This window comes from Wyeomyia smithii, chromosome 3, assembly GCF_029784165.1.
Source record: "Wyeomyia smithii strain HCP4-BCI-WySm-NY-G18 chromosome 3, ASM2978416v1, whole genome shotgun sequence".
In the NCBI taxonomy this organism is placed as follows: domain Eukaryota; kingdom Metazoa; phylum Arthropoda; class Insecta; order Diptera; family Culicidae; genus Wyeomyia; species Wyeomyia smithii.
The window spans coordinates 203,183,399-203,446,154 of NC_073696.1; the positions used below are offsets into that span (position 1 = coordinate 203,183,399).

Below are 262,756 nucleotides of genomic sequence, written 5' to 3' on the forward strand. Positions count from 1 at the left end.
CATTGCACTTTGAAAAGAGATCTGGCACCTCTCATATATGATACCACGCTGCCAAACTCACGGTATATTTTCATCGGCCATCCCTCTCTCTCAGAGTTTTTCGAATTGGGTTGTTTAGCTACTCATGGATTTCTGATTTTTATATATCAAATAAAAGAGTGTATTTTTTGAGCAGAACGTGATTTTATAGAAATTTTATATCATTTTCCTTCGATTATTAAATGAAAGATAAAAATCGCTGCAAATCGCTACAATTACAGTTGGTATATTTGCGAACTGTCATTGTAGCGATTTTATTTCGTGATTAAATTTCGTGATTTAATAAAAATTGAAGGATAACGATAGAATTTTTTTGAAAGTCACGTTTTGCTTAGGAAATGAAGCTCATTCAGATGACACAAAAACTGATATAGCTAAACAACCCAATTGTTATGTAATACAGTAGCATTCCGCTATATTCGATTCTGATTTCGAATTTCTGTTTATTCAGCACAGCACAGACCACGAAGCGAACTCTTAGCATAGGACAATCGCAAGGTCGCGTAATTTTTTTTTTTTCAAACATTATTATACATCTCACGCATGCAATATTTTCTTGTTACCTTAGCTGGTTTCGGCTACTCAGAATGTGAGTAATTCTTTTCTGAGCGTGTTTAGTGACAAGCAGTCATATGTTTTTGATGCCTGTTTATTTGACTTGAGTTTGAAATAAACTTATACAGCAGTTGTTTCCAAACGATTTTAGCTAAATGGGCGTAATTATAAAAATTCACATGCAATGAACGATCCCAATAAAAAAATAGATATAGACAAATCGTCGGTAAGTATAGCTCTCTGCGATTATTTTTTCTAACAATCTGATTTGCTAATCGAAACTATTGTATCTTCAACAGCTGCTAAGTTTAAAAGCGGAATTGCTCCGCAAGCAGGAGGAAGTTAGCCGTGCTAAAGCGTTCAACTCAATTGATGATTTCGTTCCAAAGAGAGTCCCCAAAGTTGAAAACCCTGACAATGGGCCCAGAAAAAGCCAAGACGTACAATCGTCATCTAAAACCGAAAAATTAGCAATCGAGCTAGAAGACTCAGCTACACTAGAGCGTTCGAAAAAGGCTCTCGTAGCCAAGGCTCGATACTATGATAAGATGGTAGCATCTGGTGGTTCCTTGAACAGCGACGAAAACTGTCTGGTAATGTTTAACCGGAAGAAACAAACAGGGAAGCCATCCACTGAACAGAAATATATGAGCAGCAGTTCAGATGATGATTCGGAATTGAACAATTCATTTGAAAAGCAAGACAAACACAAAAGAGATTCTGAAAATGATTGGTATATATATTGATTAAACTTTTTAACACAATTGATTTCACCAGTTTATATTTTGACAGGGTTGAGTTTGTCGATTTCTTGGGTCGAAGCCGTCGTTGCCGGAAAGAAGAGTTGGAAGACTGCCTGAACAAAGATAGGGAATTGGCTCGAGCGACAAGCCCGCGAGAAGGACAACGAGCACGAATTGAAGAAGCGCACTTTAGTGGTGACGATAATGAAACGATAGGGCCTGTTCCCTCTATGGCAATTACAGAGGATACTATAGGAGAACGGTTTCGGGCAATGAGGGACCAATGGGCCAAACAAGATGAAGAAAATCTTGAAAAGGATGCAGTAACCTACCAAGACGTGTTGTACGATGGTGAGTTTTTAACTTTATTTCTTCTGTTAGTCATAAGTACCGTGACTGCGGGTAATTCCGCGCAGCACATTTTTTGCGAACTCATTTTAAAAAACTGTTTTTCAACAGTAAATTTCACTAAAACACAATTAATTTGTGTACTTTACCGGCTTTACCTTGTGCATAGCATAGCCTGCTATAATAGTACAGAAATTAGGTATGTTTAAGCAAAATTTACTGTTACCATGATAAACAATGGATGTTCTTGGTAGGTATTTAATTTCATCGTAAGAACATGTAGATTAAAGCAAAGCTTTTACTGTCTATTAGAGTTTCTATATTGCGTTTTGGTGTTATGATTTTGTGTTTAAATCGCATATCGAGATGTCTAATTTGGATGCTGGTTCGTGGTAGAAAATGTTCACATTAGACAACTGCTAGCCAAACCATCACCCTTGTATCAACATTTTCAGTACAAATGTATGCGTCTGTCATTCACGAGTAATATAACTAAGGTTCTGATAAGGTTTTCTTATTAAGTTCCACGTATGTCTCGTCGTTGCTACTGCTCGCTATACGTCTAAGTTCGGCCTTTTAGCCACATCGCATCGATTTTTGCTTCGTAAAAGTGTTCTGGATTTTAGCGTACGATTTCAAGTTTACCGGTATCTATAGTGCATTATTTGTGCATAATGGCATTACGTTTTCTATTGGAAAACATTCCCGACTACGGACATTTTTACAATTACAGATATGTACGCAAAGAGAAAGGCAATAAATACGGCAACTCTTTAACTAACAGTTCACTATAGATAATTAATACTGGCAACTAGAGACACAATACAATAAAACTTCAAAATTTGTAGAAATTTTTCTTTTCGGGTTTCACGTGTTTTGCTGTTTTTTTTTTTTTAATAAAATGCATCCCTTCTGACCCTCCCAGCTGGTCTCGAGGTACGATGCTGGCCTAACAAGCCAGTCGTCGTTGGTTCAAGTCTCGGCTCGGGAGAGACTGTTAGTGTCAGTAGGATCGTAGCACTAGCCACGAATTGTCCTGTACAGTACACTTAACAGTTGCCTGCGAAGTCTGTGTATAATAAACAGAAGGTCGAGTTCCGATTCGGAATGTAGCAGCACAGCACCAAGGCGGCATCCATAAATTACGTAACGCTCTTGGGGGGGGGAGTATGCTTGGGCGTTACGATTTGTTACACAGGGGAGGGGGGAGGTGAGTTCAGCGTTACGTAACGAAAAATCTCTGGAGAGACTCTCAAAAACGAGCATTTTTATCAAGGAAATCCTTCTGCAGCGTTACGTAATTTTTATGGGGGGGAAGGTGTTGGCGTTACGTTTCGTTACATATGGGGGGTGGGGGTCCAAAAATTGGGTTTTTTTGCGTTACGTAATTTATGGATGTCGCCCAAGGCTTTGTTTTACTTTTGCATCACTTTTGCCCTGTTATTTATTTTTATCACACACTACACATTATTGGCAATATCACTTTAATCTCATATAAAAATATCCATAACGCAGTTCATATTATCGATGATGCTCTTCTCGTTTCTGAGCTGTAGAATATCCGAATGTTATTCAATGTGGGTGTTATCAGAATGAGGATGATGCCTAATAAAAATTGCGGACCGGCTACTTCCGATTTCTCCAATACAGCCTAAAGGGTCAAATACCATTCAATTCAGGTATCTTCGGATGCTCAGAGGCCGGCATCAACTGTAGATGTCATTTTGAGTTTCAAGATGGTGGCTTCCGGTAAAATAGCCTAAAATAGTCACATTCCATCCAATATAAGTATTTCCGGAATCCGGATGATGCTTAGAAGCCAGAAGTCGACTCCAGATTTCAGCCGTTTTAAATTCTAAGATGGCCGAAAGGTCAACATCAGACACCAGATGCCTTTGTAAAATCCACGATGGCGACATTCAGTTGCTGAAAATAATCAAATTTAGAGTACGAAACAATCACATATACATATTTCTGAAGCCGAGATGATACTCAGAGGGAAAATTCAGTGCGAATGCTGGAAAATAGAACACATGCTAGAAATTTAGAAATGGTTTGGTTTTTACTACGCTTCGAACCCATGACCACTAGGGTGGGACAAAAAATAAATTCTAGCTCCCATGCACTTTTCGTGTTCCTTATGGGTCTTACAACAATCGTGTAACTTTTCAGAGCAATCGTTGGAACTATAGTTTTGCGCCCGATTTTTTAAGTTTTCATACGATTTTATATGGGAAAATCCATTTTTTCAAAATTTATTTTCTAGAGCTGTCTAGTAGGCTCCTGAAAATATATCGATACATGATATTTGTATGAAATCTTCCTGGGATAAACTCTTCTGAAGACCGTAAGGTGCTAAGATGCTTGTAGAAAAAGTTATTAGTAAATCAATAGAATGAAAACTCAAATCAAATCCGGATTTGGCAGAAAATCTTATATTCATAGGAACAAATTTTATGCCAATGAGAGTAGATTTCAAGAGTGTTTTTTTTATTTGATAGTAGTACATTCACACGGCTCGAAGTTTTGAGTGTGTTTTGAAATAGAATACTTCTCTCAGGAAGTTCGGCTACATAGGGATGAGAAATGAAAATCTAAAACCAAAAAAAGTGGAAAATATGTCCAATTTCAAATGCTAATAAATCGGTTAGTATTCGATGGATTTCCTTCGTTCTTGTAGCAATAGATTGGAAAATCTAAGATTCTTCCCAAATGAAGATAATTGTAATTTTATTATTCAAACTATTGTACTATTGAAAATATTCAAGCCTTGTCAAAACGAAAAATTCGACCTCTAATTGGTCGTTATATGATTGCTTCCCAAGCACGGTCGACAGAATCATGTACCTTGCAATTCAAAATATGCTACTTGGTCTACATAAGAGCCTGTTTCAGCCGAAGCCGCTCATAATAGTTCTAGACAGCGACAACAGCAGTCATCCCTAGTAACAGCAGTAGCAATGCAATGGATACCAGCGATAGCGGATATCGGCCACAGCTGTGGCATAGGTGGCAATGGTAGCGTATAGAGGCCACAACTGTGGCATGACTACGGATAGCGTAGCAGTTGCAGCGGGTATATCTGATCATGAAGCATTTATGCAATAATTGAATGAAAATTGCAATTACAGCGATCGGCCTTTTTCAAGGCTACAAAATGTTTTCGGAAGAGCATAATGATTGGTTATTAATAAACTGCAACTTAGGTTTGATGCTGCGGCAAATGCATAGCAATGTGATGTTTATTACGATTTGTTGATTCTGTGCTTAACAAGCGGTATACACGAAACAAATCCGATTTCAAACAGAAAAGTTCGGCACGTTCTGCTCACGATGCTGAGTCTGTTTTAGAAAATTCACAATACCTTATTAACAAGGATGTAACGTCTTGAAGAAGACGGTTATAGTTTGACATCAGAGCAGAATTTCGCCTCTCATACTCATGTCTTCCATCGGCAATATCAAACACGCAACAATCTGCTTCCATGCGACTCGGGGACGGGAACATTTTTTTCTTCCAAGCCAAGTCTTGATGAGGGCTCAATCCGTCCGGCGCGACAGAATGTCCACAAGCAATCATTTTTGTACATCCGTGTTACGAAACTGAGAAAATCTGTAGGAACTGAAAATGAAGACGGGGCCAGACTGAATGAGATGTATTTTTCGTACATTAGTATTACGACACACGAAATAAAATTTTACGAACGTTGTAGAATGGTATAACTGGAAATAATTAAGTCACACCCAGGGCCGGATTCAGACGCTCTGGAGCCCGGGGCAAATTAATTTGTTCGTGAGGCCCTCTTTTTTAAGAGATTTCGAGGTATCGTTCTGGAAGGTGACGAGCAAAAAAAAAAGGTCGCCCTAGGACTAGGGGGGGCCCTTCAATCGGGAGGCCCGGGGCATTTGCCCCCCTCAAATCCGGGCCTGGTCACACCTATTTTTCCAGTTATACCATTCCGCAACGTTTGAAAAATTTATTATGTCAAAATTTCTTATGTGAAGCATTTATGCAATAATTGAAAGAAAATTTGCAATTGCAGCAATCGGCTTTTTTCAAAGCTACTAAATGTATTTGGAAAAGCATAATGAATGGTAATTTATAAACTGCAACTGAGGTTTGATGCTGCTGCAAATGCACAGTAGTGTGATGTTTATTACGATTTGTTGATACTGTGCTTAACAAGCGGTATATACACTCAAATTATTTTTCACTTCAATGTTACGTGAAAAAGTATGTGGATATTTTCCACTTTTATTTTTAGTTGATGCTACGTGATTGTCTTTTAAGTTCATCATGAACTAGTGAAATGAATTATCTTATGACGCTTACTAATTTGACATATGCATTCCAAGTGAGTTTCACGTAAGATTCATCTACAAATAAAATGAAAAGTACTTGATTATCGGATAGATACTGCGTTCTACTCAACGTAGTTTTCAAATGGAGTTTCTGTAACACATAAGTGATAAGGAAAGGTTTTTAAAAGCGATATGAATATTTTACATGGTTAATCGGATGAAGTATAGAACCTTTATACATTTTTGTTTTTATTAATTGGAAAAGTACGAATGAAGTGGCGGAAGACTTTTCGTGTTATCTAACTCACCACGTAACGTTAATCTATACATACCTACATCCTAAGTCTATAGTGGCACAGAATAATAAATCTTTTACTTTTAAACCTTCTAATTTTTTTCTGATATTTTAACAACATGTCTATTTACTTAACTATATATCACTGAATGCGTTTTTTGCACGGAAAAACATTTTTTTCCAGAAAGCTCATCTTTAATTACTCTATCAATAATGACAATGGAAAATGGGGGCCTGGTGAAAAAATCTGCCTGAATAATTTCGACTATTTCTGTACTGCCGGTACACTCGTTTGCTTGATAGTGCTTTTGATAACTACCCGTATTCCAAACTTGCAAAATGAAATGATATTTTTCTTCCAACAAACGTACTTCCATAATTTCATATAACATAACAGTTTCCAAAGAAAAATCTGCAATAAATTGACCAGCCTTATAGTCAACGTTTTTGTACACAACAGAACTGGATAGTTGTACTTGAAAACTAGAGGCAATATTCAAAGGTTGAACTAACTTAAAGAAATAGTTTTTTAATCTGAGGTCTGCTAAACGGAAGTGACTAGGTTCAGCAGATCTAAAAAATGTTTTATTGAAAAAGTCGTTAGTGAACTGTAGATACGATATAACACATAAAGTGTAACATATATTTTTCCTACAACTCATCACATGTGCGTACTGCTTAAAACCTTTGTGTTTGGCCTCATTTCGGAAGCACATCATATCGTAAACGGGTCCTGAAGATAAAATTGTGCTTGGGTAGTGTATTAAGAAATGATGTTTTGGAGTAAGATTTTTTTTGAAATTATTCTTGTACATGGTGTGATGGATGCTAATTAACTGTCTTAATTCATCGATATTCTGTTCCGTAAAGGATCGGCTTAAACATAGATCAACTAGTTTTATCAGTTCGATAGCATAATTCCATACTTCGTCATTAAGTGGAATATACTGACCAATCAAAAAGGTAAAGTTTTGACAAAAAACTCGCATCTCGCTTGAAGTCATTCTCAACGTAACAGTTTTCCGTCTTTCTTTGCTAATAAAAGATTCCGAAATTTCAGGCATTCGGGACAGCTCATTATCTAATAATATGTTTCCAACTTCTTTCCGGCGAGAATTTAAATCTTTTAGGGTAAACAATTTTTTAGTATAAATGAAGTAGTTTAAAATTTCTAAAAATCCGTATTTGCACACTCCAGTGCTGAATAAGTCGTGCATTGCATCGACGCTTCTATTTTCCGTTACATGAAAAGATGGCAAATCATTAAATATTGAATATCCTGTGATCCCAGTTTCGCTTAGTGAATTAGTTTCTAAGTCCTCTCTGTAATCTAATTTTCTACGAATACAGTCTGCATGTTCGCTAACATTTGTTTGGAGAAGTTGTCTGGGTCTTCTACAAAAACGACAGTAGAATGCAGCATTGAATCCAGTTGAAAACGAAAACATTGAGTGAATCCCTAGATTATCTCCTTGTAATAAACATAACACAAATTTGACTATTACGCTTTTTCCATTAATCACAAGTTCTATGCCTTTAAGTTCAATATCTGTAAATGCTTTTAGAATGGATGCTACAAGGTTATTGATTCCAACATCCTTTATGTCCACTTTTTTAAGCATTCCTGCGACGAATATATTTTTTAATTTAGAAGCATACTCAGTTGGAATCGTCGGAAAATTATAGTAAACTGCACATACCGAATGACGATTGCTATGTGAGCTTTGAGAATCGTTGACCTCGAATTCGTCTGTATAAAGCCACAATGGGATAACAATATCAGTGGGATATTTTTCTTTTATGCGACGCCAGGTAGACCCGTTAACAAAATTAGTGATTAACGATGAAGCTTCTAACTTAGCTTGATTTGCTATGGTTTGTTCAAAAATATTATCGCATTCAAAAAAAGCTTTAATCTGATTTGAGATTGGCATAAGAACTAGACAGTTTTTGGAAATTTCATCAATTTCTATTTCTTGGAACTCAGAAATTGTTTTCTTAGATTTTTCAATTGTTATAACTGATGGTGATGGTAAACCTGTAGTTAATCTAATATATTTGAACAACTTATAGTCTGAATTTATGGCTTTGAATGGTTCTTTAATTGTTTGCAATGTGTTTTTGAACAAAAAATTGTTTTCTGCGTCTGGTGGAGCTACACCTAAGGTTTCAATGTAAGTCGATACGCTCCCTAACATCTTAGTTACTTCATTCTGAATAGTATATACATCTCTTCTATTAAAATTACTTCTAGCGTGAAGCCATAACGTCAAACTAAGTGCTGACTTATTAATATTATTCCTATCATTTGGCTCAGACCTATCGACCAATAAAGCTAAGTTATTGACATTGTTATAGCAGTCTAGTGAACTACTTGATTTGTCTAAGTTTGTATCAAGTTTCGTTTTTTTACATAGGTATGATATCCTCTGCAGTGTTATTTGAAAGTAAATTGGAGTTTGTGATATTGAAAATAGCCGGAATTATTTTTTGATGAGTGAGTATATGCTTCTTGAATGGGAAAAAATTTGAAAATATTTGACCACATTTTGGCACAGTACATATATAGTTGAAAGCAGTAGGCACCAAATGATGATTTTTTAGATGATCAAGATATTCGAGAGCGGCACAGAATGATCTGCTACAATCCTTCAACATGCAGCCAAACATGTTATGTGTCTTTTTGGTTCACGGCCGAATTCAAAAAACTTCTTATCTTATTTATGCTCGCGTAAGACTCGCGCTGAGGAATATCGTAGACGACACCGCTCAAAAAATGCCACACAAGCTTCGATACCTTTGAAAATGGTAGATTGAATGCAGCTGTTAACTTTATTAGTACATCCGTTGCTCTTACTGCTGAAGGAAGTTTGTATCGTAGAACGTCAAAGACAACAAAATATTTCCCGCCGAGGTTGTTCACTCCAGTTCGCAAAAATACTAGCTTGGGGACTAACGGCAAGTTGCGTTCCTTGTATCCTGAATTCACACTCTCGATTTTCTCGTTAATTTCTTCATCCTGAGCAAATATTATTGTATCGTTTTGTGCCACAGTTATTGTAGGTTTATACCTTGCTCCAGCCGAGATAGGTTGTAATACGGTGTTTAACAAAAGCAATAAAGTAGTAATCCTGGTATCTGAAAACATACAAATTAAAAATCAGAAATAATAGAATTTACATACTATAATACAATCTGTACTGAATCGGTTTCCGAGTAAAATACAACTAACTTTGTTAGATTATACCATTTTTGCATAATTCAACTAATCAAATGCTGGTTGATTTTTTTTCGCTTACAAATCTTCTCCAGCTTTGTGAAGTAGAACTTAAACTTCAACTTCATTTAGTCTTTAATAAAACAAACTCAGGTAAATTAAAAGCTCAATTTTCATCTAACAAAAAAGCAGCAGAACAATAGTTTTTTTTTTTTCAAGACTTTAGTTTCCCAGTTGAAAATGCCTTTCTACGCATGCAAACACCACATTATTTACTTGTGTTTAAAGATCTACCCGCCGACTCAAAATTACAGTTTATCTACTCATTTTTCTAATATACCTATATATTGTCTACTTCTGCCGCACCTGCTTATATATAAAAAATATATATACCACTGCTTCTGCCGCACCTGATTAAACTTGTGTATCACGGCCTCTGAAACAGTAAATAAACAAGTTGTGTGGTGAGACTGCAAATTTACGTTACAACTGAAAACTGATAAGCTTTTTATCAGCGTTTTGGTGATTTTATCATTCAACAAGGATCCTGGTTGTATTGATACCTTCGGAGTGAATCACACTAAATGCTGACAGAATCCGACACTCGAAAAGTGGATTTTTTGCTGAAACTATTCGCCGATGAGCAAACCATACGCCGAAGTTCACTACTCAATAGTATACAGTATAATAATATCATGTATAAACCGGGTCGGATGCTATCCGGTGGGCATCAGAGTGAGCTGCTTCTTCCAGACGTAACTACATACATCGAGGAAGTTTTAGTTCTGGCCGGCTAAAATAGCTGTGCGATTTTACCGATTCGTGTTTTGGCGGAGCCATGGGTTTTGAGATGTTTTGCTTCCTTAATCTAATACAAGAGGCTCATAGTGTTTGTCGTTTTTTATCTGTGTCATATTTTGCAGTGACAAAAACATATTCGAACGGAAACAGCAACTTCTACGGAACGTTAGAGTCTATTATGAAAAACTCTAGTTAAAGCATATCACGCAAGCTGACTGGATCACATGTGGCATAGAAACCGATGAGGAGTTTAAATATTTTAAAAATCAACCTAAATCCCTCTCAGAAAACGTATACCTTCGTAATACTAGTTTACGCATACTACTAAATCATTGGACAAAAGCTTATCCAATACTAAAAGAAATAATTTGCATTTCATACAATTCTATATCGAGGCAAAGCATTTTTATTTTATTTGAGCTACAGATCGATTACGATTCCATACGGTATTCATTAATGACTAGCTGTCGTCTCAATATCTGAAAACTCAGAGTTTATTTCATGCAGGGGTACTGGCAATATCTCCAAAACCAGCTAACCGACAACAACCAAATGCGACAGTAATGTATAGGAATCTAATATCTTACATTTCGCGTTTTTCGACCTCAAATTGGTTCAGTTAACTCGAGTTAATTTATGCACAAACTTGGGGTGCTGGTGTTACTCCCAAGGGGTGCCGGTTTCACCCACACTGGTTGCTCATTGTCGTTTTTATGTTAGTTCACAAACTTCACAATTTCTTGTGAAATAGCAGTATCAACGTACTGACAGCCTTCATATTTTGTTGATTGAAAGCAATCTGGGCAATGATTTTGGAAAGAAAAGTTCTACTAAAGAATCATTTTCCTTAGGAGGCTGGGCTTACCCCCGGTACCACGGATAATATTTTTTCAGTGGAAAGCTAGGCAAAATCTCAATTATAATCCAACCATATTATACACATCCAATTGTAGCCGAAAAAAAAACTACATAAAACCGTTGGGATCATGCGAGTTGCGAATTTCGGCAATTATTCATCTCTGGTTGATCGCGATACTTTTAATTATTAAAACATACCTTCACTGGAACTGTTGAGTTGTTTCATCAACTCCGGTGCTGATGCGTCTGCAGATTTAGAATTAAAATAGGGTAATAATTTCTGGTTAATCGTCTTCAGCTTGTCCAATCCGTTAGAAGTACTGCTGTAGTGATTCTCAAAATCTAGATCAATCTAAAAATATTTCTGGTATATTTCTCCTAATACAATGATATTTAACAGGTTCTACTTACTAATTGATATCCAAAGTTATTTTTATAATGCGGAAAATCCGCAAGCAATTTGAACCACGCTTTGCAATTTCCTAGAAATTTTTGACGGTAGGTAAAGCTTGCAGCCCATCTATCCAATACAGAAGTCCAAGGTGCGTCTTTTAACATGAGCCATTCTGTTGCCTCATTTATAACTGGCTCAATAATTGAATCGGAATTTGATTTTAATTTTTTGGCATGTTGATCTTCTTTCAAACTTCGCCGCTTCTCGCTCTGGCGTAAGTTGCCTATTTTATTGGCGATTTTGCCAGCATGGTTTTTTCGATCTCCTCCACGCGGAATGTAGTAGTTTTCCTAAACACATTTCTTTTTTTAAGTACATCCATTATATTTTTTAGATTTATACTTACTTGTTTTTCGCAGGGAAATAATGCAACTACAGATAGGCTGTAGTTTTGTAAATCATCGGTGGTTAATTTTTTATTTAATCCGAGATGGTATTTCGCGATTATTCCTGCTAATTCTAATTGCTTAGTATCGGAGAGTTCACCAGCTTCTGCGCGAACCACAATTTCCTTCCCGGTTTCAGTTGTTTTAAGTAACTTCAAAAGGAACTGCGGGCTGAATGCAGGTTTGTATTTTGCGTTTTCGATATCAGGTACCTGTTTTTTTGGATCTAGGGTACAAGAAATTATAGGTTGCGCTTCGTACGCAAATCTTTCGTCTTTTTTGATGCCCAATTCCTCTAATTCTACTGATGCATTTCCTCCGGCTACCGTGTTTGATGTTCCAGGTTCACCACTGTTTATGAGCTGCAGTATGTTGAATTTCTGTGATCAGAAAGTTAGTTTAAGCTAATTGACCTTCTCCGTTGATAATTTAAAAATAAAAACTTACATTTTGCTTTCTCCAAGTGTTTATGATGTCGAAAATATTTTCGTAACACCAGTCTACTCCTGACGGCTCTAGAAACTTTTTAAATTCTTCCAAATCTAACGTTAGCAATTCGAATTACCCGAGCCCGCAATCTGTAGGGAAAAATAATAAATTGAATAAATTGAAAATGCTTTCAATTTTGAATGAAAATTACCATTGATTAAAATGTTAGTCAAATCCTCTGGGAGCGGCAAATTAGATAACAACTTTTCCGCCATTTTGATTGATTGATTTTCGCATAGGAAAATCACGTAGTTTTTTTAAGTTCATTCGATTGACAAGTTCACGAAGGTACACTCTGAAAATATAAAATCCATGGGACTCACACGTAGATTTCATTAATATCACATAGATCCTGAAAAATGACAGAAAATGTCAAAGTACAGGAATTTTCACGTAACTATGATATGAAAACTATTTTGAGTGTACGACACAAATCCGATTTCAAAATGACTGACACGCAAGCAGCCGGGTTATCTTTCTTGTAAAAGTATTCTACTTCAACCTTGCGGTCGTGGCTTTGCACACAACCCTCCTGTGATTTTTACGGTGCATTAGAAAGAAAAACAACATGGAACACGATTTGAAAAATAGTTTTTATTTTTAACCTTCTTCATCTCCGAGCTGGTCTCGAGGTACGATGCTGGCCTAACAAGCCAGTCGTCGTATGTTCGAGTCCCGGTTCGGGAGAGACTGTTAGTGTCAGTAGGATCGTAGCGCTAGCCCCGCAATTGTCCTGTACATTTAACAGTCGGCTGCGAAGTCTGTGTATAGTAAAACAAAAGGTCGAATTCCGATACGGAATGTATCACCAAGGCTTTGCTTTTTTTAATATAAGAACAATGCAAAACAAGTTTTGCTGCAAATTTGACCAGTTTTTCCAGAAGTTTTAATTTCTCACTTTTTGATTTCTTGGATTGAACAAATCGTTGTTCTTATATTATCAAACATATAAAACTGTGATTGGTTCTTTCATTAAAATGACACAATTTAAAAAAAACTGACATTTTTACTCCCAGACGCTGGACCGGACATCCGAAACGGAAGTATGCGGATCGTCAGTTTCAACTTTGCCGCGAATCTGGCGGGCTCATCAAAAGATTGAGTAATTCAACTTTTTTGAGCTCGATCGTTTTAATTGTTCGAACTTGAACACGATTCTTTTGAGATTTAATGAACTACCTCAATGCAAGGTGCAATTGTTTTTAACAAACAAAAATTGACTGATATCGGTAAAATAAAAAAAAACTGGAGACTATTCAATAATGCTTATTTCTTATATTTCGAATTTTTCTTTTGCTTTTTTTGTACCTAGTAACATTAAATATATGAGAAAATTGCGTGGTGGGGCAATGCAAACGCGTGGGGGGGGGGCTAAGCCCCCCCTAGCCCCCCGATAGATACGGGCCTGGTTCCAATATCAAATACTACAAGAAGCGTTCGAATTTAGTCGCCGAGAGAAGCGAGTGAATTGATATTGCATACATAATACGTGTTTCTATGAATAACTATTGAATTATTGACAAAAAAATTGGAATTAACCAGACTGTGTTTCATTGTAATGCATCTAAGAATGCTCAAATTGGTTTAGCTGTTGTTGAGTAAATTTGCCTAGTTTATTAAGTACAAATATGCACACACGTACGCGAATCTACACAAATGCATTTACTTTTATTTCTCGACTGGTGTGTGTACTTAACGAGCTTACAATAATAAAGTTACGTTTGAAGGTAAGACAAAACAATTTCTATCTAACACATTACGCATAAACACAATCAGAAATATATATACCTACGATGGTACCACAACAAATCACCATAAAACAGCATTGTCACAAACAGCATCATTCTCATTACAATTGGCAGGCTTTCCTCTTGGGATTATCCGAATCGCAGCACAATTCTCAAACCAGTTGCTGTGATAGTTGGATTGCATGGTCTGGTTAATTTCCGTTCCACACATGTCAACTGGGGCACGCTAAGAACTATGATGCTTCAGCCAGTAAATCGGGGTACGTGAAGTCTGCAGTTACAAATTACCCTAAAACAATTATAGAGCGGCCAAACTCGACGATTGCACCAAGTCCAATTGCACGGTTTCCATTCTACCCTGTTGAATAATACATTTGTTTGCCGTCTGTCCGATTACGCTGTAGCTTATGGTCCGGGAATAATTATTCATAAACATGGAATCATAACCGACTGCGATGAGCTTATCGAATTCATCGTTCTGAGAGCAAGGCATGTCACAGGTATGGGAATTATTTCGGTCCAGGACGTGCTTCATGTCGGACGTGGCCTATGAATGGGTCATCTCCTTTGGGCTCACGAAAATCGGTATAGCCTATACAGCTAGCTAGTGTGCAAAAAAACAACAGTAGTATAGGGAAGGTTTCAATGAAATCTGAAGATCTAAGATCATTTTTTAAGAATCTAACTTATACTGTAAACTAGTATTATAATATTAAATAATAGAACGACTTTAAAGCTATCTCGAAATAAAAAATTTAAACCTGTTCACGCAACTGAACTTGCTAACATTGCGTGAAATTCCCATATGTTGCACTCTTCACAGAGCTCACGCTACACGATTAATCGCAAATATGCAAAAATTGGCTCAAAGGTATCGAAAATATGGGAATACTTATTTTTATACTAGTGCAAACAGCTTATAACCCTTCGAAGCGTATATAAACTACTTTAAATTTGAGTTTGTGCACTTTGAGAAAATTTTGTGAAGTTGCAGTCGTGTAGTTTGTTCACCGTGTAAATACGAGGGATGTGATGATCGCTGACAGCGCTGTCTTGATTTGGATAGGATGCGTGTGAATATACGTGTGAATGGATGAGTGGAGTTGGAGAATGATGCGATTTACTGTGTACATACACACTGTTCGGCCGATCATCAAATCAATTCGCTGTGTCACACGCGGGGAAAGTAATTCTCAGGAGATATTAAACTAATAACAGCAGAGTTAGAAAAAAATGAAAAATATTGTATCTACATGGTTCGTTTTAACCAAAATTTTTAAGGCAATTGATGAAATCTAATACTAAGAACTCCTTTTAGTAACATTTGAAGACTGTAGAATTGGTTACACAATAAGTAAGATTATTTTGTTGGATAAAATCCGCATTTTATTTAAGGTACAGTAAGAAGATTCAGATAACGCAAATAACGAATAATTCAAATTCACGATTTTACGTCCTAGCGTAAAAGAGTTACAGTAAGTAACAGTAACGGTAACAGACTGTAGTAGGGTGTTTTTTAAACAGTTACATTTTTACTCGATTTTTTTACGACGTTTTTTTTAATAACGCGATTTTTTTACCTGCTGTTATGTCGTAGGTGAATTGCATGATTTTAGGCCAGAGCTGCTTAATGTCGCATTGTAATGGTCAAAACAATTCAAAATGTTCTAAGATTTTATTCATTCAACTAAGCTTCCCTCAAAACTTTGTTAAATTTATTGTTTTGACAATCACAGAAAAAGGTATAGACAAAAAAATGATTTTAAGGAGGGGTGTTCAACAAAAAACTCTATTTTGCCGTGTCCAACGTACAGATAGGACATCAGCAATTGTTTTTGTTTCAAATTTTTCCACAACTTTGCTGGAGGAAGCAATCTGGTATGCAGAAAATCAGAAAAAATATTAATTTTACCTGTTAGGTGGATTGATCGAAAAACCGAAAACGCCAAAAGTAAGGCCTTGTCCTACGAAACAATTTTGCTGAAGATATTGAGTACATAAAATCAACTTTTCACAGTCAAATCCAAAACGATCACGATTTTTCGAGTTCAGCAGACCACTGCACTGTGGGATTTTCAAATAATTATATCCACCAATTATAAATGTCTTGAAATATAACCCTTGGAATTTGTAAAAACTATTTTGGAAGTTATTTCATTAAAAGGCGGTTGAAAAACGTGCTTTACAATAAGTATTTCGTCGTTTCTATATCACTTTTTGTACTTTACGACCTTCAAAAGGGCATTACTCAAAAATGTACCGTACGATGATTTTGAAATTTTGACCAGAGATTCTGGACGTCATAACGAAACGAATGGTGTACTCAGATTCTTTGGAGCTTTTTTTTATAATAACGGTCTGTGGGAGCACCGTGGAGGGATTCGACGGTACTAGGCTAATAATAGAAATAAGTACCTGAAAAATGGAACACGGGGACGTTTTTTGGCCAAAGTCGATTTTATTTTTCAACATACTCTCCTTTTAGGTCGATACAGCGAGTCCATCGATTTTCTAACTTTTTGATACCGTCCGCAAAATACTTGATCGAAAGGTCTCCAAACTATACCTCAGTTTCAGCTATGAGATCCTCATTTGAACAAAAACGCTTACCGGTGAGCCAGGTTAGGGAACATACGGTGGCTGAGGACCCGATTGCGAGACATCGGAACATCTGCTGTGCAGTTGTGGTACATTATTTAAACGCAGATCAAGGTTTCCTGGCAGTGGCCAACGAGATTTGGTCTTTGAATCCGGGGAAGGTGATTGGCTTCATAAATCATATTTTACCTGACTGGGAGCGTGTCGGTGCATGTACTCGATCACTCAACAATAGTGGTCATTGTGTTTTGCAAGGGGACACGTATAGCAATAGGTAGGATATATTACAAAAGTTCACATCAATGGACAACGTAATTCTAACTCATGAACGAACAGACGCATTGTCGTGAGAGCAAGATCGCGCGAAATGACCTATGGTCGAATATCGACCATTTTTGATTTGAATGAAACTTTGCACACGTATTTGGCTTAGAAAACTGAGCATTTTTCATAGGTGAAGAGATTTTTTACACCCATGAGTTACATTTTAAAAGGGCGTATGCCTTTTGGCATAGGTTATATTCGAAGCATTGTAGCCCAGAAACCGTTGGTTGTATAGAAAAACTGTCCGAGAATGAGTTGTAGGGAATTAAAAATGCACCATAAAAAAATATACACTGTACAAAAAAAATTTTTTTGACCAAAAAAAATTAAAAATAAACATTAAATTTCAATTTAAAAAAAAAGTTGATTTTTTTTAATTTTTTTTTAAGAAACTTGACGTTAATACGCAACTTTTAAAAAAATGTCTAGGATGGAGAAATGAAAAATAATTTTTTTATGGTAGATTAATTTTTTTATAAAAATTCTAATTTAAACATTTTTCAAAATATTTGTATTCTGATGATTTTAAAAGACGCAGAGAGTCATTTTGAATCAAAAAGCTCTCGGTAGTAAACATTCTAAAGGCATCGGTTTTCGAGTTATTTTAAATTTAAGCTCAATAAAATATTAATATTTCGGAAAATACACGTTTTTTTTAATTTGTCCATGGTTCTCCAGCAAAAACCATACGTTCATTGGAATGCTTGATCAAAAATATACAATTCGTTCTTTGACAACAAAACGATTGGATAAATAACTCAAGCGCTAAACCTTAGCCTGAATAAAGTGAAAATGGAATACACCAAGCCCAAATGCTGTAAACCCTTACCTGATCATCGGTGCTCATCAAGCTTACGCAAATTAAACGAAAACGTTATTGCAAAATTAAAAATATTGAACAGTCAAGCTCATTTTAATACGTCTTTATCAATTTGTGATTCGTGTAGTTATTGGAATGATAGTCAAGTCACCATTCATCCCTTCGTTGTTTACTATTCAGAATCTGGAACACTTAAGAATATCAGCTTCATCATAATATCGGAAGTACTCTATCATGATACTGTTGCGGTTCAGGTGTTCATTGCCAAATTAATGAGTTTTTTGAAAACAACAATAGAGTTGAAAAAAGCGATATTAATGTCTGATGGAGCTGCCTCACAATATAAAAATAGAAAAAACTTTGCAAGTCTTTGCAAGTTCGAAACAAAATATAACGTCGATGCAGAGTGGCATTTTTTTGCGACTTCTCATGGTAAAGGCCCATGCGATGCAATTGGTGGCATATTAAAACGAATGGCAGGAAATGCAAGTTTAGCTAAAGAACATGAACATCCCATTACAAGCGCAGTAGAATTGTATCATTGTAATGAAAATTCATCAAAAATGTCATTTAGTTGGGTATCATATGAAGAATATGAACAAGGAGTAACAGAATGGAGCAACATTTTCAAAAAATCTATAATAATAGCTGCCACACAAAAGTATTACTCTTTTGTTCCGATTTCAGAAAATAAGATCCAAACGAAGCTGTTTTCAAAAAAAGACGACTCATTTACTTATGATGTATATAAAATAAAAGGTGAAACTAGTTCTGTAAAGTATCTATGTCATAAAAAAATATATGTTCCTAAAATAATAAAACTCGAAAATAAATATTTGATTCTTATATATATTTATATCACTTAGAACATTTAACTCTTTTCTTGAGAACCGTTCGCCCAATCGTTTTGTTGTCAAAGAATGAATTGTATATTTTTGATCAAGCATTCCAATGAACGTATGGTTTTTGCTGGAGAACCATGGACAAATTAAGAAAAACGTGTATTTTTCTAAATAATTATAATTTTTCGAGCTTAAATTTGAAATAACTCGAAAACCAATGCCTTTAGAATGTTTACTACCAAGAGCTTTTTGATTCAAAATGACTCTCTGAACCGTTCGCCCAATCGTTTTGTTGTCAAAGAATGAATTGTATATTTTTGATCAAGCATTCCAATGAACGTATGGTTTTTGCTGGAGAACCATGAACAAATTAAAAAAAGTGTATTTTTCTAAATAATTATAATTTTTCGAGCTTAAAATAGAAATAACTCGAAAACCAATGCCTTTAGAATGTTTACTATCAAGAGCTTTTTGATTCAAAATGATTCTCTGCATCTTTTAAAATCATCAGAATACAAATATTTTGAAATATGTTTGAATTAGAATTTTCATAAAAAAAATTAATCTACCATAAAAACATTATTTTCCATTTCTCCATCCTAGACTTTTTTTTAAAAGTTGCGAATCAACGTCAACTTTCTTTAAAAAAAAAAATAAAAAAAAAATCAAATTTTTTTTTTAATTGAAATTTAATGTTTATTTTTAATTTTTTTTTTGGTCAAAAAAATTTTTTTTGTACAGTGTATATTTTTTTATGATGCATTTTTAATTCCCTGCAACTCATTCTCAGACAGTTTTTCTATACAACCAACGGTTTCTGGGCTACAATGCTTCGAATAAAACCTATGCCAAAAGGCATACGCCCTTTTAGAATGTGGGTGTAAAAAATCTCTCCACCTGTGAAAAATGCTCAGTTTGCTAATCCAAATACGTGTGCAAAGTTTCATTCAAATCAAAAATGGTCGATTAAATTTTCGCGTATTTCCAGGCGATTTGAAATGAATTTGCTCGTGATGATAAAGCGTTTTTTTTTTCTTCAAATGCGGTCGTTTTTCGTCGATTTTGATTTTCAATCGATTTAATAATGATGAATAGTATACTCCGATTATGGTTTTACCTTCTTCAAGAAAGTCCACGAATGCCATGTGTATCCCAAAGTACGGAGGGCATAACTTTTCGGTCCATTGTTGCGTTTTTGGACGCTTCGGGGTACTATGTCCTGGTGAAACCCACTGTTTTGCCTGTTGCGTTGACTAAGCAGTGTAGTAATGGATCCAGCTTTTATCCATGGTTATGAATCGGCGCAAAAAAACGAAAATAATGCCGAATTCTGCTAGAAAGACGTTACACGAATTTGTTTTTGGTCCATTGTGAGCAAACGCGATCAACCGCCTGTGCAAAGTACGGGTAATACTCATCCAGCTTGACCTTGGTCTCGGATATCGTTTTCTTGCGTAGATAGTAGTGTTTGATCGTCACAAAATATCAAAAAATTGGTCGCAGTGACGAAAATACCCAACACGGAAAAAAAAAAGTGTTTGATCAAAACTCGAAACTCAGATTTTTCCATATTAAAAAAAACTCGGAGGTTAGTCGCTTCTCAATACTGTAACTTGTAAATGCGTAAACATAAATGGCTGAAGTTTTGACAGGCGTCATTTTAAGGATCAAGCTCGACAAAAATGATTCATATTAGTGAATACTTATGCCGTCTCTTAGAAAGTACTTGTCAGACTGCCTAGTACTCCAGGACCCGACATCCCCTCCATAATTATTAGTCAATATGCCAATGTGTTAGTAAATCCACTTCGCTGTATCTTCAACAAATCGTTTGAGCAACGGAAATTTCTCGAGGTATGGAAATATACATATGTTTCCAGTGCTACACAGGTTTGTACAAACCTACTAGAGTTCACATCAATGTGTATCACACAAATGGAACAAAAAACGCAAATAGATGTCATCTACACCGATCTGAAGGCAACTTTCAATCGTATTGACCATTGCATATTATTGTGTGAACTTTCCCGACTTGGAGCATCCCTTTCGTTCGTCGAAAGGCTGAGTTTGTACTTATGTGGTCGTCGCATCTCTCTAATAAATCGGGAATACCCGATACGCGGATGACTTAAAGTTGTACTTAGCAGTCCGTACAATTGACGATTGTCGCCGTCTGCAAGCTCTACTAAATGTTTTGGTTGATTGGTGTTACAGGAACTGGCTAGTGATTAGCATAGGATAATGCGAGGTTATGACATTTCACTGTATTTTGAACTAATTATGTTCAAATATGTTCAAACATGAATGGACTTGAGTTAAGAATAATTGACCGCGTTTGCGACCTTGGCATTTTACTCGACGCTGAGCTCACTTTTAATTTGTACCATGCCAGCTAAATATCGAAAGCAAATCGACAACTGGGATTTATTACAAAAATTGGCCGAAACTTCCTAGAAGCGCTGTACTGTTCACTGGCACGACCACTATTTGAAAACTGCAAAAATTGCATATTAAGCCTTTGGTTGCTTCTAAAAAAATTCATATTAAGCCTTCGGTTGCCCAGAAAATTTTTCTTCGAGGTAACAGTAGATCTCGACTTTTTATGTTTATTTTCAAAATTCGATTTTCCAAATTTCATGTGCCTATTCCCTTCTTGGTAGATTTTCGAGGGTCGAAAAATCACAACATTGAGCGCTTTGAGGCACCCCTTGGAATCATGTCCAAATGAGTTGAAATTTTCCACAGATCATTTTTTGGGGCCAATGAACAAAATGTACATGGTCGGTTTTTAAAATTCGATGATGAAATTTTCTCATACAGTCATTGCCACCCTACAATCCCCGTTATTTGACATAATTGTGACAAGTTTCTCTCAGTAGGTCTCGACGTACGACGCTGGTCTCAACAAGCCTGTTGTCGTATGTTCGAATCCCGGTTCGGAAAAAAATATTCCCTCTTTTGTCCTTAAGCCACAAAATTGTTGTGAGTATACTATAAAAACAAAATTTTATTCAGCGTGGGGATCCGTATTACTTTCACGTAGAATTTTCGGTCGATGGGAGTGCAAGATTTCAAATATTCGTTCGTTACTTTGAAAGTGGGCCGAATAGGTGTAACTTGCTGCTCCAGTTTCCCGCTACCGGCAGCTGTAAAACTTACGTCAGTTAGCGGCATTGCATGGAATAGTCATAGTTTAATTAAAAGTCGAATGAAAATCTGCTTCACTGCTCTGCCATTGTTGAATGTAGTAGTAGTAGTAGAAATACACAGCACATGTATTTAGTTACATAAAATCATTGCTCTCCGGATTTGGCTTTGGTTGTGCTTTTTTGCCGGTTTGAATGGAAGCCCGAGTTAAGATGTGTGTCAACAGTAGACGGTAGCAAATTTGTACATGCAATTTCTTATTACGCGGGGTCGCACATAGGAGTAAATAATGTAAAAACCTGATCAAAAGTCAAAAAAGCAAAAGTTTATTAACCATGTTCTGCATAATCTCATTTTGAAGTGTGATACTTACTGAATTTTTTGACAGCCTATGAGCATCCAGAAGTATTGTTTACCTTTGTTACAGCTGGTTGAAATCGATTAAATTTTGGCTTTCTGTTGTTGCATTCGATGCTCCCGTATCGTTCACTGTTTTTTAAAACAATCAAGTGCAACGTAGTTATTTATAATCAAACCAACTATGGAAATTGTCAAAGAAAATTAGTTTAACCAATCTGTAACCTTTAAGGGGTTATAAGTAGTCGTATAAGTAGTAGTATAAGTAGTAAGTATTTTTTGTATGTCGTATTATATGAGGTAAGTTAAGTATCAATGAGTTTCAACGTAAACAGTCAATTGCAAATGAAAGCCTGTATGTTTTTGGTCAAACTGGTGGTATAAGATTATCCGAACCAATCCGAACTCATGTTTTAAATCATTGTGAAAATCATCGAAAAATTTCAACTTTTCATCTTCCGGCAGTGATTTTGACTTAGTTCCAAGAACATACCTCTGTCATGTAATGTATGAGTGATCTGAGACATTCTAAACAAGTTGCTATTGAATTCGGATCCTTTGATCACGAGCTCTAGGCCAAAATCCAAAAAAACGGTAAAACTTTTTCGTCCGAAGCAATGCAAATGTTGCGAGTAAAATGTTCGTACACGGACAATGATGATAATACTAGTGATTCTTCAGATTCTTCTGAGTGCTCAGATTGATTAATAATCAAAACAGTGTTAACCCCGAACCTCATTGATCTGAAAAAATAGTTCTGTTTCATTCATAAAGGCTCAGCCATTTATTGTAGAAATGAAACTACTATTGAATCCGAACTACATCATCAGAAAAGTAACAAATCACTCAAAGGTAGGTTATTCCATGAAATTTTTAGCCACAACAATTTGTTATACTATATTTTTGATCCACGATACGTTTCCAGTCCAAAAATACTTCAAAATAATTTTGATCAGGTTTGAAGTTCTAAGTGCTCCACTGTGGGTCGTATCTTGCACGAAAAAATAAGCAAAAAATATTGTGAGCTTTGAATTTAATTACTTTATTCTTAGCACAAATATTCATTTTCCTGTTTATAAAATAGTTTCACAAGTCTATTTGTCCTTCTTTTGTCATCAAACATTTGTCGGATAATTGGGTGTGCATTGCAGAGGAAGTAAAGGATGGCAAACATTTTGCCAGTCAGTAGGATGAGAATGCAGAACGACCAGCTGGTAGAAGTAATAATAGTAGGTACTGGAGGTCGCTTTGTCGGAGTGGCGAAGATGAGTGTACTTCGTTTTGAGCAGGAGTAGAATCGTTTGAGAAAAGCGACCATCTGTCGATTATGCGACTGCAGCGCAAAACGGCGAAGTGCAAGTTGGTGAAAGCACCGGGGAGGGAAAATGTAATAACAACCGGGAAAATCTGCTGTTTTCGTGCTAACGGGAGCATCGAGATAAGTGGAAAAATATAATTGCACGAATTATCAAAATGAAATAATTAGAACAATGTATACTTCTGCAGTTTGCGGTGAGGGTTGAAAAGTTTTGCTCTGAGCTTTTCCGCATACTCCGGGTCGAATAGAATTTTATTTGTACGAGACACTGAACTCGACCTTCAACTATGGAGTTCACATTATGTTACATTGAAGCTAAAAACTGTCAAGTTATATAAAAACTTATTATTTCGACATGAGTGTTAGAATTATAGAAATGTCAATAATTTTTGTATAATCCATTCTCTCCGTTTTCCACAGAGGCCCGTCAACATGGCGTCGGTTACTATGGCTTTTCAACCGATCGGGAGGAACGTATTCGACAGCAGCATGAGCTGGATTCCATAAGAGAAGCAACGATGGAAGCGCAAAAGGAAAAGGAAAATTTGCGCAACGTTCGCGACAAAATAATTGCCGAAAGAGTGAAAGCGGCCAAGGCAAGGCAGCGAGCTCGCCTCGGATTACCCCCAGAGGACGAAGAAGAATCAACTAATGATAAAGCTAAAGATGAAGAACTCTATGATACGGCGGCTGAGAAAAAGAGATTGAAGGCAGAAGCCAAAGCACAGAAGAAAAAGGAAAAAGAAGAAAGAAAACGGGAGCGAGAACGACAGAAGCATGTGCGGCCTTGGGATCAAGGAAAAGAACGAGATGACGAGTTGGAGTGGAAGCCGGCTCGGGAATGGCATGTAATGTCCCAGGAAGAGTGGAACGAGATGAAGCGAAAAGAAAGAATACCCGAATTTGCTCCCCCTGTGGAAAAATCTGCAACTTTAATGGAAAGTAAAAATTCTCAACCTGTAGAAAATTCCTCAACATTGCATGAAACGTTTAGAAATAATCCGTTATTGAAATCATACTGTGGTGATAATAATTCTAGACTAAAAGCAGGTGGATATCAGCAAGAAAATGAAGAAGATGATGAGGATGAAATTATTGGTCCTCTTCCTACTAAATTAGCACCGAGCGGTAACAATGAGGAGGAAGTTGACTTACCCATAATTCCGGGTATGGAAAACAATATATTTCCCGAAGAATCAAATCGAGTATTGTTTTTCACAAGTAAGAAAAACGTTTCTAAACGAAAGTTTGATTTTATCGATAAGACTACCGCTGACAAACTGCAATCAACTTTATCTTCGGTCATTAATAACAACGCCAGATTACCTCATAACACAAAATTAGGTAACTTAACTTCCTTAGAAGACTCTTATCAAACGAAGTTTTCTACTGCGAAGCGGAAGGAGTTCAAACGAAAAAATTATGATCTCTTCGCCGAGACCGATGAAGTTCCGAGTCAAACTAATAAGCCGATTCCGATACGGAATGAACTGAGTGATGATGATGAACTGGAAGATCAGCTCGAGCGTAAACAAATCGATGCTGATGGGGGTGTGCAAATTGCACCGCCACCCACTTACGAATATTACGGACCATCGTCTAGTAAAAGAAAGCCAACAACACGTCAACCGCCGATCTCGAAAACAGCCCTAGAGGCATCCATTGAAGCTGGGTTGAAATTCTTGCGGAATCAATCAGACAAAGCTGGAGGTCCCAGTGTACCGACAAAAAACAAATGGACTACTAATGCGGACTATTAAGCGGTGAGTTTTGTTGGAAAAAATTTGCAATAAATCGTTGTGCTGGTTTTATTTTTATTTGTTAATGAGCCAACAATTATTTAATGGAATTCAAAAGAAAAGCGAAATAGGCATGAATAGCATTTGTGGAGGAGAATGCAGTGAACTGGTTTAAGAAGAGACTTTTCACTGTACATGTCATTGTTATATTGCGCTGTACATGTACATATAGTGTCTGGTGTGACCTGATTCACAGAAATTAATTTATTCGGAAGTCCCTGCCAACATATGCGTCAGTTGTCTCACTGGGAACTGTTTAGTTGAATCGTATTAATTACAGCCTTTTATGGATATTTTTTTCAATTGCTTTCGATGTTCGAAGGCAATTTGATTTTCTTACCTATTTAGTAACAACGGCAACTCCTTCAATGAAAATGACAGCCAATCATGTTGAATAGCTGTGTTAACGGTATAATATCAAACATTCATGTACGTCCACAAGACTGTAACGATAAAAACGAAAGTGTTCTCCCACATATTGGCGAACAGTTTTATGGTTATTGTTTGTGTGTTATATACACAGCAATTTTCGCAGAATGGCTGCAAAGATTGCACCGCAATGCCAATAGACATGGATCGATTATTATTTAGTTGAATTAGGGTAAGGAACCAATTTTAAGCAGTTTGTTTCGGGGACTGAAGTCTGAAGTTTAAAAAAATCGTTTCAAACACAAAAAGTGATTTATGTTTTTGAAAAATCGTTAGTTTTTTAAAATTGTTTTAAACACAAAAAGTAAGTTATGTGCTCGACGGGGTACCCGGGTACCTTCTTAGGTTTTAAAAGACAAAATTTCATATCCACTTGTGATTGTAAGTGATAAGACTCTGTGACATCTCAAAGCTCATTAAAAGGCAACTTTTGATAATATTTATTTTTTTGATAATAACAAGAGGGAGTCGATGGGGGCTGGGTACCCGGGTACCCGCAAATTGAAATTCTTGCAAATTTGACAATTTTCATCCGATTTCGATGATTTTAGCACCAAAAGATTCAGTAGCTTCTCAACTTTGAAACCTGTGTCAGCGGTGCCTCGAAAGTATTTTCTCATTGCCGGAAATCCATTTTTTTGGGAATATGTTCCGAAACTGAGGAATTTTATGAATATTTGAACAAAATCTTACAATTATTGGTTCAAAGTTCATAAAATTACTTTCACAGGCCATTTTATGGTTTTGGGTGTTTTGGTGATAAGCCCTCAATCAAAATGGTCCTCCCAGAGCAAATTCCACCGGGGCTCTAGTGGCCATGGAAACAATTGAATAATACAACGTCGCATGCCATCGAATATGAGAATCAAAATTGGCCGAATACCATCGAATATGGGTATTTTTTTTTTCTGTGTGAACTCTACACTGCGACCAGAGATAAGATCTATTGTGATATTGCCCAGGTGTTTTCTGTACTCCGCACTTCATATCATGGGCGTAGCCAGAATTTCAAATAGGGGTGGGGGAGTTCTTCAAAATTTTAGAAGTAAAAAAATGGTATTTTGAAAAATAAAAATAAATACTAGTGTTTAGTGATTGTTACATCAAGGCAACCAGTGAAAAGTTGTCCTTGACATCAGAGTGGAAAATTTGATTATGCTTTGTCCAACCTCGAATATCAATAGATGTTCTTTAGTAAAAACTCTTAAGTTCATTCAAACCTTTGGACATATCATTTGAGCGACGAGGATTTCAAGAATCCACGAACATGGCAGAAGATAGAGTTGATCAGCAGCCGCAACTGGGAATTCAAGATGGCCTTACTTTTACAGCAGATGGCGGCCCAGCAGCAGCAGCCTCAGTATCAAACCCCGGAGCAGATTTGGGAGTCCCTCTCGAACATCACCGAGTTTGTCTTCGACGAAGAAAACGGAGGTACGTTCGGACGCTGGTTTAACCGCTACCAGGACCTCTTCGAGAACGATGCAGGCCAGCTGAATGATGCGGCGAAGATACGTCTACTTCTCCGGAAGCTGGACACCCATTCGACCCATTCGCACAGCCGCTATCTCAACTACATCCTGCCAAAGCTTCCCAAGGACGTGAAGTTCGAAGACACAGTCAAGATTCTCAATAAAATCTTCGGGCATCAAACGTCAACGTTCCGGAAACGGTTCATGTGTCTGCAGTTGGTGAAATGTGAATCTGAAGATATTATCAGTTACGGCGACAACGTCAATCGAGCCTGTGAAGATTTTCAGTTCCAGAATCTAACACCGGACCATTTAAAGTGCTTCATTTCACACTCACTCTCAGCAAGCAGAGAGTACTCAACTGCTGTTCAACCATTGTTGACTCAGCCAGGTTTTCACCCGACGTAATGTGCTGAGCGAGCGTTCGATCGTGCATGTTTCACATGGTAGAGCAAGTGCAATTTTAATTGCTTTCTCAGTCGCAGGGAAGAAAGAACGGGCTTCAGCTAGCAGATCCAGCTCTTCCAAGTTCTTACGGTCTGCTCTCATGCTGCTGCAATGTTGATACCAAACTTCCACCTCTGCAAAAAAATTGTCAACTTCGTTAAAAAATTACGAAAGCTTAGGTTTTGCGCTCGAACACATTTTTAAATCGAGAGTGGTTACTTCCGGTTTCTGGATGAGAACCAAAACTTGACGAATATCATTGAATATGAGTATTTCCGGAATCTGGATGACGCTCAGAGACCGGAAATCAACTCCAGACGCCATTTTGAAATTCGAGATGGTGACTTCCGGTTTCCGGAAAACAGCCAAAATTATCCAAATGTAACCAAATATACTTTCGGAATCGGGATGCTGCCTAGAAACGAAAAAAGCAGTCCGATACCCTACACGTTCCAGTATGCGATACTTTACAGATTCTTCGCCCACTTTCGGCTGTCGGTGCACGAAGCAAAACCGGGTAAATGAAAAAAGCATTTTCATGTTCGAGTACTTTTTTTCAAGCTCCTAGTCGAGCAATTTTAGTCGAGTATTCCTACTCGCAAGCAGGAACTCTCGTACTCTTTCACTGTCCCTGAGTAGCAAGACCAGAGGGGTTTTGCGTGCCAGTGGTACATGAAGAAGAAAAAGTATCTCGGAAACGTGTGTGCAAAAGACTTGAGAAGCGTAGCCTATGTCTTAAGCAGAAAGGTTTTGCTTCTCGCTCGCTTTACAACGCTGTTAAGGACCCGGTATGTGGTCCCCGTGGTTCTGTGGTTAGCGATGTCGGTCGGCCAGCTCTCGCACACATGGTTAAGTTCGATTCTCGATCAGGTCGAGGATCTTTTCGAGCTGGAAATTTTCTCGACTCAGCACTGGGGCACGGTGTATCGTTGAACTTATCCTACAACATGCAAAATGTGCCAAGAACAATATCGATAACGAATTCTCTCAACTAATCTAGTTGATCAAGACCACTATCGGCCCTACAGGCTAGCGTGCGAGATATTGTTGTTGTGTTGGGTACCCGGGTACCCTCTCGGGCGTGTAAGGGTGTTTTTTGTTAAGAAAAAGAAAAGGTTCATCTCAGATTTTTATTCGAAAAAGTTTCTTAGATAGACAATTTAGTAGCCTGAGACTCTTCTATAAAATTTTTAGGGTACGAAACATTTGAAGTGATTAAGATGATGTAACATTTGAAGAATTAAAATCTGGACCATTTACGAAAAATCTGGATAATAAGGCATTAAATCTGCTTATTTGGATACATTTCCAGATCAATAATATTTTACGTAGTCATACGTCAAAAGTGTAAAATAAGGTATTCATTTACTATGAATCATCTTTTAAATGTTTATGATAACTATTATTGCTGAGAAAATAGAGCGAATTTAGAGTACAATTGATATAGAATAAACTCATTAAAAGGGTTTACCTGTAGTGTTTTCGCATAGCGGATTGAGCTGTTTTCGCATAGCGGATAGTTCTGGCATCACTGCTCATAGCCTTCTGTTGTGGTATTTCAGCTCGCGATATTCGACTTGATTTCCAAGCGAAATAAAGTAGTTGCGTAAACGAGTGTAATTCACAAGTGTATTTAGTGTATCGTTGTGCATAATACAAAGGAAGAAGGTAGAATTTAGTGAATTGTGCCACACAAATTGTGATCGCAAGTTTTGCGTAGTGTAGAGGTAAACCAGTGATCACACAAGCAGGCTGACATTTGTTTAGTAAACAAACGCTTCGAAACGGTTGAAGATCACATGCAAGTTATCTTGTATGTAACTGAATCGCGTACAACATATCTTTCATACGATCTCGCTATTCAAGCAGTGTTGCGATTTTGTTTACTGGATAACCATATTACTTATATTACATATTTAATTAATAAATTTAATTGCATGATGAAAATTAATAAAACGATCTTAACTAATATGGTTAACTGTTGTACAAAAATTTTCTTTGCAAATGTACTAACTTTTCTTTGATGCCAACATTTACTAGATTTGGGCAGATAATGTTCAAAAAATATCATAACCACAGGTAAATCCAGTACTAAAGTCTACAGCGAAAGGTGGAATCGCAACTTTGGACAGTTCGGAAACACCAATTGTACAATCCCAGAGGACAGTACCAAGGGCACTAATGATGCCTATGGTAAACAGAACTCAGGGTCAAACAATATTGGTCCCATTCTGGTCCAAAGAGGCAACTCACGCCCATCGTCAGACTCTGGAAAACCTGCAAACGCTGCTGGTCGATCAAAAAGCCCTGAAGTTCCGGCTGGGGATATGGTTCGAATAAGCACACATACATTTGGAAACCATTCCAATCAGAGGGATAAATTCAAGCCCCTGAAGAATGGAAATCAAAGTAACAATGCTGAATAAAATAAAGTTTATTCAGGTGAACCTTCACCACGCAAAAGGAGCTAGCAGCGTTCTTTGTAGAAGGTTCACCCGTGAAAATCTGGACGTAGCTTTAATTCAAGAGCCTTGGTTCAACAACAATACAGTTAAAGGAATTTCTACACCAAATTGTAAGCTTATTTACGACAGTACACAAACTAGTCCTAGAGCAGCAATTCTAATACGGGAAAATTTAGCTTTTATCCCCGTTACTGAATTCATCAGTAGAGACATCGTGGCAATTCAAATAGAGGTTCCAACGACCCGAGGGATAACGGAGATCATCGTCGCTTCTGCCTATTTCCCAGGAGATAACGTTGAGATTCCTCCTAAAGAAGTTGCCGCGCTTGTTCAACACTGCAAACTGAAAAACAAGCAGCTCATCATAGGATGTGATGCGATTGTCCTCCACACGGTCTGGGGTAGCAGTAACATCAATGTTAGCGGTGATTGTTTACTTCACTACTTGATTTCACATAACATAAACATTTGTAATCAAGGTAATGATCCAATATTTGTTACCAGTATTAGACAAGAAGTTCTTGATCTAACGCTTTGCAGCTCAAAATTATCTGGTATGATTGAGAATTGGTATGTGTCAAAAGAACAATCATTATCGGATCATAAACAAATCTTGTTTAACTACGTTTCAGGGGAACTGGTGACTGAAAGATTCAGGGATCCAAGAAAAACAAATTGGAATAGCTATCATTCCACAGTCTTAAACAAGAATTCTGTTTCAGTGGACGACATCTCTTCCACCGAGCAGCTTGAAACTGTTTCTTCATCTGTTCTAACCAATATAATAGAAGCCTTTAAAGAAAGTTGTCCGTTGAAACAGAAAACTTCTAGTAAAGACGTTTCTTGGTGAAACAATAAACTTGAAAGGCTTAGAAAATCACAGAAGGCTTTTCAACAAGGCCAAAACTACCGGCAATTGGACAGAGTATAAGAGCTGTCTAACAGAATACAATCGAGAGATCTGTAAATCAAAGAGAAGGGATTGGAAGCTTACATGTGAGCAAGTTGAAAACCTGCCTGTTGTAGCTAGACTCCATAAAGCCCTCTCTAAAGATCACACTAACGGACTTGGCCGCTTAAAGAACGAAAACGGTCAGTTCACAACAGATTCTCAGGAAACACTTAGTATAATGATGGATACACACTTCCCAGGCTCGACTCAATTGACTTCTGTAAACGCACAGGACTTCTTTATAGCTCATCCTAGCTCAATTCATGACAAGGTTGAAGCTAAAGAATAAGCCAGTGTAATATTCACGACGTCAAGAGTTGAATGGGCAGTGGATTCCTTAAAGCCCTTTAAATCGCCAGGGCCAGATGGGATTTATCCAGTGCTTTTACAAAAAAGCAAGGATATTTTAGTCCACTCTCTGGTGGAAATGTTCAGGGCTAGCATGGTACTAAGCTTCATTTCTAGTAGATGGCGAGAAGTCCGCGTCATATTTATTCCTAAGGCTGGAAAACGTGACAGGACAAGTCCCAAAGCATACAGACCAATCAGCAAATTCCAGTTTGCCTACCAAGCTGGTAAATCAACTGAAACAGCACTCCACACGTTGGTTTCAAAACTAGAGAAGTCTTCTGATGCTAAAGAAATCTCACTGGCAGCTTTTCTTGGTATTGAGGGAGCATTTGACAACGCTTCCCATGAATCTATAAAGAAAGCTATGTTAAATCGAGGGTTTGACATGTGCATCTCGAACTGGATACTTGCTATGTTAGATAATCAGTTAATCACATCCAATTTAGGAACATCAACTTTATCGACAAAACCAACAAGAGGTTGCCCGCAAGGAGGGGTTTTATCTCTTTTATTGTGGTCTCTTGTAGTCGATGATCTTCTTAACAACTTAACAAACCTAGGATACGAAGTCATCGGGTTCGCTGATGACATTACTATTTTAGTTAGGGGTAAATGCGGGTCTACTATTACTGATAGAATGCAATCCGCCCTAAACTACACACTCAAATGGTGCAAGCTGGAAGGACTAAACGTCAATCCTTCTAAAACAGTCATAATCCCATTTATAAGAAAGAGAAAATATAATATTGCAACTCTTAAGTTGGGAAAAACACAGTTGGTGCTATCCAAGAGCACTAAGTACCTAGGTGTAATGCTCGACCATAAGCTCAACTGGAACGACCATCTAGAGTATGCAACCTCAAAGGCAAACAACGCTCTTTGGGCTTGCAGCAATACATTTGGCAAAAAGTGGGGACTCAAGCCGAGGATGATCCACTGGATATACTCAGCAATAGTGAGACCCAGAGTAACATATGCTTCGCTAGTGTGGTGGCCCAAAACCACACAAATATCAGCTCAGAAGAAGCTAGATAAACTACAACGTCTGGCATGCTTATCAACAACAGGAACAATGGCCAGTGCACCATCCAAAGCTTTAGAAGCTCTTTTATATCTTCTACCCTTGCATCAATATGTACAACTTGAAGCCGAAAAAGGTGCTCTTAGGCTCAAACGTGTTAAATTTTTTCAGGAAGGAGATCTACAGGGACATTTACGAATCCTCAAAAATTTCCAACTGAACACCTTAGTAACCATGAATGAAGATCGGATGGACTTTAGGACTAACTTCAGTTCCTTTCAAAGTGATTGAATCCAATCGCACCGAATGGGAAGAAGGAGATCCTAAAGTTCGTCCAGGATCAGTAATTTTTTATACAGATGGTTCTAAAATGGGCGAGTCTACAGGCGCTGGGGTCACTGGACCAGGAATAAATGTATCAATTCCAATGGGACAGTGGCCCACAGTTTTTCAAGCCGAAATAAATGCTATTTTAACATGCACAAATATTTGCTTAGCCAGGAAATATAAATATGCCAATATCTGTATTTTCTCAGATAGTCAAGCCCTCAATGCATTAAAAGCATATACATGCCAGTCGAAGTTGGTATGGGATTGTATTCAATCCCTACGACAACTAACTGCAACAAACGTTGTTAATCTATACTGGGTGCCTGGTCACTGTGGTATAGAAGGTAATGAAAAAGCCGATCTCTTAGCAAGAATTGGTTCTTCAACTGCATTCATCGGGCCGGAGCCATTCTGTGGGGTATCGCCATCCTGTTTAAAATCTGAGCTCAGAGGCTGGGAATCAATGATGATTGATGCCAACTGGAGGGCTTACTCCAAAGCACGACAATCTAAACTATTCATTACACCATGTAATAGAATCACACGGAACCTACTCAGTATGAATAAAGCTGATCTGAGTACGTTAACTGGCCTACTGACTGGACACTGTCCGAGTAGGTATCACCTTAAAAAAATAGGTAAACTGACAGATGATATATGTCGTTTCTGTAATTCTGAAGTAGAAACCTCGGAACACTTACTATGCCAATGCAGCGCACTGATTCAGCGAAGACTGCGTATTCTTGGGAAAGGTGTCCTTACGCCTAACGAGATATGGTCTGCTGAACTAACGAAGGTAAGGAACTTCATCAAAGAAGCCATACCTTCTTGGGGTGGAATGCAAAGTCTGGGGGCGACTATCACTGATACCCATAGTGATGGAACGATCTGACAGTGCATATGAAGTAACGTGGAGTATACCGCAATATATCTAACTAATGGTAGCAGTGGTCATAGGCTCCTACAAGGAAAAATAGCGGATAGTCAAAATACCCAAATACACTAAAGTCGCTTTTTACGCGGGGGATACGTGCCGCGTGAAAAAAAAAACGCGTAAATTCCGGAATCCGCGTGAAAAAAACCGCGTAAATTCCGGAATCCGCGTAAAAAAGCTGCGTTAAAAAGCGACCTTAATGTACTTCACTTCCGAAAAAAAAAATTACGGAAATTCATTATTTTTCGACCTTCGACTCTCGACAGTCACCACAATTGAAAAATTAAATGAAGTTGAACAATTTTAGTCAGTTATTCGATAATAGATGATGACGATGAATGAAAACATTTTAATTTACCTGAAATTACACCAAGTTATTCCAGAATGTCAAATAGAAGTTAGCTCGGCGGAGCACAGAGTCATGCATAGGCATAAATAAATGCAGAGAGCTCGTTTAACGCATTTTTATTTAGCAACTGAAGGGTTCTGCATTTGTCAGGTTAATTTATTCATTGCATTTGTATTTTTCTCTACTATCGCGTGCTGTGGGGAATGCTTGTCGTTGATTTACCCTTTTACGGCCAGTAGAAAAGAATCAAATGATATAGCTATCGAGGCTTTTGGCACTGTTTTTCGGTTTGGTCGTATCTATGCACAGATTGATTCGCACTTTCGAAAAGTTTGATAAATACTTTAAAACTTTAAGCGATTAATCCGCAAAATGGTTATTTTGCAACCTGTGTAGTACCCTAGACCTCAAATTCTATAAAACTGTGCTAAAAGGATTTTTTTTTGAAAATGTGTAATAATTTTTACAAAACTTCAGTTGTGCTTGGTCATATAATGGACTAAAGACGACAAGCAGGAAGGAGCTTACGAACTGTGACATACTGTCGGCTTAGCAGGAGATTGGATTTTGTGGTATTCATCTTCGTTGACACATTCCTGAAACAGAATCGTTTTGTTTTAGACCGTCTATCTTTGGTGGCAACGAGGACTTTGGATTCTTGAATTCGGATCAAGTATCAAGAATCAAGAATCAGTTCTGATTAAAGCAGCCTTTCATTTTGAATGTTTTTTTTTCTAATATAATACAGTATAGCTTTCAGACTTTCTTTTGATAGTCTCGTTTTCTACGTGTTGTGTCATACCGTATAATCACCGACAAAATTATATGGCTTTGGAATTATCATTGATCAAATTCTAGTGATTGAAGTTTGGGTGTATGAAGGTTGATAAACAATAAAAATTGTTATCGAAAGTAAATTATTTTAGCCTACACAATATGAAGGCAGCTGTAATCAGTAGATTGGGGTTTAGCGATAATCGTAGGCTATAAATGGTGCCGCAATTCACGATTGATATTTTTAATGAAGTTATTTGACTAAATAAGGCCCATTGTACCAAAGGAATTGCAAGGTTTATAGAATGAAATTTTCGTTGGGGTTTCTGCTACTAATCGCTAAAGCTTATGTGAATGCTCAACATAATCCGCACTTTTGGCCCGGTCGCAGTACCATAGTGCACTTGTTCGAATGGAAGTTTTCTGACATTGCGGATGAATGCGAGCGTTTCCTTGCACCGAATGGTTTCGGAGGTATTCAGGTTAGTGATTGAAGACAGTGGAACACAGTTTTCTCTAATAGAAAAAATCTTCACTTGTAGTTGTCACCAGTGAACGAATATGTGATAGTTCAAATCGGAGATAACCGTCCATGGTGGGAACGGTACCAGCCGATGTCCTTCAAAATAATTTCTCGTTCAGGCGACGAGCAGGATTTTCTGGACATGTCACGTCGTTGTAACGCCGTTGGTGTACGGTTATATGTAGATGTAGCCATAAATCATATGGCAGCACACAGTCCAGCCGTTGGTATTGGAGGCTCGACTGCCGTTCCTGGAAATCGTGATTTTCCGGGCGTGCCGTTTACTATCGCTGATTTTAACCCGTCCTGTGCGATCACTGATTGGGGTAACGCGATTCAAGTAAGAAATTGTGAATTACTTGGCTTGCCGGATCTAAACCAGGGTATACAGACTGTTCGTGATAAAATGGTGGAGTTTCTTGATCATCTAGTAGATCTTGGTGTAGCTGGTTTTCGGATCGATGCAGCCAAACATATGTGGCCCGGAGATTTGGAGATTATTTACGGAGCGGTAAAACCGCTAAACACGGACTTTGGATTTGCTTCGGGATCACGGGCCTTTATGATGCAAGAGGTGATCGATCTTGGTCCTCATGAATCTGTCCGTAAGTGGGAATACAACCATCTGGGAACGGTAACAGAGTTTATGTACTCATTCTACGTTGGAAGAGCTTTCCGTGGCAATGATTTACTGCGTTGGTTGTCGGATTTAGGTGAAGACTGGGGACTTCTGCCTACTACCGATTCATTGGTGTTCGTCGATAATCACGATAACCAGCGGGGCCATGGCTCAGGGAGTCAAGGAGGAAATATTCTAACACATGTTGACTTCAGAGCCTATAAAATGGCAACTGCTTTTGCTGCGGCGTACCCATTTGGACAACTTCGAATCATGAGTTCCTTCTTTTTCAGCGACACTGAACAGGGGCCTCCGGCGGATGCTAATTTCAACATAATTTCACCATCGATCAATGCCGATGGAAGTTGTGGAAATGGGTGGGTCTGCGAGCACCGATGGCGTCAGATCACCAACATGATTAACTTCAGAAATGTCTGCTGGGGAACTCCATTCACCAATTGGTGGTCCAACGGAGAGAATAAGATAGCCTTCTCGCGAGGCAACTGCGGCTTTATTGCTTTCAACAATCAGTTCCAGCAGGATATGTTGGAAATTCTGCAAACAAATCTTCCGGCAGGAGTTTACTGTGATGTAATTTCCGGTGACAAGGTTGGAAATGAATGTTCGGGTAAAAGTATCACCGTTCTCACCGATGGCCGAGCGTCCATTAGTATACCAAGGGACGCCTACGATGGAGTAATGGCTATTCACATAGAGTCTCGACTATAATAGCCACAATACAGAGAATTGTGTGTTTTTGAAAAAAAAAAATATTTCTATCACTTGACGGAATCACTACTGCATGATTTGTTGAAATAACTCCAAAAGTCAACAAAAACGGGGAACGCTAGTTGTTGTGTTTAGTCAGTTTCCAATTCGAATTTCAAAATTGCAACTGCCTGATACTCAATTCTCTGGTACTACAAGTTAAAAATGTGGCCTTCACTAATGGAATATATCGAAATCCGAAAAAAAAGAATCTTACAAGTCATAGGCTATGAATAAATTCTAAAAAAAATTTGAAGTTCTTATTTTTAAATTTTATTCGACATGCATTGTGAGTTTATGGTGGTCACAACAGTGCAGCGATGCTTATACTGTTATCTGATTCAAATTTTCACCTGATAAATGTAATAGTGGCGGTTTCATATACCTGCATGAAGTTGCAATCGATTGGTTTTTATATTTATAATAATTTCATTGAATAGATTTTTCCTATAGAAGGTACGACAAATCTGATAATTGCTCCATTCGACTGCATGTAACCATAACAACAATGGTATACATATAGGTGCAGTCACTTATTGCTATTTGGTTCCGCCAGTCTACTTATCTAGAATACAGCGAATAGTGCTGCCGGCACAAACACAGGAAATACCACAAAACCATCGCTGGAACGATAATCTACATATTTGCACACGGAATAGAACACATAAGGTGAAAGGGTGAGGTGAACTGGCGAACGGCGTTAATCGGATTGAGTTTACACCCAGGACTCTTTCGGTCACATGGTTCACATGGCAGATACAGTGAAGAAAAGAATTAAAATAGATTAACATAGTTTTACAATACACTAAGGCTTTTTACGCGGATTCCGGAGTTTACGCTTTTTTACGCGGATTCCGGAATTTACGCGGATTCCGGAATTTACGCGGTTTTTTTACGCGGCACGTATCCCCCGCGTAAAAAGCGACTTTAGTGTATGTGATTCACATCCGGGAAGATGATTGGACTGACTTCTGTTACTATAAATATCGCGAGTTATAAAACAGGAAAGTTCGCAGCACGACGGACAAAAAAAAAATTACAACTGTCGCCTGCGTCTTCAAATCTTTAAAGAACTTTCGATCTAGAAAGCTTTCTCTGAATTATGAGACAGTAGTTTTTTATTGCGTTTCCAAAAGGAAATGTAGTACAAATATTTTATAAACATCAACACATAATTTGCATACTGTGAGCAACTGAGGAGCACCACCATAGATCCCGGGAATTAAATTCTTCTAACGCCATTCAACAAAGTTTATTATTATATTCTGGGTTCCCTTCGCTTTCGACACGGTTGGCTTTCGTTGGATGCATTTTTTCATCCATGAATGGAACAATGAAAAAAGTTTTCAGACTGTACAACCTCTAATTGTTTTAAAATGTATACATATATGCATCCCCACTTGCATGTGGTTTCATACGACAAAACAGGTGAACAGGACTTTGTTTATGTTAACTTTCTGATGGTACCTGCGGTAAAGCTCGTCCAAACAGGATCGGTGAAGAGATTTATTTTGTGTCATTCTATGTTGTGGAGGTTACGATAATAATATTCTCAGCTACCAAAGTCGTGGACTTCTGCTTGGTCTATCACATGTAACTGTGGTATAACTAGCTGTTATTGCATTTTTTCGATAAATTAAATATTCTGATCTAACAATTTTGTTGAAAACTAAACCATACAGCGTTTCAAACGATTTCAATTTGATACTAATTTTAAAACTTCATACATTATTAGAATTATCATGATTTTGTCACGGTGATGAAATTTTTTCAAAAGTAAATTTCCTAATATTCCCTGGAATGTAACACTAATTTCTCTAATATTTTTCACCTTTTAGCACAAAAAAAGTGCAACGATGATGAACGCAACTCTGAAATATCAGTGAAAAAGTATTTCACGTATAAAAGAATTTCAACATGGCATCTGGAATTGTTTTCCGGCTTCTGGGCATTCACCGGTTTCGAAAATACTCATATTCAGCAGCATTTGGCCGTTTTTGGCTATTTTAAAGTAACCACCAGTCAACATCTTGAATTTTCAAATGACCATAAATCGACCTCAGATGTCATTTTGAATCTTTTCAGTGTTACCACAATATTTCTAGAGTTATTTAAATAGTGTTGAATAAAAGTTGTTATTGTTCGTTGTCAAACGCAACAATGCAACTAATGCCACAATGCACAATGTAAAAATTGCCTGACTGGATTTGCTAGCACAACTATCGCTATTGGTACCCGCTTCAGCTACTGTTAGTAAGGGTTGTGTCACATTTCTCCGAAAGTCATTTTCCCGAAACAAAACTTTCCGAATGATATTTTCCCGAATGTTATATCCCCGAATGTACTGTTTCCCCGAATGTACCACTTCCCGAAATTCTTTTCCCGAATTTTGATTCTCCAAACGTACCGTTTTCCCGAATTTCGATTCCCCGAATGTAACGTTTCCCCGAAATTTGATTCTCCGAGTGTGAAATTTTCTCGAAATTTATTCCCGAAAGCGCATTCTAAGCAATACTAGGATTTCCCCCCAAGAAATTCGGTGTATTGTTTCACGATGCAGGTGCGAAATGATGTGTAACTAATTAATCACGCTTTCTTATAGGTCATAAAATTTTCGAATACACTAAGGTCGCTTTTTACGCAGGTTTTTTTTTGCGCGGCTATTTTTACGCGTATTCCGGATTTTACGCGGTTTTTTACGTATTTTTCACGCGGGTTCTTTTGACGCGGCACGTATTCCCCGTGTAAAAAGCTACTTTGGTATATAAGACATTTGCGCGATTACAACAAATGTTAACGAATTAATTCATAACAAACCGCGCAGCGAAGGTCGCGCGTCCCCAGAGTTAATTTATGAGTATGGGAGACATACAAATGTTAATGATGAGTATATGTATCGCGATTTTATCGATGCGAGAGCAACGCGTCCAATCATGAGAAAGCAAATTATTTTGGACCAAGCGAAGTGGTGGGTGGGATGGTGAGGAGCTGAAATATTAGAAAGTCATCTATTTTACAAAATCTCAAGGCAAAAATTCATGTATGTATTTACTTGAAACTTTTTGGCGTTTTGTATGCTCAAACGAATTTGAATTCTTCGACTACAAAAATAACGAAAGTTTAAATCTTGTGTTTTTTTAAGAAAATTATCCAAAGATCAACAAAAAATAAACCAGAGCGAAAATTAGTGTTCCATTTACTTAACCCGTAAAGACCCGGGACGGAACTTGTTTTTTGAAAATGCTCGTTCTCAGCAATGGAACGGCCGATTTGGAAAAACTTGGAATTTCATTCAAGGGGATTAGTTGCTCTAAGTTTTGGTAAAGATGCCCCCCCCCCTTCTGGACTCCTCCCCGTTCTTGTGAGACGCAAATATGTCTGTGTTTTTTCTAATTTTTCAAACAAATTGAGCAAACATTATGAATTTTCATACGTATCAATTGCTCCATGTATCAAATCATGTCAGGTAGATGAAATATGGTATGTAAGAGTGAATTTTGGAGTTTCCAAATTATTCCAGTACAAAATAACAAAACTACGTATTTTCATAAAAAATCAAATAAGAAAAACGCTCTTCAAATTTCAAGCTATACATTTTTGAAGTGAGGTCTCTTGAATCAATACGCGATGAAATATTTATTTTGGCATGCAAATATTTTGAGAAAAACGAGTTTAAATTCACTAAAGTACGTATTTTCATGGAAGCCTGATTTTCTCAGTCTCCCACAGAAGGTTTCAACTTGGCTCTTCAATTTTCAAGTTCTATATTTCTAGAGTAACGTCTTCTGAATCCAAAGATGGTGAAAGATTTATTCTAGCATGCACAGATTTAAAGAAAAACGAGTTTGAATTCACTAAAGTACGAGTTCTTATGAAAACCTGATTTTCTCCAAATCTGTGTATGAGCATGAGCATGAGCATGAGCATGATTGACCGCCCGCGGTTGCTACTCCGTTATTGCCAGATCAGCTGTAATTACACAGAGAACCAATGGGTGATGTTTGGGACTAACATTCATCCTCAATGTGTAAAAACTGGTGATCTTATCTTTATGTTAGGCAATACCAGCGCCGGCCGCATCCGAATGCAGGTCAAAGAAGGAGTGTGTATGGGAATATGTTGACGTGATACTCGCTTTATTGGAAGCCGAGAACACCTCTGCACTTCCACGAGAAATCACTGGGATGTTGGAAAAAAGGGTAGGGTTTGCAGCAGATTTCGTTTTGGTAAACGATGCGCTGAATTCGGGTACCGGGTTCATAGCAAATATCACGCCTACAAGTTCATAATAACCTCCGCGAAAATTATTACGCGATTCGAACTCGTTCTGTTTGATATACCACCGAAAAAAGGGCACGCGAGAATACCGGAACTGCGATTAAATTAATACAGACTAAAATATTCGAACATTCCCTCAACAAATCATCATGCAACTACCGAAGAGAGTCTCCCATTGGTGTATCTCAGCCGACTACACAATGTTACGAGAGCTACGAAAGTTCTATCCACGTTAACGTCTCGACACTTCTATTGTTTCCTCCAAAAGGTTATACCGAAAACTACATCGCGTTGATAATCTATCTGTAGAAAACACGAACTCATGGAAGGTATCGACGTGACATTCGGACATCTGTTTATGAAGTCCTTATACAACTACCGAAACGTATCTCCCATTGATTTATCTCAGCTGACTACACGATTTTACGAAAACTACTGGAGTTGAGTCCACGTTAACGTCTCGCCACTTCTATCGTTTCTTCGTGAAGGACCCTCTTTATACCGAAAATTATAACGATAGATATTCGGTAACCCGGAGATATGGCTTTCTGCTTAACAGGTCGACTAACGACAGAACCGAAGCATCATGCACGACCGCTCTATTCCTTTCTACCGATGTGGACGCGTATGGACGCGGCGTTTCACGTCGATTTTCTTTTGTTTGTCCACGCAAGAGTCGCCTTTCAAATACAAAAATTGGCGAAATTCCATGCATCCAAAGCCCTAATAATTTGAAAAATGCAGGTACACATATTTGCCAAAACGTAGTCTCAAATTTGCGAACAAAACGCCAAACCAGCCATAATTTTAAAATAATATTTAAAATGACTATTCAAAAGCTAGAAAAATCGAAAAATAGTTAGCATCGATTCTGGTTAGTAGCAAGACTTACATTTCAAACTCTCATAATCCATGTGCATGTTTACCAAAACAACTTTAGCTATTTTGTTTAGTCACTGTTAACAAATTATGACTCTACTTCTAACCGTGGTTTAGTTTCGACTCCATGAATTTTATCCCAAAATGGCTACTTCTAAATATTAAATGCACGCGAACACGAATAGACTGCTTGTTCACTATCCCATTGATCGAATCCTCCAGCATTTAAAGAAAAATATAATAAAATATAAAAGGAACGCTCTCACCTATGTCATCCGGATCAGATTGGGAATAAGTTTAGGCTGTTGCCTGTCCTTACTTTTTCTCACACAATATTTAACCGACACTGTGGTTGATTAGGCGGAAGTTTCACAACCGATCTCAACTTCTAACAAACACTTGAATTGAGCTGGCTCCTGGCTGCAGCTGAAATTGAGGCCGCACCAAAAAGCACCCTTGTCCAGCGCACTAAACTCGACACCATTACATAACATACACAATTTTCTTCCTCTTTCCTGGTGCTGATAGACCAGAATTGTCACAGTTAGTTGCTTATTAGTCACTTGAAGTCTGAATTCACAATTTCCGGGCTGATTTTTGCTCGACTAGCAACTTTACCTTTGATTTGATTCAGTTTACGATTACATTTATTAAACACTATCCGAGAACAATAAATTTAAGTATATTCAACGAGCAAATTGTGACACAGCGAAAAATTGCGTCCGTTCGCGTTCGTGGTTTACTTCGATCCTCTCCTGATTTTCTCCAAATCTGTGTATGCTAGAAAAAATCTTTCACCATATTTGGATTCAGAAGACGTTACTCTAAAAATATAGAGCTTGAAAATTGAAGAGCTAAGTTGAAACCTACCGTGGGAGACTGAGAAAATCAAGTTTCCATGTAAATACGTACTTTGGTGAATTTAAACTGGTTTTTTTTTCAAAATGTTTGCATGCTAAAATAAATATTTCATCGCGCATGGATTCAGGGGACCTTACCGCAAAAATGTAGAGCTTAAAATTTGAAGAACGGTTATGTTGTTTGAATTTTTATAAAAATACGTAGTTTTGTGATTTTGTACTTAAATAATTTGGAAACTACAAAATTAACTCTTACATGTCATATTTCATCCACCTGACATGATTTGATACATGGAGCAATTGATACGTATGAAAATTCCCAGTGTTTGCTCAATCTGTTTGAAAAATTTGAAAAAAACACAGACATATTTGCGTCTCACAAAAACGGGGAGGGGTCCAGAGGGGTGGCATCTTTACCAAAACTTAGAGCTACTATTCCCCTTGAATAAAATTCCAAGTTTTCCCAAATCGGCCGTACCAGTGCTGAGAACGAGCATTTTCAAAAAACAAGTTCCGTCCCGGGTCTTTACGGGTTAAGACTCTTCAGCGCTTTGTTTATTTTGTTGACAGTTTGAGATAAATCATCGAACTATTGTCAAGATTCAACTAGGCAATTTACCGCTTCGTATGTCCCTATTCATAGGTATGCTCGTACCCATAGGTGTATATCTGATGCGGCTTTGCCGCATAATCGAGGGCAAGGGACTGTGGCGGCCCCCTAGGCCGGCACTGCTCGCACAGCCCGAGCCGGCCGCCGACTCGCCGTCGGAAGCGGCGGCCACGTGCACTTAAACAACTGATCTGTTGGATTTCCTAGGTCTATTCCAAACATAGGGGTGATCCCCTAGTTTACGTCCGAACGAGCGGTAGCGAGTAAGGACAGCATTCACCCTGGACAATCGAGTTGGCCAAAGGCCAAGAGTGTGTTGCATCATATGTAGTTTTTACTGTAAACTTATTTAAATGCAGAAATTGAGCTATTGAATGTTCTCATAGACCGGAAGATAAAAATAGGGTCAGAATTCGTGGAACGGATCACTAAAGATCGCGATGTCTCATTTTTTTAAATAAATATCAGAAACTTCAAGAGTTTCGCCCGGGAAGTTGAATTTTCAATTTTTACTGAATTTGAGTAAGTTTTAAAGTTGTTATTGTCTTTGAAATTTGGGCCAACATGTTTTTAAATAAACATATCTTTAAGAATATTGCATCGATTTTAATGAAATTTTCACAGCAGATGCATCCTAAGTTGTAGTTTCTAAAAATATTTTTGTTTGGACAAAAAAATATTTTTTTAATAGTAACTATTTGAAACAATATGTTAAAAAACAATGTTCTGGGGCACTGAAAAATCTGAAAAAAATCCCAAATATTTTCGACCAAATTTCAAAACTGTCCTGGAAATTTCGAGTTGGTGATATTTTTTGTTCAAAAGATATGGGGTTTCAAATTGGTGCCGCCACGCATTTCCAAGCGAGAAACGCCCCTAAACCCACCTTTCTTCAGTTTTCGTATCAAAATATGCAGCATATTTACCAAAAGCAATAGTATGGGCGCTCTTAATCTGCTGGTGCGTTTTGTACGGTAGTCCTTTAACTAAATTTTGCATTGTTTTTTAGTAAAGTGTGTAGATAGACTTGCGAGTTGTTTGGGCCATAAAGTTTGTCTTCGTCGTTAAATCGGGTAACAGACTAAGCATATTTTGACCGTTCTGCGGCTTAAAATCATTTCCATCAAACTTAGTTTACAAACCTTGCAGAAGGAAAACATAAATTACAGTAGAACGTTTCTGTTGCGGTTTCCGGAAAAATAGTACATAGGCGTCGTACACAAATTACGTAACGCTAAAAATCTAGATTTCAGACCCCCTTCTCCCCCATGTAACGATAGGTAACGTTCGACATGACTCCCCCCATCTAAAATTACGTAATTACGTAGCGCTGATCAGGCTGCCCTCGCTCTGAATTTTGAATTTCGAGCAAACATCACAATTACGTAACTGTTTTTACTAACCCCCTCCCCCCTACGTAACAATGCGTTACGTAATTTGTGTACGACGTCATACACACTTAGATTTTATTGCCGAGAACTCAACAGCTGATAAACTCAGCGAAATGTTCTACAAGTTCTCGGCAGAATTTTTAAGAGCTTCGGCAAACGAAATGCAATACTTGCTGGTTTACGGTAAATCGATATATTTGCTAAATGTTCTTCGAAATATATTGCTGACATTCGTTAAAAACTTCGCCGAGCTCAATCAGCTGTTGGGAAGTTTGCCGAGATAATCTAAGTGTGTATGAAAAACATCCTCTGGCAAAATAATACATTCGGATAATGATACATTATTTTTCGGGGAAATGTAACATTCGGGGAATCGTTTTTCGGGGAAGTGTTACATTCGGGGAAATATTTTTTGGGGAAGTGTTACATTCAGGAAAAAATTTTTCGGGGGATTGGTACATTCGGTAAAAAATCTTTCGGGGAGATGATCTTCGGGGAATTGGTACTTTCGGGGAAATATCTTTCGGAAAAATGGGTTTCGGGATAATGGTCTTCGGGGAATTGATATACAATCGTTAGTAAGTGTTTAATTTTTCTTCAAAAGGGCAATTTGTTGTTTAATTTAATATCGGATATGAAGCTGATCGCATCTCTGAGCTATCTCCGACAGTGAGAATAAGGCAGCCTTCCGATAACATAGTGAAAAAAATCACAAGAAGGTTGTATGCAAAGCCACGACCGCAAGGTTGAAGTAGAATACTTTTACAAGAAAGATAACCTGGCTGTTTGCGTGTCAGTCATTTTTTCTAGTAAATAAACGTTGACCGTTCATTGGCAGTATTGTAATTTCTTTTTGTCTGATATTTTGAATGAAGTTCATTGGATATTTTTAAATTTTGTGCAAATGAGAAGTTGAAGTGCTGCCGAATTGTAATATGCACATTTAATACGACATCATTAAACGGGAACGGAACAAAGGCTACGGTTATGCAGAACGCGAATGCCGGCGCGATGCGATTCACCTTACCGTGGTGAAATGTACAGCTCTTTTTAAGGCGAAGTAGAGCTATACATTTCAACAGATTTCGTCTTGCCGAATCGCATCGCGCCGTTATTTGCGTTCTGCGTGAACGTAGCCAAAAACTAAGCGACGCAAACACGTAATAATAGTCAGAGTATGCATGTAGATGAAGATAATTAACTTTGGATTATAGCGCAAAACGAGAAAATAATAACTCTTCAAATAATCATTTGTGTTCTTCAAATTTCAGTTGTTCAATTTAATATCCGATGAAATGTTTGTTTATTATCTGATGAAGCTCTTATATAGGCCAAATGATGCATTCCCAATTTACTAGGTCCATAACTCTGCCGATCATGCTTGCGAAGGCGCGGTATAACGACCAATCAGAGGTCGAATTTTGTGTTTTGACAAGGCTTAAGAGTTTTCAATAGTACAATAGTTCGAATGATAAAATTGCAATTTCATGCATTTGGTAGGAATCTTAGAAGATTTTCTAATCGATTGCTGCAAAAACGAAGGAAATCCATCGAAAACTAACCGATTTATTAGCATTTGAAATTTTTCTCACTTTTTTCAGTGTTAGATTTTCATTTTACATCCCTATGTAGCCGAACTTCCTGAGAGAAGTATTCTAATTCAAAATTAAATCTTCATTAATTCATTTGTTGTCCTTATAAGGACAATTGTTCAATTTATCATAGGATGTAGTGTTTATCTTACATCTCTGTGTTACCTTGATAGTGAGGACTAAGGCGCACGGTCAACACAATGAGAAAGGTGTTTTCACATTGAAAACTAGACACGGCTTTACTGGAGGAAGTGTTGGCAAATGCATCTACCGCTAATACCACTGCTATCATACGAAAGCGCGTCGTTTCATGTGGGGAATATCAACAACGAAAAATGACGCGCGTCTGAACATAACCCGAACTGTTTCGCCGTGCTGCTCCCATTTACCTTTACATCGGCCTCAGGGAAGTACCGGCTGCATCTGCATCTACCGCTGAGGCTGTCACCATACTGCTATTGGTACCAAAAGCTATTAACTCTTCAAATAAGTGTGTTATTTGTTCTCAAAAGAACAATTGTTCAATTCAAAATCGGATTTACGCAATCGCATCTCTGTAATATTACCGACAATAATATTCTTCTGAACAAACTGATACAACTTTACCATTAGGCCTCTGCCATAATAGATGCGAAAAGCGACTCGAACCGATTCGCTCAGCTGTAGGTTAATGTACAGCCATCAGTAGAGCTGTACATCAACCTACGGCCGAGCGAATCGGTTCGCGCCGCTTTTCGCGTCTACTATGGTAGAGGCCTTAGAGAAAGTTGCTGGCTGATGTATTCACTTTATGCAAGCCTGCTGCTGATGCTTCCCGCTACCACACTGAAACAGCATTTTAGTGAAGGGAGTGTCGTTGCATCAGCTGACCCTGCTACTATCGATGCTGATATACCCGCTGCAACAGCTACGCTATGCATAGCCATGCCACAGTTGTGGCCGCTATACGCTGGCCCAACTGCTGAGCACCTGCAACGCTATCCGTAGCCATGCCACAGTTGTGGTCGCCATCTGCTGGCCCTGCTGCTATCGATGGTGAGATCCGCTGAAACTGCTACGCTTATTCGCAGCCATGCCACAGTTGTGGCCGCTATCCGCTATCGATGGTACCCACTGCTCGCTCCCGCTGCTGCTAAGGGAGGACTGCTGTCGTCGCTGTTCAGAACTACTATGAGCGGCTTCGACTAAAACAGGCTCTTATATAGGGATGAAAATAGGAATGAATTATTTTACGTACGTGGTGGAATGATATAATTTGAAAAATATGTGTGACTTCATTCTGGTTCAGAGCGATTATTTGTTAAGCTCCACCCCTTTTTTCAGTTTCTAAAGTTTTTCCTCAGTTTCGTAGCACGGATGCATAAAAATGATTTCTTGTGAACATTCTGTCGAGCCGGACCGATAGCACTCTCATTGAAGCAACAAAACAACATGTTTTGTGTCGTGTTGTGCAGCTTGGTTGAAGAAAATGTTCCCGTCCCCATGTCGCATGTAAGCAGATTATTGCGTTCAGTAGACAGTAGATAGTGTATCCAGCGAATAAACACCGATGGTGCTCTCACACACGCAACGGTTTTAACCCGTATCTTATTGCGGTTTGTAACATCAAGCGATTTCGTTTGCTCGCTGTTGCGTGTTGCATCATGTGACAACTTGGCAGCTGGGAGACGACGAAATTCTGTTTACGCTGATTGATTGAATCGTCTTCGGTTATGCTGATCGCAGCCTTTGCGCTTCCCCTACAGTGGGGAGTTTACTAAATAAAGTAAAAATTAGACAACCACAACAGAATTTGATTGCATCCCGCACAGAATGTCTGCTTGTGTTGATGCCAGAAAATTATTAACCTTCAATTATTTTTTTATTTGCCTTGAAAAAAGCATGTTGCGGTTCAAAATCGGTTGCTAATTACAACCTTTGAGCTGCCCTAACATTGGGGGAATTAAGATACACGGACAACATGCACTGTGGAAGCTATTTCACATTCAGTAAATTAGACGGGTGCGACAAATTTAAATTGTTAGGATGCAACACAGAATGCTTGCTTGCGTTGACAAAAATTATTAACTTTCAATGACTTGTTTATTTGCCTTCAAAAGGGCATTTTGATCTCCAAAATTGGATTTGCTGATGGCAATCTTCATGCTGCCCCAACACGGGGGGAATAATGGCTGTCTTGCGACACACGCTGAGAAAAACCGCGCTGCTCCTGAGACGTGGTGACCAACCACAGGGCTAGTGCTGCTGCTAAGGAAGGACGACTTGTCGCTGTCTAGAACTATTATGAGCGGCTCCGGCAGAAACAGGCTCTTATATAGGGATGAAAATAGGAACGAATTATTTTTCGTAGGTGGTAGAATGACATAACTTGAAAAATATGTGTGACTTCATTCCGGCTCAGAGCGATCATTTGATAAGCTCCACCTCTTTTTTCAGTTTCTGAGTTTTTCCTCAGTTCCGTAGCACGGATGCACAAAAATGATTTCTTGTCGAGCCGGACCGATAGCACTCTCATTGAAGCAACAAAATAACATGTTTTGTGTCGTGTTGCGCAGCTTCGTTGAAGAAAATGTTCCTGTCCCCGTGTCGCATGTAAGCAGATTATTGCGTTCAGTAGACAGTAGATAGTGTATCCAGCGAATAAACACCGATGGTGCTCTCACACACGCAACGGTTTTAACCCGTATTTTATTGCGGTTTGTAACATCAAGCGATTTCGTTTGCTCGCTGTTGCGTGTTGCATCATGTGACAACTTGGCAGCTGGGAGACGACGAAATTCTGTTTACGCTGATTGATTGAATTGTCTTCATATAAGCTCTGCATCGAAGTCGAACTAACTGCTTTTGTGAATGCGTTCTAACAGGGCGGTTTATTATTCAATGTCGGTTATGCTGATCGCAGCGTTTGCGCTGCCCCTGCAGTGGGGAGTTTACTAAATAAAGTAAAAATTAGACAACTACAACAGAATTTGATTGCATCCCGCACAGAATGTCTGCTTGTGTTGATGCCAGAAAATTATTAACCTTCAATTATTTTTTTAAAAGCATTTTGCTGTTCAAAATCGGTTGCTAATTACAACCTTTGAGCTGCCCTAACATTGGGGGAATTAAGACACACGGACAACATGCACTGTGAAAGCTATTTCACATTCAGTAAATTAGACGGGTGCGACAAATTTAAATTGCTAGGATGCAACACAGAATACTTGCTTGCGTTGACAAAAATTATTAACTTTCAATGACTTGTTTATTTGCCTTCAAAAGGGCATTTTGATTTCCAAAATTGGATTTCCTGATGGCAATCTTCAGGCTGCCCCAACATGGGGGGAATAATGGCAGTCTGGCGATCCACGCTGAGAAAAACCGCGCTGCTCCTGAGACGTGGTGACCAACCACAGGGCTAGTGCTGCTGCTAAGGAAGGACGACTGCTGTTGTCGCTGTCTGGAACTATTATGAGCGGCTCCGGCTGAAACAGGCTCTTATATAGGCCAAATAGCATGTTTTCAATTGCAAGGTATATGATCCTGTCGACCGTGCTTGGAAAGCAAGCATATAACGACCAATCAGAGGTCGAATTTTTCGTTTTGACAAGGCTTGACTATTTTCAATATTACAATAGTGTGAATAATAAAATTACAATTATCTTATTTTGGGAAGAATCTTAGAAGATTTTCCAATCTATTGCTGCAAGAACGAAGGAAATCCATCGAATACTAACCGATTTATTAGCATTTGAAATTGGACATATTTTTCACTTTTTTCGGTTTCAGATTTTCATTTCACATCCCTATGTAGCCGAACTTCCTGAGAGAAGTATTCTACTTCAAAACTGTTTTCACACTGAAAATTTAACGGCTGATGTACCTACTACTGATGCTACCCGCTACCGCACAAAGACAGCCTCTAGTAAAAGGAAAAGCCGCTGCTACAGCTGGCCCTGTCACTACGGCTGCCGCTGCCTGCACCTACCGCAGCTGGCGTTGCCACTATCGCTGCTGATACCCACTGCAGCCACCACTGTTGATATCCGCTGCCATTGCTGCTGCTGCTAAGTGTGGACAGCCCTAGTTGCTATCCAGTACTAATATGACTGGTGTGGGCACAAGCAGGCTCTTATATAGGCCAATTAGCCCGGTATACTAGATATATAATCCTGTCGACCGTGCTAGAAATAGCAAGCCCTAAGCGATCGAATTCTGTGTTTTAAGGGGTAATATCTTCCAAAAAAATGTATTTTTTTATTGGCCTTAATCATGCTGAAACTATCCAAGAATCAAAATCTACATCGCCCAAGTACAGATCTATACTCAAAGTTCGTTTAAATCAATTTTTACTGAACAACTTTTATGCTCCAAAATAACATTTTTCGTTTATTTTGGCGATGCTCGTTTTTATTTTTAATTTCGAGGCTTTGTAAACGAGTAGAAGTTACCTATGATCGATATCGTCTTTCAAATTTGAAGTAAAGAGGTCGCTGCATCAATTCGACCGTTACAGAGTCTCTACAGCACGTGTTTACTCACAATTTTCATTTGTTTAGTCAATCAGCCGTTCTCGTTGTGTACGTTCTACGTTTGACTTTTTTTATACTTTTTAACAGTGAGTTATACTCAAAAGTACTTAAATATGAGTGACAAGTTTGAATTTTGCGTGGGCTCGAACGCCAACCACGTCAAAGTCACTGAGCATCGCATGTCTGATACCGCGAAAGAGGGTAGGCGCAGCCTTAGATCAGATGAACAGGATAGCACAGGGATAGCTGACTGAAGGTTAAAAAATTATTAAGGGGCTTTATTATTGCGATTCTTAAGATTTATAGCGTTTTGAAACTTTAAACGCGTTTTTCTCAAAACCATGTTTTCAAAATCGGCGAGCAGTAGAACTGAAAAAGTTTACATCCGATTGACTTGAAATTTTCACTGTAGCTTCTTCATTAGATTATCTAGTGAAGTACACATGATTTTAGCGATTGATTAACAACAACTAAAGTTATAAACAATCAAAGTCGATTTTTTTTTGTCGAAACAGAACTTTTTTTTTCAAACCGTTGCCATTTTGCGAAGAAAATTCTAAAAATATAATTATGTGTTCTTCACTAGCGACACTTATGTAGATAAAGGAAATTTTTTTGTTTTGGTTATAGGTGGAGTAGGGCACGACCTCTACTGCTCGCTGCGGAACAACTTTAAAAAAAGCGGTTCACGGGAATTGCTGCACAGTCGCCATTTTGTAACAAAGATAGCAATAAAAATATTTTTTCTATTCTGCAAGAGTTGCTCAATCCACTGCTATATTATTCATATACCTTACATCTCGAATGTCCTGTTTTTTGAGCCTTGTTTTTTCGAGCATTTGGTAGATATAACCCCTTAAGGCGTCGTACTCAAATTACGTAACGCATGAAGGGGGGGGGGAAGGGGGGTTGAGTCTGCGTTACTTATTGTTACATAGGGGGGAGGGGGGGTAGTTGCGACCGTTACGTAACTCTTATGTTTGCTCAAAATTGCACATTTGGAGGGGGTGGGGTAGGTTGTCCAGTGTTACGTAGTTTTAGGGGGGGGGAGTAATTTCGGACGTTACTTATAGTTACATAGGGGGGGGGGGGAAGGGGGTCTAAAATCTAGGATTTTGGCGTTACGTAATTTGTGTACGACGCCTAACAAGGCTTAACAATTTTTAATACACCCAGAGAGAATAACTATTGAGTTCCATAAGAACCTCTTATAATTTAGCGCCACAAGGATCCCTTAACCTGGGGTACGCGTACCCCTGGGGGTACTCGAAAGCCTTCAGGGGGTACGCGAAAGAAAAATCAGTAATGGCGGACAAAGCAATTTTTTTATAATACTTCATTTGTTGGCCAATCTTGCTCTTAAAAACATGATTGTAGCAATCAATCAAACCATAGTTTAATTTGAAACCAGAACTAGACTACCATTAAATGATCTACCACTACTCTCTCCCACTCTGCGATAACATTCCAAGCCAGGGGGTACAACCGATATGAAAAATATCGCCAAGGGGTACGCGGACAAAAAAAGGTTGAGAACCGCTGGCTTATAGAAATCATAAGTTTGGCTTATGAATTGGAGGGGAAATTCTATTCTCGACTACTAACGATTTTCATAAGTCACACTTATAAAATTTAATGGTCGTATGTATGCATGTTATAAGAACAGACATATCAAAATCATAGCTTTTCAATATGAATTTCATGAGGAAATTGCTATGAATATCATCAGTTTAATGTTATAAAGCTCATAATTGCTGCCATGAAACTTTTAATACTAGGGTATGTTAACATGTTTTATAAAAAAAGAAACTTTTTTACACTAGTTCTTACTTATTTTTCTTTTGTTTGTATTTTTGAGGTTTTCAGCCATAAGTGTCTAATGAAATTGAAATTATGCATGATCATAAGATGTAACTTATGAAATTCTTAAGTGTTTTTCTCTCAGTGTAGTATAGCTCGAAAATCAAATTACGATTTTCTGCTTTTGGGTGGTGATTTTCCAATCGATTGCTGTAAGAACGAAGGAAATCAATAAACTTATTAGCATTTGAAATAATATTTTTCACTTTCTCTGTTTTTAGGTTCTCATTTCACATTATGAAGCCGAACTTCCTGAGAGGCGTACTTTTACGTCCGAAAATCCGTTTTAGTGCTAATAAACTGCTGAAAAAAGAACCGCATCTCGCTTAATTCTTTTCCTAATTGTTTTTCTAGTTTTCCCTGATATTCTTTAATTTCTTGAATTTTCAGAAATATGTAGAAACTGAAGTAAAAGACATGAACGCAGGGTGTCGAGAACATGGAAAATCTGGAAAATCAGGGAATGTCATGGAATTCGTTTTTCGCTAAGAGAATTCAGGGAATATCAGGGAAAAATGAAAAAAAAAAACAGGGAAAATTTTTTAACCGATGCAAAATCTAGCACTTCTTTCATTACACTTATCTCCGTATGTCGCCAAACTGAAGTTAGTAGTAGTCTCACATTGGAAAAGTAAAATATATGTAGTTTAAATAGGGCAATACTGGAGATGTTTTTTTTTTCATTTAGTCCAGTACCTATATATTTTGCGTTACCTGTAGGTGATACAGATTGGTTATTCAGACCCTCAGGTAGTTGCTTTCCAACAATTTACTGTCTGTTGCTGGTCGATATTTGCATGCATGCTGACGATCGTTTATGTAAATGACATGTAAAGCAAACTTATAATTAAATCTTTCGGATCCGATTTGTTGTTCCCAGCACAGTCGTATCCAGGCATGAGTTATGATGAGTTTCAAGTCCTGTCATGGTACCACAGCCTAACTTTAGCTGTGGTTTACGCTAGTGATGTAGCTTGTCATGTTATTCATTGAACTGAATAATTGCTGGTTAAGTACATACAAGTTAATAAAGATTATAGATAATTACAAAGGGGGTCACTTCGTGATTGTTTTTCGTTAATGTTACTTCATGCTGAGGACTTTTACTTTGCTTTTGGTAAAGTTGTACTGTCTTCCACTTGACGATAACAAAACCAGTCAGCTTGACGCCAACCTAATCGCAATCATCGATCGCTGATCGATGGTACGAGGGGAAAGAATTTCGGCCATTAATTCACTCGCATATGCCACCATACGGCTTCCTGGGCGTAAAGTTATGTGCATATATCAATTTTCCCGGTTCCCTACATGCAACAGCCAACCGTTTCGGTGGTTGATAATATTATTTGTTAAATTTTCAGCTCGCAATGCTGCCATTAATTAAGTGATATCAGACGAGCCCTTTCGGAAGCCGAAACTCGCTGCGTGATCGCCTCGAAGGGAACCGGACCGAGCAGAGCAGCAACGGGAGGTAGTCTAAACAAACAAATCGGATCATTATAATATCTCATTTAACGGTCAGGAGTGCAGTCGCAATGGGGATTGAGATTTGTTTATGTTTTATGATATTCATATATTTGGACGGCTTTGTTTTCTTTTCCCAGTGCTGTTCCCTGCCGTGTGTAGCGTGAAAGTTTATCGCGCCGCCAGCGCGTGTAAAACGACGAACGGTTATTCGACGACAATGTAAGGCCATATCGGCGCTTCACATCGGAAGCGACTCGTGGTACCTATCGGACAGGAATGACATCTTTGATCTTTTGCCGCTTCATGATGCTGGCTTGTCATGTACTGTTATAAAGGCGGTTACGGGAGCTATATAGAAAAATTATAATGACCTACAAATTATTTCAAACGTAATTCACTACGATTCATTCGATATACTAGTATGTTTGAAGGTTTTTTAATTGCTGGTTTATAAAATAATCCAATCTCTGTTAGGTTCGAGCATACACTGAGAATAAATCCTAATCAGTACATTTATTCCACTAAAAAAAAACAAAAAAACAGAAAACAGTTCAGTCTCAGATGGAATTGCTGGATCTTTCCGCAATATTTTGGCCACTGTCCTTGTATGTGAGGCCTATACAAGAAGTGTAAAGTTTACGGCGTTTTCGACTCATCCCAACTGGTCGTCGTAGGTTCGAGTCTCGGCTTGGGAGAAGAATGTTTAATGTCAGTAGGATCGTAGCGCTAGCCCCGCACTTGTCCTGTACACTTAACAGTTGGCTGCGAAGTCTGTGTACAATAAACAGAAAGTCGAGTTCCGAATCGGAATGTAGCACCAAGGCTTTGATTTGCTTCTAGACCGGACATGATAATTTCACGATATGCTGGACACTAGTTCATTTTTTCTGATGAGAAATTATTTGTCCTGGGACAGCCACACAATGCACAAAATGATCGATTGTGGGTAGTATAAAGAGAGAATATTTCGAAGCTTCAAAGAAGTGTTCCTTGATTCCAGACTGTAGCTTCACTGATGGTTTGATGAACAGTTTGCAAGCGGGGTAAGCTTCCACTGGTTTTTATCGACGAATACGTCAAAGTCAATGTGGTTGATTATAAAACGGAAGTTTTAAAGGAATTTGTTGCCCCAAGTCTTCGAAAACTCTTCGGAGATGAACGCTATGTATTTCAACAAGACAGTCCACCAGTGCATACCACGAACATGGTTCAAGGCTGGTGTAGAGACAATTCGACAAATTTTCTGGATAAAAGTCTCGTCCCAGATCTTGAAAACAAGCTCCATGGGTCCTAGTGCTCACTTTATGTTCGCTTTGTCTGGCCAGCATGTACGACTCTAAAAAAAAAGTCCAAAGAAATAAGCTCTGGGGAGCTGAGAGGCAACAACGTCTTACCGAGAAAATCAGTCAAATTCAATTGGTGGTTGACGCGTTCTATCTTTTCAAAAAGAGGAGATACAAACGACAAAGTTGCTAGCAAATTTTCTGCCACAACTTTGTCGGAGACACTGGCTGTCTATCTCACTGCCCTAAGCAAATAAATTCGTATCATTTCTAGACGAACTAGACACATCGTCCATTAAAAAAAAATTTCGCGTGAACCCAACGGCCTTCCATCTCAAGGAAGCCGTTGGTGCCGCACACTGTTTCCAAAGCTGCAAAAACGTAATCGAAATTATTTTGACCCAATAAATTGATTTTAGAGGCGTAGTGCCTTCATCAAAGTTGATCCATTAATTATTCTCCATTTTAAAGAAGTTGCAAATTTGTGATTATTCGACCTGAAAAAGAGAAACAAATTATACGTTTTAATTTTTGCACATAAAGATTCACTTTGTTCGGCAGAATTGAAGCACATTTTTAAAGTAACAACTTCGTCAAAGACACCATGCTTCTATTCACCTATTCAAATGGACTTTTTTAAAGTTTTCTAAGGGCTGCCACTAAAAATATTTTTCTTCAATATAATATTTGATAGTGATTTTCTACAACTTTTCAATATTCTACAATGTTGTTTGCTATAACGAAACAAGCCATTTCCTTTATTTCTTTGTTTAGTGATGATTTTTATTAAAACAATGCACTAATTTACTAACGGATATCTACAAAATCTGCAAATATCTGCAGACAAAACCATTTCCATATTTAAATATAAGTATAACACCATTCAATCCAGATAAAGGCATATGTTTCTCGCTGTCTCTCTGTGTAAATATCTGTAAGTAAATAAGTGCAGTATTTTAATAAAAATCTTCAACAACTAAATAAATATAAAAGATAAAAATTAGCTTTGGGGCCGTTCAATAATAACGTAAGCATATTTTTCCACTTTTTATAACATCTGTAAACTTGTGTTTTTTAATATATCAAACAACATTGTAGAACATTGAACAATTTGGAAAAATCACCATAAAAAGTTATTTTGGAAAAATGATTTTGGGGGCATTATGGAGAAAACTCCACAAAAGCTCATTTAAATTGGCAGATAGAAGTATGGTGTCTTCAACAAAGTTGTTTCTTATAAAATATGCTACAACCTTACTCAGCAAAGTGTATTTTCATATGTAAAAATGAGAAACAGAAAATTCGTTTCTAAGTTTTAGGTAGAATAATCTAAAAAATTCCGACTAAAATGGAGAATAAATAATAAAGAAACATTGACATTATGGCTCCAAATTCAAGTTTTGCCTTTCTCCTAGAAAGGTATAGCAATCACTTGCAAAACCGAAAGTATAGAAGTGCTCCTAAGCTGAGCATTTTCTGTATGTGTGTGTGTGTGTGTGTGTGTATGTGCAGATTTTTATTCTCACTCAATTTTCTCATAGATAGCTAGACCAATTTTCATGAAATTAATTGCAAATGAAAGGTCTTGTTGTCCCATAAGACCCCATTAAATTTTATTGTGATCGGATTTATAGTTTAGAGGTTATGTATCAAAATGTAAAAATCATGAAACATTATCTCGAAAACTACACAACCGATTTGAACAAAATTAATTTCAAATGAACGGGCTACCTGAAGTCCCATCAACTTTTGAATTTTATGAAGATTGAACTTGTGGTTCAAAAGTTATGAAAAGAAACGTGTTCTGAAGACTGTTTAATCTCACCCATGTTTCTCAAAGATGGCTGGACCGATTTTAATAAAATCAGTGTCATAAGGAAGGTCTAGTTGCCCCAAGGCCCTATTGATTTGTTTTGCAATGAGACTATTACTTTGCCTGTTATGTTTTAAAATGTGAAATCCAGCTATGAAAACGAACATATTCCGTCGACTACTTGGACTCACTCACTTTTCTCAGAGATGGCTGACCTGATTTCAACAAAATTAGTGTCAATTATTAAGTCTAGCTGCCTCATAACACCCAATTGAATTTTACTGTAATCGAACTGTAATTTCGTCTGTATTGTATCGGAATGTGAAAATCACGAAACTTCATTATCTCAGAAACTACACAACCGATTTGATCAATATTATTATCACATGATCGGGCTAGTTAAGGGTTAACTGATGAATTATGATTGAACACGTGGTTTCAAAGTTTGGCTGCCCTATACGTTCCCATTTTATTTCATTATAATCGAACTTAAGCAACCGTTATGTATTAAATTGTTAATAAAACAACGAAAGTCTATTATCTCAAAGATTACATGACTTATTTTAACATAACTAGTGTCATACGAACGAGTCATCTCTCGAACTTACAAATAACAAACTTCATAACAATTTGATATGTGGCTCAAAAGTTATGGAAAGAAAAGAAATTCAAAGACTATTTAAAATTATACCTGCTTAGATCGATATATGTGGTCTCAACATAATTTAAATGTACTACTTGAACGTTCCAAATTCATTGATTCCTTGCGATGTGTTCAAAGTCTGCAAATGCACGACGAATCGGCCATAGGATATGATCAAAGTCAAATAACAAATCGTTTGAAATGATTGATTTCATCGAAATGACAATATCCTCGAGTTTTGCTTCTGTACATCGCTTTAATTCTGAATATATATTTATATTGGGTAGTAACGGTCATTTTCAGCAAACTTTCTGGCATCAATCTGACACCGAAAATACCCATATTGGGAGATATTTAGTTAATTTGGTTGTTTTCCACAAACTAAAAGTGGTCGTCTTTAAATTCAAAATGGAGTCCAGGGTCACTGTTTGGTTTCTATGCATCATATGCATGGTTCGACGCCCCTCCCTCTTCTGGAAGCACATATTCCTGGGAAACAGCCGAAAATGATCGAATAACACCCAATACCGGAAGTCGCCATCTTAGAATTCAAAATGGTATCTGTGGTCGATTTTAGCTCCCGTGTATCATTTTAGATCCGAATATTGTTATATTGGGTGCAAATCGGCCACTGGCTGTTTTCCAGAAACCGGATGTTGCCACCTTACAATCCAAAATGTTGCCTGAGGTCGATTATGGAACATATTTGTTACCTCTAAAAACATTCACCTGCCAAATTTGGTTCCATTTAGTTGGTTAGCTTTCGAGATGTGCAGAAATTTGTGTTTCATTTGTATCGAACCCCTCCCTTTCAGAAAAGGGAGGGGTGTCGAACCATTATGGACATATTCGTTACCCCTAAAAACATTCACATGCTAAATGTGGTTCCATTTACTCGGTTAGTTCTCGAGATGTGCAGAAATTAGTGTTTCGTTTGTATGGCACCCCTCCCTTCCAAAAGAAGGATGGGTGTCAAAACATTATGGACATATTTTTTACCACTAAAAACATTTACCTGCCAAATTTGGTTCATTTGTATCGAACCCCTCCCTTTCAGAAAAAAAGGTTGGTTCAGAAAAAAAATTTGGTTCCATTTAATTGATTAGTTCTCGAGATGTGCAGAAATTTGTGTTTCATTTGTATGGAACCCTTCCTTTTCAGCAAATGGAGGGGCGTTCAACTATTATGGACATGTTTGTTAACTCTTAAAACATCCTCATGCCAAATTCGGTTTCATTTGCATGGTTTGTTCTTGAGTTGTGCTGAAATTTATGTTTCATTTGTATGGGACCCCTCCCTTCCAGAAGACGGAGGGGTCTCAAACTAACATAGGAACCTTTATCGGCACCAACAACCCCTACATACAAATTTTCACGTCGATCGGCTCTGTAGTTTTCGAGTCTATATGGATCAGACAGACAAACAGACAGACCGGACTGCATTTTTATATGTATAGATTACAACATCAATATTTTATCACCTAAAGAGTGAATATACATTTATTGGATTGAAGCGTTCATTTAAATCTATTTTTACAAATAAAAGTTAGGATGAGAAAGGCTGGGTCGGACCGCTAGGTGGATTAATTTAGGTTTTTTGATTAAAAAGTAATTAGTGTAAATCAGTGTATTATTTTATTACCAATCAAAAAAGCAAAGCCTTGGTGCTACATTCCGTATCGGAATTCGACCTTCTGTTTTACTATACACAGACTTCGCAGCCGACTGTTAAGTGTACAGGACAATTGCGGGGCTAGCGCTACGATCCTACTGACACTAACAGTCTCTCCCGACCCGGGACTCGAACATACGACGACTGGCTTGTTAGGCCAGCATCGTACCTCGAAACCAGCTGGGAGATTTATTACAAATCGTCAGTATCAAAAGAAATATGTGAGATAAAAATGAACTTTCTTCGAAGGAATTGTTGGTTTCTTTATAGCAAACATTATTGTAGAACATTGAAAAATTGAAAAAAATCACTATAAATGTTTTTTTTGAAGTAGAATACTTCTCTTAGGAAGTTCGGCTACATAGGGATGTGAAATGAAAATCTAAAACCGAAATAGTGAAAAATATGTCCAATTTCAAATGCTAATAAATCGGTTAGTATTCGATGGATTTCCTTCGTTCTTGCAGCAATAGATTGGAAAATCGTCTAAGATTCTTCCCAAAAGTATATAATTGTAATTTTATTATTCACACTATTGTAATATTGAAAATAGTCAAGCCTTGTCAAAAAGAAAAATTCGACCTCTGATTGGTCGTTATATGATTGTTTCCCAAGCACGGTTGACAGAATCATATACCTTGCAATTAAAAACATGCTATTTGGCCTATATAAGAGCCTGTTTCAGCCGAAGCCGCTCATAATAGTTCTAGACAGCGACAACAGCAGTCGTCCTCCCTTAGCAGCAGCGCTAGCAGTGCAGTGGATACCAGCGATGGCGGAAAGCGGCCACAGCTGTGGCGTAGCAATGAATAGCACACTAGTTGCAACGGATTCCAGCAACGATAACAGCTGGGCCAGCTGATGCAGGGACAGTGGATACCAATGGCAGCGTATAGCGGCCACAACTGTGGCATGGCTATGGATAGCACACTAGTTGCAGCGGATATCAGCATCGATAGCGGCTGATGCAGTTAGGCACTTTAGTGAAATGCAGTCTCTGTGAGATAGTGGGTAATAGTAAATGCATTCAATGAAAAGTTGACTCATTTTGACAACCCGTGAGCCGTCCAGTTTTTTTAACAGTTAGAAATCTTACTTCATCTCCGTGTCTTAAAACGTACTGAATTATCTTTTGCTTCAGTCATGAGCACGACATCCGAAAAAATTTCATCTCAAAATTTAAAAATTGTCAAGCAACAAGCAACTTACTATATTATTGAAAATGGTCAATCCTTGTTGAAGCGAAAAATTCGATTGATCTGATTAGTCAACGTTTATTTACTAGAAAAAATGACTGACACGCAAGCAGCCGGGTTATCTTTCTTGTAAAAGTATTCTACTTCAACCTTGCGGTCGTGGCTTTGCACCCAACCCTCCTGTTTTTTTCTTTTTTTTTTGTGAAAAGTTAAATTGAAAACAATTTTGGACTACTTCGTGACAAGGGCGAATCGTTGCCTTGTTTGCCTATCTAGTTTCGCCCTAATTACGAAGCAGAACACAGAATTTGCAAATTTACAAAGTGGATTTATATTTTGCATAATAAGACAAGTAAAATTCGTTTCTCACTGTTAAGTGGCTTAATCACAAAATTGCAACTTTTTATAACATGGAGAAACTCTTATGAAGACACTGCGGCTATAAAATCATTTTTTTGGGTTCCAATAATTTTGATCACGTTCTTGCAGTTTTGGAAACATTGTGCACCGGTCCGTTAATCAACGGATTGTAGGTTAGGGTCCTGGGTCGAGTAGTCAACTCGAGTGATTGTCACAATAACAGTGGCGGAACTGGACCGACGCAGAAAAAGCGAAAATAAAAAAAAACAACACTGCGAGTTATCGACATTTTAGATGTATGCATCATTTTTAACTTGATTGATATCAATAAATTGGTTCTTGCCTTTTACTTTACTTTAGTTTACGTCATGCAGAAGTTGACAAACAAATCGTCGTAACGAACGCGTCACATTTTTTATTGAGCACGAATTTTGATAAAAAAAATTTCTACCATTTGCAATCGTTGTTCGTTTGTAAGTCTTTTCACGATGAAATGGTATAGTATAGTTTTCATAACTTTATCTATTTTATTGACTTTGACAGCTGACGTTGGGACGCCATCACATACTGGTGCTGCCAACTTGAATAAAGGACGTAAATACTACAAGGTAAACAGCCCTAGGGTTGTATGAAATGGTGACGTGGAACTTAACACTGTAATTAGGGGATTTTTTGTTACAAAATATACAGAGTCTGCAGACAGAATCAAGGTGTTTGCTCAGCGACTGTACGCATTTTTATTTTCAGTTTCCCCTGGAAATCAATTTTTTGAAATATATTCAACAACACTCGAAAGAATAGCGTTTATATTTGGCGATATTATGCCTGTAGTATTTTTTTATGCAAACAACATGTATTTGACAAGGCACAAGCATATCATTCTTGTTGAAGAAGCACCAAGAAATTCTCGTAATGCGTTAAAGTCAGAATTAACTCTATATCGTCAAAAACCAAATCCAATAATACTTACGTTATCATAATGAATGTTTTTGTCTTATTTATAATATAGGTCTTACTTTCAAAATAATAAGGAAGCCTTTACAAAGGTTCATTAATTGGCAAACATAAGAAGATATGTCCAACAAAATTATTAACAAGTTCCAGCAAAAAATCGTAGCAATCAACAATTCCATTTTTGTTTTTTGCTTGACAATTTTTTTCATCTGTCTACAACTGCATTCGCTGTATTGCGAAGACAACTAATATACATACGTTTATTATATGGTAAAGCTTACAATAATTATATATCATCTAACAATTGTGAAATGTAAAAAGAGATTCTGATAAATCTTAGTAAATAAACCAAAAATTCACAAGCATTCGCAGGCTCTTACTCTTAATGTTTATATGTGGAATTTACTCATTCGATACTATTCGGTCACGATCTTTTAGTGAACATCGAAGACAAAGTCAAATAAATATCCGTTGCCTTAATGGTATCTTGCAATAATAGAAAGTTATAGGATATTTTTTTCCGATAACTATAAAAATATGTAAGCTAAAAAGAGGCTTGGCAGCAATACGATTCTTTAAAGTTCATCTAGCATACAACTGAATGTTACAGATTCATAGTTTTTGAAAGATTTTCGTGAATTACTCGTTTTACTTTCGTTTTGATAGCATAAATAAGTCAAGATGCAGGCAAAATACGCTAAGGAATCAAGTTCCACGTTTCGCCCTTTTGGACCACAGTGCAGCGAAACTATTCGACAATGTAAAACTAATTAATCTGCCACAAACAAGCAAATTTCGGTAGCTTTGTTGTTGGAAACTTGTACCTACGTATAACCCACGCTGAAAATTCTCAGCTTTTAATCTATTGGCAATTGTGTTTATTCCCCGTTGCTATGCCAACTAGAAAGCTATGATTTACCCAAATAAATCTGTGGAATCTGTTAGCGTTATTAGGTAGATAGGTATGTCTAGTCGCGCTTTAATCATGTGTAATATATCATAGTGAGACGTGAGTGGCGCACTGCCACCCATATGTCGTCCGAACACAGAACTAACAAGGTAATCTCTCTAACCAGGGCGTGTGCCCTTTTACTAGCTTATATTCGCCAAGCTGATTACTGCAATTGAGACAACAACCAGAACACTATCAAACACCTTACTTATATCGCTGGCGTATCTCGTGGCAGTTTTTTCTCCAAAACAGTTTGCTGTTCAGGAGGCACCTACAAAGTATAATTGTAGTCTGCTTAGTGTCAGTAAGTTGATATTAATCACCTCGAAGGCTAAAGCTGACAAGGGACTGAGCTGAGCTTCTACGGAGGCTTTCTGAGCTGTTTGAACTAGATGTCATTTGACAAATGCATGGGTAACGGAAGGTGTTGAAATGAACTCAGCTATGACATACCTGAGTCATTGCACTTCAAAGGACAGGTTAGACCACGCTTTGAAAGACAGTTATGCCGACAGTGGGTTAATTAGATTGAAATGTTAGAAAATAAGTTATGGTTGACGTTTTACAGCAAAAGTCTTTACACGGTACAGTGGTCTAAACTCGAAAAATCATGATCGTTTTAGATTTGACTGTGAAATATTGATTTTATGTACCCAGTGTCTTCAGCAAGTTTATTTTATGTAACAAGGCCTTTCTTTTGGCGTTTTCGGTTTTTTGATCAATCCCCCTAGTAGTTAGATAAAAAAATTATTTTTTGTAATTTTCAAAATACCCGATTGCTTTCTTCAGCAAAGTTGTAGGAAAATCTATAAGAAAAAGAATTGCTGAACATTGTAATCTTCTATCAGTACGTCTGATATGACGAAATAGAGTATTACGAGAAACAGTCCTCAAAATTAGTGTTTTGTCCATAACTTTTTCTGTAATCGTCGAAACAGTTCAAGATATTCTAAGATTTCGTTCATTCTTTGATATTTTCATTTGTTCTAAAGATATTTCTAGTTTTTTGCTGAAAATAGCCATATTTTGAGTCCATATTTCTCCGAAGGTTGCAGATAGTAGCAAACCAGACTGTATGTATTTGAAAGTCTATCAAAAGAACTGCATTACTTATAAGAGTTCAACTGTTTCCAGTTGTATCCAACCGAGTACTGAATGAAAGGAAAACACCCCTCAAAATGAGTTTTTTGTCCATAACTTTTTCTGTAATCGTCGAAACAATTCAAGATGTTCTAAGATTTTGTTCATTCTGCTAAACCTCGAATTTTTGTAGAATATATTGGTTTGATATTTTCATTTGTTGTAAAGATATTTCTAGTTTTTTGCTGAAAATAGCCATATTTCGAGTCCATATTTCTTCGAAGATTGCAAATTATTTGCTTGCATTTATAATCATGTATTTTTTATACAGGATTTGATATAAATGTACTGAAGCGTTGTGGAGCCATCCTTCAAGTTGTGGCTTCTGGTAGTAAGTTGAACACTGAAAAATTCGATAAATATTGCATCGACATGGCGCGAAAATTAGTGGAGTTACATCCATGGTACTATCTACCTGCGTCAGTACACAAAATACTGATACACGGTGCACAGATTGCTGACCACTTTCTGGTTTCGATAGGACAGCTCTTGGAAGAAGCACAGGAAGCATTGAACAAAGTTACCCGATCAGTCAAAAACATCAGGATTATAACAAATCTTGATATTTTGTTACGAACTTTTTGAATCTACTTGTGTTCTAAACTTGGTCTCGTTAATAATTAAAATATCAAAATTCCTATCAAAATTACTTACTAATTATTACAAATTATAGCAAGTTTTGTAAGGTTTTTAGCAGAAAAAGATCACAATTAGTTAGAAAGTACAATTCTTTTGTTAATTGAATAACAAATTTTGTTATAAATATACCTTAAAAATACACACTTTTGAACATTCAAGTGTATGATAACCGAATTTGATATAATTATTTTTTATTCTGTACTTTTTATCATTCTGGCACATCAAGAATATTACAAGCTTTGTTGTTTCTATCAAATTCAGATATATTTGTGTTACCCGTTTGTTATAATCGTTTGATCGGGTATACGGGAAACACGTAAACATCATTCCCGTAAAATTTCGCAGGTGGCTACAAACACCGATATTCTTCACCGCTTGCTGGAGCTATCGGATCCACTTATTTCTAGCAAACGTAGCATCATTTGTAAAACTGAGCGAAGTTTATCAACTGATGCTTTATATTTGTTAGATTTAACTAAAACAGAAGAAGATTTGGAATCATTGGAAGCATCTGACGTAGAGTAAATCATTAGAAACTGAAAACATAAAGTATAAAATAGTTTTTTTTACTAAATGCTTCAACTTTTTACGTCATAACTGTTGAATCTGACTGTTACGAGGGGTGTTTTCCCTTCATTCTGTACTTGGTTGGATACAACTAGAAACGGTGGAACTCGTTTGAGTAATGCAATTCTTTCGACAAACTTTCAAATGCATCAGACGTACAGATAGAAGATTACAGTGTTCAGCAATTCTTTTTCTTATAGATTTTCCTACAGCTTTGCTGAAGAAAGCAATCGGGTATTTTGAAAATTAGAAAAAATAATTTTTTTTTCTAACTACTAGGGGGATTGATAAAAAAACCGAAAACGCCAAAAGACAGGCCTTATTATATGGAATAAACTTGCTGAAGACACTGGGTACATAAAATCAATATTTCACAGTCAAATCTAAAACGATCACGATTTTTCGAGTTTAGACCACTGTGCACTAGCAATACTCAGAGGGAGAGATATGCGAAGAGAGTGTTGTGAGCCAAACGAACATTTCAAAATTCGAGCCAAACGAACAAGAAAGGTAACACATTGAAAGGTATTGCAATAAGTTTGATAAAGAATTTATTTATTTTTACACGTTTTTCATGTTTTATTGCTAAAACATGAATTGACAATGTTGCAAAGTTGATTCTGTGCCGAACACGCATCCGTATCGGACGTGTTTGGTGATCGCTCCGATAGAATATAAAACAAAAGACGTGTGAACAAGTGTTGGCATTGTCTGCCTGGTCGGGTGAAATAAATCCGGGTTTAAGGTCGCGCCTTTGTGCAACTGTTTCGCATCGTGACTGCCAGCTGGTGCGTAAGCCGATTTGGCTGCTGGCTGAATTGTGCTACAGCAGTGGACGAGACACAAAAGAGGAAAAAGAAGAAGCCATCAGTTGACAGTTGAGTTGTATCGCTGTGTGGAGTGATCTTACACCTGGCTCGCTGCTGGTGGCTGTTTGGTGCTGCTGTATTGGTGCTGCTGGCTGTAGCGGCTGCAACTTCGAACGATCGGACAACCAACCTCACTGGAAGGGAGAAGTAAAAAGGTACGTGTTCTTGTCTGCGCTAGTGCGCTAGACTTAGCGCGATGGATGTAGATCCCTCGCCTCCCGCGCCACCATCCCCGAACCCCTCTGACCCTGACCCTTCTGTTACCCCCTCCCCTGTTCATTCTTCAGTCCCCCTCGCCCCAGGCTTTACCCAGACGGAGCCCAGGGCAGCTATACTGTCTATTTTCGGCCAAAGACGGGACCGAAATCGAAACAGTTGAACCTCTTGCAGATTTCTAAAGACCTGACGAAGGAGTACAAGGGCGTGACCGAAATTTCTAAGGTCCGGCCTAACAAGCTCCGTGTCGCGGTCAGTAACCTGAAAGAGGCCAACGATATAGCTTGCTCTGAGCTCTTCACACGCGAGTATTGCGTTTACATACCCGCACGAGACGTGGAGATCGACGGTGTCATAACCGATTCGAGTCTGTCCGTCGAGTGTATATTGGAAAGTGCCAAAGGGTGCTTTAAGAACAACACATGTCCCGATGTAAAGTTGCTCGACTGCAAGCAACTGCGGTCAGCATAGATCATCGGTGGCAAAACAGTATACACTCCGTCAGACTCGTTTCGAGTTACGTTCGCCGGGTCAGCACTACCAATCCACGTCTCGATCCACCGGGTTCGTCTCCCTGTGAGGCTCTACGTGCCCCGCGTCATGAACTGCCTGAATTGCAAGCAGTTAGGCCATACAGCCGCCTACTGCTGCAATAAGGCACGTTGTGGCAAGTGTGGGGAGAATCATGCGGATGATTCCTGCAGTAAAAATGCTGAAAAATGCATTCACTGTGGGGAGAGTCAGCATGAGCTCTCGACATGTGCGGTGTACATGCAGCGCAGGGATAAAATAAAGAGGTCTCTCAAAGAGCGTTCGAAGCGTTCTTACGCTGAGATGCTGAAGAAGACCGTTACCACTTCTCCCATTACATCAAACCCTTTTGATCTGTTGTCCTCTGATGAAACCGATTCTGACGATTCACCAGCGGGAACATCTTACGCTAATCCTGAGGAGTCTAGAAAGAGGAAAAATATTTCCTCTCCTAAACTTCCCAGAAAAGGTCCTAAGATTTCTCAAAGTGAAATGAAAGTTACAAACAAATCAAACAGTGCTGCGGAAAAACCGAAGCAAACTCCTCCTGGGCTTGCAAATTTAAAGTCCCAGAAGGAGTTCCCAGCACTGCCAGGAACATCTAAAACCCCAGTTGTTCCTTTTGCACTCCCAGTTGATGAAACAAACTCTGGATTAGTGAAATTTTCTGACATTGTGGACTGGATTTTTGAAACTTTCAATGTACCCGATCCAATTAAAATTTTTCTTACAGCATTCCTCCCAACAGTTAGATCATTTTTGAAGCAGTTGACTGCCCAATGGCCCCTCCTTGCAGCGATTGTATCCTTCGATGCCTAATTCAACTGCGTGTATGAAGGATTCTATCTCTGTCTTACAGTGGAATTGTAGAAGTATTTTACCAAAAATTGATTCGTTTAAAGTTTTGATAAATAAAAACAAATGCGATGCATTTTCCCTTTGTGAAACTTGGCTTACTTCAAATATTGATCTCAACTTCCATGATTTTAATATTATTCGCCTTGATCGAGACACCCCATATGGAGGAGTACTTTTAGGGATTAAAAAGTGCTATTCTTTCTACCGTATTAACCTCCCCTCGATTCCAGGCATCGACTTCCTAATTTTAATATTATTCGCCTTGATCGAGACACCCCATATGGAGGAGTACTTTTAGGGATTAAAAAGTGCTATTCTTTCTACCGTATTAACCTCCCCTCGATTCCAGGCATCGAAGTTGTCGCATGTCAAATGACAATACAAGGTAAAGAGCTTTGTATTGCCTCAATATATATTCCTCCCAGAGCACAAGTTGGGCAACGGTTGCTCTTTGATTTAATAGAACTTCTTCCCTCGCCACGTTTGATTTTGGGAGACTTCAACTCTTGGGGTTCCCCCTACAATGATAACCGCTTCTCTTTAATCTATAACCTTTGCGATGACTTCGACATGACTATTTTGAACAACGGTGAAATGACACGTATCCCGAAACCTCCAGCGCGCCCAAGCGCTTTGGATCTATCCTTATGTTCGACGTCGCTACGGTTGGATTGCACATGGATGGTAATCCTCGATCCTCACGGTAGCGACCATTTGCCTATTCTTATTTCAATTACTAACGGGTCAACTCACATGCGACCAATTGACATTCCGTATGACCTCACACGGAATGTCGATTGGAAGTTATACGAGGAAATGATTTCAAAAGCGGTCGAGTCGATTCAACATCATCCACCACTTGAAGAATACAAACTCTTCGCGGGCTTGATTCTCGACGCCGCGTTGCAAGCCCAAACGAATAAATATCCCGGCGTAACGATTAAAGAACGGCCTCCCACTCCGTGGTGGGACCAAGAGTGCTCCGATGTCTACACGCAAAGATCCGACGCGTTTTTGGCCTACCAGAAGGAAGGTATACCTGGCGACTATTTACGGTATTCGGAGCTTGATACCAAGCTTAAAAGCTTGGCTAAAGCAAAGAAACGCGGATATTGGCGTCGGTTCGTGAACGAGACGTCGAGGGAGACATCGATGAGCACTCTTTGGAACACAGCCCGAAGAATGCGAAATCGCGTAACGGTCAACGAAAGCGAGGAGTCTTCAAGTAGGTGGATATTTGATTTTGCCAGGAAAGTATGTCCGGACTCTGTTCCTGAGCAAAATATTGTTCGCGATGCGTCTCCCGGCCACGACGCGATAGAATCACCTTTTACGATGACAGAATTTTCAGTTGCCCTCCTGTCCTGTAACAATAACGCGCCTGGGTTAGATAGAATCAAATTCAACTTGTTGAAGAATCTACCCGGCAATGCCAAGAGGCGCTTGTTGAGCTTGTTCAATAAGTTCCTGGAGCAAAACATTGTACCGCAGGATTGGAGGCAAGTGAAGGTGATCGCCATCCAAAAACCAGGAAAACCAGCTTCTGATCACAACTCTTATAGGCCGATTGTAATGCTATCCTGTATCCGGAAATTGATGGAAAAAATGATACTCCGTCGTTTAGACCACTGGGTCGAATCAAATGGTCTACTATCAGAAACTCAATTTGGCTTCCGCCGTGCCAAAGGGACGAATGATTGTCTTGCGTTGCTTTCAACAGATATTCAGCTGGCGTATGCTCGCAAAGAACAAATGGCGTCTGCATTCTTGGACATTAAGGGGGCTTTTGATTCCGTTTCTATTGACATTCTTTCGGGTAAACTTCACCGACAAGGATTTTCTCCAATTTTAAACAATTTTTTGCACAATTTGTTGTCCGAAAAGCACATGCATTTTACGCACGGCGATTTGGCAACTTTTCGCATTAGCTACATGGGTCTTCCCCAGGGCTCAGCCCCCTTCTTTACAACTTTTATGTAAATGACATCGACGAATGTCTGGCAAATTCATGCACGATAAGACAACTTGCAGACGACAGTGTAATCTCTGTTACAGGAGCCAAAGCTGCCGATTTGCAAGGACCATTGCAAGATACCTTGGACAATTTGTCTGCTTGGGCTCTACAGCTAGGTATCGAATTCTCTCCGGAGAAGACTGAGATAGTAGTTTTTTCTAGGAAGCATGAACCTGCTCAGCTTCAAACACAATCAATGGGTAAAACGATTTCTCAGGTTTTGGTACACAAATATCTTGGTGTCTGGTTCGACTCTAAAGGCACCTGGGGTTGTCACGTGAGGTATCTGATGAAAAAATGTCAACAAAGAGTGAATTTTCTTCGTACAATAACCGGACAATGGTGGGGAGCCCATCCAGGAGACCTTATAAGGCTTTACCAAACAACGATATTGTCTGTTATTGAATACGGGTGTTTCTGCTTCCGCTCCGCAGCAAACACACATTTGATCAAACTGGAGCGAATACAATATCGTTGTTTGCGTATCGCCTTGGGTTGCATGCAATCGACCCATACGATGAGTTAGGAGATCTTAGCTGGAGTACTACCATTGAAAAACCGCTTCTGGAGCCTGTATTCTCGTATTCTAAACAAATGTGAGGTCTTGAACCGTCCCGTGATTGAAAATTTTGAAAGGTTAATCGAACTTTATTCTCAAACCCGTTTTATGACATTGTATTTCAATCACATGTCCCAAAATATTAACCCTTCTTCGAATATTCCGAATCTTGTCGACTTATCAAATACTTCTGATTCTACTGTGTTTTTCGATACATCCATGATAGAAGAAACTCGTGGAATCCCGGATCATTTACGCGTGCAGCAGATCCCCAAAATTTTTTCCAATAAATATCGAAACATCAACTGCGACAATATGTTCTACACTGATGGATCACTTCTCGATAGGTCCACTGGCTTCGGTATCTTCAATAACAATTTAACCGTCTCCCATAAGCTCGATAATCCTGCTTCTGTTTACGTCGCAGAATTAGCTGCATTCAGTACACCCTAGGGATTATCGAAAAAATGCCCATCTGACATCTGAGTGCTTTATCCGAAAAATCGTATCAGATTACCTTAGCGTGGGTCCCTTCTCACTGCTCGATACTGGGTAATGAGAAAGCGAACTCTTTGGCTAAGGTGGGCGCAACAAACGGTGATATTTATGAAAGACCAATTGCCTTTAATGAATTTTTCGCACTTGTACGTCAGGATACGATCATCAGTTGGCAAAATGCTTGGACCAGAGGGGAATTGGGAAGGTGGTTACATTCCATAATCCCCAAAGTATCGACGAACCCGTGGTTCAAGGGGTTGGATGTAGGTCGGGATTTCATTTGCGTGATGTTCCGGCTTATGTCCAATCACTGTAGATTTGACGCGCATCTCCGTCGTGTTGGGCTCGGGGAAAGTGGTATCTGTGCCTGTGGTGAAGGTTATCACGCAATAGAGCATGTGGTTTGGTTATGCCCTGTACACCGTGACGCCAGGTCTAAATTAATAGCTTCCCTGCAGGCCGAAAGTAGGCAGCCGGCTGTTCCTGTTCGTGATGTCTTGGCGAGCCGTGACCTATCCTACATGTCCCTTATATACGATTTCCTGAAATCCATCCACGCCCCAGTTTAATCCTATTCCCTTCCACCTACATCCAACCAAACGACAAGAACACGTTAATACCCCGGATCCGGAAACAGCAACTAGACCCGCACGATACTTTCAGGCCCCGAGGGAGACAACCCAATATGCCAGTCCGTAATATCTTGGCCCAGCAGCGGAACATATTCAATATGCTGCTTACCTATGGCGATGGAAAACCATCAAACAACAAATCAGTGCTTTTAATGCAAAACATTCTAGCTTTAAGTTAGATTTAGTTTCAGCTCGTAGTCGGCAGCGAGGATAAAAAATTTGCTTTTAGTTATTAAGATACTTTAGAAAGTAAGCTACCAGATATAATTGGCGCCGTTAAACATTAAATTGCATTTGTGCCGTGTCAAATAAATTATAGATGAAGAAAAAAAAATTTTGCAAAGTTGCTTCATCGCAGTGATTTTTAACTGGTGGTTCACACACCCTTTGTATAGTCTACAGAATAATGATGAAAGTATATAAAATAAACATAAACATAAAATTTGACACCTTCACGGTTTTTGTAATGCACTTTATTATTCCCCAGGACTTCCAACGTCACCATCTGTTATACGAGCCGAATAAAAAAGTTAGTGAACATTACGCTCTGAGAAGAGATCTGGCACCTCTGATATGTGAAACCTAGTTGCCAAATCAGCGGTTTTTTTCATCGCTTATCGCTTATCGCCCTCTGAGGATCTCCACTGTGCACGGGCGGGCTTGAGAGCTCTAGATGAAAATTGTTTATTCAAAAGGGAGTCACTGCTAAAGTACTAGACGTTAAAGCACAAAAATGAGGAATAGAATGATCCACCATAAGTTTTGTAATCATATCTCTAAAAAGTCGGACGCTATTTCGAAAGTAACCGACAGCGATTCGTCGACAAAACTCAAATTGTATCCAACGTTGTTCGATAAACTGACAGCAACGGCTCAATGCACATCAAACAGAGCTTTAAACACGAGCGGGGGCCTAGTGTGGTTGGTAACGTCTCCGCCAACCACGCTCGACGCCTGGGTTCGAATCCCGCCGCCGACATAGGTGTCGATGGTTGTGAGGTGGCGTGATCCACTCACAACCAACCCAACTGGTCTATATTCAATCCTAGCCGACACCGGGAGATTTTCTGAGGCGAAAAATCTCTGGGATCACGCCTTCCATCGCATGAGGAAGTAAAGCCGTTGGCGCCGGTCCGTTAATAAACGGGTCGTGAGTTAGGGTCCTGGGTGTGGAGTCGTCTCCCTGGGCGTCGGTGATTGGCCACAACAGTGGCGGAACTAGATCGACGGTAAATAAGCGAGAGTAAAAAAAAGAGCTTTAAACACATTTGGATAGGTACATTTTTCTATATATAGGGTAATCGCTCCGTTATTCATCTGAACAGCTAACTGCATTTATATTCATCTTATTTCTCTCATTTGTCCAATTTACCGTCAAATTTCTACAAATTTTTTAACGAAATCTATTTGCTTCTCGATTTTGTCAAGTGGTTGAAAGTTTTACGTTGGAAATATGGTAAAATTTGACGATAAATTGATCAAAAAGGCGTGATGAGATGAATATAGGTACTGAGATGAATATAGTAGCGATTACCGTATTTCATCTCGCATGGGGTCAATCCAGTCCATACCATCTTGGAAACATGTTATATTTCATTCATTAATGCGATTGTCGCGTAGTTTTGATCGGAAAATCAATCGTGATATCAAATCATGAATTGTTATATAGAAAAAATGCAATGAAAGTGTATGACAATAACAAGCAAAAATTAGCAAAATCAGTTAATGAAAGTTTGTCTTATTGTTTGCCTCGAGTAAGTCGTTATCGAGAAGACTTCAATGTTCTCCATAAACGTAACTGCAAACTATGCTCGATTATCCTTGGTGATTGCAAGGTTTCATCATCTTGCCGGACACTATATCGGGCCGAATGATGTTTATGTGCTCGTGTTTGCCAGGAGGAAAATTAAACTCCGGAAATCCCTTTCCGGCTTTTGTACATCGACTCTCTCCGTAACTGAATTGGACTGGACTTATTGCTCTAGCAGAAATAGAAACAATACTCTTGGTTCAGCCGTTGTATGAGGTCTGTGCAGCAGATGGTAAAACAAACGAACGGGGTGAAATGTTCTGGGCAAGGTGCAACTGTGCTGGGTTCTTGTTACGCCTCTTAGTTGCTTTGATGCTATCTGGTGTGTTGGTTTGGTAACTTTGCGACAATATTTGCGCAGACGGTAACGCTGCTTGCAACCAAGGATGACCAAAGGAAGTAGTAGAGACTTCACGACAAAAAATGATATCCATACCGGCCGCTGGACCGAGGGTGGTTTGGGGAGGAAAATTGCGCACATCATGTAATGTACAAAGATTTTTATGCAAACGTCTGCACCTAAACGCTACAATGTCACAAGCTGTCGTTTCTTGTATGGCATTCCTGCGATTAGCCTCTTCGCTACAATTGTATGCGTATGGTACAAAGCTAAGCTGCTGTACAGTATATATCAAAGTTCTTCAACGAATGAAGGGCCTCTTTGAAGAATGTGGCGTGAGTAAGAGTGACTGGAAAATTATTATGCCTTACAAAAAAGTTCATCCCTGAAATCATAACGCTCAATGGTGTTTATCTTGTGTATTTTAAAAACTCCTCAATTCCAGTGTCAGTGAAGATCATTTTTAAATGCACGTTCGTCAAATTTATAAAGTAGAAGTCTAGAAGTCGTTTAACTAACGCTGGTCACCCTATCGTCGCATCTATTCTACTCGGTCCAAGTGGCACTTCCTGTGCGCTAAATTGGAACTTTTCGATTGTGTATGTCTAGTGTGTACAGATGGTGCACAAGTGCGGTTATAAATTTTTGATGACTTCTGGTTCCGGCAGTATGAGCGTTTCGTGTTTAGTTTAGAGCGCGTGTAGAGATGAGGGGATTTGGGAAATCTAAGTGGATGGAAACGATGATTTGAAATAGTTTAGTGATCAGAATTATCGCACTTAAACTAAGTGTAGAATAATCGCTTTATTCGAACGCGCGAAAAGCTTGAAAGATTCGCTCTTCAGGGACACGTTTACATGGGAAAAGTAATAGTGTTCTTTTCTCGCGTCAATGCATTTTTCGTGTTCCCATAGACCCATAGGTCCTATAACTATGTAAACTGTTGAAACGATTGGTAGTTCTCTATTTTTGCGCCATAAAAATAATGATATAAATATAAACGATATTTGCTGGAAATTAACCTGGGAAACTATTTTACGATGCTTGTAGAAAAAGTTATTAATCTGCTAAAGTATCTGTCGAACGGCTCAACATTAAATTATAAAAAATGAGTCCACAAGTGATCCACGCTTAAAGAAACCAACTACCCTAACCCCCTGACGTGGTGTTTCGTGGTCTGTTGTCAAAGTCTCCCTGCTCCGAAATAACCAGCAGGTGGTTTGGAAACATCCCCTTATTTTGCTGTAATGTTTGCAAATAGTTAATTTTCATCACATCAATATGTATGCAATCTCTATATTGAACTAATTCGAAGCCTTTAGTATAATTAGTTAATAACACATATGGTAAACAGTTCTACTAGAAATTTATTATTAATATTGTTGTGTAGGATTCATTAAAATGCTGCATCAAACCGTGTTCAAATCAAGCGGAAAATTCACTGCCTATATTGAATTCTAGATGCACTCAATTACAATCAGCTGGTCATCGGATGTTGATTCAGCAGTCCGGCGACCAGTTGGATCACCTGATAGTTCTAGTGCAATCAATTCATGGTGACATGAATTTTGCGGCGAATTAATTAAGGACCCGCATTCCTTCATCGCTCCTGCTGCCGAAAGGCCTCCATGCGTGTGGGTTTCAATACAGTGCAGACTTGTTTAGTGGCTTTTCCCCTTTGATTGCGTACCGCTTGTCCAATGCAGTGGTAATCATGCATCACTAGGTTTTAAGCTGACCGCATCATTTGCGTCGGCTTATGTTGAAGCGTGATAATGAATTTATTCTGCTCCGGTCTCCACACGCCGGATGTGTTTTGTTTCTCTTAGTAACCCAATTAGCACCTAGCAATTAACCACACACATTGCCGGCTGTGCGAGTTTGTGTTAAACAGGCGGAGAATGGAATTATCATAATTTACATAGTCTTAATGCAGCGGTACAAATTGCTCTGCCGTGTCATTGAACATTATCAAGGTAAACATTCGACATGAAGAAAGGATCTAGAGCAGTGGTTCTAAACCTTTCTGGTTTGCTGAACACAGAGAGGTTCATGGCTACCCCCCCCCCCCTTCCCAACAGAGTTTTACAATACAAGGCTGCGGTTACCGGTCTCATATCGTCTTGCAAGTCTAATTTGTATCACGTCTTGGTCCTGATACGCAAAAGAGTTGAAAATCCGCTTTCACAGAGATGTCCAGAAAGAAATTTTATTTATCTATCAAATTTACCAAGAGCTTGGCGGCCCCCTTTCCGGCCTCGGACTCCCGCTTGTGAACCACTGATCTAGGGGTAAGCGGGGCAAGGCCGCCCCCTTGAGCAATTCTGTTTATAGAAAAAAAAGTTGCGGCTGCAATTTCATTTATTCTTTGCTAAGAGGCTTTTCTATTCAATGCCCACATCTAAAAAATAAGAACTGGAATATTTTTGTTTATTTGTAAGCTTTATTTTCAATTTTTAAAATGCATTGAACATCGGAAAAAAATATTTTTTTCTAAGTTTTAACTCTTTTCACTTTTTAACTATCCAAGTTCAAAACAATGCTTAGGTAACATTTTGTGGTTTTCATAATAAATAGATTTTTCAGAATCGGGGGTTTTCAAGATATTCAATTTATAATATACCTGCCTTTAAGCTAAAAATGAATACTTATTAAACCTGTCTGTAGGATTTTTGCGAATAGTTATTATATATAGAGTAATAATAGTAATTATAAATTTTTTTATTCATATTTGAAAAAAATATTTTTGATGAAAAAAATTACTATTTGAGACTTTACCAACGACGTATCTGTTAGTATAGAACTAATAAAACAAACCAGCCAAAAAAGTTTTTTTTTACAAAATTTAAGCTATTAAAATTTTTATTACTCCATGATCGAACAACCATCAAAGTTTAGCCTAACCTTTTGTAGATTTTGCAGGCAGGGACATCATTCAGGTAAGCGACAGATTCAGGTAAGCGATTAAACGTATATTCATAAACGAAACAATAGATTTTTAGACAGAAAAACCTTAAGTTCCGTTGGCGCAAAACAATAGCGCATTTAGCGGTTAGGGGCCATTCACATACCACGTAGACAGATTTTTAACGATAACACTGTACTACAAATGAAAAAAAAAAAAATGCAAGAACTTCTTAAGTGACCTAGTGTAGGTTGTAGGTCTTGTTGAGTGTAACATTCGCTCATACTAGAAATTTTCCAAACACCTCCAAAATCTGAAGTTATGGTCAAAATACGGTTTTTTGGACCTCAGTACATACATTTTTTTTTTAACTCAGTCATTTCTCAATCGATTTTTAATATTTAAGCAGTTTCGGAAAGAAAATGAGTAGAACTTTCAAAACATTTACTGGTTTGTACTAATATCACTAAAACATGTTGAGTTATTTGAGTTTAAATGTAATTTTTTACATTTTTTCACGCAATTTTTCAATTTAGTGTGAAATATGCCACCTGTTTTTGTGAGAAAAATACTAATAGCATGTAAAAGTCTAAAAAATTATATTTAAACTCAAATAACTCAACATGTTTTAGTAATATTAGTACGAACCTGTAAATGTTTTGAAAGCTCTGTTTATCTACTTTCCAAAACTGCCTAAGTATTGTATATCGGTTGTGAAATGACCGAGTTAAAAAAAATGTATGCCTTGAGGTCCACAAACCGTATTTTGACCATAACTTCAGATTTTGGGGGTGTTTGGAAAATTTCTAGTATGAGCGAATGTTACACTCAACAAGACCTACAACCTACGGTAGGTCACTTCAGAAGTTCTTGTGTTTTTTCACCATTTGTAGCACCGCCAAATAATTGTGGGATAGAAGCCAAAAATTCTGGTTTTCTTAAAAAATATATAACTCAGTCAAATATTCACCGATTTTCACAAAACCACTTTTGTTTGATTCGTCATTGAATATAATTTCAAAAATTCAGTGTATTTGTAGTATCTTTCTCACAAAAACAGGTGGCAAATTTAAAAATAAATTGAAAAATTGAGTGAAAAAAACTAAAAAAATATATTCAATCTCAAATAACTCAACATGTTTTAGTGATATTAGTACAAACCAGTAGATGTTTTGAAAGTTTTGCTTATCTTCTTTTCAAAACTGCCTCAATATTGAAAATCGGTTGAGAAATGACTGAGTTAAAAAAATAGTATGCATTGAGGTCCAAAAAACCGTATTTTGACCATAACTTCAGATTTTGGGGGTGTTTGGAAAATTTTTAGTATGAGCGAATGTAACACTCAACAAGACCTACAACCTACACTAGGTCACTTCAGAAGTTCTAAATCGCTGTAGCACAGTGTTATTAACATTAACATTATCGAAAATAATACAAAAGCTCTTCAATTGAAAGCGACTTTTCCGATTAGACCCGAACCATTCAATAATTTTTTTTTTATATCTGGTAACTCTATATATTTGTTCTGTTTTACATAGGGACATTAATCAAGAGAAAACTAAATTAATCTGAGAGCTTCTACGAAAAGGTGACTAGTTAATGAACGGTATTTTTAAAAGAAATAATGACCTCGATGTTAGTTGTTCTAGTTGTTTTGCTAATTTTCCTCTGGCTCACTTTTAAGGGTAAACTTTTTTTCAGATCAAAATTTGTTCCAAAAGTTTACACGCAACTATACAATAAATTCATTTGATTCAGAAAATTTTGAATTTTTTATGCTGTTATTTGAAAATAGGATCGCAAAATTTCATTCCTGTGTTCCTGTTCAATGAGGAATATTTTAATATCGACACTTCTATTCCCCGGTACCTACACATACACATTAGACACAGCTTAGAAACCTTCGATTTCATAGCAAAACTGTCTAGGAATGAGTTATGGCAAATAAATAATGCTACTCCACGGATGATACATACTTGGGTTATTCATTTATTGTTCTACGATTCTTTTTTTTGCCTAAAATTTGCTGAAGATGAAATACGTTAAAAAGCATAATATTCGTTAGTTCTATTTTGCCGTGCATGTTTGTTTATAAATAACAGCGCAACTTCATACATTTTTAGTCTCTCTCTCAATCCTACAAATATTGTGATATAACATGAATAAGGATGTTTGACTATTGTAACATGAGGAGGAGATTTGGATTGCGAATTGATTGAAGAAGAGGAACTAAATATGCATGGTCTTTCAGAAATCAGCAATGATGATGCAGTTACTGCCTCGGCTTTCTATGTCGTCAATTTGCGACTCCATCAACAAAATCCTTGAACTAAGGATAATTAAACGCTTTTTCTGAAATTTACAGAAATTACACAAATGATTTGAAATAATATTGATATCAGATAAACGGACTAGTTAAGGTTTAGCTGATGAATTATAATGATTGAACACGGTGGCGGTCGAAACCAGATTTGACCTTCTGACATAATGGTCAAATTTATTTGACATTATGGTTGTTGTTTGCCCGTGTTGGCCATTTAAAAATTGGAGTGACAATCAATTATCTTTGACCAAATTTTTATCTGTCAAAAAGTGACAAATATTTGACGCTTGCTCAAAGAGTGTATTAGAGACTTTAGTGTTTGATGAAAGGTTTGGCTGCCCTATACTGCCCTTCCACGCATAGTTGTCCCAGCGTGCATAAGGTTTGTGTAGAACATGGGACTACTATGATTGGAACGGCAGTATAGGTTGCCATTTCATTTGATTATAAACGGACTTTCATTTCAGCCGTTATGTATTAAATTGAAAAAACAACGAAAATCTATTATCTCGAAGATTACACGACTTATTTGAACATAACTAGTGTCATACGAACGGGTTATCTCTCAAACTTACAAGTAACAAACTTCATAACACTTCAAACAAAATTCAAAGGCTATTCAAAACTATACCTGCTTTGATGAAAACATGTGGCCTCAACATAATTTAAATTTGGTATTGTATTATTTGAACGTTTCCGGAATTGCTCATGATTAAAGGGTTCGAAATTAAGAGTCATTTCTTTAATTTCGCTATTTCTGTAGCACTAACATTACGTCAAATTTCACATTTTATACTTCAATTATCAAGCAAATCTATTTAAACAACAAATAAATTCAAATGTGAAAGGCTGGGTCTCATCGCGAGGTGGGTTAATTCGTGTTTTTTATTTAAAATAATTGAGGAAATCATTTATCATCATTGGAGTACAATCATTCTTAAAAATGTTGGTATTGAAAAAAAAAAATGGTTTGAAATTCATCCTTGAATAAAAAATTATTTTCGCATTTCTTCATCCTGGACTTATTACCGAAAGTTTTGTTATAATTTCAATATTCTTTGAATTTATTTCAAATCAACTCTTTTATTAATTTGTATTGTGCCGTGTCAAATAAATGTTGTGTAAAAAAAATCAACTCTTTTTTTGTAAATTAAAACTCAGTGTGAAGTTATAATTAAATTAATTTTGATCAAACAGTTCTATTTTTAACGATGCATGTTTTTTGTAAAGCATCATTGGTCCCCTACAATTTATTCTTAGAAAGGTTTCTGAGCTATAATGCTTTGAATAAAACCTACGTCAAAATACTTACACCCTTTTACGAAATTACTCTCAAAAATGTTTCCACCCGCGGGAATTACTCAGTTTACTGAGTTAGATAGGGTTACGGTGGTATTTTGGCCCACTTACCCGCAAAAATTCTACGCATTTTATCTAACAAATTCAATAAATATTATAAAACACCATGCACCATTAAAGTAACATATAAAGAATCATACTACACTAATGTTTTTAGCAAAATACTGACTCAAGGTAGTATTATTTTAGAATTATTTCGTGCATATTCAAAATCATGGCTGAACCGACAAAAAGTCAAGAGGAAGTGGGAATATTGAAGTCAAACACCGAAATCTACTATAACAAACATGTATCATTTGGAAACAATTTACTATTCTAATAAGATCAATAAAATACCATTAAAACAGTTTTCATACTCTAATAAGTGTGAAAAAACATAAAATAGTAGTTCAAGGCATGGTCAAAGCGAACATATTTTGACAGCTCTTTGTTTACCATTCGGCAGTGTTGCGAAATTTAGGCACAGAAAAATGAAAATGACACAACAGCAGTTTCACTCTCACTCTCTTCAAACTGATATTGAGTGTCACCCGTGTCAATTATCAGTCAATAATCATGTCAGTGATGTAAATGGTATATCTTAATTAATATCGATATTATTTGATCTGAGCCAATCCATTGCTTGAAGTCAATGAAGCAGATAGGCACCTTCATCCTACACCGCATAAACATCGCATCACTTTCAGCTCGTTCGTGTTGATACTGATATTCGTAGCTCTCAGTGTCAACTGTGAATCTATCACTGAAAGTGAAAATTTGCAACCCTGCTATTCGGTTCAGAGAAGCAGCTTGTAGCAATTTACAACTAATTAACTTTTATGAAACTGGCTGCAAACGCCTGCAAAATCGTTATAAGCCCGATCTTTTCATTTTCAGATAGGGTAGGGAACATATTCTAAGCAGCTTTAGGAACCGCCTGAGTATTGAGACGAAATACTCGAAATGTGTTGGGTGAAATTCAAACAGAAGTATATCAATCTGTTCTCTATCTTTTTCTCTGTCAGAACTTGTTTTCAGATTGTAAAACTAAAGCATATAATCTCCATACCAGTATTCTAAACCAATATCTGAACTGTCGTTTTCAAGGCTGTATGGTAATCTAGACAAAATGTTTCAAAATTGAAGGAAAAAATCATAATTTAAAATTTGTTGATTCAAGACTTCCATTTTTTAGTCAAAATCAAGAGGAACAGAGGAAAACCGACTGTACTTCAAAAAGCTATAAATCTGAATAGAACAGAAACACAAAAATTTTTAGTTTACTTACTACTCTTAGAAAATCATTCAAAACTCTTAAATTTGTACTGTCCAAAGTGTATTAAAAAAAAAGAGAAGAAATATATTTTGGACATCATTTTGATCTGTGAAACAAAAAAAAAAGAGTGACAAATTTCACATTGCCAGGCAAGCGCTTTGTTAATTTTGACAGCTCATTGTTTACCGTCTTTATCAGATCGAAGTTACCTTGGTGTTATATAATCTCAAAAAGGATTACGCAAAGAAAAACTACTCAGATTGTGAGGCTCTGTGAGTATTTTGAACCCTGCATGTTTTTTTAAATTGAAAATGAATCGTTAAATAGGTACCACGTAGACAATACATCAACTGGTATGCAGTATACAAAAAAGGCGTTTGGTAAATAAAAATAATCCAAACGACATTTACAGAGTTTATATATATATATATATATATATATATATATATATATATATATATATATATATATATATATATATATATATATATATATATATATATATATATATATATATATATATATATATATATATATATATATATATATATATATATATATATATATATATATATATATATATATATATATATATATATAAGGATGCACTCGTGCGCGGTAGATTACAATTGAAGAGGCGGGTGTGGTTGGTATTGGTCTTGAATGATCCAAATCTTGTCCATGTTGTATATCAATGGTTCCCTACTTTCAAGGGTAAGAAACATTTCATTAAATGCGTTAAAATATAGAAAAAATATCAGATGTCCAAAATATATGCAAGAATATCTCAGGTGTTCAAAATATATTTAGGACAATGTCCACAATATATTTTGCCTGTCCAAAATATATTTAAAATACCTTACGAAAATTATGTTCTATTAGAAACATCTCCTGATAATATTGTGGGGTGTCATGCTCATTTGATTAATGATACTTGTGGTATTGTTTGCATGCTTTCAGATACCATTTTTATGTTCATTTGATAGAGATGTTTACAATTTCATCTGAATGACTCCTCAGCCTGTCCAAAATACATGATTTACCCTAGACAATCAAAGTTTTCGTTTCCATCATTGAAGTTGTCGATATTGATCAAAATCCAGGAGTTTAAGGCCTGCTTTCTTCGACTGATTAAAATAGACGCTACTGCTTAAGCCGTTCCCTACCCTACCTAAAATTGCGAAAACTTCACGGCAGAAGGAGGTTCTCTTGAAATCCACTATTTCTAATAAAAAAAAACGCTGATGATCTAACAAATGATTAGTCCGATCTATCTCCACACACGGTTCTATTTATAGAGGTGGGCCAAAATATAGACTTGTTGCCCAAAATATACTTTTAGTATTTCATAGAAATTTCGATATTTCTGGGATATTTTCCAATAAGTTGCATAGTTGAGCGATATACTTATGTCCAAATAGATACTAAGCTCTCAAAAATGGTACGATAGATCAGGTGAGGAAGTGCTAAAAAAAATTTGCCTAAATAAATTGTTTGATCACTTCCTAAACCTGGCCAAAATACCCCCGTTACCCTACGTGTGCAAAGTTTTATTCCAATCAAAAAAGGGTAAAAAAACTGTTTTTTTTTTTTTTTTTTAAGGGGGGATTTGTTAGTAGCTTAAGTATTTATGATAAATATTAGTAAATAATGAGTATGTGTGTCCAATCACAAATGGTGACTTCTCAACACTGTTAGAAATTTGTAATTTTAATTGTTAGGATTTGTTTGCTTTCGCAATTAGGACTTATCATTCGTAGGGATTTAAACCTACTTGTCAGAAAATGGGAAGTAAACTTACAACTAACTTAATTGCTAAATTATTGGCTACAAAGAGAGCTTATCGTAGCAATTGAGGATTGCAACGATTTTTGTCGAAAATTGTTAATAATTTTATTTGACATAGCTTCTAATGGTTCAACACCAGTAAGTCTATGTAATTCGAGTGTACCAAACCAAGAAGGACGCTTCAAAATCATTTTCAGAATTTTATTCTGAATCCTTTGAAGCGTTTTCTTCCTTGTTGAACAGCAACTTGACCAGATCGGTACAGCATAAAGCATTGCTGGTCTAAAAATTTGTTTGTAAATCAAAAGTTTGTTCTTTAAACAAAGTTTAGAATTCCTGTTAATGAGAGGATATAAACATCTCGTATATTTGATGCACTTGGCTTGTATACTCTCAATGTGCTCTTTGAAAATAAGTTTTTTATCATAAATTAGTCCCAAGTACTTAACCTTGTCGGACCAACTTAAAATAACCCCATTCATCTTGACAACGTGATTATTGTTTGGCTTGAGGAAAGAAGCCCTAGGCTTATGCGGAAAAATTATCATTTGAGTTTTAGAAGCATTGGGAGAGATTTTCCACTTTTGCAAGTAGGAAGAAAAAATATCTAAACTTTTCTGCAATCGACTGCATATGACACGAAGACTTTTTCCTTTTACGGAAATGCTTGTGTCATCGCAGAACAATGACTTTGTGCATCCTGGAGGCAAATCAGGAAGATCTGAAGTGAATATGTTGTACAGGACTGGACCCAAGACTGAACCTTGAGGTACACCTGCTTTGACAGGAAATCTATCAGATTTTGAATTCTGATAGACAACCTGCAGAGTTCGATCAGTAAGATAATTTTTTAAAATTTTGATTAGGAAAATTGGAAAATTAAAAGTTTGCAATTTCGCAATCAAACCTTTATGCCAAACACTGTCGAATCCTTTTTCTATGTCTAAAAGAGCAGCTCCAGTGGAATAACCTTCAGATTTGTTAGCTCGTATCATATTAGTAACTCTGAGCAATTGATGAGTTGTGGAATGCCCATGGCGAAATCCAAACTGTTCATTTGCAAAAATTGAATTTTCGTTGATGTGTGACATCATTCTGTTAAGAATAATTCTCTCAAACAGTTTACTTATTGAAGAAAGCAAACTGATTGGTCGATAACTGGAAACTTCAGCTGGGTTCTTATCCGGTTTTAAAATTGGAGTAATTTTTGCATTTTTCCATAATTTGGGAAAATATGCAATTTTGAAGCAGCAATTGAAAATTTTCACTAAAAATTCCATTGTGCTCTCAGGGAGATGTTTGATTAGTATATTAAAGATTCCATCGTCACCAGGTGCTTTCATATTTTTGAAATTTTTAATAATTGATTTAATCTCATTCAAGTTAGTTTCAATTATTTCTGCAGGTAAAAAATTCTGGGAAGAAATTAAATCAAATTGACGTGTGACTTCATTTTCAATTGGACTCACAAAATTCAAATTTGAGTTATGAACACTCTCAAACTGCTGAGCAAGTCTTTGAGCCTTTTGTTCATTGGATACAAGAAAACGTTCACCATCTTTTAAAACTGGAATAGGCTTTGAAGGTTTCTTAAGAATCTTCGACAGCTTCCAAAATGGTTTTGAATATGGTTTCAATTTTTCAACTTTAGTCTCAAAATTTTGATTTCTCAGAAGAGTAAATCTATGTTTAATCTCTTTCTGTAAATCTTTATAAATAGTTTTAAAAACAGGGTCACGAGAACGTTGATATTGACGTCTGCGGACATTTTTCAAACGAATTAGAAGTTGAAGATTTTCGTCAATTATTGGTGAATCAAATTTCACTTGAGCCTTTGGAACAGAATAATTCCTGGCATCAACAATTGCACATTTTAATGCTTCCAAAGCGGAATCAATATTCACTTCGTTTTGCAAATCAAGCTCATTATTGAAATTTCTCTCAATATGAGTTTTGTATCTTTCCCAATTAGCCTTGTTATAATTAAAAACAGAGCTCATAGGGTTTAAAACTGATTCATGTGATAAAGAAAAAGTTATTGGAAGATGATCAGAATCAAAGTCAGCATGTGTGATCAAATCACTACATACATGACTTTGATCTGTTAGCACTAAATCAATTGTTGAAGGGTTTCTTGCAGAAGAAAAGCATGTAGGACTATTCGGAGACAAAATAGAATAGTATCCTGAAGAACAATCGTTGAATAAAATTTTGCCATTGGAATTACTTTGAGAATTATTCCATGAACGATGTTTAGCGTTAAAATCGCCGATTATGAAAAATTTCGAAAGATTTCTGGTGAGTTTTTGTAAATCACCTTCAAAATAATTTTTGAGCTCGCGTGTGCATTGAAATGGTAAATATGCTGCGGCAATAAATAAAATCCCAAGTTCAGTTTGAACTTCAATTCCCAAAGTTTCAATAACTTTCGTCTCAAGATGAATCCTTTGAAGCGTTTTCTTCCTTGTTGAACAGCAACTTGACCAGATCGGTACAGCATAAAGCATTGCTGGTCTAAAAATTTGTTTGTAAATCAAAAGTTTGTTCTTTAAACAAAGTTTAGAATTCCTGTTAATGAGAGGATATAAACATCTCGTATATTTGATGCACTTGGCTTGTATACTCTCAATGTGCTCTTTGAAAATAAGTTTTTTATCATAAATTAGTCCCAAGTACTTAACCTTGTCGGACCAACTTAAAATAACCCCATTCATCTTGACAACGTGATTATTGTTTGGCTTGAGGAAAGAAGCCCTAGGCTTATGCGGAAAAATTATCATTTGAGTTTTAGAAGCATTGGGAGAGATTTTCCACTTTTGCAAGTAGGAAGAAAAAATATCTAAACTTTTCTGCAATCGACTGCATATGACACGAAGACTTTTTCCTTTTACGGAAATGCTTGTGTCATCGCAGAACAATGACTTTGTGCATCCTGGAGGCAAATCAGGAAGATCTGAAGTGAATATGTTGTACAGGACTGGACCCAAGACTGAACCTTGAGGTACACCTGCTCTGACAGGAAATCTATCAGATTTTGAATTCTGATAGACAACCTGCAGAGTTCGATCAGTAAGATAATTTTTTAAAATTTTGATTAGGAAAATTGGAAAATTAAAAGTTTGCAATTTCGCAATCAAACCTTTATGCCAAACACTGTCGAATCCTTTTTCTATGTCTAAAAGAGCAGCTCCAGTGGAATAACCTTCAGATTTGTTAGCTCGTATCATATTAGTAACTCTGAGCAATTGATGAGTTGTGGAATGCCCATGGCGAAATCCAAACTGTTCATTTGCAAAAATTGAATTTTCGTTGATGTGTGACATCATTCTGTTAAGAATAATTCTCTCAAACAGTTTACTTATTGAAGAAAGCAAACTGATTGGTCGATAACTGGAAACTTCAGCTGGGTTCTTATCCGGTTTTAAAATTGGAGTAATTTTTGCATTTTTCCATAATTTGGGAAAATATGCAATTTTGAAGCAGCAATTGAAAATTTTCACTAAAAATTCCATTGTGCTCTCAGGGAGATGTTTGATTAGTATATTAAAGATTCCATCGTCACCAGGTGCTTTCATATTTTTGAAATTTTTAATAATTGATTTAATCTCATTCAAGTTAGTTTCAATTATTTCTGCAGGTAAAAAATTCTGGGAAGAAATTAAATCAAATTGACGTGTGACTTCATTTTCAATTGGACTCACAAAATTCAAATTTGAGTTATGAACACTCTCAAACTGCTGAGCAAGTCTTTGAGCCTTTTGTTCATTGGATACAAGAAAACGTTCACCATCTTTTAAAACTGGAATAGGCTTTGAAGGTTTCTTAAGAATCTTCGACAGCTTCCAAAATGGTTTTGAATATGGTTTCAATTTTTCAACTTTAGTCTCAAAATTTTGATTTCTCAGAAGAGTAAATCTATGTTTAATCTCTTTCTGTAAATCTTTATAAATAGTTTTAAAAACAGGGTCACGAGAACGTTGATATTGACGTCTGCGGACATTTTTCAAACGAATTAGAAGTTGAAGATTTTCGTCAATTATTGGTGAATCAAATTTCACTTAAGCCTTTGGAACAGAATAATTCCTGGCATCAACAATTGCACATTTTAATGCTTCCAAAGCGGAATCAATATTCACTTCGTTTTGCAAATCAAGCTCATTGTTGAAATTTCTCTCAATATGAGTTTTGTATCTTTCCCAATTAGCCTTGTTATAATTAAAAACAGAGCTCATAGGGTTTAAAACTGATTCATGTGATAAAGAAAAAGTTATTGGAAGATGATCAGAATCAAAGTCAGCATGTGTGATCAAATCACTACATATATGACTTTGATCTGTTTGCACCAAATCAATTGTTGAAGGGTTTCTTGCAGAAGAAAAGCATGTAGGACTATTCGGAGACAAAATAGAATAGTATCCTGAAGAACAATCGTTGAATAAAATTTTGCCATTGGAATTACTTTGAGAATTATTCCATGAACGATGTTTAGCGTTAAAATCGCCGATTATGAAAAATTTCGAACGATTTCTGGTGAGTTTTTGTAAATCACCTTCAAAATAATTTTTGAGCTCGCGTGTGCATTGAAATGGTAAATATGCTGCGGCAATAAATAAAATCCCAAGTTCAGTTTGAACTTCAATTCCCAAAGTTTCAATAACTTTCGTCTCAAGATGGGGAAGAGCACGATGTTTGATTCGGCGATGAATAACAATTGCAACTCCACCGCCGGAACCCTGAATCCTATCATATCTATGAACCACGTAATTGGGATCATATTTTAATTTTATGTTAGGTTTCAAAAATGTTTCAGTAATAATTGCAATATGCACATTATTTACTGTTAAAAAATTAAAAAGCTCATTCTCATTGGCCTTCAATGAGCGAGCATTCCAATTTAATATTTTAATTGCTTTATTTAAAATCATTGCTAAATTTTGAATTAGAAACAATTTTAATTGTAAAATTTGTGCCTATTTGAATGGCTTCAAACATTGATTTTGCCTGCAACATGGCGTTCATAAGATCGAACATCGCATGTTGCAAAAAAGAAAGTTTACCTGCCGTAATAGGCCCCAGGCAGTCGACATTAGAAAAAATATTTTCGGCAGCAAAATTAGCTGGAGTAATAGGTGTACAATTATTTTCTAGCGTGTTTTGCTTACCCATATTAATGGTCATTTTCGAACTACCAACACTAGGCGGTATAATGTTCGAACTACCTGTAACCTGTGCATAAGTTAAACGGGTATGCAAAGGAGTAGGTGAACTATGCGTCACTGGTACGCTTGGGGAATTTTGTTTTGAAGTTGGTTTTAATTGAGAAATTGAATTTTGTTTACCTTGCCTTGCCTTAACAATTGCTAAACGGACTGGGCATTGATAAAAATTTGACATATGGTTGCCGTCACTCATCATTCGTGTTGCTTCAAAATCCCATGATGATCATTTACTGAAGAAATTTAGATCAGAAGAATAATGTCTGGCTTCATTTATTATTAAATTTCATAATTTTTTTTGCAACTTACTACACAAGCTTCAAACTCGAGTCCTCCCTCTTTGAAGCCTAGATTCATACCACTGCTCCGTTCCCGCTATATGATATCAGCATCGATTTTACTCGATGTGCTGATTTCTCTTCATTACCTACACGTTCATAGCTAGAAAAATACCGGGTCTCTCTTTCAGCTTGAAAGTTCAGATGAAGTACAAGCGGAACTTCATGCGAACTAGGAAGTTCAGAAAAGGCTGACGTGGAACTTTTTCTGAACTTTCAAGTTCAGAAAAAGTACATGCAGAGTGCAATGTAAACCTTAGTTTGACAGTTCTCTAGTTTGTTTTGATTTTGCTGCAGTTCGTTGGTAATGTAATTGAAAAAGGTTGTGTACGCAATATTTTCCTTCCAAACGTTTGATAAAAATTTATTCTGGTAAGCAGTATACACAAAATATGATAAATATTCAAAACCGGTAAAAACTTTTTCGGTCAACAGATATGCTGTGTGCCGCAGTCGAAACGACCAACGAGAAATGGATTCGGACCTCCAAAACCAGCAACATCATGCAGTGGCCTCACATGAAACAGGCAAGATTTGGGCAAATTGCTCAGGGATGAAAGAAAGCATCATGCGCAAACAAGTGTCTAATGGGAATTCACAGCTTTCATCCGGTTTATTTTTTCTTTTGCCCTGCAAACTCCTGGGTACCTGAATTCATTATTGATTTTCTGTAAGGTAACAAAAGAAAGTGTTTAGATAGTGAAAGCCTTTAACCCTCTGATGCCCAAATTTTTTTTTTTTCACTAGAAAAAATTCTAGCCGCTTTGTTTTGTGATCCGTAACACATGTCTGATAACAAGAAAACTTCTGTTTTGAAAAATAGTTACTTATTTGAAAAAAATCAAGACCGCCTAAAGGCGGCACTGGGCACCCGCGTAAAAAATATCAAAAGAACATTATTTCAAAACGGAATCTTTTTTGAGCTCATTTTATGTTAACTAAATTGTTATGCAGCTAGCGATGATGGAAATCGAAAAAGCAATCCTTCCACAGAGTGAAACAAAAATGGCCATGTGCGTCACCAAAGATGACTAGAACAAGATACCTGACTCTTGCAGAATTCATCGGACATGATTGTCGCTGCGCGTGAGCAAAAGTCGAACTAATTTATACACTGTTAAGATGATGTATACTTAACGTCAAAATCAACTGACGACAGGGCCAAGACATGGCTGCTGAAAGGTGAAACAATTTTTTCAGTATCCATGTGGACGACTGTACGGTGCCATCCGAAAAATGATAACAATGTGTACGAATGTTTAGTTTTCAAACATGAAACTTTCCGGAAGAACCTAGAATTATCGGCGCATCATTTAAAATTAAGCGTACCATCAGAACTTCCTGATAACCGCTATGAACACGCTCTACGGCCAAGTTTTCCGCTCTTCCCGAGGTTAATAAAGCAAGAATCGGGTGCCTCGGTGAACCTGACCATATGAACAATGGTTCTGAAACCTGGCTTGTGACATATCAAACTTTAAATTTTGGTAGAATGGGATCTGAAAATAAATATAACCCCTCAATATAAACCCCCACTCTGATAGTCACTGTCACACTTTTCCGTTTGTTTGTTTGTTTGTTTGTTTGTTTATTGTCCAGTAGCGTAAGATTATACATCTTTTAGAAATTTGCTACCTCCGTTTTCACCATGCGTATGAACTAATCATAAAAAACTTATTCTTAACTTGTTCTTAGCCTACTCAATCTAATAATATGTAAAAACTTTAGATTACACGCTTCCAAAAGTTGATGCAGCCACTCTTGAAATTTGCTTCCGACGAAGAACGCTTCACAGCGGTAGGCAACGAATTCCAGTTTACCACACCTCGAACGAACATCGAACTGGCGTAACAAGCCGTGTTGTTGGTTGGGATCACTAGGTTTTGCAACCGACGTCCACGGCTGTGGATAAGCTTACGGAACAGTATAACAGGAGATTCCGTTCGCAAAAGATTCCACAGGAAAACACATGATCGATGCGCATAGAAATTCTCCAAAGGACATCCAACGAGGTTTTTCTGCAGGTGACTCACGTGATCGTACACGCAAAAGTTGGATGGTGTAAAACCAGTACAAAATTGTGCGTTTTCAACGCAAAAGTTGATGTAATTTGGAACCAGTACAATGATTGCATGTTGGGCATAACGCAATTACTGCTCTAGCGTTTCTTTAATATATTTGGCAGCTCCTAACTACTACACTTGAACAGTATCAACTGGTATCAAGCAGCATTGCAAAGCGAGTGAGAAGCAAAACCTTTCACCTCATTTCTGCTTGAAAACGAGACATATGCTACGCTTCTCAAGTCTTTTGCACACACGCTTTCGAGATACTCTTTCTTCTTCATGCATTCCCCGCAGCATGCACGCACCGTCAGTATGAGTGACACTAACAACACTGGTATCATGTATGTACAGCACGGGTATCTTGCTCATTTCGTAAAGCGACGAGACCTTGCGCGTCGCAATACGAACCGAAAGAGAGTATGTGACGTGTCTAGTCTTGTCGCACGTAAATGGAAATTCTACGAGCGAGAGAGAAATTTCTCTCGTCGCTTGAGAAAAAAGCGCGTGCAAAGGATGACAAATAATAATTATTCACAATTTACAAGTGTTGCCATAAAAAATCGGCAACGCTTTTGTGGCTTTGTGGAATGGAGGGTTTTGCTAGTTTTGCGGTGAAGCTAGCGTTGATTACAAAATGTTGTTAGCGTAATTTTGTTTCGTTTTTTTTGAAAATCATTCAATGGTACTTTTAAATGATCAAATCCATCGAGATAAATCGTTCGAGTATTATAGCTATTTAAATCTAGTGAGTTCACAAGTAGTTGATTGCTGCTTGCACTGCTCCATGAGTAGCAGTCACTAATACACTCGACGTGAGAAATAAAGTGTCGGTATATGATACATATTCTGATTTTGATTTTCATTTGTCAATGTATTCGCAATACAGCTGTTGCGTTATGCGTTTCACACATTTATTGTGCGATTTCTGTGCAACATTTGTGCGAATCGGGAAGACACAATGATTGTACAAGACTTCAACTTTTGCGTGTAGCGACTCAAACCGTAGACGTACCTAACACAACAGTTTAATGCCACACGTAACCGGTCAAAGGAGCTTGCGCTAGGCCGAACATGGAGGACATCACCAAATAAGAAATGCGGTAAGATCAAAGCCTTGAATAGAGTTAGTTTGGTGGCTGTTGGCGCCGAGGAGGTACAGCAGTACAGCGTTCTAAGACTTGCATATATTTTTCCACATTGTTAAGCAATCAGTTCTTCCCACTGCAGGTCACTCTGGAAAATAAATCATAAGTTGCTGGCACTGTTAGACCATTTGATGGTTTCTCCATTCATTGTCACTTCAGATGTTGGCAAAATAGAGGATCTGCGATGTCGGCTTGTGATTAACAGTGCTTTACTCTTTATTGGATTCACATGTAGTTCATTTCGTCGAGACCAAGCTGAAACTCTTTCGAGATCTGCATTCATCATCCTGACTAACTCGCGCACACAAGGGCCGGGTCGCCCGATGTAGAGTTGTACGTCATCAGCGTAAATTTGTATAGAGCAGTACTTCAGCACCGTCGGTAGATCGTTGATATGACAGCAAAAAAGAAGAGGGCCAAGAACGGAGCCTTGAGGAACGCCAGATGGCACATCAACACAGCTAGAGAAACGATCACCGCAAAAAACTGTCTGCTTTCGTCCATGCAAGTACGATTCCATCAGGCTTACGGCGGTAGTGGAGAAATTGAACTGCATATGCAGTTTGTTCAATAATGTGCCATGTGGAATAGTATCAAACGCCTTCAAAAAGTCGAGCAGTAGTAGTATACCAGCACCTTTTTTGTCGATAATGGCACCTAAATCATCGGACACCCGGAGAACTGCGGTTTTGATGCTTTGTCCTTTACGAAATCCAGCTTGGCAGTCGGTCAACAAGCCATTGGCTTCAATGTAGGAAGTTATCTGTTTTTTAAGATTTTTTTCGAAAGCTTTCGACAACGCGCAGAGTATGCTGATAGGGCGCAGATTGTTTATGCTGTTTAAATGGGCCTTTTTTCTTTAATGGCAATACTTTCGCGTGCTTCCAGGACTCAGGGAAAGTTGAAGTCTCGATGAACATGTTGAAAAGATGCGTAATGTGTTGCACAACTAACGGTAGGACGATCTTAACAAAGCTAATGGGCAAACCATCCATCCCAACAGCATTTGATTTGATATCGTAGATGGCGTTTACAATTTCCCAGTAGCGCACACGTTGGAAGCAAAAGTTATACGGCGATGCTGGTCCCAAAATGGTTGCTGCTTGTCGGGTACTGTTCGTGAAGTTTCCTGAGAAAGTACGATTTACATCATCTGGATCAAACTCGCAAGGCCGAGACTGCTTGTTTTTTCCAACACCAAGACTTTTAACGCGTCGCCATAGGATTTTTGATGGGATTTTGATATCCAAGAAACGGTTTAGATATTGCTGTTTGGCTTGGTTGACTTTCGTGTTGGCGCGATTTCTCAGCACCTTGTACCGTTGACGCTTATTGTTTTTCAAATCTGGTGGAGCTTGCAACCAGTCCTTGTACGCTAGGTCACGTTCGAGCAGGGATTGATGGACGTTTTCGGTGAACCATGGATTGTACCGACGGTGACTGTTACTGAAACGAAGAGGGATGCAAGAATCATGCACTCTTTTAAGGTGTGCATTGAAAAATTCTATGGAATCATTAGGGTCCTCCATGGCATAAAACTGGTGCCAGGGGATAGACAGAATAGCATCTTCCAAAACGTGTGGGTCAAAATTTACATAGTCTCGGTAAGTATGCAGGTTGGTAGGTCGAATGATGTCAAAATCCACTGATACAAATATCAAGTCATGCTGTGATAACGCTGGAAAACCGACCTGCCCAAACCGTAACACTTTCTCATTACTGTTGGTTAGGAACAGATCTAACTGTGAGCACCCTCCATCGTGGAAAAATGTTGGTTCTTCACTAACGGATGACATGGAAAAAGAGTTGAGCATCGCATCGAAAAGTGTACGTTTAGTATTGGGACGTAGTAAGTCAGTATTGAAGTCACCCACCAGAAATACATGTTCGTAGCGTACTGCAATGTTAGCCAACTTCTCAGCCAAGAAAGATGAGCAATCATTCTCCGGAGGATTGTAGATGGCCATTAGTAGAACCTTAATGTCACCCACTCGAAACTCTAACGCAAGACACTCAGTTTTGTCCGTGGAACTCTCAGTTAGCACTTTTCTGTCGTACTTTGAAGTGTAAAAAAAAATCACAGGAGGGTTGTGTGCAAAGCCACGACCGCAAGGTTGAAGTAGAATACTTTTACATGAAAGATAACCCGGCTGCTTGCGTGTCACCGCTTGTTAAGCACAGTATCAACAAATCGTAATAAACATCACACTGCTGTGCATTTGCAGCAGCATCAAACCTCGGTTGTAGTTTATTAATAACCATTCATTATGCTCTTCCAAATACATTTAGTAGCCTTAAAAAAGGCCGATTGCTGCAATTGCAATTTCCATTCAATTATTGCATAAATGCTTCATGGTCAGATATGCCCGCTGCAACTGCTACACTATTCGTAGCCATGCCACAGTTGTTGACCGCTATACGCAGCCATTGGTAACGCTGCTCTGCATCTGCTGGCCCAGCTGCTATCGATGCTGAGATCCGCTGCAACTGGTGCGCTATCCATTGCTACGCCACAGTTGTGGCCGCTATCCGCTATCGCTGGTATCCACTGCACTGCTACTGCTGCTGCTAAGAGATGACTGCTGTTGTCGCTTTCTAAATCTATTATGAGCGGCTTCGGCTGAAACAGGCTCTTATATAGGCCAAATAGCATATACAGGTATATGATTCTGTCGACCGTGCTTGGGAAGCAATCATATAACGACCAATCAGAAGTCTAATTTTTCGTTTTGACAATATTTTCAATAGTACAATAGTTTGAATAATAAAATTACAATTATCTTCATTTGAGAAGAATCTTAGATGATTTTCCAATCTATTGCTGCAAGAACGAAGGAAATCCATCGAATACTAATCGATTTATTAGCATTTGAAATTGGACTTATTTTTCACATTTTCCGGTTTTAGATTTTCATTTCACATCCCTATGTAGCCGAACTTCCTGAGAGAAGTATTCTACTTCAAAAATATGGCAATAGCATTAAAAAATGACAATATCATTAATCTGTAGGTTATCTTAAGCGTCGAGCTGACTAAACTGCTACACCCTTTTCATATACAATCTTGAACAGCTGAACGATCGCTGCACGATAAATCGGTTTTGCTCATAGTGACAATTTTATGAGAATTTAAGTCAACAGATGGCGGCACTAACCGTCGAAAATCGGTCGTGTTCAAAATGTATGAAAAATATGGAAGTTAGGTATCTTGTTCTAGTTATCTTCGGCGTCACACAGGACAAATAATAAGATGTCCCGTTTATTGGTTTGTCTGGCATATATTGTTTCTGAAAATGTTTCATTTTGGTGGAGCACAACAGCTAATCGACGCAAAGTGCTGCTTCATTGGAACTTACTGGAAGGTTTGGTTGACATAGTTAATAATTGGTCGAACTTTATATAGCTTATCGTATCCAGAAGGTCCTTCACGAGGAACTGCACTGTCGTCTTGGATTGCTATTAATGCATACTCAATCCCATTTTAACGAACACTAGAATAACTATTAACAGATATAACATACAAAATTCCTACAAATTTGCAAATTTTTCACGGTGTAGTGTTTAAAGTTGTTCCAATCTCTTCCAATATCTTCGTTCCAATATCTAAATAGTTGAAGTATTTAAATGAAGTGTCCAGCTCTTTGAACTTTTCAGGTAGGGGATCGTGTTTAAAAAGATGAAAGACTCTGGCAGTTTTTTGTCTTGTTGATGATTTCTTTAAATGCAGACGCAGCTTCGACTCAAAAATATATGACTTTAAAAATGTAGAACGCGATGGCCAACCTTTTTGTTTACCGTTTTTTGGGGCGGTTGGCTAAATGCGCGTCGCATGTGTAAGATAATTAAGTCCTTTGTAATCATCGTCACTATCAAATCATCTAAAATGTCACAGTCCAGATTCGTTTCATTGTCAAGCTCCTGCATCATCAAAGCTTCGATTCCTGTCGCCGTTTCATGACTGAACAAAAAACAGATCAAAAAAACATACTTGGCATCAGCGAAAATTTTTCATGTCGGCAGTGCCCAATGCCGCCTCCAGGCGGTCTTCGCTATTTTGTAAATTTTTCAGTATTTTAAAGTTGAATAGAAACAAAACTTATACAAACCTGAAATATAAAGCAATTGAACAGCCACTGATAATTATTCTGAATCAAATTTCTCACTAATAATCTTTTAATTTGAAATATCATTGCAGGATGAAGCGCAAAATAATTAATTTTCCCGATTTAGTCATTTGTTCACGTTAAAAGTTTGATGGTTGCTATCGTGCGATTCAGATGATCATGAAACCGCAGATAAACATAAGAAAAAGTGATGTCAGTTCATTTTATGAGAAATAAGTGTGAACAGACGTTTTGATGAAGAGATATTGAGTTTCTGATGAAGGCCGTCTAGAGGCAGCACTGGGTATCAGAGGGTTAAGCACTCTAATATTACCTATTGGAATCATAGCTTTGTTTTCTTTTTGCCATTAATTTAGATAATAAAGTTCCGATGACAATAAAATAAACCATATTTCTTCATTGTTTTTGAGAAACTTATTTTTTATCACTAATCCTGAAGCAAACTTCATTTTCGCCAAAATAGAGTAAAGCATCAGTCAGAACTTAACATGAACTTTGAAGTGGAAATGAAGTACGACATAGACTTCTCCTGAACTTTCGTGCTGATTAAAGGTACGGATAAAATGCTAACCGAACTTTAATTTCCGGCGGCTTTGAAGTTCACGTGTGAACTTTATGTGAATTTTAGGGTTCCAATAAAGGGGAACAAGCAGCTTCTCATGAACTTTCAAGTTGCTTTCAGGTGTTGACGGTACTTTATTTAGAATGTAGTTCGGTTTGTGAGAAATGTGTTCTGTTGTTCAGCAAGAAAGTTCCACGGAACCAAATCTGAACCTTATGTGAACTTCTAAGTTCGTGTGTTAAGTGAAATTCGAACTTCTGATTGCTTGGGCAATTCAAGTAAAATTCATGTTAAGAATTTCACGACTGAAACAAACTTGCTTGATATTTTGACGCACATAAATAAATGCTCAGAATTGGTTCCATTAATGTGTTTTACGGCTTTTTGAATTTTTAATAATTTTTTTATCGTTCCAGAGGATAATTTTAAGATTATTTTTGGTGTAATTTTACGTACTGTAAACACCATATGCAATAACTTTTATTACACAGTTACACACAAGCCTGATCTTATTAAAATTTGTACGATTACATTCTCGTAAATTTATATTGTTTAATGAATACAAAAAAAAATGAACTTACCTGACGGTTAGTGAGTTTGCGCACTTGTAACAATTCCACGTGGAATCGTTCTGAAAATGCTTAATTCTAAACCAAAACTTTTGATTCTAATGAAACATAGTATGAGCTTTCGACTGGATGATATCGACTAAATGATGATTTTCAAAAAAAGGCCAAGTACCTATTGAAGAGTCATGTGTCCTTTAATCGAAAGCAAATACCAGGTTTTATTGAAACCCAAAAAACTCATTTTTTGTTATTTACCAATTTAGTGTAGAGATAATTGCACAAATGAGTTGAATGTCGACTAAGAACAGGATATCTTCAAAAAACATGAAAAAATCATAACTAGTTACGGTTTCAATACATTACGATTCGCGTCTATTTAATTCTAGATATGGCAAATGACTGTAGTACTACTTAAAGCCTGTCACAAACTATATTGTTCACTATTCGGGTTCTTATTTCTATATCGGCTGTCGGGGAGTTCGCTTGAGGAAAACTTTCTCAATCATGCTTCACCCTAAGCAGAATGTTTCGTATCCGAGCCGAATACGCGAACTGATCTGGTGCATTCGGATCGAGTATTGCATCGGATTAGAGAGTTTACTGGTTTTGCTTATTTTGCGTCATTTGATTCGGAACCGTTTAACAATTTTGACACTTTTTACTGTTGTCTCACTACTTTAGACCACTAAACACTCAGTTTGAATATGCAACGCGCTTGTTGTGTGTTTGGGTTTTCTAGATTATAAATAGTGAATCTTTCATACCATAGGGACACATAGTAAAACCTAATAGACAATTATCGAAAGAACCTAAATGTATCAACTTAAAATTATCGCTGTAATTATTTTTAATTATATACAATCAATATATACAAATTAATCAGTATTAGGTTCGTCTTCCGCGCTGTGTTGAAAATGATTGTAGATAATTGAGCATATATTTGTTTTGCTGTGCTATGAAATACTTTCGTTGGATCGCAACTCAGGATGACTTATTCGGTATGATGTTCTACTTCTGAGAACGTGACCTTACATTTTCTTAATTCTAACATGATCATCTAAGTATAATGGATGAAATGAGCACATCGTTCGGTATTTTTGGCAATCGGCATTATTCATCTTTAACGGAACGAACCTTACTTAACGAGAGCGTGAAATTATACTAAAGGAATCTTTCTTCGTGTCTGGTGTGCTTTTAAAGCTCCGATAGCACAATCACAGTTACGTATGAATCATTTCTTCGATCAAACTAGAATTTAAAAACAAACATAAACTTAGCTTTAAGCTCGTAAATTGTACAGAAAAACATTTTGAATGTTTTCATCATCAAATTAAAACGGTAGCATTTGTGCCTGACAAAGAATAGTGACTGGTAAATCCTTGTGTGATTTTGGGTATTGCTGCTCTAAAATATGGAGACGCCTGGTGATATACTGTTACCCTCTGTTGGCGTACACTTATTGTGCGAAATGAGATTCTTTGTTTTACGAACAACGTTATCGCAACAATCAATTTTGCTCCCTAAAAATCACCCCCATTAGATAGAGTCCAAAAACCGACTAAATCAACATGCTCCACGTGTCCCCAGGACCAGATAAACCGCTGATTCAGTCCCCGGCTGACCACCGCTAGTAGTAGCAGCAGCAGCAAATTGTCTATTCTTCGATCCGGTGACCATCGCAAATTGCTGGCACCACCGCTAGCGGCCGACACCGAATCGTTCCGGCCATGACTGTTGTTGTTTCGCCGCTCGGTGGTCGGAATAGGTTTCAACGTCATTACGATCTGCGTCGTTGCCAAATCTCTGTCTAATTGGTGATGGTGGTTATTAACATTGTTGTGGCTTGTAACGGAGATACCCGCTCGGTGGTGCTTTTCGTGAGAATCGCCCATCCCGGATGATTCGGACAGATCCTCATCGTCGCTGTTGTGCGGTTCACGTTGATGTAGATGCTGCGACTGAATACCCAACTGGGAGTCTTCGATTTCCCGTCGAATCTGCGTCCTCTTCAGGCTGTTGCACAGGTCTTCGCTGCAGTAGCAGTAGTCGATTTTGTTGGCACTCTTGCAGTCGTTTATGGATAAATTTTCACCACATGTTCTCAGCTCCATATCACCTGAAAAAGGGAACAGAGTTGGGAAGTTTTTTTTTAAGGAATTATCTACACGGGAGAACTATATCTTTAAGCTACATACTGCCGAATTAGATACAAAAGTTTTCGAAGAATAGTGGAGTTGAAAACATAAGACATAAATTCAAAATTTGGTGCAAAGCTTGAACGTAATCAAAAGGAAATTGGGTCCTGAAGTTTAAAACGGTTTTCTGATTTTTATATATCAGCTGAAAGAGTGCAATTTTCTAAGGAAAACGTGATTTTAAAAAAATGTTTATCGTTTTTCTTCGATTTTAAAATGAAAAATAAAAAACTGCTCGAAATGCCTTAAATGACAGTTCTCTCATATACCGTACATGGGCGAAACGTCAACTTAGACCTTTCGAGCAGTTTTTTCACTCCTCATTTAAAAATCGAAGGAAAACGATAAACATTTTTTTAAAATCCCGTTTTGCTCAGAAAACGCGGCTTATTCAAATGATATATAAAAACTGGTATAGCTTTAGGACCCAATTGTAATAAAACATAAACATCATTCAATAATAGTTAATTATATTTTTGTCCAATAAAATGTTGAAATTGTAACAATTAGTCACAAAATCATAGAAACCTTGATTTCATGTTTGTATACTAGCACGCTTGAAAATAAGTAGCATCAATTTCTCTTTGGTTGTAAATATTTATTGAATCGGTTCTATCACGACAGACATTGCGTCGGTTGGTAACATTGGCACATTTCACGTTATGCCTTGCATATTAAATTTGAATAATTGCTTGACAGCAACGAGTAAGTCAGTCAGTAAGGCAGTAAGTTTTACTTTTTTTGCCTTGAACGTGCAACTTTAGGGTGCTATGCAAATTTATCTTGTTCCACGAAAAATAAAAAACTGCGAGAGCAAAATTTTTTGATTTGTTTTTTGATCCTGCATATTAATCTGGAGCATTCATTGACCTGTAATAAAACGGCACAGTTCCCAGAGCAGCCAACCTCATCGCTGTCTGTAGTTCTTCCGCCTGTGCGGATTGGGAGTGACAACAAATTATTCGTCGAAAACAAACTGAAACAAACCACGGCATCGAATCAGAACGAGATAGCGACGCACTCAGGCGCACCAAGTACTCTAGGCGAAATATCATTAAAATTAATTTTGCATGGGAGATAGGGTGGATGGTGAGGACACAGGGACAAGGTACGATGTCGAAGTTTTTTGCACCTACATACGGTGCACTCTAGCGTGCGTAACCGTCGAAACATTTCCATGGGTCGTTATGATGGTTGCTCAGGACTAGGGAAAGTGGCAGCTTTAGTGGATCACCATAATGCCACGTCATGCTAAAGAAAGAAAAAAAAAGGTTTGCATGGTTAGCACAAGGACGCCTGGCGAACCAATATGCAAGAACTCGCTCAGTAAGCTCGCATCAGGTTGCTCGTTATGGTTGTAGGATTTGGTTTCTCTGTTTACCTATTTCGAAATAATTGAAAGCGGCGCCTCGAATGTCATTAAAACTTTAAAGCATCGAGTTTCATAACAAGGCAACCGAGTGCTGTTTCAGGTGAGAGGTTGAATGTTATGGACTATTAACACCCTCGTCTGTCTAGTTTCGTTAAATTAATAAAACAAATCAATATTGGCAGCGAACCTTTATCGAAAATACAATTGCAGACGGATTACGGATTTCTTCTCAGATTTGAACGAAGTTTGGCAATATCTTGTTTAAAATGTAAGGTTGCGTTTCTCACTAATGACGACGTATTTTCTCGAACGTAAGGACTTCTTCAGAACGGATCAAAATTCATTTGATTAATAAATAAACAAATAAATCCAATCGATATAAATTCAAAGGAAAAATTGTAAACAATTGAACATTTCTTAGGGATAACTTTTTCCGATAAATATGCTTAAATATGATATGTATAGAATTAAAACTGGTTTCGTAAAAATGATATATCTCGAGATTGACTCACATTATCTTGGGGTGATAGTTGTTCCTTTCGTGAAAATTTTCAAGAAACATGATGAAATTATCAAATCCATGCATATAAAAATGGGGTTCTATCTGTCTGTCTGTCTGACTCATATAGACTTGAAAACTACAGAACCGATCGACATGGAAATTTGTATGTAGTTTGAGACCCCTCCCTCCTCTGGAAGGGAGGGCTACCGTATAAATAAAACACAAGTTTTTGCATAACTCAAGAACTAATCGAGCAAATGAAGCCAAACTTTGCACGTTGATGTATCAAGAAGCAAGAAATATTAATGTGGTAGTTTGATACCCCTCCTTGCTCTGGAAGGGCTTCCAAACAAACGAAACACAAATATCTGTATAACTTGAGAATTAATCAAACAAATAGAACCAAATTCGGCGTGTGGTGGTTCACGAGAGCAGCAATAAATATGAATGTGGTAGATCGACACCCCTTTTTTCCTAGAAAGGGAGACTCCCATACAAGTAAAACACAAATTTCTAAATTTGTTAATTAAATAAAGTAATCAAGTAAATCGAAGTGAATCGAAGTGAATTTGGCATGTGAAAATTTCTGGGGGTAAGGAATGTTTCTATGGTGGTTTGACGACCATCCCTCTTCTGGAAAAAGAGGCTTCCAGACAAATGAAACACAAACTTTTGCATGACTCTAGAATTTATCAAGTAAATAAAACTAAATTTGGCATGTGAAAATTTTTGGGGAAAAAATTTTTCATGGTGATTTGACACCTTTTCCTTTTCTGGAAGGGAGGAGTCCTACACGGGTAAAAATATTTTCCCATTTTCATGACCTTTCAGGTCATGAAATCATGAATGTTGTTTTCCGACAGAATCATGACCTATGATTCATGATATCATGATGTCAACCCCGAATATCATGAGCTATGAAAACCGTTTTCAAGAAGGTGACTCATGGCCATTATAAGCGTAACACATCGCTGTCGCATGGACTCATAGAATCATGAGTTATGACTCATGATACCATGGGTTGGACTCTGAATATCATGAGCTACTCAGAGCGTTTTTATAAATACGACTCATGACTGCTGAAAACGTAACACATATCTGTCAAACTGCGCGCCGGTATATTCAGTTATTTGCAATTTTAGAATTCGTGATTAATACCGTAGGTGGACTAGCATATTTCATGTGCAAAACAAGGTTTTCGCGAGTGAACGTGTTGATAAAACATATGACGAGTGTCCGGTTGCATAAATTTACTCAACACAGTATTATCAAGTGCGGTTGAAACTGAACAACTGTGGCAGAGAACATACGGTCGGAAAAAAATTCGGATCGGAGATCGAAAAGGATAGAAAAAAGTAAACAACTACTGATACCAGGTTTATAATATAATATGCCTATTGACGTAGTGCGCTTATACAAATAACCCGTAAAGTTTGTATTTTCCATCAAGCCCAGTTTAGAGTTCCTTCGCTTGAAATGTAAACTCGTTGTTGTTGTTGCTGCTAGAATTGATGGATAAGAAGCTGTGCGGCGAGTGTCATCTGCCTATTAATGATTTGAAACCAGTGCCCCGCGGTTTCTGCGATGCCTTTTGTCACATCGACTAGCAATGTTGTGAAATTACCGATCGTGTCCACAGGGATTTGTTCACACAAGGGAAAGCAATGTTTATTTGTCCCGCCTGTAAAGGTAAATTAGGCGGTAGAAGAATCCTTGCCTAATTTGCCGAAAAACTAAATAATGTGCCGGCTGTGCCAAAGAATGTTGTTCAATTTGAACAGCTGTGTGATACTATTGGATCACTGAGTTATAAAGTGGATTGTTTGATGCTGTCGCAGAGCCGTAACGATCCCAGCCCTGCTGCTCCTGTGTGGCCGAGACTAGGAAATCAACGCCGATGGAGTGGTAATGGTGGTGCGTACGCAATTCTGCTAGCCGCTGCACTAACTCGATCGATTTAAATGATCTTTCGGTTGCATGAACTGTCCGTCGTTTTTGTATCAATCAATTGATAATTATCCACGCATCAGTCTCCAAATGCAGACAATTGTAATTTGATTATTTGAACTATTGTAGGTAGCGAGCGGCTTCGGCAGTGGTTAAGATTGCTGCAGAAAACCTGCCGAAGCCTTTCGCTACCCTACTATTGAAAATTGTTATTGAAAAGTGTTAAAATTACAAGAAATAAAACGAAGTTTATTAAAAAGTCTTAAAAAAGCAATCAGTTTACTAATAAAGGACGGTGCTAACTATGTGGCAGCGGGCAGCAGCGATAGCGAGTACCAGTAGCGGTAGTAGTAGTAGCGTCAGCGATAAGTGCAACGGTATTACCTCTTTTAGTAAAAAGCGGCTTTTGTGCGGTAGCGGCAATTCCTCCAGTGAAAAATTGCCGTATTTTGGCAACACACAAACGGGGGTGTTGGCAATCAAAATCTGTCTGCCGTCAAATTTATAGTCCGAAAACAGCTTTTAATGTCAAGAATAGCACAGAGATGGGATCAGCATCATATCTTAAATTGAATTAAAAAACTAATTGTCCTTTTGAGGATGAACTAAATAGTCAACTGAAGAGTTAAAATTTTGTCGTTCATACATTACACCTTATTCGAAATGTTGGTGCACCTTGACATAGACGATTGTAAATTCGATATGATCTTCATGTCTCAGCACGAGTTCGAAATTTAAATGTGCACCAAGAAACAAATAACTGAGTAACCAACTTTTTTATAAGTAGACCCTGTTGATGTTTTCCACAATAATGCGAAGGAGCCCAGTTTAGAGCAACCATCAACATCAAATATTTGTTCTACTATTCAGGATGTCCATAATGTTCAACATATTGCTTTCTGAGAGAATTTGAGGCGACATTTTGATGACAACTTATAAACATTGAAACATCTGATAGGAACAGCTTTTACTACATTTACACAGTTTACTTAACTATAATCGATCCGCTGCATCGCGCCACGCCATTCCGATGTCTCTTGAAACAATTATTTTTGGCTGATCGTGCGCGTGAGTAGGGGAGTGCACGCGAATAAGACCGTAAATAGGAGTGTGTGTCCATGATTTCGGGAGCGAAGAAAACTCGCAAGCGTCAACACTCGGTGGTGTGAAATGAAGGAAGTGTGAAAGAACGAGAGACAGTTTGAATGGTGGAGGTACTCCATTGTGTGTGTGATTTCGGTAGCGGTGAGAACAATACTTGGAGTATCGCATGCTTGTTTAGAGCGAGTTTAGCAATACTGGAGCATACACCCATAAACCATTTGTAGTTAAAAAAAAACTTCAAAACAAGTTGTTTTCCTTGTTTTGTGTTGCAAAATAAATATTTTTTTGTGTATACTTTTATCGGTAAGATAAAACTGTTATCTGCAACTTTTCTGATGAAGTCACACCGATTAAACAAACCGTTCTGACTCTAAACATATTTTTTAACCATCAATAAGGCAATCCACGTTTCACTGCTTGTACGTTTGTAATTGTTTTTTCAAGTTGCAAAACCAAAACACAACCAAACACAAAATCTGTTGATGCCGGAAAAAAAATCTTAAGTGATGTTTTATTATTGGGTAAAGGATTGTCATTAACCATACTGGAGCAACCGATCGTTTGTTTTTCGTGCTTTTCGATCCGGGTTGCATCCAAGTTGCGATAGTTCGAACATACCTAAGGCTGTCAAAAGTCAAAAAAAATTGAAATCAGCTGACCGCACCTGTCTCGTCGATTGCCTTAGCAACATCCATAAATTACGTAACGCAAAAACCTCAATTTTTGGACCCCCACCCTCCCATATGTAACGAAAAGTAACGCCAAAACCTACCCCCATAAAAATTACGTAACGCTGCCGGTACCCGCATAACTGTCCCATACTGATTTTGGTCACTTTTGAGTTATCATCGGGAATCGACTTAATAGTTATCATATTTTCTGGAAAAAAATTAAAATTGATACTTTTGTATGGGAAAACATGGAAAAAATTCCAAGTTGTTTTTGTCCCATATTAAAAGTATCCGCATTATAGTCCCACTGCATAGAGGTACAAACTGCAAACATATAATTTTGCTCCAGATTAGTGTATATCGGGTTATTTAAGGCATATAGAAATATGTCATTTAATAAACTAGAATAATGTTGTTTTTCTGTGGTACAATCTACGTTGCCAATGATACTGCCGGTTGCTGGTTGAATTTGTATGTGATGGGACAAAATATGCGAGTACTTTTGTAATGTACCCGCATATTTTGTCCCATTTTGTCTTTTTTTTTCAAGTTATATAACGTAAAACCAATTCCATCCATGGTTTTTTGTTCTCAACGATAAACTTGTGGTGCCATGGAACTGTTATGGTCATTGGTTATGGATATAATTGCTGGAAATCCGAAAATTCACGGATAATGTTGAATCGCCGTTTTCTCAACCAGTTGTTTTTCATTATGGGACAGTTATCCGGGTACCGGCAGCGTAGAAGAATATGCCAAATAGAAATGCTCATATTTGGTAAGTCTCCCCTTGGATTTTTTGTTACGAAACGCTGATCTTACCTCCCTCCCTCCCCTATATAACAAATCGTAATGCCAAAGAATATATCCCCCTCCCCCCTATAAGTATTACGTAATTTATGGATGCCGCCTTATACCACTTTTACAAAAAAACCTTTTCACAAATTATTCGTGACCAAAAACAAAAAATAATAATAGCACAAAATGACATCTTCAGCCCATAAGAACATCTATGCAAAGTACAAATGCAATGCTATGCAAATGACATTAAAAAAAATAGATGAGAAACATTTTGTGTTCCCTAATGTCATCGATAAAGATTTACAGTACTTTTCTCAGAAAAAATAGAATCCGTTAGGAAAAACGATCAAAAATGGTTGAAATGTTATTATAAATTGATTAGGGTATCGAACGTGTTTGGCAGGTTTTTGCAAAATGCTGCTGCACATAAGCTGCCTAAGAAAACTTATTAATTTATGTTCTACTTTGTTTTGCCGTGCAAATCATAAATAATACTGACTGTCGAACTTGTTACTACAAACACAAATCCTCAAACTCGTAACGGTTCGGCATCTAAGACCATGAACAAAATCTGATCTTTTACGATTTTTATTAATTGTTTTAAGTTGAAAAATTATAATTTCAATAATTCATAATCATGAATCAAATTCCAATTTATCAGAGTGATGAATCCAATTCAAAGTTTATGAACTTTTTTCTAAGTTTAATGAATTTTAATTGTAGTTTCATGAAATAAATTAATGACTTCATAAACCAAAACACGAATTCAAATATAATGTCAAATTTCATTCGTAGAACGCTAGATCACATGAATTATATTTTCAGTTTCGTGATCGATAAGTCATGACATTAAGATTCAATGAACCAAAGCGAAGTTTCATAAATTAAATGTACACCCAGTCCGCACAAATGATATGTTGGTGACCTTTAAGAGAAGATTCATATTCGTATAAGGAATATGTTCTGTAAATGGTCAAGAATGCTGAAAAAGCGTCGAAAAGGCGGGGCTTAGAGCCTTATACAAACTTTTAGCAATTGTCCCAAAGTGGTTTGTTAGAAATTTTCTACATTTACATACTTTCAACTGGGTGATTTTTATAGGAGAAACCAGAAACGTTTCTAATATTGTTTTAAGTTGTCACCGCGAGTTATATTTTTATCAACACTTTCATGAATATTTTTCGTGACAAAGTTCTAAAATAAAATATACTGTTCGTGACCAACTCCCGAACATTGCTTTTTATTTTTTTTTATTTCGCCGATAAAATTTAGAAATGATTGAACGTGTACATATAAGTAAAAACATAGAACAAGTTGAAATTGTGATGAATACCGAAAGCTATTTTCAAATGCAATTCCATTTTCATGGAGAAAGTATGTCGCCTACCCCTTAAAATTTTCGCGCGCCTTCCCAAAAGTTAGGTTTTAGATAGTATTCGTAAAATTATAAATATTTTAGAAACACGAAAAATTAAATTTGTTGATTTTTTTAGGCATCTGCCTGTTAATGGATAACTCTTTTTGTAATTTTGTTACAAAATATATGAAAATTAACAAGGAAAACTTGAAGGAATCATATTATGGTTTAATTTTATAATATATGTACTACTTTCGTCAAGTATTGCCTCCATTTTAGTGAGCCAACAAACTTTAGGTGCTCGTCACCAATTCTTGGTGACTTTCGTAAAAAAGATGCATTCCTCTTGATAACGGTTATAAATCATTTCCTTATTCTTCAATAAACATCAATTAATACGGGGACTCTTTTGAGACTAATCGAACGTTAGTTTCAAGAAATATGTGACCTTATTAATTTTTTGAATTTTAATCTTTTCGAAGTTACTTGATCAAAAGGATAGTTACTAAAATTTCGCGAAGTTTTTGAAAGATCTCATATTCATAACAACATCTGACATATTCTTTACAAAAGTCACGGTGACTAAAAAGTAACATTTGTTGATTGAAGCCCGATGTTCATTTTTTCTGATATTTATTTAAACTAGAAGAGATAATTACCAAAATCACTGCGACAATGTTAATAACTTATAAGTTTTTTCAAAAGGTCACAAATTCTATTAAACAAAACTTTTGACAAATATTCTCTCACAGAAGTGACAGTGACTAACAGGGGAAACTATTCCCATGAAGGTCACCCTAAAGTTATCAGTAAAATTTAAATGTACCTCTTAATGACTTAGTGACTATTCTAAGACAACATACCATTTGTACTTCAAATTATCACCGTGACTGCTTAATGGAAAAAATAATTTCGTTTCACAAGTGGAATAATTTCGCCTGTGACCCTTCAGAGAAGAATAAATAATTTTTAGTTCAATTATCTCAGAGACAAAATAAAAGAAAAATTTGTTTTATAATCATAGCGCTAGTGTCTTTTGTAAGAAAACTCACACAAGTTTTTCTATAAAAAGTAATGGTTATTCGCGTACAAAAACTATTTCCATTTTATTTTTAAAACATTCGGGGGACAAATGTAAAAAAAGTCTTATTTTATTTGTGACTCTCGTGCGGATTGGGCAATTTCGTGAATCGGATCGCACAAATCATGATTTCATGAAACTAGCCCAATCAATCATGAGTTCAATTCATGGTTTCCTGAATCAAAGCAAGATTTTATAAATCGAACACCCGATTTCATGAGTCAAATGCTATATGTCCTAACCCGCAACTCATGATTTCATAAATCAAAATCATGGTTCTAGTAGCCAAAGCAAGAATTCATAAATCGAACACCCGATTCCTGGAGTCAAATGCTATATGTCCTGACTCGCAACTCATGATTTCATAAATTGAAATCATGGTTCCAGTAGCCACAGCAAGAATTCATAAATCGAACGATTTCATGAGTCAAATGCTAAATTGCATGACTCGTGACTCATGATTTCACGAGTTCAGCTCATAATTTCATGGGTTAGAATAAACCAGAGCAAGAATTCGTAAATCAAACACCCGATTCCCGGAGTCAAATGCTATATTTCATGACTCGCATTTCATGATTTCATAAATCACAATCATGGTTCCATGAGTCAAAGGGAGATTTTTTAAATTGAACGCCCGATTTCATGAGTCAAATGAGTCAAAATTCACGACCCATAAATCATGGTTTCAATCCAAATTGCTCATGATGTCAGCAAAACAGTAACGCACGGGGTGCGTTGCGAACAATTGGCTCATGATTCCATGAGTCTTTACTCATGGTGTATATTCATACCATGGAAATACACCCAAATCATGAAATCATGAGTCATTTTGCCCGTTTTCGAGATTTTATTTTTACCCGTGTATACAAATAAAACACAAATTACTGCACAACTCAAGAATTAATCAAGCAAATAGATCCAAATTTGACAAGAAAAGGTTTTAGGGGCAAAAAAATACTTTCATGATGGTTCTCTTAATAATACATATTACATATGAAACACAAATTTCTGCACAACTTCAAAACTAATCGAGCAAATGGAACCAAATTTGATATGTGAAGGATTTTATGATGATTTGATGCCCCTCCCTACAAACAGCCTTCTAAACAGCCAGAAGTGACCCAATATGGGTAATTCCGTAATCATGATGAGGCACAGAAGCCAGAAATCAACCACAGACCCAACTTTGAAGTCCATAATGGCGACTTCCGGTTTCTGGAAAACAGCTAAAAGCGACCAAATACTACACAATATGCTTATTCCCGTAATTGTGACGATGCATAGGAGTCAAATATCGACCTCAGACACCATTTTTAATTCTAATACAGCGACTTTCGGTTTTAACCCAAAATTACCAATTACCTCGCAAAATGTATACTTTCGGAACCAGAATGATGCACAGAAGCAAAAAATTGACCCCGGACATCATTTTGAGTTCTAAGATGGCGACTTCCGCTTTCTCTAAAACAGCCGAAGGTGACCAAATACCACCAAATAAACGTATTTCCGTAATCGTGACAATGCCACCAAAAAATCAACCTCATATTCCATTTTGATTTCTAAGATGGCGACTTCCGGTGTCTGGAAAATAGCCGAATATGGTCAAATATCAACCAACATGGGTGTTTCCGTAATCGTGATGATGCACAGAAGCCAAAAATCGACCTCAGACACCATGAATTTTAATTTTCAACCCTAACCCAATTTACAAGTCAAAATATTCAATATGGGTATATCCGGAACCAGAATGACGCCCAGAGGTCAGAAATTAACTTTTCATGTCAATTTGAATTACAAAATGACGACTTCCGATGTCTGGAAAACAGGCGAAAGTGACAAAATATGAAATTTCCGCAATCATGATGATACACAGATACTAAGAATTCATCTCAGACGTCATTAGAATTCTAGAATGCTGACTTCTGGTTTCTGGAAAACAGCCAAAAATGACTGAATATCATCCAATATGGGTATTTCCGGCCTCTGGCCATTAGAAATTGATTCCACAACCCGCATAATCAATAACCATAAACGGCTGATAATTCATATGGTTAAACGATACCCCATACAGTCGGGACTATATCCCGAACTAGTTGTTAGGCACGTTTTATGGTTATTGATTATGCGGGAAGCCATTTTGAAGTATAAGTTGACGACTTTCTTTTCTGAAAATCAGCTGAAAATTACCGAATGTCTTCCAATATAGGTATTTCAGAATCGAGGTGATGTACAAAAGCTGAAAGGCAAGGATGTTCCCATTCCGATAAAATCAATCATTTCACATGATTTTTCTTTTAAGTTTGAACGTATCCAATGCCTGATTCGTTATGCATTTGCAGACTATGAACAAATGGTAAGTTGAATCTTTGGTGGCAGAGGGAATCAATTTACAGTATTTGAAACCATTTAAATAAAAAAGGGCGGAACGAAGTTTGCCGGTACAGCTAGTTTAAAATAAAAATGGCTGCATTTACCGAAAAAAAGGTAAATTTAGTTTTGAAATACAAAAATCATCTATCTGTCAACACTTCCGAATCAACAACTATATTTTTCTGAATTCTTGATTCATTTTCTTCGAAAATCATTTCATTTTAGTATTTTTCGGGCGTGGAAAAAGATTTTCAACAAAAAATGCGCTATTTTGCAACAAGGAGGAGAGTCTCACAGCGCGGAGGGTATCTCAATCGTCACCAAAATTGGGATTTTCGTTCAAAGTGAACCTAGATGAATAATTCCCGATCCGGAATCCTAATGTATGAATTTATTTGGCTTTATGAAAATGCTATTCCAAGAACTATTGCTTTTTCAATAAATTTATTCTTAGTAATTTGTTGAGATCGAAGCAACCTGTTACCGCGAGTGGACGTAAAAAAGTTTTCGTGTGCAAGATTTTGCTGAAATCTAGAAAATATGCCAATATTTTTCCATTCTGAACAGTGTTTTCAATTTTACCGGACATTCCAAGTAGCGCCAACTCATTGGCTTTATTGTCGTGTAGTGAGTGTGTCAACCCGGGTACAAAGAACACTACCGAAACGGAAGAAACAGACACGCTAAATAAGGAGTTCGACCGTCTGATTCCTCCACACATCATTGACTAAATCATCAATTCGGCTCTCGGGGAGTGGTTGACGCAAGGGAATTTAGTGCACCGCGTGTGAAAGGTGTGGAATTAGTGAGTTTTATAGGGAAATGTGGTTTTTAATGCAATGCCTTTTCGACTCGCCGAATTGTCTTTTTTTTGTTTTTTCTCGCTTCCTTGGCTCGATTCACTATTATTAGTTCGCACCTGAGAGAGAGAGAGAGAAAGAACGTACGCGGGAATTAATCATTTTTCACAGTCGTTCCGTATTGAAGAAAAGGGATGCTCAGATTATAATAACTCTCCTCGTTTCAGAGAACATGCTTTGACGATGAAGGAAAAACAACGTTTTCTTTTTCACATCTGAAGACCGGAAGCTAAGTATGTATTCTTTTTTTCTATTCATTATTTATAGTGATGAACTATGAGTTCATTATATTAATACATAATAAGCTTCGTGATATTTGAAGTTTATTTTCGCGTAACGTATTGTATCATTTACCAGAAAGCTATCAGAGCTGTGTATTTTTATATTATAGACCGTTCCGATAATTATAAATACACTTACGATCAACCGTCATTTCAAATAACGTGCAGTATTCAACCAAACGTTGGCTGCGTCCTGTTGTTTACATCCAAAAGAAACAGATGCTGTCATTTTTTCTTACATTTAGTGCGAAATTTTGAAAATGCGTGGCCATTCTCCCGAGCAAAGAAAGCGAATTGTGCACAAATGAGGCACCGTGAGTGGTCTTTCTATAAGCAAATTAGCCAGAGAAGAAGGTATAAGTGTCGGAGCAGTTCAAACCGCATTGCGGAAGTATTGTGAAGAGTGCACATTTACTGATGCCCTAAGACGTGGAAGGAAACCCGGGCCTGGGACAAAAAGGTTAAGGAATACTACAAGCGGCATCCTTCAGTATCAGTACGAGATGTGGCGAGAAAGCTTGGAACCTCGGCGAGTAACGTTATGCGTGCCAAGGGAAGAATGGGTCTGCAGACCCGTCGGAAGCAGAAGCAGCCAAAAGAAATCCAAAACAAGCTGAATCTGTGAAACCGAGAGTTCGGAACTTTATGACAAACTTCTGACCAAAAAAATGGGGTGTGTTATCATTGATGATGAAACCTACATAAAACTGGACTATAAGACTCTGCCGCAATTTTATACATCACCGAAGGGAAAGGATGTCCCTGGACCAGTGAAAGCCATTTACACCGAAAAATTCGGCAAGAAGGTAATGGTTTGGCAGGCCATTTGTGAATGTGGGAAAATATCTCGTCCATTCATTACGAATGACACAATGAATGGTAAAATTCACGTGAAAGAGTGTTAGCAGAAAAGGTTGTTACCCATGGTAAAGCAGCATAACAATCCTCCAATCTTTTGGCCCGATCTTGCTTCCTGCCATTACTCTAAGGATGCACTAGGGTGGTATAAAACAAATAATGTCACATGTGTCCCAAAGGAGATGAATCCTCCAAACTGCCCTGAAATTCGCCCTATTGAAACTTTTTGGGCTTTGACCAAGGCAAAGCTGAGGAAATATGTCAAACCAGCGGACAATGTTGAAAAATTTGAAAAATAAATAGATTAAAGTGGTAAGAAAGGTCGGAGAACACATTGAGCAAAAGCTTATGAGTAGTGTTAAGAGAAAAGTAAGAGAACTCGCGTATCCTACGAAAAATAATCCCAACTTGAATTGAAACTGGAAAGAAAACACTTATTATCTATATTTCAGAATAAAATGACCCGAAAAATCCTGTAATTTTTGTTTTATTCAAGAAAGAAGATGTATTTATAATTTTCGGAACAGTCTATAATATCAACTGCGTTGAAGAATTTCAATTTCACTGATAAGATCATTCAAATAAATGCATAAGGTACCAACATTTAATTATACATTAGTATATGAGTACAGATCGATTATACCACAATCAAAAACAAAATCGCATCATATAGTTGAAAGAATTTAATGTTATTTTCATATATATGTGTTAATTTATATTCATATCGTCGGTTTCGTGCAACACTGGCACAACTCAAAAAACATAGTTTCGAGAAAAACGCGTTTTAAAATTTGCGTCAAAAATTTATTTTTCGCTTTTCAAGAAATCTTTGAAGTTTAAGATTACCAATCCTTATTAAACACCTTTGGGTCTATTATGCACATATTACGTGCTCACGTTGTCGAAGTTGAAACCTTATTTTTACTAACTTTATGGAGAAATTTCGATTTGTGCAGCAAAGGCACTTCTTCTCATAACTCTGGAATTTTTGTGATTTTCGAAATGGGATTTCGTGTGATGAAACTTGACATTGTTTGGCATCGTTTGCCATCAAAAACTCAAAAATGCAAAATTTTGAGTTGTGCCAGTGTTGCACGAAGCCGATGATATGTTAAATTTTAAATGTACGGTATAGTTGTGCTGTTGGCTACCAAAAATTTGTTGTTTAGAATGAATAACAAATCCAGCAGAAATAATCAAGGTGTATTTTTTAAGTGTTGGAGTAAATCTATTTTAACAAATTATAAGTTCGAAGGAGAAAGGCTGGGTCTCACCGCTAGGTGGATTAATTTAGGTTTTTCTATTCATTATTGATTGTGTTTATCATAGTTCATTACATTATTACACAATGAGCTTCGTGATATTTTAAGTTTAGATTCGAGTAACGTATTGTATCATCTAGCAGAAAGCGACCAGAGCTGTGTATTTTTATATTATTAGGGCGTCTTCAGCGGTGGTCCGAGTCGTTGTTTTGTTCTATTTTTTTTTTTTGGAGAAAACTCAAATTCACTGCTGCACCGGTGGTGTAAATTTTGTTTTATACCAGATCTAAATTGAAAAAACTTGAAACTGGTATACGTTTTGGTCTATTTTTGTCACTTTTTGGAACAAGAAATAAATCGTTCTAAAACCCTTTGTACGCTACCAATAGGTGGGCAAAATGTCTTTTTTTTTAATTGAATACCTCATTTTAAGCTATTTCCATATAAGCGTTTTGCGAGTGTTGGGGAATACAAAAACAATGATTTTTTATGACAATTCACAATTCCTTTTTGTGGCTTTACTGGAGAAGAAAATGAACAGGTTTGTCGTTTTGGATCAGCCACCAGGATGACAAATATGTTGGCTATTTGTTAATCGCCTTAATTGTAGTGGGACTAGAGGAAACCTTAAGAGACCAGAAAAATGTTCCTCGAAGACACTGAACTGAAAACGTTCAAAATGCAGGCTTGTTTCAATATCCTTAAAACCGAGCCCAAGTTTGAAGAACTGCAAGATTCTGAAAGATTGATGAGACGAAAACGGAAGATGAACATCTACGCGATCAATAATATTTTTCGCTATCCTCCGAAGTCCTACTTGTAGCAGAAATTTTTCGATCATACCAATCCATCCTGAGAAATGTCGCTGACGCTCGGGTCAAACCGTCAAATTCATAAAGTCTTGTGGATATAAAGTGTCTTGCCAAAGTAATCGTTTAATGTGCGTAAAAATTATCGAATTTCCGTTTGTTAAATATTGAGTGCTTATTATTATTACAAGTCTCATAAACTGATAGCATGGGGTATTGAATTGTTGACAGTGTGACGGATGTCAGCGGTTTAAAACAACAAGATATACAACACCGGTGCGAGAACGAAAAGTTGGTCTATATTAGCTGGTTCTATTCAGGTTTCGCTGGTGTAAATCTAGTATAAAGTTGTTTCAAAAACAGACCACCACTGAAGATGCCCTTACAAATCCTATCCTGTGATACTCGTAGAGATGCAGTGGAACCCGCGGTCTCTAAAATAACGAGCATCACCATCCCTTTGCTTCCCTAGTAGTACCGCCGTTTGGTCGTGGCCGGCGTCGTTATTGGTCAATTGTAAAAGTATGAGCCAGTAAAAGTTTCACAATGAAAATGTAATGCTAGTCCCAAGCACCATTCATTTGCAATTTTGCAATTTTGTTTGTTCGACCAATCACGGAGTCTACCTATGCTATGCTATGCTGTGAACCTAGATGAATAACTAACTAACTAACCTAACGTTGAGCAAAATCTGTAATGGTACTACAAGTGGTCCAAGTGGTATGAACACTTCGTATGGAACGACCCAGCTATAAAACAGTAAAAAGAATTGAAATTTTCTTTTCAAATTGTAAGAACGACCAGATAAGGTTTTTTAGAGAAATGTGAAACGTGAACTCAATCCCAGAAAGGAAATGCACAAAAGAACGGTTTCATTGGGTTATGCGTGATCAAATAAAGCAGCTATGTATTTTTTTTAGAAAATCTATACCGAGCGTCTTAGCAGAGTGATTGAGAAATCAAAGAAGTAGTTATCGGTTTCCGTTATACTCTACTATAATTTGTTTTTTTTTTTTTTTGGACTGGAACCACATAAGCACTGAGGAAGACTGTATGTCACAGTCGAAATATATATATTTGCGAGGACTGAATTTCAATATTTATTTCCAAAAAAAAAAATTATAGTAGAGTATAACGGAAACCGATAACTATTTCTTTGATTTCAGCTATGTATTTGTGTTAGGTTTCCATCACCGTTTGGTTAGTTGCAACAAATTGTTTTATCAGCTTCTGCGTTTTTTACTACTTTACAACTCACATGACTGATATGACTCACGAACACTCAATATTTCATGAGCGGATGCTTTTTTAAGTGTTTTAACTTCGTTTAACGGCCACAACATTATATCCTCTATAAAAGCTCTGTGGTAAAACACTAACGGAGAATGTTACTTTCTCGTTGCTAACTGTTTGTGTGTGGTAACGGCGACCTTGCAACGAAAACTGTATGAATTGTTCTTTAAAGTATGCTTAGCTTGGGTTAATTTTGTTACACTGCAGCAATCTACAATCTACATGTGCATTTACGATGCAAACTATGAATCTAGAAAATGCATAAAACAAAACTATCTGCATCTTAGACCTAAAGCGAAAAAAAAAAGAAAACAACTTTTATGGATGAGTCATTCGACCAAGCCGCTTCTATGTACAGCTTATACCCTACAGCTATGGCGGGATTTCACTTACCATCAACCTGAGTGAGGCAGCTGGTGTAACTCGGGGGACAGTCCAGCACATACTTGTTCAGTTCGTCTTGATCTTGCTCGAAGTCCTCGCAGGTGGTCACAATGTTGGGCAAACTGCCACTCGCGGCCGGACTGCGACGATGCAGCATACCATCAGCACCCAACACTGTCCGGAAGGGGGCTTCCGCTCCCTCGCCGCAAACGTAGCATCTTCGGGCATAAACAACTGCCGCCGGAGAGACGACTGTAAGCACTAAAATGAAACCAAATGAGGAGACGAACGATTACCAGATTGTAACGTTATGGGGATAATTAGGGTGATGAGATTGTAACGTGGAAATGGTAGATAACAATAACAATAATTGTAGAAGTGATTGCTAATGGTCATTGCTGTGTCCGTATGAACAGGGCGGCAATTACACAATTAATTGCACGTCATGACACAAAACCAAACGAATTGAGTCGTATTCGGTTGAGAATTTAAAAATCAGTAGCTCATTAGGCATTGCACTAAGCTAAACATTTTGTATTTTTGTAATCCACTCATCACTGAAAACACTAATTTTTGAACAAGGCCTTTTTTGGTTTTAAAATTGTTAGCCTGGGTAAAAATGAGATTAATTTTCATGTATGTCACCTTCAAAAAGGTGACATCCGTGAGAATAATTATCAAGTATCATGCGTGTCATCCTAAACGAGTTGACACCACAGACGTAACATTTTAAATAAAATTTTAAAGTATAATCTCAACCAATTTGTCGAAAATAAATTGATTTAGAGCAAAGTGTAATTATCGAAAAATCAAGGTACTTTCTTAAAACTACAAGAATGCTTAGGGTAGTTGGCTTCGCCAAATGACGCTGGTCTAATAAATCAGTCGTCGTATATTCAAACCGGCATCAGAGAGAGTGTTAGTAGAATCGTAACGCTAATCCAGCAATCGTCTCATTCACACTAATTGATCGCGAAGTCTGTTTCTAATAAACAAAAGATCAAGTTTCGACAGCGCAATATAGTACAAAGGCTTTGCTTCACTTTAAACTCTCGCAAAACCTCTAATCCAGTTTTCGTCACACTAAGAAACCTTTTTCCATCACCCATGACTTAATGCCTAGCATGTTATTCTAGTGTTCGCGTTTGATAGTGTTCTAAAATTAAATTTGATATTATAAACCTCATGTTCGTTTCGTGACACGGAAAGTGAAGTACATAAATGTTATCTGAAATTACTTGCCCCACCCCAACAGCAGTGGTAGAAAAACGTACGGGTTTGTTGTGGTGAACTTGCATTGCACGTCGCTACATTGCAGTATGAGCTGAGGCGAACATATCACGTATTTCCATTGAAACTGGTAACCTAATAAATGACTTACGTTTCTGGTGAATGAACGGAACACTTTATAGACGGTTTGATTTATACTGGTAAAGTGATGCCTGCTATCGTGTTAGGTATATTTTTCCGCAACGTCGTCATTACAAAGAGTTCCTAGAACGTAGCACTGTTTCCGGGTGATGCTGTTTTCAACATTGTTGAATGTGAGAAGGATTCTCGTCACGGTTGGCCCCTCTATTGGGATTTTTTTTCGCAATCTCCGTTGAACAGGAAATGTTATCAATTCGAATTATTAGAAATAGACGACACTTTTGAAAAGAGAATTTTGTTTATCAAGTGTTCGTCTACTGACGAAAATTGGAGCAATCTGTGCTAAAAAAGGCTTAACACACCTGTGATTCATGGAGTTTGCTTTCCTGTTCCCATTTATTTTAGATATTATATTACTGTAAATCACTAAAGTATCTTTCATATCTTCCACTGTTCATATCTTTCACTGCGACGCACTTGCTTGAAGAGAGCAGCGAATCGTGTGTATCTGTGCAGCTTGTAAAAAACACCGCAGTGGAATTGGGAATAACTCTTCAGAGAGATGATAAACTAGTGTGAGGTTTCCCACATGAAAGGACATTACGCACAATAACTACACAACAGAGCTACTACAGTGCTTTTACTTGAGCATATTTCAAATGAGGGGAGCATCTAGGTAGGAAAATAGATTGCGTTGGTTCCTTTGCGTCTCGAAACTGTTAAAAAAATCCAGCCGCCCGTCACATAGTTTGCTCTTCGAATGCCATCAAATTTATCTCAACAGTACGCACCGCGGTCTAATTCTGTGTATTCTCACTAGAGTGAATCACCACACTTGTTTTGCTCAACTGTGGTGTAAGCAGCAAGTGTATTATTTATTCTGCGAGCGGCAGAAACACAGCTCAAAGCAGAATAAATAAATTTGGTGCAAAAAAAAAAAACCTACATGCACCCATGCTGGGCAAGAAGTGAGCGGTGAATATTGACTCTGTACTTTCCACATATTTAGGAGAATGACAATAAGCCTGTTCAGTCAGATAAAAGAATGAACGATAAACTAGGGTGCCATTTTTTGAGAAAATGATCAGTTGTTGAATTTTTCAATGCTTAAATTATTGAAATCAGATGAAAATTACATTACTTCATAAAACTAATATTATCAAATGTTGCCTTTTATCGAACTCTGAGATGTCACTGATTTCTAGCACTCTAGATTGAGTAGAACTATAAAATTTCGTGTTATTGAATGTAAAAAGATATGTTATTGAATGTAAAAAGATACCCCAAAGGTACCCCATCGAGTACATGACAATACAGTTGACGCCAAAACCCAACCCGTTGCGGTTGATGGAACCATCTTTCAAACTGATCTAAAGGTTTATTGTTTCATCGTTGCTAAGCTTAATTCAAATAATGTAATAAGTAAAACACATTAATCTCATCACACCAAAATGCGTTCTTGTGTTAAAGGCAGCTGTTCATTGAAAACATTATGATACCATACATTTATCGTTGTGTCTTTTATGTGGGAGAAATTCGCATTCGAAACAATTTTCTTTATAATTTTTCGAAATCCTAAAATAGGGAATTGCGGGTTCAAGTCCCGTCTGTATGCGGTATTTTTTTTTTCAAGTCTGTATCATATTTATCAGTTCGCTTTTTTTTTCGCTTCGATAACTACATACCAAAGTACCTACATCGTCTGCTTTAATGAGCCTAAAACAATCAGTAATTCCAAAAATTTCATCCATTATTTTACCTCCGTTTTCTGAGGAAACCATAAACGTCAACCGTTAAGGTCACTGGCACAGATTTTTCTTCAGGTTTTTTTCTACCTCCTACGGTCTATCAATATGTCAATTAGTATAATTTTCATTATAATACTCGATTCGATAGAAAAAAATGTATCCACATAAACTGAGGACTGTGATTGAGAACATCATCTTGCAGTTAACCAATGAAGCTACAATTGAGCTCTATCGAGTGCCCCGTGCAGTCCTTACGTGCTAAGCCAACATCCGAAATTCAAAGCTGTCGTCAAAGCTTTCACAGCTGCCATTCTATAATTCCGCTCGGAATTTTAGCTGTGCTGACAGCATCCCCTGTGCTAGACAGAATGTTTTCAAAGTACGGTAGGTAGTACCCAAATGGCGTTGTAAACTGTGAAATGTAAAATTTAATCCTATCAAAATACGGTACTAACATGAAACGTAGTGCAGTATCGTTGCTCCGGACGAATATGTAGGGGTATACATAGCTTACTCACTCACTGATTTTCTGTAGGGTTGCAATGAAGCGGAATGTAGCAAGAAAGGACAACCTGTCCACATATATTCACAATCCACCGAACTTGGTCGCATCTCTGTCGGTAGAATCTAATTGTGTCGTGTGGAGGACACATATGATTTTAACACATTTTCCTGCCGGCTTCATGTCAGCGGGTTGACGCCGAGACGGCAAAACCGACAGTGTCGGCATGTTGGTTCGCTGTTGCTTCGTGGCATGTTTTGTTCCTGCGATAGTGTCGTTTTCAAGTTGAAACAGTACCTACCTATATCCAATGAGAGAAAACGTCATACGTGCAAAGGATTGCTTTGATGAGTACCGAATAAAGCTGTAAAATATACCGTGGTAGAGGCATACATATGCGAGAAGTGTCACGGCCAAGCGTTTGCAGGGTGAACGTGCATTTAAGCTCATCTGCATTTCGAATACCACTCACCAACGAAAGCGTAAAAATTGTCGTAGACGACACGACAACGAAAGAAAAAAACATTTCGAAATGGAAATTCACTTCCCGATTTGTTACATTTCCGACCAACCGTACTCGAAAAAGTCCATGATTCATTTCTCCAGAAACTCATTCTGGTTTGTAATACTCTCTACCACCATCGAAAAATTTGCTAGTCAAATGTTTTCCCACAAGCACCCAACCATTAAATCCGACTAGTCGCGACGGAAAACTAAGTGCGTGCTTCCGAGGGGCGTAAAAACTGCTTCGAATGAACTGTATCGTGACTTCATTAATGGAAAACTACCACCCTTAGGATGACTCCCCACAGTGTAATATATTTAAAGTGTATGCTAGGATAGCAGTGATTCATACTTTCCACAGTGCTAGGGGAGTTTCAGCAAGGACTCTACAAATTGTTGCTGGTATTCATAATGATGGATAAAAACCAAACGATGGGATAGAACTCGCTGTTCGTTGTACTTTATTCAAAACGCCTTGTAGTCGCGACAGAATCACGTGCAAATCGTCATAATTATTTTTTTTATCGATGGGCAGATCGTCCTTTCATCCAGCGGTTTCCAGCGCCCATCGTTCATTGATTTTTTTCATTTAACGATTTATGTATTTTCGCGTGCTGTGCTAAAGGACTTCAACTGATTAAAACATAAGCACAGCAGCAGCGTTCCACGACTAAACTGGGAGTGAAAAAAAAACAAAAGAAAACCCAAACGATACAACCGGCAAAGTAACTCCCTGCGACGGGATGAGGTTCCGCAAAAAAAAAAAACACGCTAAATATTTTCCATCTAGCCAACCACCATCAACTTGAAAATGTGCTTAGAGAGAAGAGAATTAATAATCGCTTTACCAATCCTATTAACGAATTCCGTTTATGATGTCCTTTTGGTTGAAAAGCGCCGCAAGCACTTCTAACGGGTCGAATTCCACAATGGTCGGCATGTGCTAAAGCAGTGAAGAATTGTGGTAGCAGCAAGTAGATTAAAACCGAACTCACACAAATGATTGAACTAAACCAGGAAGACCGATTGGAATGCGAAGCACGGCCAGCAATCCGTAGTAATTGGATCAATTCAGTTTCTGAGGTGCACTTCTGACCTTTAGGCCTTCTTTCGTTCGCTATTACTAGCTTCAAATTCTTAAAAATGCAAAATTTGATTGCATTGCTAACAAGTTTTCAATAGTATTTAAAAATAGAATTGGATCAGCATTTCCACTGCTAATTCGCGCGTCTAGAAATCAGCGTCAAGAAGCGGAATTTATGATCGAACTGTCGGTACGTCCATAAATCAACTGTGGTTTATATTTTTATCACACGCTCACGGTATTGAACTTCAAATTATTAACCTGTTTTGATACTAAGTCATCCTTCATTACTTTATCACTACATACATCGAAAGTATTTCATTTTTTAAGGAAAGTGAAAAGATTGTTTTAAGTCTATTGATACAGATAGAAGCTATTGTTTGTGCGGTGCTTTAACTTTTCATAAAGAATAGGCCCACATTCGGTCTTTGTGAGTTTGTCTTATATTTCGGCTTCAATATCATCATCAGGCTCATAAAATTCCTAAATTTGAATATTGCACACCTGCTGGTCACTCTCTAATGCTATTAACAAAGAAGATAAAAAAGCGACAAAACTTCTTAATCTCCATAAATGACACCTGCGTAAGAATGTTAGTAATCAGGGAGGAAGTAAATCAGAAGTTATCTTGGTAGATGGTGTGATCTAGTGAAAATACACTCGTGAGGTTTCTTAACATCACAAGGCACCATCTACATCAGCAGATCGACTCTAAGGTCATTATTATACCAGCGACACATTATTCTACCACTTGAATCGCTTTGGCTGCAAAATAGAATGTAATTTGTTAGTAGAGTTGAATGCAAGTGAGTTAAGATTAAAAATTTCTACGAAATAACGCGAGTCCGAAGCAATCGAGTCGACATGTGTAAATCACGGTAGATTGAAATCCATCGTATTTGAAATAGTCAGTAACTTCAATTGAACCTGACCTGGCAGGTTTGGTTTTAAAAATAAACGAAATTCATTAATCAGTTACTTACAACGTGCACGCTTCCTTCGCACAGATATCACGAGACATACTAGAGATCGCCTTTCTGCCATAAATCCTCATTGCTATCACGTGAATGCTCATTTCACTAATGATTCCATGAAAACGATAGTCTTAAAATACTGTTCATGTATGAAAGCTACCTTTTACGTTTATTTTCAATTAGACTCCCGAAGCAGCAGCAAAGGTTAGCCTTTTCAGCATTGGAGAGAAAATATTCTCAAAGAAAGTACTTCTAGTTTAAATAGGTACAAGTAGTTTAGCATTCTTTCGTATTGCTACGTCAACTAAGCGGATTCTACTCTTCAACTTTTTTAGAGAATTAGAGCCGCATGTAGATTTTTTGCCAACATAAAAAAGGTATTATTTACCCAAAATATTGATGTGAGATCTTCTACAGAAATACTTGTTCTGTTCTAATTAGTCACATTTTATTTTAAATTTCTCGTAGCAACTGATATCTTATTAAATATGGATATAACAATGTGGAAGTCTGGAAGTAAGGCCTGCACTCGAAAAAAAAAATGCACCATTTTTCTCCGTGTGTATTTTTTTGTTTGGAGTTTGAAGTTATCGAGATGTTATCGAGACAAGAAGAAAATTGCCAGAAAATGTTAGGCGTCATGGAAAACCCGATTGCGACCATGAGATGAACTAAATGACAACTGGAAATCACCCGTACAACTTTGTTTCGGGTGGTATAATCGTTATGGAGTCCCAGGCGATCGAGTGGCGAGCTGGAAATGGAAAAAAATCGGAGACAGCTGACCCTGTGAAGGCTCGGAAGGTGTTGGATTATTTCAAGCGTAATCCGAACCTTCCGATTCGCGTGGCGGCTCTGAAGGCAAAGTGTTCCGCCTGGCTCGTTCAGCAAACCATGGAACGGGCTGGGCTTCGTGTATTGAAGGTCCGGAGGGCACCGAACCAGCGTGATGAACAAAATACGGCGGCCAAATCCCGCAAAAGGAAGCTGTATCGAGAGTGGTTAACGAAACCGATGTGTGTGGTTAAGCATGGAAAAATTCACTCACTAGCAATATTCCATGCAAATGTGTTCTTTGATTCATCAGGTATCGTTCAACTATTTCCACTCGCGTACAAGTACAAGTTTCCATAGAAACGTTACTGATTGTTTTTCGCTTCTAAGAGTTTCGAATACCATAGAAGGAGACTAAATGATTCAAACACGATAGTATTTATTGTATCCAAGTTCACTTGCATTTAACAGTATCGCGAGAATCTTTGAGATATTATCGCCAGTGATACAAAATTATGCATCCAAATGAACGTTAGATTGCATTCAACTGTTTGCTTACCAGAGAAAGCAGGTATCATCAATGCTAACGGAAATTGTAGCATGGTGCATTAGCATGTGATATTTGAAATCACCAAGAATCATCGTGGTATATCACGGTGAAAGCACAACGTGGAATAGCCGAATTCCGCCTACAAGCAACTAACATTTGAAAGAGTCGTTGCGATCGCTTGAAGGCAATTCGCGTTGACGGTGTTGCTGATATTTGTTTGGTTTTTGCATGCGAAAAAGAAGGAAGGAAATATTTTTGCTTTTGTCATCACGCACATTTTGACAATTACATATGAGTGTTCACGTAGGTGCGAACAGCCTTCAAAATCTCTTTCAACGCGAATAACCCGAATCGTTTGCGATTCTTTCGTGAAACACTCGATATATGTTGCTCGCTCCGCCTGAAGCAGGTAATACTGAAACAAAATCATCAAAGAAAGCTACCATATATTTCTTTGCTCTAAGTTGTCTCTTGCATGCGTGAGAATGTGTAACTTTCAATAGCGATGGTTTGCTAGGATTGAAAGCTTATGAATAGCGCGTTCAGAAATGATACCCAATGATTGTTATGCGATACGATTTTTCCATCCTTGGTTATGGATGACGAAACTTACATCAAGCAGGCGCAAAGCAGATACCGGGGCTGCAGTTCTATGTTGCCAAATTGAAAAAAAGAAACTTGCTCTGACAGTCCGGTAAACTACGGTAAACTGAGTAAACCGTACATCACAACAGGTACCATCAACAGCACAATTGACCGCACCGAGTGCCTCCAGAAGCATCTGTTGCCCTTCCTTCGGTCTAACAGAGGCGAGACATTATTTTGGCCGGACCTGGCATCATGCCATTACGTGTGATCGACGTTGGATTGGTACACAGACAATAACGTTGTTTTTGTACCAAAAACCGCTCACCCCCCAAGTTCAGCAGAGATTCATCCGGTGGAAAGATTTGGGAACATAATGAAGGGCAAAGTTGGAAAATCGTTCAAGGTGTTCAAAAACGAGTTGCAGTTTAAGGAAAAATGGATGAAAGTGACCAAAAAGGTCGGCTTCACCTTTGCAAAAAATGTAATGAAGAGTCTTAGGGGAAAAACGCGGGTTTTCAGCGAGGGAAAGGAAATTGACTAAGGTAGTTATGCGGCAACATAATCCAGATATATATATATTAGTTCTTTCCCTGAAAGTTTCAAGAAAATCCGACATAAAAAAATTTTTTGCGAACACTATTCTGGTGCGTTTTTTTTCCTATTCACTGAAATGGTGCGGCTCAAACAGCGTCTGATCTCCATGTTAGGAGTGGCTGGTCAACGTGCTTGTGATAGTGTGGAAATCTGAACAGAGCTGATGGTTCCGATGGTCTTCCAGCGAGACAGGGAGTTGGGGAAGGTCCAAGAAGCCGCCCCATAAAAATAAAAAGATACGAACGATCAAGGAGAACAAACGACGCGGAACAATTGGCAAAGACCATAGCGACGAAAATGGACTTTGAATTGGTAACTCGAAACATGGAACTGTAGGTCGTTACGCTTTTCGAGCTGCGATAGAATCATCTACGACGAGTTAAATCCCCGCAGCTTTGAAGCGAGGTGTGGAACAGCGAACATCGGCTACTTTTCACCTGAGCTGTAGTACAGCCACCCCGAATCGAGAAAACGACTGGTTCGACGGTAAATGCAAACTGTTAGTAGAGGAAAAGAATACGGCACGGCCGAGAATGCTGCACCACCGCATGAGACCGAATGTGGAACGATATAAACATGCGCGGAACAGGCAGAACTCGGTCCTTCGAAGGCAAAAGCGCCAACAGAGCAACGACATCGCGAAGTATTGAAGCACCTTTACTGCGTCGCGCAGAGGCTACGTACCACAAGCCATATGTGCCAAGACCTGGAAGGAAATCTCCTGACGAGCGACTGTGAGGTGATCGAAATGTGGAAACAGACGAACATCTTAACGGCGATGTTACAGCAGGCGGAGATGGTACGGCAATCGAATTAGGGGTACGTGCATATGACGACAGGTTCCCAGCCCCAAGCCTCCAGGAGATTGAGGAGGAAATTTGCAGGTTGAAAAACAACAAAGCCGCTGGCAGTAACCTATCACCAAGCGAGCTTTTAAAACACAATGGTGAAGCACTGGCTGAAACGCTGCACTGGGTGATTGTCCAGATCTGAGAGGATGAGACGTAACCAGAGGATAGCATCGAAGGAAACATGTAAAGGATGGAGGAAAGTGCGGTCAGTTACTTGGCTTTATGGCTCGCAACTTTGAAACGTTGACGGTAATACACAGCAGACAGATTGGCAGAGGCCGATCGGGTCGGACTAGTCATAAACATGTCGAAGACAAAATAAACTAGACTAGACAAAATAAATAGAAATAGAGGCTCGGGGGAAGGCTATGATAACCTCTCACCACGGATTATAATTGACGATGACGTAATCGAGATGGTAAATGAGTTTGTGTATTTGGGCTCATTAGTGACCGCCGGCAACGACACTAGCATAGAAACAAAAAGACGTACTATAGCCGGAAACACGGTAACTTTGGGCGGAAAACGCTTCGATCGAACAAAATATGACGCTCCACAAAGTTGACCATCTTCAAAACGCCTTTGAGACCGGTAGTTCTCTACGGCCACGAAACTTGGACCTCGCTCGTGAAAGACCAACGTGCCCTTAGGGTTCTAACCGGGTAGGTGCAACGTAGGTGACTTACTTTTATAATCCATATGGCTAAAGTCGGAAGTCTACGGTGGGTTGGGCATGTCGTAAGAATGTCGGACAAAATGGAACGAGATCTCTGTAGGCTACGCAATCTGTCAGAGTGGCGACGAGCAGCTATGGATCGAGTACAATGGCGTCGGCTCTTAGATACAGCAAAAGACACACAGGCCGTCGTATGATTGGTAAGGTAAGGTATGGAAAAAGCGTTCAATACATCGAGCAAGGGCACTGTTACCCTGGTCTACACTGTATTTTAAAAAAAATCTTAGCCGTAAACGTTAGTCAGTTGATCAAATCAACGTTTGTTTTTACACAAATCCAGTGTATATACTTAGCAATTAAGCTAGATGCGCGTTTGAGATAAGTTTCAATAAGCACCAGAATAACAAACTAACGTTAAAAAATGGTAAAAAATGGACAAAAATTACCACTTTTTCAAGGGCATGGACAAAACCACCCATAAAGCATCAATCATAGGAACCCATGAGTCAGCAGAAAAAAATTGACTGCTCTATCAGTCGAACTCTAACTGTGATGGCGAAAACAGTCAAGCTACGTCCAGAAGTGTGCGTACCCCGTCGCGTCGAAAACGAACATCGTGCGGCAGTTCGTGGATACCGGATACGCTCGTTCCGGCATCTATAATATGTTGGCCACTATTGGATAACGATCGGAGCATCGAAAAAAAGTCCGGTTCCGGACGGCCGACGACCCTGAGCGACAAGCTGCTCCTGCTGAAGAGAAAGACCGAGGGAAAAGTAGCTACATCGCTGCGTGCGCTTAGCCGAGAGGTCGGTGCAACCGTCCAAACAGTGGAAAAGTACCTGACGAATACGGATATACATGTCAGGAATCGGCAGTCCCGTCCATTGATCTTGGAACTGCAGGCAACGCCTGAATAAGATGATCAAGTCGGGAAGATTTATAGCTAGCAGTGCTTGCCGGAAATTGCATCGTTCATCAACAAATACCATAAGGCCGAAAACTCGGTGTTTTGGCCGGATCTGGCGCCGGCCCAATATTCGAAGCGATCGTTGAAGGAGATGGAGCGGCTGAATATCGATGTGGTACCTGAGTCGCGAACCCGCTCAACGTCTCCAAGTTGTGTCCCATCGAGAATTCCTGGATAAACCTGAAGCGTAAAATTCACTCCAACAGTTTTGTCGCGAAAACTGAGGAGGAATTGATAAATAAAACGAAGAAAGCGCTCAAACATATCTACACGCATGTTTTCCCAATCCACAGCGAATGTTCCGGTTAACTGAGTACAAAAGATTACGACGACGTTGCTACTCTAATTATAGACGGCTCATGGAAAAAAGTTAAAGACAGACCCCAAGAAGTTTTGGAATTTCGTCAACATGCAGTGGAAGCAAGCTGGCCTGCTTTCTACTATGGAGCTTGCTGGTGAGAGAGCAGATTGCTCCAGCGCAATGTGCAAACTGTTTGCCAAGGAATTTTCGAGCGTATTCAGTAATGAAGTTCTCACTGAAGATCAAGTTTTCGAAGCTGCCAATAATGTTTCCGTTACTGGACGTTCCATCGCCTCCATCAACATCGATGACACTATGATTATTGCTGCCGCTACTAAACTCAAACACTCTTTCTCTCCTGGTCCAGATGGTATTCCCGCCACGTTGCTAAAAAAGTGTATCTCCGGTTTAGTTATTCCGTAGAGCTTTTTGTTCCGCTTGTCGCTTTCCACAGGAAGATTTCCTACAGCTTGGAAACATGCTTTTTTGTTCCCGGTCTATAAGAAGGGTGATCGTACGCAAATCGACAACTACCGTGGAATATCAGCTCTGTGTGCTATATCTAAACTGTTCGAGCTAATCGTGCTGCAACCTATTACCTCGCATTGCCAGAATAGCATAGCCGACGAACAGCACAGATTTCTACAGAAACGTTCCTGCACGACGAACCTAATGTGCCTAACAAGTTTTGTTGTCGACAGCTTTATGGAAAGATCACAAACGGACACGATCTACACGGACCTCTCAGCCGCATTTGATAAAATAAACCATCGTGTCGCTGTCGCTAAACTCGACCGTTACGGCTTCAGCGGCCACCTTCTGAGCTGGTTAGAATCCTATCTAGTGGGACGTACACTGAGTGTTAAAATCGACGACGAAATCTCCCAATCGTTTTCCGCTACTTCCGGGATCGCCCAAGGCAGTCATCTTGGCCCACTAGTGTTCCTGCTTTATTTCAACGACGTTCACTACTCCGTAAAATGCCCTCTTCTAGCGTTCGCCGATGATTTGAAACTTTTCAACAAAATAAAACATACCACCGACGCCACTTTTCTTCAGCAACAACTTAACATATTCGCCAACTGGTGCGAGTTGAATCGAATGACACTTAACCCATCCAAATGCTCCGTGATCACGTTCACTAGAAAACTCCGGCCACTACCTACATGTTGATTACACCCTTAACGGTTCCCCAATACAACGAGTCGAATTCATCATGGACCTCGGAGTGCTTCTGGATGAAAAACTCACCTTTAAACAACATGTATCTTTTATCGTAGCGTAAGCTTCCAGACAACTGGGACTTATTTTCCGAATGACGCGTGATTTTAAAAATATCCACTGTTTAGTCACGCTCTACTGTTCGCTGGTTCGGTCTTCACTGGAGTACTGTTCAACGGTCTGGATCCCTCACTATAACAATGCTATCCATCGAATCGAAAAGATCCAGCGACGGTTTGTACGTTATGCCCTTCGAACGCTGTCAGCTTCTTCAGATCGACACTCTCCAACTACGCCGAGAAACAGCGCGTGCTATGCTAGTATCAGATATCCTGACATCACGAGTTTACTGCCCTGCCATTCTTCGCCAAATCAACCTGAATGCCCCCACTAGAACTCTGCGAAGGATGTCAGCATTGCTATTGCCCTTTCGTCGAACCAATTACAGCTCTAATAGTGCCATCATCGGTATACAACGCGCTTTCAACAGAGTATCACAAGCCTTCGATTATCATTTATCGTTTAGTGTTATACGCTCGAAATTTTTGTTACTGTTCCGTCGACTTCTATATTAGTAGCCATTAGGACATGTTATTTTATGTCTGTTGGCAGTAGTAGTAAATAAATAAATAAATAAAAAAAACTGCCGGAAGGTCGTTCGTAAGCTAATTACCTTCCATGGAAAATTTATCAATTATCTGTCTTAATTTTTATTATCACCATCCGAAAAAAGTCCATTTTCTTACCGCAAACGTTAGCTTGGTTAGATTAAATTGGATATAAATACAAAGTTTAAAGATAAATAATAATAATAATAATAATAATAATAATAATACTAAGCTATTTTTATGTTCAATTTATGTCCGCTGCTTCAGGTCAGATAATATTAGTTCAAAAATAAATATTCAATAACAGTTTTTATTATTGATGAACAAATCATGTTTTATTGATGAACAAAGGTAATGATACCGCTGGTGTTAGGACAAAGTGACAGATTAATGTTTTTTATAGAGTTTTATTTGTGCGGATTTGTATAATAGTATAATAACTGTATTCAGGCCACTAAAACTGTTATACAGAATTTGTATTTCGAAAGCCTTTGAACGTTAAAATTCAAAATCTTCATGAGTTGAAATACTGTTAAGATGTTTAAGCATGTTTGAGTGTATTAATTCGAACTAAATGTAGTAATTTTTGTTGCAAATCATGGAGGTAATTCAATACAAATATTTAAACATTCAATGATTTATTTTGGGTTAAGCTGATACTTCGAGCCAGGATTTGTTTTGCGTAGTATGTACAGCGCACGGTAAGTAGCACTGCTTCGGGTTACCACAAGAACAAGAGCATACAGTGATGATTGTTTATTTTTCGACATTGTAGTTTCTCATCAGTACAAAAATCCTAATTATAGCATCCGCATTCTATTTTTGATTGGAATGTGCAAAATTCGAAAACAATCCGAAAACAATTCGCAGTCAAATTCATATGGTTTTAAATATTTATTTCACTTCGACGTTGATGAACAAACTGGGAGGCGTGGTGGACCGTTTTAGAGCTGCATCCGGAGCTTCACGCGGATTGAAATAGTTCTCGCTCGTTCTAGAACTGGCATTGGCTGACGCGTAGTGCACGAGATTCGTTGTTGGCGAATTTTCGCACGCTGCTCAGTTGATTCCCGCAGGCACATCTTTCGACCGTATTTCCCACATCAACGAACAAATTGCTGGAAATGCTAATAATAATCACGGCCCTAGAGCTGGACGTATTTCCATGCAATGTGTACAGCCGTGTTGATTGCTTGCATGTAGATACATACAATATGCCGGCTCATACTCTTTACTGAATGCAACTCACCAAATTCAAAACTCACCTATATTGTTTAATAAAAAAAAATCAGTTTGTTATGTGAGATAACAAAAAAATAGCTGATAATTTACGAAGTACCGTGTAACCAAATTATGCAACACAAATTTTGACTCATCTGATTCTGAACCGTTCTAAAACTGTGTGCATCGCTTTGAATCGGTTATCGTTGCGGTTACAAGTCAAACGCAGCGTTAAGCAAAACAAGGTTATTCGTACTATTCCTGTTGGTGCGGCTCAGCCCTTTTTGATTTTCGCTACACCGCTTGCCACAATGTGCCGGTTTTGTGCGTAATTTAACGTTTGGCGGAAATTAAACCGAATGGCTTTAGCATAACCGGCTGGGGCGCCAAATGAGCCGGTCGTTGTTTGAATGCACGGACGAATCTGTGTGGGTGTGGGAAGAGTGATTGGTAGGGTACAATTTACTGCTAATTGATTTTATTTTGCTATAGACCCAGCATCACACTTACCCGTTGTTTTTGGTTGCAGGGTCGATGTTTCGATCGTGGTGAAGCCTTTAGTCTGATTCACTGCCTATGAAAGGTGTTAAAATGTTCATTGACTCATAATCAAGCTAATGGTTGAAACTTTTACTCATGAATGCATACTGAATTTATTTATATTTTTGAATCAACTTTCAACAATAGATTGAATACAGAACCTTTGGACAGTTAAAAAAAATCCCTTTAAAAGAAATAGAGGTGATAAACTTTTCAATGACGTATGCTACGAAATTGATCATCCTCACAACCACCGCCACAATCTAATTTTGTATCACATTCTCACAAACATATACCTACAATCCTCACGTGATAAGATGTAGCAAGCTGGTTTATATTGAAACCACGGTTTTCAACCCCCGGAATGTTGTTTATTTATTTTTTCAAGCAACTGTACTGCTTGTTTACTCGTTAAACTTGGCACGCATATCTACACCCATTCACAATTTTGCCCACTGCAAGAGCTGAATGAAACCTGCGGTAATCAAAATTAGACGAATAAAACGTATCTCTGTTGAGTGAAACAACATTGACGGACGGTGACATAGAACAGTCTTAAAGTCTCTTAAGAAAACAGTGCTGGAAAGGCATAGAAATCATGATACCTTCTATAATTATAAGTCGATTGTGGATTCCATGAAATTCATATTTTTTTTTGATTAACAGTCGTTTTATATTGGGAAATTGTTTTACGTTAAGTTAAAGCCTAGTTTCATGTTGTTGAAAATGTCGCAATAGTCCAATTAAGGTATATTCACTCTTTGGGTTCTTAAATATTGATGTTTTAATTGACGTATAAAAAATGAAATTTAACGTAATGTTAGTGCTTAAGAAATAGCGAAATAAAAGATATGACTCTTTTTTTGCAAATGAACAGTTGGATTTCGCCATGGGCATTCCACAACTCATCAATTGCTCAGAGTTACTAATATGATACGAGCTAACAAATCTGAAGGTTATTCCACTGGAGCTGCTCTTTTAGACATAGAAAGCATTCGACAGTGTTTGGCATAAAGGTTTGATTGCGAAATTGCAAACATTTAATTTTCCAATTTTCCTAATCAAAATTTTAAAAAATTATCTTACTGATCGAACTCTGCAGGTTGTCTATCAGAATTCAAAATCTGATAGATTTCCTGTTAGAGCAGGTGTGCCTCAAGGTTCTGTCTTGGGCACAGTCCTGTATAACATATTCACTTCAGACCTTCCTGATTTGCCTCCAGGATGCACAAAGTCATTGTTCTGCGATGACACAAGCATTTCCGTAAAAGGAAAAGGCTTCGTGTCATATGCAGTCGATTACAGAAAAGTTTAGATATTTTTTCTTCCTACTTGCAAAAGTGGAAAATCTCTCCCAATGCTTCTAAAACTCAAATGATAATTTTTCCTCATAAGCCTAGGGCTTCTTTCCTCAAGCCAAACAATAATCACGTTGTCAAGATGAATGGGGTTATTTCAAGTTGGTCTGACAAGGTTAAGTACTTGGGACTAATTCACGATAAAAAACTTATTTTAAAAGAGCACATTGAGAGTATACAAGCCAAGTGCATCAAATATACGAGATGTTTATATCCTCTCATTAACAGGAATTCTAAACTTTGTTTAAAGAACAAACTTTTGATTTACAAACAAAATTTTAGACCAGCAATGCTTTATGCTGTACCGATCTGGTCAAGTTGCTGTTCAACAAGGAAGAAAACGCTCCAAAGGATTCAAAATAAAATTCTGAAAATGATTTTGAAGCGTCCTCATTGGTTTAGTACACTCGAATTACATAGACTTACTGGTGTTGAACCATTAGAAGCTATGTCAAATAAAATTATTAACAATTTTCGACAAAAATCGTTGCAATCCTCAATTGCTACGATAAGTTCTCTTTATAATCAAATGAAAAGGGAGCGTATAGGAAAGCTTAACTTTAAACCACGTGTTCAATCATAATTCATCAGTTAACCCTTAACTAGCACGTTCATCTGATATCAATATTGTTCAAATCGGTTGTGTAGTTTCTAAGATAATGAAGTTTCGTGATTTTTACATTTCGATACATTATAGACGAAGGTACAGTCCGAATACAGCAAAATTCAATAGGGTGTTATAAGGAAGCTAGACCTTTCATTTGACACTAATTTTGTGGAAATCGGTTCAACCATCTCTGAGAAAAGTGAGTGAGCACAAGTAGTCTTCGGAATATGTTTCTTTTCATAGCTGGATTTCACATTTTTAAACTTAACAGGCAAAGTAATAATCCGTTTGTTAAACAAATCAATAAGGTCTTATGGGGCAACAAGATCTTCCATATGACACTGATTTTATGAAAATCGGGCCAGCCATCTCTGAGAAACATGAGTGAGATTAAATAGTCTCCAGAACACGTTTATTTCAATAACTTCTGAACCACATGTTAAATCTTCATGAAATTCAAAAGTTAAGGGTTTTTTAGGTAGCCCGTTCATTTGAAACCAATTTTGTTCAAATCGGTTGTGTAGTTTCTGAGATATTGATGTCTTGTGATTTTTACATTTTGATGCATAACCTCTAAACTAGAAGTCAGATTACAATGAAATTCAATAGGGTCTTGTAGGGCAACTAGACCTTTCATTTGCAATCAATTTCATTGAAATCGGTTCAGCCATCTATGAGAAAATCGAGTGAGATTGGGAAAGCGTTACACACACACAAACATCCAGAAAATGCTCAGCTCGTCGAACTGAATCGAGTGATATACGGCATTCGGCCCTTTTCAGCACTTTTATACTTTTAGTTTTTGCAGTGAGAAAGGCAAAAAGTGAAATGATAGAAATGGCTTTTAATTTCAACTTTAATTCCGAACAAGGCCGCAAACATTGAAATGGTACAATATCAAATTTAAATGATGTTGAGGCCACATATTTTGATCGTAGCTGTAGTTTTAAACAGTCTGCGGGTTACGTTTCTTCCTATAACTTTCAAACCACATGTTTAAACATTATGAAATTCATTGTTTAAGGGTTTAAAAGCCCATGAATTTGAATTCAACTGTGTTCATAGCTTCTGAGATATAAGAGCGATTTTCACATTCTGACGCAGCGCCAAAACTAAACGTTTGATTACAATAAATTCAATAGCAACTTAAGCGGCAAATAGACCCTTCATTCGACACCAAGATATAAAGAATCGGTCAGACCATCTCTGATAGGAGTGAGTGCGAAAAAAAGGTGCACATACACACGCACACACCCACACACACACATACACCAATACATGCATACATGCAGAAAATGCTCGATTCGTCGAACTGAGTCGAGTAGTACATGACATAGGGCCGTTTGGATCACTTTTCTACCCTTTAATTAGCTAGTGATCGTTGGAAGAAAGTCAATATGTTTACTTTCATTATGTGATTTCACATTTTTATGAACAACGGACAAAGTTACAATCCGATTACAATGAAATTCAATAGCAACCTATGGGGCATCTAGACCTTTCATTTGACACTAATTTTGTGAAAATCGGTTCAGCCATCTCTGAAAAAAATGAGTGAGTTTAAACAACCTCATGATAACTTTTCTTTGCATAACTTTTGAGTTTGGAGGCAGCCAGATCATTTGAAACCAGTTTTATTGAAATCGGTTATGTGGTTTCTGAGATATTGATGTTTCGTGATTTTTACATTTTGATATATAACCTCTAAACTAAAAGTCCGATTACAATGAAATTCAATAGCAACCTATGGCGTATATATCGGCCTGTTTCTGCCACCTTTTTGTGCCATTCTTCAGGGAGGCGATTCCTCTTTCTGCTTCCAATGTCTTGGAAAATTAAACGACTGTTAAAGCCCTCAAAGCTTTTGCATACACTTTATTCTGGTCTTGAGTTCGTTATTTATGATAACTAAGCAGGCAAACTCAGTAAATTTATACTGAGTTAACTAGTAAATCCATTCAATTCGACAGCTACAGCATGAAAATTATCGTCAATATATCTCATCAAAGTCGAAAAAATATCGTAGAACCTCTATAAGCGGTCATTTTATTAAAAACACACATGTTCTATTGTATTAATTTCGCTCACAAACATTTCTGACTTGTGAATAAATGTTGAAAATGTTTATCTGAATTTTGACCGGGCTGACCTTTTTTCTTTCGTCAATTGTCCGAGAAAGAGCGAACTTCTAAAACTGTTCAATACGTAAACAATTAGTTTATTGACAAATAGAAGTGTATAACTCTATCTCTAAACGAGAAATTCTGTTCTACAGGAATTCAGCAATTCTGACCCCTAATCATCAAGTCAAAGCTTCCACTATTCCTCTACTATTTATTCTAAGAATTTCGTTTTAGTTTTTTGATTACTTCGATACCTACTTGTAATTCGATTCACAAACTATCTTCAAATTTCTGCGAGGATCAGACCGATAATATGTCCACTCACTGCGCACAAGTGCGACAAACCGCAAGTCTCGAGTCCGTCTGGTCGCGATAGTCTTCCGCTGCTTATTTTTCTTCCGCGGTGTCATCGTCGCGTCGGTTGGGTATGTTTTTCTTCGTCTGGCTTGTTCACTGGCAGGCCAGTCGGGAGCAATTTCATTCATAAATTCTGCTCGCTTTGTTTTAATTGAGATACATGGACGAATTATTCGCACGGTGAAACGTGGCCCGAGTTGAGGATAAATTTCCGATAACGACGCAAGTGGCTACTGAGTCGACCGTTTTCTCACTGGTCAAAAGGGTAACTTGAACGCAACTGCGGTGGACTCAAGGGAAAAGTGTAATATTCAACCCGGTTTCAATTTGCTGCAACCTCGGTGGTGCTTTTGACATGAAAATTAGGTAAAGGTTTAATGAGAAGAAATATTTGAAATAAGTGCTGTTACCCACTCATGAATACTGAAAGATTAATCATGCGCCACATCGTATAAAATTTTCACCGTCACGAACTCGTGGCCGATCAACCATAGCCAGATCAACATAAACTTTTCAAGTCATATGATCTCACAGCATGTTTACTGAATGGTCATCACATTGATGGAAATGGGTTTTTAACGAGAGGCAATCGTGTTCGTCACTAATAACATTTATTTCAATCAGGGTGCAAAAATATGATTTCAGTTTTTTTGGATGCGAATTACAAACAGACATCGACTTTGTTCAACTTCATAGGCATAAATATGTGAAAATTAAATCTGACGCAAAAAGTACGAAAACTCGTATTAAAAACCATCTAACTTTTTTCGGCTTTTTTATTTTGCATAAAACAACTTCTCATAACAAAATAGAAATCAAATGGCAAAAGTTTACGTGTAGCGTAATCTCTTGTTTCTAAGGACCACCCATGCTGGCCACCTGAACACGTGATGCGCGGAATATCGTTAAAGTTAAATTAGTACGTAGCCGGCGGAGATTCATGATGATCGTGCCTTGATTTCATTTCCATTTGAGGAGCTTCCTTCAAAACAAACTTCGTCCATCAACTGACACCGGGAACTTCACACGTATTACCCCGCCTCCATGCCGCTGTTGACTCTCGGGTGTCATAATCCAACGCGGACGCTGGTATAATGTTTTCCTCGCATCAGCGCAATTGCAACCATCCGTCGTAGTTGTCGTTTTGGATCTCTACCGGGACGGGAGGCTGAATCGATTGCAGCGCACATTGGGACACAAAATAGCTGAATATCGTGTATAAAAATAAGCTGTATGTTTTGTTGAGTTTGCACGTTCTTGTAAACCAAATTTATTAAATTTCAATTCTAATATATCTATATGAAGAACTTAAATATGTAAACTAGAGCCAACTACCTTTTTACCTTTGTTTTCTCACGCACATACCCGCTGTGCACTCAATCAGCAGGCACGGTGCAAGTTCTGACATAGACAAAATTTTAATTGCAAATGGTTATTAAACTCCTGGTGGCCGCCACCGCAAACGAGCAAACAAACGCTTGGTACCTACCATATCGTCCCTTGCTTCGTGCTGGCCACAGCAAGAGGAGGAAGTTTAGTACCAATATGATTTATCTGATGATGCCTGCCAGAAACGTTGCAGCAATAAAATGTACCCGAAAGTAAACAAACTGGCGTAGACTGACATTAGTTGCACACCTTACTCGAATCAAAAACCGATCGAAAAGACGTGCTGAAGGGGTTACATTGATTTCGGAGATAGAAATAAAATGAGAATTTAACATGTTAGTAAGATACTCAAACTAATGTTTCACGAAAAACGTACTACAATTTTGCGGTATCCGGTCGATCCTCCACATCAAACGAAAATTATTTGGAAATTATAAATCTTCGCATGTCATGCTAACAAAAAATAAAATTTTTAGGATCTTTTGTTTCTTAGAACATTTAGAGGTGAGAAAATTTCAAGTTATTGTTTTTGATAGCGTTTATAACAACATACATTTAAGCAGCAGAGTTTTTGGAGCAACGTGAAGCATTGTCGGCTGCAGTTTGCTTAAAAAAATGCCAATCAAGTCTTCAAAATCGATACAAGGTGTGCTGAAACAGACCGTTTACTTATAAACAATAAAGCCAGTCGTCGTGGGTTCGAGTCTCGGCTCGGGAAAGGCTGTTAGTGTCAGGATCGTAGCACTAGTCCCGCAATTGTCCTATATACTAAACAGTTGGGTACGAAGTCTGTGTATAACAAACAGAAGGTCGTGTTCCGAATCGGAATGTAGCACCAAGGCTTTGCTTTGCTTTGTTTGCAGGTACCTAGTTATGCCTTAAAAATCATGTTATTTTGGCTACGAGTGGTTGAATGTCTAGCCTTCATGACAAGGGCTTGGAGGTCTCCCTTCTTAAATCCGGCCTTGCCGTTATGCCATTATGAAGAAGGCTGAAGTACCACCTAATGTGGCTAGCATTGCAAATTTCAAAGCTTGTCGTTCAGAACTTTTACCATTTCTCTCAAAAGTGAAACTTAATTACCAAATACGCCGCATAGTGGGACGAAATCAAAAATAATAGGACATTGGTGTTTGTGACGAAAAACATGGTTTTAGCGTTTCGATGTCTTTTAGAAAGATTCTCAGCTTTATGAGTACTTTATTTGGATGGTAAACTTTTTTGTTTGAGGGAGATAACTTCACGATACCATTTTTTTGCTTCGAATCTAATTTTTCTCCACCTATTTGATCCTATGCATATTTCATAACTTTTCTTTTTTCCACTCGCGAATCTGACTTGAACCAGACGTTAAACAACTGGGATTTTTTAAGTTACACATTTCAATACTTCGATTAAATTTCCGTGTAACTGTCAAATCACCAAAAGTCCATGGCTCACTCATTTACGGGCACCGATTGTCCGATTTAAAAAAAAGTTGATTAAAAAATAATCAAATTCCTAAAAAGATGCTACCTACCTCCAGTGCGATATATACACAATTGGAGGGAATAGGTATCCAAATAAAATGAAACTGAATGTAGCTACCAATACCTGCCTTTCCGCAAGATATGTTCTCTTGAAAATTGTGTCATAAAATTGCAAAAACAGACATAACTCCTCCAAATAAGAAGATAGCGATAAACTTTCTTCTAAAAAAATGTGACAGTTAATTTTAGTTTGAAGTTTGTAGAACATTTAACACATACATAAGAGAGTTATCACGCAAAAACACATTTTTCGGGGGTGCTTTACCTTTATGCCTTATGAATTTGTCAGGGTAAGAGATATAATTTTCCAATCTTCTTCTTACTCGAAATAGCTAGTTCTCCGCTTTCAATTGAAAATAATTTCTTTTCTTTTTAAAGCCTTCAGCTTTCAAAATCAAACCATCAAAGCAAGAGCAAGTAACAAAGTGCTCGAAAATGAAACAAATGTTTTTCGATTTAGTCGTTTAGTTATATGGGGATTAGGGCCATAATGAGCACACGGGGCAAAATGGGCACCCCTTTTTTACGCTAAACTACGCATTTTTTAATACAATATGGTATGTGGAACACTTCCGTAGTTACTATACTACAGTATTTCTTTATGTAGAACAAAAGTGATTTGTCTGTTTAAAATATGGAAATATGTCGAAAAAATCAACTTGGTTCCCGGATGTTGGAAAAATTATTATTATTGCGCACTACAAAATAAGCTTCTACGGTCGTTTAAATGACTCAATCAAGTATGTAGACACATCAATGTGACGTATGGGTCGTACCCCAAATTTCACCATCATTGAAGTTTTGATTTTAAGCTATAATTAGTGTTAAATCTCATGTTAACTTTAACTAATCCGATAGGGGCGAAATGGTTACCTTTAGGTGGGGTGAAATGAGCACACCTTGTCACATAAACTTACTCTGAAATTCATCTCAGTCAGGAAACCTGTATATTAGAGAAATGACAAGACACTTACCGTTAACCCTTTCCGACCGGGCCCATATAATTTCGTAGGTAGAAGGTGACTCAAACAAAACTCTCTCTCTCGCTTTTTAAACGTCCTATTCATTGTTTTATTGTTCACAACGCTAGTGACAACATCGCAGCTGCTACGAAAAATAAAAAACCGGAGCAAGCAAGTGTTTTTACATAAAAGTTGTTCCGATTTAGGTTTTGTTATCCGTCATTTTTCACCTGTAACTGTCAACATCAAAACGGATAACGGCAATACAAAATTATACAGCTCGCCCGTTTTGATGTTGACAGTTGCCTTAACGGTGAGTGTCTGTGGTGTATAGGCTGACTAATCTCAGTAGACTTGTGAGTTTGTCTGTTTCCATAGTCAGTGTTTGTTTACAGTGATGGTGCGAACGTATATTAGAAAATCTTCGAGACCGAATCTGTCAGAAAAAGGTACTGCAGGCAGAATTGGCCACCATAAGGCGCGCCGGGACATTCACGAAATAAGCCGCCAAGTATCACGGCATCTCGCGACAAACGTTGGCCCATTAGTTGTACTTCTACACAGTTTCAAGATATGTTCTATAAGAGTGCTCATTATGCCCCAGTGGGGTGCTCATTGTTCCCCACACATCGACTGATTACTAGTTTTGATGCATGAATCTAATTTGTGTTTTTCATCATAACCTATACGATAAACTTTTTAGTTTGGGAATAGTGTACCTTTAATTATAGATAGTTAATTTAAATTTTGCACTGAAGACAGCTTAAAGTTTTTGTCGTTTTCCATGCTTAAATCAGCAACCAAGTTAGGGTGCACATTATGACCCTATTCCCCCTACCAGTTTTTGTATCATCTGAAAGAGCTGCATTTTCTAAGCAAAACGTGATTTTCGAAAATGTTATACCGTTGTTCTGCGGTTTTTTAATCACGAATTAAAACTGCTCGAAATCTGCTAGAAATCGCTTTAATGACAGTTCACCTATGTAACTATGTAGCGTCTTACCTTACCAAACAGTCCTAAGCCGTGGTGTGGCCTTTGCTGTACGTAAGAGTCGTCTCCATTCCACTCGGTCCATGGCTCCAGTTCGCCAGCCTGCAGTCTGCGTAGGGTCCGCAGGTCGACTTCCACCTGATCGATCCACCTTGCCCGCTGTGCACCTCTCCGTCTCGTCCCTGACGGATTGGTTTCTAGAACCATCTTTACCGGGCTGTCGTCTGACATCCTTACAACATGCCCAGCCCACCGCAACCTGCCTATCTCAGCGGTGTGGACGATAGATGGCTCCCTAAGCAGCTCCTGCAGTTCGTGGTTCATTCGCCTTCTCCACACTCCGTTTTCCATCTGCAGTCCGAAGATGGTACGCAACACCTTCCGCTCGAAGACCGCAAGGGCGCGTTGGTCCTCGACAAGCATAGTCCATGTCTCATGCCCGTAGAGGACTACCGGTCTGATCAGCGTCTTGTAGATAATTAACTTGGTGCGGCGACGAATTCTCCCCGATCGGAGCGTCCTCTGGAGACCAAAGTATGCACGATTTCCTGCCATAATGCGCCGTTGAATTTCTCTGCTGGTATCGTTGTCGGCAGTTACCAGTGAGCCCAGATACACGAACTCATCAACCACCTCGATTTAATCATCACCAATTTGAACTCGAGGTGGGAGGTTAGCACCGTTCTCTCGTGAACCCCTTCCTTTCATGTACTTCGCCTTAGATGCATTGATGACCAGTCCAATCCGTTTGGCTTCAGCCTTTAGTCCGATGTACGTATCCGTCATCTTCACAAAGGTCCGAGCCACAATGTCAATATCGTCGGCGAAACCAAACAGTTGAACCGACTTTTGGAATATCGTGCCACTCGTGTTAATCCCCGCTCTTCTAATGACACCTTCCAGGGCAATGTTAAACAGTAGGCACGAGAGACCATCACCTTGCCTTAGACCTCTTCGGGTTTCAAAGGGGCTCGAGAGTGCCCCCAAAACTCGAACTACACACATCACTCGATCCATCGTCGCTTTGACCAACCGCGTCAGTTTTTCCGGAAATCCGTAGTCGTGCATAATTTGCCATAGCTTGTCCCGATCGATTGTGTCGTACGCCGATTTAAAATCGATGAACAAATGATGTGTGGGCACGTTATATTCGCGGCATTTCTGCATAACCTGCCGAACCGCGAATATCTGATCTGTGGTGGCCCACGAACTGCTTCGCAAATGGTGATAGTCGACGGCAAAGTATTTGGGAGAGTACCTTGTAGGCGGCGTTCAACAGAGTGATTGCCCGGTAATTGCAGCGCTCCAGTTTGTCGCCCTTTTTGTAGATGGGACACACAATACCCTCCATCCACTCCTCCGGTACTCGTTCTTCCTCCCAAACCTTGACAATGACCTAGTGCACGGCTCTAGCCAGTGTTTCTCCACCGTATTTCAATAGCTCGCTGGGAAGTTGGTCCACTCCAGCAGCTTTATTGTCCTCCTCCTCCTCCACCTCCAGAAGATCGGGAGCCGGAATTCTGATGTCTTCTGTTCGGGCACCAAGATCAATTGCCATACCGTCCTCGCGCTCTACTGCATCGCCGTTTAGATGCTCGTCGAAGTGCTGCCTCCACCTTTCGATCACCTCACACTCGTTTGTAAGGAGGTTGCCGTCCAAGCTCCTGCACATATCGGCTTGCGGCACAAAGCCTTTGCGGGAGCTGTTTAGCTTCTCGTAGAACTGTGTCGTTAGCTTGGTATAGCTCTTCCATGGCTACGCGATCTCGGTCCTCTTGCTGGCGCTTCTTCCTTCGGAGGACTGAGTTTTGGCGTTTCCGCCGTCGGTATCGTTTCACGTTCGCTCTCGTACGGTGTTGCAGCATTCTCGCCCGTGCTGCATTCTTCTCCTCGACTAACCGTTTGCATTCGCCGTCAAACCAGTCATTTCTATGATTTGGGGCCCGTTGTACCTAGTAGCGCTACTGCAGTGCTACCTATGGTGGATCGGATACTTTTCCGGCCATCTTCAAGGGTAGCTGCGCCAAGCTGCTCTTCCGTAGGTAGCACTGCTGCCAGCTGCTGCGCATATTCCTGTGCAGCCTCGGCGTCCCGCAGTTGCTCAATATTTGGTCGCAGCGTTCGACTTCGGCGGGTGTTATACACCGTCGATAGTTTTGAGCGCATGCACACAGCTACTAGGTAGTGGTCCGAATCTATATTCGCACTGCGGTAGGTGCGAACGTTGATGATGTCGGAGAAAAACCTGCCGTCAATTAAAACGTGGTCGATTTGGTTCTCTGTCTGTTGGTCGGGTGATCTCCAGGTGGATTTCTGGATACCTTTGCGGGGGAAGAAGGTACTTCAGACTACCATACCACGGGAGGCCGCAAAGTTTACGCACCGATGGCCGTTACCATTAGACACGGCATGAGGCTATCTGATCCGATTACCGATCTGTACATTGCCTCCCGTCCTACCTTAGCGTTCAAGTCCCCATTAACGATCTTCACGTCCCGTCGCGGGCAGCTATCGTAGACCTGCTCCAGCTGCGCGTAGAACGCTTCCTTCTCGTCGTCGGGTCTTCCTTCATGTGGGCAGTGCACGTTGATGATGCTGTAGTTGAAGAACCGGCCCTTTATCCTCAACTTGCACATCCTTGCGTTGATCGGCTGCCACCCCATCACGCGTTGGCGCATCTTACCCAGTACTATGAAGCCGGTTCCCAGCTCGCTGGTTGTGCCACAGCTCTGGTAGAAAGTAGCCGCCCGGTGCACGCTTCTCCATACCTTCTGTCCTGTCCAACAAAGTTCCTGCAGCGCTACGACTTCGAAGTTGCGTGGATGTAGCTCGTCATAGATTATCCTGTCGCATCATGGAAAGCAGAGCGATTTGCAGTTCCATGTCCCAAGTTTCCAATCCTAGTCCTTATTTCGTTGCCTAGGTCCATGCCGATTGTTCCGATCCGTATTATCTCTTACGTTGTTTGTAACATGTTGTTTTCCGGGGCGGCTCGTTGGGCCTTCCCCAACCCCCTGTCTCGCCGGGGGACCATCGTGTCAGCTCTGTTTAGAGTCCCACGCTGCCACCAGGACGTTGATCAGCCGCTCCTAACATGGAGATTAGACGCTGTTCTGAGCCGCACCATCTTGGTGAACAGACGCTCGGGTTGGCGAAGCAATTCCTCTACCGCCGGATTATGGTTAACGCGCCAATGATCGCGTCGCACCTTCTCACTTAGCTATTGTCGGATGACAACATTGCCCAGGCAACACCAACCAGTTATATCCATCCAGCAGTCTAGTGTAATCATATGACTCGTGGAGGTGTGAGATAGGAACTTGTGAGGGTTTTCCTCAGAAAGTTCCGCTCTTTTAGTTGATAACGTGTGAGGAAAAAATCCAAACAACTTTCAAATTGGTCTACGATATCGAAGTGCTGCACAAATCGAAAAATCCTTTTCCACAAATTGAAAATCCACTTTTATACAACTGGTAACACTACCAGTCGATTCTGTCAGGTGACGCTTTGTTACGAAAAAGGAGTTGTCGGAAGAGGACCTTCGTAAATTGATTTGCAATTTTTGTGAGCGAAATAAAGAAAAATCTAAAAGTGAAGTGTTCCACTATTTTAAAAATTTTTATTGACAAACTCTGCGAGAATGGAAATGCATTCAAAAGAAAATCTGGTTCCGGACGAAAATGCACTTTACAAGAGAGCAAAGTTCGAGCGAAATTGAGGGATCGGCGCCTGGTCGGTCGGCGAATTCATATCGTGAGCTGGGCAATAAATATCAGATTGATCCAAAAACAGTGAATAAGTATCTGCATGAAATGGGTTTAAAGCTTAGAATATAAGTACCATAAAAATGACAAAGTAGTTTTGTATTGGTATATTATACTAATGCAACTTCAGCGGATTCGCGGCAAGGCAATATCGGGTTTATTCCGTAAGAATATACTCCTCAAAATGTGCCCCAGTTGTTTATTGAAACTTCCTGAGCAAATTCGAAGCTAATGGTCTACCATAAAGGTTAAAGAGCAGAAAACGTCGATTGTTTGATAGAAAAATCAAGAAGGAGCTCAAAACAATTGAAACATCCGAAATTCAGGAAGCTTTGAAGCAAGTATTCCAGAGGATCAGGAAATCAGCGCGATGTGAAGCTGAGTTTTTCCTATGAGGTTTGTTAATGAGTTACATTACTTGAATGAACAAACAATTATAGAAAAATATGTTGCGCAAGATGTTAATTTGCAATTGAAAGTTTGTTCGGATTTTTTTCCTCATACATTATATGAATATCAAAAATCCGTAAATAGCTCATCAACCCAATTGAAAGCGAAGAGTCACAGCGTCACTTTTCAATAAAAAATGACTGTGCCAGGCTCTGGTAGTGAGTCCTATTGAAAATGAAGTATCACAAAAGTATCATCAGATCACCACTCAAGAATTTCTGTCTGTAGAAATACTGGACACAAACTTGAATGAGGTCTAGATATATTTTCTTGATTTATGAAGAAATGGAAGATTTCTCCTAATCCATTGAAAACAGAATTGACTATTTTTAATCAGAAGCCAAGAGTTTGATTTCTCAAATCCCCCAATAATCACGTTGTTAAGATTGCAACGATTAGCTCACTTTAAAAACGATAAAATAGTTATAAGTTTAGATTTAAGTTTAATTTCATTTTTCTGGCTTGATGAGTAGGTTTCAAATTTTCTTTTAATACATTCACCTACCTGCGAATTTTATAATATTTGTAACAGGTTTGATATGTCACCGTTTGCGGCAAAACACTCAAAAATAAATTCTGAAAAAATATAAGTAAACAACTAAACGATTACAAGCTTCCCCCTCTTAAAAACTCTTTTCGGGTCGATGCCAGGCTTAAAATTAATCAAAAGTATCGTCCGACCACGATTACCTTGAACCGTTACAGAAATTGGTTCAAGATGAGTTTCACAGGTTTGACGTTTATTCTGTATGTAGTGTGTATGTTTATAACGAGAGAATCACCGACTAACATTTACAATGCAAAAACTAAAACCAACCAAGTAAATAGATACCAAAGCATATTTTTGCGCAACACAAACATTGCAACTCCCTTTTTAATTAATAAAATGCTCATGCTTTGTTATAAACTTATTTTCGAGTAAAATTTGTTTCAGTGTCAGCTTGTCATTTTGATTGTAAATTTTTTCGCAGCATGCTATTTTCCTGTGAAACCACTTTTTAATTGCAACTAATTAACAACATTATGATGTTGTTAATTAGGTACTATTATATTGTCGTCGTTGATTTATCAGAATATAGGTTATAAATACATACATTTTACTCCAGCAGAGGATGAATTTCAATACTAACCTGTAGAAAAAAAAGAGAAAACGATAATGAGTGTGATGTGTATGTCGACGTTCAGATTAAACATTATTATCTATAACCCAATTTTATTATAACGCCCCGATTCGGTTTCCTCGGTTTAGTAACGGCTTATCACACCGACATTGACTTAATTGTTCAATTAACCCATTCATGTCCAGTACTCCCCAATCCGCTGGTCTTACAATTTTATATGATTTGTTCCGAAACGCAATTATTTTTGAAAACATATTTAGTCACCTTATTTGCTTGATTGCTTTTGTTATTTTCTGTACCACAGTTCTGCCATCTAGCCTTCGAGGGTTGGATAGAGTCGATAAATCAAATTATGAAACTGTGAAGATCCAATTAAATACGCATAAACTATCACACAATATCGAAATCGTTTGTTGATCCTCCGCAGCCAACGGCTGATGCGCCACCGAAACATGTTTTCCAGTGAATTGCGGTCTCGATATGACAATCTTTATTGATTTCACTGCCGGCACCGTGTTTTTATTATGCATATATTGTAATTCGAAACTCATGTTAATCAACCACCTTCATTCGGGCGCTAGGTTAATATGCATGTAGGCCTCGTTTGGGACGATTATTTTGTGAAACAAATTTGCATAAACTTTGAAAGATTTCACTGATCTGGTCTGTTATTTCTAAGATTTATATAACTCATGGATACGGACACAATATCATGAATTATTTAAACGGTAATCAGGCATGAGAAGCTTCCGATTTGTGTTGTAAACAGAAATGATACATTCTCGAATTTGTGGTGGTTAAAATCATAAATTTACGACATCCAGGAAAACCATTTTGTTCGGCAAAACTTAACCAGCCGAAGGTAAACTTTGCGATTGTGGCACACATTTTGAGTTCACAAATTTGGGTGTACCAGTAAATTCTCTTCATACTTTCGAAATCATGTTTACGAGTATGACGCTGATTGAGCAGATTTATTAGATTTAAGTATAATAACTCTAAGTGTAGCTTTGTCGTTGCTTTGTTTATATAAATACAGTGTATTTTTAGAAAGGAAAATTCATGGTAGGTTGAGCAGGACTGATACAACTTTTTTTAAAAAATATTGGTGTGGTAATCTATACATATAAAAATGCAATCCGGTCTGTCTGTCTGTCTGATCCATATAGGCTCGAAAATTACCGAACCGATCGGCGTGAAAATTTGTATGTAGGGGATTTTGGTGTCGATAAAGGTTCCCATGATAGTTTGGGACCCCTCCCTTTTCTGGAAGGGAGGGGTCACATACAAATGAAACATAAATTTCTGCACAACTCAAGAACAAACCAAGCAAATGAAACCGAATTTGGCATGTAGATGTTTTAAGGAGTAGAAAATATGTCCATAATGTTTTGCCACCCCTCCTTCTTTTGGAAGGGAGGGATGCCATACAAATGAAACACAAATTTCTGCACATCTCGAGAGCTAACCAACTAAATGGAACCAAATTTGGCAGGTGAATGTTTTAGTGGTAAAAAATATGTTCCATAATCGACCTTAGGCAACATTTTGGATTGTAAGATAGCAACTTCCGGTTTCTGGAAATCAGCCTAAAATGGACGATTCCCGTTAAATATGCGTATCTCCGGAACCAGTAAGATGCACAGAAGCTAAAAATTGATCACAGACACAATCTTGAATTTTAAGATGGTGACTTCCGGTGTCTGGCAAACAGCCGGAAATGACCAAATACCATTCAATATGAATGTTTTCGGAACCAGAATTACGCCCAGATGACAGAAATTGATTTCACAGGCAATTTTAAAGTTCAAAATGACGACTTTTGGTTTCTGAAAAACAGCCCAAAGTGACCAAATACCACCCAATATGAGTATCTCCGGAGCCAGAATGTTGCAAGAACACCACTATGAATTGTAGGATGGCAACTTCTGGTTTTTGGAAAACAGCCAAAAATGGCCGATTTCCGTCTGACATGAGTATCTCCGGATCTAGAATGATACACAGCAGCTGAAATCGACCACACGTCCCATTTTGGATTCTAGGTTGGCGACTTCCGGTTCCTGGGAAACAGCCGAAAATGATCGAATAACACCCAATATGGGTGTATCTTCAACCAGAATGACGCTCAGAGGCTAGAAATTATCTCAAATACCATTTTGAAATCCAAGATGGCGACTTCCGGTTTGTGAAAAACAGCCTAAAATAACCAAATACCATCCAATATGAGTATATCTGGAACTAGAGATATGCAATGAGTTAACAATTGACCTCAGGCACCATTTTGAATTGCTAAATGGCAACTTTTGGGAAACAGTCGAAAATGACCGAATAATACTCAAGATGAATATTTATGTAATCGAGATGATGCATAGAAACCAAACATTGACTTTGGACACCATTTTGAATTTAAAAACGACCACTTTTAGTTTCTGGAAAACAACCAAAATAACTAAATACCTCCCAATATGGGTATTTCCGGTGTCAGATTGATGCCAGAAAATCTGCTAAAAATGACCGAATACCACCCAATATGAATATATTCAGACTTAAGGCGATGTACAGAAACCAAAAGTCGAGGATATTGTCATTTCGATAAACCCAATCATTTCAAACGAATCGTTATTTGACTTTGATCTTATCCTATGGCCGATTCGTCGTGCATCTAGACTTTTAACACATCGTAAGGAATCAATTAAAATGGAACGTTCAAATAGTACGATACCACATTTAAATTATGTTGAGGCCACATATATCGATCAATGCAGGTATAGTTTTAAATAATCTTTGAATTTCTTCGCTTTCCATAACTTTTGAGCCACATATCAAATTGTTATGAAGTTTGTTATTTGTAAGTTCGAGAGATGACTCGTTCGTATGACACTAGTTATGTTCAAATAAGTCATGTAATCTTTGAGATAATAGACTTCCGTTGTTTTATTAACAATTTAATACATAACGGTTGCTTAAGTTCGATTATGCATAAATGAAATGGGAACGTATAGGGCAGCCAAACTTTTAAACCACGTGTTCAATCATAATTCATAAGTTACCCCTTAACTATCTCGTTCATTTTATATCAATATTGTTCAAATCGGTTGTGTAGTTTCTGAGATAATGAAGTTTCGTGATTTTCACATTTCGATACATTACAGACGAAGTTACAGGCCGCTTACAGTAAAATTCAATAGGGTGTTATGAGGCAGCTATACATTTCATTCGACACTAATTTTGTGGAAATCGGGTCAGCCATCTTTGAGAAAAGTGAGTGAGTCCAAGTAGTCTTCGGAATATGTTTCTTTTCATAGCCTGATTTCACATTTTTAAACTTAACAGGCAAAGTAATTGTCCGATTGCAAAACAAATCAATAGGGTCTTATGGGGTAACTAGACCTTTTATTTGACACTGATTTTATGAAAATCGGTCCAGCCATCTCTGAGAAACATGAGTGAGATTAAACAGTCTTCAGAACACGTTTCTTTTCATAACTTTTGAACCACAAGTTCAATCTCTATAAAATTCAAAAGTTAAGGGTTTCTAAGGTAGCCCGTTCATTTGAAATCAATTTTTTTGAAATCGGTTGTGTAGTGTTTGAGATAATGATGTTTCGTGATTTTTACATTTTGATACATAACCTCTAAACTAACGATTACGATTACAATAAAATTTAATAAGATCTTTTGGGACAACAAGACCTTTCATTCGCAATTAATTTCATGAAAATCGGTCCAGCCATCTCTGAGAAAAGTGAGTGAGAATAAAAATCTGCACATACACACACACACATACAGAAAATGCCCAGCTCGTCGAGCTGAGTCGAGTTATATATGCCATTCGGCCCTTTGGAGCACTTTTATACTTTCGGTTTTGCAAGTGATTGCTATACCTTTCTAGGAGAAAGGCAAAAATTATGAGCGTTTTACACGACAAGAATCGTTTATTAAGGCAATATTCGATAACTGAAAGTCTGGGTCAAAACCCATAATCTAAACTAATGTTTTGTTATTCAAGAAAAATTATGATGAAACGTAGATAGTATGATCAGAAAAAATACTAATCAAACCTATAGTAAATTATAGGTTCGGGTAGTACAGTCCGCGTTTCAATCCATGTATAGGATCTACATCTACTACACACTCACATACAACAGTCTTTCGATTTCAGCTTTTGTATCATTTCAGTACAATCATTTTACTCCTATTTCTGGCCTTTGTCATGCCGCTCGAGAAAAGGCAATATGTGACGCAATGTGAGTCAGCAGAAGAAAATGTAATTATCTACGATTACACTAGCCCTATCATTTCGGCTATCATTTTTCTGACGGTATTTTCATACGTTACGCAGCATACAATTTGGGCGGCACTCATATGGATTCAATCCCATTCCGTGTTCGTAACGCTCGAATCGGTGCCCTTCAATTATTGGCCTTCTCCCCAAATAAAATTGGCCGATGATTTGCAACTAAGATAGCAACTGTTTTTCGAAATAGACGGACTTGAGACGCATGCTATGGCATTGCAGACACGCTAGAATGGCATAAGAGAAACAAAAACGATCTATGCTCGGTAATCTTTCATCAAATCGGCCTAATTCCATGCATTCATCGTGTTGCTGTTTCTCACTGTTGATTTCGAGACGTTGAAATGGGCAATAAACACATAACCGCGAGGGATTTCGAGACAAGTGTGAAGAAAATGTAGTTTATATGTTTAGCAGTAAAACTTTTATTCGGATGCCATTCGGTCCGATAGTTGCATCGTGGTTAATAGAAATAGCGTGTGTGGGAAATAAAAAATTGGATGGATAATAGAATTACAGCTTGTTATGATAAAATGCAGTTCTGCAGTACGAAGTATATAACGAAGAAAATTATACATAGAATTTATCAGCTAAAAAACAAGTGGCTACTCTACTTAGATGTATGAAATGAGTATAAAGACATAAGATATAAATACATATTTAGAATCCAAACATGGCTTCAAACTAGTCAAATCATCTAAAGTTATAATTGAATTGCCTACTCTTTAGACGTCTCTCATAATCATATCAAAAAAATTTTTCCCAACCAGCGGACGCCGAAATTAACCGCACAGCCTTTATTTTGAACACTGTTATCAGCCGCATATCTTCTCTGAAAAATTGAGAAGTTATAAGCATTTGTCGACTTCAGCTACTGCGCACTGTTATTTCAAGATAATTGAATTGATTACAGTCAACTAACACAACGGCTTTCATTAGATTGCTTCCTCCTTCCTCAGCGAGTTATTTAAATTTTTAACACATTTAATTTTGAAAGGGTCATCATATCGAACCCCATTGTCTTCTTTGTATTGTTCGGCTGGACCGGACTGTCCAAACACAGCCTGTAATGTACACAAACTTCTCAAATTCAACACACGCCCGAAACGAGCGTTCTTAGAGAGATTTCTAATTAAGATTAATATTTACGACCGGATTCACGCAGTGTGCTGATTAAGAGCAAGTGAGAGTGCGTCTGGTGGAACCCCAAGAAGAGCATCCTAATACTGGTTCTTAGTGGATTTCAAATAGGCTGATCCAGTGACCGGCAAAGGGTGGGAGGCGATTTAATTAAAAGCGGACTCTTGCTTTCTCTGTATCTCGCAGCCTAACTTTAGCCATAAATAGTCCCCATAATGGATAGTTCTTCGGCCGTAACTCCGTATATCCGGCTTACAAGCTGTTACAAATAACGTGAAAACTGATTTTTCAACACTTCGCTGGCTAGCGAGAAATTAGTGTACTTAAATGATTTGTTGAAACTTCTGATGATCAGAATATTACTTATAAGGTAGTGCAATATGAGTACTAACACTAGTCTTAAACTGTTCTACCCTGATGGCATTCTCGTACTATTCATTTCCCAATACGATTGCTTGTCAACAGTTAACTATATGAATTATATATCAGCGAGACAGCCGAGTGGAAAATACAGCGTACGCTTGGGCTTTCTGGACAAAGCTGAATTTATTGCATAATTACTACCTCCGAGGATTACTCAAGCAACATTTAACCGAATGATTTATGCAAGGTATTCAAGCTCGCTAGAACTGATACCGGTGAATTCACTCGACTAAAAGTGGACTTACTTTGGTTTATAGTTTGTTCCAGCTTTACACCGGAATTCAGGTCATCTTCAGGTTTATCTCATCATTATGAAATTTTCATAAGCTGTTTTATAATGTTTCCTCTAGAGTATATCAGGTTTCAAATTTATGTATACACTTTATTAAATGAAAAAATAGAATATTTCAATCAATTCAACCCGATCGACATCACATTTTGCTGGTATCCATCTCCAGTTTTTTTGACAAAATCTATTACAAGCTGTCCCGATAGGCAAATTGAATGAAAGAATCGATGATTGCGGATTTTCAAAGTAACAATGCATCCCCAAGCAACAACTGAAACATAATAAAAAATAAATTGTGATAATTTGTTGCACTACCGAAAATCTGAGGTTTCATTAAACATCTTTTGTTACAACGATGAAACTTTAAAGCTTTAAGTAACAACTAAAGTTGCATCGTTGCTTTACTAACTTAACACTAACAACGTTATTCGCGATGTTGGTTTTGTTGTTGAAACATATAAACGGCATTTGAAAACTCAACCTTCACTGGATAGATCTAGTGGGCGGAGCATATAAGTTGTCAACGTAATACTTGCGAGATAGAATGAATAAACACATATACAAAATAATGCTTCTAAAAGCTGCTGTCATATTTGTAAGCTATTTAAAGAGACTCAAGAAAAAATAAAATAAACGTCTATAAAAAGCAGGGAAAAGAGTTGAAAGTTTTTATTAGAAAAAAAATAAATGTGCCGGAACGTAATTCTAGAAAGCAGTTCTATCAATTCAGTGTCTAATGATACTCTGTCCACGCTCTGGATTCGTGACGATAGAATATGTTTATCAACATCGAACAAATTTAAACTGAAATCATATATCACCGAACAAAAACCTATTTACTATGTATTGACAAATCCAAAAAGGTAGGTACACGCTTGCACGATGCATCAACGTTGCGGAGTTTGATTTATGCTACATATATCATGTTGTTATCATGCCTACTGCTCATACACACTGCTCTTTCTTTGTTGAAACTTCTGTTGAATCAACGAAACTGTTGCAACTAGCTCCACCTTCTGCGCTTTTTTGTCATTGTAAAATAAACTGAAATGTAACTGCAACCTAGTTTTGCCTAAGAATTTGTTGCTGTGATGAACAAAGCTCATGATTTTTATTTGTTTATTTGGTATATTCACCAACAGGCAAGCAGGTGCCCAAATGGTGTAACTTAAAGCTAACAATTAAAATATCTTCAGAGAGTCAATACAATATTACATATTACAAACAATATGACATTTGAACTAGTCAGATCTTGAAAAAAATAAACGATATCGCCAACGAAGATGCGTTCGAGATAAATTCAAGTCGAATAGAGCAGATACTCTGTTGAATAACCTTTGGAGACCAACCATTGCGCCAAAAATGCCGTAGTTAGTTCGTTGAGCAGGCAGTCGTAGCATCGAATTGTTTCGCAGAGCACGAGGTTGCACGTTTATATTCACTCGTTCCAAAAGAGCGAGACAGTCAATGCGGCCTTGAAAAAGGTCTGTGGTGAACAATGCCCTGGCCGTGTCTCTACGGACAGACAGAAGCTCCAAACGTATTAATAAGCAGCGACTTTCATAGCTTGGTAGACGGAAGCGATCCGTCCATGGCAGTTTATGAAGAGCGAATCTCAAAAAGCGCCGTTGAACTGATTCTATTCTTTTCACGCCATTGTTGTAATGAGGAGTCCAAACAACCGAGCAGTACTCCAGTATAGAGCGAGATAATGCACAATACAACGATTCAAGGCAGTAGATATTCGTAAAGTTTTCGAAATGTGAGCTGGGAATCCAAAATAACCCCCAAGTCCTTAACATGGTTTACGCGATCGATCTCAGTTCCTAGCAAAGCGTATTTGTAGTGTATAGTCTGTTTTTTTTTCGCGAAAATGTTATAATCGAGCATTTGGATGAATTAACGTCCATACGGTTCAGATGGCACCAATCGGTAAAAACATCTAGCTGACGTTGAAGAAAGTGACAGTCTTCAATTGTGTGAACTTGAAAATAGAGAAAATAGAGGTCATCCGCGTAAGACAACCGTAGTCCTTTAATAACTAGGTTCACATCATTAAAATAGAGCAGGAAGATTAGTGGTCCTAAGTAACTTCCCTGCGGTATTCCAGACGTAGCGTCAAAATAAGAGTATTGGCAATCCCTAACAGCAACTGTTAGACGGCAACCGGTAAGGTACGATTGAAACCATAGTAAAAGATTCCCGTTGATTCCAAGATTGTCAAGTTTTGCAACGGCTATACGATGGTTCAGTTTATCGAAGGCAGCTGTCAAGTCAGTGTAAATGACATGCGTCTGAGCACGTTTCATCATACTGTCACTGATGTACGAAATGAGGTAAAGTAAATTAGTGGCGGTGGAGCGACCGGCTGTGAATCCATGTTGGTCAGTGCTTATGAAAGCCTTGCAGTGAGCGAGCAAAGGCTCCATGATGACAAGCTCGAACAGTTTGGCAACAGCACAGAGCGAGGTGATGCCACGATAATTGCTCACATCGTTTTTGTTTCCCTTCTTGTGTACTGGAAACATGTACGCCGATTTCCAGCAGGACGGCAAGACACCGAAAGTGACAGATAGCTGGAAAACATGCAGAAGCGGAGATATTAAGTTATAAATCTGCGTTTTAAGAAACGTCGACGGAATCCCGTCGGGACCCGGGTTTAATGATGCTTTGAGTTTGCAGCAGGCTCTAGAAATCATCGTCGCGTCTAAATGAAAAGTGTTCAAAGTTTGACCGGACCGTGGGGTATTACTGGCGGCACGTTCGACGTGATGATCGCTCAGTGTCTCGTCAGTGAACACGCTGGCAAATTTTTCGGAGAAAAGCTGACAGATGTCCTGCGGGGTGGTTGCCTCCTTACCGTTGAATGTCATAGAAGAGGGTGTACCACCTTCATGTCGTTGCTGATTGACGAACCTCCAAAACTGCTTGGGACGAGACTTAAACTTTCTCTGTGAATCTTGATGATATCGGAGAAAGCATCGTTTCGCAACACTTTTGTAGGTGTGGTTGATTCTCACGTAATGACGTTTTAGAGACAGTGTACGGTGCTTAGTAAATTTTTTCTCTTCTGGGATTTCAACTGCCGAAGTTCTCTCGTTTGCCACGGCTGTCGGGGCGCAGGATGCTGGCACTTCTTTGGGACGTATCGGTCGATGGCGTAGGCCAATACGTTGGAGAAAGTTTGAGCGGCGACATCGGCATCGACGGAGTCAAAAATAGAGTTCCAGTCGAGCTCGGAGAAAAACTCAGCGATTTTCTGGTAATCGGCCTTGCGGAAGTCGTAAGATACGGTAGCGGATGCAGTGTCAAGGTCGCGTTTCAATTCGGCGTTTATAGTTACTAATAATGGTGAGTGGTGGGGGACTATTTTAACCAATGGAGCAGGGGCCTCGCATAAATATGAGGCCGTGTCCTAGGCTCTTACAAAGCAGAGGTCTGAAATGCGGTTGTTCTGGTTGGTAATATAATTAATTCAAATAAGTGTGGCCAAACTAAAGCTGCGTTAGGATGGATGCTCGAATGATCCAAGTCCGGAAAAAGAAACCCGTCTCGAAATTCTCTCCATGAAATCCGGGGAAGATTGAAATCGCCGAACACCATAACTTCGTCTGTTTTGCGGTTTCCAACACTGAGAAGACTGATTGGCAATGAGCAACAATCAATTCACGCTCATGTACTCGATCTGGAGGTATGTACAGAGCGCAGAGAAACAACTTACGATCGCCCAGTTTGATCGCTGTCCAAACTTGTTCAAGGCTCAAAGAGGCAGCATCAACTAAAGTTTTGGCTTCGAACTTGGAATTAAAAGCCACAAGAACGCCACCACCAGTAGATTTCCAACTATTGTCGGTGCTCCTATCACAACGGAAAACCTCGTAGTTATTTCCAAACACCTGACGAGAAAGTGTGCGGGAATCCAGCTTTGTCTCCGTAAGGACTATGATATCGTAACAAAGATGATCAAAACAAGTTTGCTGCTTGGGTCATAACGTAAATCCGAATGAATGCGTCGAACAACTAAATTTTTCCATCATTTCAAGATAAAAGTTTCATATCTGTTCCAGAATAAATATCAAACTTCTGAACCATATAATCAATCTTCATAAAATTCAAAAGTTGAGGGTTCTTAGGAAGACCGTTCATTTGAAACCAATTTTGTTCAAATCGGTTGTGTAGTTTCTGAGATATTGATGTTTCGTGATATTTACATTTTGATACATAACCTCTAAACTAGAAATCAGATTACAATAAAATTCAATAGGGTCTTATAGGGCAACTAGACCTTTCATTTGCAATTGATTTCATTGAAATCGGTTCAGCCATCTCTGAGAAAATCGAGTGAGATTAGGAGAGCGTTACACACACACACACACATGCAGAAAATGCTCCGCTCGTCCAACTGAGTCGAGTGTTATACGACATTCGGCCCTTTTGAGCACTTTTATACCTTTAGTTTTTGCAGTGATTGCTATACCTTTCTAGGAGACAGGCAAAAAGTGAAATGATAAAAATGACTTTTAATTTCAACTTCAATCCCGAGCAAGGCCGCAAACATTGAAATAGTACAATATTAAATTTAAATGATGTTGAGGCCACATATTTTGATCGTAGCTATAGTTTTAAACAGTCTGCGGGTTTCGTTTCTTTCTATAACTTTCAAACCACATGTTTAAACATTATGAAATTCATTGTTTAAGGGTTTGAAAGCCCATTTATTTGAATTCAACTATGTTCATAGCTTCTGAGATATAAGAGCGTTTTTCACATTCTGACGCAGCGCCAAAACTAAAAGTTTGATTACAATGAAATTCAATAGCAACCTGAGCGGCAAATAGACCCTTCATTTGACACCAAGATAAAAAGAATCGTTCAGACCATCTCTGAGAAAAGTGAGTGCGAAAGAAAAGTGCACATACACACGTACACACCCTCACACAAACATATACACCTATACATGCATATTAGGGTGTGGAAAAATGATCGATTTCCCAGAACCAAGTTTTTTTGGTTTCTTTTGAGGTCCCGTACAACCCCAAACTTACTTGAAGTCGATTGGTTTTGTCTCCGCTTGGCGCATTGCATTTCAAATTTGTATGAAAATTCGTATGGGAAAACCTACTTTTTTGCATTTACCTTCCTAGAGAACTCAAAAATGCTCTAATAATGCACTACATTATGTTAAAGTATAGTATTTTAGATGCCTAACAACTTTGCAAAAGACACTGAAGAGCTAGAATGTCCCTAAGAAGAGCCATAGCTGTTCACAGTTGAGTATGTCGATTTAAATGCAAAAAATCTTGTTTTCTGCCAACATTACCAATGTACCGGCGTCAGTTGGATTCCCATCAGAAGTAACCTGTCGTAACGAGTTTATACACTCAGCTGGACCAAGCAAACAAATTTAGGTCAATATTCTAGGCGTAAATAGAATCTACAACGTGTTTCAGAGGTACACTGGCAGTGTTGTGTTGGCAGTGTTGGCAGAAAAAATGATTTGCAACATAAATTTCGACATACTCAACTTTGAACAGCTCTAATATTTTTTGGGACACCCTAGCTCTTTAGTGTCTTCGGCCAAGTTGTTAGGCATCAAAAAACCTACCATATGAAGTCATGAAACCTATGGTTTGAGCCATTTTGAGATCTTTAGAATGGAAAATGCAGAAAAGTTGGTTTTCCCATACAAATCTCCATATGAATTTAAAATGCAATGCGCCAAGCGGAGACAAAACCAATCGACTTCCAATAAATTCAGGATTGTTTGGGGCCCCAAATAGAACAAAAAAAACTTGGTTCTGGCTTTCTGTTATCAAATTTCGTTTTTTCCATATAACGATTCCCCACCCTAATGCATATATGCAGAAAATGCTCGATTCGTCGAACTGAGTTGAGTAGTATATGTCATTCGGCCATTTCAATCATTTTTCTACCTTTTATTTAGCGAGTGATCGTTAGGAGAAAGTCAATATGTTTACTTTCATTATGTGATTTCACATTTTTATGAACAACGGACACAGTTACAATCCGATTGCAATGAAGTTCAATAGCAACCTATGGGGCAACTAGACCTTTCATTTGACCTTAATTTTGTGAAAATCGGTTTAGCCATCACTGAGAAAAATGAGTGAGTTTAAACAACCTCAGGATAACTTTTCTTTGCATAACTTTTGAACCATATGTTCAATCATAACGAAACTCAAAAGTTAAGGGTTCTGGGGACAGCCCAATCTTTTAAAACCAGTTTTATTGAAATCGGTTGTGTGGTTTCTGAGATATTGATGTTTCGTGATTTTTACATTTTGATACATAACCTCTAAACTTTTAATCCGATTACAATGAAATTCAATAGCAACCTATGGCGCAACTAGACCTTTCATTTGACTTTAATTTTGTGAAAATCGGTTCAGCCATCACTGAGAAAAATAAGTGAGTTTAAACAACCTCAGGATAACTTTTCCTTACATAACTTTTGAACCATATGTTCAATCATAACGAAACTCAAAAGTTAAGGGTTCTGGGGACAGCCCAATCTTTTAAAACCAGTTTTATTGAAATCGGTTGTGTGGTTTCTGAGATATTGATGTTTCGTGATTTTTACATTTTGATACATAACCTCTAAACTTTTAATCCGATTACAATGAAATTCAATAGCAACCTATGGCGCAACTAGACCTTTCATTTGCAATTAATTTTATGGAAACCGGCCCAGCCATCTCTGAGAAAAGTGAGTGAGAAAAAAAAAGTTGCACACACACACATACACACATACACACATACATACATACATACAGAAAATGCTCAGTTCGTCGAAAGCAGTCGAGTGGTAAATGACACTCGGCCATTGGGACCACTTTTATACTTTCGGTTTTTCCAGTGATTGCTATACCTTTCTAGGAGAAAGGCAAAAACTTTAAAATCGTCTGTAAAAATTTGAATCATAGTACGTTAAAACACTAACGACATCTGTCTTGAGGTACGTACCCCAGTTGCAAATGGCGGTTTCAAGTTTTCACACATCCTTTGGAAATAAGATGACCTTCTGTTCTCTGTGCTAAAACCTCCAAATAAAGAATTAGATAGATACAACAGCACGTTCCCTTCACATGTGAAATTGGTGCTTACTCTAACTCTAACTAAACTTCAAAAAAAAGCGCTGAATAAAGGTAAATCGAAGATGCTAATAAGGTGAAATTGAAATTAATACACATTTTATTTAGATGAACTGCAGCGAAAGCGTTGGGTTGAAATAATTTTGTTTGTTAAAGAACAAATACACGATTGTGATTAATGCTCTGAACATGTTTTAAAATGAAACAGAAAACACCAACCTGGAGTGTTATAGAAAAAAATGTTTTGTATACTCGAAAATAGAAAAAAAAAGCGTGTGGACCATGATTGCACCGTATACATAATTTATTGGACCGGAAAAACCGTATCAGTTTCGCTTTAATTGAAAACCAATGTCATTAGATAGTAGAGTGCGGGTCAAAACCGAACTGATGCAGTAAAGGACTCCACAGTCCACATACTCCCGACAAATGAACGCAAAGCGTACATTCTTCCTTGTGATGTGATCAGAATCTTGCGGCAGCCAGCAAGCATAAGAGAGATGTTCCCGGTACGTAAAACGTACGTACGTACGTACGTAAAAAGGAGATATACCGAGAAAAAAAGGAATCTAACCATTATCGGGAAGTACACTTTCGACCGTTTCCCAATTTCGTATGTCATCCGCCGTTGTTGTGTGTTGTCCTCATTCTGTAGAAGGTTGTGGTTGATGGTGGGTCTCTTCCAGCACTATGTCACAAAATTGTACAGGGCAGGATAATGATACACCTTCGCATTTGCGCTCCAGTGGGATTCGTGACCGCGTAGAGATTTTTACAAATCATTCTCCCGCTCCCTGGCATTCATTCAAAGTCGCACTGTTCACCTGTATGATAAAGAGGCTGTCCTTCACTGTGCCACTCCGGTGCACCATCATCGTTAGTAATGTGAAACTATGTCAAATGAGATGGGTAGAATGATTTTCTTTTGTTCAAATGAGTTGTTCTACTACATTTTCAACAAACACAATGCTCAATTACTTAAACTTAGCGAACATATGTACCTATTACATAAGTGCGTTTGAAGATACCGCTCCTGACAAATATGTAATGTAATATACTGGTCGCCTCCTCTTAGCATCAGGTATCCTTCAGCATAACTTCAACTTCAGCCCCAACCTCTGCACACACGCCTATCACAAAGGCAGTATTCGTACCTAAACCCGAAACCACCGCGCTTAGTCAGCGTTCAAGATTCCTGAACCACAATTGGAGGATGGAATTTCTTGCCTTTTCTCTGCTCTAATCTATTTATCATCTACTTAGTCTAGCACCTATCGGAACGGAACAACTGAAGGCAACCAGTCACATTCCTGAACATTCCACCAGTCAGTCGAAAGTATCCGCAAAGATTCCCGATTCACTCCATGGTAGGTCCACATTGTCAGACATAGGTGTGGTTTGGCTCCAATGAAATTTGTGACAGCCTGCGCTAGTTAGTTCATATCTGTTAGTTACGGGATGGAATCTTTGCCAATAATGCACCTGGCAGGCATTGAACTTCGGCGAAAAAGTGGAGAAACTCAGTCAATGAGGGGTAGAGGGACATTTTTTTGATTCCCCACCGACAGTGCGGTAGATGGATTGGAATTTGATTCAAATTACTCCATAATGAAGTATCGTTCGCGCTAGTAGGGTGGATAGTGTTCTACTGTGGGATGTTATATAATGCGACCTGTATACTGAAGAGTGTACAATTTCCGTAGAACGATATTATTGTTGTGTGGTTGGCACAGATCCCTAAATCATTATTCGCGGACTTCGTCTGAAAGCGATTGACACGCTACAATACACTTTGTAGTCAGATGAGTTCCTTGCTCATTCCTATACTTTTTTCGAATGAAGGAATGAATGAAATGGAGAAGATTGAGAGAAAAAGGAGGTAAAATATTCATTTTTCAGTTTCAGCAATTCATACTATTTATTAAGTAGCTCTAGACCAAAATCTGTGTTTATTAGTGTTATATATTAACGACGTCAGAGATCGTCTATTTGATAGGATCAAAATTCCAGTATTTTGAAGATTTTATTATTGCGATTTGAAACACACTCTCGAGACAAGAATCACGATAAATACAAAACATTGCCCTATGTGACAGAAAGGTCTTCAAGATACCTACGGCATAATTGTTCTTAGTATATAAGCCCAACTGCTGGGTACAATTAATCATCCAATTAGCAAATAGTTTCCACCGAGCATGTTATCCCAGAGTCATCGCCCACTGACAACGGGAAAACTGATGACTCAAATTCCGGGGCAGTTAAAGTCGTTATTCGTTACCCATTAGACACCCGTTGGGACACAAACAGGGCAATTTATATATGGGCAATTTGGGATCTGCTTATTGTCATTCTCCATACAAGTGTTCATTCATTCGCGGGCAGTAACTCTTGCACTATTCTTGAGGTTTGATGTTTGCTACGCTAATTTTTCTGCCACTCATCTTCGTTTCGAAGAAAACGCAATGATGCTATGTCACCGTGCGGGAGCTTGTCTCTCTGGTTACTATCTTAAACACTAAATTCGGGCTGAGTTTAATTACTCACTCGTGCTGACGTAGCTTATTCGTTCTCTCGATTTTATGCCTGCCTGTTTCGATAAATATGGCAGACAATGGCATAGTGTAAGCTAAAGCGACGCGTCTGAGCCTTTTTTTTCAATAAAGCGAGCGTGTCTATAGTTTAGAAAAAAAAAGTTTTTTATCATTATTTGTATGCAATTGTAACACCGACGTGTTAAGTTGGTACTGTACTGTGTTTCTTATCTATGTTTTTTTCTTCAGATAATTTACTGATATCACAACATATCTCCAGAATCTATAGTACGAAACTACTCCACATTTCTTTCTTGACTGGTTCGAGTCTATCATTCGTCTTTTTCACTCATTACCACTAGTTCCACTGTCCATCCGTGATATCATTAATTTATGTGCAAGAATCATTAGTTCCACGGCAGTACGGTAGCATCGGAAAACTAATTATTTTCCATTACTTCACCCAGCAAAAACAATATCTTCACATACCAACGACTCGAGCATTTCTTCTAATTTGGAAGCAAGTACACATTTATTTCGTTCTCTCGAGCAATTACTGCTTGCTTTGCTACTATATTTCGAAAAGAGCAGAAGAGATAAGTTTGATCTTAGAACGCACCAGAAAAGATGCTTACTAAAAGCTTTTACCTGAGTATGCTTCAAGTATTTTCTTTTCACGGTTTATAATTATCTCACAAACAACTTAGCACTGAGGGCCTCTTCTGGCCCACTCTTATGGCTGCAGTTTACCGAGTAGTAAATTGCAGCAGAACGAGAGCATTCATTAAATAAGATCATCAACCAGAATTAATGATTCAGTACATTATAAGAAACATTAGCCATATTCTGATAGTGAAAGAGATTAATACATGATTTAAGAACAGCTATCGAGGAATACTTTCCAATAGGCTTCATTACTTTTGTTCGTTTACTTGGTACGTTCAAGTTCCAAATCTCTCATCTTAAATTCACATCTTCTTAATAGCTTGCCACATTTGCTAGTATTTTTCTACTCCAACCAAAAACAAAACTAAATAAATTGAACTTTGGCAGGAAGTCAACTGTTTGCATAAAATGCTACTCTGTCACAAGAAAGATTCATATCTTATCGTGAAAAAAATAAGTTAACGGAACCCATCGCGCTAGTGGAAAACGGATGATCATCGTCGGTAAACAACTTTCTGGAACTTAACTTTTGAAATATTCATCCGAGCCAAGATGAAACAACATTTTTGAATTGCAAATCACCAGTCGGATGGGGCTGAGAAGCACTATGCCTCAACCGGCTCTTTCGCGGGTATAAATAGAAATCGATTATGTTGTAAATTAAAGAAAAAAAACCATATAGTCGTTTGAAGCGATATCGTATTCTCACCGGGTACCGACGTTGACATTTTATCGTATCGATTTTCTACAACCAGAAACAAGTCGTCGTAGCTTGGGTAGACTCATACCCATACCCATACCATCTAGGAAACAACTTGACAGCGAAGGAAACGGCTTAAAACGAAAAGGAGCTGCCAGCAGTTATTTGTATTTCTCATCCTTCATCTAGCGCCATTCAACACGAGACGGACGGCAACCGATCAGGCGGGCTTAATCTCAGTAAATATAAACATATTTATTTTCAATTTAGTTTTGAACCCTTTGGTAGGTATGTCCTTCCTGCGAGCACAAACCGATTGGCTTCGATTGTCAGTTGCGTGGATAGCTACTTTGAGATGAGGAGTATAGAAGGTGGTGGTTGTGCGATAAAAGTGAAAATGTTGTTAAAAAGACAGATATGTACGCATACATCCCCTGACTTTTCCTCAACCCGCCTCTATATCCTAGATTGACAACGTGTTTTATGATTATTTTGTTTGCGAGATTCTCAGAATGATAAATAAGGTTTACAGCATGCTGAGTGATGATTTACTATCAGGAACTCAAAATTTCGTTCTGATTGCAAACAACTTCGATTTGTGTTGTTTACAACTCTGTAGTTGAACCGGCCTTTGAGAAAATTCGAACATAACGACGTTGCTACTGAAAATAATCATCGTTCTGTAATTAATTTTTTTATACAAATAACAAATCTGAATTGCACAAAATGACTTTGACCTTCTGGTTCTCTATTTATTATGAGCTGATGTATATTGATGTCGGTGATTAGTGATAGTGATTTCTATCGAACTGAAAAACAATCGATAACAATCTTTTGTAACAATTGATTTTTTTTCTACATGACCAAAAAATTATTCAAGTTAAAATTTATTATTTCAATAACATGCACTAGCATTATTCAAACAATTGCAAATCCAATTGCCTTAAGTAGGTATTAGACATAGCAAATATTTGCTATTTTTGGTACGGATTTTATTTTGTACAAATTAAATTCTTACCAAAAATAGCAAATATTTGCTTTGTCTGATACCTGTTTTAGACTTGGTTCGATTTCTTGCTTGCTTCATGGATTCAACTTTTTTTTTAAGTAAGGAGCTATGGATAGCGCATTAAAATTATGTAAATATGTATTAGGTGTTCTTGACTTCGGGAACGAATTTTATAATTATTTTCTGTCATTTTTAATATCACAAGCAGTATCCGGTTGTTTGTCAACTATCATCGTTCTACCAGAACTCAAATGACTGAACGAATGGAGTCACCTTTTGTGAATTCCAAGAGCGAAATTTAAGTACCGGCCGCAACATTTGGAATGGATCACATTTGTCTTATTTGTCATCTTTTTCAACACCAATCCAATCCAATGTAGGAACATTTCGATTGCCGACCGTGCAAGAGATCACGCCTCCAAATCACAACTCCGACAAGTCACGAATGTCATAATGTGTTGAAGTGACGACAGATTAACATGCGATTGGCATTTTGATTTAAGGTAAGCACTCTGAGTCGACCCCAGGGAGCAACAGAGTTATAGACGGAACCATGCATGCATACGTGGGTTTCAAATGTAGTTTAAAGCATTAAACATTCTTTATTTTCTCCAATAATTTAGTTGCTGCTGCGTATATGAGATTATTCTGCAACCATCGATTCGTGTCATTGTGTAAAGCACTTACACTGCTACTGCCGGGTGGTTTCTTACAATGTTATCAAATTGGTATAATTGCATTTACGCTACTAATGACATGCATCTCGCTCGGCATCGGAAACATGGGATCGTGTTCGTACACCGGAACCGTGCCGTCTGGCAGTCAAATCGTTGAGGCGGGTGCTGCGTGCACAAGTTAACATATGGCTTTATTGACGTAGAACTGTTGGTTGAGATGCGTTATAGTATTTCATTCGGGTTCAAGAAGTAGGAACTTTCGTATGAATCTTCTCGTATAATTTATACCGTTGTTGTTTTTGTTCGTTATGAGTTTCGTTACATTTTGCATTCTGCCTTTTTGGTTTCATTTGTATGCTCCCAAAAACCTTAACGTATCAAATTTAGTTCCGTTTACTCGATTATTTCTCGAGATGTACAACAATTTGTGTTTCATTTGCACGGAACCTCTCCTTTACCAAAGAGGGAGGGATGTAGATTCATTATGTAGATAGGGGAACTGCTCCATTATTCATCTCATTAAGCCGATGTTCACAAAAAATGCACGGATCAAATATCAAATTTTCACGAAATCATTGAACAAATTAACAAAATACGCTCACGTGCTCTTATAGAATCGCCCAGTATTGTATATTTTGTAAACCTAGCTGGATTTATCCTGAATTTTGTAAAAAAAAAACATTTTTCACAACGCTTCCGTATCCATATCAAAATTTGAATCACTGCTCAATTATTCATCTCACGACGCCCCCATATTCATCACACTGTTACTCATGAATGGATCACATTATCACGAATAAACGTAGCCACAGCCCATCGTAGTAGGTAACCTAGATATCCGTTGTAGTTGTTTACGTGCAAAACTGGTATCTTAGGTAACAACTGCAGTGCTGTCGATTTATGTCAATTATGTCGAAATAATTTAACATTTTCAGTATGATTTTTTCGTAATAACAGAAACTGATTTGGCAACTTTTGATTTTCTTCGCAGTGAAAACAGATGAAAATACATACAGTTGAAATTTAGGAATTGTAGAAATTCATCCTCCCAGATGGTCTCGAGGTACGCTGCCGGCCCAAAAAGCCAGTCGTCGTGGGTTCGAGTCTCAGCTCGGGAGAAACTCTTAGTGTCAGTAGGATCGTAGCGCTAGCCCCGCAATTGTCCTGTACACTAAACAGTCGGCTGCGAAGTCTGTGTATAAAAAACAGAAGGTCAAGTTCCGAATCGGAATGTAGCACCAAGGATAAATAAATAAATAAATAAAATCATCCTATATCTTTCTGCTAATTCAAGCTTGTTATTGGAAACTTGAGGTGAACATTTCAATGATTAAAGTGTTCTTAGTGTAGTGAGTGATTTTGTTAAGTGATTAAAATAAAAAGTGGTCAACTAGTGATGAAAAAAAACTTTGGTTGGCTGCTGAACGAGTCGCGTTGTAGTCGTATAGAACAATGCGCGGATTTTGTTTCTGAGGTAGGTGATTGAATTGAATGAATTTTCGAGTGCAGATTAGAGATGGTCGGGTATGGGAAATTTGTTACCCGTACCCGACCCGTACCCGACTCATCGAGAATTTTCAAACCCGTACCCGATCCGAACCCGAAGCAGGGTTTGTTTGAAATACCCGTACCCGACCCGAACCCGAAAAATTTTGTTTTCAACTACCCGTACCCGACCCGTACCCGAAAGAAAAATACCCCGAAATTGCCGGTACCCGACCCGTCCTGGATTTTTATTTGATTTTAGTTTTTTTTTTAAATACCTGATTACCTCGCGCATTTTATGCACTGATTGTCATATGTGGTTTGGCTGGAGTTGGGCTAGACCCGAGTGTTCATGTGAACGAATGTTAATGAACCAGAGTTCCAGGCGATGTATTGGTGCTCCCAGAATCCAGCGTAGCATCTGTCATTGAGAACGTCCGCTCGTCTGATGTTAAAAAATATGATCATTTTTATCACGCAGCAAAATATCTATTCATAACTCATAACTGTGTACGGAGAATTTGGGTTCCGTTAGTTACCTCATATTAAAATTGATCAGGGATTTCAATTATTTATTTTTTATGCATACGTATGATTCATATAAACTGCTGAAAATTTTTATTTTATTAATTTACCCCACTAGAACAACACTTCCGGTGAAAAATGCATGTCTGGTAGAGTTTAATTTAAGCGACAAGTTTGATGTGCACATCGTAGCAATCAGAAATCTAAATTTCGGTATAACACAGATATTTCTGTACATGCGGCATCCCTGGTCACAGTGCAAACCAAGACCTGGGAGGGAGAAACGAATACTACACTAAAAAATTATCGAAACAGATGACACGCACATTCGTCGTTTTTTGATAGCGTGTAACTATCTTCCTGCTGTAACCCGAGTATGACTCGAACATCACTAATAATCACAAATTTGTATGCAAAATACAGATTTTTCTAGTCAGTTTCTTGAGATTTTTGAGTTTATTTATATTTACGTAGACTTGCGCAGAGTTGCAATAATTTTACAATTTCATACCTCACTATTTTGTAAAACGACAAACAAGACTCAACCGTGATAAAGTGTATAGTTCGGAACTGTTACCAAACGACTTTTTTTGATACCCGAGTAATAATTATGTAGGAGGTCTGCCGAAAAGAGTTTATTTGCAAACATTGCTTACACGTTTAAACAAAAAAAATACTTTAAAAATAAACGGCAAACTTTCAAAACCCGTAGCTTACCAAAGGACAGAAATATTATGATTCAGAAAATATTGTTAGTTTCATTGCTTGTGTAAATGTAATTTTTTTTATTTTTTATTGTTTATTTATTCCGTCAAGCAGACGTAGACTACATAAATATTTCATTACAGTTACTATTTATAGTGCTTACAATGTTCTTGTTACGAGCTAAATATTTCTAGTGTATTTCAAATCAGTTTTTAGTTTGTATTTTTTTTTTTTGACATTGTTATGCCAATGGTTTTACAATGTAGATTATACTGACACATCATTCGATTTATGGAACTATTTTTTGCATGATTAGTTCTGCAATGTTTTTCTGAAAAAAGTTTTCTCGTTCTAAGATACCGTGAAGGTGTATTTAAGCTGAGTTGTGATAGTAATGCTGATGAGTCTATACGATTTGAAATAATGTCATTGACAAAGAATAGCATTGAAAATTCGCGACGTTGTTTAAATGTTTGCAGATTAATGAGCATGCAACGTGCTTCATACGATGGCAGAGGAAATGCAGTCCAGTTCAAGTTGCGAAGCGCGTAAAGAAGGAATTGTTTTTGGACTGATTTATATGAGATTACAATATTCTACAATAGGTCTAACATATGTAATATACAATAGTTCAATAGTGTACGGGTTTTGAAAATTGTGGCTGAACCGCTTAGCAAAGCCTAGCATACTATTTGCTTTACTTATGATGAAGTTATAGTATCATAATAAGTATTTTTCGAAAAAGTCCACGGTCAAGAAAAATGCAATCATTCTTTTATAGAAATCAATGATACCGTTACCGATGCAACTTCGTGCTGCTTCATATCCGTTTCTCCCTCCCAAACCAAGACTATGCTAAAACACCTAGGATAGAAAAGTCAATAATTAAATTCTCCTAATGCACGAAAATCGAATTACCCGTACCCGACCCGTACCCGACCAGTTGAAAATTTTTCAAATCCGTACCCGACCCGAACCCGATGCCTTGGTTTTTCAATTACCCGTACCCGACCCGAACCCGAAAAATATTTTTTGGCGTTACCCGAAACCCGACCCGAACCTGTCGGGTACGGGTCGGGTACGGGTGTCGGTTAAAAATACCCGTACCCGACCATCTCTAGTGCAGATGCTCGACTATAATATCAAATTTAGTGCTTTTAAGTGAGTTTTTGAGGATTCCACTTCACAAGAAATCTAAAGTAAACTAAGAAGAATCTATTCCATGGATTAGCAGGTTAGTTTAGTTAGAAAATATGCGTTTTTCCTGTTTTTTTTTAATTGGGTTTTCATGTTGTATGAGATGGATATATGGGCTGAGATGAACAATGGAGTAGTTCCCCTACTTGTTACCACTGAAAACATTCACATTCCTGATTTGCTTGGATCTCGAGTTGTGCGTAATTTGGGTTCATTTGTATGGGACGCCTCCCTTTCAGAAGGGACATATTTGTTACCCCTATAAACATGCCAAATTTGGTTCCAATTACTTGATTAGTTCTCGAGATGTGCGGAATCTGTGTTTCATTAGTATGGGACCCCTCCCTTACGGATGTTATTTCCGTAATTGTAGAAGTTATTGTAGAAGAAATCTGTGAAAATCTGTGATTTTCTTGAATATCCGTCAACTGTGATGTGAAAAAGGAAATATATCTGTAATGTTTGTTAAAAATAACAAGCTGAATGATAAGACGACCCCTACTTCTATCTAGTAGCATTACGTAATTTATGGATGCCACCTGCACTGGGAATCTCTACAGACAAAAATAATGCATTTGAGCCGAGTATAAATGGAAAAACTTTAAAAACCTTATCTTTGGTCGAAACATTATCTTGATCTAGGAAAGATTTTTTTTCAACGTAGAAAACCGATTACAGCAACATATAGACTAATTTAAATACAGGGGTCACGAAAACTGTCCACTTTCAAACGTTTAAAACTAAGTCAATTTTCAACCGATTTTGTCCATTCTTACAGCAGTCGATTGGAAAATCATCTATGCACCCACCCAAACGCAGAAAGTTGTAATTTGATTATTCGAACTATTGGAAACTGTGAAGCCTTGTCGAAACGCAGATTTCGACTTCTGAAGTAGTTTGTATTTTGCATCACTTGTAACAAACGTAAAACTGTAAGATGCAGATAGGTTTTTTTCCATAAAAGCACTGCCGGTCAGTGGGAGGTGAATTGTAAACACACACACACACACTTGTAACAAACGTAAAACTGTACATTTCATAATTTGCGAGGTAAGAAAAAAATCAACTTTTCCTCAAGAACGTGTTTGTAGCCCTGTGAAGGGCCGGTTGTAATTCGGTACTTGTCCTCGTGCCGGATGGCAGCAGATAGCAGAATTGCAGCATTTACGCTATTGCGTTTTAAAACAAGACGGTTATAGTTTGACATTACAGCAAAATTTTGATCTTTTTCCGACACGGGAACATTTTCTTCTTTCAAGCCACGCAACACGACACGATACATGCTATATTGTTACGTTTATTACGTCGACTGGATGTCCACAAAAAATCTTCTTTTCTACATACGCATTACGCAACTGGGACAAACTGTGGGAACTTGAAAAAAAGGCAGAGCTATTTAGAAGTTAGCTCTAAAACAGAATGAAAATAGATTTATTTTTCGTTTCCAGCATACGAAATAAAATGTTATGCATGTACGGTGTATAAAACAGATAAAGTGAGTTAAAATCGGAAAAAGTTGAGTTAGATCGTTTGCTCATTTGGTAGAAAGTTTCAATATATTCAATGTATTAAAATTTTTCAAAGTATAAATGCATGCTTAACTATATGTTTGCGAAAAAGTCTTGAAGATTTTTTTCTTCTACGTACAAAATTCAAAGTTTCGTAATGGTTACACAACGGTTCAATTGATACACACAGTTGGTTGAAAAAAGAAGCGGAATTGTATGCATCAATCAGTTTTTGTACTTTACAAAAAAAAATTAGCAACACCTGACATGTTTCAAGTTGTTGTTGTTTTTCAAGTTGGTGAACCACTGTGCAGCATCTGAGTATGCAGCTCAGAGAACCAAACTGAGAAAGAATCACTTGTGTTCTATGCATCACGTCACGCTAAAGATTGCTAGCGTTTCAGAAATGGTAGCAGTGGTATGTGTATATAACTGCGCGTTTCAGTTTGAATAAATAAACGATGTATCGGTATGTAGGCAGCAAGACCTGCTAGAGCAACGTCCAAGTCAAACTGAAGTAAATTTAATGAACCTTTTTCCGCCTGGATCTCCAGGCCAGCGTCAATCTGGTAGAGTCGCTCTGGCAGCTAGTACCAGCCATCGATCCTGGGTGATGTTCCAATATTCAGCATCTCTTCGAACGAGTAATATTTTTTACCCGTTTTCATACTCTGTTCGATAAGCGACGTGCGACATAACATGGGCTGGTAGGTTAACCGCCAGATAAAGATTGGCGTTGCCTTAGCTGAAATCAGAAAGTTTTTTTTGTTCAAAGCGGAAGTACTCGTTTAAATGTAATTGCAGAGTATTATTAAAGCTGCAGTTTAGCAAGAGACGAAACACAAAGATAGGAGAACATTCACCAAACGATTTAAGTTCGGGCTGATGCAAAATCAAACCAGTTAAAATATTATGAAACAAAATCTCACCTCATCTAATATGAATGTTACAAAGATATTTTCATCTATAGGTCTTTTATTTTATTTTTGGTTGTTTTTTTAAAGGCATCTTTTGAAATATACGAGGAAACTGTTTTTAAATTCATATTCTATATTCTTACGGAATTCAAGTACGCAACGTTACTTGAGCCAAACCTAAAAAGCTTCACTGAAATCTGAGAGGGTGCTCAGTAAGTTGGCGTGAAATCTTTGATTATACCCTGCGTGCAATGTCAAAAATGCGTTTTTTTGTTTTTGAATTGAACGACTCCTCAGATGAAATGATGTTAGAATTTCCGTTCTCCTACTTGTATTTCTGTTTGAAATTCTGTTCAGTGCCTTGTAGAATCCATGTAAAACAACATATCTTACATGTAGTACATGCTGTTATGCAAACTGTTGTTCTTGATTCGAACAAAACAATCACATTCTTCTAAAACAATCGAGAATAAACTACTTCCATAATACAATCATTATTTATTTACTTCACAATAGAAGTGCAATTTCAATTACAGCACGATTCGGACAGATGAAATGAATGCGAATTTAATCCGCCAAACTTACGTACATGCTTCTTTATGAACGTACAAAATTAATTATTGTTTGTGACACAGAGAAAAATCTGCTTCCGCTCAAAGACGTTTCTTTCGTACATTTCTTCCCAACAGATGCCAAGCTCGTTGATTAAGCTTGTAGTGTATATTTAGGACTCCACAGCTTCGCGTATCAGCCGTACGAGTTCGTTGACGAACCGAAACGCAAGCCCTGCTACTGGCTGTTGCTCGAAGCTGGCGAGCATCACAAATAGCACGCGACTGGCTCCCCATCGATGCTCCGAGACAAAAAATGCACTTGCCTCCGTGACACTGACAACAATTGCACTTCTGCCAACTGGTACCAAAGCCCAGTACGAACGCCTCGGTGCATCCTTCTATGCAGCGATAGATCGTTACGGATGGCGTTTTTATGAGGATTGATAGCGCTTTTAAACGAGCTATTTAGTGACAAAAATTAGCTTGTTTAACAGCCAGTTTATATTGTCGTAAAAAATGGGTTCAATCTGTCGTACGCCAACTCGGTAAACTCACTACTACGCTACGGAGTTTACGCGATGGAATACTGACAGTGATTCAATGTTAGCCTATGACAAATATCGGACGGGTGCCAAATTGTTTTTATTTAACGAGCTGTCACACTGCTGCTGGGTAAATATTTGACTGTGTTCCAATAAGAAGCAGAAATCCATAATTTTGTTCATGATTTTCTCTTTCAATTTCGCGCGAGCTTCTACAATGTGGAGAATATGGTATGGTAATTAGAAGCACTGGCATAGAAGTTTGTGTAAGAAGCTCGTCCGTGAATATATGGTCGGAAGTGAACTCATTGTGAGGTTGGATTTTATTAAGTCTGTACCCATAATATTAAGTCACACCCATAAGATTGGGCTGGTTGCGATAACATTTGGAAAAGGCAATTTTATCTTGTAAAAATTGATCATTAGTGGAATAAATTTTAATTGTGAATATATTGAGGTAGGGTTCTAACTAAACCCCGATGAAGCCCGCTTTTAGTCGCTAAGTACAGTAATGCTCAAAGCCATGAGGTCACTGTCAGCATTTTCGCCCATGTGCTGCTACTCAATTGTTTATTACTTAAAACAAAAAAACACAAGCACCCTTGTGCACACTTCACTACCTCACTGATTCCTAATTGCCACCAGCAACCAGTGAGTGTCTCATCCGTTGTCCGGTTAAACGGTGATACGACAAACCATCGATTGCCTTTACCACAGGGAGTATTTGAAGTTTGAAACGTGAACCCTAATGGCACTTCATCAGTCAAAGCAAATGAACATGAGAATGTAGGTACGTGAATATCGGTATAAAAAATTTGTGGCATGCATTGAATCGCAATTGATTCCCAGCCGCCACGGGAAATGCCATTCCGTGCGAGCCAAAGCCAAGTAGCTGGTGTTGAGAAACAACTTCCAACAATGACAGACGACTGCTCAAATTGCGCTCTGCGGTGCAGCCCGAGATTGAAAGGCAAAAGTTGTGAACAGCAACATGAGTGTCGCGTTACATACTTATTGAAATATATATATATATATATATATATATATATATATATATATATATATATATATATATATATGTAGCGTATATTTAATTAATGGAAAACTACACGGCAAGCACTTGTTTAGTCGATGAAGTAATTGAAAGCCATTGATATGTCGAGAGCGACCAAGCAAGAAATCCAGGATGTTTCGATCAAAAACAATTATGAACACAGAGTGGGCTTTCAAGTATCATGAGCTTGTTTAGCTGAAGGATTTACAACTATCATATTTCAAGATGGCTTGATAGATTGGATGTAAGGTTAATACGTTTGAGGGATTTATTTTCGAAAACTGCGTTAAATTTTTATCAACATCCTCTAACATCTGTTTACTGAGTTTTTTGAGATAGATCATCAATATCATCAATCAAGACCCACAACTCTCAAATATTCTATAGCAATAAATGCGAATGTCTTTCTGTCTGTTCTCTAAAGACTCACTACTTAACCGATTACCGTGAAAATTTGTGCATTGCGGTTGTCAAATACGTGTAGTAACGTTACAATATAAAGGTGGCTCTATACCACAAGCATGGGCAAGGGGGATGAACTTGAACTTTGAACTCCATTACCAGGCGTTGTTTGCGACGTTACTGTGTCATTTTGAAGTTTTCTGCTTTGCATTAGCGTACCTAGTAATGATGGGAAGGGGGATGAGCGATGTCAACCTTTAATGATTTCAAATCCGTTGAACCGATCATCAATAAATTCAGTATATAAAAGCTTTAGTAGCAGATGTATTTCAACAATTTTCAATCTATTTCAATAGCGTGGCTAGAAAGTGGATTCAAACTAGTGTAAACTGTAAACTGCCAATTTGTATACGTAGGTTCTCAAATGTTATCTACGAGGATTTTTTTATTTATGATAATTTATCACATTAGCGTGGACTAGGAGGGGGCGGAGTGGGTTTGTATTTTGTGAACTTGAAACGTCTTCCGTGATAGCCGTACAAGTATTGAGGTTCCCTTGTTTCCTTGTGACATTCCTATGGTAGTCTCACCATCTTGTGCCCAATGCCGTCTTTAGACGGGCTTCAGTTAAACCTCTAAAAAACTTCAATGAATACTAAAAAAAAAAATTTTCATAATAATTCCGCCGGAGTCCGTCTAAAAATTAATCACAGGGTTAAGGAAGGGGAAGTTATATTAATCTTCATTACACACCAACTACGCAGCGCGTTAAAAAGATACGTAGGGTAACCGCTCCTATATTAATATAGTATATTCTTCTCATCACGCCTTTTTGATCAATTTATCGTCAAATTTTACCATATTTTCAACGTAAAACTTTCAGGCACTTGAGAAAATCGAGAAGCAAATAGATTTACTTTCAAAAATTTGTACAAATTTGACGGTAAATTGGACAAATGCGAGAAATAAGATGAATATAGATGCACCAAGTTGTTGAGATGAATAATGGAGCGATTACCCTAAATTTTTAAATCCTTGCAAAAAACGCGTAAAATCTTGTATGGTAAGGTAAGGTAAGCAAATTTTGATAAGTGTAAATCAAGGCCCGCTGCGACCTGTAACCTCTAGCGAGAACGTCCTCAAACTCTTCGGGGTGCTAACTGGACTACCTCAGTGAAAATCAGCTCCCAACCTCAGTCCAGCAATCTTGGTCGTATGCTAACTGAGAAGGGTTTCCGTAATCGTCTATTATCCCGTGCTGGGCGGCTTATAACTACGTCTTATTCGCAGGTTCGATAAATTATTGTCGACAATCGTCAGTGCCAATACCGATAACGTCTGCCATCGTTATTGACAATAACGATAACGTCTTCGAACATTAACGTTATTGACGATAACGATAGTCACCAGACGTTATCAGCTCACTAACGTTATATGTCAGTTCTGTCTGCTGTAGTAGTGAACAGCGTTGCCACTTAGTTTTAAATAAAATCTGGCACTCATTGTCGAATAAAATTCCCGACAAAATTTCAAGTAAAGACTTTCACTCTAAACATCCGAAAAAATATTACGATAATTCTTTTTTTTTCGGCTTTCCAGAGTAGGGTCCCCATTAACCATTATTTTGAGATCAAACCAACTGCGAATATCATTTTTTTTATCTGAAAGTTTGCTTTTCATTTGAGGCCATTGAGGTTGTTTAAACTCACTCATTTTTCTCAGAGATGGCTGAACCGATTTTCACAAAATTAGCCTCAAATGAAAGGTCTATTTGCCTCATAGGTTGCTATTGAATTTCATTGTAATCGGATTGTAACTTTGTCCGTTGTTCATGTGAAATCACATAATGAAAGTAAACATATTGACTTTCTCCTAACGATCACTGGCTAATTAAAAGGTAGAAAAGTGATCCAAATGGGCGAATGTCATATACTACTCGACTCAGTTCGACGAATCGAGCATTTTCTGCATGTATGCATGTATAGGTGTATATGTGTGTGCATTAGACTGGGACACGGTTATATAAGAAAAAAGCGATGGTGTTATTTTTTCGCTCCCATGCACTTTTCATGTTCCTTATGGGTCCTATAATAACTATGCAACTTTTCAGATCGATCTGTGAAACGCCCGATTTGCGCCCGTTTATTAAAGCTTCCATACGATTTTATATGGGAAAATCCACTTTTTCAAAACTTTTTCTATACAGATGTCCAGTTGGCTCCTAAAAATATATCAATACATGATATTTATAGGAAATTTTCCTGGGAAAAACTCTTCTGAAAAACGCAAGGCGCTACCTTGCTTGTGAAAAAAGATTTTCACCCCAGATTGATTGAATATCTGACGAACGGCTCACCTTTGAATTTTACTAGCAATACTGCTGCAACATGCTGCTGTTGCAAATTCAACCATGTGATGAGAAATGATATCGCTTAAATTTATCTTGGAGGCTTCCCCGAGGATACTATGAGCAAAAATCACACTTTGAAAATTAATTCCACGCGAAATTATTTCTCATACTTAAGCAAGTTTGCAATAACAGCATGCTGTAGCAGTGTTGCTGGAAAATTTCAATGGTGAGCCGTTTGCCAGACATTCAATCAGTTTTGGGTGAATAGCTGCTTCTACAAGCATCGTAGCGCCTTACGGTCTTTAGAAGAGTTTTTCCCAGGAAAATTTCCTACAAATATCATGTATCCATATATTTTTAGGAGGCAACTGGATATTTATAGAGAATAAGTTTTGAAAAAGTGGATTTTCCCATATAAAATCGTATGGAAACTTTGAAAATCGGGCGCAAATCGGGCGTTTCACCGATCGATCTGAAAAGTTACACAGTTGTTATGGGACCCATAAGGAACACGAAAAATGCATGGGAGCTAACTTTTTTTTTTGTCCCACCCTAGTGTGTATGTGTATGTGCACCTTTTTTCGCACTCACTTGTCTCAGAGATAGTCTGACCGATTCTTTCTATCTTGGTGTCAAATGAAGGGTCTATTTGCCGCTTAGGTTGCTATTGAATTTCATTGTTATCAAACTTTTAGTTTTGGCGCTGCGTCAGAATTTGAAAATCGCTCTTCTATCTTAGAAGCTATGAACATAGTTGAATTCAAATGATTGGACTTTTAAACCCTTAAACAATGAATTTCATAATTTTTAACCATGTGGTTTAAAAGTTATAGAAAGAAACGTATCCCGCAGACTGTTTAAAACTACAGCTACGATCAAAATATGTGGCCTCAACATCATTTAAATTTGATATTGTACTATTTTAATGTTTGCGGCCTTGCTCGGGATTGAAGTTGAAATTAAAAGTCATTTCTATCATTTCATTTTATTTTGGTTTAAATAGTTTATTTGACACGGCACGATATATCTTATGTTTTACTGAGCCAAATACAATTCTTATTTGTCTAAGTTAGTAGGAAAAAGAGGGAGGCACTTTTTTTATTTCTCGCGGCCGACTACGAGCTAGTGGGGATTAAAGGTGAGAGGAGGGGAGTATAATTATGACTTAAAACTCATTTCACTTTTTCTTCAGCACAAATATTACGTCGAATATCATAACTATACCTAAATTATTACTTTATATATATTCTATCGATATTCCAGTACCCAAAGAGTGGATATACCTTCATTGTATTGTATTCGACAATTTAAGGATGTTTTCCAGAAACCGGAAGCTGCAAAATCGGGTTTCAAAGGGAAATATGAAGTTTGCTCCTGCTTGGGTAATGTTTGTCCCTTTAAGGTTGTTGGCGTCCTAAGTTGATTTCTGGCCTCTGGGTGTAACGCTTCCGCAATACTCATGATGGAGGATATTTGGTCATCTTGAGTTGTTTCCAGAAACTGAAAGTCGGCATCTTCGCCATCGAAACACCTGGATTAGGCGAAATTTGGCGTGATGTATTTGAAACATATTTATTTCATTATATTTGCATATTTATGTTTTAGTATATGTTCATATGTGTGTGAATGTTAGGTTTTTAATTTTAATTTAATAATGGTATAGTTGTGCTGTTGGCTATCAGAAATTCCTTATTTAGAGTGAAAAATGAAACCAGCAGAAATTTTCAAGGAGTATTTTTCTCTTAAATCGTGTAAATCAGTTTTAACATATGATAAGTTTGAATGAGAAAGGCTGGGTCTCACCGCTAGGTGGATTAATTTGGGTTTTTTGCTTGTTAAAATTGTCTCTAAATGGGCATAAGAAAGGATTAAAAATACTGATAAGTGGCTGGGAAATAGGTTTTCACGCATTTCTGAGTAACCTCTTGTATCAATTAAAAAAAATATTTTTTTTTGCTTCTGAAAATATTTCTATATAAGCATAAGAAAGGTTTAAAAATACTGATAGATTATGAGAAATAGATTTTCGCGCATCTTTTAGTAACCATTCACATTCATGCATAAATTTGAAAAAACATTTTTTTTTGCTTCGATATAACGTAACTCGATATAACGTAACGAGAATAAAAATAAATATGCCTTATATCAAGGTATGACTGTAGTTCAATTGGTTAAAACACCTTGCCGGAGACAACGGAGATTGCGGGTTCGAGTCCCGTTTGGACAAGGAAAATTCGTTCTAAGTCTAAAGTCACACCTTCTATTCCATTTCATTTTCGCATTCTCTCGAACTACATACACTGCTCATTTTGACTTGTTTGAAGATACAAAACTCGTGTCCATCTAGAAAAACATTCGCAATTTCGGCAATTCTAGTCACACGGTATTACATATTTCCATTTCAAGTAAACACTGGGGAACGAAACAGTGATGTTTCTAATTAGACATTTGTGGTTGACGGGTGAGATTCTGATTATGTGTGAATGAAGGGGACAGAAATGAACCTGATCGATGCATCAATACAAAGGCAGCGAGTGAAGTCTTGCTAACACATGCATTGCGGTTCTTGGTTGTATGTTCTCCTGCAGAAACACATACAAGCGTGTGGCCGTCATATATTTTGTTACTTTTTGGTTTTTACTCTTTGTGTATAATGTGCGGTCATAAGACACAATAAGTAATAAAATGTTGTTCGAAAGTAACAAAATCTTTCCCGTTTGTGTTGGGTGTGCTGTTAGACTGTTGAATAGTATATCTTGAACATGTGCTTTTTGGGGTTTTTGAGTATCGAACATGTTTTTAGATATCAGCAACGAACTTTTTCATTAGCGTGGAAAGCGATCATTAATTAACTGTTTTGCAAGGGTTTTTGAGCATGGAGCGTTTTTCTAGGATATTGGTTTTGACTTATTTCAGTAGCGTAGTTAAGGTCTGAGCGAAATCAAACTCCTTTGGTTTAACCTCAAAACAGCATGCGGCTTAGAAGAGAAATTTACTTCTAACTGTGGATTACCGGTAACCGGGGGAAAAGAGTTGTATCTCAGTGGCGTGATTGAAGAAAATCGAAAAAAATTGCATTATCTTAAAGTACAATATCTTGGGAACATGTTTGCAAATTTTCATAAAGAACTGAGCAATAGGGAGAACGTTAAAGCGATTTGCAGCGCGCCTCGCTACGGCCGCATAAGCTAAACTTGAAACTTTATACGCGTTTGTCTCGGAATGGTGTGTCTCAAAAAATGACTTTACCGTGTTTATGATTGCGGTGAAACTACTGAACCGGCTTTCTTTATCTATTTTTATGTTCGTTATAAAATTCCCCGGTCATTGAACGATCGATTATTAATACACTAAGTTTAACTTTGCCGAGAAAAAAAGTTTGAATGCAATTTTCAGCGCTCAAAACATGTATTTTTCGGGAAAAACGCTCCCGTTTGCACTGAAAACAAAATACTTATAAAAACGATCGTTCAGATACCCGGCACACTCCTAAACTAATAAAATAATATAAGTTTTTGATTTCAGTCGATCTGCTGCCTCACTATCGTAAACACAGCAAACCACGGTTCGGGGAAACGGCCATTACTCCCCAAATAAGTGGTATTTCTTATGAACAAACATATTTTGTTGTTGTTGAATAACTGAACTTTCAGAAAATTACTACTTTGATGCGATAAAAATACTACAAGGTGTACAGCCCTAGTTGAATTTTCTGCACGCAGTCTTTTGTATCGATTCGAGCGTAGATTTTTGCATTGAAGCCGTGGCCACGCAGTTTCGAGAAAGAGAAACGAAACAAAACACCTTCGATACTACTGAATGATTTTCATAAACGCAAAAAGAAAGTTTGTACTTTTCCGATGCGAAAATTACTCTGGCTCTTAGATTAAGTAATTTGCGTTATTGATATTTGACCGATAACGGTATTCGATTGGGCACAAAGGAACAATCAAACCGGAAAATCACTTCATTTAGCAGTGGACATTCTTGAAATGACAACACTACCGTTTATACTTGATGCCCTGGTCGTTATAGTAAAAATAATTATTGAGAAATACATGAACATTTCAAACTAGTAGTAGTTGTGAAAATTTTCATAACTCTTATCTTCAAGCATTTATAGTTCTGGAAAGAACTGATTCCATAATCTTCAGCTAGAAATGCGTGCTACAGAAGGCTGATGGTCGCACCACCGGTAGCGTTGAATATTTTGCTTGGCCGCGCATAATAAAATTTGTTCTCTGGTAGCGGGGCCAGCAAAATATGCTGCAGCATACGAAGGTGCCTATTGCTGGCATATGTAAAATGAAGGTAAGGTGTTCCACAGTGCCTAGAAGTTGACCCGTATGCAGCTCTCGTTTCCTAATGTCGCGTACCTCTAACAGCTGTACTCCTCTCGCTTTTGTGTGACAAAGCTGAATTTTCTACATGCAATTGAGCGTAGATTTTTGCGTGGCCAAGCAGTCTCGAGAAAGAGAAACGAAACAAAACACTTGGTTGAGTTAGAATATGTAGGCAGCGGAATTTATTCCGTCCATGTTATTGTTATCCGTGCTCGGGAAGCAAGGCAATAGCGAGGAAAATGTATGGGAAAGTTTGACCTTGGAACTTATCACCTTTTTTCACCGTTAAGTAGTAAAGTAACAATGTTAAACATTATATCAAACAATTGCCACACATTTTATCTATCTACCGACATATAAATGACTAAGATGCATTGAGTTGTTCGCTTACTATAATCGTTTGAAATCTGACACAACATTTGCCAGTTTTAGATAGAACACTATAGTATAGAAAACAAAGATGTAGTCCTACGTCAAAACAACTAAACGCTTGAAAAATTCAAACCATGCACTTTTTACTCGAGCAAAAATGTGTATAACCCCTTAAATCAAAACGGAAATGAAATTCGTTAAAATAAACTCTGCTTTCTATTCATACAATGTGAAATTGTGTAATGTATTCCTTTTAGATTCAAGATCGAAGCCACCTCCACACCAAGCGTAGCGCGTGCTGGGTGTCAGCTAGTATTGTAGAAAGTTTAGTTTGCTTTAAGATTCAAAAAAGCTAGAAAGGTTTTTTATATGTTGAAACTACTCAAAATCCTATCTACAGAAAAAAGTAAACAGTTTGTTTACAAACAGATTCAGTACGATTTATCATATAGATGCATTTGAACTAGACATACATGCTCCCAAAGACAATCCTCTACAGATATACAAAAATTGAGACATCCCAGAAACACGAAAAAATACAAGCTGTTGTTTTGTAGTGTGTCGTGAACAATCTGATAAAACAAAAAAGTTTCTTCTCTCTAAGTCTATTTTTGCTATATTTTCAGTTAGCAGACACTGGAAATAATGGCATAACGCCACAAATATAACTCCATCGTACGGTGATCACTAATTAGCTCCAACTCATTAGCAATTGATAACATTAATTGTTCTTGATTACTGATGGCTAAATAGCGGATACAGCGTTTACGATCCGATAAAGCATTGAATCAACGCGACGAATTGATAGGATGCAAACGTCAATCCTATCTAGGTGTGCGTGAAAATGTCTCAGGCACCGCTTGCAACAACCTCTGACTATAAAATTTCAAACTATTATAAAGATAATTGATAGTCTCGGTGGATGAATTGAGGCAATTTGATCTGTCGAGTTGTCCGGCAGGTGAACATGGCCAATCTCAGTCACGAGTGAAAACCGGTTTGCTAATTGAATGCTAATGTGATTTTCCTATTCAGTGCAGCGGTAAAAGAGGAGAACTAGGTTTCTACTGTGGAATACACGCTAGAATGGGTATAATGTCGCGTATGAACTCGATACATTTACATAATAGTTAAGGATGCTTGCCGGCTACAGTTTACTATGCTAGCTAACTTTAAAAACATCTTCGTCTGTGCTAAACGTGTTCACTAGAGATGAATATTTTACCTGAGAAAAAAACAGAGGAAATATCATTATTAACCATACAGGGATTGACGATGTGTAAATGTGTTAGTTGAAAGTCGCTCAAATTCAAAGCCAGAAGACAAAATTACCGACGTTTGTTTTAGTCACGCCGTTGCCACTGATGATCAAAGCTAGGAATTGCAACCGTACATCTGCGTTACATGTTGCTGAAGTGTCCAGCAAACAACGCAAAGTATGTTGGTAATTGAAAGAAGGAAACCGATTTTACCCACAGATGTTGCAGCAACCAAACACATGGCACATGGGGCGCAACGATGACTTTTTTCGCAAATCTAGATAAATATGCTTGACATTAAAATCCACAGCCAACAGCATTGGTAGGCAAAAAATAAGAGGAGCTTTAGTCGATGTCATGAAGCAATGAAAATAACTGCTCATTTAACTCTACTTCTCGCAACGAATGGTCACTTTCACATCCTATGTATAAATTTTTGGTGTGTGATTAATGCGTGGTGTATGCGATCAGCAATTGTGATTTGTTGTTACCATTGAAATTTGAATTTGAACATTCTTTGCGTGAGATTTAAGCAATAAACGCTGAAAGGAGAGAAATTGGAGTGACAGTAAATTCCAATTGTTACCTTTATTCAACCCGCCTTATGTTGGTGGTTGAATACTCCAAGAAAAATGACTGACAAATGATGTTGGGACGGCTTTGGCAGCACCGAAACCAACTAGTGGTACAAGCGAACCGCAACTCATATATAGAAATGAATATTTTCTATTATTGGCTAGATAAGCAGTATTTTGTGGAAACCAATTTTTCTTAGACAGCAAGGCCAAATTTGATTGTCTGCCCGAATACTGAATACACAAATTGATTAGTCAATCTCTCCCAATAGCCAGCAGCACTACGGCATCAGATCAGGCAACTTGTGCAATTGCGACATGATTTTCTCGTTTTCCGAAATGTACGATGGGCTCTCCGTGCACACCGGATCGAATTCAGTACCGTCCTGCGGGGGAAATTATTTATGGATTTTCAATGCAGCCCTTGATGGAGGGTCGAACCATACAATGCCCGACAGGCACACCGGGATTAGCCGATACGAACGGTGGCCAAATCTCTGAATAGTGGATTTTTGTGCCATTGTCAAGTCGATTAGTTTTCCGAATATATCGTTGATTTGTGATACACTTCGTTGTGATTCTAAAGGTAAACATAATCTTTCCAACAATGCTGCTTTGCAAATTAATTATTGAACTTCGATTTCAATTGGAAATGAATAATAAATTAACGTTTATAAAATCTATCAATCTATTTCTTTATTCGTTGACTGTGCGTCGGAGCAACGACGACGACGACGGACGACATGGCTAGACAGTACGAAACTTTGTTCTGAAGGTGCTCTTTTATTGATGGCTAGCTGCCAAAAAGTCGCATTGGCGCGGTGCACCGAATTTGGTATTTGTGCAGCGAAACCGAAATGAATTTACGTCCGAACCCGGAATCCACCAGCAAAGGCGGATATGATTGTGGAGCAGTCCATCTGTGCTTCGAACACCTGTGAATATTGTTTTTTTTTTTGGTTGATAAGATTCATACAACAAAAAAAATCGAATTTTCTGATCAATAGTGAATGGCTTAATCTCAATACAAACTAATACATCCAACGTGGGTGTCAAACTTGATGCGCGATGTATTTTCAACAGTAATTTGTGTTTGAGAGCGTAGTTACTGCGCACCAAAATGGCTACCATGTTTCAATGTTCGACATAAACTTCATGATGCCGGGTATCATCGTTCGTCCCAAAGTTTAGCCAAGTGGAAAGCAAAGCGTCGAAAGTTATTACCTACAAACATTACACTAAAACAACAAGGTCATATTTTATTCCACCTGGTGTAGCAATCTCTCTATATGGAAGTGCATGCTCTACCACTGGGTACTTGTTGTCGGTACCTGTCGCATCGTTACAATCATTATGGAATGGAACGTAAAAGAGGACTGAACATTCATATTATAAATTAAGATGTTTTCGTCTCTGCAGAATAGATGCATAATGGTAATTTATGAACCTCGTTATCGATTGTCATTGCGCGCCAGAATTTGGTTGCATGTAGTTTGCGTTGGCCTCAGGCTTGCTAGTAGAAGGTAACACCGTCCGTGAGTAGCTTACATCACATTATGGCCCCTGGTTTTGTAACTAATGTCGAACTCGTGCTCTTGGGTAGCTACACCAGAACTACACTTTTGACTTTGGCTACTCCAAACCCATTGTTTCTTGGCCCACTTTGAAAAAGTTTAGCACACGAATGAAACAGAGTGTTACGGTCAATACTTGGTCAACCTCAATTTGCCGTTTTATTTTTATCGTGTATCCTGAACACCTCTCATTTTAAAGGTGTGTATGTATGTGATCATGTCTTATGATTAATTTTGACATTCACTCTTCAGTTGTGAAAATGGCGTCGAAGCATGATAAGTAACCCAGAGCTTCGTAGCTGCGAGGTTACAGAGCCCGCTTTGACAAGCGGGGGTGGTAATAGGTTCGAATCTTAGTAGAACCAAGCCATTCGTTGGAAAAATGACTTTTCCAAGTATGGGTTTTTTCTCAGGTTCTTCCACCCAAAACTCCGCTCCAGACTTAATAACCACTGGTCTAGAGCTTCGATAATATCATAGATTATAGCACGTTATACGCTGATAGAGTGATAGCTTACAGGAGGATATGAACAACGTCGATAAGGAAGTTATTCGGTTACTAAATCTGAAGGAGAAGACAAAGCCACTAATAACACGGAGCAAGGCTGCTTCTCAATAAATAACACTGCAAAAAGGTAAAAAACAAAAAATGTGCGAACAGCAAAAACGACCGGACAATGCCACAAAAGATAAAAAAAAACAAATGTTCGCAGTGGGGTCCATACAAAAATAGAAGCAACGCATCAAAAGTCCAAGCTACTCGCACGCCGAAAGTTGGCGAAATTGTTGAATGTGGCCAAATCAACCGTCACCAAAGTAATTAAAGTCATTGGAGAACGTTTTTCAACTGCCAGGAAGATAGCATTGGGGGAAATCGAGATCCGAAGGCCGCAAACACACGACGAAAAGAGTGGCCAGACGTTTCAAACGGAATCCCAACTTTTACGTTCGAGATGTCGCAAGCAGGCAGAGAGTGTCGTCCACAAAAAAAGCTACCAGCAGGCGAATCAAGGCCATGAGAAACTGAAGAAGATATACTATACTAACGACAAGGTCTACGGGAAGATGAAGCGATCCCGCAAAAGCTATCCGCTGGTGGCTGATATATGCAGGGATACGAAAGGTAACCTGATCATAGACAAAAGCGGGGCTAACAACTGGAGACAGCACTTGAATAAACACCTGAACGTAGATGCAGCGAGCAGAAATGGCAGAAAAGTCGACCTAGTTGACTGACTGCCAACGCCGACCTTCATGAAGTTAGACGGGAGATCGGAAGGCTGGAGAGCAATGTGGCCACCGGCAGACGGTCTGTCGAGTGGGCTTCTGAAGCTCATTACATGAGACAGTCGATCGATGAAAGTTATGGCAGATAATGTAATACGTGAATCCCGTGAATCACTTCCTCCACAAACTGTTGCGACTGATCATGGCATGTCATGAATTGTACCTACTTCTAAAAGCCCTAAAATCGAATCGCTAGCGTCCCCTACGAAGTTGATGCTGCACAAAATCTTGATAAAACCGAGATACTATGGACTAGAAACAGCTACGCTACTCGAACAGGATTTGGAGTTTTCGAATACAACATGCCATGGACTATCTATGGTGAAGTATAGACGACAGACGGAGAACGCGCTGCTTGAAGAGAACCTCATTGCGCATCTAGCTAACTAGCTAACACTACAGCTAACACTGAGCCGTAGTCAGAGGGTCGGCAAACCGGTTAAAAAGCTTTTTTTCAACAACCTCGCCGGTGTCGAAGAAGCCGGCAAGGAGCAACCCAAGACTGCGTTGAATGTAAACTAATTACAAGTACGAACCATCTCGGCTGTAGTCTATCACTTCAGGTAAATATACTGAAATATCTTTTAAATAAAATCAAAATTTTATCAATTGGAATTTTTGTTTATTTCCAATTATTATGATTATTCAGAAGTTCAGAAGTTTTATTATCATCAAATGACATTATGACCATTGGCGTAACTACAGGGGGGTTAGGGAGCGCTTTGGCCCACCCTAGGGTTTCCGTAGCCCTTACTAGAGTTACTATTTTCGCTTCTCAAAATTGTAGACACTAGAGGACTGGGAATTTCGGAATAATAATAATTTCTTAATCGAGCACACCAAAATAGTTGTGAATCTGCTGCAACAAGGCAACAATTCAAAAAACAATAACGACATTGGATACGCATTTACACTTTTTTGCCCTACCTTCCTATTTCGTTCTCTGCATTCACTGACGCGCGTTTTGATTTCAACAAACATCTGTCAAAATCCAAAAGCGGACATTTTCCCGAATCGTTTTAAATTTTGTCCTCCTGATTGTAATTAAAAGAATCGCCGATTCCAGTGAGTGATTTCAACTGTGGACTTCGGTTCATATCACCACAATTCAAATATTCCTCAGGAACGGCAATTCGGTAATTTTTGTCGACTCCCTCCAGCTACTGATGCAGTTCCGAATTCGGATGCAGGATGCACTTGCTTCACTTCACAAGGAATCATCATTACTTAAGAATGTTGGCGTTGAAGCAGTGGTACAGAAGCTCAATTCATCCGTTCGAAAGTTCAATGTTGAATGAAATTGTATTAGCCAGACTAAAAAGAAAACAAGCAATGCTTCAACCATCTCTCAATGTGTTTTTTTACCCATGAGAAGTACCCTTTTTGCATAAAAATGTAGAAAATTAGGACCCACCGACCCTAGGATTTTTCTTTAGTTACGCCAATGATTATAACTTGGGTTTGCAATCCCGATACAAAAAACCCTTTCCCTCCCCAGAACCATTGATTTTCACATTTTCCTAAAAATCAGGGTTCTTCATTACAATTTTTCAGGGTTGATATTTGTTGACACTCTTGGGTGAAAGTGGAAAAAAGCATCCATAAACGTTATTTTTTACAATCCTTTCAGAGTTCTCCCTTCCCGCTTTTTGCATGGAAGTGAACTGCCAAAACACATCATTTTATGCGATGGAAACAAGAAGGCAAAATCAGTTTATTTCTTTTTACTATGCTTATGGAATATTTCAATTCCATGCAATGTTCATATACTCTTTCTTCGTTTTTTCGTTATTCATTAACGAAGATTGTCAAGTCATCGGTCAGTGTCAGTGAAAAAGTGTTTCGGTGAGGTTCATTTTGGCTGAGTGGGACGAAATAGTGATCGACGACAACAATGGACAAAAATACCACGCCACAAGAAACTGGCTCCGGAAGATCCACATAGATGTTTCTATAGGCAAAAGATTCCATTTTGTGCTATTGGTTAATTTTTTTGGATCACGACTCTTTTTGAGAAGCAAAAATTTGTAGGGCCAAATCGGATTTTTTAAATCGGTGTGATGTTTCGGCAAAGTTGTAGATAATAATTTTATCTTTCTGCAGAAAATGTACACTCTGAAAAAAATTATTTATTTCTTGAAAAAAAAGTTCAAAGAAAAATTGAAAATAATTATCTAAAAAAGCTAATTTTTAAAAAATCTTTTTTTTTCTTTTCTTAAAAACTGCAAAAACCGATCCGATCATGGAAAAATCAGGAGTTATGATTTCTTGAAAAAAAAAAATATAATTATTTTTTCACAGGGCTTTTTTTTAAGGAAGGACAAAATTATTATCTATAACTTTGCTAAACACACTATGCCAATCAAACAAATTGTTTTGACTGTAATATTTTTAAATTCCCCATAGAGGGCTCTATTGAAAATCGAAAATATTTTTACAGCCAAGACGGGTTGAATGATTGGCATAGTGTCTTCGGCAAAGTTGTAAATATCAATTTTTTCCTTCAAAAAAAAAATATTCTACAAAGAAATAAATAAAAAAAAATTCTTTCTCCAAAAAATCATAACTTTTTTTCCCGGATTTTCCCATGATCGGACCGATTACATTGTTTAGGTAATCTTTTGTAGTTTCTATAAAAAGATTTGAAAAAAATTATCTTCTTTAGATTATTAATTTTTAATTTTTCTATTGCCTTTTTTTCAAAAATTAAATATTTTTTTTTAGAGTGTACATTTATGTCGGAAAGATAAAATTACAACTCTTCCGATAACGTCACACCGATCAAACCAACCGTTTTGGCCCTTAAAATACAGTGATCACCCGATTATATCTCACCCTGATGATTTTTGGCGTGATAAAATAGGGAAAGTGATAAAATCGGGAAACTTTTAAAATTTAATTTTTTTTTATTGAAGATGTTAAATCAATAACTAAGTACGTAAAATCAGCGATTTTAATTTTTTTTTGGAAAATTTATCTGTACAAACATATGAAAGAAGCTGCAGTTGTTTTTTCATAAATCGATATATCTGAATAATGACAAAAAATAGAGAAAAGTTGCCAAGGGATGAATTTGAGAAAACTGTCTGAGCTTTTATAAAAAATATTAAAAAATTCAATTTGAGATCCTGTACTGAAGAAAAAAAATCAAAAACAAAAAGTGACTATACAAAATCGATCATCACTATTTTTTTAAAACATTTTTTTAGATAGATAATTCAGTTGCCTAAAACTTTTCTGAACAAACCTAAAAAAATAAAAATAAATAAAAAAATCGATGTAAAGTTGCAAATAAATTACAATTAAGTTTTTTATTCGTTCATGTTTTTGTTTGAATTGGTGAATTGAATTATTTGCTTTTTTGTAGCGCAGTACCATAGGCAAAACATTAGATGTTCTCACAACACTAAACATTGCCGAAGACAGCATACTGATATCTTCCACATATTGCAACCAGAAAAACCTTAAAATGTAAATAACGATTTTTAATGTATATGTAAGAGATAGAAACATGATGTTTTCTTTTCTATAAAGTTTCTTGTTTTGAGATCACCTAATACTTTGCCTAAGACACCAAGCGTCTATCTTTATCTAATGAAAAAGTAAATATTCTATCTCACTTTCAGGAGGATTGATCACCCAGCTTTCTACATCAAAAGATGCGTTTTCAAATATTTTGAAACTTCTCCGAACATATTATACGGTTATAATAAACATTTGTATCACTATTCAATTATTCGCACGATAACAGCAAAATGTAACATTGTGCATCGGTTGAATTTTTAATGTAAACTGCATCCAGATGATACATAAAATTTTGACAAATATCTTAAACATGAAAGAGTAACAGAAAATCAGTTCACCCTGACATTTTTTTAATGAAATGTTTTATGATGATAAATTCGGGTGAAAAATGTGATAAAATCGAGGGCAGATAAAATCGGGAGCAGATAAAATCGGGTACTGATATAATCGGGTGATTACTGTATTTGTAATCATCAATACCTTCCCAAAATAGTATTTTTCAATAGCTTCTCAAAAATGAGTCGTGTTCCAAAAATTTCAACCAATGGCACATAATGGCATCTTTTGCCTATAGAAACGTTTATGCAAAATTTCAGACAAATCAAAAATGGTTGATTAAATTGGTTGCCCGTTTTTTTTGTGGAATTACTCTGCAGATATTCTGCGTCACAGCAATTGTATTATCCGTATTAAAAACAACGTCCCACCAGCTCCCAGAAACAACCACCGCTTCTCCCGGTTTTGGCGAAATCTGAATCTGCAATTTTCGAAAATAAGGGAATAAAATGACACAGCCGCAACCAGAACCCTTACCAGCTTGCAATCACACAGTTTTCCTTCATGATAAGCAAAAACAAACCGGCACTAAAGAACAAAAACAGAGCAAACGAACGTTTGTGTTAAATGGGGTTATATTTCGACCACTGTTCTCTTGGATCCACTCTTGCTCGGATCTATTTTGACGTTTTGTCTTGATAACGCTTGCTGTTTGTTTTTCGTTTTCGCTTTGACGAAGATCAGTGAAGATCAGTGAAGATCAGTTGGTTAGATTCGTCGTTGAAGATCATTTGGTTGGATTCGAGCGATGCGCGCGAAATATTTAAACTGAGTATAACAGCACGTTGCTAGGACGAAAATCTAGTGTATCTGAAAGAATGCTGCGATAGTTGGAAGCGAAAATTGAAAATGATCGGCTGTAATTTTCGAAGAATTTTGCTGGTGAAAATGACTTTTATCAGAAACTGCCAATAGAATTCATGGGAAAATTTTCGCCTTCGAATTTTATTTGCCTACCGATGTAGCTCAAAAGTTGCGTCTTCTCGAAAAAGGTCTCCATGCTAAATTTCAGCTCAATCAGACTTCGGGAAGTCCGAGGCAAAAGCTAAGCTAATCTTTTAGACCTCCGCTGGTGACTTGTAGTATATAAGTCCCCGTACGGGCGGAGAAAATGACGATCGTCTGGAATCAAGTTTGTTGCTAGATTGATTTCATTGAATAAATTCTACTTAAACATAGCCTACTGAAATCCCGGAGAGAAACAATTCTCTTTGCTAATTTTTCTCGATGTCCTTTTCTAGCTTATTGATGATGGCTGATGATGGCTTTGTCACTGTTGCCTAAAATTACCAGAAAAAGAAAACTTTATCGCCAATTTTTTTTTGTCGCCTACTTATTTTGCTTCCACGCGACCGTCGATGTTTTTTTCCCACGGGAAACAAGGTGTCTAGTATCAGAATTTTTCCAGCGAAAGAATATTGAAAAATATACTACAGTCAGGTTTTTTTACGCGGTTTTTTCATACGCGGTTTTTTACGAGGTTTTTTTACGCGGATTTTTGAATTAACGCGGTTTTTTACGCGGAATTTTGAATTAGCGCGGTTTTTTTTTACGCGGATTTTTGAATTACGGCGGTTTTTTTACGCGATACCACGCTAACTCAAAAAAATTTTCACGAATTTCCGAATTAACGTGGGTTGAAACCAGAAACGTTTAAGTGTTTATCTAGTAAAAGACTTAGTCCAAAAAAAAACTCTCCGCCCACCGAAAGATCCGGAATGACCGTCAAAGAGGACAATTTTAAATACTGGTTTTTTCTAAAGCCCTTTTTGCAGGACTACTTTACGCGGATTTAAAAAAAACGCGTTTTTTTTTTACACGGATTTTTGAATTAACGCGGTTTTTTACGCGGATTTTTGAATTAGCGCGGTTTTTTTACGCGGATTTTCGAACTAACGCGGTTTTTTCTACGCGGTTTTTTTTTACGAGGTACGTATCCCCCGCGTAAAAAAACCTGACTGTATTTCAGACTATATAACGGAAGGTTCCATCGAATATCTGTCTGTCTGTAGGAATGGAATTTTGTCACTATGCCTGGTTCTGGAAAAGGGGTTGCTGCAGTATTGCGCCGTAATTTAGCATGAGGACCTTTTTTGAGAAGAAACTTCTGAGCCCTCCTGCTAAACGAAATTTTTTAAGTCCAGTTCCATTAACTCTCTACTGTTTATGTCATGCGATAAACAACAATTCGAATATTGTTCTTGAATTGACCATTGACTGAACTACGCAACGGTTTATTTAAAAAGCACGTGCGTTGCACGGTAAGCAGTATTGCTAATGATCATGGGCGTAGCGAGAATTTCGAATAGGGGGGGGGCAAGTTCTTTAAAACTTTAGAAGTAAAAAAATGGTATTTTAAAAAATAGAAATAAATACAATAAGGTCGCTTCTTACACGGTTTTTTACGCGGTTTTTTTACGCGGATTCCGGAATTTACGCGGTTTTTTACGAGGCAAAATTCTGCACCAATGTCAACAACTAGTGGGGGCAACGACACCCCCCCCCTTCATGCCCCCCTCTGGCTACGCCTATGCTAATGATAGCAGGAAAACACTCAATCTTTTACGTTGTTTCCTCCTCTTCAATGTTTTTTGCACTTATATCTCTACTACAACCCAACCCGTACTAAAATTTAGTGACGTGAGCGCGTCAAACCATTCGAATCCCATTTTGCTATATGACAGTCATTTATTTAGGTTACTTGAATTCGCAATTTTTATCAAACTATATATATATCAAACTATATTTTACTGTTTTTAAGTCTCCTAAATATGAGATGGCTCTATAGTTATTATACTTGATGTGGCAGACAAGCGAGCAAGTATATTTTCAAATTCGTTCCATAAAACGATTTGCAAAATACTGAGTACAAGAACGAGTAGGTACATCAGGGCCGGATTTAGACGGTGGGGGGCCCGGGGCAAATTTGTTTGTAAGGCTCTCTTTTTTTCTTTTTTTCTTAAAACATTTAGAGGTACCGGGAGGTGACGAGCAAAAAAAAGGTCGCCCTAGGACTAGGCCCCCCCCCCTCAAATCCGGGCCTGAGATACATATATAAAAACCAGATTGTACTGTAATCGAATTACCAATGTCGTTGGCAGTACAAAATTCATTTTAAAGTATGCTGCACGGCACCGTTTCTATCTGCATTCAAGCTCTCCATGGCGCTTCTTGAATGTGTCCAATTAAAGTTTACCGGTCGGAGTAGTGAAGTTCGATTCAGTTTACGCGAGACTAGTCACAGTTTGTTCTACTCTGCGCCTACTTCGACAACGGTTCGCCTCGTCTGATGACGAGGTAGTCCAATTAAAAATCTAAAGGCTGTTGTTCTTTTTCATTCGAACATTGCGCACCGTCGAATGTTTGCACTCTTGCTTAGCGATGAAGCGATGGAAATACCGGAAATACCCAAGCCATCCGCAAACGAATACCTGCAGGTTGAGTTAGGTTAGGATTGGTTATCTTCTTCAGCGAATCCAAATGAAAGTGGAAAAAATAATATTCGACGAATGTTGGAATCAGCGGCAGCAGTTGAATATTCCAAACATTCCCTATTCTGGCTCGATATCCTATGAATGATCCTTGTTGCAGTAGTGCTTGAAAATTAACCGCCAAACACAGACTTTGCCATTCACTGATTTCACCATTCACTGTTTGCGTTACGTACAGAAGCAACGTAACACAAGTTGAAAGTAAAAGTTCATTTACACGCTACAAACAAATAAAGATATAAATAAATGACACTTTCCAAAACTGATTTAAAAAAATAATGTATATATTGTACATCCTAAAAGTTTCAGTACACAATTCAGTGAAATCGATGATGTTGTTTTCAATATTTTCCAATTGTTTTGCGTTTATCGTTATCATGGGTATTTTATCTACAGTTTTAGTTTAGTTTCATTTATTCATAATCCTGGATCATCAATCGCATTGAAGTCTGTTTTCACATTTATGAACAATAACGTATCAAAAAGCTGCGTTGAAAATGTGCTCAATGAATGAAAACTGATTACCTGACAAAAAAGTGATAATAAATGCAGTGACTATGACGTTGGGTTAAATATGACAAAAAGTAATTTCGAGAGCAGTACGATACGAATCTTTTATTTCCTCTTGATTACGTGTTCGTATCACAAGATCGAAAGCCGTGGTACACGAGAAATATTTGCTCATCAGAGTTAAAAGTACTTCAAATTAATCCACGGCCTTTTCCATCCCGGTGCTGATAAAATTACAATAAATTCCGCTGGGTGACACTCAATTGTAATTACCATAATAAATTGCAAATTGATTCGATGCAGAACGCGTATCGGGCAGTTGACATGCACTTTCACAATCATGTGTACAGTACGTACCTATACATCCATAGGGCTACTGAATGCCAACAATGGCTACCTCCGACGTCCAAAATATGCCCGCAGTAGAAAAAGTACGAGAATTACCTACCCAATTTGAATTGTCGGGAACGAATTGATAGAGAATGTGCAGAGCATGACCGCATCACAGATATGCAGATATAGCAAAACTGAATTTACTGATTATACACTGATCATTGAATGTAAAGTTTTAGTTTCACAAGTTCTGAGTAGTGCAGTAAACCTACTATTTGCGCTATAACTGGGAGAAATCAAATAAAATGCGCATAATATCACAGAAAATAAGTAAGATTTGCATGACGGTATGCGTTGACAGGCAGGCTATTGTGAGATGTTAATTGCATAACTGAACAGCAAAACGGCGGTATCTATGGCCAGAAAAAAGCTGAAGTAAGTATAATGGTTTTTTCATGGATTTGACTATTCACCCATGACCGTTTATCTCCTGCGACAATTCATTCACGGTGAGTTACATTGTGCATCGGTTTTCTTTATACCAGTTCCATGTCACATGTTTTGCTACATATTAACACATACAAGCCCACACACACACATACGCTGATATGGTAATGATGATTAAGGAACACTTTTATCATTCTTGTTTGATTTCTGCCGCCATCACAACGTTATTCATCACGGAACCCGACAGAAAAGTGGTTTCTGCAATAGTTCCATCTGTTGACCCTGAGTCTTTGTTTGTTTATGTCTTGTTGCTGATTTGGTAGAAGTATGCACTTATCGAGCAATGTTTGATCAATTACACCCCAACACCATCTAATCATCTTGACCTAATTACAAAACACCATAAACACAAATTTACCCCTAGTGTTCAATAGGATATTTTATGCCGTTCAGCATCACCGGATGACTCGTTTTTAATCTCATGTTAATGAATCCACATGACATATTGAATTGTATTACGATTAACAACGGTCAGAGAATAGGTAATGAGAAATTAGAATTGGAATATCATTTTTGAGGTAAAAGCAAATATCTCTTAGCCAAGGATGGATTAAAGTTTAAGGTACAGCTCCTACTGGCCTTTTTAAAACTATTCACGCTTATTTGAGACCAGAAGCGCCACCACTACCGACCATTGACGAATGTGATTTGTTTTCCTATTTTTTTTTTCGTTGAGCAATGTAGATTACGTCTAAATGTACCAAAGGCTCAAAAGGTTTTACCGAAATCCTCCATTTGTAATTTACTAACAGGATTTATACGGTGGCGGCCATTCCTCTAACAACATATCGAACTACATGAAAATTAATATTCGTAACGGATCGATGGCGCCATTACAACAGCTGCAAAGCTCTGTCGAACCAAATGCTTCCCGAGCACCATCCGGTAGAAGTCTGTTTAACAGCATGATTTGTACCGGTTACACGACGTTTCTGCTGGGCGATAAATCTGTTCGTTATGTTGCTCCTACCGTCAATCTGTCATTATTATTCAATGCTAATGCAGGTGAGTGCTGCACTGCAATTAGCACGAGAGAACTAGCTGAACCACTATCTAATTGAGCTATTCGAAATCGAAAAACTTGATAAATCAATAAAATCGTTTGATATCGTAAAAGGTAAAGACACACCTAACTAAACATAGATCAAAACCACAGCTTCGCCCAGCGGGGGATACAGCACCGGAATGGACGGAAAAACTGTGATGTTGATTTCGACATTATAATTGCATTACAGGGGTCTCCATTTACTGTTTCATTCTTCGATTCAAATTAAAAACTTTCTTCATTGTTTCAGCATTGCCAATGGAAACGCATCGTAACTTTTTCATTGATGAGGTTGGAACTGCAAAGCAGCTTAACTTTGTCTCGTAAAAGATCAGATCCATTGGCGCAATTAGCTCTCGAACCTAGGGAAACGGGGTTGTTCTGCAGTGATTGATAACATTTTTGCCTTTCTCCTAGAAAGGTATAGCAATCACTTGCAAAACCGAAAGTATAAAAGTGCTCCAAAGGGCCGAATGGCATATATCACTCGACTTAGCTCGACGAGCTGAGCATTTTCTGTATGTGTGTGTGTGTGTGTGTGTGTGTGTGTGTGTGTGTGTGCGTGTGTGTGTGTGTATGTGCAGATTTTTCGAATAGGGGGGGGGGGGGGGGGGGCAAGTTCTTTAAAACTTTAGAAGTAAAAAAATGGTATTTTAAAAAATAGAAATAAATACAATAAGGTCGCTTCTTACACGGTTTTTTACGCGGTTTTTTTACGCGGATTCCGGAATTTACGCGGTTTTTTTCACGCGGTTTTTTACGAGGCAAAATTCTGCACCAATGTCAACAACTAGTGGGGGCAACGACACCCCCCCTTCATGCCCCCCTCTGGCTACGCCTATGCTAATGATAGCAGGAAAACACTCAATCTTTTACGTTGTTTCCTCCTCTTCAATGTTTTTTGCACTTATATCTCTACTACAACCCAACCCGTACTAAAATTTAGTGACGTGAGCGCGTCAAACCATTCGAATCCCATTTTGCTATATGACAGTCATTTATTTAGGTTACTTAAAATTCGCAATTTTTATCAAACTATATATATATCAAACTATATTTTACTGTTTTTAAGTCTCCTAAATATGAGATGGCTCTATAGTTATTATACTTGATGTGGCAGACAAGCGAGCAAGTATATTTTCAAATTCGTTCCATAAAACGATTTGCAAAATACTGAGTACAAGAACGAGTAGGTACATCAGGGCCGGATTTAGACGGTGGGGGGCCCGGGGCAAATTTGTTTGTAAGGCCCTCTTTTTTTCTTTTTTTCTTAAAACATTTAGAGGTACCGGGAGGTGACGAGCAAAAAAAAGGTCGCCCTAGGACTAGGCCCCCCCCCCTCAAATCCGGGCCTGAGATACATATATAAAAACCAGATTGTACTGTAATCGAATTACCAATGTCGTTGGCAGTACAAAATTCATTTTAAAGTATGCTGCACGGCACCGTTTCTATCTGCATTCAAGCTCTCCATGGCGCTTCTTGAATGTGTCCAATTAAAGTTTACCGGTCGGAGTAGTGAAGTTCGATTCAGTTTACGCGAGACTAGTCACAGTTTGTTCTACTCTGCGCCTACTTCGACAACGGTTCGCCTCGTCTGATGACGAGGTAGTCCAATTAAAAATCTAAAGGCTGTTGTTCTTTTTCATTCGAACATTGCGCACCGTCGAATGTTTGCACTCTTGCTTAGCGATGAAGCGATGGAAATACCGGAAATACCCAAGCCATCCGCAAACGAATACCTGCAGGTTGAGTTAGGTTAGGATTGGTTATCTTCTTCAGCGAATCCAAATGAAAGTGGAAAAAATAATATTCGACGAATGTTGGAATCAGCGGCAGCAGTTGAATATTCCAAACATTCCCTATTCTGGCTCGATATCCTATGAATGATCCTTGTTGCAGTAGTGCTTGAAAATTAACCGCCAAACACAGACTTTGCCATTCACTGATTTCACCATTCACTGTTTGCGTTACGTACAGAAGCAACGTAACACAAGTTGAAAGTAAAAGTTCATTTACACGCTACAAACAAATAAAGATATAAATAAATGACACTTTCCAAAACTGATTTAAAAAAATAATGTATATATTGTACATCCTAAAAGTTTCAGTACACAATTCAGTGAAATCGATGATGTTATTTTCAATATTTTCCAATTGTTTTGCGTTTATCGTTATCATGGGTATTTTATCTACAGTTTTAGTTTAGTTTCATTTATTCATAATCCTGGATCATCAATCGCATTGAAGTCTGTTTTCACATTTATGAACAATAACGTATCAAAAAGCTGCGTTGAAAATGTGCTCAATGAATGAAAACTGATTACCTGACAAAAAAGTGATAATAAATGCAGTGACTATGACGTTGGGTTAAATATGACAAAAAGTAATTTCGAGAGCAGTACGATACGAATCTTTTATTTCCTCTTGATTACGTGTTCGTATCACAAGATCGAAAGCCGTGGTACACGAGAAATATTTGCTCATCAGAGTTAAAAGTACTTCAAATTAATCCACGGCCTTTTCCATCCCGGTGCTGATAAAATTACAATAAATTCCGCTGGGTGACACTCAATTGTAATTACCATAATAAATTGCAAATTGATTCGATGCAGAACGCGTATCGGGCAGTTGACATGCACTTTCACAATCATGTGTACAGTACGTACCTATACATCCATAGGGCTACTGAATGCCAACAATGGCTACCTCCGACGTCCAAAATATGCCCGCAGTAGAAAAAGTACGAGAATTACCTACCCAATTTGAATTGTCGGGAACGAATTGATAGAGAATGTGCAGAGCATGACCGCATCACAGATATGCAGATATAGCAAAACTGAATTTACTGATTATACACTGATCATTGAATGTAAAGTTTTAGTTTCACAAGTTCTGAGTAGTGCAGTAAACCTACTATTTGCGCTATAACTGGGAGAAATCAAATAAAATGCGCATAATATCACAGAAAATAAGTAAGATTTGCATGTCGGTATGCGTTGACAGGCAGGCTATTGTGAGATGTTAATTGCATAACTGAACAGCAAAACGGCGGTATCTATGGCCAGAAAAAAGCTGAAGTAAGTATAATGGTTTTTTCATGGATTTGACTATTCACCCATGACCGTTTATCTCCTGCGACAATTCATTCACGGTGAGTTACATTGTGCATCGGTTTTCTTTATACCAGTTCCATGACACATGTTTTGCTACATATTAACACATACAAGCCCACACACACACATACGCTGATATGGTAATGATGATTAAGGAACACTTTTATCATTCTTGTTTGATTTCTGCCGCCATCACAACGTTATTCATCACGGAACCCGACAGAAAAGTGGTTTCTGCAATAGTTCCATCTGTTGACCCTGAGTCTTTGTTTGTTTATGTCTTGTTGCTGATTTGGTAGAAGTATGCACTTATCGAGCAATGTTTGATCAATTACCCCCCAACACCATCTAATCATCTTGACCTAATTACAAAACACCATAAACACAAATTTACCCCTAGTGTTCAATAGGATATTTTATGCCGTTCAGCATCACCGGATGACTCGTTTTTAATCTCATGTTAATGAATCCACATGACATATTGAATTGTATTACGATTAACAACGGTCAGAGAATAGGTAATGAGAAATTAGAATTGGAATATCATTTTTGAGGTAAAAGCAAATATCTCTTAGCCAAGGATGGATTAAAGTTTGAGGTACAGCTCCTACTGGCCTTTTTAAAACTATTCACGCTTATTTGAGACCAGAAGCGCCACCACTACCGACCATTGACGAATGTGATTTGTTTTCCTATTTTTTTTTTCGTTGAGCAATGTAGATTACGTCTAAATGTACCAAAGGCTCAAAAGGTTTTACCGAAATCCTCCATTTGTAATTTACTAACAGGATTTATACGGTGGCGGCCATTCCTCTAACAACATATCGAACTACATGAAAATTAATATTCGTAACGGATCGATGGCGCCATTACAACAGCTGCAAAGCTCTGTCGAACCAAATGCTTCCCGAGCACCATCCGGTAGAAGTCTGTTTAACAGCATGATTTGTACCGGTTACACGACGTTTCTGCTGGGCGATAAATCTGTTCGTTATGTTGCTCCTACCGTCAATCTGTCATTATTATTCAATGCTAATGCAGGTGAGTGCTGCACTGCAATTAGCACGAGAGAACTAGCTGAACCACTATCTAATTGAGCTATTCGAAATCGAAAAACTTGATAAATCAATAAAATCGTTTGATATCGTAAAAGGTAAAGACACACCTAACTAAACATAGATCAAAACCACAGCTTCGCCCAGCGGGGGATACAGCACCGGAATGGACGGAAAAACTGTGATGTTGATTTCGACATTATAATTGCATTACAGGGGTCTCCATTTACTGTTTCATTCTTCGATTCAAATTAAAAACTTTCTTCATTGTTTCAGCATTGCCAATGGAAACGCATCGTAACTTTTTCATTGATGAGGTTGGAACTGCAAAGCAGCTTAACTTTGTCTCGTAAAAGATCAGATCCATTGGCGCAATTAGCTCTCGAACCTAGGGAAACGGGGTTGTTCTGCAGTGATTGATAACATTTTTGCCTTTCTCCTAGAAAGGTATAGCAATCACTTGCAAAACCGAAAGTATAAATATGCTCCAAAGGGCCGAATGGCATATATCACTCGACTTAGCTCGACGAGCTGAGCATTTGTGTGTGTGTGTGTGTGTGTGTGTGTGTGTGTGTGCGTGTGTGTGTGTGTATGTGCAGATTTTTATTCTCACTCACTTTTCTCAGAGATGGCTGGACCGATTTTCATGAAATTAATTGCAAATGAAAGGTCTTGTTGCCCCATAAGACCCTATTGAATTTTATTGTAATCGGATTTTTAGTTTGGAGGTTATGTATCAAAATGTAAAAACAATGAAACATCATTATCTCGAAAACTGCACAACAGATTCGAACAAAATTGATTTCAAATGAACGGGCTACCTTAAAAACCCTAAACTTTCAAATTTTATGAAGATTAAACATACGGTTCAAAAGTTATGAAAAGAAACGTGTTCTGAAGACTGTTTAATCTCACTCATGTTTCTCAGAGATGGCTGGACCGATTTTCATAAAATCAGTGTCAAATGGAAGGTCTAGTTGCCTCATGAGACCCTATTGATTTGTTTTGCAATCGGACTATTACTTTGCCTGTTTTGTTTAAAAATGTGAAATCTAGCTATGAAAAGGAACATGTGCCGAAGACTACTTGAACTCACTCACTTTTCTCAGAGATGGCTGACCCAATTTCCACAAAATTAGAGTCAATTGATAAGTCTAGCTGCCTCATAACACCCTATTGAATTTTACTGTAATCGAACTGTAATTTCGTCTGAAATGTACCGAAATGTGAAAATCACGAAACTTCATTATCTCAGAAACTACACAACCGATTTGATTAATAATATTATCAGATGAGCGGGCTAGTTAAGGGTTAACTGATGAATTATGATTGAATACGTGGTTTCAAAGTTTGGCTGCCCTATACGTTCCCATCTCATTTGATTATAATAGAACTCATAAACTTATAAACTATTATAAAGCAACCGTTATGTATTAAATTGTTAATAAAACAAAGAAAGTCTATTATCTCCAAAATAACATGACTTATTTGAAAATATCTAGTGCCATACGAACGAGTCATCTCTCAAACTTACAAATAACAAACTTCGTAACAATTTGATATGTGGCTCAAAAGTTATGGAAAGAAAATAAATTCAAAAACTATTTAAAACTATACCTGCTTTGATCGATATATGTGGCCTCAACATAATTTAAATGTGGTATCGTACTATTTGAACGTTCCAAATTCATTGATTCCTTGCGATGTGTTTAAAGTCTGCAAATGTTCGACAAATCGGCCACAGGATATGATCAAAGTCAAATAACAAATCGTTTGAAATGATTGGTTTTATCGAAGTGACAGCAACCTCGACTTTTGGCTTCTGTACACCGCCTTAATTCTGAATACATTCATATTGGGTGGTATTCGGTCATTTTCAGCAGATTTTCTGGCATCAATCTGACACCAGAAATACCCATATTGGGAGGTATTTTGGTTGCTTTCCAGAATTTAAAAGTGGTCGTGTTTAAATTCAAAATGGTGTCCAGGGTCAATGTTTGGTTTCTATGCATCATCTCGATTACGGAAATATTCATATTGAGTATTGTTCGGTCATTTTCGACTGTTCCTAGTAGTTGCCATTTAGCAATTCAAAATGATGCTTGAGGTCAATTGTTAGCTCATTGCATCATTCTGGTTCCAGAGATACTCATATTGAATGGTATTTGGTTATTGTAGACTGTTGTTCACAAACCGGAAGTCGCCATCTTGGATTTAAAAATGGTATTTAAGATAATTTCTGGCCTCTGAGCGTCATTCTAGTTGAAGAAACACCCATATTCGATCATTTTCGGCTGTTTCCCAGGAACCGGAAGTCGCCAACCTGGAATCCAAAATGGGGTCTTTGGTCGATTTCTCTAGATCCGGAGATACTCATGTTAGACGGAAATCGGCCATTTTTGGCTGTTTTCCAGAAACCAGAAGTTACCATCTTACAATTTTAAATGGTGTCTGAGGTCAATTTTTAGCTTCTTGCAACATTCTGGCTGCGGAGATACTCATATTGGGTGGTATTTGGTCACTTTGGGCTGTTTTTCAGAAACCGAAAGTCGTCATTTTGGACTTTAAAATCGCCTGTGGAGTCAATTTCTGTCATCTGGGCGTAATTCTGGGTCTGAAAACATTCATATTGAATGGTATTTGGTCATTTCCGGCTGTTCAATGAGAATCGTCCATTTCAGGCTGTTTTCCAGAAACCAGAAGTTGCCATCTTAAAATTCAAAATGTTGTCTGAAGTTGATTTATGGCTCCAGTGCATCATTACGATTCCAGAAATACCCATATTGGGGGGTATTTGGTCGTTTGCTGCTTTTTTTTAAAACCGGAAGTCGCCATTTTGAATTTCATAACGGCATTTGGAGACAATTTCTGGATTTCGAACGTCATACTGGTTGAAGAAACACTCATATTGGGTGCTAATTGGTCATTTTCAGCTGTTTTTCAGAAACCGAAAGTCGCTATCTTACAATCCAATATGTTGCCTGAGGTCGATTATGGAACATATTTGTTACCACTAAAAACATTCACCTGCCAAATTTGGTTCCATTTAGTTGATTAGTTCTCGAGATGTGCAGAAATTTGTGTTTGATTTGTATGGAACCCCTCCCTTGCAGAAAAGGGAGGGGTGTCGAACCATTATGGTCATATTTGTTACCCCTTAAAACATCCACATGCCAAATTCGGTTTCACTTGCTTGGTTTGTTCTTGAGTTGTGTAGAAATTTATGTTTCATTTGTAAGGGACCCCTCCCTTTCAAAAGAGGGAGGGGTCTCAAACTATCATAGGAGCCTTTATCGGCACCAAAAACCCCTACATATAAATTTTCACGTCGATCGGTTTGGTAGTTTTCGAGCCTATATGGATCAGACAGACAGACCGGACTGCATTTTTATATGTTTAGATTACAACATCAATATTTTAGTACCTAAAGAGTGAATATACATTTATTGGATTGAAGCGTTCATGTAAATCTATTTTTACAAATAAAAGTTTGAATGAGAAAGGCTGGGTCTGACCGCTAGGTGGATTAATTTAGGTTTTTTGTAATGCTGCGTAAAAAATTAACGGAGCGCACTCAAACCCCAATAGAAGCTTTGACTGCGTCGAACTGAAGATCGTTTTTTAACATACCTGTTAGCTTCTTCGTTCCGTATTACCCTGCATCGCAGCGAAATCCACGCTCAATACACTTTCAAATTATTATCCCTGGTAATGGCTCTGTTTTTCCCAAACCTCAAACCATGGAATTGTATCTGCGGGCGAAACACCTTTGGTGGTAAAATAAAATAGCCTAATAAAATACATCACCGTAAGATAGAGTTATCCTTTAACACATTTCATCTTATTTAAACACAACACCCATTCCGGGCGGAAAAATTGGTGCACCTACAGCCTTTCAAAGTTGGTATTGCATTCTTGTTTTTGCTCGCGAACACCACCCACCCTGATTCATAACGAAAGCCAAACTTAACACCAGCCCCAATTTGGACGCCGCCGACAGAGAAACTTCTCTGCAGAGCACAAAATTAAAACTTTTGAACGTAATTTAATTTGCGTGACACCGAGGCGCATAATTCAGGTGATAAAATCAATATAAACGGCAAAAGTTAATTCATTTTCCTCTGATGATAATTTGCTAACCCACGTTGCGGTCGCTGAATTTTCTGCGGGTTTTGATTATCGTCACTGACTTTGTAGTGATAATGGGTACGTGGTACAATTTATCTATATCCTCGAGGGCCTTTAGTAACATTATGAATCTTGCATATTGCGAATATTCATGATAATTTTTTACGTAACCGAATCAATAAATGCATTGTGGAAAAATGAGATATTTCTTGTCAGAGAGACTTTTACGCATGGGTTTATTCTCAGGCTCCCTCCTATCCCCTATTATTACTGCCAATACCTGGTGACTAACGAGGCTCGGTAAAGAAGAGCAGTTCAATTACAATACGAACAATCAACAAAATATAACTCGCAAAATTCGTCATGGATCAAGGCAAGCTATTTCAAGGCAGCGCATGATACAGTCGATCGGGACCAGCTATGGCAAATAATGCACGACTACGGTTTTTCGGACAAACTGACACGACCTTTCAATGCTACCTTGGATCGAAAGATGTGTTACGTGTGCGTATCCGGAACAGTCTCGAATCCCTTCGAAGCGCGCGATGGGCTATCCTGCACATTGTTCAACATTACTTTTTAGGGTGTATTCCGACGAATGGGCGTCGAAACGAGAGACGCGATTTTCAGCAAAGGTAATCAACTCATAGAGACCCTCCCAGCTGGTCTTGAGGTACGACGCTAGCCTAACAAGCAAGTCGTCGTAGGTTCGAGTCTCGGCTAGGGAGAGACTGTTAGTGTCAGTAGGATTGTAGCGCTAGCCCCGCAATTGTCCTGTACACTGAACGCCAGACTAAAAGTGAAAGCTAGGATAGTATGACTAGAATTTAATGCGTCGAAAACCAATTATTTGAAAGGCAGAGGCTTGAGAGAACCCAACATTCGCCTCTTACGGACGGTGGTTATAAACGACGATGAACTCGAAGTGGTAGACGAGTTTGTTTACTTGGGATCTCTGGTAACCGCTGACAATAACACAAGGCAATCCAATGACGTATTCAAGCTGGAAATCGAGCCTACTTTGGCTTTCGCAGAACGTTTCGATTCAGGAGCATACGGCGCCGCACGAAACTGACGATGTACAAAAGCCTAATTAGACCAGTAGTTCTCCATGGTCTTGAAACCATGACGCTGCTCACGGAAGACATATGCGTACTGGCTGTATTTGAATGGAAAGTGTTGCGGACAGTTTTGGTGGAGTACACACTGGAAGCCAAGAGTAGTAAATGAACCACGAGCGGCAGGAACTGCTTGGAGAGATTTTCATTGTGCACCCGACGAAGGTCGGGAGGATGCCGGATGACAGTTCGGTAAAATCTGTTCTCTTCAAGGACCCCTCCAACACCAAAAACAAAGGAGCCCAGAGTGCTAGGTGGCTTGACCAGGTTGAAGCGGATCCAGGAGTGAACCGAGGAGAGCGGAGAAATTTTTTTGATACGGCACGAGCCGTGGCTACTCTAGGCTACTGAAGTAAAAGAGTAAATAACATTTTCTTCTTTCCTTCCCTAATCGATCGTAAGGACGTAGCCGGTACCGTTGTCATTCTGTACAAAGCGCAAGTTACTGGATTGCTGCCATCTGACGGTAGTTCTTTGTGCAACTTCACTAGCTCAGATCCAACACGGAGGAGCAACTACAAAATGTGCGGTCGTCCAAGCTCAAGATCAAGCTCACAATGCATTTTTACGAATTCGCTGTTCGATTGTTTTGGTTTTTCAACATGTTACTGGAATTCAAAAGCTTCCAAAGAATTAGATTCCCCTAGTACCTTTTTCAAGACCCAGCCTAAAATCTGACATGAGGATTTATCGTAGAATGGCTATAATCCCAACTCTTTTTAAACCCCAAACAAAAAAAAGAATGATTTTAGTACAAACACAAGTTTAAAGTCATAAATTTTGTAAATAGAATTGGACATCATGTTCTTTTCCATCAAATGAAGCCCATCGCATTATTATCAACATACACTCATTGATAGAATGTCACGGGTTTGTATTGTCCTTTGTTTACAAATGAAATCACTAAATTCATGCTCATAAATTCGGTAACTTCGAATTCGCAATAGGTATATTTCCCATAAACCATTACCGCGCGATTTGTGCCAAATTCGAGCCATTAAATCATACAATGGCCTGTAACAATCTGGGAGGGAGAAACGGATACGAAGCTGTGTGAGTGTCAAAATGAACCAGAATGAGCCGTCATTGACTGTCAATTTGAACCAAGGAAAAATAAGCATTTTTTTGCGATGAGTATTGTTATAACTGAAAGGTATCGCGTTGCTCGAAAAAATATTCATCGCAAACAGTTTTTGTATTCATTGTCGTTTTACAAAAAATTTTGGTTTGTTTTTACCTGAAATAATAAATTTCATAAGCTTTAAGTAATAATCATGCTAGCGTACTTCGATTATCAAACTTGCGCTTCTCATGATTTAAGGCTTTGGTTACAATTTCGAACACACTTCATCACGGTCAAACTCGAAACTTTGAAAAAACTTTTATACAATGGCTAGGGTTTGCAATATTTCCGGGAATCGATTTCCCGGGAAACGGGAATGAAAAATCTTATTTCCCGGGAATTCCCGGGAACCGGGAACGGAAGAATTTTTAGCAAAAAAACAATTTTAACAAATTTTAAACGAAGTTTATTAGTAAAAGGTAACAAAAACTTGATTACAATTTCATACAATTCGCATGAAAAACAAAAAAAAAGAAACAAATGAAAAACAAAACATATTCAAGTTAACGATAAAAATTCGTGATCGATTTTTGTAGCATATATTTGCCGAAGCGGAGGATTGAAGGTCCTTATGTCGTCAAACAATCGCTTCAGATCCGCTACAAATTTCCGTTAAGCTCAAAAATGTTATTTCCTTTTGTAAGACTTTGCTCAAGTCCGTTGAATTACCGCTGATGTTCGATTTCTAGAACACTTTTAAATCACCGATTTCAGCTCTTGCTACCTTTAATTGAAAACTGGTATCCGAGGCTTTCAGTTTGTTGAAGAGAAAACTGAGCGTTAGGCAGGCATTGCATTGGACGAGGCAAATATTTGCTATATTTGGTACGGATTTTTTTGGGCAAAATATGTTGTACACTACAGTAAATATTTACTATTTAGGTACTTGAGCGGTAGCAAACCTATTCCCTTTTTTTAATTAAATATATTTGCTATAACATTACACGGTGCAATTTTTTTAAATAAACTTCGTCACAAATCTAGTTTTCATTGACAGAACAACATTTCAAACCCTCTTGTAGTTTATGTCACCATTGATTGGAGCGTAGGACTCCGAGGAAGAATTTTGGTTGATTAACTACGTTATTTCGTTATTTCGCCATTCAGTGGTTTTCTGTGACCGAGACAAACCGGGAAAAAACGATAAAATATTAAATATTCAGTTCAATACGACTTAAAACAAGTCAGTCTTAAAAAAATTGAATATCTACTAATTAACATGTAAAGATGATTTTTACGTTGAAATACCATATTGACCTTGAGTTTTATTCAATGATTTATTTCAGGTCGCACCAGTTTGACTTATTAAATTTTATTGCACAATCGCATAAGAAACTATAGTAAATCATACAAAAATTCTCGCAGAACTCGGGAATCCCGGGATCCCGGGAATCAACATTTCTGTTCCCGGGATCCGGGAATCCCGGGAAATCGTTCCCGGGATTGCAAACCCTAACAATGGCAAATTGAAGGAAACACAGTCTCGAAAAATTAGTCTAATTAGTCTATTACATTTGCACATTCAGTATTCCTTCATTTGAGTCATGCATGCGTTACAGAAAGAAGATAGTTACACGGTATCAGAAAACGACGCATGTGCGTGTTCTCTGTTTTGAGTGTAGTATTCGTTTCTCCTTCCCAGGTAACAATCATTTAAAAAATTTGAGGCATGATTTTATGCAAATTGTCTCCAGTTTTCTAAAAGAAGCGACTACCCATTCTTTTATTTTTACTACCTAACATATTTCATATCATACCGGTTCATATATTATTTATATTCTAGCTGTATTAGTTTTATTATTAATCATATAAAGCTTTTTAGTGAACAATAACAGCAAGCAATACCTCAGCGGCAAATAAAATGTTTTTTCTTTAGCGATTAAATGAAAAACCTTTCAAAGATGGGACGTTATAAAAGAACAAGAAATAAAGTTGCACCAAACAGAACTCCAACAAAGAATGTGTTTTATGATTGCCGGTCCGGTTTCTTAAACGTCTAAAATCAACAGCTCTCTTCGCAACCATAATCGTCATCGTCACCATCATTAGGAAGAAAAATAAGTAAAAAGCCGTGTGTTTATTTTTTCACACACAACATACGGCCCGATAAACGAACGATAAGCTGCGTTCCGAGACACCAGGTGAAACGAATTAGCGTTGACAGGTCGAAATACAACGAATGTCCCAATCGATGCCGGCGTAAATACATGAAATTCAACTGGAAACATTGGCAACACGCGTTATCAGTAGAACAAAATTTGAACAAAGTGCTTTTAAGAGCTTAGACGAATTCATTGAACTTTGACTATAGGTGATATGGAACGAAATGTGAGTAACCGACGGATTCCCTGAAGTAAATATTATAGCCTTGTTTCTTTAGCTGGTGTACTTCCTCATATGATTAAAAATGTTTTCTATTTAGATTATTCATAGAAAAGAACAACAACATTACTTCCCCTATTCGGCAAATTATTTCTGGTCTTTGATTTATGTCATAAAATAAAAAGACTAGAAGCATTAGTTTGTCACATTGACAACATCCATATCAACTTCTCGACGATTTTTATTTGGCGAATAATACCTGCTAGGAGAATGCCGAGCTATACGCACCATAAAAACAAACAAACTGAAAAAACTCCAATCCCAACCCGGCTTTACGGATGCGTAACGCGTGGAACAAACAGAAAAGGCCGAATGCTATGCTATGAAGAGCACGCTTGCTGCACTGCAAATGACAGACCTATGAAGTATAAGAAAAGGCAGTATCTAAGCATAAACAAACATAGTGGACGAATGATCTGCGGATCGATATGTATTTTCGCGCCTACGGATACAGACGCAGGGGGGTAACATCTGTTCGTCGTGTTGTCATGCAGTAATTTTGTTATTTGTTCACTCAGCTGACGCACTGACAACTGGTAGGCTTCCTCACTAGTTATGGGGTGAAACTCGGAAATACTCGAACAAAACCTCTAAAATATGGCAAAAATGAGCATTGACCTAGCCTTATTTCTGTTGATTAGTTACACCCAATTTTGCATGTCATGCATCTACATTAGAGTGGGGCGTTTTTATATGAAAAAATCAATCTTGATAGCACAGAACCAAGTTTTTTCTGGTTCTATTTGGGAATCCAAACAATCCTAAATTAATTGGAAGCCGATTGGTTTTCTCTCCGCTTGGCGCATTGCATTCCAAATTTGTATGAAAATTTGTATGGAGAAACCTGCTTTTTGCAATTTTTTCTAGAGACCTGAGAATGGCTTAAACCACACGTTTTATGACTTAACAAAGTAGGTTTTTGTGATGCTTAAAAACTTTACCGAAGACACTAAATAGTTAGGATGCCCCTAAAATATATTATAACTGTTCGAAATTGAGTTTGTCGAATTGAATGCAGAAAACATTTTTTTCTGCCAACACTACCACTGTATTGGTGTCAGTCAGATTTTCATCAGAAGTTACCTCTGCATCATGATGTAGATCCAATCTGCGCCTAGAATATTGACCTACATTTGTTTGCTTGTTCCAACTGAGTGTCTAGACTCGATACGACATGAAACTTTTGATGGTAATCCTACTGACGCTGGTATACTGGCAGTGTTGGCAGAAAAAAAATTTTCTGCATTCAATTCGACATACTCATCTTTGAACAGTCATAACTTTTTAGGGACATCCTAGCTCTTCAGTGTCTTCGGCGAAGTTGTTAAGCACCTAAATTACTATACTTTAACGCAATTGCATTTGCAATTGCATTATTCAAGCATTAATGAGCTCTCTAGAAAGGGAAATGCAAAAAAGTAGGTTTTCCCATACAAATTTTCATACAAATTTGAAATTCAAAGCGCCAAGCGGAGACAAAACCAAGCGACTTCCGGTAAGTTTAGGATTGTGTGGGGCCCCAAATGGAACCAAAAAACCTTGGTTCTGGAAAATTGATCACCTTGCCCCAACCTAATCTACATTCTCACGCTACCTTAAAATCAACATATAAATTATTGACTAGTGATGATTGCCCGCTACACTAAAACTAAAATTTTGCCGTAGAACAAAAAAATAAAATTAGTTCGTGAAGTAATTAAATTTTTAACATTCGCCTTTTTCATTTGAATATGCACCTTTAGATAAACATTTCAAAAGGTCCTATCTGCTTTCATCGTTTTTCCGAAGCGTCTTTTTATTTTGGTAATGGTTCAGCTTTAGTAACTCTCCCAAGTAGGATTTTCGTTCAGATGGTTAGAGTGATCCCTTCGCTATCAACTTTTGCAAATAACGTGTCATAAAAGGTGTTTGATAAGTTGTGGTGATTGAATGAAAGTGATCAATTGAAAAATCGATCAAAGCAGATAGGATCTTTTGAAATGTTTCTCTAGATTTGTTGATTCTTTCATTTACTGTTGCTTTCTCAAATACCAGAATTTATTTTCACCAAAGCATGGCCTACCACTAATGAAACTGAAAAACTAACTTTTGTATTTGACCATAACAATAAATCCACTGTAAAGTCCACAGTCCAACTCGTAACAGCTTTAATAACGAACGTTTATATAATATTTTTGCTGTTTTATACCTTTTTTTAAATGGGAGGAGATGGTTTGTGATGAAATAATTATTTACTAATATTTATTCAGAATTTATATTGTGTGTTCTGCCACAAACGGTGACGTAGCAACACTATTACATATATTTTAATTTCTATTTCATTAGGTGATTGTAATTGCTTCCGCAGTTAAGTGAATATAATTGTAGGAAAATTGTAAACCTACTTGTCAAGAAAAAAAATGAATTTAAAAATTGAACCTTAGCCTAATCTTACACCTATTTTACTGAAGTGAGCTAATTGTTGTAATTGAAGATTGCAACGCTTTTTGTCGGAACTTATTGATAATTTGGTTTGACATATTTTCTAATGTTTCCACATTAGTAAGCCTGTGTAGGTCATATGTGCTAAACCAACGAGGAAGCTTCAATATCATTTTCAGAAGTTTATTCTGAATCCTTTGGAGCATCTTCTGTTTTATACCTATTTTTTCCCTTTAGTGGAACGACATAGCATCCTCATAATGCGTTTTTGTACAGTTTGTGTTAGTAGTTAGCGTCAAATACCTTTTAAGATTCCCTGTCTCATTAGGCACACACACAATCTGTACAGTTTCATTAAAGGTAAAAACCATATCCGGAAGCTTATCTGTAGTATAAAAACCGAACCATGTTTAAAATCGCCGTATTGGTCTGCAAGTTTGACAACTGACAAATAAATGGATTTGTTCCCAAATATAAGATTTTTCAAATAAAGATAAAATATGATAAATTCAAATCAATTCGAAGATCTTTCGTTGATTATCGGCCAAGGAACTATGCAGACAAAAATCATTGTCAATCACTTTGGTGCGCGCGATACGAACCGAAATGGTTTGCATAGCAAAGCCGATGAGGCTGTGGTAAATATCAATTAATAGCAGGGGCTAATCGAAAACAAAAAACTTAAGCTGGTCCCACCAACAACAAAAAAAAGCAAACTCGTGACCATCAATCACTGTCAATTTCGTGCCCACCGTCGCAGCGAAGCGTTCACTGAGTCATTTTTGAAATGATCACTCGATGTACGGGTTTCGGATAAATTTTGTTCTTATATTCCGGTAGCGGTGTGCGTATTAATGCATATAAATCTTTTTTCATACAATTTACAGTAAATATGATGAACTAAATTTTATGATTGTAAGCAATTTTTGCCAAAAGAACAGCCCATCATGTTTTAGCCAGTAAACAAACATTGCTCTGAACAATTTGTTTGAACCAGTTTTCAATTTTCAGTTTAGTGATCTAATGACCATGCAGAGGCTGCAATCGATGAAAACTTTGTTGACTGTAACATGTGAACCAAAAGTTTGCCTTTAAATCAAAGGAAAAGTTCTTCTTTCAAGATTACAGGTTAAAAGGTGGCACGCATGATTATGATTTTGTGCCTTTTTTATCTGAATGACTTTTAAATCTTTACCAGCAAGAAAGCAATCATAGTGGCCGCTAGCCATTCAAGTTTTTGAAATTTAGATAAAAAGATTATTTGAGATGGTTGAATCAATGATCTGCATTGTACTACTTATAACGCGCACTAAATAATCGACTATATAATATAACTGCCCTAGTCATTAATCAATCAATACAAATTGTCGGAAATCTGCCACGTGACCCACTTACCGAACAAAACTGCCCAAATCTTGATTAAGCTCCTTATGTCCATCTCCGGGTGGCCAAGCGGAAATAGTAGATTTGTCAAACTGATGTTAGGAAGTGTGGCACTAATCTCTCCTTATTATGTTCGGCTAGCGTTAGTCTGTTTGGAAACGTTGAGAAACGACGCTCTGCATACACAATTCACCACTTGAGAATTTATAAAACACTCGAATAAACACGTGCACCAAATTATTAATACCTGCGTTCGATTTGTTGCTGTCTAGAGTAAAAGTAATAGCGAAAACACTTTTCTATATCGAACACTTTCGGCTGGGATGTGTAACCTCACTCAGAAATACTCACTTCCACATTTGAAGTAGGTTTCGAACCTCTCAAAGGAACTGATGAATTTTTGATAGCTTCTGCTACGTTGCACAGCATACACCACGAACACGGCTGCAAATCATACACAGAATACGACTGAATAAACTGCTAAATTTATGCTTGTACATACATCGTAGACCTGGATGATAAAATTCACTCAATCGTCATCCATCGGACTAGTTCAGTAAAAAACACATCACAAATCTCAGCTCTCAGCACACAATTCAAAAGTTATTCACGCTTTCGAGAACGACGACGAAAAAAGCCGGCTTGGAAACGTGCCAATCAACTATTATTTATTCACAAATCAATTACACTTCTTTTACGATCTGGGAAGTGAACAGCTAACATTTGCCTTGTTTTCACTCTCTTGCCAGTTTAAACAGAACACGGTCAGCTTCCAGTAAATCGAACGCACTAACACCGGTAGCGGGAATCGGCAAATACTGGCTTTTCGGAAGGTTTCATCCAGCCATCCAATGAGCCGGTTAATTCAATACAGTCATTTCATTGACGGTGATCAGTGCATGTATAAAATTACACAAATTGCAGCATCCAGCGCGATTTGTCAGATCGCTAACGTACCGTTCTGACGTGATATGTTTACATAGAAAAAAACACGCAAAACTTAACCACCAACGACAACGACGAACGCTTCAATAAACAAACGATATCGACGTCTTCACCAAATGCCGGCTCGAATTTGACTGATGCAGCCTAGCATGAAGTCTTCTACTCGAAGCCCCCTCTAATGTTCCGTCCGATACAGTGAGTACCTACCTCCAGCATGAGAGGAGTGCAAACTGATAATGGAAGTCCGTCCAGCTGACTGAAAACTAAAATACGCCTTGCGTCTCATCAAAGGTCAATCAGCGCGCGCCGTGCAAGCGCGCAATGTATGATAAACATAAATGTTTTGATACTCTCCTGCAGTCTCTAACTAGCGGGAGCGGTGAGCGTGCAATGCGTGTTGCAGTGAGCGAGAGAAATTGTCATCGTTATCAACACATTTCGACTCTTGCATGCGCAACCGAGGCCTCTGCCATGCTGAATACCAACGCGAGCGATCGGGCGAGATTCTTGCCGTAGAAAAATAAACAGCCGTAAGTAGAGCTGTTCATTAACCTACGGCAAAAATCTCGCCCGATCGCTCGCGTTGGCGTTCAGCCTGCCACATGGCAGGCTGCCAGAGGCCAGAGTCTCTTGAGAGAAGCGTGAGCAAATGCCAGTCACTCTCTCCTTTGTATCCATCAATTCTATGAAGCGCGCAATTCCAACGTGCTGTCTGAGGCTGTCAGTTTCTCTGAATGCTCGTCTCTGCCACAGGAGGAATGTATGAATGAATGGCGTGCATTATACTTTGTCATGAAATTCAAATACTGTAGCCAAAACCTGGGTGCATAACCAAAATTATCATCCCAAAATTTAGAAAGGTTCCTCTAGAAATCGTATCGATATTCCCAGTACGTCAAGCAAAAACCTTGTTAATAAAAGAACAACCACCACATAGGTTCTTAGATATTTCGCCTTGCGGAGCACTTTTTTAAGTTAGAATATTTGGTGGAGCACCTGCGTTTTTAAAGCAATGAGTGAATTATGGAAGGTTTTCTCGTTGATTCAAAAATACAGGTTTTTTTTCCGTCAAGCAAAAGATCTGGAAAGTAGTAGACCCAGAGGGAATCTATCTGTCAAATATCGTGTTACCGTGACCAACATATTGGCAACAAGGCGTCCGGTTGTTTTGGTTTTTATCGTTTTGATCAAAGTTAAATTTAGTAGAATTAGAACGTTTCTTTTTTTAACAAAACTCGACAAACCGTAGAAAACTTTTATTACTAATGCGTTGCGTAGTGAAATTTTGTGGCAGCAACCTGTATTTGGCTAAAAGTGATTAAGTTTCATTGCCACACAGCACGTCATGGACCAACAAACTTCATGGACCAGAGTTGATCTGCGATAACGTACACATATATGAATTTTGACAGCAGTAAGTCCCCCCTGAGTAGACCCCCTAAATTTCCAACTCTGTATAGTGTATGCCGGCCTGCAGATACTGTACACTACAGAGTCGACAAGACACTCACTGTAAGCGTAAATGACACATAAAAATGGAACGTGCTCTATAATGTTGGGTGGAAATCAGTACCTTCATAGTGAACATAAGTTTCACATCCAACATAAAATTCAGTAAATTTATTAGTAAATATATTGTAAAATTATAATCCTGAAAGTTCGGAGTCTTGAAAAATATTAAATACATTTTTCTGTTTAAACATCTTTCTACCATTGATAACCTAATTAATGGAACAAACCATAGAACAAAACTTTAACATAATTGTAAGGAATTGTCGAAATCAAACGGATCTTTTTATATTCTACAAGCTGACCCGGCAAACTTCGTCTCGCCTATTTTAGTGTTCAATTTAATAATTTTAAACATTTCAAATTCATTGATTCCTTGCGATTTGTTTATATCATTTGAAATGATTGGATTTATCGGATTGACAACATCCTCGACTTTTGGCTTTTGTATATTACCTCTATTCCGGAATGAATTTTGAATGCATTTCAGTTATTTTCGTTTTTTTTTTTTTTTTTTTGAAACTGAAAGTCATTAGGGTGCCAGGCAAAATGGTCATCTCGAATTTCAAAAAAAAAAACCTATACAAAATTGGAAATTAAAAATAGTGTTGTTTTCTACAGTGTTGTCTACAGTCGAAACGGCATAGTGTCTTCGGCAAAGTTGTAGATAATATTTTGTCCTTCCAAAAAAATATGCCTTTTAAAAAAAATAATTGAAAATAATTTTTTTTTCAAAAAAAATTTTTTTCAAAAAATGATAACTTATTTTTCTTAATTTCTATATGATCGGACTGTTTTCATTGTTTTGGTAATCTTTCGTAGGTTTTATTAAAAAAATCAGGTTTTTAAAAAATGAGCCCTTTTGAATAATTAATTTTTAATCTTTCTTCTAACTTCTGAATGAATAATTTTTTGAGTGTAATTTTTTTGAAAAGATAGAATTATTATCTACAACTTTGTCAAAAACGTCACACCAATCAAACGAACCGAAGTGCTTTTTTTTATTTTATACTCATTTTTACACAATATTATGAACCACCCTATGTCGAATAAATGAACCACCCTAATGAAACATAATGTATTCGATGCTAGTTCTAGTGTATATCATTATACAAGCTATTTCGAGAGACTAGTGATCAATTTCAAAAAATAAATTCTAAACATTTTGAACTCCGCCTTCCACAATTGAAAAAAAAGTCCCAGAGAGCAAATTTTTGCAAAAAGAAAATTTTTCAGATGACACCAATTCTCGACGTTTCATGCGTTTTTAAGTCATTTGGCATCAAAAAAAAATTTCGAAAACCCCCTTGGGTGATTTTTCGGTTTTCAAAAAAGCCAAACTTCAATCGCTTTGCGCCACCCCATTTTAAGTCCGATTGAGCTGAAATTTTGCACAGGGTGTTTTCTCGAGCAGGTGAACATTTTGTACAGGGTTTTTTCGTGAAATTTTCTGGTCATTTTTTTTCCACTTTTTTTCAAAATGGTGTCCAGGGTCAATGCTTGGCTTCTATACATCATTTCGATTACGGAAATATCCATATGTAGTAGTATTCGGTTATTTTCGGCTGTTTCCCAGAAGTTGTTATTTAACAATTCAAACTGGTGTCGGAGGTCAATTTTTAGCTACTTGCATCATTCTGGTTCCGGTGATACACATATTGGGTGGTATTTGGTCACTTCAGGCTATTTTTCAGAAACCGTAAGTCGCCATCTTGGATTTTAAAATGGCAATAGGAGACAATTTCTGGCCTCTGAGTGTCAATCTGGTTAAATAAACACTCATATTGGGTGGTATTTTGTCATTTTCGGCTGTTTTCTAGACACCGGAAGTCGCCATCTTACAATTCAAAATGTTGTCTGAGGTCGATTTGTGGCTTCAGTGCATCATAACAATTCCGGAAATACTCATATTGGGTGGTATTTGATCATTTGCCGCTGTTTTTCAGAAACCGGAAGTCGCCATCTTGGATTTCAAAATGGCATTAGAGGACAGTTTTTGGCCTCTGAGTGTCATTCTGGTTGAAGAAACACTCATATTGGATGGTATTTGGTCATTTTCGGCTGTTTTCCAGACACCGGAAGTCGCCATCTTAAAATTCGAAATGTTGTCTGAGGTTGATTTGTGGCTTCAGTGCGTCATAACAATTCCGGAAATACCCATATTGGGTGGTATCTGGTCATTTTCGGCTGTTTTTCAGAAACCGGAAGTCGCCATCTTGGATTTAAAAATGGCATTTGGAGACATGTCAGAAGAAGGAAGGGTGTCGAAACATTATGGACATGTTTGATACATCTACAAACATTCACTTGCCAAATTTGGTTATATTTGCTTGGTTGGTTCTCGAGCTGTGCGAAATTTGAGTATCATTTGTATGGGACCCCTCCCTCATAGAAGAGGGAGGGGTGTCAAACCATTATGGATATATATTTGTTACCCTTAAAAACATCCACCTACCAAATTTGATTGTATTTGGTTGATTGGTTCTCGAGCTGTGCGAAATTCGTGTTTCATTTGTATGGGACCCCTCCCTTGTTGAAGAGGGAGGGGTGTCAAATCATTATTGATATATTTGTTACTCCTAAAAACATCCACCTACTCAATTTGGTTCTATTTACTTGGTTATTTCTCTAGATATGCAGAAATTTGAGTTTCATTTGTATGGAACCGCGGAGGGGTGTCGAACTAATATGGACATATTTGTCACTCCTAAAAACATCCACATGCCAAATTTGGTTTCATTTGCTTGGTTAGTTTTTGAGATGTGCAGAAATTTGTGTTTCATTTGTATGGGGGCCCTCCCTTCCAGAAGAGGGAGGGGTCTCAAACTATCATGAAAACCTTTCTCGGCCCCCAAAAGCTCTACATACAAATTTTCACGTCGATCGGTTCGGTAGTTTTCGAGCCTATATGGATCAGACAGACCGGACTGCATTTTTATAGGTATAGATAGATTGTTCCGGAAATTAGAAATACCCTATCACACCAAATTTATATCGCGGGAAACCTACGAAATTTTGCTGATTTTTGGTGTGCTGTTTTTCTAGCAAAATGGAATTTACTTATCTTTGAGCAATGTCCAATTGCATAAAAGTGACAGATCGTTTGCTGAATGTCCACTAAAACAAACAGAGTACTGCTTGCTTGTTACTTAGCAATAAAACATTGCTGTACAATCAGCTAATCATAGATCAATTTGCTGGTTAACCATTTTTTTTTTTTTTTTAAACTCTAATATTTATTTAGGCCCAACCGCAATAACGGGGCCGAATATCTTTTGGAGTAGGGAAAAGCCAGCTTGAGTAGAGCCCGTATCCCGACTGCTCCTCCTCAAACAGGCATAAAAACCCTCTCATCTTTTCTCTTTTATAAATACAATTTAAAAATACATATCATTTAAACCTACGGCTAACAATAACAATAATAAATGAAGTTCTTCTCTGTATGAGTAAATATCAATTCTTAATACTATTCGTTAAGGTGTGATGGTTCTTTAAATCTTTAGAAATCAAAACTTATATCTATGTTTGGTGGATCATGTCTCTCAGAAAGAAGCGATGATTCATGTGTCTCTAAAAAAAAAAAAAAAAAAAAAAAAAAAAAAGGTTAAAAAAAAAGGTTAACCAGTTAGTGTAGAGGAACCTTTATCTACGCACCGGATCATAGCCAAGTTACTGTTGAACTAGAGATGTATGATTATCATATCAACTTTTACGTTCATCTATCCCAATGGTAACTTATCTATGGTCCCATATCAGCTAATAGTAACTTAGCTATGATTTCGTATCAGCTTCACAGCGCACAGTGGTCGGAAGCCGGAAAAAACCTCGATTTTTCATGTCAATATTTTTTATGTTTTGCATTTTTCCGAAGGTTCTCAAACTATGAATGACCTTTTCCCAAAGTTTTATGAAAATCGGTTGGGATATCGATTTTTGGTCGCACTTTGAATGTTCGAAAATCATCATCGAAAATCACAATTTTTAGCCTAACTGCGAACACCTGTAACTTCCTTAGTTTTGATCCGATTTGGATACAACCAGTTTAATTTTGTAGAAAAATTTATGTACTTTTTGGCAGATTTTCAAGACCGAAAATACAACTAATTTCTCGATCCAGGTAAACGATATTGCAGAGAAGCCAAATAAAACATGTAGGTATTTCTAATTTCATTTCTACCGTACAATCTTGTCTTGTGAAACGGTTCGGAACGATCGGATAACCAACAGCCAATGGGAAATTTACTGTACTTTTTAGATTTTTGGGCCCCATTTTGCACATCGTTGCTCATTGGGAGATATTGTGAAAAATAAAAACTATGGAGACGTATGGTGGTCAGTTGTAAAATATTCAGCTTCGTGTATTCAAACAAAATGATTGACTGGAAATTTTACATTTTTATATACACTTGTGAAACGATTCCAGTACTACAAGATGTATGAAGAGAGGAAAGATTGAATTGATGAGAAAAAAATATATCTTCTTTTATATTTTAAATGATGTCAAAATAAACTACCATACGGTCTTATATTTTTCCTTAAAAGACCTTAGTTTGTCGTAGAAAGATCTTGAATTGGTCAAACGGCTCAAAAACTACAAATTTTTCCAATTGAAATAAATTCAAATATGTCGATTTTAAGACCACCCTAATTCATAAATGAGTACCCCAAGAACCAAACAAAAAAAAAACACGAATCCAAAGTTTTTCGATGAAGAACATGTAAGGGAACCACTCGGATTTTCATCCTAGCACCCATATTTTTCTCATCGCTCTTAACTTACTAAACTGAATCGAGAGGGGAAATTAGAATTATTTTTAACATTGAAAAAAAGAGTTAAATGTTACAGTAAATTGGACAAATAGAAGCAATGAAATAAATATAGGTGTTGAGATGAATAAAAGAGCGGTTCCCCTAGTGAAAAAAAATATAATCTGATCATGAGAAAGGCCTTACGGCACTTAAGGTGCGCAAATTGCTATTTTCAACATTTTCTGACATCAGAAATGAGTTCACCACCCCAAAATTGTAATAATATGTAATTTCTAGTCATTTAAAAAAGATTTCTAGGTTTTTCCGACTTTTGGTCAGAGATCTGCCACTGTGCAGCAGTTTGGCGCGTTTTACTAATAACAGTTCGAGATTAAAGGTTGTTACTCTTGATTAAATCGCATAACAATCGTGCAGTCTTTTGGTCCGATCTTGGTCTAAGGATGCGCTAAAGTGATATGAATTAAACAATGTCTCATATACTACCAAAGGACATGAATTCATCAAACTGCCCTGAAGCTCATCCAATCGAAACTTTCTGGGCTCTATCGAAGGCGGAGCTAAGGAAACGTATAGGCCTCTATTACAGAAGACAGTCGACTCGTCATCTGCAATACTAAGATTGGTCAGACGAGTAACTCGGCGCTCGCCTCGTCTTCTGTAATAGGCCAGCGAAAAATGTTAAAAAGTTCAAGAGTGGCCGGAAGTGATTGAAATGGTTGAAGAAACAAGAAAGTACTGTGCAGAAGTGGTGTTAAGTAAAAAGTTATAGAATTCGCGTGTAAAAATAATACGAATTGAGTTTAAATTGGAAAGAAAACATTATTATTAAGCAAACTCATTTAAAAATGAAAGTGTATTTATAATTTTTGATGCTTAAGTACAAAATCAAAAACCCATCTCACATGTAGCCTGCCTATAATCGCATATCAGTCCCATCTGGGAAATCATCAAGTTGAGAAAACAGCGCTTGAAGATTTTTTTCTTGTTTTGGATATTTCTCCTGTTTGGGTGGGTTATTCTAATGTTTTCGTCATGATGTAATGAAATAGACCTCAATCATAACTTCTTCATTGAAGAATTGCCTTTGTCGTGAAAATTACAATGAAAAATACGGAAGAGACTAATATGCGATTATTTAGGCCATCGAGTAGCAAAATAATCGCATACCAGTCTCACTTTCTACCAGTCGGTGTACTACTCCATATTTTTTCAAGTATTTTCAATATGGGCAGACGTTTATGGCCGCAGACAGCGTCTAAATATTCTGCATGGAGAATGGCGGAAACATCCACTAATTACTTACCCCGACTTTACGGCCGTCGTTGAAAAAGCAAAATATAAGGTTAAAGTCTTGGATATACTACTGAATAATATCCTTTCTTATGTCTTCAGCGTTTCGCAATGCGTGCTGAATAAAATTATTCCGGATTAGACCGTGCATTTAGCATATTGGAAGAGTGGTATTGAGAAAAGGAAGTTTCCAGTTTCATTACAACAGTGACTTGACGGAAGACAACGGCGATGAAAAGAGCTACAAGCTGTTTTTAGCTAAGCAACTAAAAACTTTTGAGTTGTGACAATTGCAACTTGAATAATTATTGGAAGTGAGCAGATCATCCACAGGAATTTAATCCCTCGCAGAAAACAGCATTGCTCAAGGCTATTATCCCTCTGATTGACGAAACCAATAACCTTTCGGGAACGAACCTTCAGAAAAAGTTGCAGTTTCAGTGTCTACTTAAAATTATCTTGTGTGTGGAATTTATTTGAAATAACCTTGCAATCATTGATTAATTGATAATTTTTTAACAGTTAAAAGCTTGAAAAACAACATTTATTATATGGATTGTAGAAAAAAATATGGGCATACTCAGGAAAAACATTTGGTGGGACTGATATGCGATTATTTTCAAGACGGGACAATTTGGCCTCACATTTTTTTCTGACCTTTTTCAAATAAAACATACTTTTTTGTTTCCCTAATCGATAGTAGAGCGAGAAATAGATGGAATCTGATACTTTACTCAAAAACGATGAAAATTCATATGGGACTGGTATGCGATTATAGGCAGTGCAGTCGGATCTGTGTATACAGCATATAAAAGATCTTTTTCGAAGCGAATAAAAACCACGAATTTATTCAAATAACTCTACCGTCTATGCTTTATTTTGTGACACTGACTCATATTTCGTTTCGCGCATATGTGCTGTACCCAAGAAGATTTTTTGTTTTGTTTAAACAATAGTGGAACTATCAAAAGTACAATGCAGTAACAGTACATCACCTCAAAATCTTCTTCAATACGCATTCGTTCATTTCAATGTTGATTATTCACCAGCGTTTATAACTTCTCACGTACACATCGAAGGCCCAATGTTTCCGACACTCATTTTTAGACATGTCCTATCAGATATATACATATCGTAACAGCGTTTTTGTTAGTTTAGTTTAATTAAAAGTATAAATAGCGATGACTTATTAAAAATAACTGTTTTCATTTTCAATCAACAAACCATTTCACATTCCTGTGCGAGAATCTGTTTATTTTATACGAAAGCTATAGCTTTCGAATATTGTTACAAGATATATTTAATGATAAATAACAATAGTTATGTTCCAAAAACATTGGTTCGCCAAAGGTTGAAAACAGATTACTATAACTGGTAATTTCATTAGAAAAAATGGTAAAACCTTGCATAATTACTTGCTTCAATGATACAAAAAAAAACAGATAAAAGTGAGAAAATAGATTAGATTATTTATATAGACTATTAAGAATTACAATGTTGGAATCTATTACTTCGGTGTTGGAATATACGGCATTATCCGAAAGAGTGAAACGGTAATGATCAATTGCGAACGATGGCTCGTTCTTATGCCGCTTGTAATGTCGTCAAGTTTTTGTTTGTTTCAGTTGCGAAAATTCCACAGCGACATGCATTTGCAATTAGAACAGTGATAGTAAACTTATATGGATAACCCAAACACCGATACAATACAATACATCGTTTTGTTTTCCCAGCGGACAGTGCACGAACCGTCCGTCTCGTTATTCCAGAAACATGAGCTGGCCGTATGCAGTCCTGCTCCGTTCTTCTGCATGATCATACAGGTGACTGGAAAAAAAGTAAACTGTAGCGCTAATTCTAAAGCTAAAACATATATCAGAATGTAAAGTCTAATTTCTGTTAATTAGACAAGGAACGATTTTTAAATTTCAACTTACCTATGTATTTGTAAGGTTTCTGAAGTTTGGTTAGCACACTAAGACAAGTTTCCACAACCGAACCAGTCCAGTTATTCACCTTATCGTGCTGGTAAGCATTGCCTCCAATGGTTGTTTCAATGGCTTCCTTGATGATCTTGCTCACATCGTCCACCACGAATTGATGCTGGTAAAGAATTAACATGGCAAGGTATTAGGTACTATTTTCTACAAAACTACAAGGGACGGAATATATAAATCCGTTTCGATTGTCTGCCAGCACGAAACTAAGTCCTCTGAAAGGATCAGATACCACCAATACTGCCATACATAGTTGACCCACGTGAACCACTATCACGAGACACTTCGCACGAATTCCTTCCAAGCGCCTCAACAGCTGTGTTGCCGTAGCATAAATTTTCACTCATAATATTTCCGCGTTACACCACGACGAGGGGAACAAAGGACTAAGCGAATACATAGATATAGAAAGCAAGCTCAACTCGATTCCAGGCACGCGATAAATTCAGGTCATTCCAAAGTGAATATATTCACACCAGGTTATATCTTCATTTTTGACAGTAGATTTAGACGTCAAGCATTTCAAGTTCAACTATCTACTAATAAATATACAAATGAATGAAACCATTTTGTACATTCGAAACATTGGTAAAGTTGCAACCAGACAAAATTACACTTTATTGTAGGAATAGTTACGTTCCCATGAAGAGCGACTGCAGCTATTTTATTACCTTCGTGCATGCAAACGACAGATAGACATCCAGCTGAATAACGAAAAAGTAACATGTTTCAAGTGAGAAAAGGCGGCTAGGAGCCAAATGTTTGATCAATTTTCTTCGAAAGGTGTGATAATCGGATCATGTTTCATCGTGGAATTTGATGTAATTCATTTTTCTATGTGTTGTTGCATATAGCGCTGAAATCTTCATAATACATATTTCATTTCTGGATCTAGATTATATGGCCCTAATCCTAAGGGAGCTTCGTAGCCGCAAGGTTACAGAGTCCGCTTTGATAAGCGTGTGTTCGTGGGTTCGAATCTTAGTAGAATCAGGCCATTGCACAGTGGGGAATCGCTCTGGCCATCAGCCAAAAAAAAATTTTTTTCGTTAGCTGTTTTATAATATTTTTTCTTTATTGCTATAACATTTAAGTGTCTAAATCCAAAATTTGGGCGCAATATCATAAAATCTGAATTTTTTATGACTTTTCAAAGCTTGGCGAACTGACGTTTTTTGACATTATTTTGAAAAAAGTGCATTACTTTGAAACGCTCTGTAGCTTCAATGATAGCCTGGATTTTTTTGACGTCAAAGGAAAAGTTGTTGTAAATATTGTGCAAAACAAACCCTTTCCATTAGATATTGTAAAATTTGGTCATAGTAGGCCTGACACTAAAAAAAATTTTAAAAAACGTGATTTTTTGTAGAAAAGTAGCTTAAAAGTTTAGTTGCCGCAGTTTGCCACGGTTTTGACTACATTCAAAATTTAGGTAAAAACGTAAGCTTTCAAATGCATACTGTCCGCTGCTGCGCAAAACTGCGCAAATTGCCACTTTAGTAAAGAAAGTGATAGCAGATTTTTTTAGTTTTTATTTTTAAAGTTGATATTTCATCCAGGATTAATTTTAATCATAACCATGATACCCCGTTATTGAAGATTTATGTTATCGTACTCAATCCGTAAGGATAAAATATAAATTTGGGTAAAAATCACAAAATTTATCAATGAAAAGTTATAAAAAAAGTGTAAAATAAAAAAACAGTAAACAAATTTTTATGAAATTTTAATTATGTCAAATTTTATCACTTTTTGCAAATTTAAAACAATATTAAAAACATTCAGCCCTTTTCAATTTATGATCATGAAATTCGCTAAATTGATTGGAGTGTCAAATACTAGCAGCAAATTCATACCATCAAACTCCGGCTAACAATAGCTCGTTAGAAGATTGCTTTTGCTTCGCACTCGTTTGCATACAAAAGTAAAGCACACATTTTGCTTTATGAGAAAAAAAAAAAAAAACAAAGAACAGTCGTCGCCCTCCGCATCTTTTCGTATTCATTTAGAACGTTGTGTCATTCCAGTGTCTTGGTTTTCAAATTCATAAATTCGTTGAATTTTATTATGGAGCCTTCAACTTCAGCGGCATCACCTAATTTAATTTCTTGTAAGTTGTCAATTCATGGTGTTATACATGTATTTAAATGTCCTCTTTCAACCATAGAAACCGCATTAGGAAGATAACATATATATGAAACAATGAAACATCGAAAACTACTAGAAGAAATGAAAATTGCAGCGAAAGACATTTTTTCTGCTGATAAGTATAATGAACTTCAAATTTTCTGGAAACAATTCAACACGAGATTTGAGCGATCACAGCAGAAGATGATGATACTGATGATGATTTTTTCAATTTGTAATTAGTTTGTATTATTTATGTTGTTTTAGATTATTAAAAAATATATATATTAAGGCAACATTTGTTTAGTTCGAGGGGTCGTCTATAAATTGCGTGATTTTTTAAATGGGGAGGACGCCCGGTGGCACTACTTGTGGTCAAAGATCATATAATTCTATAAAAAAGAAAAAAAAGTGCCAAAAAATATTAAAAATTGAATTTCGTGCTTTATGGACGGCCCCAAATAAAAAATTGATGCCAAATTTATGTTCAGCGCCCCAAAATTATGTAAATGACAAGTTTTTGTCGCATTTATCGACACTTTTTTAGCTTGGCCAGCCTTCGTATGGAGTCGCCCCACTGTGCATTGGTTGTCAAAAGGACTTTTAACATGGTTTTATTCTCAGGCTCTCCACTACATTACCTCTCCTTCAAACTGAATTCTATAGTACCCTTGCTGACTTTAATCCTAACAAAAAAAGTCCCTCTTATAATGAAACTGTTCTGAGTAACGTATAATAGTTCTCTTCAGGGAATTGTAATTATGGCGCGGTCTTGGCTAGATAAGACTCCTTCCTCTTGACAAAAATATAAGTCCTACTCATAATAAAACTGACCAGAGGTGAAGCATTGAGTGCCTCTTCAGGGAATTGTGATTGTGACGCGGTGTTGGTAGGAGGAACGAGGTTTCGATAAGACTCCTTCCTCTTGACAAAATAAGTTCTTCTTATAATAAATCTGGCCAGAGAGGAACGTTAGGTGTAGCCTCAGTTCAGGAAATTGTAATTTGGCGATATTGGTAGGATAGAAAGAGGCTCGGTATAGTAGAGCAGTAAGCTTGAAACGAAAGGGTAAACTCTCACACACAAGCACGGATAAAAAAAATGAAAAAGCGTATCATTCACTTCAATGGTGATACTGCCAATTAGGGATGGGCGATACTGTCTGAAGTATCGATACCTGAGTACTCGAATACTTTTGCACCAAGTATCGTGGTATCGGTATAGAAAGTATCGATGCCGAAATACTCGATGCTTTTGGCCGTAGTATCGATACCGTTGATATCGATACTGGTATCGCCTATTCCCAATAAAAGGCATCGGTGGTATCGGTATCGTTTCAAAGTATACCGTTGGTATCGATACAAGTATTGCCCATCCCTACTGCCAGTAATATGAAGTGCGGGATACAGAAAACACCTGGGCAATATCACAATAGATCAAATGTCTCTGGTCGCAGTGATGAGTCCACACAGAGGAAAAAAATGGCCCTAATCCTCCAGCCACAATAATAACTATTCAGGAGTCGCTTTATGACATCTAAATAAAATATGTTGCTCCGCGGAATTAATGCATATATTAACTCTAATCAAATAACTATTCAGGAGTTGATCTATGACATCTAAATGTTGTACCTCTTCTCAAATAATATTCCGATTCTCTTGGCATGCATTCAAGCACGAGACTCATGCATTTTGGCTTGGCGTATCTGCCATTTGGTTGAAAGAATAGCGTCACTCCATACAACATAAAGTTGTTTAAAAAACGTATTATTTTATATATTATCCAAGGAAAAAATAGTCGGTGAAATGTCTATATTTAATATTATTTAAAAAAAACACTTATGTTCTAAAAAGGGTAACAAAGACCGTTCTTTCATTTAATCGAGAAAAACACAAATCGACTTTAACTGACTTTGGCGCTTACGTCAATCTGCAAAATTACGGGCAAAGATTTAAATCACATTTCGATCTGCACTTTGAATTCCAAAATATCTTTTGCAGATTTTTAGTATAGGAATATGTATGAAATCTGCAGATTTTGTGGTAAATCAGTACGAATCTGTATGGTTTTGCAAAAATCTGCAATCTGTGTATACAGATATGAAACAAATGTTTTAAAATCTATATTTTGCTGATAAATCTGTATATGATGCACCCCTGATTAGGAAAGAGTAGCTTGATTTTTACGCTAGCGCTAAGCGAACAATTTGCAAGAAAATGAATGTTTATTTCCTTAAACTGGCGCAGCGGTTTTCTGATTCAGTTAGCACAAATATAACCGACAAAGCTCCATTTGAAGGTCCACTTTTACGAAATTGGAAGTTAGTTTATTAGAATAATCAAATGAACTGATGATTTGGGTTACAATAACCAAAACGCATTAAACCCACAAGAAAGAACGCTGTGTTAGTTGGTTACGTCGACTATACACATAAGCAACGGTAGTATAATTGTCGAACAATGGTCTAGAATGTTTACTATTGATTTTCGGAACTATTTTGTATGATTGAATTAGCAAAATAGTTTGTCTAACATCTAAAAAGATTTCGTTCTTTTGTCAACTCGTTCAAAATATGGATAAAACCAATCTGGAAGAGATTTTTTTTTAATTTACTCTGAAAACCCCATATCTTCAGCGTTGTGTGCGACGCATTAAAGAAAAGCAATGTTTACATTCGTTAATCGTTCTACTGGTTGAAAATATGTGCACAAGTAGCGCAGCCCGCAACGCTCTCAAAACTCTCACAATAAGTGATGACTTGTGAATTCATGACCTCGTCGCCATTACCATAATCCAACAAAAATCCGGATTTAGTTGGATAGATAAAAATGACGCAAGCTCTATGAATTGGCACCCCCACACGAACAAGTGGATTAAAGACAATAGAACCATAACCGTAGCAAATAAAAAAAATACTAACGTCACCTAGGCAATCACTGACGGTCAATCGGAAATGCAGAAAAACTTTACACTTACCTCTTCCCTGCTATCATCCATTATTTTGACTATGATTATATATTTTCGAGAACTCACGATCCGTCAAAGGCTATGTAGTATATTTCTCGTAATTCTCGTTATGGCCAATCAAAGAAAATTCTTCGGCACAAACTAGAAATTTCTGTTTAACCCAAACATCTAATCACGAAAAAGTCTGCGAAAAAATGTTCGACATTTCTCAAAACATCGCACTGCGGCAGTGAGTGACAGCTGTTGTCAAAGTAACGGACTAAAAGCCAGGGGCGGCGTGGCTCAAAACACCGAGGGATACTTATTAAGCAATATGCACACTTGTGAACGCAATTTTAAGCGATATGCGATCCGAGTTGGGTTGTTTAGCTATATTAGTTTTTTAAATCATCTGAAAGATCTGCATTTTCTAAGTAGAACGTGATTAAAATTTTTTTCTTTCGTTGTGTTTTGCTTTTTAAATCATGATTTAAAACAGCTCGAAATCGCTTCAATGACAGTTCGCCCATATACCAACTGTAATTGTAGCGATTTAGAGCGAATTTCGATTTTTCATTTAAAATACGAAAGAAAATTATATAAAGTTTTGAAAAATCACGTTTTGCACAGAAAATTACTCTTTCAGATGATATAAAAAAATCGAAAATCGGTGAATAGACCTTTTTACGTACGAATGTATTAGTGCACCTAGTTGAGGAAAGTATTTACAAATCGCCTTTTTGTTTGCTATGCTATGTTTTCGGCAGCTGGACAAACATTCAGTTGAATACTTATTATAAGTTCTAAACTCGTTTCTGAATGAATTTTTCATTCGTGATCATGAATCGGGGGAAGCTGCTGAACATTATCGACCAAAAATAGTAAAAAGTGATAAAAAGTCGGAGCAACGAGATGCGATGATTTACAGGTTGGAGGAAACAAATGCAACTTTACATGAGTTTACATGTTCATTAGTGTGCGTAGGTAAAAAATCACTTATCTCTATAGCTAAACAACCCAATTAGCAGGGTTAGTAACGAAAGGCTGAAACTCAAAAGGCTAAAGCCCGAAAGGCTGAAACTCGAAAGGCTTAAAAGTATGTTTCATAACGAAAGGCTGAATGCACAAAAGGCTGAAACCACAAAAGGCTAAATGAACGAAAGGCTGAAACATGAAAGGCTGAAACTTTTGTAACTTGAATCATAATCGTTGAAAAATTCGGACACATGGATAACAAACCTTTATAAGGTGACAGAGTTCAATGTTTGAGTATTAATTGGTTTGTGCAATGGAAAATCAATTTTCGGCAACATTTGAATCTATACACATTTGACTCTTGTACACGTTTCCTAGATGATTCAGGGCGAGACGGCCAAAGGCCGCGAGTGTGCGCCGGCGACCCGCCGTCGGAAGCGCCGGCCACTGCGGGGGGGCAGCCCCCCCGCAGAAATCACCTCTGTATAGGTGCGTTCGTTTTCCTAGGTCTACTGACTCGTAGGGGTGATCCCCTAGTTTAGTCCGAACGAGCGATAGCGAGTAAGGACAGCATACATCTCGGACAATCGAGTCGGCCGTAGGCCGCGAGTGTTTTTTTAGAAATGAACTTTGTGAATTTCAGCCTTATGCTTTTTCAGCTTTTCGTGATTCAGCCTTTCGTGTTTTCAGCCTTATGTAGCTTTCAGCCTTTCGTGATTTCAGCCTTTCGGATTTCAGCCTTCCGTGTTTCAGCCTTTTGAGTTTCAGCCTTTCGTAGTAGACCCCAATTAGCAATACACTGAAGTCGCTTTTTACGCGGGGGATACGTGCCGCGTAAAAAACGCGTATATTCCGGAATCCGCGTAAAAAAAACCGCGTAAATTCCGGAATCCGCGTAAAAAAACCGCGTAAATTCCGGAATCCGCGTAAAAAAAACATCGTTAATTTTGCATTCCGAGTGAAGGGAAACCGAAATCCGGGCAAAACAAAATACCGTGTAAATTCCGGAATCCGCGTAAAAAAACCGCGTAAATTCCGGAACCCGCGTAAAAAAACCGCGTAAATTCCGGAATCCGCGCAAATTCCGGAATCCGCGAAAAAAAAAGCCACGTAAAAAAGACCCGCGTAAAAAGCGACCTTAGTGTACTCAGCGGGAGAGATATGCGGAGAGAATGTTGTGAGCCAAACAAACATGTCAAAATACGAGCCAAACGAACAAGAAAGGTAACCCATTGAGAGGTACTGCAATCAGGTATCCGAATATCATTATTTTTTGTCAGTTGTATATCAATTATGTATCATAATATAGAATGGTTTACAATTCCAAGCGAAGTGAAGTCATGTTATAAATATGTAAAAAACTTTTTACAACGCAGAGAATAATTCAAAAGGTTTTACCTGACACTACCAGGTATCAAAAAAATTAAATGAACAAACAACAATTGAAAAAAAAAATCTTACCAAGTCGCTTGTTTGAAATTGCTTGGTTTCAATATGCTTGGAATCGCGGTTATTATTATCCTTCTTATCACGCACTTTACACACTAATTTAACTGGGTAAAACTTTCAATGTATTGGGTTGTTTAGCTATACAGTGAAACCTCCAGGAGTCGATTTCGAAGGGACCATCGACTCAAGGAAATATCGACTCATAGAATAAATTGTTAGAGATGTACATTATTCATACAACAGATTGCAGTGGTGTACACTATTTTTGTTATTGTAAACTCAAGATATTAATCAATTTTATTAGCAACAGGTGTCTAGAACCAATTCATGTTGCTTCGCGAATCGATCCGGACCGATTGTTTCCGATAAAGCTGCCAATTTGTTTGATATTGATAAAGATTTTATTTTATGATATTGGTTGATCATTTAAAATCACAATTCTAGGAAAATAATTCAAAAATGGCAATAATATGTCAAATATAATGTATTAAATAATATTGTTTTATTGAAATACTGTATTCGGCAATGTTAAAGATAGTTAAACTGCAGTTCTGGAGAAAAAATTCACCCTGTAGAAGTAACTTTTCCTTTAATAGCAAGAGTTAAAAATAATTATAAGAAATGAGGGCATTTTATATGTCCGTTGGTTTTTACACTACAAATTTAGCATCTCTTGATATCGTGTGTCAAAATTTGCAGATTTCTAAAATGAGTTGTGAGCATCTAATGATATATCTTTATTTGAGAGACTTTCAGCTGGTTCGCCTCTGTTTTTGTGATTTTTTTGTCTGGATCAAAAATTCAGCTAGTTACTAAGAAGCAAGATGTTTTGCTAACTGTCAAGCTTCCGGTATTATTGCTCTAGAGTTTGTTGTTTCGTCTAGTTTGCTAACAAAATTCAATAAAAATCCGGTCTAGCCTATCATATTTGGACAACAGTCAGCACATTATTCCTTCATTTCTTAGTTTTCTTCATCCTTAGCGCGAATTGAGATGTCATTTACTCTTTCACGTCAGAAGAACTTATAAAAACCAAACAACTAGCAAAGTTACCATGCGGGACCATCGAGTGAAAGAGGCATCGAGTAATAGAAATATCGACTACTGGGATTGAGTTTGTATGAGAAATCGAAGGGACTGAAAATATCATCGAGTATAGGAAAATATCGACTCATAGAACATCGACTCATGGAGGTTTGACTGTATTAGTTTTTATGAACTGAAAGAACTGCATTTTCTAAGTAAAACGTGATTTGAAAATTTTTTCTATGGTTGTCTTTCGGTTTTGAAATCACGATTTAAAACCGCTCGAAATCTGCTCGAGATCGCTACAATGACAGTTCGCCCATATACCAACTGTCATTGTAGCGATTTAGAACGAATTTTTATTCTCCATTTAAAAACCGAAGGATAATAATATAAAGTTTTTAAAAATCACGTTTTGCTCAGAAAATTACACTCTCTCAGATGATATATAAAAATTGGAAATCCGTGAATAGCTAAATAACCCAATTGCAAGTATGCAGATTGTAAACTTTATCTTTTTATTTAAAATCAAAATAACTTCTATGGTTTTCAAGTAGATACGTCATTTTTTTCAATGTTTTGAAAAGATTTCCTGTTTTCATTGCGGTGAATCTATGTCAAAGAAAATAAACTTTGCTCTTCTGTCTTGCTGCTGTGGTAAACATTTGATGTATTTGGTCAATACTTTTTATACTAAAAATCGCAGCGCATCACTCACTCACAACACTCTGCCCCTTGCCTACACTATAAAAAAATTGACACTTTACTGCCAAGTGGATTCCGTTTACCTCTGTGCTAATAGATGAAACATTGCATATTTACGTTAAATACACTTGCGTTTAAGTTCACAGCACAAAATCAAGTGTCTTAAGCCTGTAGTACACTCTTTGTCTAATGGTCAAATATTTGACCTTCTGACATAATGGTCAAATTTATTTGACATCATAATTGTTGTTTGCTCGTGTTTGCCCCATGTTAAAATTGGAGAGTGACAAATAATTATCTTTGACCAAATTTTTATCTGTCAAAAGGTGACAAATATTTGACGCTCGGTCAAAGAGTGTACTACAGGCTTTAGTATTCGCAGCACAAAATCAAGTGGATTGCACTCTTTGACCAAGCGTCAAATATTTGTCACTTTTTGACAGATAAAAATTTGGTCAAAGATAATCGGTTATCACTCTTCAATTTTTACATGTGGCAAACACGGGCAAACAACAATCATGATGTCAAATAAATTTGACCATTATGTCAGAAAGTCAAATATTTGACCATTGGCCAAAGAGTGTAATACAAGCTTTACATTCAGATTCCGATGCCAAAAAACGTTAAATGCCAAAACTCGTCAAAATATTGTTTATTCCATCAAAAAATCGATATGGGTCGACATGTTAAAATAATTGGGTTGTTCAACTATTCACGGACTTTGGATTTTTATATATCAGCTAACAGAGTATAATTTTCTAAGCAAAACGTGATTTTTTATAATTTTATATCATTGTCCTTCGATTTTTAAATGAAGAATAAAAATCGCTCCAAAGTCGCTACAATGACAGTTAGTATATGGGCGATTTCGAGCAGATATCGAGCAGTTTTAATTCGTGATTTAAAAATTGGGTCCTAAAGCTATCCAGCTTTTCACGCGCCATAATGGCGGACGCTATAATGCAAAGTTCGTAATAAATTACCCACCCTTTCGACAACTCTGCTTACGTCAGTTTGAAGCACGGGAATGGCATCGCTGTCAGCTACCATACATTTGACGCGTTACCAACATCACTGGCACTGGCACCCGAAAAATGGGCAGTTTACCCTTAACTTATGTTGATTCGGGCAAACCGGCTAAATGTTGACTGCAATTATTAATAGCATATCAGACAGTTTTGAGCAATTTCTTAAGGTTTTCACATGGTATGTGATATTCTAAGTGATATTTAGTACATTAATTGTGTCCCAAAGCAAAGTGAAGCAAACTGTGACAGCAGAAAAAGTAGTTTTGGGACAAACGGTACAAAAATAGATGTTCGTAACGCTTGAAGGCTACCATACCATTCCCTTGGTTTGAAGTCTTCATACAATTTATCAAAAGAAAAATATATCTGGCAACATTTGTGTTGCCAATTTTTCAGTAAACGCAAATCTGACGTAAGCAGATAGGTTCGCATATTACGAATACGCATTATAGCGACCGCCATTATGGTGCGTAAAAGCTGGATACATGTTTAAAAATGTTCACAATAAATAATATAATTTTATTTTAGAAATGATTGTTTCACTTTTCGGACCCCTTGAATGTCCTTGAACGGTCCAACTAGCGACACCCAACTAACGAATCCCCAACAAACGAACACCCAACGAGCGAATCACCACTGTAGTCTTTTTTCAGTTTTCGAGCTTTTTCTTCATTTTCTTTCGTGTTTTCTAGCAGTTGCAGAAATTTTTTAAAAACATCTGGCATCTCTGCCAAAAACATTTCTTAAAAACTAAAAACAGAAACATCAGCAACTCACGCATGACAAAGTTTTGAATTTTTCTTTCATTTCAATAAAATTGATTTTTTCGCAGTTACTATAACTAAACTTAAATGGCTGGGTACAATCCGGTTGATTTGGTCGAAGAAGATGCTGCAGATTTGCAGTTTCCCAAAGGTACAAAAAATAGCGTCCTTTTGAACGTCACAAAAACTGCTTATTTTCTACCACAGAGTTTGAGAATGCTGAAACACTTCTAATTAGTGAAGTGCACATGCTGCTTGAACATCGCAAAAACCAGAACGAATCCTCCGAGGAAGAACAGGAGTTTTCCGATGTTTTTCTGAAAACTTACAACTATACTGGTCTGTTTCGGAAATTTAAGAACAAGGAAACTATTGCTAGTGTGCGAAGTTTGCTGATGTCAAAAAAGCTCCACAAATTCGAGCTGGCTGCACTAGGCAACCTATGTCCCGATACACCAGAGGAAGCAAAAGCATTGATTCCCTCATTAGAAGGCCGTTTCGAGGATGAAGAACTGCGACAAATCTTAGACGATATCGGAACGAAGCGGAGCTTACAATATTGAGTGTATTACAAATGTGTGTCGTGTAACAATAAATATTCTTTTTAACAACTGTGGGGTGTCAAATATTTAGTAAGGAACGTTGTAGCTGAACGCATCAGACAGCGCGGCGACTGCAAAAAAAATCGTAGTTACGTATAGTCTTATTTCTTAACACTAAGTATCACTTTCGCAATCTTACAAAAATTAAACATGAACTATGATACAAAATTTTGAACGGTAAGGTTGCAAACAATACTTACGATATGCTTTATGCTTCGTGTACACCTCTCGGTTAAGTAACTCTGCTAGTTGCTGGTGACATTTACAGTAGGTTTTTTCCAACATTCCAACCTGTGCGTTACTAATAAAGTCACCGATCATGCTATTATCTTCAATGTCTCCGCGAGCGTCCATTTCTGAGTAGAGCACATTACTGTTCCATTCATCACGTACAATGTGCACAAGATTCAGCAGCCGTAAGACACCCTCGAGAAACAATTTGCTTTCATCACGTTGAAAGCTGTGCTCATATATAGTACTGATATAAGACTGATGAATGACAATCATGTCATTGAGATTGTCGGCAAGTTCAAGTCGTTTGTCCAATTGCATTCCAAGGGACTGTAGCACATGTGTCATCAGATGTGAGTGAATGCACTGGACAGTAAAAATCATCCAGAATTTAAGCATTGCCAGTCGCTTGAGGTTCAAATCTAACACACAAGGTTCTTCATAGGGTGGACGTCGTTTGTAGCACTCCGGATATCGAAGCGATTCCAATGTACAGAGTGCCCACTTGATCTTTAGTAAAAAGCGAAATACACAATTGTAGCTTTCCATAGTTTTGTCGTTAATCATGTTACTAAGATCATTGCTTGGATTGTATAAAACTCGGATCTGGTCGATAGCATCTAACACAGCTGTTGTAGACTCAGATTTGTACTCTGATACGATTTCGATCGTAAATAAAGAAGTCATATCTGTGAATCGCGATGACAAAATATCATTCAATTGAATCGTCAGCAAATATGGATTAGCCCAACTCTCTCCTGCTTCGATTCGACGGAATAAATCGCTATAAAAATAATACATTAAATCGCTGGCCTCCAACAACAATACTTTTCGAATGTTCTTCAAATGGTTTAACACGAGAAACTCTTGCTTGTAGATAGTAGTCACAAAATGATTAGCCGCTTGACGTTTGGTTTCCATTAGATTCTTAATGGCACTAAACAGTACATTCTCTAATGGTAACATAAGGTTTCTAGAGATTGAGTTCAACCTTGTATGGAGGGAGTATGCATTAGTTATACAGTTGATAGAACCATTGGACAACAGTTCTGGATGTGCGTCGTTGACAGTTCCGCATGCAAGGCGTAGAGAACTGTCCAGGGCCATCATGAATAATTCATCGTCACAGATCTCTTTCATTTGATTTTGCAGGTTTTGCAGTTTCGTTGTACAAACAGTTTCTTCTTTCAAGGTTTCCATACGACTTCTATCACCAACTATACTATCCATAATCTCACCGTCAGTGGTCCTGAATCCTTCTAATACTTCGACGATAGCCTCCAAGAAGCCAACATACACCATGCTCTCATCTACCGATTCACAACCACTTCTCAAATCACTTAGTCTATCTAGCCCAGTCAGTATGTTCAAGGTATAGCCAGCTTCCAGAGAGTGGTGCATCAATAGTTGAATTATAGCATCATTTTCAATAACTTCTGAAATCGCCGAGCTAACGTAAAAGGAACGTTTCTTGCATTTTGAAAACAAGCGAGCTCGATAACCAGTACCAGCGTGGTCTTCAGTAGCATATGTTCTCTCTACTAGAAATTCTTCTCTCCAATCGTCCAACCGACCTTCAGTCCACCAGGTATCGATGATGTTCATGTAGCCTTTCAATGTCGATAACAACAGGGCAAAGGCAAGATTGGTCTTTTCTAAATTTCCACTCAACTTCACACTTCTGAACAATCCCGACAATAAATGAGCCACAGCAATATGTGCTGGAAATTTCGTCCAATCCAGCACGGAAAAACGATGGATATCGTATAAATTTTTTAACAGTTGAAACTCTGAATCCAGCTCATGAAATAGGGTAATTACGGTAAATATTCGATCTGGCTGCTGAGCAATGACGTCTTTCTCAAGTTTGACAATGACTGCTTCCAAGTGTTCAAGAAAGTTTCTAATCGCTGAAGCATAACACTCGAAACTGTAGGGTGCTGGAATGGGATTGTTAGTAGCTTCCGACACCTTATGACAAAAATTACGCAGTCTATAAACAATGGTCATGTGTTCGGTGAAATTCAACAAAAACGTATGCAAACCGCGCTCAGTTGCACTAGATAACGATACGTTGGGATTAATCCAAATTTGATCGTCATCAATGCGGAAAAATTTGCAATCAGTTGGATTGATAAACATCCAGAAAATCTCCCGCACTAGACAGTATTCGGGCACCGTCGAAACAGGATCCGGTTTGATAAAGCTATGGGAAGCTTTCAAGATGGTCCTATTCCAATAGTCACAGAAGGATGCTCCTTCGTGGATGCTGTTAACTTCTGCCTTAGATTTCGGATTCTTCCACCAACACGATTGAATGTTATCCTGCAACCACTGTTCTGATTTGGTTCCGTTAAATTGCTCATATCCTTGATCACGTTTTGGAGGATCTACCCGAGTAAATATTACTACCTCTTTTTCAGACTCTGTTTTATTAGTCAACTGCAAGGGTTCTACAAGCACCACCTGTTTACGATCTCCTTCATCCTCAGAATCAGACCACTCACTTAAGTCAGAATCATTATCTTCCGTACATCTGGGTACGACATCCAAGTTATCGGCACGTAGCTCCTTGAGCAGTTTTTCTTTTTCATCTTGATCCAGAGTATGCTTAGTAGATGGAACAGATATCTGCAACATGCCGACCGGAGAGCCTCGTCTTATGCGATCCTTCAATGCACCAATCGGATTATGTGCAACGCTCATTAGAAATAGCAGAACTGACCATTGAATACCGTGTTCATCATGTTCTAAGCACACTGAATCCGTTGTAAATTGTTCGTAGGCCTCTAGAAACTGACCAGCCTGCCTATCCATATTCGATATGCGTAAGTTTTCAACTAGTCCATCAGCTTTACGGCGAATTTCATGGCTGTTGACGGACAGAAACCGATGACTTCGAATTGTTGCAAGAGCAAAATTTTGACAGAGAACAAAGTTTTCATCGGATTCCTGCATGTTGAATAAAATTTAAAACCGTATACACTTAAAACAGAATATTAAACATCGAACTTACTTCAAACCCGGTGAGTGATTTGATGAGCTCCGCTAAACCTTGCATAATGAAATCCTCGCGCTCATCCAAAACATGTGACATTTCCGTTATTTTAAGTTGAAATTAATATTATTAAACTGTTGAAAAACTTGCTCTGCAGTAAAATTTTAACCTGCGATCAGTAAATATATCCGACAGAAACGACTTGTATATGTCAACTCGAGCGAGAAATAAAACCTTGGTGTTATTGAAACAACATACCGCTTTTCGATTGGTGGTTGGTCGAATTCAATCTACCAGGGTTGCCATTTTATTATTTTTTGAAGTAGAATACTTCTCTCAGGAAGTTCGGCTACATAGGGATGTGAAATAAAAATCTAAAACCGAAAAAAGTGAAGAGTATGTCCAATTTCAAATGCTAATAAATCGGTTAGTATTCGATGGATTTCCTTCGTTCTTGCAGCAATAGATTGGAAAATCTTCTAAGATTCTTCACAAAAGGAGATAATTGTAATTTTATTATTTACACTATTGTACTATTGAAAATAGTCAAGCCTTGTCAAAACGAAAAATTCGTCCTCTGATTGGTCGTTATATGATTGCTTCCCAAGCACGGTCGACAGAATCATATACCTTGCAATTTAAAACATGCTATTTGGCCTATATAAGAGCCTGTTTCAGCCGAAAGCCGCTCATAATAGTTCTAGACAGCGACAGTAGTCGTCCTCCCTCAGCAGCAGCACTAGCAGTGCAGTGAATACCAGCGATGGCGGAAAGCGGCCACAGCTGTGGCGTAGCAATGGATAGCGCACTAGTTGCAGCCAGCGCCAGCGTCACACTATTTTCCCGAGTGGGTAGTAAGGAATAGGGAAGGTTCATGGGAGACAAAGACGTAGCCAGGGGGGCGACCTATGCATCATCAATAGGATGTCAAAGGAATGTATCTCCATCTTGGTGATTGTCAGCCACAGCAGCTTCTCTGTGGGGAACTTAGTGTGTGAAATGAACTTCACCTCGGAGCTCACTTCCTTCGTGGGGGAAGTAAAATACAAAGTGCCCTGCCAGTCGTTGCCATCCAGGGTGTGTTTAGCCGGGAAAATCGATTTGGTATATTTTTAAGCCGCTGTCACTGCGTCATTGTCTGCAGCTCCGGAACTAGTGGGCGGGACTGCCGTTGTATGTTCATGTTCGCCAGGTATTTTTTTACTGTTTGGCCGGTTGCACCGATCTCCCGGCCAAGCGCACGTAGCGATGTATCCACTTTTCCCTAGATCTTCCTTTTCAGCATCCTTTAGAGTTTTTGTCGCCCAGGATCACCGGCCGACCGGGACCGGGCTTTCTTTGGATACTCTGATAGTTGTCCAAAAGTGCTACGGTCTTGTTGATGCCGGAACGGGTGTATCCGGCGTCCACAAAATGCCGCACGATGTCCGTATAGGACGCGGCACGGTGCCGTTCCTTGAACGCGCACAGTTTTGAACGAAATAGCTTTACTTTTTTCGCCATCACGTTAAGAATTCGAGCCAATTTTTTTCTGCTGACTCATGGGTTACTATGGTTCATGCTGCATGGGTAGTTTCGTCAGTGCGTGCAAAGGTAAAACCACGAAAAACGACAGTTTTCGTCCATTTTTTTAATGCAAACTTTACGGCATAACAGTTTTATTTTCTCAAAAATAGTCCCCATCCATAACTCAGGCTTAAGCAGTTTTCTGGTTAGACTTTACTTATAATCGTGAAAATCTAACTGTTTTGACTAACAAAAAAATGCACAAGAGTAGTTCTTGAAATTTTCGAAATCGAAATCTTTAAGAAATGCATGAAATCTGTAGCTTTATAATATCTCGCTTAATGATATTAATAAAAAAATTATGCGCGGTAAAATTGTTTCGAACATAGAAAACATTGAATTTTTGTTGGTTTTGTCCAATAATTCCGTGTGGGTAAGTACCCACAGGGATGTTTTCCGAGTGGGTACTACTACACATACTACCCACATCAACCGCCGGCCCTGGTTGCAGCGGAATCCAGTAATGATAGCAGCTGGGCCAGCTGATGCAGGGACAGTGGATACCAATGGCAGCGTATAGCGGCCACAACTGTGGCATGTCTATGGATAGCGAACTAGTTGCAGCGGATCTAAGTATCGATAGCGGCTGATGCAGTGAGGCACTTTAGTGAAATGCAGTCTCTGTGCGATAGTGGGCACTAGTAAATGCACTCAAAGAAAAGTTGACTCATTTTGACAAAACGTGAGCTGTCTAGTTTTGAGTGTTAAATCAGCTTTTTACTGTTTATTTAATCACAAGGAATATTTTATTCACACTGTCAGTGATAACGCAAAGATGTGATCGGCATCTTATCCGATACTAAAATGAACAACAAATTGTCCTTTTCAGGATGAAATAAAATCAGGATGAAAATATTTTCTAATGAGTTAATTCACGTTTTTAAATTTGTAAAAGTTATAAATTTTACTTCATGTTCGTGTCTCAAAACGTACTGAATTATCTTTTCCTTCAGTCATGGGCACGACATCCGAAAAAATTTCATCTCAAAATTTCAAAATTGTCAAGCCCCAACCATGACAAGCAACTTACTATATTATTAAAAAAGGTCAATCCTTGTTGAAGCGCAAAATTCGATTGATCTGATAAGTCAACGTTTATTTACTAGAAAAAATGGCTGACACGCAAGCAGCCGGGTCATCTTTCTTGTAAAAGTATTCTACTTCAACTTGCGGTCGTGGCTTTGCACACAACCCTCCTGTTATTTTTACATCAAATGAAATTTTCTTTGTCAGTGATGATCACAACCATAACAACATATACATATTTTGCCCATTTTGCCTGCGAGCAGGGTTCAGACATTATTATGCTTATAACAGCATCAAGTTGATTGTCCGTTATTTCTGTATAGCAAAGTGAGAGCAAAAATGTCAAGGAAATGAATTACAATCTCCAAGTTCCGGTTTATTGCGAACACTATGAACCACTTTTAGTGGAAGAGATTGCATTAGTGGAGCATCCTACAATGCTGCACTATGGAAAATGTGCGGTGATCGGTTACCTGAAACGAAGTTCAGACATGCTAGATTCGTTGATGATTCCAAGTTTACCAAAGTAAGCATTACGTTATGTAAATCTCCCACAATAATTATGTTCAATATTTGTAATCCCCAAGTGACCTGCAACTGCCGGATGGAACAAGTCAGCTGCAATTGTTATTCGAAAACTACCACGGGCCTGTTTATTCCAATTCAACTGTTAGAGTGTATGGTTGCGTAAGTTTGAATGCTTCCCCGGAGATCGCAGTTAGAAGCAGTAAGGATATAATCTGCTATTTTCGACAGCTTAAAACTGAAATTGATTTAAAACAAATTGAAACTCCGTTATCGGAATGCAGGTTCCAAAAAGAATGGAATCTTGCAAGTAATATGTACAAACCAGTACTTGATGTAGAATATTATGAAACAGTTCAGCAAGCTAAAGAAGTCATATCTTGCAATTTACGATTGAAGCGAATTAACAAACATTTAGAACTAGTAACGCAAAACTCATAAATGCGGATATTGTTAATTTCTGTATGAATCTTTTATTTTTTTAAATGTATGAAGATAGGAAAATGAGTTACTAAAATAATAAAGTTTATGTGCGACTCAGTTCTGACTACATTAACAAGATCAAGTATAAGCTGATCTTCAGCATGTATTGCTTCATTAAGTACAGCGACAATCGAACGTATTTCTAAGGGATATATATTTATAAACTTACTTTTCGACAAGTTCGACTTTAGAAACTTTACAAGAATATTTATCAAAGTATTAGATTTTTCGTTCGATTCCAAACTCATTTGTGCTAAGCGTAAACTGACATGTTTGAACACTTCAGGAATACTTATAATTGATGTCAGCAAGTTGTAGCTTTCATTTTCAGAGAGAAACTCAGCTTCTAACAATTCCGAACTCATAATCTTATCGATCATTAAATTTACTTGTAAAGGGTATATTTGAACTAGTTTCGAAATTAAATCCATTGCACCGGTTTTGATGCTGTAGGCCCACACATGTTGTAAAAAAGAATCGACTCCCTCGTCCTTATCGTCAGTGCTGGTAAATGGTTGCAGCTGGTGAAGTATCTCCAACAGTCTTCCAACACTTGGCTTTTCACATCTTAATTCGGCAAACCCAAAATTCAATATCATCGACAATTTACAGATAACTTCTCGACAACAACATGTTTGTGTTTTATAATTCAAATCATAAAGAATAAAGTTGGTGCTCTGATCTTGTTGAAATAGTTTGTTATCAATAAGTTCTCCAAGCTGTTCCTCAGCCAAGGCGAAGTTGTCTCTTTTTATTGTGCAAATGAAGAGAGCCTGCAATTTTTTGAATTATAAGCTACTAAACGTACACTGATTAAAACAGTTTTCAGCAGTAACATACCAACATAGCATCATGTTCTTCATCTTCGTCGTCCCAAGAGAAATCGATTAGTTGATCCAAGGCTCTATCAAGTTGTACCGAAGTGGTTCCATCCAAGCGACTTTGTAAAATACATGATTCCTCATTGGAACCGCAAACGTAACGACTGCCATCCATGGATAGTGTACTCATGTCAATCTTTGCAATTAGACAAAGTTGATGAAACTCTTTATTTATAACGATCACCTTATTCATCTTCTTCTTTCTACAATCTCTGCTATCAATGACAGCAGGATTGTTTTGAATGGCACAGCAGCTTATTCATCTTTCTAGAGCTTTTAAAAGATACTGTTATTCTTCTTAACTTAAGAACATAAATGGTACAAAAACAACAAATAAATAATCAATTCGTTTACATTCCGTTGCCGATAAAACTGCACTGTATTATAACCAGAGATGCCAGATGTTTTTGAAAAATGTCTGCTACTGCTCGAAAAAACGGTAAAATCTGCTTGAAATCTGAAAAATATACACACAAAGAAAATATTACCATGCGAACACGTAAAAACAACGTAAATTTACATAAACCTGAAAGTTTTCACTGGTTTGGGTAAATAATACGCATGAAAATTGGTGAAATCTGTTTAGCTATTCACGGATTTCTGATTATTCTATATATCTATAAAGAGTGTGTTTAGCTATATCAGTTTTTTATATCATCTGAAAGAGCTGCATTTTTTAAGCAAAACGTGATTTTCAAAAATTTTCTATCGTTATTCTTCGATATTTGAATTCCGAATTGAAACTACTTGAAATCTACTCGAAATCGCTACAATGACTGTTCGCTCCGGAGATGCCAGATGTTTTTGAAAAATGTCTGCAACTGCTCGAAAATCCGGAAAAATGTGCTCGAAATCTGAAAACAATCTATCCGTGATCCGAAAAAAAATCGCTCGCACAAGCAAAAGTCTGTAAAAATCTGCACACATTTTAAAAATATCTGCGCAAATATAAGGAGACTCTGACAAAAATCTGCAGAAACCGTGGAAAACTGCAAATATCTGCAAATCAATAAAAATCTGCACACGGACTCCAAAAATCTGCGTTTTGCAGACAAATCTGCACGTTCGGTATCCCTGGTTCGCTCATGTACCAACTGTCATTCAAGCGATTTAGAGCAATTTTTATTCTTCATTTAAAAATCGAAGAACAGATATAAAACTTTAAAAAATCACGTTTGGCTCAGAAAATTACGCTCTTTTAACTGATATATGAAAATCAGAAATTGGTGAATATCTAAATAACCTAATTGTATCTAAATGATGACTTCCGTACAGGCATGTACTCAAAAGTAGATAAATCACTTTGACCTTAAAGTACCTTTCCGCACAGAAGGGCTGATTAACATCAAAAATAAGCATATTTGGGTATTTTTATTGTTCTCTGTATCTAGATTCGAAAAAATTTTGCTCGCATAAGCAAAAGTAAAACATCTGTACACATTTTTCTAATGTAACTTACGTTCGGTGGAATACCTGTAATTTTAATTTTCACGAGCTAATCGGAATAGCCCGGGTGCGGATGTTGATCCGGAATCCAGAGTCGAGGAATCACGCAACACGCTCCGGGATTACCAAATGCATCTTACCTCTTTGACTATCAGCAAACGAAAAGCCGATTTGATTGTTGCGTTTTTTGCGATTTACTTATAGCGAATTTCTTTATTCCACCAGCTCTTCTCCTGGACCTAGAGCCAACCTACCTGCTGTCAAACCTTTCTTTATTCGCTTGATGTTGACCCAGTATTGACCTGCTGAGCTGGTTCATGAAGTAATCCCATTCTTACTTGTGTCGTAAATCGGAAAAAGTGGAATATAAAAATTTGCTATTGTTATCTTTATGCTGGTACTTTGACCCTTTTCACATATCCAGCTAGACTTTTTGTCGGTTTTTAGATTTGACAGCGCTTTTTCGATTTCCAGGGCAGGAACCCTCCGGCAATCGAGGAGCCTCAAGTGTATGCAAAATTTATGCTATCACAATTAAATGATCTGTCAAATAGTTAGAAGTGAATTTCTCACCGAGCTTAGGTGAATTTTAGAAAGTTGCATAAAGTTAGGTACGTGTGGATAGTTTTCGTATAATTTAATTCTTATCAGTCAATATTATCAAAGATTATACAAATCATAAATGGTAAGCAGGTTAGGCAAAAGATGCTAATTTATTATTCGCTACGGCAGCAACGATCTGTTTTTTTATGATTTTTTCTGTGGTAAAATTAATGCTCCTACGGCTCTCATTACTTCATCTACGCTTTCGAGCTACGTGGGCGTTCAACTAATTATAATTCAACTAATACGTTGTTTCCTATTGGTCCTCTCGGTAAATAATTACAAATAACCCAACCTCAGCTAAGGTATCTGTTCTAAAACCACCGTTCTGTATTTTAAATATGAAATACACAAGTTGGCATACATAACATTGTACGCTTTCTTTTCTGTTTTACCTATTAACGTATTTGCCTTTTCGTCTGTTCTCAGGTTTTACGGTATTTGAATTAACTGACACTGCTGCTACAATTGTTCCATAAACTGAGTGTAAGTTTAAATATTCGCTTTTGCGAGGCAATGGATTTGTGGATTCTCGGTACTTTAGCAACATCATTTACTTTGTATTATGCCACATCATAAGAGTCAACTAGCGGTGCTGATCAAGGGAAGGGGGCATGCCGGCTTTAGTGAATATGAAGTGCTGAAAATTTTTTGTGATGTATGTGAATCGCTGGCTCAGTTACACTGCTGCCAGGCTCCTATCATTTACCGAGATCTAAAGGTTGAAAATATAGTTCAAAATGATATGGGACGCTTTATTTTGGCCGATTCAGATACAGCTACTACACGGTTTTTGAATCCTGCTGCACACGGCAAAAAATTAGTAGAGGATGAAGTTCAAAAACACACTACTGCAGCCTACCGTGCTCCGGAAATGTTAGATTTGAATTCAGGCCACAGCATTACTACAAAAGTTGACATATGGGCACTGGGATGTTTACTTTTTAGACTTTGTTTCGGAGCAATGCCGTTCGGCGAAAGTTCAAAGGCAATTTTGCACTGTCAGTACAACATCCCGGAGAAAAACAAATATTCCCCTGAGCTTTGTCAATTAATACGTTTATTATTAGAGCCGGATCCAGAAAACCGTCCCAGTATATACCAGGTTTGTGAACTAGCATTCCGTATCGCTGGAAAAGATAATCCGTTAAAGGTCGATCGATCGAAAGCTCAGCCTGCCAAAAGCAGTAATTCAGAACAAGCTGCAGAACGTAAAACACAGTACACAACAATTACAGCCACCACCAGCGGAACGAGTGTCGTACCTAGATCACGTCCAAAAGCACAACAAACCAATACCGGATCAGGTTTTCAACTCGGTCCGCCACCTTTGAATCCTTCGCCGAAGAACGTTTCACCAACACTGGGTTCCGAGGTGATCTGTCCCGAAAAAAACGTCTTCGTTGCGAACTTCAGTGACAATTTTCCTTTAACCAAGCTGAATGAGAAAAGCCCCGCTACCAAAGAGCAGCTGCAATTAGAAATCAGTGGTGGTGATAAGCATCGTAGCTCTACTGGATCGGGATACCGGTAAGTTGCTTTTTTAATTAAATCAAAATAATTTCAAAACTAAAGAAACTTTTTTTTGGATTGATTATAAACTTGATTTGCCATTTCCTTTCGAATTGTGCCGATGTTACTGTTCCCTTCAGTAATACAGTAAAATAGTTGAGCTGTTTTGCAAAATGCTCTACTCTGCTTATATTTTTTTATAAACATGTACGCATTCTAAACAATAATAGTTTTATCAGAAATGCTATGAGTATACATGATAATTGCGGGTCTAGTGCTACAATTTTATTGTATTAATTTTATTGTATTACGAATACTGCAGCATGCTTCTAGACCAGCTGGGAGGGCTTTTATGACTCATGTTTTGGATTTATGAACAAGATAAAACATTTCAAATTATACGATATTTCGTGTTAACTTGTATTCTGCGAACTTCAATTCGTTTTATTTTCACGATAATCTTAACATTTCTAATCTAACCGTTTGTTAACAACTGTGTTCACTTGCAGGTTTTTTCAATCGGACTCAAATAACCTGTTTGTTCCTGCTTTGGAGGCTTCAACTGTGAAAGACATTTCCAATGCCGTTTCACCAGCATCACTGTTGTCTCCATTTGAACAGGAACCACCGTCATCCTCGTCCTCGTCGGCGCGACTCCGACCAACCACCCTATTTCCAACAGGTGCAACTCCAGGCGCTTCACAACGACATCAGCAGGCTTTGAGTAACTCTAACAGTGAAAAATCTCTAGTTTCGCCAATCTCCAGCTCAACCTGGAATCCTTTCGGCGATCCTTCATCTTTTAGTCCAAGTTCTACATTAACTGAGGATCAACTGTTTGGTGCGGAATTTGATAAACTGCGTTTGGATGGTAGTAACCAGACATCCATTGTAACTTCTCCAGAAGAAATTAAATCAGAACAAGGAGTTGCAGCGGTTCCCACAGGTTGGCTTTTGCATCCGCAGCATCAACGTTTCTCGTTACCGATTATATCGCAGACAGGATTTGCAGGTACGTTAACTATTCCTACTCATGACGTTGTTCCTGAAGAGGATCCATTTGGATCGGCGCCTTTCACGTTGCCAAAAAGATTGAAAGACAAAACAGGTCGTTCATCCAGATTGACTTCGAAACTGGGTGGAGTCATCTCCAACGCTGCAGTCGGTAGTGGTAACTTATGGCATCGTCATTCTACCGGGGGTAGTGGCCCTGTGGGAAATAATTCAGTTCTTGGAAAAGAAAGTTTAATTCCTGCAACTTCAGCTGTTGGTGGTGGCGCTGGTCGGTCTGAGGAGAACGGAGATGGTACCATGGAAAACTGTATGGATTTAAGTGGGTCGGCAGCGGTTGATAAGTCGTCTTTGCTGGGAATTAAATTGGATGACTTAATAAGTGGTGGTGAAAAGGGATCACCAAGTTTTATTAAGTTACCAATAGACGATAGAAATAAATATGAAAAGCTCAATTCAAACGATATTACGTCCGATGATAGTGATTCGGAGTTTTACCCTGACACTGGAGTTGGAATTGGTGGTGGTGCAAAAAAACAAAGCTTTAAGCAGTTTGTAGAAAGCAACATACCAGAAAAACTTCAGGCAGTTTACCATAAGGTCGATAAAGGACAAATTAAAAACGTACAGTTAGTCAAGAAGTTACGAGGTAAAGTAGTCCTTCGAGATGACCCGAAAAAAAGCAAAGGTAAAGAAAGAGCTGTAAAAACTTCGGTAGGGGAGAAACAAAAGGACGGAGAGTCTGATGATTCCATAGGATCTGCCAGTGATTTAAGAGCTAATGATGATTTTGTCGAAGAACATAACGACGTTGGAAAAGTGGCTAACAGTAAATCAACAAGGCAATTCAACCGAACGGCCTGTGATGACGGTAGTGTTGATGATTGTATTAGTGAGAGCATTAAAACATGCGGTTCAAGTGCCTATCACGCTGAATGTGAAAGTGTGACCACTAACGAAGATAACACCAGTAGAATTGTAATGAGGATAAAAATCAAAAAACGAGAACATGATTCTAAGCATAGTGTTATTGATGAAGATAATTCAGGAGAGGAAGATATGGTTCAAGGTGACAAACCATTGTTGTTAGATGATGAACTAGATTACGAATCTGCTCCGGAAAACAAATCCAGTGGGGACGAACCACTGATGGACCCATTTACACCCGAATCTCTTACAGACGTTACCGAAAAGCAGCACTTTGATGACGATGACATCGAGCTGGATCCTTTCGCATTAGCGCCGTTTCGAAAACCAACAGTACCGAAACGATCCAGTATTAAATATATGCCGCAGGTACATCCCATCCCGGAAAATTATCCGCCAGCACCTGTATTGGTTGCCCCTTCCCCGGAAGTTGCATCAGCAACGGATTTTTTCACATCAACACCCATCAAACCTGCACAAAAACGATCTCAACCAGAAGTAGACATGTTTGCTACATCGCCCGCTCCCTCTACGCACACTGTTATAGTACCGGAATCGGGCAATCAGCGTGGAGAAACATCTAATTCTCGCATCGACCTTTTTGGTTTAGAACCATTTCCCCCACTTATCATCTCTCAACCTGTCGCTATTTCAAAGCCAGTCTGTATCCCAACGGTGACGGTAGAGCCAGGCTCGGTTACACTAACTCACATCATTCCAAGTGCTAGGTCAAGTATGCCGATTGCACAACAGGAAGCACCGTTGCCTGCTACTGCAGCTACTCAACAACACCAACAAAGTTCCCAAATGACTGCACGTCATAGCTATATCAATTATAACCAAATAACGCAAAGCGCGACCAGTTTTGTGGCACCAAGCGAAAACTATGTAAATTTCGATCCAAATGACGTTGACGATGACGATGGTCGGAAATTAAAATCGGACGATTATGACGATAGCAGTGATTCTGTCATAATAATGAGTTCCTCTAAAACGAGTGGGGGTGGTAGTAGCAGCTTTCTAGGAAAAAAGGAAAAAGTTAAATACAACTGCTTAAGGGATACAGCCTCAGCTACCACCTGCGGAACAGCTAAGCATGATCCTTCACATACCACAATGGGACCTGCAGCGAGTTCTAACAGTGGAAATTCAGTGTTAGTTATCCCAGTCAAACTAAGCCAAAAAGTTAAGGTGAATGTTGTTGGCGGTTATCGTAAGGTTTCAAACAAAAGTAGCAAAAAGGATAAATCAAGTAGCGGAAATAACGGAGTGGACATATACGATTCGCCACCGATTGGTAAACCGCAGTCATCGAAGGCTAGCAAAAAAATGGGATTCAGTAACATGAGCTTTGAAGACTTCCCATCAGACGAACTGGGAGAGGATGAATCGTTGTCTACTGGCGGAGCTACAAGTCGGCAAGCTGGCAGTGGAAATGTTGGAAGTAAATTAATGAAAATTGCCCCTTTCGAAGTGATTCGCAATGAGAAAATGCTGTTGGAGGCAGAAAAAAAGTTCGGTTCGTTGAAGCGCCGCAGTAACCCGTTTTCATGATTATACGCTGAATCTCAGACAAAAAAATAATATGGAACAGGGCACAGCTAGGTGCAAATATGACATTTCTACTGAAATTATGTGGAATGAAATTGATTTGTGCTGTCGGAAAGAATTTGATTTTCTAGAACCTATCTCCCAAACAAATGTCGCTTCTGTAGTTTGTTAATGAAATGATAGCAATTTTCAGAACTTTGAACATCAACTTTGATTTTACCCGGATGTTTGCTATATTTAACACTTCATAATATTGCTAATAAGGTTAAGCGACAAAGTTTGAACCCACTTGTAATCCCGTAATGTTGGGGAAACAAAGCCCCGGTAGGCCGATAGGATTACAGTAATGATGTTTATTGCCTCAAGGTTATATCCTGAGGGTCCTGCGTATCCTAAAAACATAGAACTTCACCTGCTGTTATTGGAAAACAAGATGTTTTATACCAAAAACAGAGTCGTGCTTGAGACACATGTACGCAGGACCACGTAAAACCAATTTTTTATTTAGAAAGGCGAATTATTGATAAAGGATTCTGAAAATCTGGATTCAACAGCTGGCTTATATTCTCAGGTTTATATGATATCCCCTCGTGATGAACGGCACTGTTGAAAGGTGTTCAAATTTAAGTGTGAATAATGATTTATATTTCTTGGAGAAGCTGAGAAGCATTTACTGCGAAACCCAACTCCCAACTTCGATTGCTCAGATAGCAATCTTTGATGTGCTGCTCTAAATTAGAGTAATGCAAATAATATTTCACGGAGCCAATTGTTTTCTGAATTTCGTTCGTGTCTTGCAGTTTTTCAAAAGTTGTAGGTACCCGTGATTTTTTTTCAGGGATGTCATCATATAGTATTGTGTGTATATCGTAGTCGTGGTTCAAATAGCGTTCTTATATATATATATATATATATATATATATATATATATATATATATATATATATATATATATATATATATATATATATATATATATATATATATATATATATATATATATATATATATATATATATATATATATATATATATATATATTTTTTTTTTTTTTTTTTTTTTTTTTTTTTTGTTTCAGGTGAAGGGGAAATTTGCATCCAAACCCCTGAGGTGACCAACCTCAGGGAGTGTGGGGTTGGTTTGAATCAGTGACCGGACCCACTAAAACCCCTTCAGTCTCCAGCCCATAATACTCCCCGGGACCACCGCTAGGTATTGCTTCGGGGAGCGGCTTTTGTGCTCTGTGCACCCTCTTGGTTCTTTAGGTCTTTTTGCTAACTTAGCTAACTAACCTGGAGACTGGCCGTTAGCTAACACTGGCGTGTCGGTGGTCAACCTGTCGCCTGTTTTGCAATTCTAAAACTATTTGAGAGGCGGCTGTACAAACCGCCCTCCAAATGTTTGGGTCTTTACACATCCTCCGAACTAGGTTGTCCGGAGTGGTGTCTGGCCCGCTCACTACCATCATGTCGCTCCGCGCATGCACAAAACGAGGGCACACGAAGAAGACATGCTCAGCAGTCTCTTCCGCATCCGCGCACTCGGGACACATGGGGGACCCCGCATGCCCGAATCTGTGTAGATACTGCCTAAAGCAACCATGGCCTGACAGAATCTGTGTCAGATGGAAGTTCACTTCTCCATGGCGCCTCCCGACCCATCCGGATACATCCGGAATAAGTCGATGCGTCCATCTACCCTTCGCGGAATTGGACCACTCCTGCTGCCATCTGATCATCGAGAATGATCTTCTGGTACCTCGTATGCCCCTTGTGTCACGTTGATCGAAGCATTCTACGTCCTCCTTAATGGCTATGCTGATAGGCAACATGCCGGACAGGACGCAGATTGCGTCGTATGACACAGTTCGATACGCGCTCGCAACCCTCAGGCACATGAGCCTGTAGGTACTTTCCAACTTACTCCGATGTTTACTAGTACCTAATGCTTTGGACCACACTGGCCCGCCATATCTCAGTATGGACGAAGTCACGCTAGCTAGAAGTTTCCGCTTGCTGCCGTACACTGCTGAGCTATTGGACATCATGCGAGATAATGCTGCAATAGCCATTGAAGCCTTCTTGCAGGCATATTCGACATGGCTCCCGAAGGCGAGCTTGTCATCGATCATCACCCCCAGCAGCTTCAGGGAGCGCTTAGAGGCGATGGTGCAATTCCCGACACTGATCAACGCCTGTTGCTTCGACTTGCGGTTATTGACAACTGAAATCTCCGTCTTATGATGCGCCAGCTCCAGTTTTTTGGAGCGCATCCAGTCCTCGACGACGCTTATAGAGTGCGAAGCCGTCAACTCAACCTCCTCGATCGACTCGCCGTAGACCTCAAGTGTGATGTCGTCCGCAAATCCAACGATCACAACCCCTTGGGGGAGCTTTAGTTTCAGCACTTCATCGTACATGATATTCCACAGTACCGGGCCCAGGATGGAACCTTGTGGAACCCCTGCGGTAATTGGGACACATTTTTGACCCTCGTCTGTGCTGTAAACTAGCACACGATTCTGGAAATAATTTTCCAGAATCCTGTACAAAGACACCGGAATGTCTAGTTTCCGAAGCGAGTGGGCTATGGAATCCCAGCTAACACTATTGAACGCATTTTTCACGTCCAACGTGACGATTGCGCAATAGCGAATGCCCCATCTTTTACGCTGGAGTGCTACCTCTGCTGTTTTGGTGACGGACAGAATAGCATCCACCGTAGACTTGCCTTTTCGGAAGCCGAACTGGTTACTCGACAGACCGTTTGCACATTCGGTGTACCTAACCAGTCTATTGAGAATAACCTTCTCGAGCACCTTACCCGCCGTATCGAGCAGACATATCGGTCTGTATGCCGACGGGTCACCAGGTGGTTTCCCTGTCTTCGGCAATAAGACCAGCTTCTGTCGCTTCCATCTGTCTGGGAATGTACAGTCATCCAGGCACTTCTGCATGACTTCCCGAAATAGTCTGGGGGCCTCTTTGATGGCCTTCTTCACAGCCAGATTCGGAATCCCATCCAATCCCGGTGCCTTGCTCACCTTCAGGGAGTTGGCGATCGCGATGAGTTCCTCATTCGTAACCGTTTCCGCCTCCTCTGCCTCGGCACGGCTAACGCCGTCACTCATATATTGGGTGTTCGGCAGGTTGGCCGACCACCTCTGGTCTGAGTTTGAGATACTGGAACGTCGGTGAAGTGACTCGCCAGCCGGAGGCCAAGGATTTGGCTCGTGGCGTGGAAAGAGTCCCTCTATGATCCGCTCAAGCATCGCTGGTGATTTTTCTGCGGGCGCCATCGCACCCTTAGTCTTGGCCATCACCATCCTATAGGCGTTACCCCACGGGTTAGTGTTGGCACTAGCGCACAGTCTTTCGAAGCACGCACGTTTACTAGCTTTTATTGCTCTCTTAAGCGCCGCTCTTGCGGAACTGAATTCCCCTCGACGATCTTCCCTTTCTTCGTCGGTTCGCGCACGTTGAATCCTTCTTCTCGCTTGAAGACACGCTCTGCGGAGGTCCGCTATCGCGTCGGTCCACCAGTAGACTGGTGGCCTTCCATGCCTAGGCTGGCGGTTCCTAGGCATAGTGGCGTCGCACGCCCGCGAAAGTATGGCAACAAGTTGATCAGCGCTCGGGTTACGAATTCTGCTTGCCTCGTGTTCTAGTCTAATTGCTTCCGCAAATACCTCTTCGTTGAAGTGTGGTATCCTCCACCCGCGAGGAGCTGGAGTGTTAATTCTACTCGCCACATGCGGTCTCGTTTTACAGTCTACGCTATAACAGACCGCCAGATGGTCGCTATGAGTGTAGCCATCGTCTACCCTCCAGTTCGTGATCAATCCTGGACTACAGAATGTCACATCGATGATCGACTCCGCGCCGTTTCTACTGAAGGTGCTCTTCAAGCCGACGTTGGCCAGATCTATGTTGAGCTTCGCCAAAGCCTCCAACAAGATCCGGCCTCTCTGGTTTGTGCGTCGACTTCCCCACTCAGTTGCCCATGCGTTGAAGTCGCCCGCCACTACCAACGGTGATAGACCGATCAGCTCCCCGGTGGCTCGGTCGATCATCCTTGCGAACTGCTCGGTAGACCAACGAGGCGGAGCATAGCAGCTGCAGTAGTACACTCCGTTCACCTTGGCAACCGCGTATCCTTCGTTTGAAGTTGACACTATCTCTTGAACCGGGAACCTGCTCGTCGTCCATATTGCCGCCATACCGGACCCGTCCGAAATCCAGTTACCGTTTCCGGAAGGAATTCGGTAGGGGTCCGAGATTATGGCGATGTCCGACAACGACTCAGTGACTGCTTGGTATAGCAGTTGCTGAGCCGCGAAGCAGTGGTTCAAATTTAGCTGTGTCACTCTCACGCCCGTGGCTTGCTAGTCGGCTTACCGGCCGTGCACCTCGGGCCTCCCATTATGTGCTTTGCGTCACGCTTCCCGGCGCACGCCAAGCACTTCGGGGGCTCTCCGCAGTCTTTGCTTTTGTGGCCTGCAGCACCACACCGCCTGCATAGGGAGCTCCTGTCAGGCCCCTTGCAGCTAAAGGACTTGTGTCCTTGCTCGAAGCATCGAAAGCAGACCTCCGGCGGCTGGTAGATGCTGAGTGGGCACATTGACCAGCCCACTTTGAGCCTCGCTACCTTTAGCGCCTGGTTTGCGTCTACTGACGAAAGCCTGACAGTGGCGGTCTGGGTTCCTACTGGGCCTTTGCGCAGTCGAACTGCCTCTGGTGCCACAACCACTTCGCACTGCTCCTTGAGGGCATCCACGACTTCGCATGCCTCGGTGACTTCGTCCAGGTATTTAAGTTGTAGGGTTACCTGCGACGTGAGTGCCCGAACCTGCACTCTATCTCCAAGCGCCTCTTGGGCCAATGCCCGATAGGCTGGGCCCTTGTTTCTGGCTTCTTTGCGGAGCTCAACGATCATTTCTCCCTTGCGGGATCGGCGGATGCTACGCACATCTGCCCCCAGATCTTTGAGCTTCGCATCGCCTCTCATTGCCTTAAGGACTTCCGAGTACTTTGACTCTTCTGTCTTAAGGATGAGTGCGTATATATATATATATATATATATATATATATATATATATATATATATATATATATATATATATATATATATATATATAGAGAGAGAGAGAGAGAGATGTTCGCTGGGATCACCGCTCATTTTTCCCTCTGTTTCTAAACCGAACAATGTAATCTATAGACCTTTCTATCTGTGGTTGTATCAGTAGTCGACGCGATAGTGGTAATAATTTCTATAAAAAAATGATTACGTTTTTACAAAAAATAGTTAGTAGCCAGCAAGCTCACATGGTGGCGTCTAAGTGTGAAAACAAAAACGAAGATTTTTCAGGATTTTTCTTCGAAAAGGCACGTCTGTTTGTCTGTAAAGTTAGTGTTAAAAGCGCTTGTAATTTATTTTCGAAGGAAGCATAAATCAATTTCATTTCTGATCACCTGATATCAAGGCAGCGATTGGAGGGAAGAAATGGATGCATCTACATCACATAATAGGGTTTTTTCTGCAGCATTTACGAATTAGCAGCTAGCGTTAGTAGAGTTTTGAAATCATTGAAGGTCAAACCTTGAAAACATTTGGGTAATACTTATAAGACAATTTATTTGTCTGAAAAACCTCATGAATATGGTAGAAAGTCGATTATGTTATAAAACACTGATTTGTTATTTACTGGTTACATATGATTAAACTTGAGAGTATTGATTAAATATCCATTATACATATAATAGCTTATGGTATCTGATAATAAGTATCATTTGGTTGTGTACTGTAGCTGAGGCAGCTAGCTGTAGCTAGGTGAAAATATGGAAGGACAGCATGATGAGACCTAGAAAATATGACATGCCAAAACTCTGCACATTTGAGATAGACAGAATGCTTTATTATTTTTCTTCGGACTTCGTCGTTCCGAGAAGCAATAAATGAAGTATGATATCCAGTCCGTGATCTGTCCAAACATTAACTTGCTGGTCGTATTGAACATGTAAGTAAATTCAAATGGTTTTAGGTGTGTATAGTCTGTATCTGCTAAAAAAGAATATCTTTCAAAAAGGATAAGTGTACCCGCTACAAAAGGTTTTGAACAATGAAAAAAAAAAGATTAATAAACAAAACAAATAATAAATAAGTATAAAATCCGTATTCTTATGCAGCTATCTCAATGTATACACTAATATAGCATGAAGTAGTAATAAACATTCTATATATTTATATACGATAAAAATGCATTGTATTGCTTACTTACTAATTTCGAAATCCGAAACTAAATTACCGAGCCGAGAGATCCAATCTAACCATGGACGGTAATATGCACTCTTACTGCCTATACCCAATGAACTGTAAACAGGTAAGGCAAATAGTTTAAAGGGCCCTTTTTTGTTAACATTGATGACATAGAATTCCAAAAACAATATTCAAAAATCAATGTTCACTACATTTTTTTCAAGAATTTTTCAAAAGTTTCGACAGTTCACGGCTGAAAAAGCCTTCCTATGTCAATAAACAATGCGGAATACAATTTCAAATGGCATTTACTTGTTTTGCGAGTTCTACGTCACAAACTGTAAGCACGGTGTTTTTGCTTATTTTTAGCACCTAATACAGACCAATGTCTTCTTCCTCCTCACCTATATATATCTCATTGGCCTATACCTACCACTTGCGGGAATTATACATCGTTTACACTACACCGCATATCACCTGATATCAGGCGCTTCGAGTTATCGAGACCATATCACTTGCTATCCCATACAATCGAGCTGTCATCGGATATCAACTCGGCTACATGGGCTACATGCTATCGCGGATATCATGTTCGAAAACCAAAAAAAAACAGATTTGTAGCAGTTGGCAAAACGGCCCAAAGACATTTGACGCAACCCTGCAAATTTCGAAATTCGCGTTGCATGCGAAAAACAAGGAAGGAAATATTTTTGCTCTTGTCATCCCGCACATTTTGTCAATTGCATATGACAGTTCGCGTTGGTGCGAGCCAACTGGCTAACATCTCTACTCTAATTACATTGCTCTTGTTGTCTTGTTTTTGCTTTGACCTGTTTTTGTTTTCTTCTCTTTTCGATTTCCAAAGCAATTGTCAAATCATGTGAACACCCGAGGTGATATCCGATATCATCTGGCGATATCAGGTGATATGCGACGTATAGTCTGAACAAGGTATGAGACCAAGGGATGGCAGCCATATCTAAACTCTGCACTTTGACAGTAGCCAACATATCGGGGCTTTATTTATAGCCAATTTCTTTATTCCACCAGCTCACCTCGTTTTGACCTGGAAGCGCACTAACTGCTGTCAAAACCCTTCTTTATTCGCTCGATTTTGACCCAGTTTTGACCTGACTTGCTACCCGAAGCGCACTGTAAAATTTGTCAGCTTCAACCCACTACCGCACGTGCTTAGTTCGTAAACAATTATCTGGCATCTCTTTCTTACTTGCGTCTTAAATGGCGATGACGTTTTATTATTCCTCGGCAGTTTTGCCCGCACACAGTGGAATAAAGAAATTCGCTATTAGAAATAAAGCCCCGAGGCAGGCGCCCATCAAAACTTTCATATACTTTTCACTTTAGTTGGGAAGACTCTTCACTCATTCAACATAGAAAGAGATAGCATGTTGCCATTCCCCTTCATGAGACCGAACACTCGAAACTTTTTGCTTAAATATCGATACTACTGCTTCGATATAGAATCGCTCATTTTTATTAGTGCTGCAGCTGCATACCATCGCCAAATGCGGGCCATGTAAATAGCAACAATTCCACGTGCACCTTATCCTTTTTTTTTGTTTGTGTTGTCCATCGGACGGCTAAGACCAATGTTGGTTCATCTCGCCACACCTTATCCTTATTAGCGTATGTTTCATTAATTACCGCTTCACTGCAGTGTCGATTAATTACCGCAAAATAGTGTCGTTTAATGGTTGAAACATAACATTATTTCCAGTACGATTTTGAAACCAATGTTATTGCCAGATAATGTCCAAACCAAGCTCAAAGTGGACTGATTTGTCTAAACCACTTAGCCGCCCAGTCTTGGAAATAATTGACAAGATTGGTTTTCGTGAAATGACTCCGGTTCAGGTAAACATGATTAATGTAAGTAGAGTTTTATTGATTCTGTTAACAATTCTATTGCAGGCGGCTACTATCCCATTACTTTTATCTTATAAAGACGTTGCGGCTGAGGCTGTTACAGGCTCTGGTAAAACTTTAGCCTTCGTTGTTCCTTTACTAGAACTGTTGCTCAAGCGTCAACAGGATACGACATGGAAAAAGTCAGAAATTGGTGCAATTATAATTTCACCAACGCGTGAGTTGGCTGTACAGATCAGTAAAGTGTTAGGAGATTTCTTAGAGCACGATGTGTTGAAACAGTTTAAACAAAAGTTACTCATCGGTGGAAGCTCTGTGGAGGAAGATGTTGATTCGCTAAGAAAAGATGGAGCGAATGTTTTGGTCGCTACACCGGGTAGATTGAAAGATCTTTTAGAAAGGAGAGGAGATCCTAATTTGCCCGCCAAAGTAAGAAATCTGGAATTGTTAGTCCTGGACGAAGCTGATCGCTTACTGGATCTAGGTTTTGAAGTCACAATCAATACCATTCTTGGTTACTTGCCACGGCAAAGGAGAACGGGTTTGTTTTCAGCAACACAAACCAAAGAAGTTAAGGACCTAATGAGAGCTGGTTTAAGAAATCCAGTACTAGTGAGCGTAAAAGAAAAGGCAACTGTTAGCACTCCGAAACTATTGCAGAACTACTACGTAATAGTAGATCCCGAGTTCAAACTGACCGCTTTGATAAGTTTTATCAAGAAACAGGAACTACAAAAAGCCATGATATTTTTTCCGACTTGCGCATGCGTTGAATATTGGGGAATTGCTCTAGCTGAACTACTGCAGCCAATGAAGGTGTTAGCTCTTCATGGTAAAATGAAAGCCCAGCGGAATCGAATATTAACTGAATTTCGGGAATCTGACTGCGCCTTACTACTATGTACAGATGTCTTAGCGCGAGGGGTGGATATTCCTGAGGTGGATTGGGTAGTTCAGTGGGATCCACCTTCAAATGCAGCGTCTTTTGTTCACAGAGTTGGGAGAACGGCGAGGCAGGGCCAAGAAGGAAAGGCATTAATTATGTTGTTACCCTCGGAAGATGCGTACGTCGAGTTTCTCACACGCAATCAAAAAGTTTCTCTCAAAAAAGTATCACTTGATTCGAACGCAAAGAAACTTCGCAAAGTGCTCAAAGTCCTTCATCGACTACAGTTAGATGATCGTGGTGTTTTTGATAAGGCAAGCCGTGCCTTTGTGTCCCACGTTCAAGCTTACAGTAAGCATGAATGCAATTTAATCTTGCGGGTTAAGGACCTTGATCTAGGAAAGGTTGCCACTAGCTATGGGCTACTACAACTTCCCAGAATGCCCGAAATGAGGGAGCAATTTAAACAAAGTTTTCAAGGTCCAGAGGAACAAGTTGATGTGTTTAAACTGGTCTATCGTGACAAGCAAAAACAACAATCGTACGAAAAAAAGGTGCAAACATTTAAGGAAACAGGTGAATGGAAGAGCAAAAAGAAAATCCAGAAAAAGAATTCTGTCCCTTGGGAGCTAGCAAAAATGGCTCGCGAAGAACGAAAAGAAACACGCAAAAAGCGACGCGACGAGAAACAGAAAAGAAAAGCTGCTGCCTTAGCAGCTGATGATGAGGGACAGTCTGTTAAGAAGAAAAAGGCGAAATTTTCCCAGGAAGAACTAAACGAACTGGCAAACGATATAAGAGCTTTGAAAAAACTGAAAAGGAAAAAAATTACAAAAGAAGAATTTGACGATCAATTAGGATTAGACGGTAGTGGTGGCGAAAGTGGCGATGAGCGGAAGTAGAATTCGTTATATAAAAAAAAGCGTATATGAATATATAATTCTATCATTTGCAAAATAGTCAATTCAATTTTGAAAACCAACGGAAATACACTTTGTTATGTTAATCATTCTATCCGACGTTTCTCCTATTCTAACGAGACTGTTTAATCTGTTCAAGTGAGATTTCGGAACACTAAAATTAAAGACAATGGAAGTTTGCTTCTACATTTTTCATATAATCTAATTGTATAACTCAGTACAATGAACTATCGACTTTGATCTACGAAGCAGCGGGTTCCACATGCAGTACTCGTCCTTCCAGCGAATGGTACAGTTTGCTGGTTGCATTACTATATCCTTCCTTTGTACTGAATACGACAAAGCCATAGCCGCGGCTTAAGCCCGTTGTCTTATCGTAAATTACATTAGAAGAATGTACGTGGCCAAATTTAGAGAAGTACGTCCATAATTCTTTTTTACTTACAGTCCAAGGTAGATTACTGATAAAAAGTTTTTGTACGCCGCGGGCAATTGCGCCAGTGGAAGACATGCTGGTGAAAATTATTTACCGGATAACTCAAATCAATGCTAGTAACTGTTGAAATTCAAGAGTGTCGTGTTACTTCCAGCAGATGAATAGTATGGTTTCCCATCAACTCCTGCGGATCGATATCGAATTCACCAGTTAAATTGTCCAAACTGACAACGTTGCACACCAAGTTCCACTTTTTCAGTAAGGTTTCTATACACCAGTCAGCGCTTCGCTCTTGGTAAGTGAATAAAAATTTAGCGGCTGTGTTAGCCTCTAGCAGAAAGGATACCGTCACTAAGATGTCCTCAAATACTGAAGGATCGTAGAACACGTCTGAGCCTATAATCAAATCAATCGGTCCCAGTTGGAAGACCTGATCCAGAAACAATCCCCAAGTCAATCCAATAACCTGAATATCCTTTCCCGGATTTAAATTGTTCAGTCGACAGCAGCGTTGGATATGCTGAATAGTTTTCGGCAATGTACTACAGTCGCTTAGAGTTACGTGAGCACCGCACTTTGCTGCAACTATGCCGGGGAGTGAAGTCCCTGCTCCAAGCTCTAGAATACGTTTGTTTAGAAGAGATATTCGCCTTTGCCACAGAAACCAGGCGAGGATTTGAGCCGATGGCCAAGTGTAAAACGAGTAACCGGGAAGTAAAAGCTTAAAAATAACAAATATAAAAATGAGTTTTAGGTAAAACATACGCTTGTAGTGCAATGTGAAATGGAATGAAATTATTGTATAGTCTAACAAATTTACCTCCGGTATAAGAATTTCCAGCTTTTCACTAGTTTCAGTCGTATTTTGTTTAGTTTTATTGCCAAAAACAAACGTTTTCATCTGCTCACCATTACTTTCCATTTGATGAAATCTTGTCATTTTTGACGGTATGATCGTTTTTCACATTCTTTCAAACCTTCTTCGAACGCATCTTTTGAAGACGACCATTCATAAAAGACTCGTTTGATCGATTGCCAATTCGAGCGTGAATTCTGAAAAGGTCCAAACCACCTTGAACATCGAGGGGCTAGACAGTTCCTCTTATGCTTGGGAGTAACTCTAATTGAGTTGTTTGGCTATTCACGGATTTCTAATATTTATATATCAGCCAAAATCTAGGGGCTAGACACCTTTATTTTCATGACAAATATTTCGATAATATTACACAATAGACCATTTTACGAACTGACAGATGTCACGGATCCTGGTGATATTGATGTTGCTTTTTCGTGCGTTGATTCAGTGGTTCCGAGCTTTCTGCCAAAATTTCATTCATGAATTGAGTTCAGAAACGTCTCGTAAAATGGTCTATATTGGTTGATATATTTTGATATTTATCGTTTATCTGTCAGTTGACATTCTCCAACGATAATGTAACAGTTGATGTAACAGCAATGAGCTATGATATAGATAGAGGGATGCCCGAAAATGGAACGGTAAATATTTTTTAATTTTGAATATTGGAAATTATTCGCAATATATCAAGAGTGTCTTACCCCTAGGCCAAAATTGTGTAATTTCCTGAGCAAAACGTTATTTTTTTTTTTAATTTTACATTATTGTGCTTCGATTTTTAAATGAAGAATAAAAATCGCTCCAAATCGCTACAATGACAGTTGGTATATGTGCGAACCACATACATAAAACACACGTAACACTCAGGAAGAAATCTTTCGAAAAAGTTGATTTAAAATGGACTACTCGAATGGTACCACCAACTGAACAACATCACTGTTTGATTAGTTTGTGAAGGAAGTGTACTTGCGCAGCCCTGCTTTTGTCTCGTTCCCACTCGAAAAATGCTGCATTGGTATTGTAAAGAACTTTTTGACAGTTCCTTATGGGATTTTCATTGAGGCTCGGTGAAACCGAAAAAAGAAAATTCATTTCGTTCATTTTTTGTCGAGTAGTTGGACAGGACGGAGTACCGGGTACTGTGGGGCAACGAGTACAAAAAAAAAATCGCCAGTGTCACGTATGTCTTATGTACAGGGATTTGTCTGAAAAACGCAGATTTTTGGAGTCCATGTGCAGATTTTTATTGATTTGCAGATATTTGCAGTTTTTCCACGGTTTCTGCAGATTTCTGTCAGAGTCTCCTTATATTTGCGCAGATTTTCTTAAAATGTGTGCAGATTTTTACAGACTTTTGCCTGCGCGAGCGAAATTTTTCCGGATCACGGATAGATTTTTTCAGATTTCGAGCAAATTTTTGCGGTTTTTCGAGCAGTTGCAGACATTTTTCAAAAACATCTGGCATCTCTGCTTATGTATAGAGTTTCCAAAGCGAAAACACAAATACTACGACACGGCCCGTTTTACACTGTATATTGAAATTTGTGAGAGTGTGAATCAAACTCGGTAGTTTTTTATGCTCTCTTTCAGATGACAGTTCTCACAGGTGACAAAAAATTCTTACAGCTAACAAAAAATAAATCGTAAACATCGCACTAATACAAACGCACCTGGAGAACTCTATGTGGGTGAACTGTCATTGTAGCGATGTCGAGCAGATTTCGAGCAGTTCTAATTCATGATTTAGAAATTGAAGGACAAAAATAGAAAAACTCGGATAAACTTAAATTTACTCACTTTAAAGAGTTACTCTTTTGCTTGGGAGTTACTCTAATTTACTCAATATTACTTCGTAATTTTCAGATGATTCACATCTTTGATTACCTTGAGAGCAAGAAATGAATATGAACAGAGAGATCGAGCAACATTCATGTGTAGATTTACGGTGGGAAAAAAGTTTAAGGATGGATAATCAGAGACATGAGAGTTACTCAGATTTGCTCTTTATTTTTCAGGTTTTCTCAGAAAAGCTCGAAAAACTCAAATTTGCTTACTGTCTTACCCCTCGATAAACATGGCTTGAAGGTTTGATCAAAAAATGAGCGTGAGTGGAGACACTTCTTTTTATGTATCCTTTTATCACATACAAGAGATATACTTCAACAGGGATGCCACATTTCAACCGGTATTCAGAATTTCATGAAATCTTTTACAAGTTTCTAGTATAAAATTTTTTTGAAAAAAAATATAATAAAACAAATAA

General features: G+C 38.0%; 12 protein-coding genes across 18 annotated transcripts; 7 read left to right on the forward strand and 5 right to left on the reverse strand.

Moving 5' to 3' along the window:
* Positions 1 to 657: 657 nt before the first annotated feature.
* On the forward strand, positions 658 to 111,968 carry LOC129733212 (coiled-coil domain-containing protein 174). Of its 3 annotated transcripts, none has more exons than XM_055694875.1 (5): positions 664 to 820; positions 894 to 1,327; positions 1,387 to 1,688; positions 24,062 to 25,404; positions 111,947 to 111,968. In XM_055694875.1, the coding sequence occupies exons 1-4, from the start codon at positions 779 to 781 to the stop codon at positions 25,399 to 25,401; spliced, it is 2,118 nt and encodes a 705-aa protein (XP_055550850.1). In that variant the 5' UTR covers positions 664 to 778; the 3' UTR covers positions 25,402 to 25,404; positions 111,947 to 111,968. The 3 variants fall into 3 exon arrangements, with proteins under 3 accessions (XP_055550849.1, XP_055550850.1, XP_055550851.1); XM_055694876.1 differs by lacking the exon at positions 111,947 to 111,968 and adding an exon at positions 53,080 to 53,099; XM_055694874.1 differs by lacking the exon at positions 111,947 to 111,968 and having other exon boundaries at positions 658 to 820; positions 24,062 to 25,458.
* Positions 30,186 to 30,901, forward strand: LOC129729007 (uncharacterized). The gene is made up of 2 exons (XM_055687485.1): positions 30,186 to 30,823; positions 30,886 to 30,901. Exons 1-2 carry the CDS (start codon positions 30,186 to 30,188, stop codon positions 30,899 to 30,901), a joined length of 654 nt encoding a protein of 217 aa, XP_055543460.1.
* On the forward strand, positions 35,226 to 37,093 carry LOC129733213 (alpha-amylase A-like). The gene is made up of 2 exons (XM_055694877.1): positions 35,226 to 35,446; positions 35,507 to 37,093. The coding sequence occupies exons 1-2, from the start codon at positions 35,270 to 35,272 to the stop codon at positions 36,833 to 36,835; spliced, it is 1,506 nt and encodes a 501-aa protein (XP_055550852.1). The 5' UTR covers positions 35,226 to 35,269; the 3' UTR covers positions 36,836 to 37,093.
* Positions 97,869 to 213,506, reverse strand: LOC129733214 (uncharacterized). Of its 2 annotated transcripts, XM_055694879.1 has the most exons (4): positions 213,318 to 213,506; positions 212,373 to 212,804; positions 116,676 to 116,927; positions 97,869 to 99,635 (listed from the first exon to the last, which is right to left on the reverse strand). In XM_055694879.1, exons 2-4 carry the CDS (start codon positions 212,413 to 212,415, stop codon positions 99,040 to 99,042), a joined length of 891 nt encoding a protein of 296 aa, XP_055550854.1. In that variant the 5' UTR covers positions 212,416 to 212,804; positions 213,318 to 213,506; the 3' UTR covers positions 97,869 to 99,039. The 2 variants fall into 2 exon arrangements, with proteins under 2 accessions (XP_055550854.1, XP_055550853.1); XM_055694878.1 differs by having other exon boundaries at positions 212,373 to 213,506.
* Positions 213,507 to 221,719: 8,213 nt separating this feature from the next.
* Positions 221,720 to 228,198, reverse strand: LOC129731656 (dynein light chain Tctex-type). Its single transcript, XM_055691819.1, has 3 exons — positions 227,975 to 228,198; positions 222,812 to 222,977; positions 221,720 to 222,701 (listed from the first exon to the last, which is right to left on the reverse strand). Exons 1-3 carry the CDS (start codon positions 227,993 to 227,995, stop codon positions 222,553 to 222,555), a joined length of 336 nt encoding a protein of 111 aa, XP_055547794.1. The 5' UTR covers positions 227,996 to 228,198; the 3' UTR covers positions 221,720 to 222,552.
* Positions 228,199 to 233,849: 5,651 nt separating this feature from the next.
* LOC129730716 (DNA-directed RNA polymerase II subunit Rpb4) lies at positions 233,850 to 234,502 on the forward strand. Its single transcript, XM_055690264.1, has 2 exons — positions 233,850 to 234,042; positions 234,099 to 234,502. Exons 1-2 carry the CDS (start codon positions 233,979 to 233,981, stop codon positions 234,452 to 234,454), a joined length of 420 nt encoding a protein of 139 aa, XP_055546239.1. The 5' UTR covers positions 233,850 to 233,978; the 3' UTR covers positions 234,455 to 234,502.
* Positions 234,416 to 237,985, reverse strand: LOC129730713 (gamma-tubulin complex component 5). 2 transcript variants are annotated; one of them, XM_055690259.1, is made up of 3 exons: positions 237,741 to 237,985; positions 234,694 to 237,676; positions 234,416 to 234,564 (listed from the first exon to the last, which is right to left on the reverse strand). In XM_055690259.1, exons 1-3 carry the CDS (start codon positions 237,819 to 237,821, stop codon positions 234,521 to 234,523), a joined length of 3,108 nt encoding a protein of 1,035 aa, XP_055546234.1. In that variant the 5' UTR covers positions 237,822 to 237,985; the 3' UTR covers positions 234,416 to 234,520. The 2 variants fall into 2 exon arrangements, with proteins under 2 accessions (XP_055546234.1, XP_055546235.1); XM_055690260.1 differs by lacking the exon at positions 237,741 to 237,985 and having other exon boundaries at positions 234,694 to 237,394; positions 237,450 to 237,578.
* A 2,540-nt stretch (positions 237,986 to 240,525) lies between these two features.
* LOC129730715 (uncharacterized) lies at positions 240,526 to 241,633 on the forward strand. Its single transcript, XM_055690263.1, has 2 exons — positions 240,526 to 240,840; positions 240,902 to 241,633. The coding sequence occupies exons 1-2, from the start codon at positions 240,665 to 240,667 to the stop codon at positions 241,278 to 241,280; spliced, it is 555 nt and encodes a 184-aa protein (XP_055546238.1). The 5' UTR covers positions 240,526 to 240,664; the 3' UTR covers positions 241,281 to 241,633.
* Positions 241,288 to 242,598, reverse strand: LOC129730714 (uncharacterized). Its single transcript, XM_055690262.1, has 2 exons — positions 242,163 to 242,598; positions 241,288 to 242,095 (listed from the first exon to the last, which is right to left on the reverse strand). The coding sequence occupies exons 1-2, from the start codon at positions 242,394 to 242,396 to the stop codon at positions 241,313 to 241,315; spliced, it is 1,017 nt and encodes a 338-aa protein (XP_055546237.1). The 5' UTR covers positions 242,397 to 242,598; the 3' UTR covers positions 241,288 to 241,312.
* A 1,544-nt stretch (positions 242,599 to 244,142) lies between these two features.
* Positions 244,143 to 250,141, forward strand: LOC129731156 (uncharacterized). Of its 2 annotated transcripts, none has more exons than XM_055690948.1 (3): positions 244,143 to 244,260; positions 244,682 to 245,782; positions 246,274 to 250,141. In XM_055690948.1, exons 2-3 carry the CDS (start codon positions 244,818 to 244,820, stop codon positions 249,254 to 249,256), a joined length of 3,948 nt encoding a protein of 1,315 aa, XP_055546923.1. In that variant the 5' UTR covers positions 244,143 to 244,260; positions 244,682 to 244,817; the 3' UTR covers positions 249,257 to 250,141. The 2 variants fall into 2 exon arrangements, with proteins under 2 accessions (XP_055546923.1, XP_055546922.1); XM_055690947.1 differs by having other exon boundaries at positions 244,189 to 244,334.
* Positions 250,142 to 257,021: 6,880 nt separating this feature from the next.
* On the forward strand, positions 257,022 to 259,263 carry LOC129727714 (probable ATP-dependent RNA helicase DDX55 homolog). Of its 2 annotated transcripts, XM_055685795.1 has the most exons (3): positions 257,030 to 257,155; positions 257,247 to 257,383; positions 257,441 to 259,263. In XM_055685795.1, exons 2-3 carry the CDS (start codon positions 257,279 to 257,281, stop codon positions 259,181 to 259,183), a joined length of 1,848 nt encoding a protein of 615 aa, XP_055541770.1. In that variant the 5' UTR covers positions 257,030 to 257,155; positions 257,247 to 257,278; the 3' UTR covers positions 259,184 to 259,263. The 2 variants fall into 2 exon arrangements, with proteins under 2 accessions (XP_055541769.1, XP_055541770.1); XM_055685794.1 differs by having other exon boundaries at positions 257,022 to 257,383.
* Positions 259,264 to 259,377: 114 nt separating this feature from the next.
* Positions 259,378 to 260,665, reverse strand: LOC129728826 (histone-arginine methyltransferase METTL23). The gene is made up of 2 exons (XM_055687293.1): positions 260,458 to 260,665; positions 259,378 to 260,358 (listed from the first exon to the last, which is right to left on the reverse strand). Exons 1-2 carry the CDS (start codon positions 260,575 to 260,577, stop codon positions 259,768 to 259,770), a joined length of 711 nt encoding a protein of 236 aa, XP_055543268.1. The 5' UTR covers positions 260,578 to 260,665; the 3' UTR covers positions 259,378 to 259,767.
* Between the last annotated feature and the right edge of the window lie 2,091 nt (positions 260,666 to 262,756).

What these genes read in the sequence shown, in the direction of transcription:
- LOC129733212 (XM_055694874.1), top strand. Translation starts at nt 779, where the DNA reads ATGAACGATCCCAATAAAAAAATAGATATAGACAAATCGTCG. An exon ending in TAGATATAGACAAATCGTCG is followed by an intron (nt 821 to 893) that starts GTAAGTATAGCT and finishes TATCTTCAACAG; the next exon opens with CTGCTAAGTTTAAAAGCGGA. An exon ending in AGAGATTCTGAAAATGATTG is followed by an intron (nt 1,328 to 1,386) that starts GTATATATATTG and finishes ATATTTTGACAG; the next exon opens with GGTTGAGTTTGTCGATTTCT.
- LOC129729007 (XM_055687485.1), top strand. Translation starts at nt 30,186, where the DNA reads ATGGAAATCAAAGTAACAATGCTGAATAAAATAAAGTTTATTCAGGTG.
- LOC129733213 (XM_055694877.1), top strand. Translation starts at nt 35,270, where the DNA reads ATGAAATTTTCGTTGGGGTTTCTGCTACTAATCGCTAAAGCTTATGTG. An exon ending in ATGGTTTCGGAGGTATTCAG is followed by an intron (nt 35,447 to 35,506) that starts GTTAGTGATTGA and finishes CTTCACTTGTAG; the next exon opens with TTGTCACCAGTGAACGAATA.
- LOC129733214 (XM_055694879.1), bottom strand. Translation starts at nt 212,415, where the DNA reads ATGGACATAAGGAGCTTAATCAAGATTTGGGCAGTTTTGTTCG. An exon ending in GATTTGGGCAGTTTTGTTCG is followed by an intron (nt 116,928 to 212,372) that starts GTAAGTGGGTCA and finishes GTTTCATTTTAG; the next exon opens with TGCTTACAGTCGTCTCTCCG. An exon ending in CTGCCTCACTCAGGTTGATG is followed by an intron (nt 99,636 to 116,675) that starts GTAAGTGAAATC and finishes TCCCTTTTTCAG; the next exon opens with GTGATATGGAGCTGAGAACA.
- LOC129731656 (XM_055691819.1), bottom strand. Translation starts at nt 227,995, where the DNA reads ATGGATGATAGCAGGGAAGAG. An exon ending in TGGATGATAGCAGGGAAGAG is followed by an intron (nt 222,978 to 227,974) that starts GTAAGTGTAAAG and finishes ATTCTTTACCAG; the next exon opens with CATCAATTCGTGGTGGACGA. An exon ending in GAAACCTTACAAATACATAG is followed by an intron (nt 222,702 to 222,811) that starts GTAAGTTGAAAT and finishes CTTTTTTTCCAG; the next exon opens with TCACCTGTATGATCATGCAG.
- LOC129730716 (XM_055690264.1), top strand. Translation starts at nt 233,979, where the DNA reads ATGGCTGGGTACAATCCGGTTGATTTGGTCGAAGAAGATGCTGCAGAT. An exon ending in AGATTTGCAGTTTCCCAAAG is followed by an intron (nt 234,043 to 234,098) that starts GTACAAAAAATA and finishes TTTCTACCACAG; the next exon opens with AGTTTGAGAATGCTGAAACA.
- LOC129730713 (XM_055690259.1), bottom strand. Translation starts at nt 237,821, where the DNA reads ATGTCACATGTTTTGGATGAGCGCGAGGATTTCATTATGCAAGGTTTA. An exon ending in AATCACTCACCGGGTTTGAA is followed by an intron (nt 237,677 to 237,740) that starts GTAAGTTCGATG and finishes TTCAACATGCAG; the next exon opens with GAATCCGATGAAAACTTTGT. An exon ending in CACGAAGCATAAAGCATATC is followed by an intron (nt 234,565 to 234,693) that starts GTAAGTATTGTT and finishes TTTTTTTTGCAG; the next exon opens with TCGCCGCGCTGTCTGATGCG.
- LOC129730715 (XM_055690263.1), top strand. Translation starts at nt 240,665, where the DNA reads ATGAATTACAATCTCCAAGTTCCGGTTTATTGCGAACACTATGAACCA. An exon ending in ATGATTCCAAGTTTACCAAA is followed by an intron (nt 240,841 to 240,901) that starts GTAAGCATTACG and finishes GTAATCCCCAAG; the next exon opens with TGACCTGCAACTGCCGGATG.
- LOC129730714 (XM_055690262.1), bottom strand. Translation starts at nt 242,396, where the DNA reads ATGAATAAGGTGATCGTTATAAATAAAGAGTTTCATCAACTTTGTCTA. An exon ending in AAGAACATGATGCTATGTTG is followed by an intron (nt 242,096 to 242,162) that starts GTATGTTACTGC and finishes AAAAAATTGCAG; the next exon opens with GCTCTCTTCATTTGCACAAT.
- LOC129731156 (XM_055690948.1), top strand. Translation starts at nt 244,818, where the DNA reads ATGCCACATCATAAGAGTCAACTAGCGGTGCTGATCAAGGGAAGGGGG. An exon ending in TCTACTGGATCGGGATACCG is followed by an intron (nt 245,783 to 246,273) that starts GTAAGTTGCTTT and finishes GTTCACTTGCAG; the next exon opens with GTTTTTTCAATCGGACTCAA.
- LOC129727714 (XM_055685794.1), top strand. Translation starts at nt 257,279, where the DNA reads ATGTCCAAACCAAGCTCAAAGTGGACTGATTTGTCTAAACCACTTAGC. An exon ending in GTGAAATGACTCCGGTTCAG is followed by an intron (nt 257,384 to 257,440) that starts GTAAACATGATT and finishes ATTCTATTGCAG; the next exon opens with GCGGCTACTATCCCATTACT.
- LOC129728826 (XM_055687293.1), bottom strand. Translation starts at nt 260,577, where the DNA reads ATGACAAGATTTCATCAAATGGAAAGTAATGGTGAGCAGATGAAAACG. An exon ending in TGGAAATTCTTATACCGGAG is followed by an intron (nt 260,359 to 260,457) that starts GTAAATTTGTTA and finishes GTTATTTTTAAG; the next exon opens with CTTTTACTTCCCGGTTACTC.